Below are 282,509 nucleotides of genomic sequence, written 5' to 3'. Positions count from 1 at the left end.
TAATTTTTTAACATACTTTGGTTGCAAAAATATGTTATTTTCCTCAGAAGTGTTTTCTGTCATGGCACAAAAAGACTTTGTTGCAGAATTGGGTTACAATGTTCAGGGATTTTTCTGAGTTTCTGGCCGTGAAAAATCAGATTACTAGTAATTTTCCGTGATTTTCTGGTGTAGTCGGGGGCGAAGTAAGCCTGCAGATAATTATTTTCACTCTATTAACCTGTTGATTATTTTCTGGATTAATGGATTAGTTATTTGGTCTATAAAGTGTCAGTTTGTTTGCCAAAGTCCAAGATGATAAATGTCTTGTTTTGTCCACAGCGCACAGATGGTCATTTTGCAGTCATAGAGAAGGAAAGAAAACAGAAAATAATCACATTTAAGAAGCTGCAATCAGAGGATTTGGATGTTGTTTTTTTTTCAAAATGACACCTTTAAAACATCACATTTAGTTCAAGTTTAAGTTAAAATCCCCAAAATATTCAGGTTACTATCACAAAAGGCTACGAAAACTGGAAAATATTTGCATTGAAGCAGTTACAAGATCAAAACAGTTGACGATTAACTTAATAGCTGACAACGAATCGATTAACATTGTAGCTTTAACGCTGCTGCTGAAGGAAACCAGAGGAATTTGCCTGAGTTCATTAGGATTCATCCTTGTACTAAAAATCTACCTGAAAGTTGTTGACACAGTAAAGAAAAGGACTGAATCTCCACCACAATAGACAGTCCGTGGCATTAAAGACATTTGTTTGAGACACAAACCAGTGGTGGCTTAGCAACTGTCACCAGGCAACTTATTCCTGCCTCGGCTGAGCTTTGTCAGTATAAGAGGCTGTTTGTTGTTTCAGAGCAATCACATTTTGTGTTGCCGCTCTCTGGTACTGTTATTGGACACGTGCCCGACCTGCGAGTGTCACCCGTTGGAGTGGGATATTGATCCAGATCACGTCTCTAACGGTCTCGGAGGCCATGTGCTGCTGGCTGCATGAGGTGGAATTAGTTTGTCTGTAAAAAGCTCTCTGCTGGATGTGCCGCCAATCCGTCTGTTAAGCCGAGTTCCAGCTCGACAGCTTTAAAGAGCTGCTGTTTGGATTGAATGAACGACTGTCCACTGCTGGAGGGGGAGTCAGAGACAGAGTTGTTTTGATGGAAGTTTACTCTCCGTGATCCCAGGATCTTGTCTGAAAGATCTAAATCTATTGCAAAGGCTGGATGGCCTCGGGTATTAGCCCTCACCGAGGTCACGATTATCTTATTTTATTCTAGCGATGTCCCAATAAAGCGGTTTTGCCCTCGATCTAATCCGAGTCGTTTAATTTTTAGTGTCTGATGATTTGATCTCATACCATTTTCCTTGATAATACACACTTTAGGTACTGTAGATTAGCTTTAGCACCTGGTTTCACTACCAGCTGGAGACTATTGCTATTAAACACTACTGCAACTTCAAGAGGCGGTCACTGGGAATATGGCAGCAGAGAGCACTGTGGTGGTTTGGCTAGCAATGAGCACCATGACAAAGACTTCTGTGACACCTAATAACCTCCGACCAGCGCTTGAGTGTTTGAAACAAGTTGGGATATGTGTTCAATTTGTGATAATCATTTATTACTTTAGAATGCTGCACTAAAACGAAACAAAACGAGTTAGTTTTCAACGCTAGTGTCCAGCCACAAATTGTACTTTTCTTTTATGACGTTGTGTGACAGCAGATGCAAACAAACAATCATGCCTCACCTGGTATCACCACCAGGTGGAGCCTCTTACTGTTGAATACTGTTGCAACTGGAAAAAGCAGTTACCCGAACGACCAGCATTTCCATTATGGCAAGTCGAGAGCATTGTGGAGGTTTAGCTCGCAATAGGGCATCGTGACAAAGACTTCTGTGACACCTAATAGCCTCTGACCAGCGCTCGTGTTTGACACAAGTTGGAATCTGTTGTTCAGTTTGTAATATCAAGAAATCAATGATTACTTGAGAATGCTGTCCTTATTAAGAAAATGAGTTAAAGTTAGCAATGCTAATGTCCTGCCATAAATTGTGCTGTTCTTTTACGACATTGTGTAACAGCGAACGCAAACAAACAATCGTGCCTCATCTGGTAGCAGCATCAGCAGGAATCTTACTGTTCAATACTGTTGTAACTGGAAAAGGCAGTTTCCATTATGGCAAGCGGAGAGCATTGTGGAGGTTTAGCTAACAATGGGCACCATGACAAACATTTCTGTGACCTTTAAAAACGGCAATATAAGCACAGGAAAAGCGTCAATTGTGCTCAGTTTAATCGGAAAATTTGTGAAAATCTGCATTCCTATTGTCCTGCCATGAAAAATTAGGTTCATGTTGATACCGATCACTTAAGAAATGCTTTGATCGGCCAAAACCCAAGTCTTTGAGATTTGATCGGGACTTTTGTATTTCATTAATTTTTCACCTGAGAATCATTGAGATTTGAGCTGAAAGTAGTTCTAGTACCGGCAGTAGGTGCAGTCAATACTTCGTGCTGTGCTTTAGGGTTCCGTCATACCAGTTTCTTCTGGTTATCCGATCGCAATCGCAGCAAGATAAGCAGGTCAACCAGACATTGCTGTACCCCAGCAATATTTTCCTGTTCTGCCTGGAGGATCTTGAGATGTTCCTGGGCCACATGAGATACGGAATCTCTCCAGATTGATCAAAAACCTCCAAAGGAAGTCGTTCAGGAGGAAAACCCTCAGCTTCCTTCAACGCACTAGAGCAGCAACTCTTCTCCAAGCTCCTTGCCCTATCTGTATTGTGGAACTCATTTTGGCCGCCTTTATCCACAACCTGATTCTTTCTGAGTCTCCGAGTTGGAGGTGAGCTGTTTCCTCAAGTGAAGGATTAAAGAATCTCTAGATCTGGTGCACAAATGATGAGAAACTGGAGATGGACAGAATTGGGGCAACATCAACAGTAATGTAGGCGTCATATGTGAACGTGGTTCGATTTACCTTATTTTCGCAAAATACCGACTGGTAAATCGAGCCACGTTCACGTTTGATGTACCACATTACTGTTGATGTTGCCCCAGTTCTGTTCATTTTCCCATCACTTGTGCACCAGATCCAGAGATTCTTGAACTCCTTCACTTGAGGAAGCAACTCACCTCCAACTCAGAGGGAGCAGTCTACCAGTTTCTGGACGTTTTTAAATCTCATCCTCGTTTTAAATCTCGTCGTTTTGAATTGAAGAGAGCCACATCATCTGCAAAGATCAAAGACGTGACGTTGAGCTTCCCAAACCGGACGTCCTCCTGTTCGTGTATGAACAAGATCGGAGACAAGAGGCAGCCTTGGTGGAGTCCAACACCCACTGAAAGCGTGTCTGACTTTGGATAGATAATTAAAACACCGCTGTCACTTCAAGCAAAATATAAAATGAAAAATTATTGACACCAGACTGGATACACATCTAGCTCTTAATTATTGATGCATACCTCGGATACTCTCAGTAGTGGAGTCGAATAACGGTTTAAAAAAAAAATCGTTAAAAGCAGGCGGTCCTTTGTTTAATGGAATCTCATGGACAGTGATATTGATTGCCCTACTTTATGCGTTTTTATACTCTGTGATGCTGTTTTAATAGAGTTTGCGGTTTAAAACACACAGAAAAACTTCCCTTAAAGCCTCCAATAACAAGTCCTTATGCCAAAAAAGGCATTTTAACTTGGGTTGAACTTTATGTGATAAAGTTATGAGTTCATGTGGACCAAGACAACAATTAGGACTTTCTCTCCTTCAACTTGTTTTGGTTTATCTCACTTTTGAACTGCTTAGATACACATTTGATGATTGCATTTTCTGAAATGTGAGGATTTGATGTTTTTTCTTGTGAATATCTTTGTTGTTGTTTTTTTTTTTTTTTTTACTGCTGATTGGCCGAAAAAGCTGCAAATTGAAGATGCCACCTTTGGCATTTTTTTAAAAATTATTTTAAAATAAATAATGAAGAAAACAATCATATAAATTGCTTCCAAATAGGTAATGAAAGTATTCATTAGTTAAGGGCAGTGTGAATGAAGTAAAAATGATGTCAACCAAGGACACATTTAGATCCTCAAGAAGAAACACTTTTACTGCAGTACAAATTGTCCAAAATTGAATCTATACTGTGCTGAACATGACAGCCACAGGGGTTATGGATGGAAGTCTTTCTATATATTTTCTGTACAGTTGATTAATGTGCTTTTTTTAATCTCACCCTGGGTAGCTAAAGTAAATTATATCCTTTCTAAATGTAATTACAATATTTTACTTTATGATCAAAACAGCTTGTCAACGATTAGGAATTATGTTAAATTTACAGTTTTACAAATGTACAATCTGCAGTTAATGTCTTCTCTGTAATTTTGACACTTTACAAAGTCGTCCCATGGGCCAGATTGGATCCGCTGGGGGGCCGCTTTTGGCCCGCAGACTGCATGTTTGACACCCCTGATCTAGAACATGGTAGAAGCTACCATATAGAAGGTGCATTTTCTCAAAAATTTGACAACTCCAACTGTTACAAATATATTTCGAGATGATATTTTTGGTAAAAATGTCAAAACAAGCCACAGAAATTGTTAAAATTAATCTTTAGCCTCTCTTACACAGTGTCTTATTGAGTTTTGTCACTTGTTTGCGTCATTTTAAGCCAGAAAAAAAATCTGTTGGTGGCATAAAAAAATCACTAAATCAAAATATGTCATGGGGTATGAATAATTTAGTTTGTCAGGAGTCAGAAATTATTTAGCTGTTTTAGTTTAAGTCTTCTGATCTTATTCATGTTAATATTATTAGTATAAGTTGTGCTTTTCTTACGATGACAGAAGATCATCCTCCTGCGTTATACATGTGCAGTGAATTGAAGTTTGTGTTTTTTTTTCAGTCATTTGTGTTGGAAACATAAGATTTTGACCATTTTAGGAATTAATGTTCTTTATTTAAAAGAAAATATTACACAGAATGTTGTTAAGCTGCTTTAAACAGATCATTACTATTCTGATATTTAAGTTTTATTAGTTGCATTTCAGGCTGTCTTAAGTTGTTTTCAGTTTCTTCTGGTGTCTCTGTGTGAATGGAGCCTTTATGGAACACAGTTTTACATTAAGATAGAAAAATGAAGAGGTCATTTCTCACTCAACTGCCATCCGTCCGTCCATCCGTCCATCCATCCATCCATCCATCCATCCAGACCTTGGTCCTGATCCAGCACTTAACAAGGATTTAGTGTCGCCCCGTCATCTGCCAGCAGATCAGATCAGAGCTGTAATACACAGCAGCAGGTCCCGCAGATGAGTCCTGAAAAACAACAGCATAATCCCACAATTACTGTAATAACCCTCGGCTGCTTGTTCTCTCACAAACTGCAATTTAAATCGGATGTGTGCCGAGTTCAGTGAGCACTTTGATGTGGTGCAAAGTGTGTGTTTCTTCAAGGATCATTCACAAAACACCGACTGGTGGTTTCCAGTCCGCTAATAGTTTACTGGCACAAGATGTCACGCTGAGGTTTTAATTCAGCTTTTTCCTGTCTGGAAGCCATGCCAAGATGCTCTGTGACCCTGAAAAGACACCGCAATACAACAGTAGCAGCAGTATTTCGCCTCTGCAGAGAAGTAAAAGCACACTATAAAACAAATATATTAAAAAAACAACAGAAAATCTGCAGCAACATTTAAACTGTCAAAAGTAGAAAATATCAGCAAAAAAATCTGTAAACTAGTGATATTTATGGTCATTATGCACATATTTAATACTTTGTAGATATTATCTTAAACTGAAAAACAGGGATTATCTGGAATAAATTAAAATTATTTAATATACTTGATTTTCCTGTTCACAGTTTTGTTGTGGAATTTTATTGTCAAGCTTTTTATTTGCAAAAATACAGATTTTTGCAGTAGAGGTTGCTACAATATTGGCCTGTTTTAAAATTTTAAATCAGCAGCTATGGCATCAAAAAAAATAAATTGTTAAAAACCGATGGAATCCTGCAACATTCAAAAACTAAAAACGTGAAAATACCAGCAAAAATCTGTAAAATAATGACATTACAAATTGCTGTTTGTGAAAATACAGATTTCTGACATGGATGCACATATTTATTTATTTATTTATTTATTATTATCATTTATTATCTTTAACTCAAAAAACATCGATAATCTGTAATAACTTTTAATTAATTAATATACATGATTTTCCTGTTAATTGCTTAATTGTGCAATTTTATCGTTAAGCTTTTTATTTGTAAAAATGCTGATCTTTTTAAAGTACAGGTTGCTACAATTTTGGCCTTTTTAAAAAAAGAATTTATGTATTTTATTAAAAAAAATAAAATCTGGCTGCTATTGTGTCAGAAAAAATATATTAAAAAATGATGGCATGCCACAGCATGCAAAAATTGCAATGAACTTGAATTTACTGGCAAAAATCTGTAAAATAATTACATTTTTAGTGGCTTCAAATATAGTAAAAATGTTTAATTTTAGTCACACAGGAACAAATACAGATATTTGATGTGGATATTATGCACATTTTTGGCCCTTTGTTTGCAGTCAGCATTTAAATGAATGCATTTTAGATTTTATTTGTAACAAAACAGGGAATATCTGTGAAATAACAGTTAAATTAGTTATTTAATGTACTCAACCTTTCTGCTAAATAACAGTAAATATTGTAAAAATAATGAATAAATATTTTTGCAGATTTAAATACAATTTAAAAATGTATTTTACAGTAGAATTTTGTTGAAGAACAAAATGCCCTTTGTTAAATGCAAACTTTAAGTAATTTAAAAAAGTATCAGCAAAAATCCGTAAAATAATGACATTTTTCGTGGATTTAAAAGCAGTAAAATAGTACAGTTTAGTCATACATTGTAAAATAGAAGACATTTTTTGGTTTTGGCCTTCTTTAAATGATCATTTTGTTTTTACTATCAATATGTAAGTTAATACTTTCCAGATATTAAAACTCACCAAAACAACAGTAAAATAAATTATTGAATATGCAGATTTTCCTGTCAAATAATGACGAGTATTGTTTGCTGTATTTTATGTATTTTAAATGGTGTAGACACGATTTACATTGAACATGTAAATAATACATTTAGATATTATCTGTACTTAAAACAGGCAAAATTAGTCAAATAACAGTTAATATTTATTATACATGATATTACTGTCAAATAAAGGCAAAAATCTGACTTAAATGCAGTAAAATATTTTAAGCTTATTTAAATAAGTTAAAAAATAGTTTGATTTTACAATCAAATGTCTTTTTTTAAAGTTGATATGTGCAGCTTTGACCTTTTATTAATAATTTTGTTAATTATAAATTGCATTAGTAATAAATTAATACTTTTTCCCCTGTGACTTTATTATCTGTAATTTAACAAAACTTGGAAAATCTGCAAAAATAACAGTTAAACAAATTATTTACCATTATTCAGTCTTCAATTTGCATAATTTTTCTTTCAAATAACAGCATTTCTGTAAAATAAATCATTTTTTTTGTTGATTTAAATACAATAATTTTTCGATTTTTAAAAGTTTGAATTACAACATCAAATATCTTTATAATAATTAGGCGAATAAAAATATAATTTAAAAAAAATACTGATTCTTCTGGAGGTTATTCCACTTTTGACCTGGTTTTTTTTGGGTTTTTTTTTTTTACTTGACCTGTAACACATTCTATGTGAACATGAGTCAGTAGAGATATGATTGTCTGCAGAATTACACCCAATAAATCTGCTAGATAACATTTGCAGGGCAGGTTGATCCTTTGATATAAAAGTTGGTTATCAGTTTCGAGCCACACCTCGTCTAGTTTTTCACTCTGTGGCTCTGACCTTGCTTCTTTCACTTCACAGAAACATGATTGCTTTACTTTTGGATGTATTTCTGGAAGTTGTGGCTTGGATTTTTTTTTAAAGAAATCCTTGTATTTGGTTAAGAATTCTGAAAGTGTCAAAATGATATAATTTAGAGTTTAAATAACCTTTTTACCATTTATTGCATGATTTTTATCAACTTTATGTCAAGGTAGAGTTCCACATTGATGAAAGAAACTACAGCTAAGATGTAATTTATGTTTTTTGACACAAGTTGTAATGTGGAGTTTCTGTTAATCATCTGCCAGGTTGGACAGAGAGCAGCCAGCAGATATCTTCTGTTTCAGTATGTTATGGAAGAAAGTGAAGCACGAGAAGGTATTTTCCACAAATGACGATGAAGTTAAGCCCAAATTTATTCTTCCTCATGCCAAAATTAGATTTAAAGTGACTTTTTATTTGCCTAGTCACTTTATTTAATCCAACCTGTGTCTCTGACGCAGTCCTGTTTATGAGTCAACCTCCGAACAAGCTGAGCTACCTGGCAACTTCTTTTTTTAACTTTTTGGATGACAAACTAAACCAAGGCTTTTTTTCCCCACATTTTGGATGACGTTTTTGTCACATTTTGGCGACATACTAAACCATGACGTTTTTTTTTCCACATTTTGGACAATATACTAAAGTATGACATTTTTCCCCACATTTTGGATGACATACTAAACCATGACGTTTTTTCCACATTTTGGACGATATACTAAAGTATGACATTTTTCCCCACATTTTGGACTACATACTAAACTTTGACATTTTTGTCACATTTTGGACGACATACTAAACTATGACGTTTTTGTCACATTTTGGACGACATACTAAACTATGACGTTTTTGGTCATATTTTGGACGACATACTAAAAAATGACGTTTTTGTCACATTTTGGACGACATACTAAAAAATGACGTTTTTGTCACATTTTGGACGACATACTAAAAAATGACGTTTTTGTCACATTTTGGACGACATGCTAAACTATGACGTTCTTGGTCATATTTTGGACGACATACTAAACTTTGACGTTTTTGTCATATTTTGGACGACATACTAAACGATGACGTTTTTGGTCATATTTTGGACGAAATACTAAACTTTGACGTTTTTGGTCATATTTTGGACGACATACTAAACTATGACGTTTTTGGTCATATTTTGGATGAAATACTAAACTTTGACGTTTTTGGTCATATTTTGGACGACATACTAAACTTTGACGTTTTTGGTCATATTTTGGACGACATACTAAACTTTGACGTTCTTGGTCATATTTTGGATGACATACTAAACTTTGACGTTTTTGTCATATTTTGGACGACATACTAAACCATGACGTTTTTTCCACATTTTGGACGACATGCTAAACTTTGACGTTTTTGGTCATATTTTGGAGGACATACTAAACTATGATGTTTATGGTCATATTTTGGACGACATACTAAACTGATGTTTTTGTCACATTTTGGACGACATACTAAACTACGACGTTTTTGGTCATATTTTGGACGACATACTAAACTATGACGTTTTTGGTCATATTTTGGACGACATACTAAACTATGACGTTTTTGGTCATATTTTGGACGACATACTAAACTATGACGTTTATGGTCACATTTTGGACTCCTTACTAAACTATGACGCTTTTGTCACATTTTGGACGACATACTAAAAAATGACGTTTTTGTCACATTTTGGACGACATACTAAACTTTGACGTTTTTGTCACATTTTGGACGACATACTAAACTTTGACGTTTTTGTCATATTTTGGACGACATACTAAACTTTGACGTTTTTGTCACATTTTGGATGGCATACTAAAAAATGACGTTCTTGGTCATATTTTGGACGACATACTAAACTTTGATGTTTTTGTCATATTTTGGACGACATACTAAACTTTGACGTTTTTGGTCATATTTTGGACGACATACTAAACTATGACGTTTTTGGTCATATTTTGGACGACATACTAAACTATGACGTTTATGGTCACATTTTGGACGACATACTAAAAAATGACGTTTTTGTCACATTTTGGACGACATACTAAACTTTGACGTTTTTGTCACATTTTGGACGACATACTAAAAAATGACGTTCTTGGTCATATTTTGGACGACATACTAAACTTTGATGTTTTTGTCATATTTTGGACGACATACTAAACTATGACGTTTTTGGTCATATTTTGGACGACATACTAAACTATGACGCTTTTGTCACATTTTGGACGACATACTAAAAAATGACGTTTTTGTCACATTTTGGACGACATACTAAACTTTGACGTTTTTGTCATATTTTGGACGACATACTAAACTTTGACGTTTTTGGTCATATTTTGGACGACATACTAAACTTTGACGTTTTTGGTCATATTTTGGACGACATACTAAACTTTGACGTTTTTGTCACATTTTGGACGACATACTAAAAAATGACGTTCTTGGTCATATTTTGGACGACATACTAAACTTTGATGTTTTTGTCATATTTTGGACGACATACTAAACTTTGACGTTTTTGTCATATTTTGGACGACATACTAAACTATGACGTTTTTGGTCATATTTTGGACGACATACTAAACTGACGTTTTTGGTCATATTTTGGACGACATACTAAACTATGACGCTTTTGTCACATTTTGGACGACATACTAAAAAATGACGTTTTTGTCACATTTTGGACGACATACTAAACTTTGACGTTTTTGTCATATTTTGGACGACATACTAAACTTTGACGTTTTTGGTCATATTTTGGACGACATACTAAACTTTGACGTTTTTGTCACATTTTGGACGACATACTAAACTATGACGTTTTTGGTCATATTTTGGACGACATACTAAACTATGACGTTTTTGGTCATATTTTGGACGACATACTAAACTATGACGTTTTTGGTCATATTTTGGACGACATACTAAACTTTGATGTTTTTGTCATATTTTGGACGACATACTAAAAAAATGATGTTTTTGTTACATTTTGGACGACATACTAAACTATGACGTTGTTGGTCATATTTTGGACGACATGCTAAACTATGACGTTCTTGGTCATATTTTGGACGACATTCTAAACTATGACGTTCTTGGTCATATTTTGGACGACATGCTAAACTATGACATTTTTCCCCACATTTTGGACGACATACTAAACTATGACGTTTTTGGTCATATTTTGGACGACATACTAAACTATGACGTTTTTGGTCATATTTTGGACGACATACTAAACTATGACGTTTTTGGTCATATTTTGGACGACATACTAAACTTTGATGTTTTTGTCATATTTTGGACGACATACTAAAAAAATGATGTTTTTGTTACATTTTGGACGACATGCTAAACTATGACGTTCTTGGTCATATTTTGGACGACATGCTAAACTATGACGTTCTTGGTCATATTTTGGACGACATGCTAAACTATGACGTTCTTGGTCATATTTTGGATGACATACTAAACTTTGACGTTTTTGGTCATATTTTGGACGACATACTAAACTATGACGTTCTTGGTCACATTTTGGACGACATACTAAACTTTGACGTTTTTGTCATATTTTGGACGACATACTAAACTTTGACGTTTTTGGTCATATTTTGGACGACATACTAAACTTTGACGTTTTTGTCACATTTTGGACGACATACTAAACTATGACGTTTTTGGTCATATTTTGGACGACATACTAAACTATGACGTTTTTGGTCATATTTTGGACGACATACTAAACTATGACGTTTTTGGTCATATTTTGGACGACATACTAAACTTTGATGTTTTTGTCATATTTTGGACGACATACTAAAAAAATGATGTTTTTGTTACATTTTGGACGACATACTAAACTATGACGTTCTTGGTCATATTTTGGACGACATGCTAAACTATGACGTTCTTGGTCATATTTTGGACGACATTCTAAACTATGACGTTCTTGGTCATATTTTGGACGACATGCTAAACTATGACATTTTTCCCCACATTTTGGACGACATACTAAACTATGACGTTTTTGGTCATATTTTGGACGACATACTAAACTATGACGTTTTTGGTCATATTTTGGACGACATACTAAACTATGACGTTTTTGGTCATATTTTGGACGACATACTAAACTTTGATGTTTTTGTCATATTTTGGACGACATACTAAAAAAATGATGTTTTTGGTCACATTTTGGACGACATACTAAAAAATGACGTTTTTGTCACATTTTGGACGACATACTAAACTTTGACGTTTTTGTCACATTTTGGACGACATACTAAAAATGACGTTCTTGGTCATATTTTGGACGACATACTAAACTTTGATGTTTTTGTCATATTTTGGACGACATACTAAACTATGACGTTTTTGGTCATATTTTGGACGACATACTAAACTATGACGCTTTTGTCACATTTTGGACGACATACTAAAAAATGACGTTTTTGTCACATTTTGGACGACATACTAAACTTTGACGTTTTTGTCATATTTTGGACGACATACTAAACTTTGACGTTTTTGGTCATATTTTGGACGACATACTAAACTTTGACGTTTTTGGTCATATTTTGGACGACATACTAAACTTTGACGTTTTTGTCACATTTTGGACGACATACTAAAAAATGACGTTCTTGGTCATATTTTGGACGACATACTAAACTTTGATGTTTTTGTCATATTTTGGACGAAATACTAAACTTTGACGTTTTTGGTCATATTTTGGACGACATACTAAACTATGACGTTTTTGGTCATATTTTGGATGAAATACTAAACTTTGACGTTTTTGGTCATATTTTGGACGACATACTAAACTTTGATGTTTTGGTCATATTTTGGACGAAATACTAAACTTTGACGTTTTTGGTCATATTTTGGACGACATACTAAACTATGACGTTTTTGGTCATATTTTGGATGAAATACTAAACTTTGACGTTTTTGGTCATATTTTGGACGACATACTAAACTTTGACGTTTTTGGTCATATTTTGGACGACATACTAAACTTTGACGTTCTTGGTCATATTTTGGACGACATACTAAACTTTGACGTTTTTGTCATATTTTGGACGACATACTAAACCATGACGTTTTTTCCACATTTTGGACGACATGCTAAACTTTGACGTTTTTGGTCATATTTTGGAGGACATACTAAACTATGATGTTTATGGTCATATTTTGGACGACATACTAAACTGATGTTTTTGTCACATTTTGGACGACATACTAAACTACGACGTTTTTGGTCATATTTTGGACGACATACTAAACTATGACGTTTTTGGTCATATTTTGGACGACATACTAAACTATGACGTTTTTGGTCATATTTTGGACGACATACTAAACTATGACGTTTATGGTCACATTTTGGACTCCTTACTAAACTATGACGCTTTTGTCACATTTTGGACGACATACTAAAAAATGACGTTTTTGTCACATTTTGGACGACATACTAAACTTTGACGTTTTTGTCACATTTTGGACGACATACTAAACTTTGACGTTTTTGTCATATTTTGGACGACATACTAAACTTTGACGTTTTTGTCACATTTTGGATGGCATACTAAAAAATGACGTTCTTGGTCATATTTTGGACGACATACTAAACTTTGATGTTTTTGTCATATTTTGGACGACATACTAAACTTTGACGTTTTTGGTCATATTTTGGACGACATACTAAACTATGACGTTTTTGGTCATATTTTGGACGACATACTAAACTATGACGTTTATGGTCACATTTTGGACGACATACTAAAAAATGACGTTTTTGTCACATTTTGGACGACATACTAAACTTTGACGTTTTTGTCACATTTTGGACGACATACTAAAAAATGACGTTCTTGGTCATATTTTGGACGACATACTAAACTTTGATGTTTTTGTCATATTTTGGACGACATACTAAACTATGACGTTTTTGGTCATATTTTGGACGACATACTAAACTATGACGCTTTTGTCACATTTTGGACGACATACTAAAAAATGACGTTTTTGTCACATTTTGGACGACATACTAAACTTTGACGTTTTTGTCATATTTTGGACGACATACTAAACTTTGACGTTTTTGGTCATATTTTGGACGACATACTAAACTTTGACGTTTTTGGTCATATTTTGGACGACATACTAAACTTTGACGTTTTTGTCACATTTTGGACGACATACTAAAAAATGACGTTCTTGGTCATATTTTGGACGACATACTAAACTTTGATGTTTTTGTCATATTTTGGACGACATACTAAACTTTGACGTTTTTGTCATATTTTGGACGACATACTAAACTATGACGTTTTTGGTCATATTTTGGACGACATACTAAACTGACGTTTTTGGTCATATTTTGGACGACATACTAAACTATGACGCTTTTGTCACATTTTGGACGACATACTAAAAAATGACGTTTTTGTCACATTTTGGACGACATACTAAACTTTGACGTTTTTGTCATATTTTGGACGACATACTAAACTTTGACGTTTTTGGTCATATTTTGGACGACATACTAAACTTTGACGTTTTTGTCACATTTTGGACGACATACTAAACTATGACGTTTTTGGTCATATTTTGGACGACATACTAAACTATGACGTTTTTGGTCATATTTTGGACGACATACTAAACTATGACGTTTTTGGTCATATTTTGGACGACATACTAAACTTTGATGTTTTTGTCATATTTTGGACGACATACTAAAAAAATGATGTTTTTGTTACATTTTGGACGACATACTAAACTATGACGTTCTTGGTCATATTTTGGACGACATGCTAAACTATGACGTTCTTGGTCATATTTTGGACGACATTCTAAACTATGACGTTCTTGGTCATATTTTGGACGACATGCTAAACTATGACATTTTTCCCCACATTTTGGACGACATACTAAACTATGACGTTTTTGGTCATATTTTGGACGACATACTAAACTATGACGTTTTTGGTCATATTTTGGACGACATACTAAACTATGACGTTTTTGGTCATATTTTGGACGACATACTAAACTTTGATGTTTTTGTCATATTTTGGACGACATACTAAAAAATGATGTTTTTGTTACATTTTGGACGACATGCTAAACTATGACGTTCTTGGTCATATTTTGGACGACATGCTAAACTATGACGTTCTTGGTCATATTTTGGACGACATGCTAAACTATGACGTTCTTGGTCATATTTTGGATGACATACTAAACTTTGACGTTTTTGGTCATATTTTGGACGACATACTAAACTATGACGTTCTTGGTCACATTTTGGACGACATACTAAACTTTGACGTTTTTGTCATATTTTGGACGACATACTAAACTTTGACGTTTTTGGTCATATTTTGGACGACATACTAAACTTTGACGTTTTTGTCACATTTTGGACGACATACTAAACTATGACGTTTTTGGTCATATTTTGGACGACATACTAAACTATGACGTTTTTGGTCATATTTTGGACGACATACTAAACTATGACGTTTTTGGTCATATTTTGGACGACATACTAAACTTTGATGTTTTTGTCATATTTTGGACGACATACTAAAAAAATGATGTTTTTGTTACATTTTGGACGACATACTAAACTATGACGTTCTTGGTCATATTTTGGACGACATTCTAAACTATGACGTTCTTGGTCATATTTTGGACGACATGCTAAACTATGACATTTTTCCCCACATTTTGGACGACATACTAAACTATGACGTTTTTGGTCATATTTTGGACGACATACTAAACTATGACGTTTTTGGTCATATTTTGGACGACATACTAAACTATGACGTTTTTGGTCATATTTTGGACGACATACTAAACTTTGATGTTTTTGTCATATTTTGGACGACATACTAAAAAAATGATGTTTTTGTTACATTTTGGACGACATGCTAAACTATGACGTTCTTGGTCATATTTTGGACGACATGCTAAACTATGACGTTCTTGGTCATATTTTGGACGACATGCTAAACTATGACGTTCTTGGTCATATTTTGGATGACATACTAAACTTTGACGTTTTTGGTCATATTTTGGACGACATACTAAACTATGACGTTCTTGGTCATATTTTGGACGACATACTAAACTTTGACGTTTTTGGTCATATTTTGGACGACATACTAAACCATGACGTTTTTGTCATAGTTTGGACGACATACTAAACTATGACGTTCTTGGTCATATTTTGGACGACATACTAAACTTTGACGTTTTTGGTCATATTTTGGACGACATACTAAACTAAGACGTTTTTGTCATACTTTGGACGACATACTAAAAAATGATGTTTTTGTCACATTTTGGACAACATACTAAAATATGACATTTTAGTGACATTTTGGACAACATTGACCTCAGGGTAGCTGGTCAGGATGGGTCAGACATACAGTTCAAAATCAAAAGGCACACTCCGTTCAGCAATCTAATGAAGGCGTGCTGCAAAAGTTAGAGTTTGTCAATTCATCAGATAAGGTTTAGGTTTAATGGACAGCCAAATAAAGAAACGGACACCTGCACAGCTGGAGATGGAGGATGAGGACGCTATTGATGTATTTCAACAACAGACATGAGGAGTCCATTCTTAGTGGAATGTGAAGTCTTGGAAGAACATCAACACCATTTCTTTCTTATGTTGTATTTGTTTATTTCTGTCGCTCCTCTTCTTCTTCCACTGTGCTTGACTAAATGTTGTGATGATTTACAGCAAAACAAAATATGACGTTTTTTGTCATATTTTGAACGACATATTAAATTCTGACATTTTTTCCACATTTGACATGTTTACGACATGTTAAACTATGACGTTTTTTATAACTTATTTTTTGGGCTCTTTTGTTGCTTTTATTCAATAGGTAACCAGAGAGCAAGACAGGAAAGCAGGGAAAAACCTGCAGTAAAGGGCCATGAGCTGGAATCAAACCTGTGTCTCTGACACAGTCCTGCTTCTGAGTCACCCTCTCGACCAGTTGAACTACCTGTGCACCTTTTCTTCACATATTGTTTTTTTTTTTTTTTTTACCACATTTTGGATATGTGGGATTTCTATAATATTTTTAAATGGAGTTTTTATACTAACTGTTTTTATACTAATTGCTTTCTTTTATAGAATTATATTTCAAATTTTTTACACCGTTTATGATGATGTTTTACACTGTCTATGATGATGTTTTACACTGTCTATGATGATGTTTTACACTGTCAATGATGATGGAAAAATACTGGATGAAGGAGGTATGCAGGAGAGGAAGCGTACTCTCTGACAGGTTATGATGGGGACTCTGTTTGAAGGTTATCCTGGAGACTCTGTTCCACAGATAAGAACAACTGCTGAGGTTTCATTCTCCCTTTCAAAGAGGAACCATCTTCATGGCTGTGAGGCCGGGAACACAGCATCCAGATCAGGAGCAGGACAACAAGATGGCTGCTCATATGCAAATGAGGGAGTCAGATGAGCAGAAGAAAAAGACACCCTGAATGCTTATGCACCTGTGAAACTAGATATAAGGCTGGGTCAGGGGAAGAACAGCGAGTCAGGCTTCATGACCTGACAAGAATCCTGTTGTTGTCAGTAATAGACGTTTGGACCCAGAGCTCTGTATGCTATATTCAATCTACTGTTAAATAAACATGTTTAATGAGACCAAAATACCTTTTTCTGTCACTTTATTCAACGAACACGCAGGAGCTACTGTATCTCACACATACTCTGTTTTCCTGGTAGATTGAGATCGTGCTCCAAAAGACAACATAGTAAACTATGATTTTTGTTTTTTAGACGACCAACTAAACTGTGACGTTTTATCCACATTTAAGACAATGCAACTTGTTGACAGGAAAGCAGGGAAGACCTAAAGTAAAGGGCCATGAGCTGGACTTGAATCTGCATCTCTGAAACAGTCCTGTTTAAGAGTCGCCCGCTCAACCAGTTGAACAACCTGTGCACCTATTTTCCACTTCGATGGCATACTAAACGATGATTATTTCCCCCCACATTTTAAATGACATACTAAACTATGATTTTTTTCACCCACATTTTGGACGACATACGAAAGTATGACATTTTAGTGACATTTTCGGAGATATACTAAACTATGACGTTTTTGATCATTATTTGGACGACATACTAAACAATGAGATTTTTGTCATATTTTAGACGACATACTAAACTGTGACGTTTTTGACGACATACTAAACTATGACTTTCTTTCCACGTTTTGGATGATATAAGCTATGCCATTTTTGTCACATTTTGGACGACATACTAGGACGTATTTTTCACATTTCAGACGGCATGCTAAAAAATGACGTTTTAGTGACATTTTCGAAGACATACTAAACTATGATTTTTCAGTGACATTTTGGTCCCCATACCAAACTATGACATTCATTACATATTTTGGATGAGATACTATACTATGACATTTTTGATCGTTATTTGGACGACATAATAAACTATGAGGTTTTTGTCACATTTTGGACGACATAATAAACAATGATATTTTTAACATATTTTGGACAAGATACGAGAGTATGACATTTTTGATCATTATTTGGACGACATACTAAACCATAACGTTTTTGTCACTTTGTGGACGACATACTAAACTGTTACGTTTTTGTCATATTTTGGACGGCATACTATACTATGACGTTTTTGTCATATTTTGGACGACATACTAAAGTATGACGTTTTTGTCATATTTTGGACGACATAATAAACTATGATATTTTTAACATATTTTGGACAAGATACAAGTCTATGACATTTTTGATCATTATTTGGATGACATACTAAACTATGATGTTTTTGTCATGTTTTGGACGACATACTAAAGTATGATGTTTTTGGTCACATTTTGGACGACACACTAAACTAGAAAAGCACTCAGAGAGCACAGACCTCCGCCAAGGATACTGACATTTCCATGGAATATTGTATTCACATACATTTATGTACGATTTAGAACATTTTGGATGACATACTAAACTATGACGTTTTTCTCACATTTTGGACGACATGCTAAACTATGACATTTTTGTCACATTTTGGACGACATACTAAACTATGACGTTTTTGTCATTTTTTGGACGACATACTAAACTATGACGTTTTTTCTCTCATTTTGGACAACATACTAAACTATGACGTTTCAGTTACATTTGGGACAACATACCAAACTATGACTCAGAGAGCGCAGACCTCCGCCATGGAACATTGTATTCACATACATTTATGTACAATTTAGAAATTGAAGTATTGTATTGTATTTTCATGGAAACATAAGACATATATTTTCATGAACAATTTTATTCCATTCTTAATTAATCAACAGGGAAAGAGGAAAACAGGAAACCCATGCAGTAAAGGATCAGGAGCTAGAATTGAACCTGCATCTCTGACACAGTTCTGTTTATAAATTGCCTTCTTAACCAGTTGAGCTATCTGGACACTTTGTTCCAATTTGTTGGACGACATACTAACCTATGATGTTTTTGTCATATTTTGGACCACATACGAAACCACATACTAAAAAATTCAAAGTGATCCAAAATCCAGGATCCTTTCCGGATTGCCACCAAAACTAAATCAGCTCTTCCTCTTACCATATTCTACATCCCCTGAAAATTTCATCTGAATCTGCCCAGGTGTTTTTGAGTTATCTTGCTAACAGACAGACAGACAGATGGACAGACAGACAAAGGCCAGGTGTCACATAACCTCCTTGGCGGAGGTAATAAACTATGACGTTTTTGTCACATTTTGGATGACATACTAAACTATGACGTTTTTGTCATATTTTGGACGCCATACTATACTATGATGTTTTTGCCATATTTTTGACGACATACTAAACTAAGACATTTTTGTCATATTTTGGACAACATACTATACTATGACATTTTGTCATATTTTGGACGACATACTAAACTATGATGTTTTTGGTCACATTTTGGACGACATACAAGACGAAGATAATTTTTTCCACATTTTGGACGCCATACTAAACTATTATGATTTTTTTCCACATTTTGGACGACATACACTATGACATTTTTGTCACATTTTGGATGACATATTATGACTTTATTTTCACATTTCGGACGGCATACTAAAAAATGACGTTTTAGTGACATTTTCGAAGACATACTTAGCTATGATTTTTGAGTGACATTTTGGTCCCCATACCAAACTATGACGTTCTTGTCATATTTTGGACGACATACTAAACTATGACGTTTTTGTCACATTTTGGAGGACATACTAAACTATGACGTTTTTTTGTCATATTTTGGACGACATGCTAAACTGTGTCGTTTTTGTCATATTTTGGACGACATACTAGACTATGATGTTTTAGTCACATTTTAGACGACATACTAAACTATGATGTTTTTGTCACATTTTGGACGACATATTAAACTAGCACGTTTTTGTCACATTTTGAACGACATACTAAACTATGATGTTTTTGTCACATTTTGGACGACATACTAAAAAATGACATTTTTGGTCATATTTTGGACGACATACTAAAAAAATTACTTTTTTGTTACATTTTGGACGACATACCAAACTATGACGTTTTTGTCACATTTTGGACGACATACTAAAAATGACGTTTTTGTTACATTTTGGACGACATACTAAACTTTGACGTTTTTGGTCATATTTTGGACGATATACTAAACTATGACGTTTTTGGTCACATTTTGGACGCCATGCTAAACTATGAAGTTTTTGCTACATTTTGGACGACATACTAAACTTTGACGTTTTTGGTCATATTTTGGACGATATACTAAACTATGATGTTTTTGTTACATTTTGGACGACATACTAAACTTTGACGTTTTTGGTCATATTTTGGACGACATACTAAACTATGACGTTTTTGGTCACATTTTGGACGACATACTAAACTATGACGTTTTTGGTCACATTTTGGACGACATACTAAACTATGACGTTTTTGGTCACATTTTGGACGACATACTAAACTATGACGTTTTTGGTCATATTTTGGACGGCATACTAAACTATGACATTTTTATCACATTTTGGACGACATACTAAACAATGACGTTTTTGGTCATATTTTGGACGGCATACTAAACTATGACATTTTTATCACATTTTGGACGACATACTAAACAATGACGTTTTTGGTCATATTTTGGACGACATACTAAACTATGATGTTTTTGTTACATTTTGGACGACATACTAAACTATGATGTTTTTGGTCATATTTTGGACGACATACTAAACTATGACGTTTTTGGTCACATTTTGGACGACATACTAAACTATGACGTCTTTGGTCACATTTTGGACAACATACTAAACTATGACATTTTTATCATATTTTGGACGACATACTCAACAATGACGTTTTTGTCACATTTTGAATGATATCCTAAACTATGACGTTTTTGTCACATTTTGGACGACATACTAAACTATGATGTTTTTGTCACATTTTGGACGACATACTAAACTATAACATTTTTGTCACATTTTGGACGACATACTAAACTATGACGTTTTTGTCACATTTTGGACGACATACTAAAAAATGACGTTTTTGTCACATTTTGGACGACATACTAAAAAATGACATTTTTGGTCACATTTTGGACTCCTTACTAAATAGTCACGTTTTTGTCACATGTTGGATGACATGTGGGGCTGGTAGTTGAATGGAAACAATGTGTGAGGAGGAATGGATGAGAAAAAGGAAGCTTTTTGTTTCAGGTTCGGTTTTATTCTGTGTTCTCTGTTCGAGTCATTTTGCAAACACGAAACCAAAATCTCCCCGTCGCTCTTCTACACTATTAATTTGTGATATTTTGTAAAGTACAGCATCTTGATCTTGCTCTGGTAGGCGTTGAGCAGCTCTAACTCCTGCTGCAGCTGCATCCTCAGAACCTGACATTTCCCCTCCTGAGCCTCATCTAACTGCAGAGCCTGTGTGAAGAGCATTTCATTGATAGAGTGGTCATAGTTTAGTGATGAAATAATGTAAAGTAGGCTGTAAAAAACACTATAGAGCAGTTTTCTTTGGGAAAAAAAACCTCATGAATTTTGTCCAAAAAAACGCCATAGTATAGTATGTGGAAAAAAATGCCATTTTTTCAACATGTCGTAAAAACATTCTAAACTATGACGTTTTTGGTCACATTTTGGACGACATACTAAAAAATTACGTTTTTGTCACATTTTGGACGACATACTAAACTATGAGGTATTTGGTCACATTTTGGACGCTCCATATGCCCCCTTTTAACTTTGAGCACCTGCCCCTCCAAGGGGCTCTGCACTGCCCTGTTTACAATAATGGTTCTACTATGGAACCAGTTTGACATGTTCAGGTGTTCTTTGTGTGAAAACTCAGATTTCAGGTATCAGAAGGTGGTTTTCAACTTTCTTTGTTAACTTTCTGCTTCAACTTTAAACTAAATTTACTTCACTAAGCAAGTCCTCTGGACTTCCAGTAAGCTGTGTTCCTATTGGCTGTCCAGGTGGCTGCTTGGTGTTATCAGGAACACCTGAGCAGCTCAGTGTCTTCCTGCTTTATGTCTGCAGTCAAACATTTCCTCTGCTTCTCTTCACTGAACTGGGTTCGGCTCTGTTGCTTTAGTTTGTTTTTTAGGTGTTGGCTTGCAGCTTCCAGCAGTAAAATCATCTTTAATGTGTTTCTTGGTGTGTTTTAGGGCTTTGTACTGTATGGTTGTCTTGGCAAATGTGGTTCTTTAGCCACAGTTAACACATGGTGCTAATGTGTGCAGTGATTAGTGGATTTGGTGCAGCTGAGTTGTGTCTTTATCTTGGCTGTAGTGAGTCTTTAGAGGTTTTTGGTCAGACACATTCTGTATTCTTGTTTGTGAACCAACATTGGTTGTCCAGAAGGTAAGAGTTCCTGTCCTGATTCTCTGTTTAAAGAGGTTCTCTGGTAGGCTGCAGGAGACTTCAGCGTTTGGGTTGTGCTAGTTTGGTTTTTGTACGGTTTCATTTGGACGACTATCTTGAGGCCCCTACATGTGGCTTAGTGAGGTTTTCTGTAACAGTTCTACAATGCAACCTGCAGCAGAAGAGACTGAGTTTTTAGGAACTTCTGGAGACCAGACTTTAGAGCAGCAGAAATATTTGTCAGCAGTTTGAGCAGGAGAAGGTGAGCTTCAGAGCAGAAATGATGAGGAAACCTTCTTGACCCATGTGGTGAGGTGTCTTTGCTTGTTTAGTTTTGTTATCTGTGTGAAAGGTGCTAAACAAATAAAGTTGAATTGATAAACTGAATAACTGACTAACTCATGATTGTAACACAAGTATTTTTGTTGTGATTTAAGGGTTTGTTTCATTTTTAAGGTTGGGGTTAAAATTTTGACAGAAAAAAAGATTAAACAAATAATCTACATTAATAAAGCAATTAAATCAAAGGAAAACATTGAATACAATAAAACTTTTAAAAAGAAAATTAAACATTAAATACAATAAATTATATTAAACAGACAAAATATTTAATTAGATAATTAAACAGAAAAACAAAACATGGAATTATGAAATTAAACATTTTTAAACAAAAATATTAAAGATGAAATATTTTAGATAAACATTAACAAAATACAATTAAACAAGAAGAATATTAAGTTAATGTGTAATTAGAAAATTAAATTTTAAAGACAATAAAACTTAAATTAGGAATTAAACAGAAAATACAATGAAGCATTTAAAAAGAAAATTAAACATTAAAAGTTGGTAAAACATTTAAAAAGAAAAACCTTAAAGATTTCATTTAATAATTAAACAGTGGGAAAGAAGGATTTTTTTCAAACAAGTTGAAAAAACATTTGAAAAAACAATTAAACATTAAAAAGACAAAACATTTCAAAATCAGACATTAGAAAATAAAAGGTGAGAAAAGAGCAAAACTAAACATTTAAGAAGAATCAAACTAAAGTCAAAACATTTGAAAAGACACTAGTTAGACTTTAGAAGATCAAATTAAACAGAAGAGACAACTAGACGAGCCCTCTCCTGGCGAAAACCCTGTCCTCCCTATACAAATGATGCAATATGTATCAATTTTGATCATCGTACGTATCTCCCTTCCTACTTGATCTGCTGACTTGTAACTCCACAACTGAGCAGGGGACCTTAGACTGATCTTCAGTGCCAAGTTTGATTATCCTGACTTCAGCACTTGCAGAGATATTGGAACGGACATAGCCACATACATACATACTTACCCAGCCAGATACCGCACCGAATGCAGTAACCCTGCTGACGTTCGTCAGGCGTGGTTAATAAAATGATCAAAAAGAGCAAAAACAGACAAAGGTCTTAAAGCGTTTTGTTGTCTGAAATGAAAACATCAAGTTATTTCTTCAAACATTTGCTCTTTCTATGTTCTTGGTTTGATCGTGGACAGATTTACGAAGAGCTCATTTCAGAAAACTGCTTTCCAGATAAAGTCTACTAGTAGTTGAAGGCATCGATCAAACTAATCTTACCTTCTGATCTCCACAGACTTTACTGTTCAGTGAAGAGAATCAAAGTTTGTTCAGGATTTCTAAAGAACCCACAGGTGAAGGTCTGAGAAGAACTCAGATGGATGGTCTAAATGTGAAATCAAGACTCATGGTCACAAGTTTTAAGGCTTCTGTTAACCAGAAAGTTCAAACTAACAGAGGAGTACTGAGAAACTTTTAGAACTTCAGTCCTCAGACTGTCTAAAGGTTCAAACAAACAGAGTAGTACTCAAGAACTTTTAGGTTTTCAGTACTTGGACTATCTGAAAGTTAAATCTAAGAGATCTACTGTGGGACTTAGAAAATTTCAGCGCTCCGACTGTGTGAAAGCTCAGGTCCTAAGGACTCGGGAGGTCTGGGGGCTTTGGAAAGTCTTGGAACTGAGGGTTCAACCCTCCGGCACAAAGTCCAACCTCCTGAGAAAAACGGTCAAGTCGAGACTCGAGTTAAAAAAAACCTCAAACGACAAAAAATCGATGATAAATGCACACAAAAAAAGAAGCATTAGTATCTGAGTGAGTAGCTCAGGGGGTAAGAAGAGAGCCTACCAAGTGGAAGGTAGTAGGCTCAATTCCCACCACTGGCATTTCTCTTTCTTTGTTTTTGTCTAAGTTTTTCCAAAAATTTAAGAAGGGTCTGGTCTTGAACCAGCAACCTGCAGCTCCATAGGCAAACCCTTAACTCACTGAGCTACAGATCACATAAAAGAATATGAACTCGTCATCCCTTTGACATTGTAGTTTCCGTTCCTAATAAAGTGACCACATGGATGGAGCCAAGGCAGAGTCTGGGTGGAGTCAGGGCAGAGAGTAGGCGGGGAGGTGGGTGGTGCCCCCTTCACCGCCCGCCTCTACTCCCCCACCGCCCCCCTCTACTCCCCCACCTCCCACCACACCTTCCCCCGCCTGACGAGTTTCTTGAGTTTCTACGAGTTCTTCGAGTCTCGACGGGTTTTCCCGAGTTTCTGAAGTTTCTACCAAGTCGGAGGCAGAACAAGTTGTCATGAAGAGGTTTTGAAGGTGAGGATAGAGTAACTTCTAACAGTGACTAGAAGGAAGACGACTAGAAGAGCAGGTCTTTAACCAGCATCCCTAAAATCCATGGAGCCGCTCCAGAGAAATGAAGGAAGGTCAACTTTTATCAGCCTCCATCCAGATGTTCAACTTGATATCTTAACTTTGAGATTTTTAGCACCACAAACCTTTAGTATCACACTTTATTATCATTTATTAGGACTTTAATGGAATCCACCAGCATATTTAGTTTTTGAGAAACTTTATTCTTGTCATCACGGGACTGCAGGATTTAAAACTATTTGACCTCATGTTTATTAGTTTTAGTAGAGAAAGTTATTTTAATTGTCCATTATTGACATATAAGAATGTCTCATCTGTAATTTGATGCCTTTTGGAGACTTTTCCATCTTTCTTTGGCTTCTTTATGCACATTAATTCAAATTTTTACCTGGGGATTCCAAACTTTTGATCCCCACTGTATATCTGGCAATGGGTAATCCTTAACAAAGCCGTGGATCCAGACTATAAGCCGCATCACTGTGAAAATTTAATGAGGTGATCCTTGTGTCATTTCTAACTTCACCTGAAAATTCATCCAAATCCGTTTGCCGTTTTTGAGTAATGTTGCACATGGACGGACAGACAGACAGACAGACAGACAGACAGACAGACAGACAGACAGATGCAGCTGATCGTCACATAACTAAAATGTCTGCTGTTAGCAGGGATGGCTGGTATAAATGGGCTAACAGGGCTAAGCCCTCCCAGGCCAACACAAAAAAGATGAGAAAATTATTTTTTAAATAACTTACAAAAGATTGTTTTAAGTTTAGGTGAAAACAAAGGTAGCAACAGCACCAATCAGTCAAAAGAAAAACATAGAATATCTCTAAATGGGCAGCAGATACAGTCCGCTTTCATTCATTTCATTCTTGTAAGTGATTGGCAGGTGTCATGTCCCGCCTCCATGATTTACTGATCATTTGGGCTAACTTCAGGTAGCCCACAGGCCGCTGACTTTTGACCAATAGCAGCAAGTTAACACAGCGGTGCTGCTATTTGTGCCAGAGTTGGGAAGGAGGGAGAAAAGGTTAAGCTATGGCAGGCGTTAGCATGAACGAGGTGGATTATTTGCTTTCATGTCCATTTTCCTCAATGTCTTTGGAGGAAAAGCTGGAAGTTAAGAGACTGAGATCACATCGGCCGTCGATGTGAGCTTCTTTTCAAATAAGGTAGGCCCATGTTGACCTGTTAAAGGACTGTGACACCTGGTTTTTGCTGAGGTCATCTGTTGTACTGAAGGGGTGTTTTGCACTACATGTCGCCAAACAGCTGTAATAAGACAGTTGCAGCAGGCTATCTGTGGGCAGTCGTTGCAGTTGGAACACGTTTTGTAGTGGTGTGTGTGTGTGTGTGAGTGAGAGAGTGAGATTGATGTAACTGTGTGTATCATAGGTGATGCTGCTTTTGCAGCTGTGTTAACCATTTAATCGGTATTATGCATTTGTTAGCCCACCCAACAAGTTTCACCAGCAGCCACCACTGGCTGTTAGAATGATCAAATGTATACAAATGTACATCCACAAATTCAACTGCATCATAAACAACCAGTATGTTCCATTAATATGTAAATTAAAGTGTTTTTTCTGAGTAATTTGGAGCAGAAAAATTAGATTGTGAAAGTTGTATGAATCCTATTTTATGTTTCTTTTATAAAATCTCTTTTAGGTAGATTTAAGAGTTTGAATGTGGTGGTTTGAACAATAGAAGCTCATCCAGCTTCATCAACAGAGCTGCTGTGGTCTGACTGAGATAAACACGACGGTCCTTGAGATCTGCTGAGAGGAAAATGTAAATTTCTGTTGGAGACATTATTTTACTTCATTTCCCTGCTGATGAAACATCAACACGTTTCAGATTCATTCCTTCCCTGCAGGCAGCACTAACGGACTGATTCAACAGCTTCAAATGTCACTGGGTTTTTCCTCAACATTCGTGCTGCAGCGTTCGTCAGAAAGCGGAAAATCTTCCTCATTGTTCTTTCCACCTACACGTCTCACAGCCGTTGAGAGGAATCCTGAGAGCAGGGAATCACTAATCTGAGGTAAAGTGGACGCACTCAGGGCGTTAAAAGCTTTCTGAGGAGGAGTATCCATTAAATATTTTCATCTACAGCTGCAGCTGCTGGAGGATTCATCACAAATCACACAACAGTATAACAACTGTTTTCACAATCAGTTGATTTGTAAATCAAAACATGTCAAACGTTCCCTCATTTCAGCCTCATAACTGTGAAAATTAGCTTCTTTTCTTTGTCTAACGTGATTGTAAACAGAATATTGTCATATGTAGTTCAGCTTTGATGTCATTCGCTTAGTTTTTTCCTAAAAAATTGTATAAAATCATATGTTTAACTGTGTAAATACAGAAATTAAAATTTATTTCTTGTGCATTTAAATAACATTGACCTCAAAAATTTAATTAAGACATGCAAATTAAATAAATACTACTCTGCCATTAAATCATTTCACATTTCTGCAGCACAGATTGATGATTCTGAATGATTTATCACCATGGTTTCATTGTTGCAGAAGCTATTTTGAACATTTAGGTCGTTAATATTTTACTATGGATCATAATATACAAAGTAGCTACAAGTATCTGTAACTTAACAGGGAAACAAGGAAAATCTGTAATATAACACTAACATAAATTATTTAGTTTACTTATTTTTTCTCCTATGTTATGGCTAATATTTGCAAAATAAGATATTTTTTGCTGATTTATATACAGTATAAAACTAATTTTACAGTCAAACTTTGTAAAAGGCGAAAATATTATTTGTAAAAATACTGTAGCAGATTTTTGTAAATTTAGATTTTTTTCTGTGATTTTACTCGCTTATATGCATTATTAAAAGTGCACGTTAAAATAACTGTAAATTATTTAAAAATGCAGTTAAAGCTGTTTAAAAACACTTATTTACAGTGTAAGGCTGCGCTACTTCTAAATTATACTCAGATCCAGAGGACAGCTTTTCCTGCACAGTGCAGATTATTTATGGCATAAAGGGACAAACAGCACATATTTAAGATAAGACAAAATCAGATAAGCCTTCTTTAATCCCACGGTGGAGACATTTGCATTGATCCAGCAGCAAAGATGATGCAAACATTTAAGAAATATAGCACAACATAACCAAAATAAACCAAGATAAACATGAGTTCAAATTATAAAGTCTCCCTCTGCGTTGTATTTTGAATACTGCAGCAAATCTACTGTCAGACATCGTTTAAAAATGATGTACAGCAGCTTTATGTTCTCTTCTGAGCTGTCTGTGATTCTGGCTCGTTGCACAATCCTCCCAGCTGTAAACACTTTCCGAGCAGTTGCTCATTGCCGGGCCATGTGCGCATGAATCAAAACAGTAAATACGCAGCTCAACGTCCCCTGCTCCACTTGTGCGACCTCCCCCCCCCCTCCGCGCACACCCACCCACCCGTCTGCCCTCTATATAAACTGCAGGGAAACCCTATCAGAGCATTAGAGACGCTCAGCTGGAGATTAGTGAGGCAGCAGACACACCAAGATAACACCAGCTCCGGATTTACCGAACAAATATCTCTCTGCAGCGCAAGACTTCTTGTCAATGCGATCTGAACGCGTAGAAACAGTTTGATCTGTTTTTTATCAGCCTAGTTGAGATTGTGCTGACTTGCTGCAGAGTTGTAGCTGCGGCAGAAATGTAGAGGGAGAAGTCCTGCTCACTTTACTGTCCTTTTTGTGGTTTTAGGACACATTCACGCATCTTTTACGCACTTTTTACGCACATTAAAAGCGACTTTTTAGAAGACAGATTCGGCTTTATTTTGGGTGTTTTCCTAAAAGAGGTTCAAGCGCCTCTTCAAAACAAACCCACCTCGGTGTTTAGCGCAGCTCGTCCTCATTTTGGCACCATGCTGTCCACTGTGCGCCGCCACAGCCTCCGCCTGCAGACCGAGCTCCACCGCTGGAGCATCTGCGACCCGGGCAGTCACCTGCTCCCGGACAGCTTCCTGGCGCGCGTCCCCGCCTGCATCTCCCGCTCCAAATCCTGCACCAGCTCCGCCGGGGAGTCGGAGGGAAGCCGCGGCAGCTGGTCGTCCTCGGACTCGGTCATCTCCACTGACTCCTCCGGGGAGGCTTCGGAGCCCGGGGGCCCGTACCGGGTGGTGCTGCTGGGGGCCAATGGGGTCGGTAAGACGGCCTTCGCCAGCATCTTTGCCGGAGCTGCGGACAGTATGGACAGCGACGACTGTGAGCTGTGTGGAGGTGAGAGCTTAAGCCACTGTTCTGTCTTTATTTTGTAATAAATTTAAAATGAAAAAAAAAAAAAAATCCAAATCCAAAAAAAATAAAAAATAAAAATAAAAAATTATATATATATATATATATATATATATATATATATATATATATATATATTTACAGTGTGGTATTTGTTTAAAGTCTGATGTTTCATTGCCATTTGTGCAGTTGATGTGTGTTAGACTAACAGCAGAAATATATTTGCTTGCTTTATGAAGCTATTGATGTTTATTGAATCTGCTCTACAGGAAATGTGAGAAAATAATCCAAAACTCAACTAACTGATTAATCGGTGCACCTCCATCGACTATAAAAGTCCACAAAAGCAAAAAATAAACTATTAAACTTGTTAATTTCCTATAATAATATCATAATACAGCAGTTATTCCAACAATCGGCTGCACTTGATGTGATGTTGAACCCTCCACGGCTGTAAATCTGTTGTTTTACTGATTGAAAACTGTTTAATTTCAGATGAAGTGTGTGAAAAAGAGATTGAAGTGGACGGAGAGTCGGCCACCATAACGCTGCTCGACACATGGGATTCAGAGGTGAGATGAAGCATGAATCAGACTGTACACACTGTACTCTGCATGCTTGATCTAACCGTGTTTGTGCTCTGCAGCCGGATAATGACTGGTCCCAGGAGCACTACATGCAGACAGGTGACGCCTACCTGCTGCTCTACTCCATAACCGACCGGACCTCCTTCCTTCGAGCCTCGGAGCTCCGGATAACGCTGCGACGCTTCCGCCCTGCGCAGAACACTCCCATCATCCTGGTGGGCAACAAGTGTGACCTGGTGCGACGCAGAGAGGTGTCAGTTAGCGGTAAGGACAGACATTCCAGGATGGGATGCTTTATTCCTACACCAGAATCAAAAATTGTACAGTGATGTCAAAGATGAACCATTTTTAGCTCCACAAAGCAAGAAAAATGTCACAAGTGATCGTTGTCACTGCTGGCTTCTGCTTCGTGTCCAAAACACAGCATGCAGGCAGGGGTTTTGGTCAAAAAACAGCAAACACAGGGTGAGAAATCCAAAAACAGTCGGAAAAATACCTCTGAGTGGGATAAAAATGTCTGTTTAAAGAGTCCAATGTCGTGGCTTTCGACTACAGTGCCTGTGCAGACGAGTGTTATAAGAAAAAGATTAAATATTTTCTGGGGAGTATTTCTGCTTACTGTTTCCAGAGCTGAAATCTTCCTCCTGGCTTCCGTCTTTAACAAACTAAACAAAAAGTCTCAGCATATTCTCTGTCTACCAAATAAATCCAATAAAAATGGAGAACGTGTACAACTTTAAGTATATAAAGAACCATTTTTAGTTCCACAAAGAACCTTTTAGTAGGAGAACTGTCACAGCTGTAGGTGTGAAGATGAAGATTTGATGGTTTCTTCCAATAAAAATGAAGAACCTTCTATGACTTCAAGTACATATAGAACCATTGTTAGTTCCACAAAGAACCTTTTAGCAAGAAAACTGTCATAGATGTAGGTGTGAAGATGAAGATTTGATGGTTTCTTCCAATAAAAATGAAGAACCTTCTATGACTTCAAGTACATATAGAACCATTGTTAGTTCCACAAAGAACCTTTTAGCAAGAAAACTGTCATAGATGTAGGTGTGAAGATGAAGATTTGATGTTTTCTACTCAGTTTTGCTGACTCAAAGCAGGGAGACAAGGATGTCTGCTCAAAAATGTCAATCAGTCATTTAATATTTTGGGTTCTGTACTGTTGGTCACATTTTTTTGTGCTATTTTCTGCTACTAAACCAAATAACTCCAATAAAAATGAAGAACATTTAATAGTTTAACCACATAACGAGCCATTTATTTGGTAGTGGTGCTTTGAAGAACCATTTAAGACCTGTAGTTTTTCTGATCAGATGATCATTTCTGACTCTTTGTTCTTTCTGTTTCAGAGGGTCGTGCTTGTGCCGCCGTGTTTGACTGCAAGTTCATCGAGACGTCGGCCGCCATGCAGCACAACGTCTGGGAGGCTTTCCACGGCATCGTACGACAGCTGCGACTTCGCCGAGACTCCAAGGAAGCCAACAAACGCCGAAGACACACAAACACTCGTAACGCTCGGCGCGAAAGCATCCCAGTGAAGGCCAAGCGCTTCCTGGACAAGATCGTAGCAAAGAACAATCCCAGTGTGGCGTTCTGGCTGAAATCTAAGTCCTGCCATGATCTCTCTGTGCTGTAGGAGGCTGGTAGACGATCAGAAATCTGAAATTATTCATTGGAGAGCAGAATCTGTGCACAGGGCTGGAGGGAAGTCTGTTTCTGAAGGGCTGAAGATGGATGGAGCTCACATCCAACCTACACAAAGCTAGGAAGACGCGTATGAGAAGTGTTTCTGCACAGCCTGATTGGACTTGGATCAGCATGTCAGCCTGTTTTAAGGATCGGACAATCAGCTAATGCAGTGAAAAAGGACACATTTGAGAAGTTAGAGATCAGCTGATGGAAACGGAGAAAAGTTACGAACAAAGACTTTGATATTTTTCTCTCCTTTCTCTTCTTTCCTCATCAGTTTGCTCCAATTCTTGCCAAATTCATGGACTGTTGACCCCTAAGTGCTCAAATGACCAGTCGTAAGCTACTGATTATTGCGTGTGAGTCATGTCTTTGGGTATTCGTATGAGAATCTCTGAGTATTTACCTTATTTATAATGTGTTTATGTATTTTGCACTTACTGTAAATAAATACCAGATTGATAATGTTGCTGTATTTTGGTACTTTGAAGTAGTTTGAGTATTTGCTTGATGAAATAAAGTGACATCAGCTTATTTGGAAGAAAATATAGTTGTCTGTTTTGTCTGAATCTTAGTTTGACTTTGACTTTGGGTACAAATCTGTCATTTTTGCCGGGCATTCCAAGCAGATTTTTCACCTGTCTTCCACTATCTGCATGTTAGCATCCTCAAAATTCACTTCACATGGGGAAACAACAATCTCCTTGCCTAAAAGTTCATGTTTTTCTTAGAATTTCAATCCTGGAATAAGGCAGTCTCATTTTTTTTCTGATGAATTAGCCATGGAGGCAATTCCCACTGAAACTACAATATTTTGAGGGGCACCATCACTGCATCCCGGGCTAAGCTCTGAGCAAGATGAGTGTAAGTGGTGTAAAGAAACACAAACACATCAGAGTTTCTCCCTCTTACAGCAGAATAATAACGAGGTGCAGTCAGACCATTCTCCAGTGCGGACACAGTGCTGTGGAGAATGAGCTGACTCTCTTAGACTACTTTAACCTTTCTAATTAGGAATTACCATTGGTACTAAACATTTTCCACTTGTTCAAAATGACTTGGTTAATTGGAGGCTAGTAGAAATTTAAATATGCATCTGTTTGCACTCTAAAAGTATTTGAAGGTATGTATAACAATTGAAATAAATGCCCGGTTGCAAGACAAAAAAATCCAATTAATTAATTTATGTAAACTTCTTAAGCTGTTAAAGACTATTACGATAAGTTGTCTCAACAAATATAGATCATTTCATCAATTTAAACCCAAATTTCCACAATAATCATTTAAAAACTAAATTCAAGTTGTACTAATTAATTGAAATTTGACTTGAAAACTTAATTTTTCTTCACAATTAGTTCAGGATTTTAAGCCTCCTCAATCCCATTTGAGATTTAACCAGTTAAACGACCTGTAGGTTTAACAACTACTATACAAAACACATTTCAAAGTGACATTTCCCAAAGAAAACATGACCTGAGTTTGTATACAAAACTTAGCTTCGAAACAATTTAATTATTGAATTAATTTCTTGCATCCACTACATGAACAAATACATAAAAAAGCCAAACTCATTGAGGCAACTTAATTTATTGCAAAGTTGTCAACCTAAAAACTTGTTTGTAGCTTGACAATAAATTACAAAATACAAAAAATGATTTTTAATAATTCGTCAAAACTTGCTGAAACAGCTTAATTTTTTTAGGAGCAATCAGCTTAATAACTTGGATTTAGTAAGTAAATGATTGTAAAGACAATAAGAATGAAACCGCTAACTTGGTGGAATTTGTTGATTGAACATAATTTCATCAGAAGCCGTTATAACTCAAAAAATTTCATCCAGACTGTTGTGTTAATTTTTTGTCGTTGATACCAAACATCTGTTTTTACAGTCATACCTGTAGAAAAAGGGTTCTGCAAAAAATGTTCTGCCAGATAAATAGTACTTCCTGGATATTACTCCAGTTTTGTAGCACTGACAGGCTTCACTACTGGTTGTGTTGGGGTGGCCAGACTTTTTTTGGGGCCGGTGCCACCCCAGATTGCCCCTTAGCTCCGCCCCTGCATGACTCAGCTTAGAGACAAAAGAGGCACACTTAGGAAAATTAGGCTAATAGCGACACAAATCAGCTGATAAAAGATGAGTCAGATGATGACATTAAAGCTGAACTTTGAGAAGCAAATTTAGTCCGTTTTGTGTTTGTGTGTTTCATCTGATAGGGCAGCGATTTGAGTGCTCAGAGACTGATCAGAGATCTGGGTCAGAGTGTGACACCGAACATCAAGCTCTGTCAGCTCACGTCCTAAACTCAATTTGCTCGCAAAAGTGGTACAAAAAATAAAAAAAACAACAACGGGGAAATGTGTTGCCAAGGTAACACTCAGAGGAGCCCATGAACTGTGTGAGTGTTTTGTGTGTTTGGTCTAGGCAGGTGGTCTTTTTGCATACTGGCCACAATGTCCATATATGTAAACAAAGGCAGAACATGACCACGTATGAACACATGTTTTACGTAACTTCCATCTGAATTCAAAGCTTCATCTGCTGAACCGTCAGCGCCACAGTCACAGGTTCTGGTTAAACAGCGAGTCTCTGGAACAGTGACTCAGCAGCAGCCTGTTTTTCTACAGTTGCAGATTCACACAATTCTCTGCTCTGTTTCCAAGCAGCTTTTGAGAGCTTGTTAAGCTCGAGATGGCAGCATGTGAATGAGGATGTATGGTAGATAATCCCAGATATAGGGTTAAGCCCATTCACATCCATGTCAGATTTGGATTTGTACTGAGTTTTTATTTGAGCAGCAGTTTTTTTTCTGGCTGAAAATAACAGAAACAAGCGACAAAAACCAGCTGGAGATTGTGTTAGAGACGTTAATGATGTATTTAAAAACATTTTTATCAGAAATGCTGTGTCCAAAAATATTTATACCCTTGTAATTTCTGACTAATTTTGAAAAAATGCAGCTTCTGTCTTGTTATAAGTTCTACCACTACCATGTTCTACAGCGTTCTAATGCAGTACAAACCAGTCAGTCAAGTCATGGCTAAAACCAAAGAACTCAATGAGAACCTCCAGTTTCTTATGGTTGCTGCTCACAAGATATTTAAAGACAACAAAAGTCATATCCAAGTGTTTTCAGTGTCCACAATTTGAAGCCTGATGAAAAAGTCCAAGGAGTTCCACACCAAAAACACTAAAAATACGTGGTCAAAATGATTTATACTCCTTGAAACTGTTTCAGATTTATGACAAAAGGCAGCTTCTGTCATTTCAAATGTTCAAGAGCTGTGCAGTGGAGACTTTTATGCTGGAAAAATGTATAAATTCTGCAAATATCTCCAAAATATGTTGAAAACTAGAGAGCAAAGGAAAAAATTTTATCAGTGTATAGAAATGTGTCATCAGCGTACATAGAAACTATGGCGTGCCAGTGAGAGAAATGTCTACAAATAGTTATACTCATCGCAATTGTTGCCAGTCTTTGGAAAAATGGAACTTTCATCTCATTCTAAATGTTCCTGGTAATTCCTACCATGTTCTAGACCGTTCTAATCCTCTATAAACTTCCACAGTCAGGTCCAATTCATGACTATTAAATCAAAGAGCTCAGTGAGGACCTCCAGTTCCACATTTTTGCTGCTCACAAGACATTTAAAGTCTATAAAGTCAGATCAGAGTGTTTTCAAGGTCCAGTGTCCACAGTTTGAAGCTTGATGAAAAAATCCAAGGAGTTCCACACTGAAACATGTCAAAGGGCTGCTAGGAAGACAGACGTGAGCCCTGCACTGGAAGAATGGTAGAGGACAAGAAGAATCCAAGGATCAGCACCAAGAGCATCCTGATGAATGTGAGCACTTCTGGTAGCAACATGTCCATCAGACACTCCAGCAGACCAACAACAAGGCTGGTCTCCATGGATCAGACCAAGGAGGACTCCACTTCTCCAAGACAGACACACTAAAGCTCAGCTGGACCTGCAGCACTTCTCTACTCACTTACTGCTCAATTAAAAGTCATGTCTGAAGGAAACGGCATCATGAGAAAAGAGGAAACATGGAGATTGTGGAGGAGAACATCAGGCAGTCTGCAGAAAAACTGCTCCTTGGGCAGCATTGGAGCTTCCAACAAGACAATGATGTGAAACATGGAGAAATTCTGGACAAAACGGCACAAAAATATTTCAAATTCATCCTTAACGTCATTAACACAATGCCTTCCTGTCCTTTGTCTCTCGTTTATGCCATTTTCAGCCAGAAGAAAGGCCAGATGAGTAAGTAGAGGCGTACATCTTCTCTCAATGACATTTTAGTTTTTCCTTCTAAAAGGCGAGAAAAGTTTAACAGGAAACCGGGTCATGAGCTGGAATCAAACCTGCCATTTAACACTTTTCATACAAGCGATGACCCTCTGAATCCCCCGAATGACCTCTGGGCTTCGCATTCTTATGAGGCAATGGATCGTCAGTGCAATCTGTGAGTCCTGTTGTCCACACACTCAGCTCCTTATCAGGCGCTGCTACTACTGGAAAATGTGACAGGAACAGAAACAGTGCCGAGGAGCAGAGGTCAAAGTCTGGCAAGAAATTAGAAACTTTAACGCTGAGCAGCACATTTCTAGAGAATTTTCACAAGTTATTAGAGCACATTTTGTTCTATTTGTGTCTCCTTTTGTCCACAACTTGTCTAGAAATGACAGATTTTTTTTGCTCTTTTGAGTTTGTTTGTTTTCATAAAACACTAAAATCTGTAAGAATTGGAGGATTTACATGAAATTAGCGACTATTATTGAGTAATAATGGGTTTGTCAGTGGTAGTACAGTATGTATCACTGTTCTGTTCTTTGTCTCTTTTGTCAGCTGCTTCCTCATTGGCCAGAGCGACATGAGGGTTGGGTGATTAGACAATGATTAGATCCAATAAAACATAGCTGGTTAGCACCTGGTTAACGTTTGACTAGACAGGATGAAGCCGTTTCTGATCACTGTGAAGTCTGAGTCAGTCGAGCTCTCCAGTTCAGGTAAGACGTCTCGCTCTCCTGTCTCCCGGGTTTTAAGGGTTGGTGAGAGTTCAGAGAATATTTCTGGGGGTGTGATAAGAAACAAACAAGACTGCTCGTGTTGGTTTTCGCAGATAGTGTGATAGCAGAAGGTTTAAGATTCATGCAGGAGTGCTGTGATCTTGATTTGACTTTGGCAGGGCCTCGGTTTGAGGCGTATCTGAACACTAATGTCCTCTTCCTTTTCCTGGCCTCCTGGATTATTCTAAACATCTGGAAACGTGAGGAAATATGTGTTGAGTTTGTATGACAGTTGCTGAGATTTAGAGGTCATCCAGTGTTTGTGCTAAAAGTATAAAGAAAAAAGTTTGCAGCTGTGATTTTACTCCACTTTAATGCCACGCTACTAAATAATTTCCTGAGTGAGTTAAATCCCTGTAGGTGGACGTCTAGAAACAGGAAGTCCAAGTGTAGAACTCGTTAGCTGACTGTACGCTAAATCAGCAGACAGATCTTACTACGAGGTCGCAGAAATAGTGATTAAGTGCAGAAAAATGAGGAGTGTCCGTCGATGGCGGCGGCATTAAAAGCAAGACGTGCTGCAAAAAGGTCATCAGCCACGACTCAATGTCACCTTCACTCAGCCAGCTGACTTCACCCTCGACTTTCAGCTGATCTTTGACAGAAACACGCCGATTTATCGAGGCATTCCTGATCAGTCGCAGAATAGATGCTGCTTTTGTTGACACTTCTTCATTTTACACCAGGAATCAATTTAATCTCAAGGAGCTGAGCTTCTTCACTCAGGCCGAAAGAACAGTTAAATCCGTCTATAGTAACAAACTGTAATACTAAACAACCACTGCAGCTCCAAATCCAACTCGAAATAAGGTGTCTATAACTCTGTATTTACTGCTAATGACTGTATCTATTCCTGTAATCTGAATCTAGAGTCGTGCATAGTAGATAAACACTCATTTTCCTGTCTTTAACCTGTTGCTCTTGTGTAATTAAGTGCCTTTTAGGGAGAAGAAACAGAGTCAAAATCCTCATATGTGCACAGATAGAAGGCAGATAAATCTGATTCTGTTATCTTGTTTGATTCGTGCTCGAGAATTAATCAAAGAAGAGACATTATTATAATTTCCTCTATAGTTAGTCGCCTCTGCAGACAAAAGCAGCCGAATATCTGAATGTGCATATACATTATCCGCAATTAGAATCCTCCATTTATGGTTATTGATGGCTTTGACTGTCCAGTAGATGATAAATTATCTTATACTGCTGTTTTATGGACCTAAAGATGCGGTTTTAAAGCAGTACTGACACGTCTGAGACATCAGTTGATTATTTAATTCATCAAAAGGTGCAGTAAATCCTTCTTTTAAAGCCCAAAACCGACAGATTTTTCCACAATCATGCCCTTCATGTTATTCCCGACTTTCATGCTGCCATAAAATCATCTGGGTTACACTCTTTGACCCGCCTCAGTGCGATCGGAGTTGCGGAAGCAGAAAAACTTGGCTCGGCTTTCAGTTTCTCCTGTGCACTCAGGTGTGCCGCTCACCTGGCTGTGAAGGTGGAGCCGCACACACAAAGCACTCCAAGTTCACCAGAGATACCGCACAAGTGTGGATTCAAGGACACTTTTTGTCTTTTGTGAATCAGTAACGCGTCGTGCTCGAGAGGCCTGCTGGGTTTAAACGTTTCCTACGCGGTGGTAATGGATGACTGCATCAGCTCAGCAGAAGTGGATGTTATAGTATGAGATTTAAATGTGTAAAATCCTCCTCTTCCTCCCTCGCAGACTGTGATCATGACACACATGATGCATCTGCTGTTGCTGCCGATCCTGCTCGGCATTGTGAGTACACAGCTGCCGTCCGTCCATACATATTCATGAAAATAATAAACATTCAAATGCATGAACCTGTTAAATAAATCTGTGAAATGCTTAGATTTGTTCTCATGCAGTTTCTGGAGCAGGTTTTGTGCTGGTAACTGTTAAAAGAATTATGTGCAAGGAAAAAAAAAAAACCTTTGGTAACTTATTTAAAAATGAGGTTTCGAAAGTTTGTCTGCGGACTTTGCTCTCCAGTGAATGTAAGAATCTTCCTCCTTTGTCGTGTAATTTTGGGTCAATAAATAACCTGAGCGTGGGAGGTTTAACTTCACCTCGCAGTCCTACTGTACTGTGACCCCTGACCTCTCTTCCTGCGCTCTGATAGGCTACAGGGACGGCTTTGGAGGACAAGAAGGGCCCGTTTGAGAACACAGTGCTGGAGGTTCTGGAGGGAACGCCGGTGCCATTCGCTATATATCAGGTACAAAACACACACGGTGGAGGTGGAAACCTTCATTACAGTATCATATAGAGGCATTTCCACTTATTGTTGGGATTATTTACACCCAAAAAGTAACAAATTACACATTAATTGTTGTTTTTTTTTAAATGTAATGCATTATTTTGTCTTTTTTTAATCCTTGTAAAGCATAATTCATTACATTCCTCTTGTATTACTGAGTGACATCGCCTGAGATCCAATATGAGAACAATCTGACATTAAAACTTACACACATTATAAATAAACCACACAAAAAAATTGTGAAAATCTGACAGCAAAGGTGTCAGAAAACTGTAAATAAAATTGTGTAATTTTGTGTTCACTTACTGAAAAAAACAAAGTAATAATACATTAATATATAAGTGGACATTAATTGTTTACAATTTTGAGCTGTTTTTTTTAGAGCAAATATGTTAATATATACCATCTTTCCTGTAATTTCCCACCAATATTCATAGTAATTTAACAAAAGGGAAAATCTGTAAAAATACTGACCATATTTCAATTCATAGTTTACATAATTTTACCTTCAAATAACAGGAAATGTCTATAAAATATTTTTTTTGCTGATTTGAATAGAGTAAAATTGTAGATTTGTTTGTAAAATTATTATTTTTTGGCTTGTTTTTTATAGTCAAGATATAGAATTTATCTGGTGTTTTACTAAATATTGTCTGTATATTTTAAAAGCATTTTAAAATCCTTAATTTACAGTTTTTTTTCTTTTCAGCTGGGACATATTTGTAAATACAGGCTTATTAAAATACGAAATAGTACAATTTTACAGTGAAATGGTGAAAAAGAATGAATAAGTATTTGTAAAAATACATATTTTCGATGTAGACATTGTTTAATTATTTACAATTTGAGTTGTTTTTATTTTATTTACAGTGAACATGTAAATAAATACAATTTTTCCTGTAATTTTCCCAGATTTTAATGGCAACTTAACAAAAGGGAACATCTGTAAAGTAATAGTTTATTTATATTATATTTAGCATTTTTAAATGGATTATTTAAATAAATTACCTTCAAATAACAGCAAATGCTTGTAATAGAACTACAAAAAAACATTATATTTGAATTTTTTTTACCCATGTCTTTCACTCAACAGTTCCAGGTGGACAATCCAGAGGTCGACGGCTTCCACCTGAGCGGTGAAGGTAAAGACGACGTTCGCATGTCAAAGGACGGTTGGCTTTACCTGGAGCACCCTCTGGACTGGTCTCGAGAAAATAACTACATTATCAAGGTAAAACAACCTCTGTTAGCATAGAAGCTTCAGTAGAAATCAGCTGGACTTCTCTTGGAGATTCTTGACGGACCTCTCTTGGAGGTTCCTCTAAGAGAAGCCCTTCAAGCACCTACAAGAGAAATCATTCAAGAAACTACAATAGAAGTCCTCAAAGAACTTACAAGAGAAGTCCTTCTAGAACCAACAACAGAAGTCCCTGAAGTACTTACGAGAGAAGTCCTTCAAGAACCTACAAGAGAAGTCCTTCAAGAACCAACAAGAAAAGTTCTTCAAGTACCCCCAAGAGAAGTCCAGTTGGTTTCTACTGAAGCTCCTACGATTACCATGACCTAGATGACTGAGAATCCACACAGACATAACTTCTTTGTCATCACAAAGACATAAAACTGTACAAATATTCAAGTTTTTTTTCTGTTCTGTATGATTTAACTCCAGGTGGAACCATTGGTGGAGGGTGAGATAGTCGATGGCCCAATTTACGTGACGATAAACGTGCTGGACGTCAACAACAACGCTCCATTGTTCAACCAGAGCAGCTACGCAGCGATGGTCCGGGAGAATAGTCCAGCAGGTGTGTGTTTTATAACCACTTAAATAAGAGGAAGGCAAACAAAAGATTGAAAAGAAGCCGTAGACAAAAAGCGTGTAGGAAATAACGACACTGAAATGGTGTTAGTTTGCATGTTTTAGCTGCAGTGACTTTTCAAAGCAAACAAAAGATTCTTAGATGAATTTCTTCCCTTAAAGGCTGCAGTTGGCTGAGATGCAGCCAGTAATTTAACACATTTAGTCATTGTGTTTTGTCGGTTATTGTTGTGTACTCATTCACTTTGGTTCAGTTTGATTTAAATTGCACCGATTCACTGCTGACATTTGACACACTAACCTTGAAATATTGTGTTATAGAGAGAAACCCAACAAACCCAAATCATTCCCTTTGAGCAACTCAAAGGGAAAAAAATGATTATGTAAAATAAGTGAGGTCAAAAGCTCATCACTGAGTGACCTTCCATGCTCTCTGTGTAATATCCTGATTATAAATGTTGATTGAGACAGAAAACTGATTTATTTTTTACTGTACTAATAGTAGGAAAACAATGACTGTCTTGAATTTATTTTTTTAAAAAAAACCTGAACTAACACTGGTGTACTTTGGTGTGTTTGGTGGTAAATTAACCAATTAAGTGAGACCAAAGTGGAACACATGTACGTAAAGCAGTATTTCTACACTGTAAAATTCAGACCCAATATTTGCTGTTTCTATCCCTCTGAACCTCAAAACCGGTGGGTTTATGAGTTATGTTATTACTATAAAATCCGCAAAAATTACAGCATTTATCGGAGTCGAAAACTGGAAAAACTGGAAAAATCACCAGACTTTCGGCTTTCTGACGGTTCTTAAATGTATCATTTGTGACGTACAGTTCAATCAGTAAAATTAACCAAATCTGAGCTTAAAATTTCTATTTAAATCAAAAGCACTTCATTATCCACATCTTATTTAAAAATGCTTGCCAAATGTAAACAGTTTGCAAAAAAACAAAACATTTTGTGCTCATCATCAAGACTGTTTCAACTTTGATCAACAGTTGTGATAAAAATTAAGTGAATATTCGGCTGAACAACCAAATTGTACTGGTTGTTCAGTAAGTAGAAAAATATTTATAATATTTGGAGTCACTACGTTTTCTCCCAGGATTAGTAACACTTGTAGACACAGGGACAAATGTTGAACATGTTGATTCCACTTTTTTTTTTTCAAATTTTCATAAAATATATAATTAAACTGGGCCAAAATGTAACTTTTATTTCTTTTCTTTTTGCTGATATATATACACCACTGAAAGGAAAAATATGTAAATTACAGATAATATCAAATAGAATCACAGATAAAAAGGTATTAACAAAAATCTGCAATGTTGACTCTAAAACCAAAAACAGGCAAAAACTGTAAATAATGTCTACATAAAAAACATCTGTATTTTCATAAATGGTAATCTGGTCTTTTCAAGTGTCTGACCATAAAATTACAAAGTTTTTACTGTGTTTAAATCAGCCAAAAATAATGTTATTATCCAAATATTTGCCATTATATTATTTTTCTACAATTTTTAACCATTAAATTTACTTTTAAGGTATTTAAATCAGCAAAAAGTTGATTTGTGTTACAGGCATTGGATGTTATTTGAAAGAAAAATTATGTATATTGAGGCTTTTTTTTGTTTTGTTAAATCACAAATATCTAGTAAAAAAAAAATGAAAAAAATATTGATCTACATGTTGACAAATATATTACGCTATTTTTACTGTATTTAAATAAGCAAAAATCTATTATTTTACATTAGCTGTTATTTGAAAGAAAAAATTTGTATATTGAGGCTCGAAAAAGAATAAATATTCGTAGCAGTTAATAGTTTTCACAGATTTAGTTTTGTTATATTACAGATAACTAGTATAAAAAACTGAAAAAAAACTTTAATTTACATGTTGACCAATAAATTACACTATTTTTACTGTATTTAAATCCAAAAAAATATTTATTTTACAGAAATTAGCTGTTATTTGAAAGAAAAAGATGTATTTTGAAGCTTGAAAAAGAATAAATATTATAACACTTAACAGTTTTTACAGATTTTTCCAGTTTTGTCAAATTACAGATAATATCTAGTAAAAAAAAAAAGAAAAAAAACATTTAATTTACAGGTTGACCATTAACTTTACTGTATTTAAATCAGCAAAAATGTATTTTTTTCAGACGTTAGCTGTTATTTGAAAAAAAAAAAAATTATTCATGCTATACTTAAACTGAGTCCAAATTCTACTTTTTAATTTTTTTTTTATTTTTTATTTATAGCATTCTAACTTTTTTCTAAGTGGTTGTTCTGTTTCCATAGAGGAGCAGGACTTTATAACGAAGTGAAAAATGTATTAAAATGCAGCAGGAGCAAAGAAAAAACACCCAGAAATTGAAGCTCGTGGTTCAGACTGTTGACACCAGTTTGTGCTTCCAGGTGTCCCGTTCACCAGAGTGTTTGCTTCGGATCGGGACGACCCGTCGACTCCCAACGCTGACCTGAGATACAGTCTGGTCAGCCAGATCCCAAGCAGGAACCACGTCCCCCTGTTCCAGATCGACCCCATCACCGGAGAGATCTCCACCACCGAAGAAGGTGAACACGAAGCCAGGCAGAGTCCTGGGAAAGTCTCTAATCTGTGGCTGTAATCCGGCAGTATAGCGCCACTGTAAATCCAGATTACACAGCTCATCTTGTGCGCTCAAGATTAACGCTGATTGGAGGCAGATTGCCTAAATGTGCCGTGTGATGCCCATCGGTCGGAGCATGTGAACGAGTCCCATGTCTGCAATGAGAGGCAGCGTGATTAACGGTGTCTGATGTGTGTTTGTTTACAGGGCAGCAGATGCTGAAGGCCAGAGAGGGAATCCTGTACAGCCGAGGAGAACACCAGAGCGCCGACGTTCTCAAGACGAAGTTTAGCGAGTTCTGTCCAGATTCCAGAGTCCCCTATGAGGACAACCCCTTCTACACCTGCATGGAGAGGGCAGGTGTGTTCCTGTTAAGATTCACAATACACTGTAAAAAAGAAAACTTTAACTAAATTTTTTTGTACATTTTGCTGTTATTTTATTTACAGATTTTGCCCAGTTTGGTGACATCACAGATAACCACAAATCACAAAAAATATTAATTTTACCGAACCAGTTAACCATTAAAAAAAACACAGGCCAAAACTCTATTTTTATAAATGGGAATTATTTATTATTTTATTTTATTATAAAATGTTATTATTATTATGGTAATAATTCTTTCTTATACAACATTTGACCATACAATTACCCATATTTATTTACCCATTTTTTAATATTTAAATCAGCAAAATTATAGTTATTTTACTTTTTAAAAAATGGTAAATAATAGTTTTTTCAAGTATTCATTTAGATTAAAGCTGTACATAAAATAAACATCAAAAATCTTTTTTTCTTTATATATATATATATATATATATATATATATTATTTATTTATTCTAAATGGTAGATTGTTTTGATTTGTTTTTGTTGTATTTTTTGCAACTTTTGACCATCAAATTTAATCATTTTTACTGTATTTAAGTTACATTTTTTTTCAGCAAATATAGTTATTTTACTTATTTAAAAAATGTAAATAATAGTTTGTTTAAAATATTCATTTAAATATTATATATAGATAATATCTCTGTAATTAAAATTTAATAAGTGAGATTTTGATGTAGAAAAACAAAAGACTGCCATATTGTAAATAATGTCCACATCTCTCTCTCTCTATATATATTTTTTAAAACTAACGCTCATGAATGAAATCAAGTCAGTTTGTTGTCTTTCAGTCACAGTGTCGGAGCTGCAGTTGTTTTTTGGTAGAAAGTAGAAATCTGGATTATATGAGTCAAACTGGTCTTTTAAAGCTACTTCATCCATTTAAAAGACCTGGACTGATTATAAAACCAGAGCACAGAGCCCCAGAGACAAAAGGATAATTGTAAAGGAGGTGATTTCTTTATGACTATTCTTTATGACTCAAATAAAATCAGCTGCAGACGGATATAAACTTTTAACAATGAATCTCTTTCTGGAAACCGATTATGGGAAAGAATAACGAAACCTGGGTAATCTGAATTTGAGTTTTTGTCATCAATAAACTGTAGCTTCAAGGTGGAAAAGCTAAACTATGGCTCTTATTTTGCTAATGATGCACATAAAAACACCATTTGGGCAAGTCAACAAGGTAAAAAAAAAAAGAAATTTCCCTAAAACACAGACCGTAATAAAGACACCAGAGGTTTGACTTATTGGGTGTTGAGCTGATGAGTTCCCAGCTTTTCAAAATAAGAGCCCTGCTGAAGTGTTTCCCTACCCTTGTGTTTCCAGAACTGAGGAGGCAGAACATAAACCCCCTGGAGGACCCCGACTACACCCTGATCGTACGAGTTCAGGACCTGGCTGGAGCTTCGGAGACGGCGCTGACCGGAAACACCAGAGTTCACATCGTGGTGCAGGAGAACTTCTGGGTCAGCCCCGGACCGATCCATGTGGTGGAGAACTGGAGGACGACGTATCCACAGGTCATCACAAAGGTGAGCTGAGATCCAGTCGAACTAACCTCATAACGTCCACTCACACCGAGTAAAGTCAGGTCTTTGTTGTTTACATGAAGCGCAATTTAAAATGACAGAGAAATAAGACTAGCATTATAAATTTACCTAAAAATTTGAAATGTTATAATCAGGAAACTACAATATTATATACAATTCTGATTTACCTGATTTAAACCACAATATTATATGAAATATATCAATCTAACACCCTAAAATAACATAAAAATCAATTACCTGATTAAATTAACATAATTTCTGCAGATTTATCTGACTAATTTAAATATTTAGGTTGAAACTGTACAGTATTATTTATTACAAATATGAATTTAACTAAATTAAATACATGATTTAGACCATACAGTATTATAAATAATAAAAATTAGCCTGTGTGACTTAAATGTTAAGGATAACAACCAACATTTATCTATATTGTAACAAATTACCCGACTGAATTATTTATTAACATTATTTTTACTGAATTTAAATCAGCAAAAACAGAATTATTTCACTAATATTTGTCCTTATTTACAATTTTTTCAGAAAAAATATGTATATTAAGGATTATAAAATTGTAATTAAAAATAAAATAAAATAAATATTGTATTACAGATGTATTTAAATCATCAAAAATGTCTATTTTAGTAAAAAATAATTCAATATATTAAGGAATAAAAAAACGGTATATATCTTTTTTACCTGTTATTTTAAAAATATTCCCTGTTTTATTAAATTACAGATAACTAGTAAAAAAATCACAGAAAAAAATCTGAATTTACATGTTGACCGTGAAGAAAAGCAGACCTAAACTGTAAATAATGTATTTTTTTCAATTTTTTTTCAAAAAATGTTAATTTGTTCTTTTATAATGTTTGCCAGTAAAATCACACTATTTAAAAATTTTTTAACATTATTTTTCCCTAATTCCGTTAAATTACATATAAATAGTAAAACCACGCAAAAAATATTAATTTACATGTTTACTGTATAAGAAATAAGGAAGAAATAAAGGAAATAATGTCAACATCAAGTCATTTTTTAAACAAATAATAATGAATTATTTTACAATATATTATTGCAAAATTATACGTTTTGTCTTATTTAATACAGCAAAAATATTATTTTTCAGGTAACTGATGTTATTTGAAAGAAAAATTATACATATTTAAATATAAAAAAATAAAAATAATAATAAATTAAAAAAACATGCCAAAATTGTAAATTGCCACTAAAAAAATATCCCTTTCTTCTTTTAAAGGGGCCACTTAAAATTACATTGTTTTGCTATATTTAAATCAGCTGAAATATAATAATTTAATAGATGTTTATCTGTTTCTACAGTTTTTGAACATGACAGTATTACAGTTTTTTTCCACATATTTTTCTAGGACCCTTGCAGCCAGATTTTCTGTTTTTGTTTTTGTTTTTTTTACAGAAGTAACTCTGGTCTTTTCCCTTCTCTCTCTGCTTCCAGGTCCAGTCTAACGAACCCAACGCCGTCTACTCGTTAGTGCAGAAAGAGCGAGAGCTGAAATTCCCCTTCAAGATCACAGAAAATGGAGAAATCCTGCTGGAGGAGCCGCTGGACAGAGAAGAAAAGGAGACGGTGGATGAAACATTACCATAAATCTGCTCTAACTCATGGAGGTCCTGATTATTACTGTTGTTGTTGAACTTGTGCTGGTTGTGTTTTCAGTACATCCTGGTGGTGTTTGCTAAAGACAACCACGACAAAGAGGTGGATCCGCCCATGGAGATTGTCGTCGTGGTGGACGACGAGAACGACAACGAACCAGAGTGTGCGGAGGAACAGAGTGTGTTTGAGGTGCAGGAGGACGAGCCTTCAGGTAAGAAACCACCTGCTGGACACGTTATAAATGCAACAGTTATTGACCCGCCACTATTCACCATCTCAGCTTCTTTTCTTTGCTTTCATTTTTAATCAAACTTACAACATTCAGACTGTGATAAGTTCTTTTACCAACGTGGAAAAGACACGTTTATTATGTAACTGACGCCAACATCCAGCGACTTCTAGCACAAACTCCATAACAAAGAATTTGAAACTTTCCAAAATGACCCAAAATTTGTCCAAAGCTATTAAAAGCTGTCAAAAGTACATTAGAAAACAGTCTGTAATGAGTTGAAACTTTCCAAAATGACTCAAAGTGTACAAAAAGCACTAAAATTTGCCCACGACAAAAAAAAATTGTCCAAAAGCAGTCAAACTTGTCTAAAATATGAGCACAAAATTGATTCAAATGCACTTAACGTTGTTCAAAATGTATTAAAAACTGTCCGCAGTGCCTCAGAAAGTGTTCAAGATGACTCAAAAATCATCTAAAATGACATTTTTCCAAAAGCACTTAAAATAAGTTAAATAACAATTATTTAATACATATCATTTTTGTCAAATAATTGTAAATACCTGTAAAATAATTTTTTCTGATTTTAATACAGTAAAAAAAATGTAAAATTTCATGGTCAAAGTCTGCAAAAACTTTTTTTTTTTTTTTTTAAATGCAGATTTTTGATGTGGTCCTGATTTAGTTTTGACCTCTTTTCTTATGGTTCACATTAAGGAATTTATTATCTGTAATTTAACAAAACAGTAAAAATTTGTCAGATAAAATTAAGAAAAAATAGTTAATATACAGAAATTTTCTGTCAAATAATGCTGCTAAAAAAATCTGCTAAAGTAACGTTTTGCTGATTTTAATACAGCAAAAAATCTGCAATTTTATGGCCAAACTTTGTGAAAGAACCAATTACTATTTATAAAAATGCAAATTTTTGGAAGTTATTTAGAGTTTTGGTCACTTTTATGTTGCTCACATGTAATTTCACAAAACAAGGGAAAATCTGTAAATTAACATTAAATTATTCAAAAAATATATAGTTTAAAAGAGAAATTAATAGTGGAGGATTTATTTAGACATTAACTGCAAAATAGAAACATTAATGACAGCTTTATTCTTGACATCTGCACCTCTCATGACAGAATAAAAAAAGGTTAGACCTTCTTCTATAATAAATAAACTCTGATGCAAATAATCACATACAAATATCCTGTTCTGGATTTATAAATATTATTATTCATGTTGAAGTTGTACATAAATTAGATAAATGCTGATCATTTTCTCTGGTTCTTGTTGTTGCAGGCTCCCTGGTTGGACAGCTGGAGGTCCATGACAACGACAAAGAAGGAACTCTGAACTCTCAGCTGAGCTACGAGATTGTGTCCCAGGTTCCAGCCGTCGAGAACACTTTTGTCATTGACAACACCGACGGAAAGATCAAGGCGCTGCGATCCCTGCGACGAAAAGAGGAGTCCATCTTCAACCTCGACGTCAGAGTCTCTGACCCAGGTAATATACAGTCTGTTTGGGGAAAAAAAAAATATATATATATACAGTCTGTTTGAAAACACACCTGTCGTCATGGTGGAGCCAAGAGGGGACCCACGAGGGGACCCACATTACCAACAGAGAAGCCTGTTAGAGAGCTACACCCACAAAACTGGAGTTACATCCAATAAATGCTATTTTGTTGGCAGAACTTTTCTGCAGGGGCTGCACAGTGGAGTAGTGGTTAGCACTTTTGCCTTGCAGCAAGAAGATCCCCGGTTCAAATCCCGGCCTGGGATCTTTCTGCATGGAGTTTGCATGTTCTCCCTGTGCATGCGTGGGTTTTCTCCGGGCACTCCGGCTTCCTCCCACAGTCCAAAAATATGCTGAGGTTAATTGGTTACGCTAAATTGTCCGTAGGTGTGAATGTGAGTGTGATTGTTTGTCTGTATATGTAGCCCTGTGACAGACTGGTGACCTGTCCAGGGTGTCCCCTGCCTTCGCCCGAGTCAGCTGGGATAGACTCCAGCACCCCCCGCGACCCTAGTGAGGATAAAGCGATGTATAGAGAATGGATGGATGGAACTTTTCTGCAGAACCATTTCTCCACAGCTGTTGTTTCCATACACAATTTAAGAATCTGTTCCTTTTTTCTTACTTAACGTGAGTTTGATTTAAGTTCAGCTGTGGATTTAGTTGAAACGTTGGCACAGATTCCTAAAGACTGCAGGGAGAAAACCTATTTGAAGAATTCTGGAAACAAGTGCAACAAACTGCTCACAAGTGACTCAACAAAATTGTCCAAAATGTCTTAAAACCTGTCCAGAACACATTCAAAGACTGCTGGAAATGACCTGAAACTTTCCAAAATGGCTTTGAGTCCAAAGAGACACAAAATTTGTCCAAAGTACATTATAAACTGTCACCAGTGATCAAAAAAGTGTTCAAAATGCCTGAAAAAGTGTCCAAAATGACAAAAATAATCACCCATAGGCACTCACACTTGTCCAAAATACACTAAAAACTGTTGGCAGTGACTTGAAAGTTTCCAAAATGATCCCAAAAGTGTCCAAAGTTACACTGGCTGATAAGGAAGCTAATGAAGCCTGGTGGTCCCTATAAAAACTGTTTGGGTCCTCACTGCCTGCAAGTAGAGTTTAGATTATTTTCCCTCCTGGATGAAACACTCATGCTTTTCTTCTCACAGAATTCAGCACAGTCTGTAAGGTCGTCATCAAGGTCATTGACGTGAACAACGAGATGCCCCTGTTTGAGAAGACTGATGTGAGTATCTGAACCTCTGGTCTCATTGTTTCTCGGGCTGTTTTTACGATGTTTTCACTGTATTTTTTTTTGTTTGGATGTGCAGTATGACAGCGAAACTCTGCCCGAGAACACTGATGTAGGTCACACTGTATTGACCATCAAGGCAACGGATGCCGATGATCCAGACAGCGGCAGCTCCAGCATTGAGTTCCACATCTCCGCTGGCGATGACGATGGAGTGTTCGCTGTGGAAACTGACGGCAAAGGCGTTGGCTACGTGGTCATAGCTAAGGTGCAGCAGCTGACACATTTGATTTCAATGATTTTGTTCTTTAGGTTTGCCTGCTCTGACATTTGAGGTCAATGAATGAACTTATACTGGAATTTCCTTTTAAACTACTGGTACCTCTTCTATTATCATACAGTATTCACACCCTTAGACGTTTCCTGTGTTTGTTTGTTTTTTTAAATGTGTCATGGTCGATGTCATTTACCTTTTTTGGCAAAAATGTACACATTATCAAGAATTAACATTATAAACACAGCATCCACACAGTGAAGCATGGTGGCGGCAGCATCATGATATGAAGCATGGTGGTGGCATCATCATGATATGAAGCATGGTGGTGGCATCATCATGATGTGAAGCACGGTGGTGGCATCATGATGTGAAGCACGGTGGTGGCAGCATCATGATGTGAAGCATGGTGGTGGCAGCATCATGATGTGAAGCATGGTGGTGGCAGCATCATGCTATGAAGCATGGTGGTGGCATCATCATGATGTGAAGCACGGTGGTGGCAGCATCATGCTATGAAGCATGGTGGTGGCATCATCATGATATGAAGCACGGTGGTGGCATCATCATGATGTGAAGCACGGTGGTGGCAGCATCATGCTATGAAGCATGGTGGTGGCATCATCATGATATGAAGCATGGTGGTGGCATCATCATGATGTGAAGCACGGTGGTGGCATCATGATGTGAAGCATGGTGGTGGCATCATCATGATGTGAAGCACGGTGGTGGCAGCATCATGATGTGAAGCACGGTGGTGGCAGCATCATGATGTGAAGCATGGTGGTGGCATCATCATGATGTGAAGCACGGTGGTGGCATCATCATGATATGAAGCATGGTGGTGGCAGCATCATGATGTGAAGCACGGTGGCGGCATCATCATGATGTGAAGCACGGTGGTGGCAGCATCATGCTATGAAGCATGGTGGTGGCATCATCATGATATGAAGCATGGTGGTGGCATCATCATGATGTGAAGCACGGTGGTGGCAGCATCATGATGTGAAGCACGGTGGTGGCAGCATCATAATGTGAAGCATGGTGGTGGCATCATCATGATATGAAGCATGGTGGTGGCAGCATCATGATGTGAAGCATGGTGGTGGCATCATCATGATGTGAAGCACGGTGGTGGCAGCATCATGATATGAAGCATGGTGGTGGCATCATCATGATATGAAGCATGGTGGTGGCAGCATCATGATGTGAAGCACGGTGGCGGCATCATCATGATGTGAAGCACGGTGGTGGCAGCATCATGCTATGAAGCATGGTGGTGGCATCATCATGATATGAAGCATGGTGGTGGCAGCATCATGATGTGAAGCACGGTGGAGGCAGCATCATGATGTGAAGCACGGTGGAGGCAGCATCATGATGTGAAGCACGGTGGAGGCAGCATCATGATATGAAGCATGGTGGTGGCATCATCATGATGTGAAGCACGGTGGTGGCAGCATCATGATGTGAAGCACGGTGGAGGCAGCATCATGATGTGAAGCACGGTGGAGGCAGCATCATGATGTGAAGCATGGTGGTGGCAGCATCATGATGTGAAGCATGGTGGTGGCATCACCATGATGTGAAGCACGGTGGTGGCAGCATCATGCTATGAAGCATAGTGGTGGCATCATCATGATATGAAGCATGGTGGTGGCATCATCATGATGTGAAGCACGGTGGTGGCAGCATCATGCTATGAAGCATGGTGGTGGCATCATCATGATATGAAGCATGGTGGTGGCATCATCATGATGTGAAGCTCGGTGGTGGCAGCATCATGCTATGAAGCATGGTGGTGGCATCATCATGATATGAAGCATGGTGGTGGCAGCATCATGCTATGAAGCATGGTGGTGGCATCATCATGATATGAAGCATGGTGGTGGCAGCATCATGATGTGAAGCACGGTGGAGGCAGCATCATGATATGAAGGACGGTGGTGGCAGCATCATGATGTGAATTAGCTAATGGTGTTGAAAGGCTAACTGATGAATAGAAAACCCTTGTGCAGTTATGTTAGCACACGAATAAAAGTGTGAGTTTTCATGGAAAACATGAAATTGTCCAAGTGACCCCAAACTTTTGAACGATAGTGCATTCTCAGTCCACGTCCTCTAACCGGCTCATCTCTGTCTCAAACAGCCTCTGGACTTCGAGTCTTCTACGATCTACAACCTAAAGATTGATGCTCGTAACCCGGAGCCCCTGATGAAAGGTCTGGAGTACGGCAGTGAATCCACCGCCTACGTCTCCATTTCCATCACCGATGTCGACGAGGTTCCAGAGTTCAGCCTGGACGTCCTCGATGTGACGGTACCCGAGAACACCACCAAGGGATCAGTGCTGCTCAAAGTGGAAGCAAAGGATCCAGAGGGCAAAGAGATCGGGTAAGAACACTCCTCAAGAACAAACAGCTGCCTTAAAATGACAATCCTCTTTATTTAGAGTTCCTTACATAATGCAAGTTACAAAGACGCAGCAAAAAACCCCAAAACAAAACAGACAAGTCACAATGATCAGGCAAAAACACATTTTGGTGGTGAACAACCAAAACAGTGTTGGAAGTAGTAAACACACAAATAAAAGCTCCTTCAAAGCACAAAATAAGCAACTATAATCGGCTGAAATTACATGTTAAAATATGTGTAATTAACCTTTAGGAATCTGGTGGCCAATTTGACTGTTTTGACCAAGTCTGATTTTATCTCTATATTCCACCTTAAACATCATTTTTACATTTATTTTATTTGACTGCTCTGCCTCGTCTCCATATGTCTTGCTTGTTTGCTTTATTATTATTCCTGTATTGTGCTTTTATATAAAAAGAAAACACCTTGTTATTTGTGTTGAATTACTGCCTAAATTTCAGAGTGATCTACTAAACCCTGAGCACACAGCTCTGACATTTTTGGAGTTGTTCCATTCGATCGGCGCTGGCTGCTGGTTTTGGATCTATGCTGTTTTTGAGTTTTATCTGTTGGGATCGTCACGTGTACATGACTGATTGATTTGCTTTGACTAGTATTGTGTCCTCTGGCCACCAGTTCATCACTTGCTGTGTCATGCGTTGGTTTTTAATATCTTCTGACTAAGTGTGCCGTGGCTTTGATGACTGATGATCGCACGGTTTTGTTTTTGCGCAGTTTTAAGTTGGAAGGTGACGCTAGAGACTGGCTGGAGATCAATGCTGAGACAGGAGAAATAAAGACCAAACAGACGCTGGACAGAGAGATTCTGGAGAGCTTTGAAGTCACCGTCACTGCCTTTGAGAAAGGTGAGGCCAGGCATAAGCACAGCTTTTTAATTATTATACACAACAGGAAAGAGCACACTCACGTGCAGATTCCGTAATTTAAATCATTAAAATCTATCACTGTTTTATTTCACAGTTGAACAGTAGAATATTTCCTCTCATGGACAATCGAAAACAAGTACTTTAGAAAGACTATATTTACAATTCAGGCGCCAAAGTAGAAAGTCAACGCAACCAAAGTGAATCCAGCTGTGATCACTAAAACTAAACAGTCATTTCTAATCAGCGTAACTGCAGAACATTCCCAGTTTTGCACCTATGAGCTATGTCTATGTCTGCATCATGGCTCCATGTGGAAAAGAATTGCCAGAGAGACTGAAAAATATGACTGTCAAAGATGGAAAAGGGTTCCAGGAAGATCAACTAAAAATCAGCGGTAATACATCTGCAGCAGTAATCAGGAGGTTTAGAAGGAGCCATAGCACCACTAATCATGGCTGCAGTGGTCGTCCTCCTAAAATGACTCCACAGACAGCAAATTACTTTCACAATCCAGCTGTGAAAACAGACGGCAGCTGGTTCAGATTTGACACAGGAGTTTTTGTAAGAGCTCAAGATGGTATGACAGTTAAGTCTCATAACTTCGATGAGCGATGTCCCAGAATAGAAACCTTGATTGATCCTCAGCATAAAACTACATAACTACAACATAAAACTCTGCTAAAGAACACAAAAAGAAGCCTGATAAATGTTGGGAGAACATTCTTTGGTCAGATGAAGATACTCTTGTTGGGCTCAGATGGAGTCCAACATGTTTGATGTGAACCTGACCAGGACTACCACAGTGAATGCATCGTCCTGACAGTGAAGCTCGGAGAGTGTCATGATATGAGGCTGCATGAGAGCAGAAGGTGTTGGGGAGATTACATTTATAGATGAATGTGTGAGGATAAACCAAAATACTGTCTGACAAGAAGCTGAAAAAAGAGGCATATCCAACTGGAGAACCATCAAAGAACTAAATTACACAAGAGTTTCTAAAGAACAACAAAGTGAGCATCACAACCTGGACAAGTATGCGGCCAGACTTGAATTCAATAGAACATCTTTGGGTTTTTTTTTAAGGAGAAAGGTAGAGCAACACAATCCGTACAGCAAAGAACAGCTGAAAAAAAAATAGTCTGAACAGTGACAAAACATCACTGCAGAAATGTAATATCCTCCATGCTGAGGAGGACTGAATAGGAAGTGTTGAAAAAATGAGTATAGACATCTCAGTAATAAAAGATGTACAGACCTTTGTTGCATTGAGTTCCTTCTCTGGGGCTTGTATTCTAATATAAATCTAAACCTTTAGTTTTTTAATTTTACAAAAAAGCAAATACCTGCTGTTCTATTCTGAAGAAATGCAGTTATTTAGAGGCAATGCAACTTAGAATCCTTTGACTGTTAAGAGATTTTACACATCATGCAGATCGAATCACTGCTGTTGTGGTTTTCACAAAACTCTGCAGTGACCTTCAGCATAATCTCTGCCTCTCTCATCCCTGCTGCCTTTTATTAACTTTCTGTTACTGTTGGAAACACAAGTGGCTGAAAGTAATTTCTGCATTTCAAAAAAATAAAGAATAAAAATGTGAACTTGTTGATTCCAGGCTTTGTAATAGCACAAAAGGAGATAATAGCTATGTTCTCATGTGTTCGAGGCCTTTGACTATGGGAATGTGGCAGTTTCTCACCTCTATACAACAAGCAAGCCTCGAGTCAGACCAACTTTTTTAATGTTTTTGCTCTGAAGAGAAGCCGGACATGTCTGCCGAGCGTGTCATGCACGTGAGGCTGCTGGATGTGAACGACAACTCCCCCAAACTGGTGGAGACTCAGGGCTTCATCTGCATCGGGAAATCCAAATCTGTCGTTATCAAGGCCGTGGACCCAGACAGCGACCCCTACTCCCAACCGTTCACCTTCGAGTTTGCCAAAAGCAAGAAATCACCCAACTGGAAGCTGAACAAGATCGACGGTACGCTAACACTTTAAGAAATGTCATCAAAGTGACACACAAGATGATGCAAAATTTCTACATTCATTTATTGGTGTCTTTGTTTCCCATCGTGCAGAAACAACGGCTGAACTGACCCTGACTAAACCGCCGACTGAAGAGAAAAACATCACGCTTCAACTTAACATTAAAGACAACGGCGGTATGGGAATCAACCAAGCGTTTCACAGTAAGTAAACTGGTTAAGTTGGGCTTATTATTCTACATTGTCCAAAATGCCAACAAAACCAACAACTGACGTATCTGTGCAACCAAAGCCTGATGTAGCTGACTCATCTGTCCAATAAAACCTCCAGTCCCTGACTCCAGCAATCTGGCTAAAGAGCAGGTACTAACTTTAGGAGCTGGTGGAAACCAAAATCAAAGCTAAAAGCAAGAGATGTTGGATCACACAACTCCAAATCAATAATTGTATTTAAATATCAACATAAAAGGTGATGATATGTTAGTTTTCTGTTCACAATTTGCTTCATTTACTGCCAAACTAGTCAAACAAGCAATTTGAGTATTTTTTTAAAGAAAAAAAAAGGGTCTGAATTCTGTGGTTTTAGTTTGTTAAAATGCGAGTATTATCTTGTGTCTTTCCTCCTCTGTGAGAGTAAACCGAACATCCTGACATCCCCTTTGGTTTCAGGAAATACTGATTGACATTTTCCCACCATTTTATAGACCAAAAAAAAACAAATCAATTAATCAGCAGTGAAAAGTATCATTAGTTTCAGCCTATTAGTGTTACTGTTGGTAAACCTTTTTTTAAAAATAATAAAAAAAAAACTTTTCTAGTCAGCTTCAGCTCTGGCAACGTCTGACAGGTCTACACAACAAAGTCGCAAAAACACCAGCATGACCACGACTGACAGTTGTTTTTTAATTAGCTGTGAATCTGTTGGTCTTTAAAAAAAAATAGTTTGATTTTAGCTTCTTAAACATAAATATTTTCTGGTTTCTTTCCTCCTCTGTGAGAATAAACTGAATATCTTTTACATCTCCTTTGGCTATGAGAAACATTTTTCACCATTTTCTGACATTTTATGGACCAAACAACTAAAAGAGTCTGAATTTTGTGATTTTCGCTTCTCATATGTGAATATTATCTTGAGTTTTTCCTTTCTCTGTGGGAGTAAACTGAACATCCTGACATCTCCTTTACACACGTGGACAAAATTGTTGGTACCCCTCAGTTAAAGAAGGAAAAACCCACAATTCTCACTGAAATCACTTGAAACTCACAAAAGTAACAATAAATAAAAATTTATTGAAAATTAAATAATCAAAATCAGCCATCACTTTGAATTGTTGATTAACATAATTATTTAAAAAACAAACTAATGAAATAGGGCTGGACAATAATGATGGTACCCATAACTTAACATTTTGTTGCACAACCTTTTGAGGCAATCACTGCAATTAAACGATTTCTGTATTTGTCAATGAGCGTTCTGCAGCTGTCAACAGGTATTTTGGCCCACTCCTCATGAGCAAACAGCTCCAGTTGTCTCAGGTTTGATGGGTGTCTTCTCCAAATGGCATGTTTCAGCTCCTTCCACATATGTTCAATGGGATTCAGATCTGGGCTCATAGAAGGCCACTTTAGAATAGTCCAACGCTTTTCTCTCAGCCATTCTTGGGTGTTTTTGGCTGTGTGTTTTGGATCGTTGTCCTGTTGGAAGACCCATGACCTGCGACTGAGACCAAGCTTTCTGACACTAGGCAGCACATTTCTCTCCAGAATGCCTTGATAATCTTCAGATTTCATCGTACCTTGCACACTTTCAAGACACCCTGTGCCAGATGCAGCAAAGCAGCCCCAAAACATTACTGAGCCTCCTCCATGTTTCACCGTAGGGACAGTGTTCTTTTCTTCGTATGCTTGCTTTTTGAGTCTATGAACATAGAGTTGATGTGCCTTACCAAAAAGCTCCAGTTTGGTCTCATCTGTCCAAAGGACATTCTCCCAGAAGCTTTGTGGCTTGTCAACATGCATTTTTGCAAATTCCAGTCTGGCTTTTTTATGAGTTTTTTTCAGCAGTGGTGTCCTCCTTGGTCGTCTCCCATGAAGTCCACTTTGGCTCAAACAACGACGAATGGTGCGATCTGACACTGATGTACCTTGGCCTTGGAGTTCACCTTTAATTTCTTTGGAGGTTGCTCTGGGCTCTTTGGATACAATTCCAACGATCCGTCTCTTCAATTTGTCATCAATTTTCCTCTTGCGGCCACGTCCAGGGAGGTTGGCTACTGTCCCGTGGGTCTTGAACTTCTGAATAATATGAGCCACTGTTGTCACAGGAACTTCAAGCTGTTTAGAGATGGTCTTATAGCCTTTACCTTTAAGATGTTTGTCTATAATTTTTTTTCGGATGTCCTGGGACAATTCTCTCCTTCGCTTTCTGTTGTCCATGTTCAGTGTGGTACACACCTTTTCACCAAACAGCAGGGTGACTACTTGTCTCCCTTTAAATAGGCAGACTGACTGATTATGAGTTTGGAAACACCTGTGATGTCAATTAAATGACACACCTGAGTTAATCATGTCACTCTGGTCAAATAGTTTTCAATCTTTTATAGAGGTACCATCATTTTTGTCCAGGCCTGTTTTATTAGTTTGTTTTTTAAAATAATTATGTTAATCAACAATTCAAAAGTAATGGCTGTTTTTGATTATTTAATTTTCAATAAATTTTTATTTATTGTTACTTTTGTGAGTTTCAAGTGATTTCAGTGAGAATTGTGGGTTTTTCCTTCTTTAACTGAGGGGTACCAACAATTTTGTCCACGTGTGTAGTTTCAAGTAATACTAATCGCCTTTTTTCACCATTTTCTGACAAATAACAAATGATTAATTAAAAAAGTATTAATCGGCAGTGAAATGTTGCCTGCTGTCTCTGATGCACGTCTCTTTTTCCACATGCCAGTGAGAGTATGTAATTGCACAAACCTGGGCTACTGCTACATGCAGCCAGGTGTGCATGGATCCAAATATGGAGTGGGAGCCACTATCGGGATCCTGTTGGGCGTTATGGGCTTCTGCGGTGAGTCTTAAATCTACTATTTCCCATTAAACTGCGTCTCTGAGCAGGTTTGTGCTGCTGACTGCCGCGTTCTGGCTTCTGCTGCGGCTGACGTCTGTTTTCTGTTTCAGTCATCGTCTTCATCGTGGTGATCAAACGCACAAATCGAGAACGCAAGAAGAAAGCAGCAGAGGAGGAGACGATGATGCATTAGAGACATGCACGCCGCTTTTATTTATATACCCCGATGTCATCAATCACGAATATGTCGACAGCACGTGCAGCACAAAAACACCGTCCGTCCTCAGACACGATGCAGACGAGGAGAAGCCCGACTGTAACGTTAACCCTAATACCCACTGGTTTTATGGTGCAACGTCTAAGCAGAGACCACGGGCAAAATTAGACTCCACAGCCACCTCAGGGTTATTTACTGTCTTCTTTTCTGCCAAAAACATATAGAAAATTACATAAACAGACATAATAAACCCCCAAAATCCCTTGTAGGAAATGAGGACTTAACCCTAAAAGCAAATATTAATTATTTTTACAGTGCCTTTTCAATGTCTGACCAAAACCTATGGATGCAAATTGGACTTTAAAGCCAAATCAGGTTTATTTACACTCTGTGTCTGTTGTCGAGTAAACCCATAAAATTATCTAAAAATGTGAACAAAACCACAATAATTCCCTTGTAAACCCCCATCTTAAGCATTTCTAAGTTGCCTTTTCGATGTCTGACCAGAGACTATGAAGGCAAATTTAACTTTACTAGTAACTCGGGTTTATTCAGTCTTCTTTCTGCCAAATAAACCTGTAAAATTACATAAATATGTGAATAAACTGTACTCATTTACTCGTAAAACCCCATTTTAAGTTGCTTTTTCAATGTCTAAGAATGAACTACGGACACAAATTTGACTTTATATCGAACTTAGGTTTATTTACAGTCTATTTTTGTCAAACAAACCTGGAAAATTACATTAAAAAATGAACAAAGCCCCAAAAATTACCCTTGTAAACTGCGTCTTAAGCATTTTTAAATTGCCTTTTCAAAGTCAGGCCACAGATTACAGATGTAAATTAGACTTTCTAGCTAACTTAGGCTTATTTACAGCCTATTTTCTGTCAAAGAAAACTTTCAAATGTCATAAATAAGTGAAAAAATCCTCAAAATGCCTTTTAAGATAACTGTGCTCATGAGACTTAACCGTAACTGTAACGTTAACTCTATGGATACAAATGAGACCTTGTAGAAAACTCAATGTTATTCACCCTTTTTTCTATCAAATAAAACTATAAAATTACATAACTGATTAAATAAACCTTCAAAAGGTTTATTTGCAGTCTATTTTATGCCAAGTAATCCTGTAAAATTACATAAATATGTGAATAAACCCTTAAAATCCCTTGTAAGGAGCGAGAATTTCACTCATTCTCACTCATTCTAACCCCAAAACCACCTCGTAAATGTTATGTTGTTTTTTCAATGTCTGAAGAGGGACTATGGATGCAAATTCAACATTTTTTTGCTAAATAAATCAACAAAATGACATAATTAGGTGAAGAAACCCTCTTGAACCTCTTGTTAGAAGCAAGAAACTGCAATTATTTTGCATAAAAACCTTCACTCTCTAAGGTTAAAACTCAAATTTCCTCATCAATCCAGCCACACACATTGACTCTGGCTGATTTTGTTGTATTTACAAGATGATTATTAGGTGCTGTGCATGCTTAATTAAACTGGTAGGTGGTTCTTAATGCTGACAGCTGCTAATCATGCATTTATGCAACTTGTTGACTTAATGTATTCAAAATTCGCTCCCAGACTCTGGTGGTTTCATGAGCAGCTTCTCCCATGATTCAATTAGTTTTTTCCTTCCTTTCTTTGTTGTTGTTGTGTTGTGTTATTCCCAAATGTACCGGCCAACTGTTGATTCTTGTGCAACAGTTGGAAGCGTCTTGTGATGCCAAAGCAAAGCGCCTGTTTCATGAGTTGTTCTGTTAAAGGGCCGATCACGGCTCCGTTTCCCAATAAACAAAGAAACTTGGGAGCACTTTGAAAGCGCGTGTGTCGTCTGTGCATCCTGGAGGACGCGTGGAGGCTGCAGGTGACATAAGCGTCGACACTCACCGCTATCGCCGTCGTCGGGTGGCCTCGATTCCTCGCTGACATTTCCTTCTGCTGGTGTTTCTTCAGAGCAGCCGAGGCCGCGACGCTCTGAGTCATCTCCCTGACGGTGGGAGACAGGCGGCAGATTGTTAGCGGCGCTGAAAGGAGGATGGCATAACTGTGATTGCCTTTATTTTCTTTCTTTTTTTTTTTTTTACGTGGCACAAAGAAGCCTCGACACACATGTGAGAGATGAATGTGGACGCCACATGTGCCGCGATGAACATGCATGCTTTTCCAGTCCGTGTGTCACGTTTGTAGGACTTCTTCTCTGTGTGTTTGAAGGGAAAAAGGAGGTAAATCAGAGAGCTACGGCTGTAATGATGAACTCAACGCTGCTGTGTTTACATCTGCTCTGTCTCTTCAACTGTAACCCGGCAACACGTTCCACAACAACACATACAGAGTCCTGCAGAAGGGTTTGGAGGGTTTGAAAGGTTGAGGGACGCCGGGGAAGAGGTGGATGAAAGACAGGGAGAGTAAACTCAGTGATGGATGGTCCTCTTTGGATATCAACCCTCAGCATCGGACTCACGCGACCGTTTTCGTTTAGACCGTTTAGTCACAGCCACACGAGATAAAGCTCGCATCCTAATATAGAGATACTACATCAACGTTGCTACATCAGTGTTGGCTGATTTCACAGGAGCTTACATCGCCCGAGGTAAACACCGAGTGTTATGATCCCAGCCTGCTTTCAAATTTTGATTTGCGCTCAAGTTTTTAATCGACCAGTAGGTTTCTTCTGTTTGGAAATGACATAAACAAGAGACAAAAGACAGTAATACGCTGTGTTACAGATATTAATGATGAATTTTAACATTTTGTTGCTACTTAATTAATATGTTTACTAAGAATACCAGGTGCAGAATCCTTTCTATGCCTTAAATTGTATGAGAACTGCTGCTTTTATGGCATTTCACGTGTTCCCGGTAATTCCTAACATGGCGTACAGCGTTCTAATACACTATAAACAGCTGCTGCAGTAGTTCTCTAGTCAGTTACTAGTCATGGCTAATAGACTAGATCATTTATAGTCAGCCAATAGGTTTCTTCTGGCTGGAAATGTCATAAACAAGAAAAAACTACAGTAAGATGCTTTGATATTAACTGTTTCTATGCTGTTTTTTTTCACATTTTTACTAAAAATACCAGGTCCAGAATCATTCCGACTGTTTAAAATTATAGCGAATGTATGAGATAATGCAGCTTCTATAGCATTACACATGGTCTACATGTTCTAATACACTACAAACAGTTGCTGCAGTAGTTCTCTAGCCAGTTACTAGTCGTGGCTAATAGGCCAGTTAATTTTTAGTTGAGCAAAAGGTTTCTTCTGGCTGGAAATGACATAAACAAGAGACAAAACATGGTAAGACATTGTGCTAGAGATGTTAAACATTAATTTTATGTGCCAATTTTTACTAAAAAGACCATGTCCGGAATCATTTCTTCTCATTGAAATTAAAGCAAATTTTTGAGAAACTACAGCTTCTACAACATTTCACATGGCCCTGGTCATTTCTACCGTGTTCTAGACCGTTCTAATGCACTATAAACTGAGAACAGCTGATGCAGTTCTCTAGTTACTCACTAGTTGGTTGCAAGTCAAGCGTGACTACCTCCAGTTGCACACTGTTGCTGCTCACAAGATGTATAAAGGAAATAAAGTCATATCAGAGTGTTTTCAAGGTCCAGTGACCAAGTTCTACACTGTGAAACATGTCAAAGGGCTGCTAGGAAGACAGACGTGAGCCCTGCACTGGAAGAATGGTAGAGGACAAGAAGAATCCAAGGATCAGCACCAGGAGCATCCTGATGAATGTGAGCACTTCTGGTAGCAACATGTCCATCAGACACTCCAGCAGACCAACAACAAGGCTGGTCTCCATGGATCAGACCAAGGAGGACTCCACTTCTCCAAGACAGACACACTAAAGCTCAGCTGGACCTGCAGCACTTCTCTACTCACTTACTGCTCAATTACAAGTCATGTCTGAAGGAAACGGCATCATGAGAAAAGAGGAAACATGGAGATTGTGGAGGAGAACATCAGGCAGTCTGCAGGAAAACTGCTCCTTGGGCAGCATTGGAGCTTCCAACAAGATAATGATGTGAAAGATGGAGATAATATGGCGAAGAAATGAAGAGAAAAGAATGAGAAGATGTTGGAGCGGCCCAGCCAGAGTCCAGACCTGAATCCATCCAGAATGTGTGGAGGAAGTGAAGAGCAGAGTGATGGAAAGGAAGCCTTAAGAGAGGTGGAGATGACACACTAAATCCCAGTGGAGACATGAAGAAACACTGTTAGACACTAGAACTATTGAGACTTTGCCATTGATTCATGGAAAAAAACCCGGCATAAATATAGTTTAAATTCCTCACTACCATCTCTAACACAATGTCTTACTGTCTTTTGTTTATGTCATTCCCAACCAGAAGAAACTGGCATGTGGATGAATGAATTTCTGACTTAATTGTACGTTGACGTTTAGAGTGACTCCTGTTTTGTCACAGAGAGAAGCAGGTTCTACTTTACACCTATTATTTAGATCACCATTAACACACTGACACACTGTATGTGTGTGTTTAGTTGATGCCCATTCTATTTACTGGAAATAAAAAACAAGCTCTGCATCATTTTTAGGTCAGCCACATTCCATAACTGTACCGCTGTTATTTCTGGACGAGCTTGTAAAAGCACAGTGACGTTTTCTTATGAAATATATTTACACGCTTGTACTTTTGTGTTTGGTTTAAAACGCAGGATGTGTAATTAAAAACCCACGTAATCAAACTGACTCACCACACAGACGAGTTCAGTTAAATAATATATTCAGCATAAAAGGCAGTCAAACATATTATTTTATGCATTTGTGGTCGTAGTTGGTTTGGTTTAGAAGTTAAACACATTTAAAATTGACACTTTTGATTGCACAGAGAGTGTCTCCTTGTATTTTTGGAAATGTGAAATCTACAAAAATCTACAAAATGTTGAAGAAAACACTAAAATCAAGCAGGTGCATCATTATCAAAGGAATATCTAACATAAAGCTAAACTTTTTTTAAGATTTGGACATTCTTTTAACAGCAACAGATTGCAGAAATGCTAAGTGCAAACCATTATTCATGCATAATAACGTGAGATATTTATTGCTGTTACTCTTTCAAAGCTATTTTTTTCAAGGTATTTTGCTTTCTTATTTTTATCATAAGATATTTACATCAATTTCTGTCTCAAGTCGACTACAGAAGTGGAGCTTCCTTCTTTGTCCAGGTGAGCTTTTGTATGTTTGTTTAGAGGAAACAGTTTAAAGAAGGATGAATAGTTTAGGATGTATATAGAAATAGTTAAAAATCATAATTAATATTCGAAACACAGTGTCTTTTGTCACTTGTTTGTCATTTCCAGCCAGAAGACACGTATAAATGGCATAAAAATTTACTATTTTATCAACAGTTTTCCATGAAGGACACTGTCAGGCTTCAGAAACACATTAGAATATTCTGATCACACTTACAGAAAAGCTGCGATGTCGTTCTGTCTGACAGAATGACTCAACGTTTCATTCATGCCAGCGGTGATCAACATGCGACTCGAGGGCCAAGACGGTGTGCCAGCTGGTCCGCTGACTGTTCACTAAAATGCAATGAAAGTAAACAGATATACATTATTTTTCTGCCCCTTTTCAAAGTCTGACCAGGAACTATGGATGCAAATCTGACTTTCTAGGCAACTCAGGTTTTTTTACAGTCGATTTTCTGTCAAATAAAGCAGGGAAAATTACATAAATAATGCAAATAAAAATGAGGGAGACCTGTACTTATTCTCTTCTAATTGCAAAATTAACCCTAAAACCACCTCTTAAATATTTCATGGGGCTCTTTCAATGTCCAAAGAGAGACTACTCATGTAAATTTAAGTTTTTTGCTGAATAAATCTATAAAATTAGATAATCAGGCGAATAAATCTTTTTTAACCCCTTGTAAGAAGTTAAAACTGTAATCGTTTTGCATAAAATCCTTTAATCTTTAAGGTCTAATACTATTTTTTTTATCACTTTGTTTGTTTATATAGTAAAAATAATTATAAAGAAACAAGTTTGAGCCTTTTTATGCTCACTAATTTTATCTAATACATTTTTTCCAACTAGCCTACTTTTATTTTGAAAAACCAAGCTGAACATACCAGATTTAAACAGGCTTTCTGTGGTCCTAAAACTCAAAAACCTTTCCAGAATGCTGCATCTGATGTATAGTAGTGAGGCTTTTCGGGGCTTTAGGCTTCTATAATAACTTAAAAGTCCATTTAAAGGCAGTGGTGACTTGATTTTGAATCATTTAAATCTTGCAGATTGTTTAAAGTTTGCATTATCAGGAGATGCCATTGAATTTATAACCACCAACAAGTACACAAAGGTTTAAATGTTCTAAAAATAACATATAGAATGCTTATATTTAATAGATTTAGACTATAATACCAAACATATACAACCCTGGCAGGTATATTTATGTAAAATTGATGCTTAAATGTTTGTTTTGACATGTTTAGCAGAGAAATGAAAAAGGTGAAACTCTAAATTAGCTACAGAGGGATCAATACAAGTCAAACAAAACCTGATTTCATTTGTTTTTAATCGAGTAATTGGTGATAGTAAGAAAAAAGCTAAAGCATGCTATAATATACATGTCTTTTATGCTGTAATTTTGCATCTAGATTGACATTTTTTCAAATATTTATATAATTACTGCAACAAAATTTCCATTTTAAGACAGTATTTTGGTAGAAGTGTGTTGCTTTCTGGTTTAAACGCTGGTGCCGCAGCATCATCTAGTGGTGGTGAACTGTCACAACAACATCTCATTAAAACAACTAAATAGAGCGAACAAGTAATATTTAACTCACCAGTGAAGGACGACTGCAGAAATGTCTGGTGGAGCTGCTGCGGCGTTGAACTTGCAACCTGAAACACACTCATCCCCCACTAACCATCATGCTGCATTCAGGGCCGCCTCTATCAACCAAAACACAGAAAACGGCAACAAGAGCTGAATATTCTGCATTTTATTAAACCATTCCATGTACAAAACTTAACCCACATAAGTTACAATTTATACACATGACAGCAAAGACGTGTAACGTACTGCTAAAGCTGAATAAATAAGATTTAATATTCAAACAGCTTCTCTCAAATGTACATTCTGCTCATTCCTAAATACACTTAAACATCCACCACCCTGTGATTCATGAGTAACCGGAGAGAATCACGAGTCGCTTTCAAGCTCAGTGTTGTGAATAAAAATCTCCCAAACTGTAGGAAATGATTAATTACACCGCTAATGACCTGTCAGAAAGGAAAAAGAATAAAAAAAACATGTATCTTAGCCTTACGATATTTGGCAAAGAAGCTGTGATATAATTCAGACGCTGACCTTCACAAGTAGTGGTACATTATATATGGAAAACGGAGAATAATTCACTTCATTAGTATGTTTTAAAGTGAAGAAGTTGCACAGTAACTAAGTGATGATGTCACAGAAATGCCAGGTGAGTCGGTTTACCTGTAGTGGTGTTTGCCCGGTGCTACAGAACACTGGATTTGAGAAGAAAACAATCACTATCTCAGCGTTTCTGAACATTTATGGCTTTTAAAATGAATAACAGTCTGATTACGGTGTGCTGTTAGTTAAATAAATTCCCTGTAACAGAATTACGTCTCCCGACTCCTTATATTCCACTTGTGACCCCTCAGATTTATCTTCCAGATGCTAAAATGCAACCTTGTCCGCTACAATTTAGTATACTTGCTCCCACATCCTACGCCATTCACTCAATACGGACGCAAACACCTTAAATCTGATTGTTTCAATTCACTCTGGTGAGCTGCAGCAGAGCCAAAGTAAAAACATCCAGACAGTACTGTAAATGTAGAATGAAGTATTGACTATATGTCTGGACGGTACTAAGAGTATCATACAGTGACATGCAGAAAAAAAACAAAAAAATAGATGCAACAGGCCTCCTTGTAACAACAAAGGTAATCTAGAAAGGGAACAAAATCCTCATGAATGCAAATGAGTAGAGCCCAACCGACCTTTCGATGTGAAAACTTTCTTTTACAGAGCATAATCCTTGGTGGCAATTTAGAAACGGAGTTGTTAAAAGCTTGCCTATCTGCAGCGCATGTAGCAGAGTAGGAATCCCACGATACGGAGTTAAGCAGAGTCTCGGTGGCAGTTTTTGAATTACATTGCCAGTAAATAAATAAACAATGACCCCATTATTTTGGCTGCATAGATGGGACCAATGTTTACAGAAACAGTCCCCTAATCAGTCCTTTCAGCAACTTCTCCCCTCCCCCCCCAATTGACAATTTTACTGATTGTTAAGCTTAAAAGAAAAAGACTGCTACCGGATGAGGCCAATCAGGTTCGATGTCCGCAGAACCGCTAAGAAGTACCAACCACAGAGCTGCTTTTGTCTACCTGAAACTGGCCCTGAAGAGGTTCTACATGGGTTCTTTGGTCGCAACGAGCACAAAGTCTCTGGAGAACTCAGCCAATTTGTGTTGGTTTTTTTTTTAACCTTCCAAAACTCCAGTATCGGTCGGGCTCTCCAAGTAACACAACCAGACAGTACAGAAAGAGAGGGTGCTGCTATAATGGGACAACCCAGCTAAAGTCCATAAGGTGGAGTCAGTGCTGTCAAAGGCCTCTTTACTCGTTCACCCTCTTTGGAATTTCAACAATTTAAACCCTGCTGAGGCTGAGGAGGTTGAAAGTTTTGGCACTGAAGTCAGTTTGTAACAGCGTCAGAGAGATTGGTGTATGAAAACATCTGCCAGATGACAGCGGCAGCATAAATAACGAGCTGTAAAAGAGATCCAGCTTTAAACTCGATAGGAAACCAGACTACCTGTAGCACTGCATACAAACATAGAAACTCTTAAACATATAGTGTTAAAACACTGAGCTCCCCCTGCTGGACAGATGTGGCGGTAACCTGTTTGTCCACAGAGTGTGCTTAGACCTGTAGAAGTGTGTGTGCTGCTGAGTGAACGGCTTCAATCAGGACTGTCCTTCCTGCCTCTGTGCTCCGATCACGTGGGGGTTGAACTGAGTGATGATGATGGTGATGTCGTCGCGGTACATGCGGGCCAGCTCCTCGGGCAGCGACAGCATCTTGGAAAGCCTCTCGTGGTCCACGGTGCCGAACTCGTTGTTTCCCACCGCGTGGCGCATCAGGTGGGTGGCCGAGTTGTGGTCCTCGAAGGCCGAAGACACCCGAGCTTTCCTCTCCTGCAGCAGCCCCTGCATCTGTCCCAAGGTGACCCTGTAGCCCCCGACCGTGAGCGGCTGACGCTGGTGCACCCCCGTTAAATACTCGCCGACGATGCGGACCACCTCCTGCCGGTGGAGGGTCTCCCAGAGGCCGTCGGAGCCGATCACCTACCGACAGAAGAAAGTCCTGTCAGCGCGAGGCTCCAACTCTGAGCGAACTCATCACTCAACATTCATTTGGAAGATTACCGCCACTGGAAATTGATTACGAAACTCTTTCTTCACAAGTAAAAGCTTTGTTTGGAAAGGTCACAGAGATCCAATTTGAAGCCAACCATGGAAATAAAAAGTCCAGCTGTAAAACATGTAATCATGTGCTTAGAAGTTGCGTCATCTTTTAAAGACGAGGTTTTCTTTTTTACTTTAGAAAAAGGCCACTCTTTCTTTCTGAACACAAAGGAGACGCAAAAAGGTGCATCTGGAGGCTGGAAAGCCGCCTTCGTGGAGCGTAATGGCACAAACATCAGGATGAAGAGCACACTTGTTGATTTCTAAGAATTAATTAGCTGTGACTCATAAAATCTGCAGGCGGTGGTGGTCATTAGCCGGTGCATTAACATTTTCCATGTAAAAGTGACACATCAGATCCTTAATGCATCTTACTTTCATTTTGGTATTCTGTATAGGGCATTAATGTGCTGGTTTCAGACCTTTGAATCAGTGCCCACATGTCTGATTTATTCGGCAGAGTAGGAGTCACAAGGAGCTTCACAGACAAACGAACAAACAAATGCTCTTTAGCTCTTAAAATAAATTTAGTTAAAATTATACTGTATAAAATGCATGTTATGCTTTATTCACCCTTAATAAATGCTTGTTAATGTATATGCTGGTCAATTTAACGTTGCTTAAGAGTGAATGTTGCCAAATTCTACAATTCAGAATTTTTTAAAAATCCTTTAATCTAGCTTTATATATTTAATTATTAACCCAAATTGATAGCTGGGTCATTCCGTATGAAATCAACCAATTTCAAGAAAACTTCCCACCTGACCCTCTCAGATTTTGCTAAGTTTTTACACACATTTACTACATTATATATGATGGGAAAATCCAAAATTTGAATGCTTTATTGTCATTAGTTTCAAAGTTATGGCCATTTGAAGTAGGTAGTGGGTACCTTATTATTGCAGCCAAAATTAAGACTTGAAATTTTTGACCATTTTCAGACTTCTATAACTTCTGAACAACAAAAGATAAAGATCTGAAATTTTCAGAATCATTTCACAGTGACCTATAGTCCTCAGAAATGTGAAAATATTTGCTTTATATTTATAACTGCATGTTACAGAGAATGACAAAGTTGCGATTTTATACATCACGAACTTCTAAACTGCTACATTTGGCCTCCCATTACACAAAAAGCAATCATCATATCCATTAGAGATTTTATGTGGTATAACTTGGCTATGTAAGGATTGGATCTGTATAAAATGAAAGTGCTATGGGATGTAATGCATGAAATATGAACAGCTAAAAATCAAAAATATCTGTCCAACCTTCGGATTCAAAGGTCATCAGCACGTGGGATAGGTGGTATCAAAAAATAAAAGACATCATGTGAAATTACAGGAATATCCTAAATTTTGACACCAAGCACAACTTGATTCTATAAACCCTTCTATGTTTAATGTTGAGAAAATGGCTGGAAAAATGAGGTCAAACTGGGATGTTTATTCTTCATCGAAGATTAGAGCTGTTAGCTGTATTATCTGTAGGTAATTCAGGGCTAGATTTTCCATTTCTTTGGGCAAAAAAGTGACAGTTCTATCAACAATTTAACTTGTGAATATTCTCTGATTACTGGGGAAAGTCAAATGACTGATAATACAGAAAATACAACTTTAAAGCAGCATGTTGTGGGGATAGTTGTGAAAACACTGAAACTGAACTGCATTTTAGTCTGTATCTATTTGACTATCAGAATAAGAATAAAGATCACCAGCATTATGTGTCGCTGTAAAAAAACAAAAACAAACAGAATTGTGTTGCTGCTTGTTCTCTCACCAGGAATCGATCCTGCGGCCTCAGCTTGTGGTACGTGATCTCCGGCTCTGCGGTCAGGTAGGGCGGCGTGTGGTAGTTGGGGGGGATAAACCTGGTGTGTTCGTTTTCGTTGAGCTGATCAGGTCCAGACTCCAACACTCTCTTCTGCAGCTCAATGCTCCACTTGAACTTCACGTCACCGAACGCCCTGAACGGCATGAGGAGGCCGAGGAGCCGGTCCTAAAAAAAAGACAGAAAGAGTTTTACATACATGGTAAAAACAACCGCAGTGAGCGAATGAGGAGCTGCAGTACCTGACGAATAACCGTCTTCCTCTCCGATGGAGGATGTTCGCCTCGTATCCGAGCGACCTCCTCATCGTTCTGGGCGTTGTGGTCGTTAGAGAGAGTGTGAGCGCTGAACGAACCGTCCTCCTCCTGCACCCCCAGCACCGCCCGAGCATCTCCTGCATTGGCTATGAAGCTTCAGGAACACAGAGGAAGAAATTCTACATTTGGAGAAGAACCATTTTGGATCGGTTTTGCTAAAGTGCACACATTTATTCCACGTACAGGTCTGGTCCGTCGATGTGAGCCACGCAGGCCGTCGCTCCAGAAAAGGCCACTCTCAGAACCCAGTAGTGCAGAAAGGCATTCGGATCTCCAACCTGCAGAGCAAAACGACACAGTCATCCTCAAGAAAGAAGATAGTGCACAGAAGTTTATGTAAGATGGAGACACAGTGACACCGGAGCTCCTCTTTGAGTCATAAAGGTTTAAATTTGGATGCTCCCATTTCTTTTGCAAGACTGCTCTGCTCTGATTAATGATGACATTTAATACGTCTCTTAACGTGTGAAACTCAAGTCTGGAACTTGGAAGATAGTTATTAATGACTTGCAGCTTCACTTGACAGAGGCTGTAAGAGTATTTCTTAAATTTCTGCCTGCACATTTAGTTTTTAAGAATATCCGTTTACAATACGGCTGTGATCCAGGATATGAAAATGTATCTTATGCAGCATTTTATTTATTGCAGTCACACATCCGACTGATTTTCCATCTCAGTAAGGAGGCTACTGTGTCTGAACATGGAATAAAATATGACATTCATTTCCATTAGGCACGGAAAACACAAAATCTAACTCATACAGTATCCCACCAGCATTGTTATTTATTGATATTTCCAGATTCCAAACAATCTTCCTTAAAGAAATTTAAAAAAAGACATCTCACTTTACGGTGAGATATATGCAAAAACATAACAATATCATGATAGAAAAGATGCGTTTCGTTGAGATGAAGGCTAATTGTTTAAAAAGGAAGCATTATCACATTAAATGATAGAAGATCTGGACAGCAGAGACTGTTCTGAAGATCATACAGTATATTGCGCGCATTGCTGTACCTTATAATGACCAAGATAAGAGCTTAAAAGAAAAGGCAGTGAAATTACCCTGAAAATACTACTGAAAGTTTCAAATTAACAAACAGATAGATCAACAAGTCGATCAAAATATCCAGCAGGTAAATAAAAAAAAGAGAAAAAACATATCACAGTTCTATAGAGCAAATTGAATCAAAGATGTTTAGAATTAGTCGTCAAGTTTGTTAGAATTTCACAGCACAAATTTGCATTGTAAAACCCTGAAACCTGGTTTTCAGAAGAAACATCTGTACTCTTAACTACACTGTATGTCAATGCAATAAAAATTATTAAAAAAGAGATTCTTTAGGTGAAACGCTGCTCTTCCTGTGACACAAGTTGCTCTACAGTCTCTTTATTACAAAAGAATAGAACAAAAGTTTCCCATACTCCCCCTGCCAAAAGTTTTAGGACAGGTTCTAATTTATTTGAATGAGAAAGTGTCCTAAAACTTTTGACAGAGTGGTGTACATTTGTATATTATGGCAGTCTGGACTTTCCAATGGATAATGTTTAACTTTCTATGCTGGAATTATTGAACCACGTGTTTTTGTTGCAAAGAAAAAATGATGCATTTTGGTTGTTTGGCAGACTTATTATAGGTCTTCTGGAAATATGAGAAAACCTTCTGGGTCAAAAATACACATTCAGCAACTTCGATTATCTGTTTTTCTGATGTAGAAAGTTGCGCTAATCAAATTGTCTCGGTGGCACGGCTTCTTAGCTTCTAGTGATTACAGTTGACTACAGCTGGTGACTCCTGGTATCAAATGGGCCCTATATAAACAAGGCAATTGTTATTATACCCGCAGGGCAATTTGTCCTACAGGCTGCAGTACAACACAGTGGCACGCAATATAGACAAAAAAACTGACAATAAAAATACATCGGCTCAGAGAGGTCATCAGCTGTAGTCAATCGTAATCACTTACAGCGTTCTATGTTAACAAAACTGACAATTCAGGTTTATTTATGTATAGTTTTGACTCAGTATATTGTAATTTTTCCAGAAGATCTATAACAAATCTACAAAAAATGTAATTTTTCTTAAATGACAAATATGTTTCAGTGACTCTATAATAGCAACTTTAGAGATATAGGAGTCATTGGAAAACCGAAACTGACATACACATAGTCTTAACAAGTGCATGTAAACTTTTCCTTGTGATTGTACTCGATTCAGACGTCAGAAAAATGTTCTTTATCACACAGATGCAGCAGACGGCTCTCACCTGAGCCTCCAGAGAAATGTCGTTGTCCAGCCTCTTGAAGGCGTTCAGCAAAGCCTCGCGAGTCTCTGGAACCTCGCCTGGACTGGAAACGGAAAGAACAACATGTGTGAAGCAGATCGAGAGGAAGCTCTGAGGTCGAGCAGAGAGACCAACAACAGCACTATTGTCAAAACAACAGACGGGACTGTGCTGGTGAGGACAGAGCAAAAAAACCAGGATGTCCGGTTTGAAATGTTCGAGACCAGAGAGAATATACATACTCCACTGAGTCTCGGTATGTTTGACGTAAAAGGTGACATCTATAAACAACATATACACCAGAAATACGTTCAGCTGAGACCCAGTCAGATATAGACTTTCTTTGTGTTAGCTGGTTCGATAAAAACAAAAAATAAGATTAAACCCCAATCAGAGACAATATGTATCGTGCTTATCAACTTTTTTGTCAACAAGGTTTTCTTCATCAGATTCTGAGCATGTTTGCATAAATTCTGACTTTTCTTCTGCACAGATCGGACCAATTGTGTGTTTCCTACTTCAGGCAAAAAGAAAAAGATGCTGTAATGAAGCACAATGAAGAATATATAATAAGATGAATCATGCTAGAAAAAGATGCTGGTAGAAAATAGTCAATCGAGTCAGTTAATACGTTTATTATACCACCCAGTGCTCTCTTCATGCAGCTGCTTATTTTTCACATGACAGTAGCACATTAGAGCTCTAAAACTTTACGGTAAAAGCGTGTATAAGGAGAAGATGAAGGAATATAATGGTCTCCTTTCTGCTGCGTTTTCTTTGACTACTTTCCTGTAATGACAGTGGAGTCTTGTGGCATGTTTTGAAAAAAATTGAGGAGTTTGTTACAGAAGAGTCGCACTGTTTGTGTGTACCGCGAGCAGCGGAGCTTCTACAGCTGATCGCTGCTGCTTGGGACACACGTCTCAATTCTGATCACAGATGTATTAAAAATGACTCCCGAGACACACACGTTTTGCACACACTGTTGCTCAGTGAAATCTGGCTGGTACAACCGTGTCCGACCAGTAGCGCAAACGCGGAAATGCCCGGCAGCGGCTGACCACGCGAGTTTCGTCTAGAGTCTGTCTAAGAGCCTTTATTTGCAGCTGCGTCTCCTCTGCTCACCTGGTCAGATCGATCAGCTCCTGCCAGTACGTTCTGAGGCTGTTGAAGTAGAGCGTCTGAGCCTCCCTGCTGAAGTAGTCGTTGGGGTGTTTGTGCCACTGCAGGATGGGACTGAGGGCTCTGCCGGCCTCCACCGCTGCCTCCAGCTCACACAGAGTGTCGTGGGGCAGCAGGGACACAGCGATGTAGTAAAACAACCTCTCACTGAGCGCCTAAAGAGAACAGGAGAGAACTGTGTCACTGCAACAACACAGACACAACACAACCATACAGAATCCCATACACCATGCTGAAAGTTGTGCATGCTACCAACTGTTTACACACTGTCATATTTAGGTCAAAAATTACAACAAATAATATCCTGTTACCACACTAACTGAGGTCAGCAAACCTAATCTGCCCTACAAAGACAAATAATAATCTGTTTGCTCTTAACTGCAAATATGACGTTACATGTTCAACCCTCTAAACTCCGAGCATTTTCTTTTTTTGTTCCAGTCATTGTGGGCTCATATTACTGCAATATAAAGTCCTGAACCTCTATGGAAACAGCAAGCAAGCAGAGTTTATTTATATAGCACTTTTCACAGAAAGGAAATTCACAAAGTGCTTCACAATAAAATCAGGAAGGAAAAATGAACAACAGCACAACCATGAAGAGGGAGAGAGACCTTTGAAATATTTTCTGTTGACAAAAAAAATAAAAAAACAAGTTAAATCTCTTTAATTACTTACTTAATAAAAATTTAAAACACCAGGAAACAACAAAACAACATTTTGTGTGCCAACGTGTGTTACCAACCTTGGAAGAAAAAAGTCATGGCTGTAGATATGATAAAAATTCCACTACTTACATTTTTACAACCTCTACAAACTGCATGTTTTTCACTCTACTCTGCACATCAACTCTAGAGTCTTTCACCGTGCTGAATGAATCTTTCTAATAACTTGTCTGTTTACTGTTTTTGAGCCATGCTGCATTTGTTTTATTGATCAAGTATGTTGTATTTTGCTCTCAGTCTCTCTTGCCGTCTTCTTTCTGGTTTGTGAAAACACTGCCTGCAGTTCAGATGAAATTTCTTAAAATTTTCATCACATTATTGTTGGTTGTAGCTGAGTCAGTCGTGGCTTCTCAGTTACGGCAAGAAACTGAAAATTTTTGTATTTTGGCAGATTATTCATATGAGGCATGTAAAATAAAGTAAATTTGATGAAATACCATGATTTTCAGGAACATATTTGGTTAATTTTCCGCATGTGAAAGCTGAACATCTGACAATTCTTTCTGCTTCTACGGTCTCTTGCTGATAAATGATGTAGTTTCCTTGATTTTTTTTAAAAGAGAATGCGCCTTTCAAACAAGCTGACAGATTATGGGATTTAGAAGGTGAATGCCTTAAGGATGACTGACAAAAGATATCCATAAATAATCTGTCAGTGAATGGATTTCAAATTAAAGGATGCTGAATCAAATTATGAACTTCCGATCAAATTTGAGAAGTTTTATGAAATATTAGAGTTGTTGGAAAAAATAATAATCTCAGTGATTCAAGGTCTTCTATTGTTGAAAACGCTCTGTCTGGAGATTAATTCAAGTTTCTCAACACAACAAAAGCATCACTTGACTAAGGTGAGAAAATAATTTGACTCTTTGGACAGTGACACCTCGAGTGAGGAGACTTACTTGCTTTCAAACAGTGCCTCTAAAGAAAAGCAGAACAAACAGCAGATTAAAGCCACAGGCAGCAGAGAGCAGCTCTACCTGTGCGCAGGCGCAGCCGGCGTGGCCATCGAACACGCCCAGCAGCATCCCTCTGGTCTGCAGGCATGTTGCTGCACTGCGGCGATCTTCTATGGGAGCGTTTGCTGGCAGCTGATTGCTTTCAAACCCCATCACTGAAGACACATTTTTACCATCAAACTCTGGCACCTGGAACCCCAGCACAAAAACGGTGAGATGAAATGCACAGACGGACAGAATACTTTTCCGTAGATGAACCCACAAACCTTGAAGCTGTACTCGTTGGCTTTGAGGATGGAGTTGACCTGCGGCGGTGTGAGGATGTAGCTGTGGAGCGCTGAGGTTTTCCCGTAGCTTCTCGACGGCTGGTGTCTCTGCCACGCGTGGGACGGGTGTCGCGTGGCGGGTCGGTGAGCGGCGGGTCCGAACTGGGACTGGTGTTGTTGGCATGGTAACAGACTGGAGGCTAAGACCTTGGCACGGGGCAAACCCCTGAGCAGCTGGGATGTGACGGGCATGGCCGGCGGTGCTCTGCAGGCGCACACAAACACTGCGAACACACACACACCTGTGGAGGGAAACGCACTGAGAGGTCAGAGGAGTGACAGCTGGAGGTGCTTCTGAAAAGATGCATTTATGGAACAGCGTGTTCCCTCTATGCACCATTAAGCAAACCACATGCAAACACACTGAGAGCCTGTGATGTGGTTTTAAAGTGGACACAGAGCAAATAAAACGCTGGCAAAGCTTGCAACCAAGTAACCTAAATACCACCAAAAAGGCCAGTAAATGTTTATCTGCTGACAGAGTTTTGCTGTTTTTCTCTGCTGCAACTGTCTACATATTTTGCTTCTGGGTGATTCAGATGAAATCAGTTTGAACAGGTTGTTGATTAACTGCAGAAAAACAAACTTCTGCAAACTTCCATCACATTTTTTGTGCTCTTTATGTCATTCCAGTGTGACAAATATCACAGACTAAGTGGAAAGAAGACAAGGGCAAGAGCACGATAAAAAAAGATGCCAATATATATATAAATAGGGCTGCACAATGTATCATTTAAGCATCAACGCGACAATGTGAGTAACGTTGGAGGCTGTGCAGTAAAGTAAATTAACTAGAACACATCATGCTGGACACAAAGCTGCTCTCATTTCCATGTGTAATCTACAAGAGAAGTCTGTCTGATAGAATGTTATTTTCAAGACAATTTTTTTGACACACAGGCTCCACATTATGACAGAAAATCAGTGAGAAACATTTAAAGGGAAGATCTGGTGGCAAAAAATTAAGTTGCATGGCATTATTTCAGCTACAGAAAGGATGATGACGATCAAGAACCGATAATGCAATGTCTGCAATTATTACATCATGAGGCAACATGAGTAATTTGTTTGAACACTTAAATCAGCTGCACAAAGGTCTGCATGACAAGTGCAAATCCGAATGTCATCCAAAGTACACAACTATTTCCGATGCCTTTGTCAGCATTACATCGTCCAAAAAGAAAGAAATGAGAAAACCATGCCTATAACTGGAAAAATACCGAATATCAAATGCTGCAAGTTACCAGTTTTCTTTTAACCACAACAAAGATAAGAGTGTGCTCACAAAAGAAAACTAAATGCCTCGGTAAATTCCTCTGATGCTGCATGCATATTTTACACACAGCAACAACAGCTGCCTTTGGTTGTTAAAACTTCAAGACGGTTCACTTTTTCTGTCCTAAAAGCTTAAGAAAATTTGAGACAGCAGAACCGGATCCGGCCCGTAGCACGAGTTGCAGCTCGTCTCCAACGATAGGTCAGCAGTGCATGTTAAAAATAGCTTTGGCAGTAATTTAGCCCTGACATTTAGATCTTGAGAAATGTTCTGACAGGCCGTGACCAACTGAACTACATTCTGACTGCATGTCCTCATGTAATCTCTCCTCATTGCATAATTCAAGCATGCAGCCCCTCAAAATATGATGGAACAAGAAGCAGCAGCACAGTCGCTCAGTGTCCTACAGCGAGAGTGACGGCGTCCTACACACTGACCCCGCTGTGTTGGAAAAAGCTATGCAGCCAAAAAATCCTCCCAGACTGTGCATGAATCACACAGAACACAGAGGCTTGTCCCAGACCGGAGCTCTGCAAGAAGAGTTGCCATGTTTATTGACATCACAAGCCTCTCCCAGGCGACGCTGAAGTTAGCTTCTGGTTGGAAAGTTAGCTAATGGAAAGTTAAGGGAAACTTCATTTGTAATGCTGAGGGACCTGATTCCAATTTTGTCCCCAAATTTTTTAGTGACTTAAAACCATGCTCAGGATGTTAGATTACCGTTTAATGGTGCTTGGAACCCCTTTAGAATTTGTGAAACTTTTACTTTACTGTACAAAAAAGACAGACTTCACCGTTTTTGCAGGTTCATCACAATAGACCAAGTCCTGAACAAAAGCAACTCTACTTAGATGGGTCAAATCAGGACTAGACAATCCTACAGAGTATAAAGAGTCTTTGAAACTCAGTCTCTAATTTGTGCTACCTTTACACTATTGAAGAAATGTCCAAAAAGGGAGATTTCCCTGCATTCCCCCCCTCATGTAGACCCGAATAGACCAGTTCCAGATCAAGAAACACTAAATATAGATTAGTCAAATCTGGACTCGATTGTCCTACAGACCTGGACAGCTTTTAAGACACAGTTTCTGACTTGTGACAGCTTTATTATATTTGATAAAACACAAAATGGCATGTACAACAGATGACACCACATCCATATAAAAATTACTACCTCTGGACTGGTCAGTTTTGGACTAGACTGCCTTACAGAGGCTAAAGAGTCTTTAAAACACAGTTTCTGACTCATGAAAGCTTCATTTTACTCGATAAAATGCAAGAAAAACACAGAGATTTTACTGTTTTTTTCTAGCATTTACAACAGATTGCACCATGCTAAGATCAAAATGTGGACTGCATTGTTTTGAAGTTATTTTCTTGTTTTTTTGTTTTTGTTTTTTTACTGTGAAGCACTTTGGTCACCCTTTGGGCTGTTGTAAAGGGCTATACAAATAAACTTTGACTGACTGATTGCTCAGTTCTATATTGCCTCACAGAGATTAAAGAGTTTTTAAAATACTGATTCTGATTAATGAATTATTTATTCTAATGGTAAAATGCAAAATTTGATTTATTTTTTTGGCATGTAAACCAAAACAAATATCTAAATCCACTCTACTTAGACAGGTCACATCTGGACTAGACTATCCTATAGAAGCTGAAGACTATTTAAAACAAAATTTATGTCTTGTGAAATGTATATTCAACTTGAGAATGTGCAAGGAGGGGAGAATTTGCTGATCCTTCTAACATACAGACCACATTAGACAACATCTGGATCTAAAACCAGGATATACAGGATATACAGTAAACCTCACATCTGGACTAGACCGTCTTTCACAAATCTAACATTATTTCGCCTCTGTAGGAAAATGTCTTACGGTTTTAACCAAACTACTGGCAATAAAGTCTGATTTGAACCTGATCTAATGTCATCTATAGGCAAAAAAGAGCTATGAAACCTCTCCTTTGTACCATTTTTACAAATGGAATACACTTTTTCACCAATCAGAAACTGGGTTAAAAGACTGTAGGAAAATCTGGTCCAAATTTGACACTTAAGTGGTGTGTTTTTGACTCTAAACCTAGTCTGATATTGTCTACATTTGCTTTTCCTCTTCAGAACTGTTGAACAATTCATAAACTGGATTTTGAAGGCTTTAGCATTTGCATGTCAGTTTAGTCCAGAGTTGACTAGTCTATATGTAGTGAATTCAGATCTGCACATTACAGTAAAATCTCACTTTCTTTATTCTAACAAGTGCAATACACGTTTCATCAATTTAAAGCTGGGTTTTAAAGACTCTTCAGACGCTGTAGAACCATCTAGTCCAGATCTGACCATGTAGTTCTATTCTAACATGGTCTACATACAAAAAAAGCAGCAAAATCTCCATTTTTACACTTTCACAAATAGAATAAAGGTTTCCGCAAAGTTGAAAGTGGGTTAAAATAGCATAAAAAGTTTACCCAAAATATCTAACATGGGTTTGCATCACTAACTTTATCTTGCTACAAATAACTAGCCTCTCAGTAAGATTCCCTGAACTTTCCCTTTAACTTACGAATCAGAAGCTAACTTCACAGTCCTCTCTCTCATAGCTAGATCCAAAGCAGCCCCAAATATTTAGCTTCAGGGCAGTTAGCTGGAGTCGCAGGACAGAAAATCAGTCTCGGAACTGAATCGGGCTGACAAACAGGGCTTCCAACATGGCATAGCCGGACAAACTCTCAGCCGGAGTCCGCCAAAAAGAGGCAGAGAAACCAAATTCATGCTAACGGTAGCTAGTAGCGTCCCGGTTACACCCACCAAATACCGTCAAAACTGTGCGCTTACATAACACACGGCGACCGCAGCAGGTGAAAACAGTCAGCTGCGGACTCACCTGGTGATAAAGGTGAGTGTGAAGTAGAGGAACAAGTGTGGACGTGGAGAGAAACCCGGACTCACCTCAGCCCGTGGAAGTGCAGCCGTTATTTAAGTTCATGGTTGAGCTGCGAGTGCGACTCTCCTCTCCGTATCGTTCTGGAGCGCCGCACCGCAAAGACAGCGCTGATTGGCTGAGCCCGGACCCACGTGATGCCACGCCAAGCCCGTACGTGTGCAGCGTGCGCAGCGGTGCTTCTGAAATTAGAGGTTCCATCCATCCATCCTCACTAGGGTCGCGGTGGGTCCTGGAGCCTATCTCAGCTGACTCGGGCGAAGGCAGAGGACACCCTGATCAGGTCGCCAGTCTGTTGCAGGGCTACATATACAGACAAACAATCACACTCACATTCACACCTTTGGACAATTTAGAGTAATCAATTAACCTCAGCGTATTTGGGAGGAAGCCGGAGTGCCCGGAGAAAACCCACGCATGCACAGGGAGAACATACAGAAAGACCATGCAGAAAGTTCCCGGCCGGGATTTGAACCGGGGATCTTCTTGCTGCAAGGCGAAAGTTAGCCGCTACGTCACTGTGCAGCCCTGAAATCAGAGGTTTAATCTTTAAATGCAAGTTTCCGAGGAGAGAGGCTGATAGCATTCACTGATATAGTGACACTGCTCTCTGTAATCCGTAATTTTGGCAAATCAATTAAACATAAAAAATTTGCAAAATTCTTATAAAAATGAATCCTACTCTTTGTCAGCAAAGTCCATATTAGCATAATATATCAAGAGCGTTAAAGCTGCTATGGTCTACATAAAAATAAGCACTATGAATGTTATCATATGAATTTGATGATTAGCATATGTCAAAATAAAATACAAAGCAAGATTTTGTTTGTATCAAAAGATTTTAATCAATAAAAACATCAAAAATCTGTCCAAAAATTGTGGTATTTACATCATAAAACAGCAGCAAAAACACTGTAAAGATACAAAAAAAGAAGCAGAAGCTGTGAACAGTAAACATTCTTTTGAGAAATGCCACTAAACAACACAATGGAACACTAAGCAGAGAAGTTATATCAGAAATCTCTTGTCCACCAGAGTCTTGTATGCGAGGTTCCTCCTTCCAAGAGCGTTACGGATGAAGGAAAATATCTGTAATCGACGAGATGGTTTTTAATATATTTGTACAGTGAATGCAACATACTTTACACAAAAATACTGACCATCTGCTGTAGGTATGTAAGAACAGCTGCAAGAACGAAGCTCTGAGACCCGAGGTCAACGACACAGAAGAACAGGGTGTCAAAGATCAGCAGCGTGGCCTCGTTTCCGTAAAACAGCACATTACTGAAGGAGTGGGCCTCATCTGCAGCGAGAAACGCAAACACACATCATATGGGCACACGGACGAGCACAAACAGACCGAAGAGTGCAGCCATCTGGGCCGAGAGGAGGTCGATACCGTTGTAAAAGATGCTCTTCTCGCTGGGTTCAAGGAACTCCATCCCTATGACCCGCTCAAACATCAGCTTGTCCTTCACTATGTAGTCCATGTCAGGGTGGGCCTGAAGTAAAGAACACAACACGGGAGAGTAAGCAAACTCATATCTAGCAAATCTACCAGGCCAGAAACACGAAGCAGGATTTGGGTTTAGCAGGGTAACTTTAGGTTAAACTCTGAGTTTTGAGGTCTTTTCTGCCAATAATGTCCTTTTGACTGCAATAACAGAATTGTGGGTGCAGTAACCTCCATGTCATACCTGTATGCATATGAATTCATCATGTCGTACACTACTATTCAAAAGTGTGGGATCACCCAGGCAATTTCATGTTTTCCATGAAAACTAACACTTCTATTCATGTGCTAACAACTGCACAAGGGTTTTCTAATCATCAGTGAGCCTTTCAACACCATTAGCTAACACAATGTAGCATTAGAACACAGGAGTGATGGTTGCTGGAAATGTTCCTCTGTAACCCTGTGGAGATATTAATAATTATAACAATAATACATTTTAATTAAAGGTGGCTTTCAAAACACCCAAGGACACCTTACAAAGTAAACAAAGTGAAAACACATTCACATTAACAATTTTAAAACTTAAAGATGTAAAAAGTTTAAAAGAAGGAAATTTAACAATTGTAAAAACAGAAGAAAAATTTGCAGAGGAATGAAAGTCAAAGTGAGTACCGAGCGGCTGCAATGTGAATTTCCCTGGTGATGGATCAATGAAGTTCTATCTTTTCGTATCTTGTCTGCCTTTTTTGTTATTATATGTTGTATGTAAGCTGCTGAACACTGAAATATCCCTCGGGATTAATAAAGTATCTATCTATCTATCTATCTATCTGATATTTTGACCCTCACTAATAAAGGCTGAAGACAAATCTCAATCCATTCTTTTATATGCATTTGTGTAGAGATATAATTCTAAGACAGTCGAATAAAATCAAAGAAATTATGAATTATGGCATTTTAACTGTCTCGTACTGCAAAGAAGACATTTCAGAGTTCTCTTTACTTCTAGCCATAGTTGTGCTGTTTCCATAGAGGAACAGGATTTTATAGTGCAGTGAAAAATGAGCCCACAGTGAAGAAAAAATGTAACAGGAGTAAAGAAACGCCTCAAACTTAACTCAAAATTCTCACAGCTTTCCCTTGTGCTTTGGCTGCAACAGGATTAGGTAGTTTGATCTGTTTGTAAGGCTTCAGTTTCCTTGAGTGTGCTTTTTGTGTGTGTAGCTGTACTAACATGGTCGATAACAGATGCCAGGAAGTGGTTCATGGTGTGGTACGCTTTGCACTGCGGCTCGCTGAAGTGACCCATGGTCGTGTCTGTCAGCCGTGATGGCCTGTTTCTCTGCAGCACAGGGGATAAAATCAACCATTTAAACAGCAGAATAATGAAGCTTTTGTTCGCAGAGGTGCAAACATGACAGAGTAAACACAAACCCTGCTGATTGAGTCCTGTATCCGGTCGTACTGCGTCCGAAGGAGGTTGGAAAGAGCAACCTGAAACGTCTGGATGTCAGTGTTGGGAAGTAAACCTCTCTGACCACACAGCGACTCCTTACAAAAGGAAGGAGAGAGAATAAGAAATCAGTAATACTACGAATAGCATACTAGCTAGTAGCAAATTAAAAAAGGCTGCCGCTGTACGCACCTGTTCTCTCCTCAGATTGTTGTTCATTTCCTCCATGTTTGTGTCTGCGTGTCCGTGCACCGAGCGACCGTGGATGTAGTAACCGAAACAGCGATGGGACAAGAGCAGCACGGAAATCTGCACGGGAAAAAAAATTAAAAACACACTTATGGGAAACATTACGGACAGAAAAACTGTCGAATGCAACGTGTGTGTGGCTACTTACATTACTGATGGAGCAGAGATCTACAAACTGACGGATTTTATCCTCCACAAAGTGCTCATAAAACACTGTGAAGAAAATCACCTGTAGGGACGAAAGCATATTATGAGCCTGTAGACTGATTTCAGGCTAACTTCACTTGCTTCACTTTTAAACTCTTATCTTGGTTACTATAAGGGCTACCAACACATATGTAGGATCCACTACCCATCAACAGCAGCTAAACAGGACAAGATCTTGGTCTTTACAGCTTCACAAACACAGGTTGGAGACGGGGCTCCCTGTGATCAGTGGGGCAGAGACACCGAATGCAAGACACCTTTCAGATCTGGCACGAGGGCACAAAGTATCAAATCAGCACGAGAGCAGATTTTCAAGGATTCCCCCAAAACAGACCTCCAGAGAAATAAAACAATGTGTATTGGGACCTACAAGGGATCAAATGGCTCCTAATACACACATTCTGACCAACCGCTGACTCTGCAGGATGCGGGGGTCAAAAATCTTGATAAGAACTTCAAAGACATTCCACTGACACTGCTACAAACTCAGAACTCACATCACCACAGAGAACAAGCATTTATCCACAACCCTGGATTTAATCAGTCTTTATATTTACTTATTTAACGGAACCATTGAACACTGACTTCAAAACCTCATCATGGTTATATCCTGCCTTTTCTTTAGTCTTCTACTGTATTTGTTTTGGTACAAACATTATAATTTTAACATGTCTGCCATTCACATGTGGTCAGATTTTTATAGATTTTAGCTCCCTAAATTGGATACATAACCTATCAAATAAAAAAAAAGTCTCATACTGTGAAATTGTTGTGTTTTCACCAAAAAAATAGAGATATCTTTATATAATTGCATAGCAGAGATATCAGAGCCATGATGTGGGATGCTGAGTGACTTAAAAATAGTGCCTTACCTAAGAAAACGTCATGGTTTAAATCACTGAAGTGTTCATACACAGTGTGAATGTTTGGTCACCAAAGCCATCATTGTAGTGAAAAGAAATCCAATGTTTTGTGTTTATTTTTCATATAAAAATGGGATGTAATTTGGCTCACAGAGAAACAACTCCATTCGACTGAAAGTAAAAGTAAAGTTCTGCTGTTTATTCTGATAGGTGGTATGGTATGAAATTTTGTGACTTGTTCAGCTGAAAGGCCGGAGTGTGAAAATGGAGGAGGAAGTTAGTAAGTTTGGTCTGTCTTTGTAACAATATTACTTCAAATATGTAACAAGAATAAAGAAAAACTGGATAGAAATATCAACGCTATGCAATGATGAGTTGATAAGTTATTCAAACAAGAGTAGTAATTGTGGAGATGCACACATAGCTGTATGCAGGTTGTAACTATGATCATGTCTAATGTGAATTCATATTTTTTCCTTCCTCAGCGACACTTTAATTTGATACGTGCTACACATCACGGCAACAAATACTTCTAGAACAACTGAACTAAGAAGAAAGGACGTACATTTGGATGCAAAAGCGCCTCTGCTGGGCTCTAAGGGTAAAGAGAAAGAGGGATATGAGAGGTGTAACTCCTCATTTTGTTGCACAGCTGTATACTATAAAGGCTTATATTACCGTCCACAAAAACTCCAATGTTTCAAAAAAATCGAAGAATCAAGGAAAAGCTCGGAGCTGGTGTGCTGCTGCTCCAGAACAACGCGCCTGTCTGCACAACAAAGGAGGCAGAAGCAGCCAAACGTGGCCCAAAATAGGAGTTACGCCTCAAGAAAAAGAAGAAACTGTTTACCTGCAGAAGTCCAATGCAGAGCCAGAGTGTTGCTGCCAAACCGTAGCGCAGCGTCAGGCTGTATGAAGGCGTGTAGGCCTCTGAGGGGCGCTGTAACGTTGTCCAGGGATCTCTCAGGGCCAGACTGGAGAAACCAAGCACCTTAACAATGAAGAGTAACAGTCCGCAATGAGGGAAAAGGACATGACAACAGCTGATCAAAGAACAGAGAGTTGCTATGAGACGTACTTCCAGGAAGAAGAGCACAGCCATGATCTGAAAAGTCGGGCTGATCTTGCGGATGGTCTGGATCTCGTTCCACTCGTTGGCCACAAAGTAGGTCCTCCAAATGCTGACTGGAGAGGGCTCACGCTTCATTTCACCAGCAGCTGAAACACCAGTAAATACGGTGAGTGGAATAAAAGAGCTGGATAGTTACCTCTGAGGAACATAAGCTCAGGTGAAGCATGTCTGTACCTTGCACAGTTCTGCTAGTTTTACTTCGTGGCCTCTCCCAGTCGATGAGAAACACATCGACCGACACCTGAATGAACAGTTTGTGGAGAAACTGGACAGCCTGGTGAAAAATACACAAAGTAAAGCATTTTAGAGACATATCCTCCAGCTTTCACGAACCATCCTGCTCATTGTCTCATCTGTTTTGCACAACTGCACTACTGCACTGTTGAACTGCCAGATGTTTAGATGTTTATATTTTTATTATAGTCTTATTTGTAACTTGCATGCTCTCATGTTCTCTGCCTTTCATGCTGCTGGAACTGTGAATTTCTCTTTGGAGATTAATAAAGTATCTATCTATCTATCTATGTATCCATCTGTTTAGAAGGCGTCCGACCTTAAGAGCGAAGGCACAACCGATGTACGTCACCAGCTTCTCCTCCTGAGGCGGCAGCGGCAGCAGCACCGACACAAACTGTTGGGCCTGAACAGACGAATACACAAATAAATCCAAGTGTGCAGCCAATAATAATTACATCTACATCTATTAAAAGTTGGCCAGGAGTGGTAAAGGAAGGAAGAAATTTACCTTTAATGTCTTAACAGGGCAGAGAAGAAAAGAAAAAGAGTTTAAAGTTCATGCAAAGGCAAAGGAAACATTCTTAGTGTGGAAAAAGCAAAAAAGGCTTCAGAAAGGAGACAAAGGTACAAGAACTGAAGATCCCATATGCATTAAAGTCTTGTCAAAGAAAGGCCTAAGGTGTAAGGGACATACCTTGTAAAAGATGAGCCAATACAGTCCAGTTCCTACAGTGACGACGAAGAAAACGTTGGCCAGATCACCGGCATAAAAGAACAGAAACTTCACCAACGTCTGAGGGAGAAGGAGGAACAAACTGACATTAGTTCTGAGCTGTAATCCCACAACTGACTGAGATGATAACGTGCAGAAGAAACAGTACCACGCCATCAACGTCTGTAGACGAAATCCTCCTCTTCCAGCTGACCGTCTTCAGCAGAGAGTAAAGCACAGCGACTCCACCCATCACACCTAAAGCAGTCTGAGCACACAGATCCTGGATCAGCCAAAGCAAGAAGCCCACCTCAAACTTTTACCAACATTTGATTCATGTTTCTACTCACATCTGTCTTCATGCGAGCGTCACTCTGATCCATCTCATACTCCACAGCAAAGGATGTCTGGAAAAAAGTAAATGAGCTCAACGATAAACCAAACAAAAGCTTGTTGTTCTGATAAATAAAGCTAATAATTTCTATTTCTAATATAAAGCTTAGTGAAGCTCCTTTCAGACGTTCCCATTGTTATGACATGACAAAAACAGAAACTTTAGTTCTATAGGAACTTTCAAAAGTGGAGGTCCTTTTCAAAGCAATTAAAAATACACAAACATCAGATAGAACACTCATAGAAGACAAAAACATTAGTAAAGAATGCAACCCTGAAAAAAAACAAGATACTATTCTGGACATTTCTGTGCCACTTTCGACACGGCACAAATCTGAACTGTTTCAAGATTTGAGATCTAACATTTGAAGACTTTTTCCCACATTTCAGCACCAATATTGATCCAAAAGCATGAATGAGAAAGACACAGTTTGAACGTCTTCCTCATTAACTTTGTTCTACAAATTCACTTTTATTAAAAACTGAAATATGATCCATAAAAAATGAACTTGCTGATATGAAGACAGAGTCTGTATCAGGTCAGATTCATGAGACTCACAGATAATGTAATCTCGGTTTTGACAATATGTAAACAGGTTTGTTGTTTGTAGTTTTCCCCACTGAGTTTATTAAATATCTGCAGCATCAGCAGCAGCAGGATCCATATGAGCATCACTGAAGAGAGAACAGTAACCTCATTAATTTCTTCTAAATATAAATTATCTCCGACATGGAGACAGCATGGATCAGGATCTAACAAGAGGTCCCGCTGTGAACTTTTCATCAGCTCACAGCTGCCACACAGAGTCACAGTTATCAGCTGCAGGTAAATCATTTTCAGGTTGACTCCTCAGCTTTCTAGATATTTTTGTTTTACTGTTTGTAAAGTAGCAGTTAGGCGATCATGACACATGGACAGAGTTTTCACCATTTAGGAAATCATAAATAAATTAGGCTGTTAGTCATTACCTTAGTCACCTTTTTAAACTGGCTTTTACATAATGCTTTTATTTTATCTTAATGCCTTGATTTATACTGTTTATTCCCTGGTTCTGCTTTTATTTATATATTTATTTTATTATTTTGTATACTATATTATTATTTCACTATTTTAGTATTTATTTTACTATCTATTTTATCATTCATTTACTATTTTACTATTCTTTATCTTTTAGTAGCTATTTTATTCTTCAATTTTTAGTTTTACCTGTTATTTTCAACACGTCTCTTTTTGATTCCAGTGTTTCCTCAGTGGGGAGCCGTCTGCATCTGGGGCTCTGGCAGGGCCTAGGCCTAATGGTCCTGGAGCTAGCTGGCCTGTTGGGCCTGACGGGCCCTGCTGCTGCCCCGGGTACGGGTGGCTCTCATTGATGGTGTTTCCTCTTTCTGTGTGTGTGTGTGTGTGTGTGTGTGTGTGTGTGTGTGTGTGTGTGTGTGTGTGTGAGTGGCTGTGTGACTGTCTGTGTGTGTATGTCTGTGTGTTCATAGGAAGTATGATGTGGGGCAGGATTTGGGAGGGATGCGGGGCATTGTCTTTTTATTGTTTTTGATTGTTTGTTTTTAACTTGTTAAGCACTTTGTGTTACTTTTTGTATGAAAAGTGCTATAGAAATAAACTTTGATTGATTGATTGATTGATTGATTAAATGTAAAAACTCGTTTAGATTTAGTCTATTCTATCACCGCATTTTTATGTATATAAAATGTTCTGTTCAATCGATTTCTGAATAAAGCTGTGGGAAACATCAATATAAAAGAGATCAAAGTTTGAATGACAGACTGATGAAACAGCTACGACAAACATCCCACGTCTCAAAAGGGCTTCATCATTATTCCAGTGAAGAGTTCCACAACTATGGAAAGACAAACGCGTGTGATCGACTCACAGATACAGTTTGTGTATTTATATCCATGATAGGAACGTCTCTGTAGGTCACAACCATCAGAGGAGGAAACACTTGTCCTTCCTGAGTTCGTGGAACCAACTGGAACCTAAAAAAACACACAGAATTGATTAACAGCAGCATCACCACTTCACAAAAGAAGATTTCTCTTTTTTTTTTTTGTTTATCATGGCGGTGCGCGGGTTACAAGTTTACCTTATTTTAATGCTGCTCGCTACACGGATGACTTTCGGCAAGGAACTTAAGCTCTTCTCTCTTCCACTCAGCATGTCGATGAGAAACATCCGCCGAGACAAGTACCAGTTTCTCATGTTCTCTGTAGGGAAACAAAAGCTGTCAAAGCAATGACAGCACACACTCAAACATTCACTGTCCAGAATTAAAATTACAGATATGCATAATATCATTTGTCAAGTAAGATGCAGATGTTGAGGTCTCAGAGAGGACTCAGGCTCATTATGGCCCTAAGGTAACAAAGGTTTTGAAGCAGACAAATAAAGATCTTAAGAAGAAACATTATAAGTTAACCATATGATTATGTTTGCTGAAATAATATATACATTTTTGAAGTGTTGATTTGATTAAAGTAATGATTCAGATGATTTATTATGTTCAGATTGAGAAGAATGATTTAAGAAGTGATTCTGTGTGAAGTAATCCTTGTTTAGGCTTGTCAAGGCCTTAAGAAAGCAGAAGTGCAGTAAACAACAGTCACCATGACTCGGCAGCCACAATGACATTGCAGCCTCCTCGGAAAAAAGGGAAGTTTGGGAAAAACCCAAGAGGGCTGGCTGAAATGTGTGTGTGTTAAACAGAATGTGGGCACCGTGTATTTGCTGTAACAACATGACTTCTGTATTACTGCTGTATGTGATGACAACTCGATTGCATAAGTTAGACGGTGTCAGAGGGCGTACCTAGCCAGTTTTGTGTGTCAGGAGAGAGTATAAGAATGGGAGCGCAGAGACATTATACGGGAGATGTTCTCCGGAGCTGCCAGAAGAGCTGCAAAGGGAACTTGGCCGGAGTTCTGAAGAATCTTCACCTTCCTCTATTGCCCTAGAGACGGGAGGACTACGCGGGACTTAGGCTCCAGAGATCGCTGAGGACATCGTTGGAAGCAAAGTCTTTTTCTGACTTTGTTCAACAAGCGAAGACCACACTCTGCCAAACGGAGAGTCCTAAGAGGTTCTGCAGTTATCCAGAAGAAACCAATAGAGGGGAGAACCGACTACACCCGAAGAGGCAAAGGAGGCAACAGCACTGGGCTGTTCCCCTCCCCGGGGCTGGGAGACCCAGTGACCCACTACAGCCTGAGCAGACGAGGGTTTTCCATCACCACCATACCACAGAGAAGACAGCTGGGGCGTAAGCACTAACGTTCCAGCCAATTCCAGAGATAACTGCCAGACCACGATTGGCTTACAGGATTCCTCCGCTCCCCCCTGCCGAGGGATAAGATCCTTTTGTCCACAAAGAAGACATCGTAACGAGTCCTCTGGACAACTGAGGACTTCTCCCAGACGCAAGTCAAGACCGAGTGATACGGTAGTGGCCACGCTGTTCGCTCTCTCTCCTAAATTTAATAATTAGAGAAGATTGTTAGGTACGCTCAATTTAGTTACTTTAGTATCATTTTTAATCAGAAATAATTAATTGTTTTAATCATGAATTGATGCTGTGCCCTTGCTAAACTTGCTTAAATAAAACGCTTTATTGCATTTAAAGAGAAGCCTAATGAAACTATTATAAACCACTAAAAATCTGCATAGTGGTAAAAAGTTAAGTTGATTGTGTGCATTCAATCCAATGGTTCTTAAAGGTTACTTAGTCCAAAGTTAGAGTGTTTAAACATTACCCCTGAGGTTAGTTCTTTCCAAACCTCTAAAACGAACCCAGGAATAGCACCAAGTGCATGCAAGTCCTTAGAGAGAAGCTGACCGATAACGAATGTGAATGATAGATCAATTCTACTACTTAGAAAGGCTGTTTGGTGGGATAGCATTTATCAGATAAGAGGGGAGAGACATTTGGAAGCAAGGCAGTCAGAACCTGGGCGAGTGTCTCTCGATTCCAGCTTAATTTATTCTGCTGAAACCTGTTAGGTGGAATACTAATAGGCAGATAGAATCTAACCCTTTAAACGGAGAGCTGGACCAAATTTAACCTGAGGGAAGGGTTAAAAAAGGCTAGACTGGCGAACACATTCTGACCACTCAAAACCACATCTCTGTAATTCAATTTATTATTAACATTACTATTACAGTCTTCACTGTTGCTGCTCATGTGAGGCTTCCTATTGGCTGTTGGTCCAGCAAAGCATTTGAAACGACGTAAAAACGGCTGCTGTGGTGGACAAGATCACCCAAAAAAAATGTGAAATGGAAAGAGCTCATCAGCGAGGAGTTTTTGGAGAATTAGAGCTTTACTCAATAGAGATTTGGCATTAGGCTCCACTGACATGGTGGTAAATCAGCTTGTATAATGCAGTTACGGTTTTAGCACCATAGTATGTTTGAAAAACAAACTGCCTCCACTTTGACATCGCTCCAGATATCTGCATTGTCATTTCACAGCCTGAAAACTCTAATTAAACATGCATGTAATTACATTTTGACAAGAGAGAGTCACAATTTAAAATCTGTATAACATAATTTTGACAAGTTCAAGCTACAGTTAAGGATCTCAAAGAAAGAACAATGTTGGTATAAAAAGATTCATAACTTGTCGTAATTCAGCTGCAGATACATGTAGCTAAACTAGATATTTTTAACAAGAAACTCTGTGTGCACGAATAAAAGAAGTCATTTGTCCAATGAAAAACGGGATAATTGATATCTGTGATGCATTTCCAGTCTAGTTATTAATATAAACCTGCTTGCCACATACACATAAACTCTAGAGAATAAAATCCCACCTTGGTTGATGAATCTTCCGCTGTATTGCTGGTTCAGGACTAATGTTGGCAGAGGAAGCAGCTTTGTGTTTTCTCCTCCGCCGCCGAGGTCCATGAACACATCATAGAACAGCGGTTCAGGATGGGAACCGAGCAGCTCTGCTACCGAAAGATCGCACTGCGAAAACAAACACAAGCAGTTTATACCACAACTGGGTATTCAAAGAGAGCTTGTACGCCTTCTCTGTGCTAAACGAAGTAGAAAGACACTCACACTTTCTTGATAAGCGGTTCCAAAGCTGAAGGCTGCTGCCTGCTTGGTGGCTGGTTGAGGACAAAGCTGAAAGAGAAGGAGGTGATGTAGGGAGTTCAGCAGCTGTCTGAATTATACATTTTGTGAAAAATCATGTTGAAAAGTGTTATTTAACCAGGCTGACAGACTGCAAAACAGGAACAACTGATGCATTTGTGCTGAAAAGGGGGCAACAGTTAGTCTAGCCGCACTAGACCCATGCTCTGAAGATGCAAGGGTCTAGGAACTCTCGACAGGGAGGGAGGCGGGCTAAAAGGTTGCCTATCAAATCACTCTGCAGCAATTGGGTAGGTATACAACCAATCAGTGGAACGAATAGGCTCCTAGAGCGCCGGAAATCAGAGGATGTGGTAGTTCGGTGAAGCCTTATTTATACAGTCAATGGGTGAAGCTCAAGTATATTACAGACATGTTAACAGAAAGATTATTCAGAGTCGGTGCTAATGGAGCTCAATGACTGTTGTTGTTTTTGTTGTCGACCCTGGCAGAGAATTAAATTCGTTGCCGTGGGTTGTCTAGCGCGGCTAGGCTAGTTGTTTCCGGTTGTTTCTGTCAGAATCGTTGCGCCTCTGTCGTCACTTAGTTACGCCCGCCTTCTGACTCTACACTTCATGGTGATTCGTCGGCCAGTTTTAGGAGAATCCAACCTCGAGCCTTATGGAGGGTAACTAGACCCACCCTGACAGAGAATTAAATTCGTTGCTGTGGGTTGTCTAGCGCGGCTAGGCTAGGCAACAGTGACTGGGATTAAACTCTATCACCAACTTATTAAGGTAAAGCAAGCATTTCTGTAGACATCTTGCATGTGTCAATACTCTTACCTACTCAGAAAAAAAAACTCCATTTAGGACTTCATGTGATTCAGAAAATGACCACTTTTGTGCAGCACATTTGCATGGAGTAAGTAAAATCTGTGTTTTACTTGATTTACTGACATTTTCTGTGGATATTATATGATTATGCTGCAACATAAAGGTGTTGACAGAGATAAAAACGTTCATTTCTGCATGCTGCATGTCATCCATGCATTCATCTTTTGAGTTTTTTCCTGTGATGGATTTGAGTTTTCTGTAAATGGTTCTCTGTGCGGGCTGCTCAGTGACGTAGTGGTTAGCACTTTCGCCTTGCAGCAAGAAGATCCCTGGTTCGAATCCCAGGGGTGGGCCTGGGATCTTTCTGCATGGAGCTTGCATGTTCTCCCTGTGCATGCGTGGGTTTTCTCCGGGCACTCCGGCTTCCTCCCACAGTCCAAAAATATGCTGAAGTTAATTGAGTACTCTAAATTGCCCGTAGGTGTGAATGCGAGTGTGATTGTTCGTCTGTGTATGCAGCCCTGTGACAGACTGGTGACCTGTCCAGGGTATCCCCTGCCTTCACCCGAGTCAGCTGGGATAGACTCCAGCACCCCCTGCGACCCTAGTGAGGATAAAGCGGTGTATAGAGGATGGATGGTTCTCTGTGCTGTGTAGCAACACAAACCTCCTGATTTTGCACCCAAAATGCTACTTTATAATTGCCTGTGCTTAGAAATTCTTAGCAGGAAGGAGGCAGAAGAAAGGTGCAGAGAAAACAATACATATTTAAGAAAGATTTGCTAATTTTGTCCTTTTGTTTTGCTTTTTTTCTTTTTACAAATGACAGATTTGCATAGACATCCTCTGCAATTCTTACTAATGGCTCGAGGGGATTAAGTTCTGTTATTCCCATGTAAATATAATTTGATCATATCATTTCACATCTTACCTGCAGATTCTTTCCTCCCACTGGTTCCCACCTGAGAAACTCTCCTCTGACATTATAGACAGCAGCAAGCAGCCTGATGTCTGTGTTCTGATTCAAAAACAAACAATAATCGTCGATTAAAAGAACACTGACATGTGAGTTATCGTGAAATAAAAAGGAAACTGTTTATGTAGTGATTCTATTTTGGATTTAGGTTCTTTTTTCTCAAAGTGGACATGATTAAAGTTGATAATTTACCTTTTTTGTTCCTCTGAAACTGAAGCCAGTGGGAACGGGATCGGTCTGAAGCACTCGGCTGGCCAGTCCTGGTTCATCCCCGTAGTAAAGCCACGGCAGATTAGCTCTCCTGGAAATAGAATCGTCAAAATTATTAGTCGAATTAAATTACAGGAAATTGGATTGAACTACACAAAGAAAACACAGGGATTACCAGTAAGAAATGTCCTGAGTGGAGCTCAAAGAGGCCTTCGATCTGAAGATGGTGTTAAACAGACCGCAGGCGTCGGTGGAAACGCCGCTGAACGAGTGCATGTTCATCACACACATGTTCCCTAGAGCCTGACACGCCGTCAGATTGGAGAACACCTGAAAGAACATCACACAGGGCAATTATTTAGACAGAAAAAGTCCTAACACCTTCCTAACAGCACCGTGGTAGTCATTATCTGCTTCAGTTACACCGCTTAGCACATCATACTTCTTGTCTCTGTAAAAGGATTTGGCACTTTTCAACACTTTGTCACATGTATTTCTCCTTCAAAGCTGTTTGCCATTAACTGGTGTTAAAATTTCTGTGGTTATGTTTAATTCTCTGAACTCCACACAGCCTTTGTACATTTGTTTCGCTCCTGTCACATTTTTACCGGCTTCACCACGTTGAATGTATCTTCCAACAGCTGGATCATCTGTACACCGCCATGCTTCATTTATTTTATGTTATTTATCTCCTCTCTGCTCTGTTTAAGCACTGCCCGCACTTCAGGCAAATATTCAATGATTTTTAAAATGAGACATGGCAAAAATTATATTAATAAAACATCCAAATTTCAAGCTTACATTTGGTTAATTTTCCCAACAAAACCACACGTCATACATGATTAGTTCAAAGATGGAATATCTGATGATTTTTTTTTTACAGTTCTTCCAGTTTCTGCCTCGGATGAATGATGTAATTTTGGCCGTTTTTTTGAAAGAAAACACATCTTACCAACTTGTTTTTGGGTTCAGAGGGTGATTACATTCATGTTTTTGTCACAAATACCAACATAAAATCCTAAATGTTCTCCAGTGTCAGCATTTACGGCAGTGCGTGGCTGCAACCAGAGCTGCAATTTGCATCCTATGATGTTAAAGAGGGAACTATTTTTGAAAAAAATCAGGTATTGGAGTTACAAGGCAGGCTGCTGAAGAGGAGTAGAGGTTTTCCTGGAACCAGGCTGACAGGATACTGAACTTCTGCAATGGGAACAGAACAGAAAATGTAAACCAGAAAAGAGAAGAACGAGCATAAATGTACTCAGAAGCGAGAGAGAAGGAGACCCACCAGCTGAGCATAGTTGACGCTGGGGTTCATGTTAGTGGAGAGGCCGCCTGGACGGAAACATAATCCTCCTGCCTGGATGATCAAAAATAAATCACTGATGAGATGCGATGTGTTAGTTAACAGTGTGATGATTAAAAAAGGATGTGAGGGTAGAGAGACGTCTGAACTCACCAGGATATTAGGAGAGTTACACTCACAGGAGGTGTCAATGAAGGAAGCCTGACATCTCTCACACCTGAAACATATATTTTAAGAGTTAATGTTTCTATTCACACTCTGACAGCCTTATATCAGTGGTGACAGAGAAACAAAGAGCAAGCAGGAGTGAGGCATTTGTCAGAGTAAATGAAATGTGCACAATATGTCAAGGACGGAATAAAATCTGTCCTTGCAGCAGAAGAAGAGAACAACATAACAATTTGTTCTTCAGGTCTCATATTATCTCAACAACTTTTGCCCTTTAGTAAGAATGTTTCAGTGGATTTTGTAGTTAACTTCCTTGTTAACCCTCTAAACTCAAAGCAGTTTCTGGGTATTTTGTGCTCCTGTGCTATTTTTTCCTTGCAATATAAAATCCTGCATCTCTATAGAAACAAAGCAGCCATGGCTATACAGCTATTATGCTATAAATCATAAAAAGGGAAAAACAGTTGAATTTCTGATTGTTTATTACAAAATAATTGAAAATATCCAGGACCAACATGTCAAACATTTTTCCAAGTGCCTACACATGTGACAAATACTGGAAAATACTATAAATATTTCACTGTTTACATTCTGATTTTGTTTCCTAATGTTTGTCATGTGACTGAGTCAGTCTTAGTTGCATCAATTGGCACAGATTTTTTTTTGCTTTTTATAAAACATGATGTAATTTTTTATTTTTGGTGAATTTTTTAAAGAGACGTAGAATACAGTGATTTTTTCAAGCTTTGATTTGCTTAATTATCTCAACTGGACAACTAATTAAACATGATACATTCAAAGACCATTGGAAAGTTAAAAATGTGACAGTTTTTTCTGTTTTTCCAGTTTCTGGCTCTGATATTTGGTGTAATTTGGCAATATTTTTAAAGACAACATGTCTCTCAAACCTGCTGATAACATGCACATCTTGACATGGATTAGTAACACCCCAAATGGGAATATTTAGTCTGTTTTTAAGAGTAATTAGAGAGGCACGTGTTCGCATTTTATTTTATTTTAAAATAAACAAAACTGCCTTCATATATCTGATCTGATGCGTACCTGTCTCCACTGCTGCTTGGTACAGTCGAAGCAGGGCTGTCTCCGTTGCATGTTTCACACTTGGCCTCATCCAGAAGGTTTCCGTTGATATCTCTTTCCACTGGGGGAAAAACAGGCCACACTCATGTTTTTACATAAAATACACAAGCATCCACGCTATTGCTTCACTTTGCTATATTTGAAGCAAGCCCATTCACCATCAGAATTGTTTTTTTTTTGCACTTCTGTTTTCACAGACTCACCCAGGAAGCTGTCAGGTGGACACTTGCATTTCCCATCATCACTGAGAGCGCCTGGACAGCGAATACACCCAAACCCATCTTTAGTTACCGCCTGTAGATAAAGAAATATCAACAAAACACGACTGTGAACACTGCATAGAGGTTTTAAGATACAACTTCTACTCTGTAATGTGAATTTAAACCCAGACATTGAAGGGAAACTGCACGTACAGGCTTGTTGATGGGACACTGCTGACAGGTTATGGACGCTTTATCAGTGGTGAGAGTTTGGTAACCAGTTTGGCAAACACAGCTCAGTCCTGAAAAAGGAAGAAAACCAGTTTAGTGTCAGTGGAAACTATGGAAATGTTGCACAACCTTGAGTTCAGTGTTTTCTTTCTGGGTAGCAACAAAAAGGAACGAGAAAATAGCACAGAGGATGAAAAGCAACCTCTGCATTAGGGCTGAAAAAATTAATCTGTGTCAAATCAAAATCCCAACTTAAAACAATACAAATAGCAAATTACTGAGGTTGTTACTCCTGGGATCAACAAAGGTCACTAAACCAGACTGGGCAGGAAATCCGCTGAACTTCCTCCATGCCTGCAGAAAACTGCAACTTCTCCTTTTTTTGTTCCACTGAGTTTTTCTTTAGTGTTTGTACAAAAAACAGTCTGTCAGTATAAACTGCAGGTTGATTCTACTGGATGACAGAGGAGAAGAAAAAATACAGACTTCATTCTGGATTCTGATCTGAACCTGATTTCAAACATCAGAGGTCAGTTTGTTAAAGTAAGTCGATCAGGAAGTTTAGCTTTATAATGTACATTTAACTTCATGATTAGTAATTATGCGCACGCTTGGAAAAGAAAAACGGTTCTGTACCTTCTGATTGCTCAAAGCTGTTCGTTTTTCTTTTAGAAGTTTAACACATATAGACTCTCAGTGTAGCCTAACCAATCTGATTAACTAAATAACTCTTTATTTTAGTGAAATGGAAACCAATACATGTATTTTTCTTCTGTTATAAGTTACTATCATCTGACATAATCAGAATTGGGGACGCTTTGCTTTTCTCTGCTGCTGACCTTTGGTTTCACTTCCTCTGAGCCATTTCAAAATATTGCAATTTCCAAACTTCCATCCGTCCACTCTCTAATACACCACTTTATCCTCACTAGGGTCGCGGGGGTGAGTTCCAAATTTTATTGTTTAAATTAGTCCAGTAAATTTGTAAATTAAATAATATTCTAGGGATTTAACCACAATATTTAATTAGTTCATGTAAATGTGTATAGTCAATAACCTTGTATAGGCTTAATTTTTATATTTATTTAAATTACTTACATTTTAAATTTACATAAGTAATAATTTTGTAGGTTCCTAATGTTGATATTTAATATAGTTAAGTAAATTTGTCTGATACATACAACTGAAGGGTGTCAATTAATGAAGCACATTTGTATAATGAATTAACTTGTAAATTCCTAACATTAATATTTAATCTAGTCAGGTAAATAGATGAAATATTGCAGATTGATATCTAAATAAAACAGATATTTGCATAAGTAATAATATTGTACGTTCTTATCAGTATTATTTAGTTAGTTGGGTTGGTTTGTATCATATAAACAATTTTACATTGTCTGAATCTAATATTTCAATGACTCAGGTAAATTTGAATAATAAATAATAATGTAATTTCCTAACTCTAATATGACATTTAGTCAGGTAAATTACGTAATATATAATATTGTGGTTTTCTAACATATATTTAAATTAGTCATGCAAAATTAGCACAATTAAATCCATTTGTAGGTTCCTGATGCTGATATTTAATTTAGCTAGACTGATTTATGTAGTACAAAATACTGGGGTATTAACCTTAATGTTTTAATTAGTCAAATAAATTTGGATAAATAATAATCTTGTTTGTTCTTACCCTTCACATTCACGTTAGTCAGGATAATTTATGTTATACATAAAACACTGTAGGGGTGGAATGTTAATAATTACATAATAAATAACATTGTGCTGTCTTATTCTTAATATTTCAACACGTTTATTAAATTCCAATCTATGTTTTTTGTGTCATAATAATAACAGTGACTTTTCTAAGCTAACTGCTACTTAGCTCCTTGTGACTTCTTTTTGTCGTTGTTTGCAGACCAGTTCCCAGTTAAAGTGTATTTGTTTTACACTGAGACACTTTTTGTAAGCATAGCAGTATTTAAAATCAGTGCTATGTTGTGTTACGTTACGTTGTGTGGTGTTGTGGCGGTAACCGACCTGTTGTGCTCCGTCTCTGGTTCGGACCGCAGCTCACACACGACAAACTGGATATATCGAAGAACTGTTCCGCTCTGCAGTCAGAAGGAGCCTTAAAGGGAATAATGAACTGTTGGCAGTGAAGCAGGCCCACGTAGATAAAAAGATATAACGTTAAAGGCACTTTATGTCTGCTAAAGACGATCGGTAGCGTCCCCGTCGCCATGGTAAACAACCGTCTTCCTCATTACCCACAATCCTTCAGGCGACGTGATGACGTACCTAACTTCTGTGAGAGACGCAAAAGAAAAAAAATACAAATAAAACCAAAAACGTTCAATCCTCCGTTAATATAGACTTTAAAAAATCTTTTCTAGTGTAATTTTATTTTACATACAACTAAGCCCAAAATAGTTCATACACATGCTAAGTTTTGATTTATAGGCAAATTGTATTTGTCCAAATGATTATTTTTTTCTGACTGGATAAACAAGTGATTAAAACAGTATAAATGCTGTGTTAGAAATTCTAATTCAGATTTTTATTATTTCATTTTTTTTTTTTACAAAAACTATATGTCCAAAATTATTCATATGCCTCAAAACTGTCACGTTTCCCGAAAATTTACCTACTGTACCATTTCAAGTGGGAATTTTAATTTCTACTATGCTCTAGAGCATTCTAATACATTGAAAAATTGATAACAGCTGAAGCAGTAGCTTTCTAGTCAGTTACTAGTTGATGGAAAGAGCTCAGTGGGCTGCCAACAGTCAAACATGTTTGTAGGAATGTGCTACTTTGAGTGTTTTTCAGCCGATGGACCAGGCAGCCTGGTCAAAGTACATGGGATCATGGCAGCTGTGAGTCTTATTACCAGATATGATTCCATCTCGATTTGCAATTAACAGTCAGGGCACTGGAACAAGCAAGACATCTGAGAACTTCACTACAGCAGGACGGGAATATAAATGAATAGTGTCAGAGTGTTTGTGTGAAAGCTGAAAGTCTGCACTTAGGAAACAGATGAAACCACAGATTATGTTGCTCTGGGTTAACTTCAGATTTATCAGTCGTTTTCTACATGCTTGATGAGTCAAAGGGGACTTTTGGCAGGAAATGCTACCTACGCAACAACTCTGCAGATGCATTTTATTCACTCCAACTTCCTTCCCCACGGTACAATATGTTTTTGTAGTCTGCAAGGGAGGACAAATTACGCAATTTAATCATCCAAGTAAGTAAGATTTTAAAATGTAAAGTTTTAAGGAAACGAAATTGAGCTAAAAAGATTATTAAGTGTATTAGAAACTTCATATTCTGATAGACTTTCACATGTTTAGATCTTTAACTGAAAGGAAAGAAACTGTGAGAAAAGCAGAGTAAAGCCCAGCTCCTTACACAAGAGTGTTGTGATCGCTAAAATGATTTAAGTTCAGTCATTTTCATGCTTAAGACTGTGATCAAGTTTTGGCTCATCTTGCTTCAGTTAGTAAAGGCTTAGACTGTGATGGTAAAGGAGTTTTCCTGCTGTTTTTGTTGTTGCTGTTTATGACGTTTTTTGATAGAAGACCCAACAGCTGATTACCAACCAGCTAATACACATCATTCTATTAAAAAACAAATAGTAGCAGAAAATTATGTAAATTATTAAAGTTAAGCGCTAAATTATTAACTCCAATGTTTAGATTTCTAGAGATTAACATGTCAAAAGATATCATCTTTATCATCAATGATGAATTTTAACAATTTCTCTAGGTTTTTTTCTATAGGTTAGAAAATATTCATGCCCTTCCTCAGTATTAGTGTCAAGCTTTTTTCTGCCAACACATCAATTAAACAATTCTTATAACTGCTGAAAATCTTTTTAATTGTCTTTTCTAATGTTTTATGGTCTTTAAGCTCTCTTTAAAATATTTTATGGTGTTTAAGCTTTATTATCTTCTCTAATGTGTCATTGTCTTATAATGTTTTAAAGATTTAAAAAATGGTCTAATCCACTTTAAACCAAACCTTTATTTGTGATGCTGTACTGTGTTGCAGTTCATACTCCGGGCCAGCAGGTGGCGGTAAAACATCTGGTCCACACGTCAGACTCACTCAACATAAAAGGAGGGAAACCAGCACAGAGTGGACTAGAGCGCAGAGGGAGGAGACGGAGGAGGATCAAACCTGAAGATATGAAGTTGAAACGACACTAAGTGCGCTTTAAAACCCTCCTGTTCACCAGCAACTTCTCCAACCAGCTGTGGTGAGTATTTCTCTGCTTTTTACTGAGGAACAAAACTAGTTTTTCCACATTTCCTGCCTGTTTCACGTCCCCTCTGTTCTCTCTGTCTGCATGACGCACGTGGTATTTTTTTTCTTCCTGATTGCAGCTGTTTTCCCCTTTTTTTTCCTCACCTAAATTTTCTTAATTTTTCAGACCTGATATGAGAAAATGTATATAATCCTGCGACTCCAAGGACTGGATGTGAAGGCGGGAGTTGAAGATATTCGAGCTTTCTTCCACCCACTCCACATACCTGACGGTGGAGTTGTCATAGTGGGAGGAAGTCTCAGGGAGGCTTTTATTGCCTTCATCTCGGAGAGACACGCTCAGCTCGCCATGAGACGCACCGGAAACCTCCTGAAAGGCTCCGAAGTGACGATGCACATCAGCAGCATGGTTGAGCTGGAGCACAAGTTGGAGCTGTTGTTGAATAAGAAGAAGAAAGAGGAAAGCTCCCAGCTCACCGTGCAGAGACCTGCTGCCAGACCCACGTCCTCGAATGTTGTTGTGGACCTCACCGCAGAGCCTACATCTTCTCCTGCGTGGCCAACAGATCCAGACACTGCAAATCTGCCTCTTTTAAACACACCGCAGCAACAGCAGCAGCAAGCCGGTCAGACTCTGGACTCTGGCACTGCTTTTCTTCTTGGGATCTGCACCGTCCTTCAAGGTTTGCAGTCGTCCCAACAAGTAGAAACCATTAAGGCAGCTGAGTCTCCTAAAGTTGCAGTGTCACCTAAAGCTGTTGCGTCCGATGGTTCGATAACACCAGAGCAAACTGCAAACTCAAAGCCAGGCTACGTCAGGCTCTTCGGCCTGCCCCCCTCGACTACCAAAGAGGACATTTGCCGCTTTTTCTCGGGGCTAACGGTGCAGGAAGCCATAGTTAACGTCCAGTTGGGTCTTAATCATGGCTGTCTGGTGAAGTTCGCAAACATGCAGGACGCACGCGACGCTCTTTGTTTCAATCAGCAGCTTCTGGGCCAAATCTGCGTCGAGGTTCGTGGAGGGACCGAGAAGATGTGGAACAGTGCCCTGCAGGAATGTGAAACCGCTTCGAAGGTTCAGGAGAGACCGAAACTGGAGCAAAACCCTCTGAGGGAAAACCACAAGCAAAAATCTCTACTCGAGATCAATAAGCGATCCGTCAGCCCTCTTCCATCTACACCAGCGAAAAAACCCAAAATCGTCACCGCCTACACGCCTCCACCTGCGAGGCACATCGTCATGGTCAACAACCTGCCCAAAGAGATAAACAAGACTGAAATAAAAGAGCTCTTCGGATGTCCTAACGTCTCACACAAAAACGTTCTCCATCTGCTAGACAAATTCGGCAGAAAAACTGACACAGCCTTTCTTATTTTTGACCAAATTGAGGATTATGAATATGCACTGAATCTGTCGGGCTGCCACGTGGGCACCAGCGCCATCCAGGTCTCGGCAATCACCGAGCAGATGATGAGGGAGAAGATGTCCAAAGCTCGATCTCTGAAGACTCATCTGAAGATGGGCAAGAATCCAAAATGGAAACCAGAGGAGAATGTCGACCGGACAGGTCTGACCTGCCTGTTTGTGAGAAACCTTCCTGCACACGTGCAGAAAGGTCATGTAGGACGGCTTTTCTACAGATTCAGACTCACTCAGGACAGCATCGTTGTGCTGCACGACAGCAAGGGAAACGGTCTTGGTGAAGTTCTGGTTCAGTTTGACTCGGAGAAGACCGCGTCGTTCGCTTACAAGATGAACGGGAAGAAGTACCTGGGAGCTAAACTGCTTTTTACCCGCATAAGTGAGAAACAGATGGATGACATTTTGAATAAACGAGTTTGAAGAGCACAAACAAACCTAAGACTGATATGGAGATCTTTATTTTCAAATCAAGGTTGCTTCTCAACTCATGAATTCTATGTTTGTTAAACAATAACCACTGGCCATGCCTCCGCTTAATCTTCGTGTACATTCCATACAGACCAAAATAAAGATTGTCTAAACACGTTTTTGGTGCATTTATTAATGAAAAGTCACACTTATTTGCCTGTGTATATCTATGGAGCGGCCAGAAGAGCGAGGGAAGGTGTGGTGTTTGTTCCTGCTGCAGTAGAAGGGCGTGTCGTCTCTGCTTGGAATCAGATGAACTCACTAGGAGCAACTCGGAGGCACATTTACATATTATGACCGACACGTTGGACCTGCTGTGTCATTCCCACTGACTTGTCTCCTAGTTCTGTGATTTTATGACGCTATGGGACACTCCTTGTTTAATCCATTTTACCTCTGCAAGCTGCTACATGTCTCGGCCTGGACGTTGCTGTGAAAGGTCTCATTCAGTCTATTTCCTGGTTAAATAATAACCTCAGTCCAACAAGATACACTTTGAAACTCTGACATCGCTGAAACTTGAGAAGAGGAATCTGTCTCTGCTACAGAACCAGGAGGACAAGTTTTGAAGCTGGAATTCATTCAAGTTGTTTCTTTAAACTTGCTCTACATGGAGGCCAGACAGCATCTCAAACAGTCTAGTGTGGAACACAAAACCTGATGGACAGGTTTTTAAAAGGAAATACCCGCATGAATGCATTTCACAGTACAACACATCGGTATTCCCCATGGCCTTTATTGAATTTGGGAAATGTAACAACAGCCATACACTAAAATCATCAGTTTAAGTTGTTGAAAACATGCATTTTGTGTAAAACTTTCCAGGTTAGAAACATCCCCATCTTCTAAAGAAATGTGTAAAGAAACAAAACACAAAACTACCTGGTGGTGACAGGAGAAGTAACACAGGTGCATAAAAATATCACAAAACCTAAATTTTCTAACTGCTGGACAGTCATGACTGATGGAAAGAAAGAGGGGAGAAGATCGAGGTGTCACCATTTCGTCATTTGTAATATCTGGATGGACCATCGGAGTATTTGGATGGACCTGGATAAACACAGAATGATGAAAGCATTAAACAGAGTACAAACGAATAACTCGCTCGCATGTTGACGTCTGTGCCTCAGGAATTCCTTTGGTGTCCTTCGGTTAAACATGAGGCACATTTAAGATATGGGAACCTAAGAGAAGACTAGACGTTCATTTTATGTCTATACTTTGAGCTTGTCTCCTTTGTCCTTCCAGTTTTGACCTGGAAATGAACATCATCTTGAAAGGCCCTAAAAGTGCATCTCAGGAAGCATTTTGACTTAAAGAAGCAAAATACTGAAATATATAAACCATGGAGGAGGGGCTTTGCATATAATAATAATAAACTTCATTTTTATAGCAAAGCCCGAAACATTAAAAAGAGCAACAACATGGCATTAAAGAAGGAATTCATCTGAATTTTCATTCTACCTGCCCTTGTATCAAGGCTCTTTTACACTTTACTGCATGTGCGTTTGTGAAAAAGGGGCTGCAAATAATTATTTTCATTGACATCATCTATTGATTCCTTTCTCAGTTAACTGATTAGTTGTTTGACGTATAAAATGTCAGAAAATTATGACAAAATCTCCTGTTTTGTCCACAATTCAGATATAGTTTACTGTCACAGAGGAGAAAAGAAACCAGAAAATATTTACATGTAGTGAACTGAAATCAGAGAATTTAGACTTTTATTACCTGAAAAATTGATTAAATTATCAGAATAGTTGGTAGTAATTGTCATTTTAGTAGTTGAGAACCAGTCAAATAATCATTGCAGCTCTAGTGGTACATTTTTAAAAAAAAAAGGCATTCTTTTCCATCTTTCATAATTGAATTAAAAATGGACTTATACTGTAAGTTGTCATGACCAGCGCTGTACTCATCTGACAGATCAAAACGATGGACACACGATGCAGATGCGCCACTTGCTATTTAATTGACTTCCTTCGACTCCTCTGTTCATGTCCCTGGTGAGAGAGACTAAAACGTGAGGAAACGAATCAAGGAACTGAGAAATGAGAGGAGAAGCTGGCCATTACATACCTGAGAGACTGCCTAAATATCGGTCGTTACTGGTGGACAATCTGGAGGGCGTGGAGGAGAAACTTGTGGAGCTCATTGACATGCTGTTCAGACTTGAACCCTGAGGAGGAAACAAAAAGGGGGAAAAAAAACACCACAAAATACACATTTAAATTGATTTACCAACGGGAAAATCTTCACAAATGTGATCTTACTGGTACTGCTATCAAACCATCAAAAACTACATAGCTGTAAAACGTTGGACTTTGAACAACTGATAGTATGCTAAGGTCACTGATACAATTTAATGGTAAAGAAGTTAATTAGGTTACAACATCACTAAAGTTTCGTAGGCGAGATAAGGTTGAACTCCCTGACCTACAGAAGTCACATGCAGATTTAAAGGCTCTTAATCTTTTTGTAAAAATGTCAAAATGACCCCGTTCAGTCGAGAGAGAGAGAGAGAGAAGGAGGAGGCAGAAACTCAGATGACTGCCAGTAATGTTTACTGATATCAGGAGAAGTGACACCGACAGAGCAGCAGTGCATGTAAGCATCAGTTCTGAGGATTCTCTGATCTTTGGGTAAATATTGTAGCTGGGAGAAGGTCAGATTTAGATTACAGACCACTAAGCAGACAACTAGTAGGCTTGGTCACGTCAGAATAGACAATATCTAATCCTGACCAGAGCAGAGTGTTCCGGCATGTCTTCCTCCTACAGCGTCTGCCCGTCTACGACATTAGAAAGGGAAAAGAGAAAGGAATTGCTGGATTTGTAACTTTAGGGTCAGGTGGTTTTGTCAGGAAGAAGCAGCAAAATTAGGCTTAAAATTGTCAGACTGCATCAAGATCACTTTATTCTACAGGTCTCTTATGAAAAAACAAATAGTTTACACTGAGTTGCAGTCATGGTATTCCTTGTGGGCACTTGGAAAATTGTTGCACCTGATTCTAAGTTTTTACACTTTGGTAAAAAAAATGTTGAATAAATCCAACTTATTTGTTTTCCTTTTAGTGTGCTTTATGGCATTATAGCTTTGTCATATTACAGGAAAGGGGAGTTCCTTCTACTTCTAGTCATGTTGTTCTGTTTCCGTAGAGGCTCAGGACTTTATACTGCACCGAAAATTGAACCCTCAGTGAGCAAAAGTGTGACAATAGAAGAAAAATGTTGAGCTTCAGAGGGTTAAGGATCGACTATAACTTAAACGATTAAATTAAAAACAAGATTATTTGTCAGAGAATCATGTCAAAAGCAGCTTCTTACCGTGGACACGCTCCTCAGTCTGTAGTCCATCAGCACATCTGTTAGTTTCTGGGTCACTTTCAGGACCAGCTGTGCATCGCTCTCGTTTTCTATCCGGAAAGAATCCTAAAAACACATTTTTATGAAGTTACTGTATGTCTCAATGTAAAAAATGAGCAATTTAAAAACTAAAATAAATGTTAACACGTAACCTACCAGGTATGTGAGCAGAGTATTAGGAAGGGTGCTGGATTCCGGAGCTGTTCCCATTAATCCCGGCCTGGTCACTGGTTTGTCCATCGGTCTGTCCAGTAAACCTCCCCGCATCTGGTTGCCCCGGAAAGGTTCAGGATACATTTTGCTTGGGCTCTCATCCATCAGTCCACTCCTTCCAAACCCGTCTCTGCCGTCACCTGGGCCAAAACCATTCCCGCCTCCCATTGGCCGGCGGCCCATACTGTCTGAGAAAGGCCTCGCTTCCCTACTGGAGTCAGGGAACTCTTGTCTGTTGGAGTAGCCTCCGAAGCCGGGTTCTCCGTATTCACCTGCCGAGTAGTCAGGAGGAGGACCACGGTGAGGAGGAAACTCACCTGAAAACCTCGAGTTGGGGAACCTGGGACCTGTGGGAAAAGTGTTGGTTGCTTTACAGACTGTAGTTCAACATAAGAAGAGCAAACACTGACGCTTTGATAGAGTGCATTTTAAACACAGACTCACCAAAGGGTGGTCCCATTGGTCCCACCCCTGGAGCTGGTGGGGGCGCAACTTTAGGAACAGCAGAACCTGTGAGAGAACAAGACGACATGGTCATCAATACCCCCCGCCACATGCGATGTCTATGAGTCTATATCCAAAATAGTGATAAAGGGCCATAACTCTGTTAAATATTATCGCACAGGTCTCATTTTCGAACTTGATCAAGGTGTCCATGGTGTGAAGCTACACACTAAATTTCGTAATCCTAGCTGTAATAGTTTCCGAGAAAAGCTGTCCCCTTCATCTCGGACGGCCGGACAGACGGAGGCCAAACCTATATCCCCCTTTCCACTTCGTGGTGGCGGGGGATAATAAAGATACGGATGACTCAGAAAAACCCTATCATCAAAAGTTAATGCATTATTTTTTTTACGCCAAGAGCTCAAAAAAATAAAAGAAACAATGGCTGTAGTTGTCAGGCAAGTACAGCTGGGTAACTTACGGAATCCTTTAAAAGCAGGTACTTCAAAAGGCTCCTTCAGGATCACCTAAAGGCCACAAAAGAAACAGAAAAGCATGTAAACATATTCTAGTCAAAATACAATTCTGAACCTGTAAATGACTATATTATGAGCTGCTTAAGGGCGCATAAGTCTTTGAACCCCAAAACCGGCAGATGACTTTCAAAGGAATTGCTAGTTACTCGACTTAAGGGAGCAAAGAATTATGCAAAAAACAACAACAACAATTTGACGGTCTGTAAAAGTATCAAGTCTGACGGAAGGTTTCTTGAAGAAAAATAATCTTAAAATTGTGATATTTAATCAAAGTGACTATATTCTACACATCTCACAATTTAGCAAAAAACAAAAAAAACTGCACAAGATTCTGAAAAAAAAAAGAAAAATTCGATGCTCCTAGTTTGTAGATGGTTTAAAAATATATACATTTAGTAAAACATATACACTATGTGGAGCACTATTCCCCCACCCAATACTTTTTTTTTTGTAATTTCTGAGTTCTCCTTGCTTCTAGTCATGATTGTGCTGTTTCCATTGAGATGCAGGACTTTATATTGCAGTGAAAAGTGAGCCCACAGTGAGTATAAATGTGACAGAAATAAATAAAAAAACACCCAGAAACTGCCTCCGAGTGTTTTATCTTTTTTCCAAGTATTTAGTAGCAAAACATTCCAGCAAAGACGACTCCTCAACAGACCAACGTTTCTAAAGATCTTTACAAGCAAGTAGATCTAGTCAATATCCCAATCTTTTTTGACTAGAAACACAAAATCTTAATCCTATTCTCATTCTATAAGTAGTGTTTTTGTTACATATTTCATGTCAGCTTAGTGTACGTTTGTGTTGGTTGTGATTTGTTATTTGCTGCTACAACACGTTTCTTGTAATCCATCTACGAAATGAAGACTTTTGTATCACTGGTGTGATGATAAAGGTCAAATCACCTTAATTTGTCCCCTCCCCTCTGTGTTCTGCACTTCAAGAGCAGCTTCCTTAACCGCCTTTCTGATAGCGGGGTCTTTGACTGCTTCGTCCTCCTCACAGGTCACTTTGTCAGGGTGAGCCTTTTTCTGCAAAATCAGTGTAAAACGGTTACAATAAATCTGCGTCGCCACGCTTTTGAGGCAGACGATCAAAGCGACGACACTCACCATGTATCTGAAGCCGTGTTTCCAGCCTTTCACGTGGTCGAGCATGTCGTGCTGCAGGCGTGACATGGAGCAGAGTTTGCACTGGTAGTGCGGCGGGACGGATTTACTGGGGCTGCGGTACTCCCACACATACTGGAGGCCTGCAGACACATCATGATCACTGGTTATTTATTGCATTTTTGTATGAAAAAGAGAAATGTATGAGGGGGAAACAGCACCTCTGCTTACCAATGACGCACTCTGTGATCCCCTTCAACTGTTTGCTGAGAGACGGTAAGGTGTAGATAGAAGTCCCCTTTGTGTATACTGCAGAAATACAACAGCGGTCAACATCTCATAAAAGCTTAAAAATTGTCCAAGAAATAAAGTTTACGTCTACCAAACTATACTGAACAAAAATATAAAGGCAGCATGTAAAAGTTTAGCAACTTCTATTTGTTCTTTTTTACCGTAAGGGAGTAAGTGTTTGTTTTTCCGACACATGGCAACTCTGCAACATCATGAAACAATCAAGCATATTGGAAATTATAATGTGCAGAAGAAACCCAGAAATCACAAGTCAGTAGGAGAGTTAATGAGGCTGTCAATGCTGCTTGTAGATTATTATCCAACTTTTTCTGGAAGGGCTCGGTGAAGTTGACCGACATTTTGGGGGACCTAATCGCCTTGATGGACGAGCAGATCATCCCACAGATGTTCAACAGGTTTGGAGATTCTGCGGGTTGTGGTAGGAGTGGAACATTTTCAGCAGCTATAGAAGGACAGTGCAGACTCTGCAGACACGAGGCAGCATGCTGAAACGTCAAGTGATGGTAGCGAATGAGCAACATAACCATGGATGTAAGGATTTCATCTCGATATTGTTAGTGATTGAAATTGCGACTGTCTGTAGCATGTCCTTGCTCATATTGCTACAACTGCACCTCCATGGGCCACAACATTTGTGATCTTCACAGTGCAGCTGAAAACAAGATTCATCCATGAAAAGGATCGTCCACAAACTTGTTAGTCTCCAAAAGATGTCAGTAGTTGCCCACCGGAGACGATTCTGATGCCGTTCTGCTGTTAGATAAACGCCTTGGGGAGAAGATGGCAAACCAGCGTCTCTTAGAAGATTCCTCAGTTTGAGCCAATATTCTCTGGTTATCCACATCAGCAGCTTCATCAGCGTTTCTGCAGCCGACTGCAGACAATTTCATAAATGAATGAGCTGAATGTGATGATCCTGGGCTTGGTTGGTGACGTGGCAGACTGAAAATGATTTCCTCAGATGACAAATGGTTGAGTTGTTGACATTTAAGTGCCTGGCTGCTGCCATAACTGACAAGCCAGCATATCTTGTCACCTTTTTCTTGTCATCTGTTGCATTATGTCAGTTAAATAAAGCTGCATCTTAAGGTGGATTTCTACAATCCCTGGTCAAAACAGTGTCTGTATACTAGTCAGCATCTGATCATTCTCTGTTAAAGCCACACCTGACCAGAGAGTGATTTAACTCAAAGGTTGACAATTTGTCACCGGTTAAACGGCTCAAAAAAATTTTTTGTGCACAAAGACTAAAATAAAAATTTTCCATGAAGCCTGAGAAGAAGTCCATTTGCATGCTGCCTTTATATTTTTGCTCTGCTGCAAATTTCTTGGAAGAAACCATCAACCTTCATACTCCCACTAAAGAAGAAAATGAAGTTAGGAAAGTGTTTGATGTTCTTACTCTACCTGCAGCCTCTCAGGGTCAAGAGATTTAATCTGTCTGTACTATTTGAACAACCATTAGACACCCAAACTCCTCATGTGTGCTTTTGATGTCTGAGACAACAACAGGGGCAGCAGTTATCAGCTAACCCCCGTTTAGACCCAAACTGGGCTGCAGGACACCACATCCCATGATGCACTGCTTCTCACCGCGCTCAGACACAGAAAGTCACTTCTGTGCTGCACTAATGAAGCAGCCCTCCTGCAAATGCACCATAAAACTCCTGCAATGATTAAAAATACTCTCATAAACAGGTGAGTTTGCACTGATGTAACACAGGCAAATATTTGCAAAAGCTGGACTGCATTTAAATATCACAGAATATAATGTGCGTTAAAACTTAATAAGCAACCACTGCAGATGCATGGCTGTACTACTGTGTCCTAAGATTATGTTTAGTGTCGCTTGGGACTAATGGAGCTTATGGCGCAGGCCTTCAGTGAAGCAACATTTTAGGAGAGTGGGTTGAGGTGTTCAGAAAATGCGATTACACCACAACAGCCCCCCAAGTCATTGAGGGTGAGAGTCTAACAGAGCAGTGAACAAGCCACCACCCATGACGTGAAGCAGAGAAGACTCAGACTTCAACTCTCAGCGCTGGAAGTGGCGCAGTGTGTAAAAATACTTACCTATATCGGCAGAATTCTGCGGCAGCTTTCTCTGTCATCAAAGGGAATAAACCCACGAGAAGGAGAGAGACACACACACGAATTAGTGAGAGGATGACACTTTGCAGAGGACTGAATACTTGGTTCACGTCCGCCACATCTTTTATGCCAAAGAGCCACAGTTTCCTCATTCTTTATGAGCCCTGCATCAAGCAGCAGCAGTCACAGAAATGTGCAAACACAGTCTCAAACATGGAGTCTGAATTCTCATCAAATGAGAATGTAAAACATCAGCATTTTGACAGGGAAAAAACAGAGTTCAATTTGGAAACTTGCTGCTCTACAGGGGCCACATTAAAGTATGGTGAGGTCAAGACCTCAGGAATTTTCCCAAGAGAACAAAAGTGGGTGTGTGGGAGCTCTGAATGTGCTTGTTTCATAAGCCGTATAAAGCATGGAGGTCATTCCTGTTACACTTTGAAGCCTGGAGGAACAAGAATGGGTGCTGAAGTAAATGTTTCCGAACATAATTTTTGTAATAGGACATGAGACAGTCGACAGAAACAAGCAGATAGTCACAACAAAAATCAAAAATGCTGCCTGCATCTCATAACAGTAAAACATCTGGATAAAAATTAACCGTGATGGTCCGATTTACGTGTTATGCAAGTAAGAGCTTGCAAAACAAACATTTTAGGATGTGTAGTACAGTCCTACCTTTCAGACATAATAGACTGCAGAGTCATCAACCTTATGCGCAGTGCTTGTATAACTAATTCTCTAATAAAACTGAACATAACAGTTGTGTTTATCAGCAGACTGAAGAGAAGGCAGTCTGAACGTCATGGCACATAAAAGGGTGATGTGTTCACTCAGTGCTTTATGCACTGAAGTGCTTTTTTGAGAAGTGATGCAAACCACAAGCTTAGGTCATTAAATCGTCAATGACTATAACAGGACAAAGTGTTACGAATCAGCAAAATGATCCGTAAACACTTTGAACTAAAAATGAGTGGCCTGCCACTTGAAAATGGTTGAGATAACCAAGTTTTGCTCAAGAAACAAACTTTAAAACATTAACAACATCAAAAAAATTTGGGCATAGTGAAGTCAATCAACTGGACTTTGCAAATCTGACACTGAAAAATTCCAGTAATGACAGACCTCATATGTGAAGCCCAACCACTGAATGACATCTTTATCAACCAGAGTGCAAAAAAGCAGGCCTGAATACTCAGAGGCAGCTACTGAGTCCACCAGAGACTCCTGCCTTCTGGGTCTCCATCAGGCATCAAAAAGGCAGGTCAACAAAATGCCTATTAAGAAAATATATCAGGAGAAAATCATGTTTCCTTTTTGAGCAACAAGCAGCAATTGTGAAGCTGATTCTGAAGCTTATAGTGCTGCTTTGGTTGCATGTAGTGTTGAAGAGCAGCCACACAGAGATACTTACCTTTAGGTTTCTCTTTTGAAATGGTGGCCCACTTTTTGGCGGAGGCTGGTTCACTGAAGCCTGACCCTCCATTTCCTCAGTTTCTCTAGCATGAAACAAAGAAGCAGACCGTATCAAAAAGTATTCACGCACCAACTGATCTCCTTTAATGATACACACACCCTAATTAGTGGCTATTGAGTGATGATCTATGTGGATTAACAGCTACTGTGTTGCTTCTTGTCTTCTCAGGACCAGGCTAGCCCCAATTTGTCTCTGTTTAAACCAAGTCAGACCAGTAAAACAACAGCAATATGTAGTGACAACGGACAATTCATCAATAGCAACGAGAAAATAGCTTCACACGATGTTTGATAGTTTCACTTAAAATGCATCAGATGTAAACCAACACAAACACACATAACAAAAATGTAAAGCCCACTCAGTTGACTGAACAAACTCTACATGTGTTGGCTCATAAACAGCCCATCATACCCCTCAATAATAGACTTCTTTCCTCATGGACACATATATTGATGGCTGCAGTCATCCATGGATGTGTAGTTGTTGCTTGTTATATTACTTTTCCAGTTCATGGGGGTCCACTTTAAGGACTTCTTGCATACTTACAGTCGATCCGCACATGCTCATTACTAACAACCATATGCAAGGTTCTCTTTGTAATGTAGTCGACCCACATTTTAAGTATAGGGGTTCTTTCAGACTTGGGGAGATGATATAATTTACATAATGCAGACTCTTGCAGAAAGTAAAACACCACATTATTTCTAAATTACACTCATGAAGGTCCACAAGATTTCATCAAGTGACTGCATGCAATAAAATAATTGCGACCGTGCAGGCTGTACACACATCAACTGTGCATGTACCAGGAAAACAAAATTTTTTTAAAAACAAATGCTTGCTATGAGGAGAGACTGTGCGTAAGAAGATATTTTTGTTATCCACATCTTTATTTATCATAAACAAAGCTGGAATTGCAGTACTTGCTGCCAGAATTGGTTAAATAATGAACAGATTACTCAACAGTGAAAAAAATGTTAGTTACAGCCCCATCTGTATGTTTTCATTGCAGTGCAAACATTAAAACTATTACTGCGGCACGCTGGTAAAGAGGCGGCTCACGGAGCTAATGTGAAAGTAAGGCGATTAAATTCTACATTGTGAAACACTGTGTGTGTGTTTTACTTTAAAATGATCATTTAAAAGATCAATAACTATCGATATCGGCTGGAATTAAACATTTTACGGTGATAAATTGTCGAGTTTTACCGCCAAGCCTTTGTATACAGTCGGAGCTAATTGTGAGTAAACAATGCCACATGTTAAATATCCATATTGTTTGTCAAACAACGTGCTTCTGAATGCATTTCTAGACTCCGTATAACCTCTTTGAACCATCTGGATGAAAATTCATGATAAAGAAACGGTTTTAACATATCGGATGTTGGTTGGAACTTCTCTCCATGTAGCCAGGTGGACTACGGATGTAGAAGCGGTAAATGGGATTTTATCGCTTTTATTTAATGTAGGACACTCTTCAAGTATTGAGGAAACGCCCAAAACCGAAACATTTCAAACTAACTTGCAGTATTTATTAGACGAAATAATAGTTAGCTCTGTATATGTCAGGGCTAAAAAGCCAGTGAGGCCCTGGCAAGTAAGGCTTCACTTTATCAGTTTTTCCACAATACTACGTTAATTTTGATAAATAACTAAGCAGGTTAAAATGCTGCCTACAAAAGGGAATTCCACGAATAAAACAGTGAGATAATAAAACGAAACTTACCCGGTATATTCAAGCGTAAACTGCGAGTTTCCCAAAGTACACAGTCGCGAGAGTGAACTAGCTTGCAACCGAAAGTAGCTTCATGGAGCGGATAGTAGTATAACGATTTCGCCTGTTTAAAAAAAAAAGACATATTTTAACGCTGTTTTATCCCCTCACCTTATAAAATACACAAAATAGATAATATTAGTATAACGAAATTACAATTACCTAAATTGAATCGGACGTCTGTACAATTCAGAAAAGAAGTAAGCTAATATTTAAAAGCCAACTATGCGGACAACTATAAATTGCGTTTATTTTATACACCAGAGTTTACCGGCACACACCTAAGAGTACGGTATTGAAATTTTCTTGGTCACTTGACCTTGTATTTTTTTGTTATTTTCTTCATATTTATTTCAAATTAGAGAATAAACGCTTAAAAAAGGGAAATTGTGCTGTAATCATACATTTGTTCATTTAAACCCCGCATACGATCAGCTCCCTGTTCACCTAACAAGCGGGCTTTGTGAACTGCACACACAGTGAAAGGACCCAACGCATCAACACGAGATGGAATAAAGATGGTTTTTCTTTTTATATGTATAAATAGTCGTTAGCAGGTTGGATATTCCATTTGAAGTGTGAATGTTTGATGCTGTGTGACCCTCTGACGGTAGAAGTCTATTTACTGTGGTGAGTAAAATAAACAGCTGTCATGCTTGGTGCTGCAGCAGGGATGAGTTAGCTTCAGGCTAGCCTAGTTAGCTGCCGTTAATGTAGCTCCGTTGTAGTTCTTTTCAGTGTAACCGGATCAAATTTGAGCAATTTGTGCAGTTTTGCAAAAAATGCGTGTCACAGTTTAAACGTATGCATTGGTCCGCAGTGTTACGTTTTCATTAAAATCAGTGCACACGTTCATTTCCGTTAACCTCATGTCTGGTAACAGACAGCAGTCCAGCCCTGGAAAACCTAAATATACAGGATTTTTTTTCTTTTTTCTTTTAAATGTTTTAAGAATATCTATAATATGAGTATGTTATTAATATATTACTGCAATTATAATTATTGATTAGAATTATATACGTGTGTGTGTGTGTGTGTACACACACACACATACATACATACATACATAAGAAAAAAGAAACACTTGCATAAATATTTAAATACCAAATTTAGTCAGACATCACAAGATTAATACAAGTTACCTTTGGCCTCTACAAAAGGTAAGAGGTGCTCAAAGTGGCTTCCACACATTTATGTTATTTATGTTGTAGACGTCACTTGTTGATGCTACATTCATGAGGTTAATGCCATCTGTTGGGAAAACATCGTACAGCAGTACACTGTGTTATCGTAATATGATCAGACTTCAAAAGCAGTATCTATATGTATAGAAAAACGAGTACTTATACAAATTAGATATTTATGCAAGTTTTTCCTTTTCCTGATGTGTGTATACATCATTTTGGCTGACTGTGTGTGTGTGTGTGTGTGTGTAAGCATGTATATTTTTATAGCACTTCAACAGGCAAATGCAAGAAAAGTTGTAAAGAAAATGCTAAATACAGGGTGTGCAGAATTATTAGGCAAGTTGTATTTTTGAGGATTAATTTTATTATTGAACAACTATGTTCTCAATGAACACAAAAGACTCATAAATATCAAAGCTGAATATTTTTGGAAGTTGGAGTGGGGCTTTTTTAGTTTCAGTATCTTAGGAGGATATCTGTGTGTGCAGGTGACTATTACTGTGCATAATTATTAGGCAACTTAACAAAAAAAACAAATATATACCCATTTCACTTATTCATTTTCACCAGGGAAACCAATATAACAACTCAAAATTTACAAATATACATTTCTGGCATTCAAAAACAAATCAGTGACCAATATAGCCCCCTTTCTTTGCGAGGACACTCAAAAGCCTGCCATCCATAGATTCTGTCAGTGTCTTGATCTGTTCACAATCAACATTGTGCGCAGCAGCAACCACAGCCTCCCAGACACTGTTCAGAGAGGTGTACTGTTTTCCCTCCCTGTAGATCTCACATTTGATGCGGAACCACAGGTTCTCTATGGGGTTCAGATCAGGTGAGCCAGGAGGCCATGTCATTATTTTTTCACCTTTTAGACCTTTTCTGGTCACCTACACAGTGGAGTACTTGGATGCATGTGATGGAGCATTGTCCTGCATGAAAATCATGTTTTTCTTGAACAATGCTGACTTCTTCCTGTACCACTGCTTGAAGAAGGTGTCTTCCAGAAACTGGCAGTAGGACTGGGAGTTGATCTTGACTCCATACTCAACCCGAAAAGGTTCCACAAGCTCATCTTTGATGATACCAGCCCATACCAGTACCCCACCTCCACCTTGCTGGCGTCTGAGTGGAGCTCTCTGCCCTTTACTGATCCAGCCACGGGCCCCTCCATCTGGCCCATCAAGACTCACTCTCATTTCATCAGTCCATAAAACCTTAGAAAAATCAGTCTTATGATATTTCTTGGCCCAGTCTTGACGTTTTATCTTGTGTGTCTTGTTCAGTGGTGGTTGTTTTTCAGCCTTCCTTACCTTGGCCGTGTCCCTGAGTATTGCACACCTTGTGCTTTTTGACACTCCAGTGATGTTGCAGCTCTGAAATATGGCAAAACTGGTGGCAAATGGCATCTTGGCAGTTTCACGCTTGATTTTCCTCAGTTCATGGGCAGTTATTTTGCACCTTGTTTTTTCAACACGCTTCTTGTGACCCTGTTGATTATTTTGAATGAAACGCTTGATTGTTCGATGATCACGCCTCAAAAGGTTGGCAATTTTAAGAGTGCTGCGTCCCTCTGCAAGACATCTCACTATTTTTGACTTTTTGGAGTCTGTCAAATCTCTGTTCTGACCCATTTTGCCAAAGGAAAGGCAGTTGCCTAATAATTATGCACATCTGATATAGGATGTTGATGTCATTAGACCACACCCCTTCTCATTACAGAGATGCACGTCACCTGATATGCTTAATTAGTAGTAGGCTTTCAAGCCTATACCGCTTGGAGTAGGACAACATGCATAAAGAGGATGATGTGGTCAAAATACTCATTTGCCTAATAATTCTGCACACCCTGTACTTTAGCTTGCACTGTTTTTGATTTATTTTATTGCATAAATTTATTCCAGATAAGTTTAAGAAAGTGCACACACACACTCACGCATATATGTATGTGTGTAAGTTGGTATATGTATGCATGTGTGTGTGTGAGTGTAAAGTTTTTGCATGTCTCTTTAATTAAAAGCTGATTTTTGCTACATCTGTACCATACAAGCAGATTGTCTGGAGACTAGGATTTTTGGGAACGGTCATCTTACAACGCTTCATTGATTTAGCTTGTGCTCTTTGGAAAGTGATCACATATTTCACCTGAATCTTGACATATTCAGAGGAGTTAAACAAGGAGATGAGCTTGAAGCCAAATTTCAAGGTCATGTCAGTACATGGTCCTGTGACCGGACAGGTCTATTAAATAATACCACTGTGAGGCTAAACAGTAGAACCCTTGATTATTTAAATGTAGCCTCTTCAAGAAGATAAAAGCATTTACAGATTTTGTTTTTAGGATTGCTACAAGCTATCTTTGTAATTTTGCAGCTGTAGACCTTGCGGGGCCAGACTGCAGCGATGAAGGCCAAGAAGAAGAAGAGACAGGATGACTTTCAGAAGGTCAAGCTAAAAGTGGGAAAGAAGAAGCCCAGAGCTGACAACGCCACCAACACTAACTTCCGCACAAAGGGAATCCATCTGCCTGAACAACTGAAGAGAGACACCAGTGGCCCCACAACACACAGGCAGCTAGGAATCAATGTAAGTTTTTATGTTTACTCAGAAACATGGTGCAAATTAGAACTGAAAATGTTTAGTGTAATTGCATTTGTGCTATACTTTTTTGTGTTGGGCTTCATTTCGGCATTCACTGTGTAATGCATTTAAAACACTACCACTTGATTTACTATCCAAAGCAGGCCTGTCACACAAGGAGGGTGGCACAAATTTATAAAAACACATACAAAAGTATAAATTCTGGGTCAAACTCACTAAAAAAATGTGCAAGGGGTGGCTAATAAAAAGTGAGACTGGCCCTCTGTCAGTGCATGCCTCAACCACATAGTGTACGCTGATTAATGGGCATCAGTGACACCTGAAAGTTCCGATTTGCTTAGATTAAATCAAACTGAATTAGAACACGAGTCTCATTCTGTATTTGCCACACCTTGTGTATCCTTAACTGCAACCTTTGCTTGGGCTTGACTACAAATGTATTTATTTGGTACCACATTTTGTCCTCATCCTCCGTATTCCACCTTCCTCCTCTAGGAGCTCCTGTCTCAGCTGCACCACTACAATGCCAACGTGAAGCACAGTGCCTTGTTGGGTTTGAAAGAGTTGCTGTCCATCAATCCCTCTTTGTTAGAGCAGCATCTGTCCCGCCTGCTCTCTGAAGTTGCAGCCGTTTTCACTGACAAGGATGGCAACGTTCGCGTGGCAGCTACACGAGTGCTCAGGTTAGAGACGCAACAGCGATGTCAAACTGTAGCACTATATGATCAGCACGTGGCTTTTGTTTCTGTGTCGGTTAACTCAGCGTCTAAATCTGCTTTCAGGTTCATTGCGCAGTCTGTACCTGCAGAACGAGTGGCTCCGTTTTTCCCGCTCCTCAGCGCTCACTTGTCTTGTGCCATGACCCACATCGAGGCGGGAATCCAGGAGGACGCCATGACCGTCCTGGACGTCTTCCTGGAGCACTACCCGGCTCTGCTGGCCGCTCGGCCTGCGGTGCTGCTCACCAACTTCCTGGAGTTGATCTCCCACCGACAGAACAGCGGAGCGGCCAAAAAGGCTCAGGACGCCAAAAGCCGGACGTGGACGCTGTCGGTGAACCCTGACAGAGCTGTGAGCAGCCAGCAGTGGAGGCTTTCTGTGCTCCTCAGGTATGGAGACCACATGCATGCAGAATCTGAAAAGTCATACAATAAATCTGGATCCCGACCATGCCGTTTGCTTTTGTTGTGTTTCAGGCTCGGGCGGTTTCTGCAGGCGGTAGTTGAAGAAAGACCAATGGGGGAAAGTGACATGTCTGTCCCCTCTGAGCGGCTGTTTGGTTCCAGTGGAGAGGGCCGGATTGCAACTCTGTATCTCAACTGGGAAGAGCTCATCTACAGCAAAGTCGGGGTTCGGGTGTACGAACATTCTGGCGCCAAACCGACTCCTCACTCCACCTTTAAACTCAGGTATGATACACAGAGTTAAGTAACCAAGAGAGACTTTATTTGAACACACAACTTACAGAACATAAGAAGTGTACAGTATCACTAAAATGTAAAATGATTATTCGAGGTTGAATAGTAGGTATTTGCTCTAATATGAAATGAAAAAGGTCAAATTCAGATTTGATGAACTAAAAATACAGGGCCCACTGTAGGAGTATCTCATTACTGAGATTCGGATCTTTCATTATTTTTCAATATTTCACATGTGCTCCTTTTGTTTTGAATGTAAAACTCAATCTTCCGTTGCATGGAGGATACAGAGTTCTGTCAGTCTTCAAAGACTGTTTTTTGTCATTGCTCTTCACTGGAGTGGTTGTCTTACTCCACCTTTTGGTTTAAAATACCCCAGTGGTGTTCTGTAAATCTATAATGTCACCTCCTTTCTCCGTGCTTCGCTGTCAGGACGATGCATTCACTGCGTTAGTCGTGGTCAGATTCATGTTAACATGCTGGACTCCATCTGAGCCCAACAATTTTTTCTTTATCTCTCTTTTTTTGTCTTTTTTCTTTATCTTTTCATGTAAATTAGTGAAATTTCATCTTGCAGTTTTACAAAGAACAAGCAAGTTTTGTTGTTGTTTTTAGAGTTTTTGTGGTGGCCTCCGTCCATAAAGGTCGATGTTCTGAACAATTCTTTAAACAGTATGAGCTGTCACCAAAACTAAATCTACCAAATGTGAAGCAGCTTCCCTTTTTTTCACGGTTAGATTTGAAAGTAGTTCACTGTCTATGGAGTAATATTTGGAGGACAACTACTGCAGCCATGATTAGTGGTACTGTGGCTCCCTCTGTGCTCCTGATTACTGCTACAACTGTTTCCACAGATTTTTATTGTTGCTTAGAGAGCTTCCTGGATAATTTTCCATCTTTGTAAGTCAGATTTTTCAGTTCTTTTCCATGGAGCCATGATGTATACCTGCAGATGGGCACAGCTCATGATCATTGTTTCATTTAAATTTAAGCACATAACATAATATTTACCAATTTTTTCTATTCCTGAGTAGACCTGAGGTGGACCCAGGAGCTGCAGTAACTGAAGGTCTGGACTCAGCTGAGACAGTCCAGAGCTTTGCAGCGACTCTTGTTCCTCTGCTGCTGGAAGTTTGGGTGGAGGCCAGCACCGCTCACTGCCCCTCGAATAGCACAGAAGGAGCTCACCTGCTCAGTCCAGACGCCATGTCAGTGATGTTCCAGGTCCTGACTATTCTGCAGCTGCTGAGGAAACTGGCACCACAGCAGGAACACCAGGACGCGCTGGTGAGACGAGACGTGCACAAGCATCACCCTGTGTGTTTGTTGTTTAAGGAAAAGGACTGATAAGAATGACAGACCGTGTTGTCTTTGTTTAGGATGCGTGGTTCCGTAAAGAATACCTGGGAGATTTTAAGCAACACTTCATGAAAAACTTTCCTTACGGTACCTTGGACACACCCAAACCTAAAAAGAAAGCTGATCTCAAAAGGTAAGGAATACCAGTGTGTGCATAATATTCAAACTCTCTTCTTTTTTTCTTGACTTTGATAAAGCTATTTGTATAAATCAACATCATTTGGCTAGAGGTGCCCAGTGGAATTTCTGACTTTATGAATTTAGGACCCGTTTTTTTCAAGTGTGTCCTTGATTTCTTTGCATCCATCCCATGTTTGCATCATTCTGCTTTAAGTAATGTATGTAAACAGTGTTTTAAGAAAATATCTCTAATCTGAAAGTCATCGTTTAATTTACAAAAATGAAACAGTTAAGACCAAAATTATTGCTTCTCATGCCAGCTTTTGATTTGTGATACATTTTGATTTGACCAATACGTTTCTTTTGACTCAAATGAAATAAACAAGTGCCAAAGATCAATAAAACGTGGTCAGTTTCTGTTATACATTTTAATAAGAATACCATGTCCAGGGGCTCTACAGTGGAGTAGTGGTTAGCACTTTCGCCTTGATCCTGGGATCTTTCTGCATGGAGTTTGCATGTTCTCCCTGTGCATGCGTGGGTTTTCTCCGGGTACTCCGGCTTCCTCCCACAGTCCAAAAATATGCTGAGGTTAACTGATTATTCTAAATTGCCCGTGAGTGTGATTGTCTGTATATGGAACCCGTACGACAGACTGGCGACCTGTCCAGGGTGTCCCCAGCCTTCGCCCGAGTCAGCTGGGATAGACTCCAGCACCCCCCATGGCCCTAGTGTGGATAAAGCGGTGTATAGAGGATGGATGGATGGATGGATAGATAGATACCATGTCCAAAATTATTGTTCATGTCATTTCTAGCTAGAAGAAAGCTATGGAAGCACACTGAAGTGGAGTAGTGAACAAAACACTAGTACAGTTTCGGGGTTTTTTTTGTTTTTTTTTGCAACAAGCAGAAATGTGGGTTTTACACTTCAAACTGTATGAGAAACATTAATCTGTTGAACTACTTCTTTTTTTCTTACTATGAACATTTTTAATGAACCATAAGCAGTTTCTTCACGACTGCCGGTAATCTAAATGTTTGTTTATGGCCGCTAAAGACAAAAAAATAGTGGCATGAAAAATGTTATCTAGGCCCCAGCGAGATTTGAACTCGCGACCCCTGGTTTACAAGACCAGTGCTCTAACCACTGAGCTATAGGGCCTTGGATATATTAATATTTGTTATCTAGCCATAATAAACAAGAAACTCAAACAGGTCTGGGTGTGGAGCTGCAGGTGACTGGTTACAGGTGTGTCTCAGGCTTTGTTATGCTGCTGTTTGAATTCAGGAACTGTTTCCAGTCGGGAGAATCCTACTGGTTGAATAAAAACTCACTGTACATTAAACTTTGGCACTGATGTGAGTAACTTTAGGCTGAATATACCTCCTGTATGTGAAATCTAACCTCTTGCCGACTTTGTGCAGGAGTAAACCGCCTGCAGCCGTTCTCGGTCTGACTGTGGAGCCTCTGGCCCTGAACATCACCCTCTGCCAGGTGATGGTGTCCCTCAGCCAGAAGCAGAGTCAGGGCCGAGAGTCGGACGGAGACTGGGTGACGCCGCTGAGGACGTTTGTCCGAGACACTCTGGGCAACACGGTGAAGCTGAGCTACAGGCAGCTGCACATGCTGCTGGGAACCGTGTGGAAGATGGTGCTCACACAGAGGAGCAGAAGTAAGGATGATTTGGATGAACACGCCCACAAACTCAACAGATTTTACTGTTTGAGTTAGTTCCTTATATGTTGCTGGAATGGATGTTTAATATGCGTTTGTGTGTTTGCAGCGGTGACAGAGGACCTGTTGGCAGCGGTTTATATCTACTACAAGCAGAGGAACCTGTCCCTACAAACACGATCTCTGCTGCTGTCTTTCTACAGCAAACTCTACCAGCAGGAGCAAGGACACACACATATAGCCAGGTAACCTCCTGTAGGATCTTTTAACCAAACATGTACAGTTTTTGCATGGTGTTACCAAACCACAGCAAAGGCCCCATGTTGTAGTGTAGCTGTTTGGAATCTTTAAAGATATATTTTTAAAAAAAAACAACTAATTTGTAAAGGAGAACTTCATTTTCTTGCACAATAACGTGCTAGTCTTGCACAGGCAGCCTTTTTTCAACTTTAAAAAGTGTAAAGCACAGATGAGTGAGTGAGTTTAGGGACTGATCTGGTCATCTAGTGACCCAGATAGCAAACTATGGGTGAATCAATGTTGAATCTATGTTGAGACCTAACATCGAAATTATACAGAAAGCGCAAGGTTGATAAAATGTTGAGTCAACGTTTGCTTACATAGATTACATCTTTGCAAACATAGATTCAACATTAATTAAACATTGACCTGTCAAACATTTTAATTAAACCAAAATACAATGTAGATTCAATGGCATCTTTTAAACACAAACTTCAATGTTGACAAAATGTTGTTGAATCAACGTTGATCCAACCATCAGTCTTCAACCGTAACTACAATTCAACCTTCTTAACCCCAATTCAACATTGATTTAACATCTTTTGCTATCTGGGTAAAGTGTGATTTATGGTTGAAAAGCAAACGTCGACTCAACATTTTATCAACCTTGCGCTTTCTGTGTAATTTCGACGTTAGGTCTCAACATAGATTCAACATTGATTCACCCATAGTTTGCTATCTGGGGAAGCACAGGAAGGGTTTTTAATTCTCGAATTTCATGTAGTCCACATTAAAAGATGTCTCAGTATAGATGTTTCATCCAGGACTGTGTCAGATCACACAGACTAAAGGTTGACTAATCAGAATTACAATTACAGATATCAACAGTCATTGTGACTTCTCAGAATGTTTATTCCTATTATCTGTACAATCATTCTGATCAGTCAAATCCACGGTCAGAGTTCTCCGTAATTATTGGACCAGTCTGAATAACGGCTGCAGATATCTCAGACATTCTCAAGCTAGTCTGAATTGTTGTGTGTGGTGCTGCTTGTGTAAGGCTTCCCGCTGGATGTCAGTCCAGCAAAGCATTCAAACAGCGTTCGCAGAAGCAACAGCTGTGGTGGATTCACTGTCAGAAAACACAGCGAAATGGAAAGAGCTCATCAACGAGGACTTTGTGGAGAACAAGAGCTTCGTTCTTCAGAAGCCTGCGGTTGAAATGTACTAGAACTTTGGCCTGAGGCTTCAGGACATGGTGGTGATACGCCCGTCATATGGAGTTTGGAAAGCAAACCGCCTCTGACTTCCTGTAGCTTCTGACATGACTGAAGATACCATAACTTCATTTCACAGAGTTTAAACTCTACATCAAGATATCTGTAATTATATTATGACGGGTCATCTAATCCTGGTTTCTACAAATCTACAAAGTCATGGAGTTCAAACTGAATATGGGATCTAAAACGGGCAGTTTACACCCCCTGTCAAAAGTTTTAGGACACTGTCTCATTCAAATAAAGTAGAACCTGTCCTACACCTTTTGACAGGGGGTGTATTTCATCATATGGATGTGATCAGGGCAGGACTCTGGTCATACATGTAAAGTTTCAGGCAGATTGGAGCATGTTCAGGGCATTTACACAGCATTGGAAATTTCATGGCGAAGGATCAAAATTCCAGAGGCCGCCACGGACACGCCCTTTGACTTTGGAAAAAGATTTTAATAACTTTGGATCATTAAGGCCTCCTGTATGTACTGGCCGAATTTGAGGTGAATTGGAGTTTCCCCCTAGGAGGAGTTCGCTCTAGAAAAAAATGAAAAATGGGCAAAATCTGATATTCAACGCAAAATAGCTCACTTCCTGTTGGGTTTGGAATGTGGCTGTCACTGACTTTTGTTCAGCCTGATGTGCTGCATATGTGTACCAAATTTGGTAGATACACCCCCTGTCAAAAGTTGTAGGACAGGTTCTACTTTATTTGAATGAGAAAGTGTCCTAAAACCTTTGACAGGGGGTGTAGATCTGCCGAGGAATTGAAGATATCTGGAGCCAAAATTAGAATGAGTCATAATTAAAATTGTAAATGTCTAAAAGTTGAATAAATAAAAGTCAGATATTAACAGTATGAATTGTAGATTTCGGTAATGAGATGTGGATATAGGAAGAATTAAATTATGGACTTTTCAGCTATTTAATGTCAAAATGGACGATAATAAAGGAATCCGTTGCGTCCTGATGATCACAGTTTGTATTTAGACTATTTTCACAGTTGTGTCATATCACTGTGTTCATGTTTTTGTACCGTCCTCCGTCTCTCTCTGAAGGAGTAAGGTGCTGTGTCGATGGCTGGCATCTCTTCCTCTGCAGTTGTCCCAGCTGGGCCACCGTAACCCGGCGCTGTCCGCTCAGCTCATCAGCTCCATCCAGGCTGCTGCCGCTCGAGGCAACAAAGACCTCCTCAGCAGTCTGCAGACGCACGCCTGCAAGCTCTACGGTGAGTTTATTACATTAGTTGTGAGTTCTTTTGCTCAGACATAAGGTGAAGAGATGGATGTTAATTACCTTCCTTGACAGTTTCGGTGAAAGCTCTTGCCTTCATCAGATAAAGCTGAAGACACAGCGATTGTAGAATGTGCACAAAAATGTCTATTTTCGTGATATTACATGCTGTTGGTAGTATCAGAGGTGATGCCAGACTCTCTGTCACAACCACACTGGGAAGAGTCATTGTGACTGACTCTCAAAAGTAAAAGAAAAAATGCTATTGCCCTGATTTGTGAATCTTTCCGAGTACATCACCCTCTAGCCATACCCCTTTAAAGACCAATTTGTGGTTTCTGCATCCCCCTGCGTGGAATAAAGCAGATTTTGTAAGCAGCTGTAGTCTCACTACGATATGTACCATCAAATTGTCTGTTATACTGACCACAAAAACAGACCCTCCTTCATTTGCTTTCCTCGCACTCGTGCAGTGAGTGTGTCTGTAGTGTGGACATCTGTAGATGGGTTTATACTTATGTAGATGAAGAAATTTATGTTGTGTTTACTCTCGCAGACATTGGTTTGACACAATAACCTGCCAGCTGTTCTCCAGAGTTGGAAATCCAATAAAAGTGTAGCAGCAAGTGTTCTGCTCTGTGATTCAAGACCGTTCCTCCCTCAGATTTTAGGACACAAAGAGCGGGAGCTCCGTCTAGGAGGCAGTACAACTCCATGTTTCCCATTTAAGGAGAAGAAGTCGGTGTTCTGATAGAAACCGATGTAGAGCCAGCAGCTGGTGAAACTGCTGCTTCTGGCTGTAACTAAAAGAAAACTCCAAGGAACATGGAACAGGTTATTGAAAAGCACAAGCCAGGAGATGGACTCAGTAAAAGTTTAAAGTCACTGAATATCTCCTGAAAGACGGTTCCATCTATCATTAAGAAACAGAAGGAATGTAAGTAAGTCTGCATAGAGCAGGTTGTCCTTTAATACGGATTGAGGCCACCAAGACACCTAAGATTCCTGCTTCTGTGTTTCAGAATGTAGTGCAGAAATAATTAAATATATATCCTGCCTCAGATTATGGAGCTTTCTGTTCTTGGGACATGCACAGAGAGCTAGAGCTCTGTTTAGATGTTGGCTAATGAAATAAATGCATTTATTTATGTGAGGAGTAAACAGTTAAATAGAACACAGAATGCAGCAGCAGTGATCAAAGCGGAAAAATGTGGAGTTTTATAAACCACAGCCATGTGTGTCCACTAGGAGGCAGTATAACTTCACCTTTCCCATCGCAGACAACTTTTGAACACTGAACTGTAACTATGGGTGGAGAGCGCTGGAAGCCTGTCTGTGTGCAGCGCTCTGAGGATGGTCAGATACCGGGGCTGGTGTGAGACACCGGAGGCCAGCAGAGGAGGGGGTGCTCTGATAGAAACCGCCGCAGAGCCAGCAATTCACCATCACAAGACTCCTTTTGTCTCAGGGCTTCTGACATCAGCATGTGCGTCAGAGATGGACAGAACACCACGCACACAGACACATTATCTGAGCCCTCACTGTAGTAGTTATGGCTTTCTGTTAGTCTTTTTTCTGCTGCTCCGGATATAGTCTGGTTTTCCGAGTATCGTCTTAATTTTCTCCACAGAGCTCCCTGTAATATACCTGGAGGGCCCAGCGCGCCGCTGCCTCGATGTGTGACTTGTGGGTCTGTGTTTGTGTGCTCCACAGATCCACAGGAAGGAGTTGTGGTGTTGTTACCAGCAGAGTCCCAGCAGCGAATGGTGCAGCTGCTCTACTTCCTGCCTAAGATGTCGCAGCCGCTCCTGGCCAATCTGAGCTGCTGCTGCACCGCCGGGCGAATCTCTGCCGGCCTGGCCGCCTCTCTGATTCGTATCGTACACCTTAGGTGAGCTTCAAAACCCCCCCAGACCTGTGGAAAGCACATGAACTCACTTTATTCATGTGTGTGTAACAGATACAGTTATTTAGGGAAGATATGTTTGACCAGATGGGCACCTACAGTTAAACTATTTAAGTATTAACCTCCAAAATCTTTCAAAAAAAATTGCCAAAAATCACAAAATTCCTCAAAGTGACGAACTGTAAAAACCAAAAAAATCACCAGATTTTCACCTTCTGGACAGTGTATGAACTTTTCATGAGTGACTTGCAGTTGGCTGGAAAATAAACTAAATTTGATGTTAAAATCATAATATTTCATCAAAGTCACTTTATTATCCCCCGCCTCCACGAAGTGGAAAAGGGGGATATAGGTTTGGCCTCCGTCTGTGCTTCCGTCCGACATGAAGGGGACAGCTTTTCTCGGAAGCTATTACAGCTAGGATTACAAAATTTAGTGTGTAGCTTCACACCATGGACACCTTGATCAAGTTCGAAAATGAGACCTGTGTGATAATATTTTACAGAGTTATGGCCCTTGATCACTATTTTGGATATAGACTCATAGACATCACATGTGGCAGGGGATATTGATGACCATGTCTTCTTGTTCTATGTGTTTTTTTTTTATTTCCCTAAAAACACCAAACAGTTGCACTGAATGGATTCTGCAAAACGCAAAAGAAATTCTACACTCTTTAGCGTAAACGAGAGGCAGCGATTGACTTAAATGCGACAAAAACACTGACACTTTTCAGCTGAACTGCAGGCAGTGTTTCTACAGAGCAGGGAAGGAGACAAGGGTGGAAACTAAACAGAGGCTAGGATGAAAATAAAACATGCATAAGCAATAAAATAAATGGGACTTGGTTCGAAAAGTTGTCAGCAAGTTGATGGAGGACACATTCAGCCAATGAAGCATCTTTGTAAAGTTGATGTACGGAGTTGTGTGAGAAACGCAAAGTTTTTAGAGGTATAAATGTAAATGATAAAATGTGTGTCGTGTGTAGAGCAACTATTATTTTCCCAGTGTTTGTGGGAACTTATAAAACTGTTGTAGAAACCGAATCCAAGTTTTTCAGTTTTTGTAGAATTAATAAGTACATAAATTCAACTTTAATTTTTATTTAACTTGGTTTATGGTGTTGCAGCTCTGTTAAACTGCACAAACTACATCTTGGAGTTCTCTCTCCTTGTAGCCGTGGTTGTCCTGTTTCCATAGAGGTGCAGGACTTTATAATGCAGTGAAAAATGAGCCCACAGTGAGAAAAAATGTTACAAGAAGCAAAAAATAAACTCCCAGAAACTACTTGGGAGTGTGGAGGGTTAAAACACTCCCGCTGAGCCCCATCAGATGGCAGTGTTGTGCTTTCACAGAGGAATCTCAGACACGTTATCTGATTTCTGTTGATGGGTGCTGATGTGAGTGAGAGTATATTTGATATTCAGCCTACTGATGACAATAAAAGCAGGTTTTCTTTCTTTTTTGTGCCGTTACTCATCCCCAGCTTACCTTTTACTTGGGATAGCGTGTGCACACCGGCGTTTGCTTGTGTGTCTGACCTTTTTCTTGTCAGTGGGGCAGCGTCGGACAAATTTTAAGCGCGGGGAGTTCATGTGGGATGGGATGTGTGTGCAATGCTCGCGATACAAAGAGCTCTTTGGGAGGCTGGAATGCAGCATCGTCACGGAGTATCGGGGAGGCTGTCTGCATTTGTCCCCTCTCGGGCTTCACAAAACACAATTATTCACACACATTTCCTACAGATCTGTCCTCCCCTCGGGACCAGGAAGAGTTTTTCATAACCGTCTTCCCTATTCTTCGCAGTATAACTCTTACAAAACGCATCATGAGTTACACATAAGAGATGCCATCGAGGAATAAATTAGATGGGAAATGTTATCTGGAGTTTAACCCCCTGGACCTGGGTGATTTTTGTTCCTTTTAAATTTTTCTTCACTGTTGGCTCATTTTTCACTGCGTCTCTATGGAAACAAGAAGAATAAGGAGAAAACTCATGTTTTGTGTGCAGCTCGACACAGTTAGAATGCCGTATATCATTAAAAAAAAGTTGAGTTGCTTTATTTATTTATTTTACAGAAATCGAAAAACAAACGAGCACACTTTTATTTTTAACACTGCAAAAAAATATGTTGTCTTTACATGCTGTAGATATTTTACCAGTTGCGTTTAAAAAAAAAAAAAAAATCGACAGACCTGTTTTCCTCAATAAATCCCGAAAAATCTAGTTTGTAGCTCTAATTTGCTTCCACTTTGCTTGTCCCCGCTGTGTGAAGTTCTTGAACCATAGGCGTTCAACAACTTCACAAAAAGTTCCTGAATTTTTGTCTTGTGACTGTTAGATGCAGGGAAGTCGATCATCGCTTCTCAGTTGCAGCAAGGATTTCAGAATTTTTTGTTTTTTACTGAATCGGTTGAGTCCACATAGATTATTTTTGGGCTTTTTTTTTAGAATAAATGTTGACATTTTAAACTTTTTCTTCAAGATGGAAAAAAATCCAATTCCACTGATTACAGCTTTTCGAATGTAAATATCTTCTGTTTTCTTTCCCGTTTTATGACCGTAAACTAAATATGTTTGAATTGTGGGCAAAAAAGAGATTTGTCATTTTCAGTGATGGACATTTCTTTACCAGATTATCGAACAACATCGATTAATCGAGAAAATACCTGTGATGCAGTTCTAGTGATGTCATTTTTGGGGGTTTGCAACAAACAAAAGTGCATTTTACCCCTTAAAGTCTGTGACAATCGTATAAAACCTCTTACGTTCCTCCCCCTGTGAGCATCATGTATCAGCATCAGTGAGGACATACTTCACTGAAGTTTCCTAGTAATGTGGGTGTTTAGTTTGGAGCATTATAAATAAAAAAATTAATGTAAAAACATTATCTAGGCCCCAGTGAGATTTGAACTCACGACCCCTGGTTTACAAGACCAGTGCTCTAACCACTGAGCTATAGGGCCTTAGATATGGTAATTCTTGTTGGATTATTATTATAAAGACAACTGTACATGAACAGGTATGAGTGGAGTGTGACTCGATCAACCAGTTGCAGGTGTGTCTCAGGCTTTGTTCTGCAGCACAAGAAATGCCACATGTGACAACATCATCGTCATCTGGGAAATGAGAAAAGGCTATTCAATATTTACAAAACAATAAGGTTAAGTCCTAAGTCTTCTTCTTACTCTGGTAAATGTTGTAATTTTGAAGACAACATAGCTTTAAACCCCCCCCCATCCCTATGCAATGAGTCCTAGCTAAATTCCCTCCATCTAGCGCTTACACTTTTTATTCTTCTTATGTGTTCATTTTAACCTGCTGCCATTTTTACAATGACTACTGTCCATGTCCATCATGTACAGGACTTTCTTTATCCTTCAACCTGCTGCTATTTTAGACATCCACTACATCATTGTAGTTGTCATTGTTTTTATTTATCTGAATGATTTTTTATTTTTTAGTGATTGCACTGGTGAGGAATGCTTTTTCATTGCAGTATGCATCCACACACTTAGGAAAAGGACATCAGAGGAATCTTGAACGTTTGCTGGTTTTCCAGGTCGTCTCTGAGCGGCTGGACGGTCGGCAGCCAGGAGGCGGCTCTGCAGGACGTCGACTACATCAGCTTCTTGTTCTCCAGCCTCATCGGCTTCTCGTCCGAACACCTCGACTCGCTGCAGGAGGACGACGGCACCCTGCCTCCGTCGCCTCTGTCGCCTCTCAGCCTCTACCCCACACCGCTGGAGCAGTTCACCCACCACTGGGACGTCGTCGAGGTGCGTTCACTTCACACACGAGTTCAGCGTCAACTTGCAGGTGAAGGATTGTTTTGAAAAGTGTTGATATTCTGGACACAGCTGTGGTCTTTCAGTCCCCCCCTGGACTCTCTCTGTCTCTCATATAGAGCTCAGAGGGTGGAAGCTTTATCGTGGCACTCCGACTGAGAGGGGAACCTTTATCGCGTTGCGCAGGTTGGAGATGCGTGGTTATCGGGCATAGTGGATATGCACAAATGCTAATGAGAGCTCATGGCATGATGGGAGAGTGACATTTCTGAGCAGAAATTACCGTTAACGCAACTATGCCCTGGGGCAAGTGTGTGTGAGCAAGTGGGGGGCTTATAATCACTAATTCAGCTCCTCAATTAAGGCCTCAGATCCTGCCTCTCTCATCTCCCTGTCTGAGTCAATCACAGGCGAGTGGCGCGAAGGAGGAGGGAGGTGGTGGCGAGCTGGGGGGGGGCGGCATTAAGGGACGGACCGTGTCAGCTCTGGTTGGACTAATGAGACGGGATTGTTTTTAATGACGGGGAGAATGCCAACAGGTGCACCGTTCAGACACACACTGGCCTCGCCACGCACACACCTCAATTTGATAAAAGCTAATGAGAAATTTGATTTGGATTTCAAGTTAATGAGGGAAAGTGGAGCCTTATTTTTCACTTTTAAAAAAGTTCTTGTGGCGTGGCGGCTTTTCACGCCTCAAACCAAACTTGTCTGAGTTTTTTTGCACGTTTAGACGCCGTTTACCGACTATTCCGTTTGTCGAATCGGAGGCTTCCCATGATCCAGACATGAGCTGCCACAATTAATCGATTAGTTGTCAACTAATAAATGAAGCGCCAACTATTCTGATTATCGATGAATCGGTTTGATTATTTCTGTTTTGTTTCTGAAGACAAAATTCTGTGATTGCAGCTACATGAATATGAATAATTTCTGGTTTCTGTCCTCTATGACAGTGATCTGAGTCATGCACCACATTTTATCTTTTATAGTCCAAAAAAAATAAAAAAAATCAAGAAAATAGTTAATCAGGAAAATAACAGGGAAATCAATAGACAACTACAGAGCCTAATCTAGCACTTTCAGATGGCTTGTTTTGTCCAACTAACAGCCAGAACTTATACAATATAAATAAACAGAAAATATTACGTTTAAGAAATGGAAAACATTTGATTTTCCCCCTTTTTGCTCTCAAAAATGACTTAAATGACCAATTAAGCATTGAAATAGTCACAAAGTATAAATGATTAACTGATGGATCCACTAATTTCTTTTTGCTTGACTTTACATTAGGTCATTTTTTGTTCTTGTACTGACTGGATGAATTACAGAAAATAGAATTCATGCATAGAAAAGATAAGTGATGTAAAACACTATAAATTTATACTAGAGGTGCAACGATTAAACAATTAAGTGCGTTGTCAACTATTAAATACAAATTTTTAAAGCGAAAACCTCCAAATTCTGACTGCAGCTTCTTTAATGTGAATATTTTCATTTTTTTCCACCTCTGACATTAAACTATCTTTACGTCTTTAGACATTTGTCTGATCAACGTTTGTTTGCTTTTTTATTGACCAAACAATCAATTAACCAAAAAAAAGGTTGACATATTCATCGACTATGAAAATAATCGTTTTTGTGCCTTGATCAGCTGCATTCTTTATTTTGTGGTAAACAAATATACATTTTACATCTAAAACTCTGAGAAACATTAAAGCTGCTTAGCTTTCTGTCTGCAAGCATCAGCTATTGACCAAAACGACCTCCCTGAGGATTCTCGGTCACCTGAGTGTTTATTTGTGACCACTCAGAATTTAAAAATCAACATACCGTAAAAATGTTATCTAGGCCCCAGTGAGGTTTGAACTCACGACCCCTGGTTTACAAGACCAGTGCTCTAACCACTGAGCTATAGGGCCTTAGATGCAAGATAAATATTTCTTTACCCAAATAAAGACGACACACCTGAGCAGGTGTGGGCGTGGAGCATATTTCAGGTGTGTCTCTGGCTTTGTTGTGCAGCACTGGAAGGTTGAAGTCAAACTCTTCAAATGTGACGTCTTTGGCTTTTTTTCCCACCACTTTCGGACTTTTCACAGACCAAACAAATGATAGATTAATCGATAAACTACTCAAAATTGAAAATAATCGACAGCCGCAGCCCTGATTTGTAGAAATACATTGTTTTTGTTGTATAACTGTGCGTGCTAAATGCAGGTTAAAACTGTTTTGAGAAAGACATTTCCCCTTTATTTCCTTTTTAATTGTTTAGTCTGACCATCTTGGCATTAAATTTCCGTTTATCTCCTTTTATTACTGGACATTACCTACAGTCAGGTCCATAAATATTTGGACGTTGACACAATTTTCAGCATTTCACGCTCTGTCCACCACCACAGTGGATCTGAAATGAAACAGTCAAAATGTGTTTTAAGTGCAGACTTTTAGCTGCTCAGGATCCAAAGCATACCACCTCTTCAGTGAAGCATGGCGGTGGAAGTATCATGGTGACCTCTTCAGTGAAGCATGGTGGTGGAAATGTCATGGCCATTTTATTAGTGAAGCATTGTGGTGGTAGTATCATGGCCATTTTATTAGTGAAGCATGGTGGTGGTAGTATCATGGCCATTTTATTAGTGAAGCATGGTGGTGGTAGTATCATGGACACCTCTTCAGTGAAGCATGGCGGTGGTAGTGTCATGGCCATTTTATTAGTGAAGCATGGTGGTGGTAGTATCATGGCCATTTTATTAGTGAAGCATGGTGGTGGTAGTATCATGGCCATTTAATTAGTAAAGCATGGTGGTGGTAGTATCATGGATACCTCTTCAGTGAAGCATGGTGGTAGTATCATGGCCATTTTATTAGCGAAGCATGGCGGTGGTAGTATCATGGCCATTTAATTAGTAAAGCATGGTGGTGGTAGTATCATGGATACCTCTTCAGTGAAGCATGGTGGTAGTATCATGGCCATTTCATTAGCGAAGCACGGCGGTGGTAGTATCATGGCCATTACATTAGTGAAGCATGGTGGTGGTAGCATCATGGCCATTTAATTAGTGAAGCATGGTGGTGGTAGTATCATGGCCATTAGTAAAGCATGGTGGTGGTAGTATCATGGCCACCTCTTCAGTGAAGCATGGTAGTGGTAGTATCATGGCCATTTTATTCGTAAAGCATTGTGGTGGTAGTATCATGGCCATTTAATTAGCGAAGCATGGTGGTGGTGGTATCATGGTCATTTAATTAGTGAAGCATGGTGGTGGTAGTATCATGGCCACCTCTTCAGTGAAGCATGGTGGTGGTAGTATCATGGCCATTTAATTAGTGAAGCATGGTGGTGGTGGTGGTATCATGTCCACCTCTTCAGTGAAGCATGGTGGTGGTAGTATTATGGCCATTTAATTAGTGAAGCATGGTGGTGGTGGTGGTATCATGTCCACCTCTTCAGTGAAGCATGGTGGTGGTAGTATTATGGCCTTTTCATCAATGAAGCATGGTGGTGGTAGTATCATGGCCATTTCATCAGTGAAGCATGGTGGTGGAAGTATGATGGCCACCTCAAATGCTTTAGGAAATGGGAGCAGCAGTGCTGGTTGAAATATTTTTTACTGCAGGAATTATTCAAATTAATCCATATGCTACCAATTTGGCTGTCCACCGTAGCTTTTCTGTGAATTTTTAATTTATATTTTTTTAGAGACATGCGTCAGAGTTCCGCAAAAAAAAAAAATCTGAGCAGAAAGCCTTTTATTAAAGCAACTGAAAGCCTGAAGCACCAGTTTTGGAAACATTGTGGTTGCTTAGATAAAATTATGTCACGCTTTCTTTGGAAGCAGCGGGTCGGTTAAGATGTTTCATTGATATGGATTTTTTGGATATTTTTGATTCCTAGGAAGTGTGCCACTGCCTGGAAATGCTGGGCTCCAAGTCACAGTGCTTTGACATCGTACAGAACGGCATCTGCAAATACCTGGTAAGAGTATTTTTCCACCATAGTCGTTTTCATGCTTATTTCTGTGCACACAGTGACACGTTATTGATAGAGTTCATGTGATGTGTGTGTGATATGTGTGTCTCAGACCAAGCTGGGGGTGGTTCCTGACAGCATGGCGGCCGGACTGCTGAGGGCCGTGTCCAGATTACTGGATCTGTCCGTCCTGCCGATAGAGCCGGTGCTGCGGTTCTTGTCTCAGTGCTGCCTCAGTCTGCTGGCGATGCTGGTCACCCTGCAGCAGGCGGCACCCGCTGAAACCAACCACAAAAGGTGTGCTTGGAATCATTACCGCCTTTTACTGATCTGTGTTTGGAAATGATGATACCTTTTAAACCTACTGTTGGGTTGTGGGGTGAAGACAGTTAATAGTAGCAGTTCCTGTCAGCTGATGAATGTTTTTAGCAGCTGCTTTTAAAACACTCCTGTTGTCTCGTTTGCAGGGAGGCGATCTGGGGCGCCTGCATCACGGCTCTGAGCAGCGTTCCTCGCCTGCTCCGGATGGTTCTGCAGCTGCTGCGTGTCAGCGATCTGAACGAGGAGGAGCTTCCGCAGCTCGGACAGATTCTCTCAATGCTGCTGCAGCACACGCCGCTACACAACCAGCTGCTGGCCAACACCGCCCTGCTGCAGGAGATCATACAGCACCTCACGGTAAACACACACTTCAATGGTCCCATATGGTTCCCCTTCTGGAGCAAGTTATAGAAAGACTTTACATTTTCAGTTCAGAATACAGCAAAGATGGTTTATTTCACTGTGACTGTGGTTTTAGTTCTGTTCTAAATGGACTGTTTGTAGCTTTAAATGCAGTTGAGATGCTGCTGACCACGCCCCCTTCAGGAAGAAGACTCTGTGGTTGTAGTTTGTCTGCGCAGAACTTTCTTCTAACTTTCTCTCTGAGTGATCATTTTACATGGAAACATCGCAGAATTAGCTGCGTGTAAAAAGTGAATAAAATTCTTACTGCGCTGTAAAGCTGAGAGACAACCCAGTTGAGAGGTGTCTGGAGTAATTGTGGAATTACTGTTTTCATATTTTCATTGGTTTTATTTCACACCTCCAGGATTTTAAAGACAAAAAAAAAGGATTTTCACCATATGTGAACCTCTAAAGCAGCTCAAGAAAGTAAACAGTCACTGTTTTCCATTTTTACAGCTTCTGGATCCTCAGTTTCTAAGTATAAACAAGATAAAATCTATTTATAAACTGGATAAAAATTCTTACTCGAATGAGGAATGGCAGAAGTAAACGTCTTCATGGTTTTACATCTTTTGTTTAACACCTGTAGGTTTTTAGGGCACATTCAGCAGAATAAAAAGGGATTTTGACCATATAAGACCTTTTAAAGATGCACGTTGTGCATGTGCATCACTTGGTTACACTCTGTATTTGTGTTTTTCAGAGATATTCCCGCGGTGCGACCAGGGAGCAGTGGCTCACCGACCTGCTCTACTGTTACAGCGTCACCGTCGCTCACGGCTCCTCGGCTCACCGTGGAAATCTGGGCCTCCGAGACATGTACTAACACAACAACCCCCGGTGTGTTCTCAAACTCAACACAGAGATCAATGGTGACGAAACTTAGCGGAAAAACACACAGCGGGCCACTTTTCTTTTCTTTTTTTTTTAAATATTGTGAGCCACAATTTCTTGTTTTGTGTCTGTTAAACTGCTTCATTCTTTGGTGATTATTCTCTTTGCATAAATGCAGGGCTTTCTTGGACACCTGTGACTTTGGATTTTTTTTTAAAAAAACTAAAATGGGGAAAAAAACTGAATAAAGGCAAAATAAAATGAAGTTTCTGTCTGTTTTTATTTTATTCATTTATATATATGGCAAGAAACACTAATTTATATTCATAAAAATACACAATAAGAGTTGTTATTCTGCAATAAAGTGAAGAAAAACAACAGCAATATTCCAGAAATGCATGTTTCTTAGAAGGCCAGAGTCCTGTGGAGATCATTTTTTCGATTATTCGTTCCATTGTTTGGTCCATAAAATGTCAAAAATTTCTTAAAGCATAAAGTGACAAATGTCTTGTTTTGTCCACAACCCAAATATATTTAGTTTACCGTCATAGAGGAGGGAAGAACTGCTTCGTTCTTAGCCTGGCTAATGTTCTCTTTTCTCTTCATTGTTACTGCTTTCTTGGGTAACTAATGACTTTAGATTCTTTTTTTAAATAGACTAAAATAGGGATAAAGTAGAGTTAAAAACAAAAAAAGGAGAGCTTATTTTGTTTCAGTTTTTATTTAGTTCTTGTTTGACAAAGCAAGAAAAAATGAGGTAAATATTCATCAAATTAAACAATGAGGGTTATTTTTGTGCAAAAAAAAATGTGTAGAAAAAAACAGCATCGTTCAGAAATGCATGTTTCTTAACCCTTAAAGAACAAACTGGTGTGTCAGTCATGTTTTCGATTATTCGTTTCATTATTTGGTCGATAAATGTCACATATTGGTGCTAAAAAGTTGGTGTTTCCCAAAGCACAAATTGATAAATGTCTTGTTTTGTCCACAAACCAAATATCTTCAGTAAGAGGATGAAAGAACTGCTTCATTCTAGGTGAAAAAGCAGAATAAAAACAGAACAAAGTGCAGTTTCTTTTGTTTCAGTTTTATTTTATTCTTTTATTACATAAAGCGAGAAACACTGAGGTACATTATTACACAATACGGGTTATTTCTGTGTAAAAAAAAAAAAAAGTGTAGAAAATCAACAGCATAGTCCAGAAATGCATGTTTCTCTCGGGAGTGAAAGCACTTAAAGACCAAACTGGTGTGTAGCGCGTGGTGTGTGTTTCAGTGTGTCGGCAGCAGCTGCAGGTGGGCTATCTGTATGACCGGCTGTTGATAGACCGCCTCATTCTCCACAACGGGAGGAAAGGTTATCTCAGTGTGTGTGCGAGAGCGGCGTACAGCGAGGGCGACCCAGTGTGTATGTGTTCCTTCCACAATGGATGAAAGGTTATCTTTTACACACACCGTTTCTGTAGACTTAACCCCACCCTGTGAGGTCACGGCTCTGATGTCACGCCGGCTTAATTTTAGAAATCTCGGCGCGTCGGGCCGAACAATGCGTGGAGTAATTCTATGGAGCCGAGAGCTGCCGGCCAGCTGAGAAAACATCAAAAGGTGTGTGTGGGTCGGTGTGTGTCTTCAGTGCTTTCCGCGGCCTCTCGTCCCCTGTCCGGCGCTCTGAGGCCTCAGGTGGTAGGAGAACTGCTTGGCTTGACTCACGGCGTCCGTCAGGTGCACGCAGTCGATGCCGCTCACTGGGAAACCAATAAGAGCAGGAAGTTTAGAGGCTTTCTCTGAATGCATGGAATCCATCTCTGAGCGATGGAATCACCAGTCTTGGAGGACGTTCATTCAGCTGTTTAATTTTGCAGAAAAAAAAAGCAGATCACAGAAATGCCACAAAAATAAAACCATTTAAAATGGCAACTTTCTGGCTTTAACCCCCCTGTTGTCCTCATTTACAGGCAAACAAAAACTTTTGTTCCCTCATCTGAAAAAAATCCAAAAATTCAGCAAAAGAAATCCTCCAAATTTATAAAAAGTTTCCAAAATCTTCAGGAAGAAAATTCCAAAAATTCCTTAAGTTTCCCTTAAAAGTTTCATTTTAAAAATCCCCAAATTTGGCAATAAATAAAAATTTAAAAAATAATAATTTTACTATTTTGAAAAAATTTTTTATAATAATCTTCCCAAAAAATCTGAAAAAATATCTGAAGTGATTCCATATGAGTAAAACTTCTATTTTCTTAAAGAACATTCGAAAAAAAAACCCTAAAACAACCAAAATCAGCGAATGTCACAGGATTTTGGTTGATCACTGCGGACTTATTGGGACTTTTGATTAAATCGTGCCGGTGTTTGAGTCCCATCAATTCCCGAAAAAAGAATCTTAACATTTTTTTCCCACCAAAAAATTTTCAAAAATTTCCCAAAAATGTTGAAAACACTGAAAATATTTAATCCCATTTCCTTTAGGCGCTTTCTTACAGTTCAGTCACAGATGTTGACTCCAGTTTCTGCCCATTTGTTCATTTTTTTTGCTGCATTTTCGGTTTTCAAGACACATTGCTTGAAGTTTTCTGTCTTGACGCTTTGATGTCTTCCTTGGTCTACCACTATGCTCGCCTTTTATAACCTTCCTGTGTTTGTACTCGGTCCAGATTTTAAACAGCTGACTGAACAACCAACATCTTTTGCGACACTCCGTGATGATTTACCTTCTTTAAGAAGTTTGATAATCCTCTTTGTTTCAACTGACATCTCTGGTGTTGGAGCCGTGATTCATGTCAATCCACTCGGTGCAGCAGCTCTCCAAGGCGAGAGACTCCTTAACTGCAGACTAATGCAGGTATTGGTTTTGGAAATGGAAATTTACAGGGTGATTCCATAATTATTCCCCTTATTGACGGCCACCATTTTTTTCTTGATTTCTTTTAGTGTTTCTTAAAGCCGGAAAGTTGCCACTTTAAATGACTTTAGTTCTGTGGCATGACTGATCTGCTTTTTTCTACAAAATGAAACCAGTGAATGAACGTCCTCTCAGACCGGTGATGCCATCGTTTTTGCCAGACGTTGTAGAAATGCTTCTGTGAATGTGCATCCACTCACGCTGGCTCTGGGTGCGCAGAGGTAAATCCAGCAGCAGCTGAGACTGAGAACCTCGGAGTGAACGTCCACGTCTGGACACGGAGTTACCTGAAGGACAAAACATCTGCATGACATCTTCAATTATTGCATAATCTGAACCGTATCCGCCTGGTGCTGCACAACAAAGCCCAGAGACACACCTGAAATATGTTCCACAGCCACACCTGCTCAGGTGTGTTGTCTGTATTCTTATGATCACATTTTTTTAGATGCATTCAAGGCTCCATAGCTCAGTGGTTAGAGCACTGGTCTTGTAAACCAGGGGTCGTGAGTTCAAACCTCACTGGAGCCTAAATAATGTTTTTAAATTAGAATTTTTACCCTAAAGGATCACAAATTAACATCCACATAATTAAGAAGCTTGAATAAACTCACTGATGCTCAAACATGGAAGAAGAAGCAGCTTTAATAAGGTTTCTGACATACTTTAAAGTGTAAAATGTGTTTTTGTTTGCCAAAAACAAAAGAATGAGGCTGTTCGAGTCACAACAGCTCCAGCTAATGTTTATTTGTTACATTAGTTGCAGTTGTTTGATTTCTAAAATAACAGAAAACGGTGAAAATGGTGTTTTCTAAGGCACAAAACAACAAATGTCTCGTTTTGTCCACAACCCAAAGATATTCAGTCTCTGTTATAGAGGACGAAAGAAACCAGATTTCACATAAGGTATGTGTTATTGTTTGCCAAAAAATAAAAGAATGAAGCCATTCATTGGCTTCAATCAAGTCATTAGAGCAGTGGTGGTGCAAATGTTAAGTTCTGGATGATTGCTCTAAAGGTCAGAGGTTCAAACCCCTGAGTTGTCAGGTCCTACAGAAAGGCCCTTCCTGCTCCATGGGGACCACACCACAGCCTGATATGTGAAAAACTGAATTTCAGATTAGTAAAGGTAGGGGGAAGAAAGAGGATTCTAGCAATGATTACTTTCATCTTCAATCATATTTTTGGATTAGTTTGGTTTATAAAATGTCAGAAGAAGATGACAATGGTCAAAGATATTCTGCTTACTGTCAGAGGAGGAAAGAAAGCAGATTTTACATAGTTTGACAAGTAAAATGGATTTTGGTTTGTCAAAAAACAAAAGAATGAAGCAGATAAAGTCAAAAGCTACAACTAACGATTCTTTTCATTTTTTCAATCATTCAATTAGTTGTTTGGTCTCTAAAATGTCTGAAAATGGTCCAAGAGGAAGAAAGAAACCCGATTTCACATTATTTAAGGACTAAAATGCATTTTGGCTTGTCAACAAAAACAAAACAACAACCAACGATTATTTAAATGTTTTCAACTACAAGAGTCATTTTGTAGGGGAGTGTATCTGCATTGACAGTAGAAGAGAGCTTAAAATACGCTGAAAAAAAAACCAACAGACTGGAACCATCCTCATGTGGTTTAACACTGGAAAAGAATCCAAAATATGTTTTTTGCTTTAAATGGCATTCAGATCTGGCTTTACTGAGTGTTGGGGTCGTACCAATGGTGCATCTTTTTTCAACTACATTAATTTACTTGTTTCTAGCTCGTTTTTCTGTGCACAAGTGGAGCCTGGATGACAAGTCTAAAAACTCTAAAATCTGAGTCAACTATGTTTCATCAGTCAGACTTTTCTTGTGGATTCGTCATAGAAAATGGACCATTCTGAGTCAAGAAGATCATTTTCATGAACTAAATATCCAACATTGATACTTCAAGGTGAGTTTTTTGGAACATGATCACTTTTTAGAATAAAATTTGCAGAAAATAATTCTTTGCCAGGTGCAGTTTTGTCGTCAGGGATGCAAATCTAAATTTCTCTCTTCTGCTAGCCTACACCTGAGAAATGGTTCATAATAATTAAGCGACCCGGTGTGTCAAACGTGCGTCCACGTCTTGGAAAACAGCGGCAGGGAGAAAGTGAGAAAACGGGCCTCATGCGTGTGCGAGGCGGTTTGTGTGTTCAGCAGATAGCTCCACGCAGTCGTCTGACATTCCCCCTGACAGCTCTGAACTTTTCACGGTGCCACGACTGTCAGACCGAGAGGAGGGGAGGCCGGGGGGAGGCGAGGTGAGGCCGGGGAGGGGAGGCTGGGCTGGACCGACCGGAGGAGCCACGTGTGCTCGTGTGTTTTGGCGCCGCCGCCTTCCTGCCCGTCGTCCCGTCATCACCTGCTGATGTGCTGTGAAGGTCAGAACTGTCTGCGGGCCGAAACCGCACGATCCAGTCAGAACATCGGGCTGATACCGTCCTGCTATGTGGACCCAAGCAGACGTTTTACACCAGTTCCTGTCACTTAGGCTGATTTCCAGCTTCTTTTAACCCTCGTGTTGTAATGCGGGTCAAACTGACCCATTTTAAAGTTTGAAAATGCCAGAAAAAAAAAATTTCACAGCGAAACTTCTGATGTCCACATTTTCGACATTTTTGGGAAATCTTTAGTGGTAAAAAAAGGAATGTTAAAAATGTTTAAGAACATTCAAATTGTGAATGTTCTTAAAGAAAATATTAGAAGTTTTGCTGATATATATGGAATCCCTTTAGATATTTTTAGGATTTTTTTTGGAAGATTTTTACTCATTTTTTGAAAATATTGACCGGAATTTTCTTGCCAAAATCTGGGGGATTTAAAATTTAAAAGAAACTTAAGGAACTATTGGAATTTTCTTCCTGAAGGTTTTACAAATTTTCAGAAATTTGGGGAATTTTTTGACTGAATGTTTTGATTTTTTCAGACAAGGAACCAATATTTTTTGGTGCCCATAAATGAAGACAACAGGAGGGTTAATGACACAAAATCTGTGTTTACAGCCTTCAGTTAACTCTGATCCCTAAAACCTGCCTGTGAGTTAAAAAGAACTTGTCTTCCAGACTTTATTTTTTGGGCGTCTGTCTCAGATATTTATTGAATATACAGTGTGTCCCCATGTCTGGACCAGCCCGATCTCACGGGGATTCGTGAAACTGTCACGTAAGTTTTCGTTTCGGTTTCGTGCGCACCAACACGATTTCGTCATGTTTTTCGTGCCGCTCACCACGAAATGCGCACCAATGTATTTTAAACGGCGGACTTTTCGTGCCACTCAGAACGTATTTCAAAAGAATGTGTATATTATAATTTTAATGTAAAACCGTGGCGAATCCAACGCTATATTTTGCATGACATCGTCCCTAAACATAACCCTAACCATAACCTAACCATAAGCCGGTGGTACACTTACCAATTTGCATAGAAATTTCAAGAATGTCCGGCGGCCGGCGGCCGCAAACGCGATCACACAAGCAGTATACGCCGATGGACAGCTTAGATCGTCATGAATCCGCCGGTATAAACCACTTTCAGATGTGATTACCACAGCGAAAAACATTTCGTGGTGAGCGGCACGAAAAACATGACGAAATCGTGTTGGTGCGCACGAAACCGAAACTAAAACTTACGTGACAGTTTCACGAATCCCCGTGAGACCGGGTTGTCTGGACACATAGGAAGTCTCATTAACTATGCTTTTTGCCTTCTGGTACTTCTCAGTGGACGTGAAGGATTCAAAAATAAATCACTTCTGTTGTCATCATGAGAGAAATTAGAGGTAAATACAGAATCCGTTGTGTGTAACGGACCATTAGCATGTTTATTTCTGCTGTAAAGTTGGACATTTTAACAGACAGGTTTCAGCCTCAGAAGTGTCTACTTGTCTTTTTGAGGTTGGCCGACTTTGCAATCACCAGTGACAACTTTTGGATGGAAACGTGTCCAGAACTTTATCTCTAACAGAGTCTGACATGTTGCACTAGTTTGCAGATGTACTGGAGTGTTGTAAACCCAAACTTTGAAGCCACGATGCTCCATTGGATGCCTCTGACTTGGGTGGTTTAAAATGCCAACTACAAGCTGCAGAGTCCCTGATTGGAGTCTGGCCAGAACCCTTTATTGCACATTATCGTCAAACCTTCTCATCTCTCTACTGTCACAATAAAAATCCCCTCAAAAAGCAATTCACTGCTGGATTACCAACAGGTGGGAGTGAGCTCAGGCAGACTCACGGGTCACAGCTCGCATGTATTCAGCATTTCAACCACTAGAAACATTAATACCCAATGTTAGGAAATTGAAAAGTCATTATTTCAACAGTGTGCCATCACCCTGATTGATTCAATATTACATTAGTGCAACAATTAACTGCAGCATTGCTCTTAAAAGCTGTTCAGTCTGAAATAGCTGCTCAGAACTGAGGCACTTCTCATGTCGTTGCCATGACACCGGGTACTTTTAAAGTGCAGAGCAGTTTTACAGGACTGAAGGAGATGAAAAATCTGAACACGTTTTTGAAAGACAATGACAGAAACAGCATCAGAATATGGTCTTTGGGGAGGCTGGTTTGTGTGTCTTTACATGTGATTGGTTTGGCTCTTTAGACGTTCCTGTCATTGGGTGTAAGTTTTGCTTTAATTGCTGTTACGTTTCACCCCCCTTCTTTTATCAGACAAACTAAATGAGCCAAGATTGTTAACAGGTGAAACTAACAAAAACTGCACAAACAAACAGAATACAGGGTTCTGTGATCTAAAAGACGATAGTGTGGTTGAATACCACTGTCCTCCTCTAAATTTACCAAGGTGGTAGACCAAAAAAAAACTAAAGCCCCTTAAATGAAAAACATTCCCCAAAACAAAAGAAAGGAAGTGTTGGGTTCTGCGCACTGAGACGACACAAAGACAATTAGGTTTCCAGAAGAAAGCCGACCGATGGAGTCAAACCTTCCAGGTCACCTACCCCCAACCATCTGAGCAGTTGGGAGATCCCTCCTTATATCACCTCCCAGCTGATCGGCAACAGCACACAGCCGAGCTCAATCTCACAGGTGCAGCAGATTGATCTGATAGACCGGCTGTGAACTTTCCAAGTCCATAACGTTGCATTTATGTTGTGCTTTTCTATTATCATGTATACACCAATCAGCCATAACATTTCGGAATGTCGTGTAAGTCACCTTAGTGCTGATAATACAGCTTTGAACGATCCAGATCTGGACTCTACAGACCTCTGAGGTTTCAAGTACCAATATATTCATGGCAGATTCTTAAAATCCTGGAAGTTACAAAGTGAAACCTCCATGGATCGAGGGATTTGGAGGCCGAGCGAACACCTTGAACTCTTGGTCACGTTCCTCAAAGCATTTCTCAACAGCACTGGCAGCATTCAAATAAGTCTTAAGACTAGAAAATATGTCTTAACACTATAAAATACATCTTATCACTATGAAATACGTCAACACTAGAAAATACACTGCCTGTCCCAAAAAAAAATAAAAAATCCCCACTTGGATTTAACTAAGCAAACAGGTAAGAGCCTCCCATTGGATAATTACTGGAGTGATGAATACGTTTCAGCTGCAACAATATATTTAAGCCTAGCTGATGCAGTGAACAGCTTCTCATTTCTTAAACAACCATGTCAGAAGATGGAAAGGATGTTGATCTGTTTCAGAAGGGTCAAATTATCGGCCTGCATCAAGCAAAGAAAACAACTAAGGAGATTTCTGAAAGAACTAAAATCAGGTTAAGAACCATCCAAGGCATTGTTAAAACCTGAAGGATAGTGGTGAACTATCATCTTTGAGGAACAAATGTGGTCAGAACAAACTCTTAGATGACTGTAGGAAATCAACAGTAGAACTCACAGCTATGTTTAATAGTAAAGTTGGAGCATTTCCAATGCAAAGGGAACTCAAAGGATTGGGACTAAACAGCTGTAGCTCTAAGAAAACCACTGATCAGAGAGGCTAATCATATAAAAAAGGCTTCATTTTGCTAGGAAGCATCAACATTGGACTCTGGAGCAATGGAAGAAGGTCATGTGGTCTGATGAGTCCAGATTTACTCTGTTCCAAAGTGATGGGGGCATCAGGGTAAGAAGAGAGGGAGATGAAGTGATGAACTCATCATGGCTAGTGTCTACCAGCCTGTGGGGGTTAGAGTTATGATCTGGGGTTGGTCAGGTTCAGCAACGTTATGTTCCCAAAGAATGAGGTCAGCTGATACCTGAAGATACTGAATGACCAGGTCTTTACATCAGTGGAGTTTTTCTTCCCTGATGGCATGGACGTGTTCCAAGATGACGATGCCAGGATTCATTGGGTTCACATTGTGAATGAGTGGATCAGGGAGCATGAGATGTCATTTTCACACATGGATTGTCCTCCACAGAGTCCAGACCTCAGCCCAACTGAGAATCTTTGGGATGTTCTGGAGAAGACTTTGCGCAGCGATCCGACTCTCCCATCAACAATACATGATCTTGGTAGAAAATTAATGCAACTCTGGACAGAAATAAACACCGTGACATTACAGAAGCTTATCGAAACAATGCCACGGCTAATTTGTTGTTCTCAGAGCTAAAAGCGATCTGAGGAAATATTAGAATGTGCAACTTTTTTTTTGGGATGGGCAGTTTATGTCTTAATACTATTAAATATGTCCTATCACTACTAGAAAATACATCTGAACACAGTATGAAATACGTCTTAACCACAGAAAATACGTCTTAACACTATGAAATACATGGTAACATTAGAAAATACGTCTTAACAATATGAAAGATGTCTTAACACTAAAAAACATGTCTTAACACTAGAAAATATGTTTTAACACTACAAAATACATCTTAAAATGATAAAATACACCTTAACACCATAACATTCGTCTTAACACAATAAAATATGTCTGTAAAATACATCTTAAGCATAATAAAACACATCTTAACACTATTAAATACATCCTAACGCTAGAAAATATATCTTAACACAAGAAAACAGCTGTCAGATATCTGTGGAAAAGCCACCAACCCTCCTTTTCCTCTCTCATTTAACCATCATCCTCCTGTTACACAATGTACGATGGTCCATACTGGTTGCTTGGTGACCATCGGCTGGACACTAGCTTTCATGGCGCATTGTGGGATACTTTGGGTGACTATACAGGGTGCAACAGTTTTAGTTTAACGTTCAGACAGCACTACAAAATCCTGAACTAACAGCCAGGGAGTCAGCAAATCACAGATACAGGCAGGAGACCAACTTTATAAGGCTTTAAAAAGCAGCAGTAGTTTGTAGGCGAATGTATCAATAAAAAGCCCACAAAACAAAACAGGAAAACGCAGATTATCTCACCATAGATGCTCTGCAGAACCGAGCTTTTACTCGCTGCAGGTTTGGCAGGTTGAGCTCTGACTTCCGCCTTCTTCCTGTTCTGGGCGTAGCTCGAATCGCTCGACTCCACCTCAACGCAGGGCTTCACTTCTCTCCGTCTGCGTGCACGAAACCTGCAGACACACATCCATCCATACGCACGCTTTTTCAATAAAAAAACCTCTCAGACAGCGTTCAAAGGTCTCAAAGCTGGCAAGTCCTCACACTAATGCTCACTAAGCGTAAAGTAAGTAAACAGTTTATTCAAGGCAGTTAATAGGCAGCATATTCGTGGTATAATTGTAGAGCTGAGCAGAAGCAGAGGGCCTCCTGCAGCGGACTGGCAGCCGCTAAGAGAAACTCAGTGGAGAGAAAAGCAACGAGAAGCTGCTGGTAGCGATTAGACGGCCCGGCTGAACTTTTAGCCTCTTGTTAAACTAGTATGAAAGTTCTAGATTATAGGTTTTGCTGTCCCCTGCCTCCTCGTCTCACCCCTCTCCCACGCTTTCCCCCCCCCACCATCGCAGTGTTGATGGCATCCAGACCGAGGACGGGGGTGTTGCAGGGGAGATGGTCGGCATGTATGCGGGCACATGTGGGCGCCACATGGCACCGAAAATCTCCCACCAGCCACAAAGGCTTCGGCTCTCTCCGGGTTCAAACGAGAAGTCGACTCACCTTCTCCAGGCTCGCTGGATGATGCGTGCAGCCTCGGTCCTCCTCCTGCGCTGCTCTTTGTCGTGTTCCCGGTGTGTGCGTGACGATGCAGGTGTGGTGGTCTTTCTCAGAGGGGACGAACCGCTTCTTAATGAGGCAGCGTGAGTTTGATCTTTGGGCCTCTCTGAAGTCTGCTCCTTGTGGTTTCGGCGTTTTTGCGGAGAGGTGTGGGCAGTCTTTTTCACGGGGATGCTTTCTCTGGCGCTGGATTCAGTTTCAGAGGAGATAAAAGTGGAAGGAGTGTTTGAGGAAGGTCGGTCCTTGGCTTTGGAGGTGGACGCAGGTTTGATGCCGGGCGTCTGTCTGCAGCTGGAAGGAGACAGAAGTTCCTTCAGCCTCGTGGTCTGGAGAGAACCAGGCGCTGGATTTGAAGTTTCAGGAGCTTCGTGTGCTTCTGCTGTTTTATTTCTTCGGGAGGATCTGCTCCTGTGGGCTGGTGGGGCAGAATTAAAGCTCTGTTTAACGTTTCAGTTATTAGACAGAAAAATGTATCACATCTCATGCAAAATGTTGAAATATTGTATCATCTAGTTCATGTTAGTAAAGATAAATAAGATTTATGTTAATCTCGTGAACCTCAAAACAAACTGACAGATTTTAAAGCTCTGTTATCTTTTTATAAAATGTCCAAACTGCACATTTTATCAGAGCCAGAATCTAGAAACAAAACAACCAAATCTAAGCTTACAATCACAGCAAGTCATAAAAAGACTTTATTTTACATCTTATTTAAAAATTTGCAAAAAATAAAGCATTTGCAGTAACCAGATTCTGGAAAAAACTAAAAATTTTGTGGTCCTCGATACAAACGTGAAGCCATTAGTGACTCAGCTGCAGCCAACGGTCACATGAGAAAAATTTGAGAAATTTTTCGTGTGAACTGCAGGCTGTGTTTACACAACGCTAACAGAAGAGACCTTGTTTTCGCTTGGAAAAAATGTGTAAATGTTGATTTTAGTTTTATTCAATTTTTTTGCAAAATGAATAATCAGAGAAATTAAACATTCACTTTGTCTTTGATTAACTGTACTCTAGCTGTATCATAGTTACGAGCCCACAGTAGGTAAAAACACCCACAAACTACTTGGAGTTCCCGTAAACCTGTCATCATTCACACAGAACTCTAAACATTTCTGTACCTTTGTGTCTCTCCTCTTTGCTCTTGGTGCCTTCAGCTTTGGACGTCTTCTTCGTCTCCACCAGTGAATCATTCATGGTTAAGTCCTCCATGATGTTCACTAAGCTGAGCTTCTCCTGCTCCGATCTCGCCTGAGAAACTTTTCGTTTCTCTGCAGCAGCCGCCACCGAAACCTGCTGCACAGCTTCCCTCCTGCGCTGCTCTTCTTCCCGCTTCCTAAACACAAAGAAAATTTAGATTTTGTGTGAAAAATTCAGTAAATTAAACAAATTTAAGGAATCCAAATATGTTGTCACACAGGAATATTATGGTTAATGCACATCGTGAGACATTTACTCATAATCTTTCATATTTAAAATTCTAGTTTTGTGTTTACTTTAAATATTAATGAGAATATTGTATTTTCATGTATTCTGACCGAACAATTCAAGCATCAAATGTACTTACTGAAGAAAATTAACCATTTCTCAAATGCAAAGTTGCATTTCTGGATCAGTTTTTCAGTGAAGAAGCAATTCATGTTTAATAGATTTGGTTCCAGGTTGGGTTTATATAAAGAGAACACAGTGGTGGATTCTTTAAATGTCCAATACAGCAATATAAAAATACTTTATTACAAGTCAAAGTTTTGCACAGAGAAAAAAATCCTACTGAAGTAGAAGAACACAGCAGTAAATCTATATTAAATATTGCAGTAAAAGTCCTAATGTAGACCCATTGATATATTGTTATATGACAGAATTAGAGTATTAATAGTGAATCATCAGTGTGTCAGCAGCATTTTACTGTTGTGGCTGCTGCAGGTGGAGCTAATTTCAAATACTTTATATCCAGTTTTACATCCAGCAACAGCAAATAAATCTGATTAATGGGAGAGAAAAGAAGAAAAATCTGCTTTCTGTTTATCTCTGGTCTTTGATTTTTACTGAGACATTAGATCACTGGAATAGTTACTGAAATGAAAAATCTGTATTTTGTGAAACCATTAACAACTCATAAACATCCAAAACATAAGGCCGAATACACACTGCTTTTCATAAGAAGCTAAAAAGGCTGGAAAACAATGACTTCATCTGTATTTTCCCTGTTAGATCATCCATTGTTTACGAGATCTACATCTTAAAAAGTTGTCAGATAAAGGCAGAAAGTTCAATATTTGCCTCTGAAATATGGTGAAATGGAAGAAGAAAATGGCACAGAACTGAAAACACTCAAGTAAAATACCTCAAAATTTTACCCAAGTGCAGCTCTGGTGTGAATACATTCATTTACCTGCCGCCACTGAGAAAACAAACTGATAAAAAGGAAATATGTGGTGGAATATTTCGCCTACTTTGTAAGAAAAACATCACAAACACGAGGAAACTTGAAGCCAATGTGCCCTCTTAGAACAAATTTACCTGTCAGGAGCTTGAATGAGACAATAAAGGTGCGACTGGTGAGCAAATGACAAAAGGAGAAGAAGCCCGAAGAGAAAGACAGGAGGAAGACGTATGTGTTTGCTGCAGTGACACAAAAAAAGACGGATACGGAGAGAGTTCGTATGCAGCTCAGAAAAGCAGGACAGAGACCGATAATGAAGACAGAAGCAAGATGTAAAAGCTACTGTGTGACAAACAGTCTCTTATAATTAAAAAAAGAGGAGCAGTGGTGCTTTTTAAAACCTGTTAACCACAAAACCTGCCGCCGGGTTTGAGAATCATGTCATTTTTTTTTTTTGTAAGAAATCAACAACATTACACAATTTATCAAGAATAAACTGTAAATACAGAAAGAATGATTGGATTTCCAACAAATCCGAGGTCGAAGTCATGATATTTAATTAAAATTACTTTATTCTACATGTCTCAAATTTAAAAAATCCCCCAAAATAAAGCATTTTCTGTAAAGAGATTCTGTAAAAAAAGAAAAATTCTGTGCTCTGTGTTGCACTTGTAAAGCCATTGGTGGTTCAGGTGATACCAACAGTCATTTGACAAAAACTCAGAGTTTTTGGTTGAATTGCAGGTAATGTTTATACAGAGCAAATAGGAGTCAAATATAGAATGAAGTTTTAAAATGTAAGTAGTTCACAATCTAAAGTATGTATAGTCACTAGAAAATAAAACATAATTGCTCAACAAAATAAATACAGCATGGCTCAAAAATGGCATTCAGAGGAGCAAAGTTGTTAGAAGATGCATTCAGCTTGGTGAAACATCTTCTACCTTACATGTAGTTTGCACTACAAGAGTTGTCTTTTAATTCCATTGTGACAATATACAATATATATGACAATAAAAAGCATTATATTTTTTTAAAGCTATTTTATTATTCTTTTTTTCCTTGTTCCTGAAACTAAATTCCTTGTATGTTGTGTGGCCATTAAAGCTGATTCTGATTCTAACATCTAACTTTACCTCCACCTTGAGAGCTTAAAACTCAGATTTTAAGGGTACGATATTGTTTGTGTGTGCTCCTCTCTCACTTGGCTGCATCCTTGCGTAGCTGCTCGTGTCTCATCAGGAGCTGCTTCCTCTCCCTGAAGGCCTTCCGGACAGTGTATCCCTTGTAGATGGCCTGGATGGAGGCGGCGGCGATGTCCTGGATGGCGGCGATGGACAGGGCGCCGTGTTCCAGCATGAACTGAGTCACCTCGCTGTGGCCGCCCAGCAGAGCGTAGTCCAGAGGGGTGTACCTGGACGGCAAAACTCTATCATCTCACCTGCTTACGAATGTTTAAAATCGAGTCTTCTCTCCATCCTCACCTCTCCTCGGTGTGCTCCATCTGGTTGGGGAAGGTGTTGTAGCCCAGCAGCAGCTTCACAGCGTCCAGGTAGCCGTTGTTACACGACCAGTGGAGAGCAGTGCGTCCCTGAGCACGAATAAAGACAGATTCAGTCAGATAACATGGAAAGAGGTGTAAAACTGCATGCAGGCCAATACAGACTCTAACCTCCTTGTCCTGTATGTTTGGATCAGCGTTGTTCTCCATCAGAACGGCCATGCAGGTGATGTAGCCGCCGTAAGCTGCACACTGCAGAGGAGTCCGACCGGCCTGATCCTGTCAGAAATATGCAGAAATATGGACAAAAAACAGAAGCTCAGTCCTGATTTTACACTTAATTATCTCAAAAATTATTTAATTTATAGTGCATTTGTATCTGACCAATAGTTTCCCTCTGGATGGAAATGACAGAAACATGAGCGGTTATAGATTTTCTTTGTTTTTATTTACATTCATTTCCAGTATGTTATTTGTATTTAAGGAGAGAAGTCTTCTGCAGTTTCTGTACACGTTGTATATTGAAAATAAACACTGATTCTGAATGCTTTAGAGCATGGCAGAAAATTACAAAGTTCATTTGGAATGAGACAAAAACTGCATTTTCTCTCAAATTTACGATAGTTTCAGTGGGTATGAATGATTTTGGACATGATATTTTTACCTAAAAATTAAAGAAATGCATAGAAATAGTTAAAATTCATCAATAACATTTAAAACACAGTGTTTTACAGTTGTTTTTGCTTGTTTATGTTGTTTTCCAGCCACAAAAAACTCTTTGCCAAACAAAAATCCAATGTAAATTTAAATTTGGGATATTTGTGAGCTATTTAGAGCTTAATTATACAGTGTTGCATGAAAAATCTGAGATTTTAGGATGAATGCAGGTGAAAAACAAGCAAACAGAAGCGGTTTTGATGAACAAGAAGTCACTTCTCCCCTGAAAATGACTGTGACACTGCTGCAGAATCATATTAGCTCAGGCTAAATTTTACTTTTTAGGAAGAACTGTGTAAGAACGTGAAGCTTTGAAGAGCAGTGATGATAAAAACCAAGATCTAAGGTGCTCCTTCAGTGTGCTGCTGCTGTGTAGTTTGTGTACCTGCACATTAGGACTGATGCCGTTCTCCATCAGTATCTGGCAGACTTCAGCATTTCCTCCCAGAGCTGCCCAGTGCAGAGCAGTGTGACCATCAACGTCTACCAGGTCCACACGAGCAGAACCTTTATTCATTTTAACACACAAGACAAAACAATACTGAAAAAGGCCAAAAAAATAATAGAATATTTTTACAACCAGTCTAAAATCTGAGACTCTGCCACTGACTCTCTGAACCACAAGCAGTTTCTAGTATGTGTTTTTTTGCTCCAGTCACATTTTTAGCTCAATGTAGACTTGTTTTTCTCTGCTGTATTAAGTCCTGCACCTCTGTGGAAACAGAAAAACAGCCGGTAGAAGGAGAGAGAACTTCGAAATCCTCTTCATGCAGTAAAACACAATTATAATGCCATAAATCAAAAATTTTAAAATTAAAAAAACTTTTTGACAGACTGAATTTCCCTTCGGGGATGAATAAAGTGATTCCAATTCTGATTTTTTTTTTTTTTTTTTTTACAGAATCAGGTTGGTGCAAGTGGTTTATTTTTGTTTTTGAGATTTTACCACTTTTTACATTTTCATTTAGTTTTTCCTATTTGTCTCTGCTCTGTTGTGTGAACACTGCCTGCAGTTCAGCTGAAAGGTCCCTGAATTTTTTGCCATGTGACTGTTGGCTCCAGCCGACTGACTAATAGCTTCATGGTTATCCTAAGAAGTGCAGAATTATTTGTTTTTAAATAATTGTGTTTTGAGTAAACGGTCTATTTTTGGCGAATTTTTAATGAGACATGTAGAATAGAGATTTTGATGGCGAATATAAGCTAATTGTGGGGATATTTACTGACAGAATGATGCATTATACAATATATGTTCACAAACCATCTTGATTACGTTTGGATTTCCTGAATAGATGGAACATCACAAATGAGAAGTTCAAGGACCGTCGGAAAACTGAAAATCTGACAATTCTCTGCATTTTTACAATTTGTAGCTCTGATAAATGGTGTAATTTTGGTGATTATATTTAAAGCTATCCAGTTTTGTGGTTCAGAACATTAACCTGCTCGAACACAGTGTAATAAATAATAATGCCCACCTTTGATGAGCGTGAGGATGACGTCTCTGTATCCCATCTCGCAGGCTCGAAACAGCGGAGTGTGCTTCATCACATCCAGAGAGTCGACCATCGCTCCTTTTTCCAGCAGCAGCTTCACGGTGCTCACATGACCTGACAGGGAGGCCGCATGGAGCGCTGGTTTAAAACACACACACACACACACACACACACACACACACACACACACACACACACACACACACACACACACACACACACACACACACACACACACACACACACACACACACACACCAGATGATAATGCGAGGTCCTGAATCTAAGTGGACAATAAACACCCTGAGGACAACCTCTCCTCCCTCGCCTGCATCCCCCTCCGCTGCATCTGGGCCGTGTCTAAGTCCTGGTCAGCGGAGGGTTAAACAGACAGTGAAATTTAATGAGGAGCAGCGCACTTAATCCTCCTCTTACACCCCCTCATCTCACTCCAGTCCCCAGACAGCACAGGGGCTGGAGTCAAGTGCATTGGAAGTGATGTGGCCACCAGTCACTTCCACTGCCCTTCACACCGTCTCATTAGCATGACTCAACCGAGGCGTGTTATCCATGCATAAACGATGAGGCGGGTGGGGGCCATCGCCATGGAGATTACACGTCCGAGCAGCCCCAGGGGGGTCGGAGTGTGGCGAGGAAGTCATGTGTGTCTGCATGCGCGCGCTGGGGTCGACAAGCTCCCGCTAATTCTGCTGACAGTATCACTTCCTGCTCGGGGGAATCCCTCGTGACATCATCAGCAACCCAAAACAAGCAGCCAATCAGGCTCCAGAGAGGATGAAGGTGTTTGTGTACAGTGTGTTGCCACGCCCGGAAGGTTCACAGAGCAGGGAAGGTGGAGTTTTTCTCACCGGTGCCGCCGTACTTGTCAGCCATGTTGATGTCGATGTGCGGCGTCAGCGTCAACATGGTGCGGATGACGTCATCGCTGCCCTTCCCGGCGGCCCACATGAAGGCGGTTCTTCCCTCCAGGTCGGGTTCGTCTTTCACCGACGGGTGGGACAGAAACACACCGACTGTCTCCTTCACAAACAAACAAATATGAGCGTTTTGAATTTCACTGGTTAAGGCATTTAGCCAAACAGTTTCTGGAAGTTTTTTATTTCCTCTTGTCACATTTTTTCGTCACTGTAGGTTTTATTTTTCTCTGCAATATAAAGTCCTGCACCTCTATAGAAACAGAACAACCACAACTAGAAGTAGAGAAAACTCTAAAATCACCTCTGTGCAAAATGACACAGTTGTAATGCCATAAAGCACAAAAAAGAAAAAAACTAAAGTTGAATTTCTTAAACTAGAATCAACATAGACAACATTTTTTTCAAGGGGCCTATAGCTATTAGCAATACTCAGAAAATATGGTGGTTCTACATACAATACATACTTAATTACCCATACTAGAAAAAAACTCTACATATTATAGATGTTTTCCTCCTTGCGTTTTTATTTCTTTCTACACTCGTCTTCTATTAGCTCTGTGTAAACACTGCCTGCAGTTCAGCCGAAAAATTTCCCATAATTTTTGTCATGTGAGTGTTGCTTGCAGTTGAGTCACTCATGACTTCACAGATTCACTCGGAATAGTAGAATTTTTTGTTTTTCACAGAACCTGGTTAATGCAAATGGTTTATTTTAGGCGATTTTTTTAAATGTAGGACGAAGGGATTTTCTTTATGTCCTGATGCAACCTTATGTTAGCAAATGAGTCACAACATTTGTCCAGGTGACCACAGGTGTTACCATTAATGGAAAACATACAGGCTCCACTTGCTATATATATTTAACTGTTTACATTTTTACAACTTCTGCAAATTCAGTGTTTTTCCCACTACTCTGCACATCAGCTCTACAAGATGTTTCACCATGCTGAATTCCAACAACTTGCTCTTCTGTTTGCAGTTTTTTTTAACCATGCTGCATTTACTTTAATGAAAAATGATCTTTCATTTTCCTCCCAATCTCTCTTGTTAGGTCCTGTCTGCTCTGTGGAAACACTGCCTGCATTTCAACCTAAAAGTCCCTAAATTTTTGGTATTTGACCACTAGTTGCTGTGTAGTCAGTCATGGCCTCTCAGTTGCGCTGAGGAGCACATCATTTTTTTTTCTTTTTACAGCATATGGTGCAAATGTTTGACAATTTCTCAAATTAGGCATATGGAATAATGTGATTTTGAAGACATATCATGTTTTTAGGCTCACATTTTCCAGATGGAATGCATCTGATTAGTACAAGGACAACATTTTTACTCTGCCAAGGAACGGCGGAGTTATGTGACAATTGTTATATGTTTGTTTATTTGTCTGTCTCTCAGTCTGTCTGTGTGCAACATTACTCAAAAACAAACGGATTTGAATGAAATTTTCAGGGAAGGTCAGAAATGACACAAGGACCAAGTGATTCAATTTTGGCAGTGATGTGGCTTATAGTCTGGATGCACAGATTTGTTAAAGATTTCTGTATCATTGTGAGACAGGTGCAAGGCGTCACTGTAACCATGACAACAAGTGAACACTACATCAGCTGCCTGCTGACGATCACATGACTGATGCTACTACAAATCCACCGCTGTAGACTTATCGGAACTTATCAATTGGAAATGATACAAGCAATAATTGATTGTACCCCTATGGAGATGTTCCATTGAAAATCAGCCATTTACATCTAGAATAGTCATTTAGCACATTATCAATGTCTAGACTGGATTTATCATTCATTTAATGTTATCTTCATTGAAAAAAAAATGCTTTACTTTCAAAAACAAAGACATTTCTAAGTACATTTCCAATTTTCCACAAACTAGAATCTGACCTTCTTTCTGGACATTTTAAGATGCTGAGGATGCCGCACACTAAACAATCAAATAATCTGTTAAAAGGCTACTGAACATACAGGATGAAAGATTTATTTTTGGATTAAAGCATCCTCACGCTGACACATCAGATGCTGATACTGAATGTTTATGCGACTCACAGCATTGTTGCTCTGAGCTCCGTAGTGCAGAGGCGTGGCTCCCTGGCTGTCGGAGGGAATAGTGCCTGATGTGTTCCTCTCCAGCAGCAGGTGGACGATTTTGGCGTGGCCTGAAAAACACGTGTTTGCTTTAGGAGGACGTAAAGTGCGACGGATGATGACAAGGATGCGAGGAAACGCCCAAACGTACAAAAGCATCTTGCAGTTCGTCAGTTTACTTTAAAAACTGTTAACAGAACAGCAGAAAAAAACTCCACTTTAAGTCAACATGACTCAGCTGTTTACACAGTTACTGAACAGCTTGTTTGCCTTTGTGGGGTTTAAGAAGTTAACATGTGTACAGCTGTAGTGGTGGAGCTGCAATTAACAGTTAATGTCATTGTTAAATAATCTCTCTGTTATTTTGTCAGTTAGTCAGTTAGTTGTTTGGTCTATAAAATGTCAGAAAATGGTGAAAAATGTCAATTCACAACCCAAAGATGCTGAGTGTAGTGTCATAGAGGAGGAAAGAAACCAGAAAATATTCACATTTCACAGCAGAATTTAGATTGTTTTCCATTTAAAATTACTCAAACTGATTAATCGAGCATCAAAACAGTTGATGACTAATTTAACAGCTGATAAGAAAATGAATAATTGTTGCATCTCCGAGTTTCTGACTGCTGAGACATTTTAGTGATGAAACAATAAAAATAATGAAAAAAAACAACCAACAAATGAATCGTTACTGAAAATAATAGCTAATTGTTGCCCTAAAGAGGGACAAAACTATACATTTAATGATAGTTTTCCTTAAATTCATGCTAAAAGATTATTATTTCCTGAATTCGTTAATGAGTTGTTTAGTTAGTTGTCTTTAAAATGCCAGAAACGATGGTGAAAAATGTCTTAGTGTTTTCTAAAGCCAAACATAACAAATGTCTTGTCTCTGTTCAAAATCCAAAGATATTCAGAAACCAGAAAATATTTGCTTGTAAGAAGATGCAATCAGAGAATTTTTACGTTTTTCTTCAAAAGAAATTACTCTGCGATTATTTTAAAAGTTACAAATTAATTGATTAATCACTGCAGCTCTACCGTTCAGTGGTTTGTCACACTTTTGAACAAAGAAAGTTAAAAAGTACATAAGTTAAATAATTTTTATGAAGGAAGCAAGGCCCATATTATCTAAAAAAACAACAATCCTCAACAGGTTCTGGACCAAATAAATAAACAAGCAGAACAAGCAGGATTCTTACTTCAGTGTACTGGGCAACATTTCAGTCGCTGCTACAAATCAATTTTTTCAGTAAAAATTAAAATCTTGGTATGAAAATTGATAAAAAAAACAAACTCCAACACTGGAATCTTTAACTTTTTTTGAATCTATGTTGTCAAAACTGGTTTGGATTTAAGCTAATAGTTGATGGTTTGTTGATAAACGGCTCTACTTGCAGGTGGCGCCAGTGGCAAAGTCGGAGTGTTTCTCGATGGATCACATTTTCGCAGCTCATCTGTTGTTGTTGAGATATTTTAGTCTGGATCAAAGCTGTGGAAAGACAGGCGGACAAACACAGCCAGCCCCCGAGTTATGCTGCCAGCGTGGACAAAAATAAATCCTAATCTTGTGAGTAAGGACTTTTCCATTTCTGGCTTTGATTCAGCTAAGCAGCCTAATAAGATCTAATGAGAACTTAGTTTGTAGGGAAAGAGATGTCATTTCCACGGCGGTTAAAAGGATTCGCTCACCCAGCAGAGCGGCCCAGTGCAGCGGCGTCCTGAACAGGTTGTCGTACGCCGTCACGTTACAGCCCTCGTACGACGTCAGCACCTCCACCACCGCTTCGTTGCCATCGGCGACGGCGAAGTGCAGCGGCGTCCGACCCTCATAGTCCTGCCAGTTCAACAGGGACTCAGTGGGAGCTGCTTCCTTTAAATACAAAGATGTGCAGGTTTATATTACATGAGAACCAATCAGTGTTTCCTACCTGACCACCTCAGAATCAGTTCATCTACAATAACTTTAGTATATTTAATAAAAACATGCACAATTTTACCCTCATACTATGAATATTTTCAGAGTTAGAGGCCCTTGAGGTACACAGTGGTGGGATGAAATTCGTGCACTTTTTTCTGCATTTTTGAGTCTCAAAACTTCATGAATAAAGTAGGGATGAAAAACATTGTTAAAAATTGCAACCAAATCATTTCTACTCATCCACTCCAGGTATCCAACACTTGTCTTTTTTACTAGACAGGACAGTGATGCTGTCCACAATGTCAAATTTTACATTTTGCGAGTGTTAAAACAATCCTTTATTAGAAAGTAGTTCTGCCACAGAAGTAATCGTGTCTAGAAGTTGTCAAAATGTAGATAAAAATGACACCTTTCTTTTGCAATAACTTGTTCTGAACAACCAATTATCACAGATGCTGATATGAACTTTGAAAGTTAACGCAACATGCACCTTTTTTAATGTTTTCTCTGGTGAATTTTCAGAAAACAGAAAACACATCAAGGCTACCAATCATTGTTTCCATTAGTCCACATAAGGGGTGGGCAATTAATTTTCCTATGAGGCCACATGAGAAACTTTGCCAGTTGTTAAGGGCGTGACCAACATACTAAAATCTCTGCTCACTATCTATAAAAACAGTAAATGAAGCAATACAATGACAACTATTTAATGGATATTCACTAAAACATTTTTGCGCAAATGTGCAAAACCGGCACCACGTGAACTTTGCATGAAAAAGCAGTAAATGCATCCAGCTTTGTTTGTTTGAATTATCTGTTCTTTTTTTTTGGTTGGTGTTCAGTGATAGAGATCAAAGTGCACTGAAGTCAGGTTGGATATCTGTGGTGGATATGAGATGATAAATATTTGTACTGACCTTTGACTTGCCAATGACCCTATGCAGGCCAGTCAGGATCAGCCATCGGGCCGGATGTGGCCCTCGGACCGAACAATGCCCAAGTCTGGTCTACATCATAGACATTAAACCGGTGCAGTTTTGTTGTTGGAACTATGATACATCCCATAATACTGATGCTCAAAGTTGGTAACAGATAAATTCATGCAATTAGATTGTGGCTTTAGTGTGTGACACTTGAAGCGGATGTAAACATGACTTGGGTTGCAGGTTTTAACAGAATTTAAATGCATTTTTCAGCACAAGTGTCTATCTGCTGTACTGATGAAGTTACGAGGCTCAAAAGTTAATGCAAAATTTCAACCCCTACTCTGTACTTCAAGGGCAGTAACTCTGAAAACATTCACAGTATGAAGGTAAAATATCACATCTTCATTAAATGCATTAACGTTATCATACATAAGAAAAAAATATCTGCTTCTGAGGGGTTCAGGTGGGAACTCGCTGTATATTTGATGATGTAACTTCGTCCTGAGCAGGTGAGTTGGGATGTACCAGGATGCAGCGAACAGTCTGGGTGGCGCTGGGCTCCTGACTGTGAGCCGCCCAGTGCAGCGGGATCTTTCCCTCGCTGTCTGGGATGCCGATGTTGGAATCGTGCTTGATCAGAAGGCGTACGTGCTCCGGTCGGTTATAAAACGCAGACCAGTGGAGAGCAGTTTGCTGCGAACGGAAAACAGCAGCGAGGGAAAGATGAAAGGAGGGGAAACACAAAGATGAATGAATGGGCTTATAAAGAGATGTTGTAACAGCAGGTCTGAGGTTTCCACTTGCGTTCAAAAATTACTCCACTATGACACGGCCAGGAAATATGAGGCAACGTGCTGCACAAAGCTCATATTGAAGATCCGGCGGCGGGGCTGAGATTCTAACCCAGATACTGCCTCCATGACGGCCACTGAGCTATTCTGAGATTCGCTGAAACCACTGTCATCTGACGCGATGATGCATATTGGATTATTACAAAACTAACCACTGATGTCGGACACACATCAGCTGCAGCAGACAGAGGAGGCTGTGTGTTTGTGGTCTTATCAGCAGAACACAGGACAAAGCTGCAGATTGTAAAATCATGGTGCGAGTGCTTGTCTATCTATTTGTGTGTGTGTGTGTGTGTGACCTAAAATTCTGACCTGAGTCAGTCATTTATCCGTTTACAGGTTATTGGAGTGACGGTGTGATAGGAAACGCAGCTGGATGTTTGTTTTCTTTGTGGGGGCTTTTTGGCCTCCTTGTTGTGGAGGACACCAAATTCTACAGAGAATTTCCATCATTCTTCAGAGAAACATTTTATTCAACTGCTCCCTGTTGGAGGGGTTGGTCTGCTCTTTCTATTTCCCAAATGTGTTGCGTTAGATTCAAATCAGGTAACACGCTTGCCCAAGATAGGGACTTTGTGTTTTGGATGGTTCTCATGCCAGAGTTTTTATCTTGTCAGCCAGTATTTTGGTTTATCCACACACATTCATCTATAAATGTCATCTCACTAACACCTTTTCCTCTCATGCAGCCTCATATCATCACACTTCCACCTCCGTGCTTCACTGTCAGGACTATACATTCACTGTGGTAGTCCTGGTCAGGTTCACTCCAAACATGCTGGACTCCACCTGACCAGGATTTTAGGTCTTTATTGCAGAGACAGTAAAAGAGGGAGACAGTATATGTGAAGAGAAGAGGTCCATGGCGTTGTAATACAAGTTGTGAAGTCTTTTTCTACCCCTGTACCTTGTTCTTGTCTTGCGTGTCGACCTCCCCGGGCCCGATGTGTTTGAGCAGCAGGGCGAGGGCTTTCGGAGAAGGGTGTCGGGTGGCCAGGTGGAGCGGAGTCATCTCCTCCAAATCTTTCTGCAGCCAGTTGGCTCGTCTGGACAGCAGCAGCTTCAGGAAACGAACATTCCCCTGCAACAAAAAAGGCTCAGAAATCACCAATTCTCCTCAACATTAGTCATGAACCGGCAGCGATCACACACACATACGCTCCCCAGGCAGCGTCTGGTTCAATCCGCAGGTCATCCATCTTCCTCCTGCCTCACCGCTCAGCGCGTGTGATGAGCTGTTAAACAGTAAACAGCGGCCTGTCATCCCCTCCACATCATCATCATCGTCGCCCCGCTCCTCGGTTTGGGCCTCCCAACCGCCGGGTGATGCATTGCCGCAACACGACGGCGGTGTGTGTGCAGGCGTGACCGCGTACATGTGCGAGTGTGTTTTGTATATTTGCCATGCCGCGACCACAAAGCCACAGTCTGACAGATCTATCTTGTGTGTGAGCATGCATCCAGACTGTGAGAGTGTGTGTGTCCTCTCTATTCTCAGTCCAATTAGATCAGTAATCCCTGGCCTCTCTCGCTGTCTCAGCCACTTATTGATCAGATGTCAAAGAGACAGGGCTTCCCATCACCGCATAGCATCCCCCGACACACACACACGCATACACACACACACACACACACACACGCGCGAATACACACTCACTCGCGCACACACACCTATCTATGAGACGGATCCCAATAACCCATTACCGCCCCTCTTTCTTCAGTGATATGATCATCCTGCATCAGTAAACTCCCACAAAAGAAGAAGACACCAATAAATAACTGAGATGTGAAACGATATCATTAGTTCACATCCCTCTGGAGGTGTTCTCCTTTATGCTGATTGTCCCTAAGTGTTGGACTGACGATCGGTTTCATTGTGAAACTCCATGCAGGTTATTTCTTTTGTGTGTAAAAAGTGTGAATATGCGTGTGTTTAAAGACCATAAATCAGTTGATATTGATTCCATGAGCCTTACAGCCACTAGGGGGCACTGGCTTCCCACTGAAGTTAGTAGTCTGTCAAAATTCCTCCTGCTTCATATTCAGTCCACCTCTATAAATCTGTGACTGTGAATTCATTTTGTCAACTTCATGACATACAGTGTAAAATAGAAGTGAGTGCACCCCTGTGTAATATAACCTGAATGTCAGATGATTCCAAATTGTATCACCTCTCAATAATTGCATTACTTCTAAGTTGAACACTAGGATATTTGCTCTCATGTAAAATTAAAAACTAATCGTTTTGATTTTCTGTATTAAAAGGAGGAGGCTCCACTGCAGGAACTTAATGCAACAAAAGTCATTACTGAGATTCTAATCTTTTATTTTCGGTGACAGACTAAATCCTTCTTAGCATGGAGGATGTGGTGTTTTGTCATTCTTCAGACTATTTTTTTTCAGCTGCTCTGTACTGAAAGAAGTTGTGTTGCTCTGCTTTTGTCTTTAAAATCCCCAAAATGTGTTTTTTTGTTTTGCTTTTTTTGTATTCAGGTCAGAGTTTTCGGTCTATTCTTCTGGAGAAACTCTTGATTTTGTTCTTTGGATGGTTCTCCTGCTGGAATATTCCTTTTCTTCAAGTATCTGCAGACTGGGAGTCATCTTGTCGGCCAGTATTCAGACATTCATCTATAAATATCCTCTCTCCTACACCTTTTGCAGTCATACAGCCTCATATCATCATACTCCCCCCTCCGTGCTTCACTGTCAGGACCATGCATCCACTGTGGTAGTCCTGGTCAGGTTCACACCAAACATGCTGGACTCAAATTTATCTTCATCTGATCAAAGAATGCGCTTCAACATTCGTTTTTTTTTCTTCCAATTTTCTACTTGCAATTTTGTGCCAAAGAGCTCTCTCCAGATGTTTTTATTAACTGTTCTTCACTGTCTGAGCTTTACAGAAACTCTGATTTACATTGCTAACCCCTGAGCCAAGTCTGAAGCAGCTCCCGTCTGATTTTTCACAGCTAGGTTGTGAAAGTAGTTCACTGTCTGTGGAGTCATTTTAGGAGGACGACCACTGTAGCCATGATTGGTGGTACTAGGACTCCTTCTAAACCTTCTGATTACTGTTGCAGATGTGTTTCTACTAAGTTGTAGTTGATCTTCCTACATCCTTTTCCATCTACATGACATCTCACAATCAGAATTTCTCAGTTCTTCTGGCAGTTCTGTTCCACGTGGAGCCATGATGAAGACAGACACAGTCCTTAGGTCCAAAACTGAGAAAGTTCTGCTGTTCACAGCTCATTTTAGAACCACATTCATGCTGTTAGACTGACTGAAAATGACAGGTGGACTCAGTTTAGTTTGAGGTTTATTCACTTTTAAATTAAATTGCTACTTTGGGGTCTGGATTTTAAATATAGTCTTTGTAGGGTATTTGTTGTTGAATGTTCATAAGTGGAAATATTCTACTGTTCAGTTTAGAAGTAATGCAGTTCTTGAGCTGTTTTTAATCAACTGATAATGTTTTCATTAGACAGGAAGGTAGGGAGAAGCGTGGGGGAAGGACCTGCAGCAAATGGTGATGGGATGCATTTGAAATTATGGTCGCTGTGTCGGGGCCGATAGTCCCTGCTCATGGGTCGCCTGCTCAACCAGTTGAGTCCCCAGAGCGCCCTAATCAGTTCATATTGAAGTGATTTTGCACAGGTGTGTACTCACTTCTGTTGTGCACCATAAAAAGGGCTGACAGCATCTGTGTGTGCTCCAGTGTTTGTACATTTGTGGATGTCCTTACTTTCTGTGCAGCGAGATGCAGAGCAGTCCGCTGGCTGTGGTCCGTCTTGTTGACCGAAGCTCCGGCCTTCAGCAGGATCTCTGCACAGTCCAGGCGGTCAGCCAGCACACAGTACATCAAAGGGGTCCGGCCAAACTGGTCCTCACGGTCCCTCAGCGAGGGCTCTGCTGCACAAACACACAAACAAGACACAGACGAAGGTTTAAGTGTTAATAGAAACCAAGATTTGGGTCAATATGTGCTGGATTTTCAGTTCTACGAAAAGCAGCAGCAGACTTTGCAAGTATGTGGCTTCCAGCGGAAGATGTTATAAACTGGTTTAAAAAGGCAGCAGTCTTTTACTAGTTCAGTTTAATAGGAATTCCGCTTCCACTTTTCGACATAAATTAGTTTATTTGAAGCAACTGGGAGTCATAAAGAAAAACTGCTACACTGATGAGCTGGAGGATTGTGTTGCCTGATGTACTAAGACCATTTGTCACTCCACATACATATTATTTGATCATGTATGCCTGAGTACAACCACACTGTACTGCATGTAAACTATCAAATATAAACATGGCTAAAGGTCTGCACTTTGGCAGAAGGATGATTGACTTTGTTCTGTGCAAAGCAAAAGACCAGCTGCTGCAGTTTGACCACAGATGAAGAAACTGCATTGAAATTTTGTTCTAAAAAACCCATAAAGTTACACGTTACTGCGCATTAAGGCGAACCGTGATGTGAGACCTACCTGTGATGAGTTTGAGGAGAGCGCTTCGGTCTCCGTTGACGGCTGCTGCGTGGACCTGAGAGCCTGGAGAGACGGGACCAGAACCAGAAGCAGAAGCAGAACCAGGACCAGGACCAGACGTCGCTGAGGCCTGCAACACAAACACACAGAAGGTTACCACTCAACCTGCAGCAACATACACTCAGCTCATTTATCAAGTGTTTAATACGACGCCATTAAGCCGAGTCTAGACAGTTTCCTTTCATCTGACTCTAAGCCCCACAACAGGGCTCAGTAACAATTAAAGGTACGCCATAATAAACACTTAACCCTCTGAACTCCAAGCAGTTTCTGGATGTTTTTTTTTCCTCTTGGCACATTTGGGCTCATTTTGATTGCAATATAAAGTCCTGAAGCTCTATGGAAACAGCACAACCAAGACTAAAGAGAGAGAAATCTAAAATGTCTTCAGTCAGGATGGCAAAAATCCCCCACAGAAAAGAAAAAAGTTGCTCTTCTTTGATTATTTATTTTAGACAAATGGAAGAAATCTAAAATCAACATATCCAACATTTTTCCAAGTGTCCACAGGTGTTACCAGCACTTTTCTACATGACAAAAATATTTAACAATTTACGTTTTTACAGCCTCTTAAAGCTCTCCAAAGATATTTCACCATGCTGGATGCATCTTCCATCAACTTGCTCCTCCGTATCCCATTTTTGAGCCATGCTGCATTGATCATATGGATGAAATGTGTTTCACTTTGTTCTCAATCCCTTTTATTTGTTTTAACGCCTGTGACCGAGTTGCTCTAGGTATACACTGCCTGTAGTTCAGTCGAAAACTTTATGGATTTTGTCATGCAAACGTCGATCACAGGATTGCAGAATTTTTATTTTTATGTTTAAAGAATCAGGTTCAAACTGTTGCAAACTGCGAGACATGTAGAATAAAGTCATTTTAATGAAATATCATCGGTAAGTGGTTCAAAGACAGTCGGAAAAATGAAAATGACAGTTTCTGGTTCTGATAACTGTGATGTTTTAAAAGACAACAGATGGTGCTCAGAAGGTTAAAAGGTTATTTGAAAATGAACTGGAAAGAATTTCGACATCGGTGAAGACATGTTACTTAACTGCAACTTCCACAATCTACTCGTCCATATTTGCAGCTCAAGCTCAAGCGGTTTTCACACTTTTTCGGCGACCTGAGTTCACAGATATGAGACGCAGAGGCGCATTAAATCATTCATTTCAAACACGAATCCTATTTCAGGCCGATAATAAACACCTGAAGCTCCGTCAGCAGTCAATCACTCAATAAAACACATACTTTCCGATAACATAATAAGGGGGCTAATGTAGGCTGACAGTGGGGAGTGTGTGTGTGCACGCTTGCATGAGTGTGTGTGTGTGTGTGTGTGCTCCTGCTGAGGGGGTTAAATCTCTTCCTGGCCCCACTTAACCAGAGCCCAGTGAAAGCTGGGTAATCTGCAGACAGGAAGCAGCTGGGGAGGGGGAGACCCTGTGTGAGCGTGTAAGAGGGGGGTCTCTCTTCATGTCTTATTCATGTCTCATTAATACTGCAGCATGCCTTGCTGTGTTTGTGTTTGTGTTTGTGTGTGTGTGTGCATGTGTGTGTTGGGTTTGGAGATGTGGGACAAGCCCTGCGGGGCACAACACAGAAATCAATTATTGCCCCTAAACACATAAACGCTGGAGGCACAAACTCAGCCACAATCAGAGATCTCTCCCAGATATTTTCATCAGCGGACGCGCCAGCAGATCAAATTTTTCGCATCAAACTAGCTGACGGTAATTATCGATAAAGCGCAGGCAGGTTGATTAGTTCATGCACAGTCTGGAAAACTTCTAAACTCCAGGAGGGAGCAGGAGGGAATATTTCGGTGTCCTCTCATCCTCCTCTCCCTCCCCCTGGTCACCTCATAAACAGTGCTCCTGTAGATACTGCGTGCAGCATAGCAATTACCCATGATGCTCGCTGCTTTCTCACGCTCTGCCAAGCAGCGGCAGAGACTTTAGTTGCTACGTTTACTGCAGAGTAAGTGTGTGTGAAGGCGGGACGGTAGGTGCGGCACCTTAAAGGTGTGCGTGAGTGCGTCGGTGTGTGTGTTCGGCACATGTGCCACGTCATGGGAAGTGATTTTCCGTGAGAGAGAGTTTTTACGGGGGCTTTACCAAAATCAGCCACAAACTTCTCTAAACATCTCTAATTTACAGAGATTACTCAGTCAGTAATGCACAGAGAAATGCACATACACACACGCAGGCTGCAAATTCTGATATTTAACCCTCTGAAGCCCAGGAAGGTTCGCTGGGGTTTGTTGCTTCTGTCATATTTTTCTCTGCAGTATAAAGTCCTGCACCTCTATGGAAACAGCACAAATAGGGCAAAATGAGAGACTTTGGGCTTCAAATTAACAGCTTCTGCTAATAGTGTTTTCCACTCTATTCTGCACATCAGCTCTAGAAAGATGCTTCACCATGCTGAATGTGTCTTCCAACAACTTGCTCCTCTGTTTACTGTTTTTGAGCCATGCTGCATGAATGTTATTGTAACATGTAATATTTTATCAGTGTGTCTAATGATTTCCCATACTCGCCTCCTCTCTGCTTTGTGCGAACACTGCCCGCAGTTCAGACAAAAACTTGCAGAATGTTTTGTACATGACTGTTGGTTGCACCTGAATCTCTAATGACTTAATGGTTCCACAAGGAGCCCAGGTTATTTTATTTTTGACAGAATCTGTTGAGTGAAAATGATTTATTTTTGATGATTTAAAGAATGAAATATTCATCATTTGATTGTTAGTCACAGCTGAGTTGCAGTTGTGCCACAAAGCACAGTTTTTTTTCTCATTGTTTTCAGGATCTATTCAATGCAAAATGCTATATTTATGTCAAATTTGTACGTGACACCTGTAGAAGAATGTGATGTTGGTGAAAAAAATCCAGATTTTGAGCTTAGATTTGGTGGATTCTTCAAACAGAATGTCACAAAAGTGTTACTTCACCGAGAATATTTATAGCAATGCTTCAAATCTCAGAAAATGTCACTAAAAACCACCACTTTTTACCTTTTTTTAACGCCGATACTGGCTACTAGTAACTCAATGAGACTGATAATCAAGTTACATAAAATGAGTCTTTCTGCTTTCACAGTTTTTGGCTCTGATAAATTATGTATTTTGGGCGATTTTTTTTTAAGGTAGCATGCCTGATTTTAGCCGAAAAGGTTCAGAATTTTTATTTTGTGACTGTAGGTCGCAGCTGAGGCAGTTATGATTCCTCAGTTGGGCCCAGCAGTGCATCATTTCTGTTTTGACTAGATCTTGGTTATTTAGGGTGATATTTCAAATGAGACACGTAGAATAAAGTGATTTTAATGATTAGATTTTGCTAATTTTCCAGATGGAACCACATGTCACTCATTATTAGTTTGAAGACTGTCTGAAAGATCAAAGTCTGATGATTGTTTCTGTTTTTACACTTTCTGGCTTTGATAAATTGTGCCATTCTTGTGATAACAAACATATGCAGAAATGCCCTCAGGAAGAGTAACATCATGTTCTTGACTTCACAGAAAAGTGAGACAATCTGACATTCACCGCGGCTCCCTTTAATCACAAACTCATTCCAAACTTTTACTTTTGTTGACTTATTGTGATCCTTTTCTACATTTCAAGTCCATCTGAAAGCCTCCAGCTGCTGCAATAAAAATATGAATTGATTTATGAATAATCTTAGATACAGGTGGGGGAAAAAAAAAGTTGTAATTTGGCAAAACACTGACACGAGGGACACGAGTCGATATCCGAATCTATGCGAGGGACATTCATATCGCTGAGAGCGTGCAATTAGAGTTTCATGAGGACCTGAGTGTTTTGGAAACACCCACAGTGCATCCAAATTTGTGCTAAAAAGGCTTTTGCGATGCCAGTGTCTGAAGTCAAACAAAGGAGGGTGTAAAAACAACACAAGGTCCTGTTGAGAGGTTTGGAGTGGTCTCATTTAGCCATTCATACGCCTTCCTCAGGGAGCACTCCGCTTGTTAATATGAAGACAATAACTCAGAGTAAAGCATTGATCACGGGCTGAGGTCCAGACCAAGTGATTGTGCATCTGTATTAGTATTGATTCATGCTGATGCTGACATTATTTAGTCTTTATTCATATTCGGCCTCATATAACCGCGGCGGGTCCAACAAAGACTCTAGACACTCCCACGGAACCTTTGAGCGACACTACGGGAGAGCTGCACACAGACACACACTCTGCAACCGCCACTTCAATAGACGCTATTGAGGCAAACAGGCAAAGAAAAACCAGGGAGTCGGACTCTGAGTGTGTGTTTGTGGCTCTCTGGATGTCTGTCACTGTGAAGGTGTCTGCTTTTCATAGAGGCGCTAGCTGGGGCATGCTGGGTAAGCAATGGGGAACAGAGCCTGTGGCCTTTATTTCCATTCTAAACAAGCGCGCACACACCAACTTTTTATATAAATTCCTTCTTTCTTTTTTTTTTTTTACAGTTTCTGCACTTATAGCGGAGTGTTTCTCGGCGATTACAGGTGCCTGAGCCACCTCCACGTCCCTCTGTGAGTGTATCAGATAGAGGCTGCAGGGACCAGTCCCTGGGTTTTGACTGACAGGTAAAGAGTTAGGAGGAAGGATAATATCAGACCTAAGGGAAGCCCAATCTGTAAAGCCCTATTTCTAGGGGGGGCTTCCTGGTTCCCCAAGGACCAATGAGCTGGCTCCCTCAGCTGGGGGCCGAGCCCTGGGGCACAGCGGGGCCAATCAGCGGGAGGCGAGAAGGCTGAGTGACACACAGATCTGCTAATTTACATCATTACCGCAATGCATCCTGACAAATGAGCCCCCAGGGTGAGAGCCAATCACTTGGGAGAGTAATGCAATTAGGCGGGACCACAGCTGTCAATCTGGCAGCCACAGGGGTCAGGTAGCGACGCCGGTGGCTAAAACTGTCCTGCCTGCCGCCCGTCGTTCACACACATCACCTAAACATGAACATGAGGAAGCGGCGCAGATTAGCCGAGCAGATATCAAGTGTAGGACGAGTGACTGCAGAGACACTTCAGAGTCCTGAGGGTGGAGGTGAAGGTGTGCACTGTTAAAAAAAAGAAAAATCTGAAAATATATGACAAAAATTTGGCAGCAAAGGTGCCAGAAAAAAAACCCTGTAACAAAACGGTGGAATACTAGTGGAATAAAGTGTAAAAATGGGGAAAATAACAGCAATTATCAGATTTGTGCAGTGAAATGCTGTAATTTTACAGCTACAGGTTGTAAAAATACTATTTAATATTTGTAAAAAATTATAGATTTAAGATGGAGTTACATTTTTGCCTGTTTGTTTTGGTTTGGCAGTCATCACGTAAATTAAGAGTTTTTTCTGTATTTTGCTGATTTAAATAAAGCAAGATGTTGTGTAATTTTGTGGTACAAGAACAAATTGCTATTTATAAAGATACAGGTATTTGACGTGGACAATATTTACAGTTTCGGCCTTTGTTTTGTAAAGTCAAGATGTAAATTAATACCTTTATTTCTGTTACTTTAGTAGTTACTATCTGGAATAGAACAAAACTGGAAAAAGCTGTGAAATAAGAGTAAATTTGTCAGAATAATAAAGTTAAAACCTGTTTAAAAAAGCTTTTTACAGTGTGTGGCTGCTCGGGGGGATGCAGAGATTGGCTCGTTTCCTCTCAGGACTTACACCTGAGCGACGTTGCGTGTTCGTATCTGCATGCATGTGGGTGTGTGTTCGTGTGTGTTTGTGTGTCTTCATTACATCCACCTGTGTGCTTGTCGCCCACCGGGGCTCAGCGCTGTGATGCTCTGAGCCTCACAACAAACAGAAAAGGGGGGAAAGAAGGAGGACCGGTGGGGGAGCGAAACTGGTCTGACTGGTAATGAGGCTTATCTCGGTCTCATTAGGTGTTGTGATTTCACACTGGAGCACTCCAGCAGTCGATGGGGTTCAGAACAGCATGTGTGGGATGATCAATGCTGCAGTGAGTGGCAGCCTGGGGACGCTTCCCCACTGTAACGCTCAAAAACTGCTAAAAAAAACAAACAAATAAAAACAAAAAAACCCTCCAAATATCTGGAAAATAAAAGAATTTAGCGATTTTTAGCAGATTTAAGTGCAGCCTAACTGTATAATTTTACAGTCACACACTAAAATACAATGTTCGGTTTTGGATTTTGTTTTTTTTACTAGCCATTTGCAATTTACCAACACTGAATGTCTGTAAAAATATCAATAAATTTATCGATAAAAGCTAAAAAAAAAAAAAAAGTTTAAAAAATGCATTCACTTTGTTACAATCCATATTATATGTAATTTTTTTTCAAATAACAGCACATATCTGGAAAATAATGATATTTTGAGCAGATTTAAATGCAGTCTAATTTTACAGTCACATACTAAAAATACACAGTTTGGATGTGGATGTTATTTACAGTTTTAAGCTGTTTGATGAATTTTTTGGTCATTTTACTAAACATCATCTGTAACTTACCAAAATGGAATATCTGTAAAATATTAATAAATTAATCAATAAAAGTTTAAAAAGATTTTTAAAATGCATTAACTTAGTTTCAGCCCATAATATACATACTTTTTCTTTTAAATGACAGCAAATATTTGTAAAATAAGGATATTTGTAATGTTAACATTATTTGCAATTTCAGCCTTTTTAAAAAACTTTTTAATTTATTTTTTTCAATGGTCAATATATGAAAACATTTAAAAAAAATTACTAGGTAATACCTATAATTCAACAAAACAGGGAAAATATGTGAAATAATAATTTACCATAGACTTTTCAATTGTAAAAACATATAAATGTGCAAAATAATTTTATTTTTGCTTACTTAAACACAACAAAATGTGTAATTTTATGGTCAGACATTATAAATAAACAAATTAATATTTGTAAAACCATACATTTTTGATGTGGATGTAAATTTTTATAGTTGTTTTTTTAAAAACATGTAAATTATTTTTTGTTTCTTTTGTTTCTTTTTGTTTTTTTCTGATTTTACTAAAAAAATATGTAAAACAACAGTTAAAACTTGTACTCTTCAATCCTTAAACTACATGTTTTTCTTTCATTTAATGGCAAATATCTGTAAAATTATTCTGGATTTGATGATTTACATACAGCAAAAAAAAAATCCATCAATATAATAACAATATTTTGGCGGTTTTAAGTGCAGTAATCATTGTAATTTTACAGCCAAACATTGTTACTACTTGTTAAAAAAATGAAGATTTTTGATGTGGACATTAATTGCAATTTCTGCCTTTTTTTTTTTTTACTTTTTACAGTTAATATGTTAATTATATATTTTTCTATTATTTTATCAGTTATTACCTTTTCATATTTAGAATATAAGTACATATTTATGTATAAAAATGCAGATATCTGCTACAGAAGCAGTCACCTCAGTTCAGCCACCAGTCTGACAGTCAGTGGAGCTGTGCGTTTTGTGTCATCCCATTATATCACTAATGAGCCGCCCTCAGGAGGGTGAGGACGGGGGAGACGGGGGAGAAAAAGACTGAGGAGAGGGGAGACAGAGCACCGAGGGAAAGGGAGACAGAGACACCAGCTCGGGGGACTTTTTCTCTCCCCCTCTCCATCCCCTCGTTTCCCCACACCTCAGAGTCTAATTGGACTAAAACTGTGATCTAATTAAATGTCCAATTAAAGTGCAGAGAGCAATGTGCCCACCGGCGAATCAGAGTACAGGGACATAATCAGCTGGAAAAACAAACAAAAAAATCAATGCCAAATGGAAAAAGATGGGAGAAGACGGAAAGAAGGGGAGGAGAGGGCAGAGAGGGAGAGGACGGACACATGAAGTGCTGCAGTACCATGTAGCACAACAGATGTATACAGCATCTGGACTGCAGGTAAAAATACTGCAGATTTCACTGTATCTAAATCTGTTCAAACTGCACTTCGGCTTTCACTTTTTTCACTTCTATGTGGCCAGAAATGTCAGATACAACAGTTCTACAGCACCTGATTTAGCATTTTTTTATCATTAATCCTAAGTAATAACCAGGATATGATCTGCTGTGTGTCTTTCAGCACCAAAGAGGTTCAAGTTTCTTCTTCTACATCAAGAAAGTTTGTTTTTCTCCTGGTATTTGGCTTAAAATGGGTGAAGTTCACGATTTCACGCTGTCATGTTGGAAAGTGACGTTTCTGCAGCACCTGATTTAGCTTTCATTTATGATTATTCCTAAGAAATAATAAAAAAAATATTTATAAGCAAACCTCTCCTGTTTACCTTTCACCACCACAGATATTTATATTTCTTCTTCTGCATCAAGAAAGTTAGTTTTTTTCTGGACATTTGACTGATATTTCACTTGCTGACATGATTGTGTAAAGTTCAAGATATTACACCGTTTCAATGGTAACATGTCTGCTCCTGATTTATTCATCATTATTCCTAAAAAAATAATACAAATAACAATAAACAAGCATTCACTGTGTGTCTTTTAGCATCACAGACGTTTAAGTTTCTTTTTCTGCATCAACAGTTTGTTTTTCTCCTGATATTAAAGTGAGTTCATGATTTTGCACCGCCGCGTTTCAATGGTAACAGCATGTCTGCAGCTCCTGATTTAGCTTTGTGTGTCTTTTAGCACCACAGACATTTAAGCTTCTTCTTCTGCATCAAGAAAGTTTGTTTGTTTCCTGATATTTGACATAAAGTGAGTGAAGTTCATGATTTCACGTTGTGACGTTCAATGGTGGTATTTCTACAGGACCTGATTTAGGCTTTATTTATCATTGTTCCTAATAAATAATAGAAATACGACAGCACCTTATTTGGCGTTTATTCATCATTACTTGTAATAAATAACAAAAATATGACCTGGTGTGAGTCATTCAGCACCACAGAGGTCTAAGTTTCTTCTTCTGCATCAACAAAGCTTGTTTTTCTCCTGATATTTGACAGAAAGTAGGTGAAGTTCATGATATTGCACCACCATGTTTCAATGGTAACATGTCTGCAGCACCTGATTTAGCTTTGATTTATCGTTACTCCTAACAAATAACAAAAATCTAAATTAACAAACACCTTCTGTGTGTCTTGACACATCACAGAGGTTTAAGATTCTTCTTCTGCATCACGAAAGTTTCTTTTTTTCCCAATACTGACTTCAAGTCAGTGAATTTTAAGTTCATGCAGGCTGATGTTTTTCCTGAATTAGTGATAAATTCGATGAATCTGCTGTACCAGACATTATGCAAAGCGGTGTCCAGGCTGAGAACATTACTCACTTTGGAGTGGCAGCATATCTTTTGAAATTTTACTCACTGCTGCAAACCAAACGGTCTTTTTTTTTGTGGTCACTCACTCTTGCCATTTGCTTATGCATTTAAAACCGCAGATTTGAAGTTCATGAGGACTCTTATTCAACATGATAAGCCTCTTCATGTAACTTGAGTTGATTTAAAACAGTTGGAACAGATAAAGTCATGTTTTTGAAATTGGTGATAAAGCTCAAAAGACAGTTAACATTTAAATTGCACAAGATAAAAATACACAAATGTCAAAAGTGTCCTTGTTTTGTCATTATGGCTGCAGATTCTGGTTCAGCATTTCACTGTTCAGCAGTTGGTTTCCGGATTTTTGCAAAGTCAATTTCACCCCTGCTGTCTTTAAAAGTGTCTAAAAGAGCGTTAAGTAAACCCACAACTACACCCACACTACCGTTCAAAAGTTTCAACTTAATGCTTAAAGTATCAACAAGAGGTGATGCAGAGCACAAACGTGGAGGGACGAAGAGCATCAACAGCGGGGGGGAAAAATGTATGTTGACTCTCTTCTATTGCTGTTCTGTGTAATATTCTTCTTTTTCAACTATAAAAATGCTCAAAATGTGTTATAAAGACAGACAAACATACAGCAACTCCATCATTCCTTGTTGGAGTAACAATTACCAGACAAACTGGAAAATCTGATTATGAGACTTGAAAAAGATAGAGAAGGATGCTGGAAGATCAAAAAAAAATCGGTGAAGTACAGTGTCAGCAGTAATCAGGAGGTCATAGTAGCACTAATCATGGCTGCAGTGGTCCTCCTCCTAAAATGACTCCACAGACAGTGAACTACTTTCACAATCCAGCTGTGAAAAACAGACAGCAGCTGCTTCAGACTTAGTACAGGAGTTATCAATGGAAATCAGAGTTTACATGAAGCTCAAAGAGCGAGAAAGACAGTCAGGAGTCCAAGAAAAAAGCCCTTGCCTGCTCCTTTGCAATAACTGCAAGATAAAATTTTGCTCACAAAAAAAAAACACAAAAAGAAGCCTGATGGATGTTGGAGAGAATTCTTTAGTCAGATGAACATCAGTGAGTTGGGATCAGATGAAGTCCAGCATGTTTGGTGTGAACCTGACTAGGACTACCACAGTGGATGCATGGTCCTGACAGTGAAGCATGGAGGTGGGAGTGTGATGATATGAGGCTGCATGAGAGCAAAAGGTGTTGGGAGATGACATTTATAGATGAATGTCTGCAGATAAACCAAAATACTGGCTGAAAAGACGACTCCGAGTCTGCAAAAGCTGGAAGAAGATGAATATTCCAGCATGAGAACCATCTGAAGAACTAAATCACATAAGAGTTTCTGGAGAAAAACAAAGTGAAAACTACGACCTGGACAAGTATGCGACCTGATTTGAATGTAATAGAACATCTTTAAAAGAGCGGAAAGAGCAGCTGAAACAAAATCTCTGAAAAATGACAAAACATCTCTTCAGAAATTTGACACTGAGTTTGTCCTCAAAAATAAAAGATTTGAATCTCAGTCATGAAAAGTTGGCCTGATTTTTGTTGCACTGAGTTCCTGCTGTGGGCCTGTATGTCTAAAATAGCAAATCTAAGCTGCTAGCTTTTAATTTTACATGCTAATAAATACTGCATTGTTCCATTTAGAAGTACTTTTAAACTGTATTTGCCATTATCTGTTCTTTAGTTTGTTAAATTAAAAATAAAGGAATTTCACCAAAAAAATGTGCTTCCATTTGATTCCTCATTAATACACACACTAATGGAATAAACCCAACATTGAGGAATTTTCATATTTCTTATCGATATACATCCATACCTGTCCTGATGACTGAAAGAGGACTTCTGCTGCTCTGATATTCAGACAGAGAGAAATCTTCCTGACTCCATCTGTGAGTTGCTCACACACTGTGAACCCCCTATGGACAGCTTTAGCCCATAAAATATTAATGCTGGGATTCAATTCAACATTCCACCTTAATCTCCTTAACAATTAGGTTGTTGCAGCACACACAATTAGCTTCATTACACACCGTCTCAACGGTCCTGGCTCCTGAGAGAGAATTACAAACCGTGGGGCTCGGGGTGGAGACTCTAACAGACACACCTAATAACTACAGAAAATCTGGGACTTAAACATCAAATCAAACCTGAGCAGCTGCTCTCTGTGCATTACTGGATTCTTACCATATCTGCGTTGAGGGGGGACACTTCAGCAGATGTTTCCCAGTTCAGTGCATCGTCAGTGGGGGCGACTGCACGTCCAGGTCCCCTACCTGCCCTGATCCCGGCTCCTGCCAGGGCAGAGAAAGAGGCTCACTCACACACTGAGACCTGCCCACCTGTTCACACAAATAACTGCCAGCATAACACAGCTACTGTACGGACAGAGGGAGGACGTCTACGGGTTGTTTTATTTCTTTAATTCAACGCTTCTCAAGAGGTGCAAAGATCTTGTTGTTAAAGTTTGGAGTAGCTGCTTGAATAACCAATAATCAAACACAAACATTTAACTGTGGGTTTATGAGAATATCCGCAGAGATTCTGGGGAATTTTGCACCAGATTACCTGAACGTTTTACTTAACAAATTTCCCTCTGAGGCTGAAGCCCTGAATATTTTATGAGCAGCCCTGGTTCTAAATTAGTTTTGTTTGTTTGTTTTACAAAAGCTCCTGAAAATAGTTAATAAGATACAGTTCATCCTGGACTATTTTCACAATCGGAAACCCAAATTACTCATAAATAAAATGCATGAAAACAAGAATTACCAGAGCACGTGTTTACATATAACTCTAGCTGTAATCATCCTGAATTAAACTAATTCCAAAGCACACAGTTTGGACTCACTGTGATATTAATGTGACCTTAACACAGTAAAAACAGTAGGAAACCTTGTGATCACATTTTATATGCATTTTACTTCATTCTAATAAAATAGCATGACATAACACACGTGTGTTTATGCAGTAAACTTGCAATGATTTTATCGAATTGTGCATCAAATCATCTAAAGTCAAATTTAAAATGATCTAAGTTATTATTTTTTTAATTTGTTTCACAAAAGCAAATCATCCTGATCATGTGTTATGAACGTGCTTCTATAATATAGTCGATCCTAGAACATTGAAAGTGTCTGTCACCGATATTACTATTGAATAAAATCTATGAGTTTACATATGATTCTAGCAGTAAATCATATAAATAGGACTAATTCCAAAACACACAGTTTGATGTAACTGCCTGCCACTCATTGTGATGTTACTCTGGACCAAACACAAAAAAAGAGCACAGTGTTTCCCATTCCAGTTTACTCTGTAATATCATGGAAATGGTGCAGTAAAGAAGGCAAAATTGAAACAATTTGGTCCTTTATTTGGGGTACCTGCAGAGATTTTGCCGAGTTATACATCAGAGGGTCTTACTTTACAAATTTCATGCAACAGCCCAGTGGTATTGTTGGACTGAGGTTGTAAAAAAAAATATTACAAATAAGTTGCTCTAGATCTTTTCAATTCTGTGTTAAAGTCTTGAAAATACGATGATATAGCTGATGTAAAACATTATTGTGCATATGGATGCTTGTTATAACTACATACATATATCACAGTACCTTTCAAATCCCAAAGTATAACAACAGTTATCCGAATAACAACGAAAATACAATTTGTTGTTTTACTATAAGTTGCTGTAGTTAGATGAATTATGACCAGGCTGAACATAGAGAGAATTTTCTGTGTTTATGGTCACAAAAAGGCAGCAGATTTGATTATTATTTACTGTGTTATGGAGCTTTATCAGGTGAAGCTTTCCCTTTTCCTGTGATTAGGGCTGAATGCTTCAGGGAAAATATCTAAAGGAGATAAAGGAGCTGTTTGGATAATAAACACACTTTTTTTTGGTTTTAGTGAGAATATTTGCAGATTTTTGCAGAGCTGTGCATCAGACTAGCTAAATGTTTTACTTAGGGATGATGTTTATGCAAAAATGTATAGACAGTGTGAACATTTTCTCAGATATTGTTACATGAATGCCGATTTTAGTGGTCATTTTTGCATTTTGCATCCACTGACAGACATATAAAAATGATTGTGACTTTTTCCTGCAGTCTGGACCAAACAAGCATGTTTTCTTATATGTGGAGAAAAAGATTTATAGCATCCCTGTAGCACCACAAAGCTCCATTTGAACTGTTTGTTGTCACATATTTGATTACTGCAATTTCGATTACATTTCCATTAACTGTTCCACTCTAGTTGTACTCAACAGCTTTTACGCAGCGAAGTCTGTTTTTGTTCAGTAACACTAAATACACAGCTGGATGTTCAAAAAAACCCAGGTCGATTACAGAAACTGAACAAAAATGATGCAACTCCGCCGTTTTCAGAGAAATCACTTGTTCATAATAATACAGAGCAAATGTGTAACACTGGATCTGCTGAGTAAAACGTTAATGTAACTGCAGTTTGATAAAACTCTCTCTCCGTTCCGTCATATTTACCGTTTCTTCTCCTCTCAGATGAAAATCTTTGGAAACTTTTCTTCCCAGGCGTCCCGTTGAACGTCTGGGTCACAAAACACTACAACTCCCATAACTGCTGGTAAGCGACGACCGCCATGTTTGAAGTTCTGCGCGGAGTTGAAGACAACCGCTTCACTGTGCCGAAAACTACAATACCATTAAGCCACGCGAATATCAGGAAGTGTCGCTCTGGTTTCCGTGGTCACCGTGAGATCGGTTCGCCGTCGGTTTCCTGCTGCAGTGAGAAGAAGCGGCGGCGTCGAGACAGACTGAAGACTGAGCAGCACCTCCTCCAATAACTACACCGTACAATGAAACTGTTAGCGGCACCTCCGTCTCTCGACACCTACTTTGTGACGGTTATTCTGCTGGTAAGATCCTGCGTCTCAGTCGCTAACCGCTAGCTGCTTTTAGCCATCAGTGCAGGCTAATGTTAGCTTAAGTAACTGCCGCTGGTTAGTTAGCAGCTAGCTAACCTCTGCTGCCCTGAGACGTGGCTTTAAAAACGGCCAAAGAGAGCCGGCTGACCGTTTTCTGATGCCGCAGACACTCGCCAGGTTCATTCAAGAGGCCTTTCCACTGTGCTTCACTTCCAGAAACTCCCAGAACTAATCAAATTATCCAGCTGCTGTGCAGCCGGTAGTGTTGTTAGCTGTGCTGCTAACCATAATCCATCTTATATAAAAGATAAGTTTCTCACGTAACACTCAGAGTATGTCAGATTTGAAAAAAAATTATCTGGAGTTACTTATACCTTTAGTTTGAGGAGGGTTAAAGCATCCATGCTAGCATCAGGAGCTAACACATACTGACAGCTGTGGGTTAAATGCTAACTGCGAACACTGCTAGTAAAAGTTAATCAATTGGTGTGACCTACGGTGTTATTTCTGCCTTATATTCGTTGTTGTGTTATTGTACAAAGTTTATAGTTGCACTCTTCGTGTGTCTGTGTGTGTCTTTGAGTGATGCTCGCCGGTTGGTAAATTCCTCTGTTGTGGCTCATTCTCATTGGCTGACAACCCGGAACTAGATAGATTGTCATCTTGTCCGAGAATGAAAACTTAAAACTAGTGTGTGAACAGGAGAGCAGAGTTTATTCAGGTCTGTAACCACAGCAGGTGTGGTTTTTCATATCTTTGTGCAGCTGTGTCATTTTGTGTGATACAAGAGTGTGGTTACTGTGTTTTGTCTTCAATGTTGAGACGGGTGAACTTTCAAGGAGAGCGAGAAAATGTAATAATAACTAACTGACTTGTCAGCTATTAAATAATTTAATTACTAAATATTTTGCTTATCGGTCGTTAAATTTAAGACTGTTTGGTGGAAAAACATGAAAATTCTGTGACTGTAGCTTCTTAAATGTGAATATTTTTGGGTTTCTTTCCTCCATGACAGTACACTGAATATCTTCGAGTTATAAACAAAACAACACATTTGACATCTTGGGTGTTGAGAAATGCTGATTTTTGTAGACCACACAACTTCTCTTCTAATTGAGTAAATAATCAACTGATTAATTAACCATTGTATGAACTTTCAACAGCAATATAATATTCTTATTTTGAAGGTAAAAGAAGGGATAGATGTTGTCTTGGTGCATCTGTGGCATTATTGTGATATTATATGGGATTTAACTAGTAAATATGCAGTACCAAAACTAATTTAGATCTAATGTAAGACCATCTGACCAAATGTTATCCACAGCCCTCTCTGCTTTTGCATTATTTTTAATTTTAGCCCTATCACTACAGGTTATTTTGCAGTTCAAAAACACATGTTTATTATATGTGCCAAACAAAGGTAAAAACAGTTTGATTCTGGTTGCTTCAATGTGAGTCATTTTTCTAGTTTCTTTTGAGAATATTTTTGGGCTGCAGAGAAAACAAGATATATATCGGGCTGCACAAAATATATCACAATAAAATTTTAATTTCAGTTGGTATTGTTAGTTCATTTTGATGACCTAATTTCGAAATGGTTAATTAGAATTTAACCAGCTTAACTACTTGAGACTGTTTCTCAAGGTACAAAGGTAGTAAGAACCAAGTGCAACCACTGGTCCCTTGTTGGTCACAGCCTCCACCGGAGGAGGCCTGTGGGTGTGAATGGAGGTGACAAGAGGCCCAATAGGGGCTTCATTATCAAGGGATTTGATAGACTGTATAAGCCAGCGAGGGAGCACGCTTTGTTCATGCAACTGAGCTGTTCATTCAGCGATTTCATGGTGGTTTGCATTTGATGGAAACTGTCGAACATTCTGTCCAACTATATATTCTAATTGCTGTTTAAATGTCTATTGCTGATTCATGTCCTTACTGTCTTATCGCCCAGGCCTGTATTTGCCATGCTGGGCTTTGGGAAGCGCTGATTATCACTATTTTCTTACTTTTTAAAGACTGAACAGCTCATCACTTAATCAAGGAAATACTCTGCAATAAAAAATAACCAACAGTTGCAGTTTTGCGACATCACTTGCGATTAGTTAGGAGACAAAAAATAGTGCTGACTTTTTTCATTAGCAAGTTAAACATTAAAGCAACTTTTCAGAGAGACACACTAAACCTGAACAGCAATCTTCTCAAATTAGTTTCTTTCTTTGTCATCAAACTTTGCAAATTTAATATGTTTGGATTTTAGTTCAAACCATAGACTGTATATAAAGATGGACGTAGCATCTGGCTCCAAAATTGAAGCCCACCCGGAAGTGTCAAAAACTTGCAATATCACACCATCCGCTAGGGTTGTCTCCAAAAAGCTTTTGCTCCATAGACCCCAATTCATCACCGGAAAAAATAAAATTTGATAGACTGATTTTCTACAGCTCAGGATTTTTTTCCCGTTAGTTTTCATGGTCAAAATGAGAGATCAAGTGGCCGATCTTAAAATAAATCAATACTGAATTTTAAATAAATCGTTAAAGTTGGCAGAGCCAGGGGGCGTGGCTATACTTGATAGACAGCAACAGAAGCCTCTGCGGTAAAATGTGGGCGGGATAAGAGAGTCTTCAGCTCTCAGTCTGGCCCGCCCATAGACTGGTCCTGCCCCTAGTTGCTCTCCGGTCCAGCCTGTTTGTTTTACGTCACTGGCTCCAAAAAATCCAAAATGGCGACCAGGAAGTAGCAAAATCCGGGCTTCATTTTCTTGGCATTGAAACCAACGGGTGACGTCATGGTTAGTTCACACCTGGTTCAAACCAAAGCAATTAGATTTTGTCACCCTGGATGTTTTTTGACTACAGTATTAATTGTTTAATCAAGACATTGTCAAGATTTGCATTATTAACAGAAAGAATAGGTAGCTGCAGCCAAAATTTACACTAAAATAAAGGATGGCGACAGACAAAAACCATTGGATTGTGTGAGAGCAGAAGTTCATCCAACTCTGACTGTCTAACTTAAAAAATGTGCAGTCTTCTTCAGAACTCTATTGATCTGCAGCTGTCGCAGCCTCAAGGAGGATGACCGCCATATATCCTGTTTGAAGAGGAACTCAAGTCAGCACAGATCACAGCAGATAAATGAGTGTTGCAGGCAATATTTTTAAAGCTTTGCAATGTTCTAAAAGGGTGGACTCCAGCAGCTGTGGCAGTAGATGCAGAAAAATATAGCCTTGATTGAATATGCTTCATAATAGAGTCCTATTTGTTAAAAATATCCTCTTTTCATAAGCGTTGTTCAGGATTCAATAGCTTTTTTTTATTTTTGTGCTTTTGGTTTGTAGTCCTCTCCAACACTGGTGTTCCCTCTCACATTTCACTCTCCAGCGAATGTCATTTTAGCCCTTAAATTTTCTCCATACCAACCTCTTTCATACAGGATTCTTTTATGCAGCGTCGCATTCAAAGCTGAGATTCAGAAAACCCCAGTTTGTACATCATAATTACAGCCACATACTTGTTTCAGCGGTCTACAGCAAGGAAGGTGCAGCAGAGAAAAATGGATGTCTGAAACATTTTATTTTCCTCGCTCGCACCAAATAAAGTTCCCCAGGCAACAACTAATGTTATGTCAGTGATATTTAATGATGAGGAGAAGCTGTAATGTGCTTTTTCACGATATACTTTTTAATGTTGTGACATTTACCGCAAAATGATGGCAGATTTACAGTCATGCAGTGTGTAAAATCAAACGTCAGTGATGTGATGTTAGATAATTATATTTCAGGAAAGTCTTAGGTGCCCTGCCGAAGGTGTGAATTCCACCGAAATGCAGTTATCTTTGGTCTGAAGCGTTAGACATCTTGTAGCTCCAGCGCACAGATGAGATGTTTGACAAAAAGAGGATGTTTGTAAAAAATTGTGCAGCGTCATTGTGGTAAACGGCCACATTATTTAAACAACCAATAATGCATTTATGCACTAAAACACAGCAAAATGAAGCCTAAGGGAGGCCCAGTCTCTGAGTTGGTTAGGAAGTGGAAGTCATAATTATCAAAGCTGATTTATTCACAAATGGCAGGTTATGTATTTTGGAGATTTGTGGCTTCAACACACCAGAGGAAATGGATGTTGAAGCGCTCCTCTGTGGCGCTGAAACTAATGATTGTTTCCGTTATTGATGAATCTGTTGGTTATATTCTTAATTAGTCATTTAGTTGTTTGTTTTATAAAATGTCAGAAAATGTTGATCAGTGTTTCCCAAAGCCCGAGATGACAAATGCTTTGTTTTGTTTTCAACCCAGGGACATTCAGTTTACTGTCAAAACGGAGGAAGGAACCCAGAAAATGTTCACATTTAGGAAGCTGCAATCGGAAGCTTTTGACTTTATTTTCTTTTTAAAAAATTACTTGATTGTCAGTATTAATAGTTGGCAATTAAATTATTAGTTAGCAACTAATAAATTAGTCATTGCAGCTCCACAGTTTAATGTTTTTTTCACATCTTTTGTTGCTGCTTTTATTCAGGAAGGGAGGTGCATTTAGTCTAAAGACATTTTCAACAGGTTCTAAATAAAATCGAACTGAATTAAGGTAAATAAATAAATAAAAGTCGCTGAATACTGGATCTGATAAAGCCAATAATCAGTTCATACCTAGTTGCTACCATAGATCTTTTTTTAATTTTGGCAAATATTTCTTGGAAATCTAAACTATTGCAGTAAATATTTGTTGGTGGTTTATTAATATAACATTTGCTAATTGAACAATGCATTGAGACAGCTCCCGGATAAATATTCAATCCAATATTCAGCATTTGTTAGATTTTTTTAACCAATTCCTGATTAAGTAAATTATTTTGAAGATGCACCACATTGGTTCTGACACAGTCGCCTCTATCTGTCCAGACTGAACGATAAATGTTGCAAGTACTAAACAAAGGAATTTGAACTAAGTTTTGTTTTGGGGTTTGTGTTACTGAATTTTCACAGCGGGATTTCTCTCCACATATCTCTTATCACGTCCTTGATTACTAATGCACGGCATTGGCCCTGAAAAACTTATCTCTTGGCCCTAATTATGTCAATGTGAACATCAAACTGTGTACAGCTCTTGTCCACATTTGCATACGCACACATGCAAAAAAAAAAAAAAAACTTGTTCCTGGAAACCACCAGGTTACACAGAGAGCGCCACTCTGCGGGAAAGGACAAGCCAGAGGTGACATTGTTTACGGTATATTTAGCGCAGTACCAGGAACAGCGGGAGAAGAGCTGAACCAGGAAGCAGTGGAGAGACTAAACCTCTCAGCTGTCCTGGGACTCCCTCTGGGAATTGGAGAAAAGGTGTTGGTTAAATGAGCATCTTAGTCGCTCAGCTGCTCTCTAGAGAAACAAATTAACCTGTTGGCTTTCATTCTGCAATAAAGCAACGCCTTTGTGTGATCCTAAGGCATGAGTTATGTTTATGGTAGGGCTGGACCCGAATATTCGTTCGCTATGGCACTATCCGGATATTAATTTTGGTATCCGAATATTCGCACCCCCCCACCCCCCACCCCCCACCCCACCCCGGCCGTCGGACATCACCGGGCGGAAAGAATATGCAGCGTTACTGTCTTCCCTCCGCCTTCGGCCCACATCGGCTCGTCTCGTCCTGTGATCACATAAACATATACACATGTCTATAACATATACATATATGTCAATGTGATCACCCCCTCCTCCCCCCAGACGAAAATATTCAGAGCTCGTCCTTCCCTGCGCCTTCGGCCCATTTTGGCTCATCCCGCCGTGTTCTTCGGCTCATTTCGGCTCCTCCATTCGTGTTTGTAAACACCACCCGAATGGCCGAGTGGCTGCCGACTCTGAAGCCATGCTTCACTTCGTTGCATAAACACAAGACAAGATGCTGAAGACCGGTGTTTGGGAATTCTTCAGTTTAACTAAAGACTAAACGAGGGCAAAATGTAGACCCGGGAGACCAGACGAACGGATCCGACTATTCGGGCCGTCTCCGCCACGGCGGCCCCCCCCCCCGTTACGGCGAAACGAATATCCGGATATTCGTCTTTAATAGGGCCCGAATATTCGGAGGCTAGAAACCACTATTCGGGCCATCCCTAGTTTATGGTATATTTTAGTCTACAGTACACTGTCAAGCATTTTTGCACACACACATTGCTGTTTTAATCAGTTCATGCATGTTTTAATTGCTGCTGTGTGTCTGCAGGTGATGGGCCTCTCTACTCCTGGACAAGCAGAAATCACCAGTCTGGACACAAACAACATTGATGACGTCCTAAGTAAGGCACCAAACTTGATTCAAGTTAGAGGAAATCTGTGCCCACTGTTCTGTTTATAAGTATAAAATTTAGAAAGTACCAGATGGTTAGCTTGGCTGTCTCTGCTCCTGTCACATTTTTACTCGCTGTGGACTCATTTTTCACTGCAATGTAAAGTCCTGCACCTCTATGGAAACCAGAGAGAGCTGTGCAATTTAACAAAGTTCTAATGCCATAAATCAGAAAAAAGGCAAGGTGGAAATTCAGTTTCTAGAAGTTCAACATGTACAACATTATCCCAAGTACCGCCAAGTGTTCACAATACTGATAGAAATGTTAGCTCTACATGCTATGGATATTTACTACTGACATTTTTCATTTGGCTCCATAGTAGCCTCCTATCTGCTCTGTGTAAACACAGCCTGCAGTTCAGCCAAATAGTCCCCGAGTGAGTGTTGTTTGCAGCTGAGTCACTCCTAGATTCTCAGTTGTGCCAAGAAACGCAGAAGTTTTAGTTTTTTTTTTTGTTTTTTTCTTTTACAGAATCTGACTAGCGCAGATAATTTATTTCTGGCAAATGTTTCAGTTGAGACATGTAGAACTGCACGTCACATGCTGATTAGTTCAAGGATCTTTGGAGAGCTGAAAATCAAATGTTTTTTAAAACGATAACGGCATTTTAAGCCCAGATTCGGCGAGTTAAAACTGTCATTTGGAAGCGCAAAGTTCTATTTTGTCTGGATTTCCTCCAAACAAAACGTCCTGTCCACGCCCATCACTGCCAGCACATCTGTTCCACGTCACTGAACAGGTGTGTCGGGTTCAAGGACCACCAGACGGTCCTTGAACCTTGGTTAAACTTGTCATTTAATAAACCTGTACACTGCAAATACTGCTGCTACAACGCTCTCTAATGGCCTTTCTTGTTTTGTCTTCTTTAGTGACAGAAAACTGAAGGGTTTATGTATAATCAGCGTACTTAATTAATTTCACCAGCTAAACGTACTTTCATTAGTACATTATGTAACGTATAGAGGCTTATATTTATGCCCTGTTTGTGTGTGTGCTTCCTTGCAGATAATGCTGGGGTGGCATTAGTGAATTTTTACGCAGACTGGTAAGTGTGTTGCTTCTCTCTCACAGTCTGTGTGTTATGTCAGCGATGTTAAATTGAGTTTTCTCCATAATGCAGAGCTTCCCTGCACATTTTAGTGCCAAAAATATAATTGGATTCCAGTTTATTCATTTATTTTTGAGGGGTTTTTATGTAACGATATAATCTCACTGACTTCTACGTGCTTGCTAGTAATGAATTGAACATGGATCTGTTGTAGGCCAAAACGACTTCACAGAACAATCAAATACTGCAAAATTTAGTCCTCTGAGGTTATTTCACTGCTTTCCTACAGGTGTAGATTCAGTCAGATGCTCCATCCGATTTTTGAGGAGGCATCTAACATAGTGAGGGAGGAGTTTCCTGACACCAAGCAGGTGGTGTTCGCTCGCGTCGACTGCGACCAGCATTGTAAGTATCACTGATTTACCACCAGAATTTAGCTTTCTTATTGACATGAACAAGAAAATGCCCCAAAAATCGACACATATTCTACATATGCAAGTAATAATTGTACTTAAAACATTTTTTATATTTACTTTTGTATTTGTAGAGTGTATCAAAGACAAGTAAGCTACTCATTTTGAAGCTGAAACTGAAAAATGAAACTGAAACGATTAATTTATCACCTGAATTATTGTTACCACTGTTAGAGCTGGTGTAGGCGGCGATCTAATGCCCTAAACTGCAAACACCTTCACTCTACATATAGGAAGCGCTCATCTGCTGCTACTATATTTGATGCACATACGTACACATAGATGCCCGGCACACCAAAGCACAGACACATAAACCGCCGCCTCAGCCTTTTGAGATAAAGCAAATTAAAGAGAATTATTGATGACCTGCGAACTGTTTGAAGACTAATGACAAAACTGCTGCTTCCTGTGAAGACTGCAGGCTTAGAGACGCCCCGCGGGGAGATTGACACCTGCCACACATGCACACACACCCCCATTCAGTGTGTGCACAGAGAATATTTACTCTTGGCGGGGGGGCTGCTTTCATGTGGGAGATCAGAGCTCGGAGCTGACTGAAGGCAGTGTTTTCAGACCGAGGTTTAACCGCCGTCTCCGTCGCCCCTCATCCACCCATCCCCATGTGTTTTTACTCCACCTCCTGCTCTTCATCAATTGATTCGTCTTTCTTTACTTAACTTCTTCTCTGCCTCTCCTCCCCCTCCCTCTGTGCAGCGGACATAGCACAGCGCTACCGCATCACCAAGTACCCGACGCTGAAGTTGTTCCGCAACGGCATGATGATGAAGAGGGAGTACAGGGGTCAGAGGTCGGTGGTGGCCATCGCTGACTTCATCCGCCAGCAGAAGGTCGACCCAGTAAAAGAATTGCACTCAATGGAGGAGGTTAATGCTGTGGATGTAAGTGGTACAAAAACACTTAGAGGATTAACATCCAAATTTCCACATTTTAACATAAGACGGTGACACATTTTTTACTTTCTTACCCAACAGAGGAGCAAGAGGAACATCATAGGCTACTTTGAAAAAAAGGACTCCGATAACTACCACACGTATGAAAAAGTCGCCAACATCCTTCGAGATGACTGCACGTTCTTGGCTGCCTTTGGGTGAGACAGAAGAGCATCTTTAGATCCACATAGAGTTAATTATTACTCGATATTTTAGCGTCATTCTTCATCTTTCTACATTCATATTCTTGACCTGTACTCCTGCAGCGCTGTATCCGAGTCTGAGCGCTTCAGCGGAGACAACGTGATCTACAAACCTCTGGGCGAGAACGTTCCCGACATGGTCTACCTCGGATCCCTCACCAACTTTGACCTGACGTACGCTTGGGCCCAGGACAAGTGTGTGCCTCTGGTCAGGGAGATCACCTTTGAAAACGGAGAGGTTTGTTACCTGCTTTCTCATAATAATATTCTATTTCTTTGAGTGTTTTTTTGGCTGTATTGGTCTAATATTAGACGTCTAAATATGCATGTGTGGATGTACATATTTACACTGAGGAACAGCCCAGAGGGTAGTCATGGAGTCTGTGGGTAGTCCATCTGCTGAGCCTCAAAAAGGCCCTGACTCCATCTGTCTCGTACGCTTTGTGTGTTCTCCAGGAGCTGACTGAAGAAGGAATCCCTTTCCTCATTTTGTTCCACATTAAAGAAGACACAGACAGCTTAGAGAAGTTCCAACAGGAAGTAGCTCGCCAGCTCATCAGCGAGAAAGGTTTGTGACGTTGAGTGTGAATTTTGATCACTCCTGCGTGTACAGAGGCGGTGTTCCTGATGTTGGTGTTTCCTCCTCAGGGTCTATAAACTTCCTCCATGCAGACTGCGATAAGTTCCGCCATCCTCTCCTCCACATCCAGAAAACTCCAGCTGACTGTCCCGTCATTGCCATAGACTCATTCAGACACATGTATGTCTTTCCTGACTTCAAAGACCTCGAGTAAGTAGCAACTTTGTTTCTCTAGAACCAAGTTTTTGCATGCATCCAGGCAGTTTCTGGGTGTTTCATGTGCCCCTGTCATTTTTTTTTTAAAACCCACTGTGCTCTCATTTTTAACCACAAAGACCTGCACCTCTATGAAAAGAACACAACCAAAGCTATAAGGAGAGAGAACTCAGAAATGTGTTCTGTTGCACTATAATACCAGTATAATGCCATATATCATAAAAATGTTGATTTTCATTGTTTTAAAAATAGAAAGAAATGTCATTTCCTCACAACATTCTTTTAAGTTTCCACAAATGTTACCAACACCGGAAAAAATATGGTTCTACAGACTATTATTATTCCACTATTTACAGTTTTTACACTGGTCTGCACATCAGCTCTATAAACGATATTGCAGAAAACATGAACATATCTTCCAGTGGCATGCGCCTCCATGTAGCTTTTTTGAGCCAAACTGCATGTATTTTATTGATCATATATGTTTTATTTTCTCTCTTGGTTGATTGAATCATTCCTCCTGTCAGCTCTACATAAACATCCTGCACATCATGTTTTTTTGTCTAAAAACTTTTTTGGTAATGTTTAGAAGATGCAGACGTTGTGGTATGGTAAAATGGCAATATTTGACGAAAATAATTTTATCCTTTGTGCTTCAGTGGATTTTTTTTTTTGTAAACAAAAGCCATTTCCTCAAAACAGATTGTGTATAAAGCTAAAAATTTCATGAATCCGTGAGTGACTCAGGAACACATAACGGTCACGTGATGAAAATTTTGGGATTTTCGGCTGTTAGAGTTGGTGTAGGTCCCAGAATTTTCATCACGTGACTGTTATTGGTTCCTAAGTCACTCGTGGATTCATGGAATTTTTTGGTTTTTTTTTACACAATCTGTTCAAAAGAAATGACTTATTTTTGCGAACATTTTCATTGATACACAAAGGATGCAATTATTTTGATCAAATATCACAATTTTATCGCACTACAGTGTCTGCATCTTCATCTAAACATTACCAAAAAGTTTTTAGGGATAAAAAAGACCCGTAATTGTTTTCATCCAAATGTAAATGAATCCCGTCCACAACTGCTCTCATAATTTACAGATGAATCATTCCTGTGTCCACTTTGATATCTTCAACATTCTTTCGGATATTTTTTGAGGAATTATTGCCTGGCACTGATGAGCTAAATGATAGATCATTCACCTGCATGTGTAATTGCCCGTAATGAGATCTGCTCTTCACCAAATTAAGTCAATTTTGTTGCACAGAACGCGCACGCTAATCCACGGCGCACTCAGCACCGGAGAAATGTCACACCTCCTAAAATCCGTCCTTTATGAATGGGCCAGGACACTGGAGCTAATGTGACATGATTTGGCACGTGCAATAAGTGCTAAACTAATCCAGTCTAATCTAATTTAATCTTATTTATTCTGCCCCCCACCACTCGGCCTCCCCTCCCCGTCCCCCAATCAGAGTCTGATCAGATAGAAAGCAGCCCCGAGGACTGACTGGCCCTCCACAGCCTAATTACATCACATCACCAGCGCATGTGGCACACAGCTTGTAATTACATTAGCACAGTGTATCTTATATATACATATGTGTGTGTGTGTGTGTGTGTGTGTGTGTGTGTGTTGTTGTGAGCGGGGACCAGCGCCGCCCGCCTGTGTGCTACGACAACAGCTCATGACCTGTCGGTAATAAGAACACTTCATAGGACGGTGCTGCTATGGATTAATGCCGCCTGATGACATGTCCGCGGGGACCAGCGTCCTCTGCTGCTGCTGCTGCTGCCACGAGATGTTTTGTCTCATATCGCCGCTTAATTCCGACCTGCTCTGTAGTTTGAGCAGCTCTGCTGTCGGACTTCGTGTGCAGGAATGCGTCCGAATGAGTGAAGTTCCGCCGTGTAAAATGTCTTAGTAACATTTTTGAAAGATGAGCTGGAACCAGCAGTCTGGGGGGCAATTGATAATAATAATAGTAAAATTTATTCATTGGCGCCTTGTTAAACATCGGGTGTAATGAAACAAGAATTATTTAATCTTGAGAGTGGATATTACATAAACAGATGAGTTAGATTAGGCCCTCTTTTGTAAACAAACGTGTTATGAGTTGTGATTTTGAACTTGGTTTGAACCGCTAATAGATGTGTAGCTGAAGTCTCTGGCAACCGTGATGTTTATTCTAAGAGCTGAAACGCATTGCAGAGCAGCAGAGGAAGATGTTACAGTACAGGATGAGTCGGTGGATTTGGTGCAGGTGTTGAACGATTTGGAGACTTTTTTTTTTTTTTTTTTTTGGGGGGGGGGGGGGAGTTTGAATAAGCGCTTTAGTGCTGCATTGAGAAAGAAAAGTGTGGTAATATATATGAAAACAGGCAGTACATGAGATGTTTACTCTTGTGGGGGCTAAAGAAAATTAACTATCCAGAATGACACCAAGTATTTTGATTTAGGGCAAATACGGACCAGATATTCAACAAAGAATATCTTTATATTCAGAGCTTGCAATGATAATGAAGACTTTCTGGTTCTAAGTGAATCCTTTAATTCTGTGTGACTATACACCCTCTGTCAAAAGTTTTGAGACGGGTTCTAATTTATTTGAATGAGAAAGTGTCTCAAAACCTTTGACAGGGGGTGTAAATTCTAGGGCTGCCCCGAATAGGGGTTTCTGGCCTCCGAATATTTGGGCCCTATTAAAGACGAATATCCGAATGTTTGTTCCGTCTCGTAACATTTTAAATTTTGCCTTCATTTTGTCTTCAGTTAAACTGAAGAATTCCCAAACAGTGGAGGTCTTCAGCATCTTGTCTTGTGTTTATGCAACGAAGTGAAGCGTGACGTCAGAGTCGGCGGGGGGGGCGGGGGTGAATATTCGGATACCAAAATTAATATCCGGATACCGCCGTAGTGAACGAATATTCGGGTCCAGCCCCAGTAAATTCTATAACACCCCTAGAACTAAAAAGCCTTTTGGAGGTGAAACGTCTTCAAGAACCTCCAGTTGATTTCCACTCAAGCTCCTACGATGACCATGACCTGGATGACCGAGAATCTACAGACATTTTTTCTCTGTTGTGTTTAAGACAGTTGTTGATGGTTGAAGACAGCTGCTGAGTGGGGAAAGGAGTGGTTTATTATCAGAATAATAGTCTCATGAACATGCACCCACTTCTAAACAAGTGGCATTCGTTTTATGTTATGTTTTACTTGAGGACATGGTGTGATTTAGAAGTTGCCCCCCTCAAAATCTGTGCTTCGGTTTCACACAGGATAAGCAAAGGCTGTGTTCTACTTAACTTTACCTCCATTTGACATTACTTTTGTTTTTACAGTACCCCCGGCAAACTGAGGCAGTTTGTTTTGGACCTTCACTCCGGTAAGCTTCACCGAGAGTTCCACCACGGCCCCGACCCCACGGACAGCACGCCTGGACAGGTGAGTCAGGAAGCACCATGGAGCCACGTCTCGTTTCCACACAGCTTAGCTTTATATCTGTAGAATATACGAATTGTGCTCCTCAGTGTTTGATGCAAGATGTTTCATTACAGATGAAAACTTCACCGCAGCCTCAAGAGGCTAATCAGAGGCTAGCAGTTTTTACCAGAGTTTCATGGAATATGTGCGTAGAGCATTACTACCACTGAAAAGTTCTCAGCCTCACCAGAAAACATTACTTTTCAAAATACTCTTGAACTGAAATACACTTCAAGCCACTCACTAGCTCTTCACAGTATTTATTTTTTTAATTTATTCTTTATTTTACCAGGTAAGATCAGTTGAGAACAATTTCTCATTTACAGTGATGACCTGACAAGAGGCCCCAGCAGGAAGAAGGATAAGAAATAAACAATACATACACAAAAAAAGGACACACAACTGTTTAAACACCCTAAGTGAATGCCAGCTATTCAATAAAAACAGTCAGCATGTGCAGTGGTCAGCTAGGGTCTGCTGCAGCTTCTGCTTAAAGATCTAAGGTGATGGAAGCGATGACAGTTTCAGAGATTTCTGGAGAGAATTTCAATCGATTGCTGCAGCAAAGGGAAAGGAAGGCCAAAGACAGTGCGAACCTCAGTAGGACGTCACATCTTGAGCATCCAGGTTCTCCTACACAGCATGCATGACTTAAGTATCAATACACCAGTGATAGAAGGCTGTACAGTACCACAATTATGCCCCAAAATAGGAGTTTCCAGGTGAGGCTGGCAATTTTTTAGCAGTACTCCAGTATGGCAAGAAATAAGGGAGGAGCTGCCACACTTGGAACCAGTTTGGTGAAATATTTTGTTTTCTGTATGTTACACAGCCGGCAGGTGGTAAATTAGCTAAACCAGTTTCTTTACATGATGGACAGTCAACGCAGTAACAACTTAAAAGCCTGTTAGCTCCTTTATTTTCCAAATTTCCTGATACACACCGTCTGATGTAGCCACAGTCTGCTGCAAAAGTAGAAAAATTTCAATGTACTCGAGGAAAATTCATGAACAAATGGCGTTGTGGAAACAAGGTGTCACTGAAAACCGTTGAAATTCGAGCGTTTGTTTTGCGTTTCGCCCTCAGGAGGAGACGGGCGGAGAGGTGGCCAGCAGTCCCCCGGAGAGCTCGTTCAAAAAGCTCGGGCCCAGCGAGACCCGCTACACCATCCTCACCCGGGACCGCGACGAGCTGTGACCTTAACGGCCTTCCAGTGATCCTGTGACTCAATGCCACGCCCCCGGGGTCAGGGAGGGGGTTAGGGTTGGGACAGGCCGGCGGGACAGAACAGCAAAACACCCAACACCCTTACTGAAGAACGAGACGAAGCGCAAGAAAGGGGAAAACGAAGAGGAGCGAAGACGAACAGGAGGAGGAGCGCGGTCCATGACACACCATGTTGGAATAACCTATATTTTCATAACTCTTTCACGTACAATTTTTATTTTGAATTAAAAAAGGAAGGGGGATAAAGAAGAAAAAAAAAAGTGTGTGGGCAGAGGGTCAGGGGCATTAGGACATGAAGAGTTTTTACTTTTGTTTTCCGGAGGTTGTAAATATGTTTGTGCTGCGTTGGAGTCTCAATGTCGGTCTAAATTAAATGCAGAGTTTTCTTTATTTTATTCCTTTTCTTTTTCCATCACCCTGCTATTTTGTAGAAAGAGGAAAAAAAAAATCAACAGTTCCCTCACTCCGGTTGTACGGTTCTTATCTGTGGGTAGTTGAGCCTGTCTGATAGGAGACGCTCGTTTAGTCTCACTGACCTCATGGCTGCATCTCAATACGACCAACTCTAGTTTAATTCAGTTTGTATAGCACAAGTTCTATCGGTATGCCTGTTTTGAAGTAGCTTTATCTCCATATCTTCTCCGCACACACAGAAGGAACTGAGAAAAATACTCTAATTTCAAATAAGACAAGATAAAGAGACTGAGCTACTCCAGCCCGTTGAGATGCGTCCCTTCTCTCCCTGGTACGGTCGGTACCACGGTTATAGATTAACATGTCTTACAGTGCTTAGAAAAAAATGTTCCTGGGATCTTTTCATGTTTTACTTTTTTCACAATATTGTGCCACAGTGGATGCAATGAAATTTTTGTCACCAGTCAACAGAAAGTAATCAAAATGAAGTTGCTTTATGGCTTTTGTACTGCATTAATACCCCCCAAAAAATCCCCACTTTTGATGAAGCCTGGTGGTGGCAGCAGCATCATGCCATGTGGAGGCTTCTCTGCAGAGGCACCGGGCGTCTAGTGACAATATGAGAGTGACAAATACATGCAGCAAATCAAACAGAGTCAGATGAAAGGAGGAAAGGCATGAAATCATGAAAAAATACTAGAATTTGCTTGGGATTGTGCTTTCCAAAACTGACAAACCTGTTCATTTAAGCTTAAAGCTGAACTTGGGGGCAGAAAAGTGTATTTAACCCTCTTGTTTTCCTCATTTACAGGCAGCAAAAAATATTGTTTCCTGTTCTGAAAAAAAATCCCAAAAATTCAGCAAAAAAATTCCCCAAATTTCTGAAAATTCCAATAATTCCTGAAGTTTTATTTTTAAAAAATCTTACAAATTTGGCAAGAAAAGTTTTGTAAATATTTTTTACGAATGAGTAAAAATTTTCCAAAAAAAATCCTGAAATTATATAAAGTTTTTACATATATATCAGTAAAATTTCTGTTTTCTTTAAGAACATTCACAAAAAAAAAAAACTAAATCCAGTGAATTTTGCTGGATTTTGGTAGATTTTTTTTGTGAATGTTCTTAAACACTTAACATTCCTTTTTTTTTCCACCCCATCAAAAAATGTTCAAAGTTTTCCCAAAAATGTGGACATTAGAAATGTCACTGTGAAAATTATTTTTTTTCCCACATTCTCAAACTTTTAAACAGGTCAATTTGGTCCCACAGGACGACACGAGGGTTAAGCACATGAATTCTGCATTTGATCCTTATGTCAGTTGTAGCCCCTCTTGAGCCTATAAACAATAAGTGGATATAGCTCATGGATGCAATCAGGAATCTTCTACATTTTCTACCCAAATCAATCCAAACAATTTGACTCCTATTCTGTTGATAAGTGTCTAAAAAGTCTGATTAAATCCACCATATGTAATATGGTAAAATAAACAGAGGGGCTGGGTACTTTAATGGGCGCTGTATTTGCCCGTAACAACCCCCGAGTTGTGCTCCTGGGAATCAAAAAAAAAAAAAGGTGTATTTTACCACGAATTTCTGAAATGGCTGTTGTTTTTGCTGTTACCTGTTGTTAAATGTGTCATCACGCTGGGGGAAGAAGAAAAGACGGACTGTCCCCGTGTTTTACAAAAGGCCGAGAGACGAGAGAGGGGGAAAACCCAAGCGGCGAACGGCGGAAATTTAGTCTGCCACTTTATACGAGTCCTTGTCTCCTTTATATGTCTTCAAGGTTTTGGTACAAGTCTAGATCCCTGAGAACCCTACAAGTGGACTACGAGTTTGGGGACCCATCTCTAAGTTTGTACTGTGCGTCCTGCCCTTCCATAGAGGCCAACAGATACCTGCATAGTGACATATCAGCCCACATACAGAGCTCCGGGAGGGGTGGGGGGGAGTGATGCCATTTCTAAATCAGTCATCTCAGAGGGGGAGAAGAGTTGGAACAAGTAAATTAAAAACCATTTTACAGGATGTCGTTGTGCCGTCTGATGCTTTCTGTGTCGGTTTCTCTAAACGTCTTTGCTGCAGTTTGTGGTTTCGTCAATCCAATGAATAATAACAAAACTGCCGAAAAGAGACACTTTATTTGGCAACAGCGGTGTAATAATCAACACACGGCAGGTTTCTATTCTCCAGTCCCTGAAGTGATCTGGACAGTGGCACTTGGGCTCTTTTTTGTGCAATTTTGCTGCATTAATACAGAACATAATTTACAGTATACAAGAGACACAAGTACACTTCTGCGCAGTATCACCTAAATGTCAAATGATTCAAAACTGTATCAGCTCTCGGTAATTATAGTATTTGAACTGAACAGTAGAAAGTTTCCCCTTATGAAAGATTAAAAAAAAAAAAAACTATGGTGAAAATTCAAGCCCTAAAACTGAAAGCACCTGTGGTCACTGAAATCGAGCCCAACTGCATGAACGAGGTGATAAAATGAGCCGTAAAGGGCAGAACTTTCCCAGTTTTTTGACCTATAGATGTGTCTATCGGCATGTCTGCATCTTTGATCCACATGAATAGAACTACCAAAACAGCTAAAAAAATTAAAAGATGGGAGGATGGATGCAAGAAGAGCAAGTAAAAACCAGTGGAGACACAGTGTTGGCAGTAATCAGGAGGTATAGGAGGAGTCATAGTACCACTAATCATGGCTTGTTCTGCTAAAACAACTCCACAGACAGTGAACTACTCTCAGTCTAGCTGTGAAAAGCAAACGGCAGCTGCTTTAGACTTGGTAAAAGGTGTTATAAGTGGAAATGTGTGAAGCTCAGAACATCAACCTCTGTGGTTGGTATCCACAAAACTGCAAGATGAAACTTGGCTAAAAGAGCATAAAAACAAGCCTCATGAATGTTAAGCACACATTCTTTGGTCAGATGAAGATAAAGTTGTTGAGGTCAGATGGAGTCCAGCATGTTTGGTGAATGCATAGTCCTGACAGTGAAGCATGGAGGTGGAAGTGTGATGATATGGAGCTACATGAGTGCAAAAGGTGCTGAGGAGACGACATTTAGAGATGAATGTCGGTGAATAAACCAAAAACTGGCTGAAAAGAAGCTGGAATAAGAGGGCTATTACAGCACGACTATGTTCCGACTGTGCGGCTTGTGTTTTTACTCGAGTAAATCTAAATTTTTCTTTTCAATTTTATATAAGAACAACTAACTTACTGTCCAACTTGGTAGTAATCAGTTGCTGTCAGGCGATCTAGTTTTCAATCATTTGACAATGAAGTGATACTGCACCATTGTAACTGTACAACGTACTTCACATAAATATAGCAACACTTTTTCACATCAGGCTGCTCCAGCTGCTCACATCATTTTCTGCATAAAGGAACATGGAGGCGTGACCGCTGGTAAACCTGAATTGTAGAGAAGAAGTTAGCTTAAGGAACACAGCTCAAGTGTACTCTTGTAGCTGGGTCTGTTTGGTTGATTTATTTGGTACCAAACATCATTTGTCTTCAGTAAAGAGTTGTGCTCATGGCCGACCACACACTAAAAGCTGTAGTGTAAATAGCTGTTATGCTGAATAAAAAAAACAAAAAACTTGTGTGTAGAAAAATTAGATTTACGTCCCCACAGAAACACCACTCGAACGTCAGCGTATCTGACTCTAAAGTAAGGCTGTTATTACATGCTTGTTGGACACAGTGCTCGGTAACAGCAGTGCTTAGCGACGTCTGAGTCCGTCGGTTGCTTTCAGGAGCCTCAGTGATTAACCAGCAGCTGGACTGAACCGGGCCTAACGGGTCATTTGTCTTTGCTTGGCTCTGGTTCGTCCGGTGGCGGCGGCGCTGTCAGCTGCTTCATCTGCAGATCCAACAGTCCTCGGCGGTGCTTTTGGACCAAGTTACCACCAGCGAACCCCAGGGCGCCCCCTCCCAGAGCGGCCGCCACCCCTGCAGCTTTGAACCCAGCCAGCAGGCCGAGCGGGCCTCCCAATACGCCGCCCAGCAACGCCCCGGCAACCGGCAACACTGCCAACTTGTAGCCCACCGCCTAGAGAGACAGCGAGAAGAGATATGTGGTGGTTTAATTTAACACACACACACCTTTGGAGGCTTTAGCACTTTGTGGCTTCAAGACAGTCTCCGATAGAGTTGGGGACGCGTCTATCCTTTCATGATCACACATCAGCACCACAGAAGGAGGAAGGAAGAGAAATAAAAAGACACAAACAAGCCTGCATGTGTAAATGTGAGGCGACGCCGCAGCGGCTGCATCAAAGCGTTTTCATTATCTTCATTTAGGAGGAATCAGAGAGATGTGGCCTGTGTGTTATTACAGCTGTTATCATCAGAGTGGAAGGTGCTATTTGCTGATGGCAATTAATGACTGATTCTCTGACCACACACACACACACACACACACACACACACACACACTTGATTAACACTTCACCATTAAATTAATGCAGTTCAAAAGCTAGCATTGCTCGTCCCCACCCCTGTGGCAGTTGAGGGAAATTTTAATTTCATCTGAGCCGAGTTAAAAGGACTCAGGTTGTGGAGGATGGAGGAAATGTGGGTGTTGTGCGACCACATCCGTGTGTCTGTGTGTGGGTGTGTGTATGCGTGTGTAATGCTGTTTGACCTGATGACAGATTACAAGCTTTCAGACACGCTAAAACATCTGACATCCTTCTCATCTGCTTTATCTCTGTGCAGCCCCTCATCTAATGTGCAGCCCACTACATCTGGCTGCATCCTCACAGGGAGGTCAGCCTGGGTTTGGTTTTACAATTTGAAATTTGTTAAACATGAAATGTAATAAACAATAGGGCTGAAGTTCAAAAAAGTATTTTCTGACACTCACTGGACTGGAATCTTGCCCAACAGGTAGTTTTGGTTTCATCTGATTTTTTAGTCTGCTGTTCCGTCTCAAGACAACGGTCCAAAACGTAAGTTTTAACAGCAATACATCAGTCAAAATAGCTGATAGTAAATGGCATTCATTTGGAAATCCCATGCACACAAATTTGTAAATCTGGGTTTCAGGACTCTGATGTGGGACACGTGCACAGAAAAAAAAAAAAAACAGATCAAACCCCTTAAATATTCTTTACCTGCTCAAACTTTTTTAGAAATGAAATAAAAATATTTTTGTAAAGCACTGTTTAGTAGTTTTTGCAGCTTCTTATATGTGACTAAATGGTGTTTTTTTAATAGGGCTACAACGATAAATCAATTATGTCAACTATTACATTGATTACTGAGAAAAACAAGGTACAAGGTAAAATTTTACGTGGAACTATAAAAGACTAATTGGTAAAACCTCTCTAACACACCGTCTTACTGTTTTTTTTGTCTTTTGTTTGTCAGTTCCAGCCAGAAGAAACATTTCAAGTCAAATAAAAATTCACTCTTTTCCTGTTCTTTCTGAAAACCTTAACATTGTCTTAACTTCTTGTATGAATGCTTCTTCTTTCTTTCATCCAACAAAAACCATTTCCATTAAATTTGGAACAACTCAAACGTAAAAATGTGCAGCCGTAGTTCGAATTCATCATGAACATCTTGTTTATGTCATTTCCAGCCTGAAGAAACCTAAAAATTCACTATAAAAATCTAAATTTGGCATAGATCATTTTAAATCCAGTCATATTTAACAACATTTACTTGCACTGTTGCGTGTTACTGGTGATTTATTTTGGGTATTACTGACAAAAAGTCCAACATTTCCAGCGTGTAACCGTCTCCTGACTTACACAGCGGCGTCGGTGCTGCAGTGAATCGCCAACGCTGCTCCTGGAAAACTATTAAGCCGTCATTTAAAGCTCTCCTGGATGCTGCACACAGAAGCCTCTCTATCACTCCTCCTCCTCCAGCCCTCTCCTCTCCTCTCTCTCCATTTCCTTAATTGCAGCTTTCCTCCGTATTCGAACGGATCAATAGGGACAAACGCTGTGGAATGGCTGGGAGGCAAAGTGCCATCGATCTCCCCATCTCCCAAACACACACACACACATATATATATATATTTATATATCTATCTGCACACACCTTCCCCAGGCTCTTGGTCCCCTCCTCCACGTTGGCAGCGGCTGTGTTGACGTTGTCCTCTATGCTGTCAATCTTCTCCTGCTGGGACTGAAACATGGGGGTAAAACACACATTAACACACACTCGTATTCAGGAAGCACACATGTGAAAGAGTGACCACCTGTTGCGTACAAAGTTGTTGTATTTATATATAAATTTATTTTTTAAATCAGGGAGGAGGTGTGTGTGTGGAGGCTATAGGCAGATTTCAGTTGGGGTGGGGTCATAGGATTGTGTGTATTTGTGTGTGTCTGTGTGTGCATTGTGTAGATCTCATGAAATATTCAGAGTGGCAGCTGTCTCTCTCCATGTGAGGCTTGGATGGACACAGTGACCAAACAACAACCGGAGCATTTTTACTCCTTCCACCTCAAAACCTCGACGCCGCCCTCCAGATTCAAATCTTACATCCAAGTGAACCTTCTCCTGTTGTTTTACGATGATTTCAGTCATTTCAAACAAGAGTTGTGATCAGTTATCAAATAGGTGTCATCTATTTAATTATCCACCTGCTATTTTGTAGTTGAAAGAGAAAAAAAAAAAATCACTGAGTCCAGCACTTCAAAGAGGAATATTTTCACGTTTCTTTCCTCCTATTTGACAGTAAACTGAACATCTTTGGTTTGTGGATGAAATAAGACATAAGACAAGATAAAAAAAAAACAAAACAAGACAAACATTTGACATTGCTGGGGATTAGTTTTTTATCAACTGACTGCTCAACTAGTTATTTTTGCTCAACTTTTTACTGTGTTTTATATTCATCACAGTATAAATAAACCTATACCACTTGTGTTTAACATTAGAGCTGCAATGATTAGATGCTTAATTGATTAGTTTTTGATTGTTAAATTAAACACCAACTACTTTAAGTTTTAGCATTCTTTTAAGAGAATAAAGTCCAAATTCATTGATTCCAGCTTCTTAAATGTGAATATTTTCAGGTTTCTTTCCTTCTCTATGACGAAAAAAGTGAATATTTTTGTGTTATGGACAAAACATTTGTAATTTTTCCGCTTTGGGAAACACTGATCAACATTTTTCCCCATTTTCTGACGCTTTATAGCTCAAACCACCAATTGAACAATACGACAGTAACAATAATCGTCAGCTTCGAGCCTAATAAATCCGCAACAGATAGATAGATCAACATATTCAGATAACTCCTACATCCCAAAAGTAGTCAGTTCAGTATAAAAAATTTAAAATATTAACATTTAATAATTAGAAACTTTTTATTTTTTCCCCGTTTTGTGTTAAAAAATAACTTAAATTTAGTTTTAACCTCTGAACTGGATACATTTTCTATAAACGAATTAATCACGTAGTGGTCTTTGCTCAATTTTATATTATTATTTTTGCATACAAGATAAAATGAGGAAAGAAACTTCATTTATTGGATGTCTGGCAGCAAGAACAAAAGCATAGCATAAAAAAGTAACTTTAAAAATGAGTGTTTCAAACTAGAGTTGCAATGATTAATTGATTAGTCAGTTCATTGATCAGTTCTCAACTATTCAGTTAATTGTCAGCTCTTTTGACTATTAAATGCTAATTAGCAATTCTGTAGAAAGGAAAGGAAAGTCTATGATTTCACTTTCTTAAATGTGAATATTTTCTGGTCTCTTGTAAAAAAAAACAACAACAAGATATGCGTCATCTTTGACTTTGGGAAACACTGATCAATCACTATTTTCTGATATTTTATAGATCAAAAAAACTAAAATTAATTAAAAATGATCAACATATTAATCAATAATTAAAATAATCAATAGTTGTAGCCTTCTATCTAAAAAAGCCATAAAACACAGATATAATAATAATGCTTAGACACAATAATAATGAAACCAATTCAAAATGATTTGATATTGTCAGAGTAAGTCCTGATATTTTGTCTTTTATTTTGAAACAATCCAATCATTATTGCACCTCTGACTGATATTTTCCTACAGTGTTCATATGTTCTGATCGTGTTTATGAATTTCGCTCAAAATGCAGAAACACTTTCAGTAAAAGTAAAAAAACCTCTTAACCTTGAAAACACATCAATCAGTAGCTGCTGCTTTATAAAACTCTACACCTTTGACTCCCTGCCGACCGGCTCCATCAGCAGCTACGGCGTGAAATTTCCCCAACTGTTACACTTGTTGAGATTAAGAGATAACACATAATACTGCCTGTCAGTTAAAACCTCAGTAAAAAAAAAAAGCCCAAGAAGACACACAAAGAAAAAAAAGACCTTAGAGATAAGCACAAACATCGGAACAGCCTCTAACATGACGCATGTAGAGAGCCAGACAAAGACACGACCACACACTCACTCAGTGTTTCCACTGTGGCTCAGCTCTGGAATATTACTCCCCTAACGGCGTCTCCCACCCCTGAGACGCCACAACATGTCTATGCTCTTTCTGCCGCCGCCCTCCCCTCCCCTCCCTCCATCCCTCGGCCTGTTTTTTTTCACCCTCGCTACAACTTCACCGCCTCCCTGTTAATCTCTCGCTGCTCCTCTGCCTCCATCCCTGAGGAGAAGACTGATAATCTGAGCCGTCTGTTCTCCACCTGCTCAGTCATCTCCCTCATTTCCCTTCTCTCCACCTAAAGTCCTCCCCTCTCTCCTCTCTCCCCCCTGGCCTCGGTGGAGGGCCTCTGGGGCCCCGTCGCTTCTCCTGAGCCTCCTCACCAGGCAACACGGTGGTCAAATACACACCACTTCCTGGAAACGCTATAGGCGAGCAGCACCCGGCGCATTGTTTTCGAGCTGTGCACACATGAGCAGAAGAAATGCACTGAAATGTGACTGCGGCAATCAATGCTTTAAACACGGCCATGAAGTCTGTAAATTCTCAGCCACCCTCAACGTGCAAATACAGCAGCACTATCAGGGATTGTGCAACATCTGTTGAATGTAGATCTCTGGTTGAGTGAGTCTGTAATGTGCATTTTCTTTATTTTTTGCAATATTTACTACTTTTTAATTTTTTTGCACTAAATTTCATTGCAATAAAGACATCGAACTGAATTGCACTGAATGTGTTCGATACTCACATGGACAAGCAGCGAGAACTCCGTCACCAAACCACTCAGCTCCTTCAGATCCTGAGAGGGAGAAATATTTCCTTCATTGTGCTGCTTATCGCACGAATCTGCAGCTACAAAGCAGCTACAGTGTCTGTGTCTGGGATTCACAATCACATTAACTAACAAGAGTGGATGTTAACGCATCACAAGACAGCAGAGAGAAAAAATGCATCTGTAAGAACAGATAAGAGCCAGCTTGATGATCTGCAACCATAGCAATGTTTAGAGCTTTAGTCTTCCTTTTATACAAATAACATTAGATATGTCATAACGGGGGATTCAGTGTTTTTTGTTTTAGATGCATCTCTCTATCAAAATACTTAGAAGATGCTTTGGTTCCCTCTTAGGCAACAAAAAGTCACCTTTCTTAGAAAACATTACGTTCACAGCAGAAACTTTTGATTAAGAAAAAAAAAAAAAAAAATCACTTGTGCATCACCTGAACCCCAAAGTGCCACGTTATGCTTATTAAAAAAAAAGCACCAAAATTACAGAATTTATCATACCCAGGAACTGCAAAAACAGAATTTTTTGGGGGGGATTTTTACCTTTTTGGCAATCCATAACGTAATCATGTGTGACATGTGGTTCAGTCATGAAAATTAACCAACTGAAAGCTCAAAAATTTCGATATTTCTTAAAAATCACTTTATACTACGTCTCGATTTAAACAAGTCTCCAGAAATGAACTGTTTGCACCAGATCCTCTAGAAAAAAAAAATTTAAAAAATGCTCTGTGTTAGCATCTGTACTTGACAAAACCAAGAAGCTATGACTGAATCAGGTATAGATTAAAAAAATTCAGTGACCACTCGGCTGAACTGTAGGCTGTGTATTGACAAAGTATATTGAAAACAACAAGAGAGACTGAGAGAAAAATAAAATTATTGTTTAAAAAAAGCAGCATGGCTCAGTGTTTGTGTACGCTTGTTCACTGATGTTCCTAGTCAGCATATTTGAGGCAATAATTCATTATTTAATGTGGCTGAAGCAGGTATAAAGATGCTGAAGTGTGAGGCTAAAACAATATTTCTACTTCTTTAGGAAGAACTGAGGAGAGGCTAAAGAATCTAAATCCATTTTTGATTATATAATGTAAAAAAAAAAAAAAAAGCATTTTAAGGTTTGGTATTACTAAAACTATCTGTAAACAGTAGGCAGCTTTCCACTGCAGGAATGTTTCAGCGCCTTAATCAGCCTTTTTAGTCTTTGTGTTGTCATTACGATGCAAATCCAGCGGCTTCGACCATGACATGAACTCTGAGTGAGTCAAAACGGTACAAATAGTAGTTACTGGACATATCTGCAGCTCCACGATCATTCAGAAAATAGAACGATGGAGGTTTGTTATGTTAGATTATGTGGTGAATGTTATACCAAAGACAAAAGCAGACTTGAGGACAATGAGAGGGCAGAAAAATGCTGCTTGTTGCACCAATCAGCTTTGTCTTGTCTGAGTTTAACCAGTCGGCATGTAGCCCTGCACATGCTCAGAAATACCCACACCGGAGTTTTTTATGGCCTAAAAACAGCCCCGAAAAAGCTTCTACAGGGGCGGTTCTCGTGGTCGGTACAAGCCTAAATGCTAACGAAAGTTCCTGTGGTGGAAAACAGCCTACTGTCATGTATGTGAGGAATGTACTGCACACCTTTATATGCATGCTCTCGTGTCTATACAACAATAAAAAAGCAATACAGCGAGGCTACACGTCGGGGTATATTCAGAAATGTTTCACCCAGCCGTGCATACCTCCTCCAGGTTATCCCAGGACTCAGCTGCACTCTGTTCAGCAGGGATCTCTGGGAGGTGGAGCTGAATTTGCCTGCCAGACGCCGGCTCCTCGTCCACTTCGTCATCGGCGTGGCGTCCACCGGATCCACAGCTGGACGTCTGAGCGGCAGGTGGTGGTGCAGCGACGGGGTTAGAGTGCAGAAGCAGGAAGTCTTGTGCGGCGGCTGACGCTCTGTCTCTGACCGGCCTGACGAGGGCTTCCAGAGCGGCGGCGTCTTCGGCACGAACCCGACTGCACAGCTTCTCCATCTCCTTGATGTTTGCTCTCAGCTGCTGCAGAGACACAAAGACGAGCAGTGTAAACAGCCGACATGTCCGAAGGGTTTTGGAGCGAACACAGAAACAAAGAATGAAATATTTGAAACATATTGGGACAACTAATCCTCTGGAGCTTGAAAGAGTTTCTGGGCATTTCTTGCTCCTATCAAAGTTTCAGTCACTGTGGGTTCATTTTTCTCTGCATCATGAAGTCCTGCACCTCTATGGAAACAATACAACCATGACCAGAAGGAGAGAGAACTCAGAAAGGTCATGTGTGCAGGATGACAGTTAAAATGTCGCAAATCATTAAAAAAAAAAAAAAAAAAAAAGACTACATACTAAAGATATTTGACTACTTGCATTTTTACAAGCTTTACAAACTCTTCTCTCTCTACTCTGCAAAGATATTTCCCCAAGCTGAATGTATCTTCCAAAAAATTTGCTTCTCTGTACACCACTTTTGAGTCACGCTTCATTTATTTTTAATACTCAGTCATGTTTTATTTCGATCTTAATCTCGCTAGTTCGGTTCCATGAGCGTCTTCTGTCTGCTCTATGGAAGCACAGGCTGCAGTTCAGTTGAAAACAGTTGAGTTAGTTGCACCAAGGGGAGCAGAGTTTTAGTTTTGCAACATAACCTGGTGCAATCACACTGATTTTTATGAATAATAAATGATGGTTTGTTGATGCCCTACTATCTGATTGGTTATGCATCATGAGGGACAGCCAATCAATACTGAAGAATAAATAAATGTTGGAAAGTTCTCTCTTAATTGAACATATGTGAAACATAAGTAAACAAAGGTACAGTCATGCACAAATGTTTATATATATCATGGCAGTCCTGAGTTTCCAGTGACTCCTATAACTCTTAATATTCTATGATGGAATCATTGAAATGTATGAATCTTTGTCACAAAAATTAAAAAAAAAAAAAATTAATCCTGCATTTTGGTTCTTTCACAGATTTACTGTAGGTCTTCTTGAAATATGATCAAATCTACTGAGTCAAAAATATACATACAGCAACTTGAATGATCAGTTTTGGTGATGTAGAAATGCCTCTTAACTTCTCATGAGTGATTACAAATAACTACAGCTGCTGACTCCTCTGGGCCAATTAATTGGGTTAATTAGAGCACATTTTAGGGATTTCTTCAGAGAAAACTATGAGTTACTGTATGGGAGTCAGAAACTCAAGACTGCCATGATATACACAAATGTTCTGAAGTTTGGGGTCATGTTGTCCATGAAAACTCACACTTTTATTCATGTGCAAACATAATTGTAAAAGGGTTTTCATATTCGAACCATATTCGTTCGCTACTAATTTGGTATCCGAATACCCCCCCCCCCCATCGGACGTTAGCGGGCGGAAAGAATATGCTGCATTACTGTCTTTCCTCCGCCTTCAGCCCACATCGGCTCATCTCCTCGTGTGATCACATAAACATATACACATATGTCTATGTTATCGCCCCCTCCTCCCCCCAGACGAAAAAATTCGGAGCTCGTCTCTTCCCTGCGCCTTTGGCCCATTTCGGCTCATCCCGCCGTGTTCTTCGGCTCATTTCGGCTCCTCCGTTCCCGTTTGTAAACACCAGCCGAATGGCCGGGTGGCTGCCGACTCTGACGTGACGCTTCACTTCGTTGCATAAACCACCGCTGCGCCGCGCCGCACCAACCCAACCCCAACCCCCGTCAATTTTGACACCATTATTTTTATTTTTACTGCAAATATTCAAATATCACTTATCAGTCTGCTTAATTTCTAATAAATGATATCAGACTTCTAATTTAACTAACTTATGAAGTAGGAAACGAAACCAAAGTGATTCCTAACTATGAATCTAATTAACTTCCATCTCTCAAATTTAGGTAAAAATATTCGTTTTTGTTCATTTAGCCAGTTGCCCCGGTTGGAAACGAAACGTTCATTCATTCTTAATCAAGTCATGTGAACTGTGTGCATGTGCGTGTGTTGGTGGGAGCTTAATAAGGTTCAGGTATGAGTCGGGGGAACACGAGCTTTGCCCTGAGGGGGACAGGAGGATTACATCCCAGCCATCAGCCCTCCAGGCCGCAGCACGACCCGGGCTCAGGGGGTCAACGCGCTGCCGATAACACATCCTGCTAATTACACATGAATAAACATACGTCCACGTGCATAGCGCCGAAAAACACACTGATTAACATGGAGACAGTCAGGTCAGGCACCTGTCAGCCTGCAAATTAGGCGTGATCGTGCGTAGCACACACATACACAGCACCAGAACACATTCTCGATAGCAGATATTCATGATAAAATAGTATCGACAGCGTTACTCTAGCTGGGAAAGCACTGAGTCTGCATGACTTTCTCTTGGGAGTTAGCCTGGTGCTAAGCTAGCGGGAGGGGATGTCAATCATACTGTAGAGGGGAGACGCTCCAGGCTGAATTTCTGGAAGGAGGGACAAAGAATAGATGGATAAACAGCTAAATGCTTCCAGAATAAAAGCAGAGAAACTTTACTTAATCTGGAAAAAATGAAGTCCAATGTGCTAATTATCTAATACAGATAGGGTGCAGATGACATCACAACCTTAACCCTCGTGTCATCCTGTCAACTGACCCCTTTTAAAGTTTAAAAATGTGGAAAAATATACATATATATATATTTTCACAGTGAAATTTCTTATATCCACATTTTCAACATTTTTAGGAAATCTTTGAACATTTTTTGGTGGAAAAAATGTTAAAAATGTTTAAGAACATTCACAAAAAAAAAAAAAAATTAACCAAAATCCTGAGAATTTTGCTGGACTTTGATTTTTTTTGTGAATGTTCTTAAAGAAAATATTAAAAGTTTTGCTGATATACATGTAATCACTTTAGATATTTTTAGGATTTTTTTTGGAAGTTTTTTACTCATTTTTTGAAAATATTTACAAGAATTTTCTTGCCAAATTTGGGGGTTTTTTAAAAAAAATAAAACTTCTAAGGGAAACTTTAAAGGAATTATTGGAATTTTCTTCATGAAGGTTTTGCAAATTTTCAGAAGTTTGGGAAATTGTTTGGCTGAGTTTTTGAAATTTTTTTTTCCAGACAAGGAAACAATATTTTTTGGTGCCCGTGAATGAAGACAACAGGAGGGTTAAAAAGGTTTTGCAAAAAGGGGTTTCAGGGGTTCCTGCAGGTATTTCTATCATTACTTACATCAGAACATGCAACAAAATTAATTCCAATTTGTACAATGGATTTTCTACAATCGAAACAAGACAACACAGAATACATAAAAAGATATGCATTGAAAGTTGGGAGAAAATATGCCCAAAGTGCAACGTATTTGATATAAATAGGAATATCAATGACAGTAAATGACAAAAAAACCATCACAAGACAAAAGCTAAAGTAGAACCATCCACCTCTGAGGACTACATTATGGAAAAACGATTATTTTCACTAAGAGTGCAAAAAGATAAGTCTGCATCAGCTGTTCTGATGCTATAACAAAAGAATGGTTTCAAAAATTAAAATTTTGAAAATAAATAGTAAGGACATTTTTTTTTAATGTTGTAATGAACATTAAATGGGCTTGAATACAGTATTGGGTCAAAATTTGAGATTGTTCTAAAACATGTATTAAACTCTGAGTTCTACCTCAAAGCACTGTCAACACACTGGAATACATTTATTTTGGCATGTCTGCAGGAAGTCTTTGTCTTGGAAGTGGACAAAAAAAAAAATCTGTCTGTCAAATAAGTCACATGTTTCAGCTTCTAAAATTGACAGAGCCTGATATTTCGAAGGAACCATCTCACATTTTTGACCTGAGGAAGCAGAGACCCTTCAGAACTGTGCAAACGATGTAGATAACTTCTGTTATATTTGTGGTGAGCTAACGTTTGCAGCACAAATGTGCTGCGGCAAAAAAAAAAAGCGGCAGACTGAGTTTATTTTTGGATGCAAAATAGGGGATCAGGACCAGAGTTGGGCCCCATGTTATCGGCGTGACACAGGTGCAACGACTCTTCATCAGTGGTTCAACAAGTAAAGAAACGCTGGAATGAGATGATCCTGCAGGCCACAAAGCACCACATAGATACCGAATAAAGACTTTGTTGTTTAAAGTGATGCTCTAGTCGTATTCTGTTATAATGTTTAATCAATCACCATGATTGATAAAACATTTCTTGTTTAATTCTTGACAGGTAAGGACCTAGAAATGAACACTAAGCATTCTTCTAAATTTAAGATTTATTATATAAATAAACAAGAACCTATGTATATTTGTGAAGAAACTTTAATATTAAATATCCTGAAAACATTCATTTTCCAATTTGTCTTATCAAAGCATGTAAGATTTTGCACATTTAAGTAGATAATTAAAAAAAATAAATGTAAACCAGTGTTATAAAGAGGCAGATTTAACAGTTAAGCATGTACTATGCTGTATAAAAGTACAATTCTACACACCACATTCATACGTAAATTCAACCTGCCACATCTGCACATATGAAAGGTAGTCATTATATTTTTAGCCTTACTGTACTTGTCCTGCTTCCTCCATCCCTCATTTGTATTTAGCTACTGTATCATGTAAATTACCCAAATGAGGGATCAATAAACTTTATGGAATCATACCTTATGTGTACAGAAGGACAGAAAAAGTCCACCTACTATCTGTGCATCCGCCTGCCTATCTATCTATGAACACATCTACAGCAGGGCAGACAAACCCTGACTCTGGATTAACGCTGTGAGGACACGGGAAAGCACTCTGCGGCCGCCCCTGGGGTTTGTAGGGTAATGGTGAGAGGATAGGTGTGTGCCTGTTTGGAGTTATTTCACCTTCAGAGACACGGTGACTTCCAGGCAACAACATCCCTCGAGGCATTTCACACTCACCATGTGAAAAAGCACGCAAGTACTTACAAACACACAAGAGATGCTCAGTTTGAGGTTTGCCAGCAGCTCTTTTCCTGCCCTGATTTTTTTTATATTGGAAGAGATAGTTCCTATCCAAAACACTAATTTCACTGTTTACAATTGATCCATAGCCATTCCAGCGACAGAATTATAATCAATTTTAATTTGACTAACAGGCTGAAAATGACTTAAACAGGTGACAAAAGACAGCAAGATAGTGGTAAAGATGTTAATGATACATTTCAACTATTTCTATGATTTTCTTCCATTTTTGTGAAAACGCAAGTTTAAAACTATTCAAAACCCTTTGAAATTTTGACATTTTTTGGAGAAAATGCAGCTTCTATACCATTCCAAACAAAATTGGCAATTTCTACCATGTTCTAGAGTGTTCTAATACACTATAAACTAAGGAAAGTTGATGCAGTAGTTCTCTAGTCAGTTGGTTGTCATGGATATAACCAATAGACCTCAGTGAGGACCTTCAGTTCCACATTGTTGGTGTTAACAGGTAGTTTAAAGGTTAAAAAGTCATATCCAAGTGTTTAAGATCCAGTGTCCACAGTTTGAAGCTTGATGAAAAAGTCCAAGGAGTTCCACATTGAAACATGTCAAAGGAAGACAGACGTGAGCCCTGCACTGGAAGAATGGTAGAGGACAAGAAGAATCCAAGGATCAGCACCAAGAGCATCCTGATGAATGTGAGCACTTCTGGTAGCAACATGTCCATCAGACACTCCAGCAGACCGACAACAAGGCTGGTCTCCATGGATCAGACCAAGGAGGACTCCACTTCTCCAAGACAGACACACTAAAGCTCAGCTGGACCTGCAGCACTTCTCTACTAACTGACTGCTCAATTACAAGTCATGTCTGAAGGAAACGGCATCATGAGAGAAGAGGAAACATGGAGATTGTGGAGGAGAACATCAGGCAGTCTGCAGAAAAACTGCTCCTTGGACAGTATTGGAGCTTCCAACAAAGCAACATGGAGCCCACGAGGTGAAGAGAAAAGAATGAGAAGATGTTGGAGCGGCCCAGCCAGAGTCCAGACCTGAATCCATCCAGAATCTGTGGAGGAACTGAAAAGCAGATTGATGGAGAGGAAGCCTTCAAAGAGCTGGAGATGGACACTTGGAGGAACTAAATCCCAGTGGAGACATCTCCGATACAAAGACTTAACATCTTTTGTCTCGTTTATGTCATTTCCAGCCAGAAGAAAACTATATCTCAAATAAATATTTACTAAAAATCAAAATTTGGCATTTATTCTAAATTATTAGACTGGTGAGGTTTAGTATACTGTTTTCAGAAACTTATTGTTTTCCTCAACAGATGGAGCTGCTCCATTGCTGATGGAGATTATTTTAGTTGCCATCACATGAGGTAGTTATGTAATCACATCCAGTCATATAAGGAAGAAGATTCTGGTCACAGGAATGGACACATAACATCAACTAAAGCATCTCCTTAACATCTGAGCAACTATTTGCTGAGGGAAGCCACCAGGTGTGGCTCAAAGCTTATGAAACACTAAGTAGTTGAACCTTTTAAAGCTGTTGTTTTTGTCTATTGATCAGTGAGCGTTGTTCAGATACAAGATCATTCAGTTTGCTTATTGTTGTCAGGCATGAGTCAACGGGCATTTGACTGAGTCACATCTTCAACAGTCAGAAACCACAAACGCACAAAGCAGACGCCGCTCTGTTTTTGTTCATTACATCTGATTTTCAAGCACAATCGGCACAAACCAGGAAATGTCAAGCTGCCAAGTCCAGATTTAGGAGGTCATGAGGTCCTGGCAATGTGAGACAAAAAATACTCTATGCAGTTGCAGAGTCACGCATGTTCAGGAATTTCAAGAGGCAGTGAGTCACGTCATCCTCCGAACAATCCTCACATTCACCAAAAACACACACCTCTGCTTTTAGTTTGTACCTGGACAGTCCTGCTGGCGTTGATGTGTTCATGGTGGAGGCGCTCCCATTGCTGGCTGTGTTGGTACTGTGAGCGAGAAAGAGAACGTTATTCATCTGCGGACCGGAGGGAAGAGTTTGGAGGGCGCACTCCTGTGTGCAGCCAGATTTCAGTCGTCACCTTCAGTATGTTGCTGTGGTGTTTCTGCAGCCGCTCCAGGTCCGTGGGCAGGGCCACTTTAATGAACTTGTGGATCGGAGCCTCCAGGCGCCTCAGTGTCAGCTTGTTGGCTTCCTCTGCCATGTGTCCTGCTGACCGAGCACCTCTGTGGAAGTTAGTAGCCGCACCTGCTCAGCTTCACCTCACTGTAAAGACCAGCAGAGCACGATTTTAATAAATCAAATTATTAATTTAAAAAAAAACTAAAACGGTGACACATGCGAGTCTGCCTACACGTCTAAAACTGGCACCTCGATTAAATTACCGTATATTTTTTTTCTTGGCGACATCCCTTTAGTGAAATGAATAACAGAAGTTGCATGATATGATTATAATGGCAGAAAATGAATCATTAATTTAAAAAAAAAAAATCTGTTGGACAGCTCATCTCTGTTTTATATCATTTGAATACATCACTTTGTAATGTGGGCATCTTTCACTATTTCCTGAGGTATTCTAGAATAACAATTAATCAGTTAATTGATAAATGTTTTACAGATTTGTCAGTAAGAGAGAGATTTGAGGTGGGATGAAGAAGATACGTCCCTTTCTATATGAAGAACATGTGCATTTGTCCCCCACAATTAAACAAGAAAAAGTTTTTTTAATGCTATAATTTTCCTAATAGATGCACCGGATCTTGTTTCTCTTTTAAATTTGAATTTGAATTATGAGCTCACACAACCACTAAATCTATTGTGAAAAAATAATCAGATCCATATATTTTGAGTTACCTCTGTATACATGAAACAAAGACATTTCAACCATAAATTGATGCATGAAAGGCATAAACAGTGAATTTAAAAAAAAAAAAACAGAAAGAAGGAAATGAAGTGTGTACGCCCACAACAGTGCCTAATGATACATCTACTGACAGTGAAGGTTATTTTTATGGTTAATAGAAGCCAACAGCACAAAGACAAGGCAAATATTTAGCTTTTCGGGTTTTAGGAAACAGAAACAGGGCTGGTCTCAGCCGTATAAATCACACTCGAGTATTGTAACCAGCAGCCAAAGAAAGGGTAAAGTTTCAGCTCTAAAGGAATATGTTGAAATAAAATCCTACGATTAAATTCATTCTGTGCTCTTGCGTCAACCAGTCCCAGACATAATTCATTTGCACAATATTAAAACATGTCTTTGAAGTTGTATTTTTTTCTAAAACACAAAGATCCCATTTACAAAGATTTTAAATTTAAAAACATTTTAGTAATGAAAATTTGATAAAAATCACAGGTTAGCTTACAAATGATTGCAAAGTTACACACTTTCTTTGTTTTGTGCACGTTTAATTACATGAATACATATGGGACAAGGATATACACTAATAACGCTATTAAAAGGTAGCAGGTGATCAAATCACGTAGCAAAAACGAAATTTGACTTGCCTTTATTTCATTTCCATATTTATTTGGACTGGACAGTGCATATTAACAAACAAATAATCTCCTGAAGTTTACACAAGGTTGCCATACATAAGCCGGATTTAGCACAAGGCTAATTTCCATCCCTTGTCTTAAACATAGAAGAAAAGCATACAGAGTTACCTAAAATTATAAAATATTGACTAAACGATATCATAAAGCAAGAACAAGTGCAACAAATTAATTCCAGCTGGGTTAAACATACCTAAAGTGCTATTATTTTAGTATTATTGACAAATACACTTTAAGACTACGCAATGTGGCTAGGCATCGATTGAATTTTTGCCTAACTGGGTTGGAATGTTGAGGAAATCTCAGCACATAATGAAAGGTGTACTGGTGTGATGATCAGGGAGTAGGCAAAAAATTAAATTCATAAAGGGCAGTGACGAGAATATTTGTTACAGGGACTTACAAACACTAGGGTAGCAACTAATAGCTGATGAATTAATTATTGTGTACTATTATTTTCTTGATTAACTGATTGGTTATTTGGTCTATTAAACATCAGAAAATGTTCAAAAAAGTCAAGTGGTGTTTGACAACCCTTTTTTTTTTTTTCTCTCTCCAGTTTACCGTCATAGAAGAGGAAAGTAACCAGAAAATATTCATGTTTAAGAAGCTACAGTCAGACTTTTTCTTCTTAAAATATATTTCAAACTACCTAACTAATTACTACAATAGCTGTTGCATAATTTAGGAGAAACACGGACATACTGTATAATATATTTAGTACATATGCCTAAAAAAACTTTAATTTTGACCAAATTATTTGGTGAAATTATGCTTTCCGGCTACTATTAGTCATCACAAACTCTGAAATCCTACATAAAAACGAAGCAGATTTCTGTGTTGATGTACAGGAAGTAAACATTACCAATATCTCTTTCCAACACAGATTTATAATAACTTTTGATACTAAAATGTTGTGACTTTCAAATATTAGAACATCCTGGATGAGTTGAGGAGTAGAAACCAAACTTTTCAAGTGTTACTTTTGGTTTCTGTGACCTTCATGTGACCAGAAAGTGGCTGTTTAACCAACCCGGTTTCCTCTAAACGTGTTGTTCTGTGTTTTAAATGCCACAATTAAGAAACGGGAGCAACGTATCGATGGAAACTAAAATCTTGACATTACCTTTTATTATTTGTTTGAGTGTAAATCTGGAGTAGAAGTCAGGCCACGTCTCATGAACAGAAAGTGAAATTGCTGACACACTTTCAGTTTGCTGATAAATGAGCGGACTGCAGTGATTTTAGCATTTAGCTACGGCAGCTAGCAGCTTTGTGAGGCCGTTATTAGAAGGAAACTTGAGCCAAGATACTTCAGATACTGAAACAGCTGCTAAACACAAAAAAGCAAACCTGAAGGATAAAAGCGACACTTACCAGGAGAACACACATCAATAACGTAACCTAAAGCCGCTACAGGCAGTTGTTGGCCTCCGTGCTGTTGAATAGAACACCATTTATCTACACTGGGTACTTTGTAAACAACGTTTTCCTTCTTGTTTCGGACAGTAAACTGTTTGTAAACAACTCTTCCTAGTGCGTCTGCGATTAGGTTCCGACGTCAAGCAGCAGCCGCAGCGCATTCCGTTCCCCTCTCAGCGTGTCCCGTGATTGCTCTGAAATAATACCACAACTGTTTGTTCCTGACATTCATCATATTTTATTAAAGATAAATAATGTTTATGAAACAGTTTGCATAAGCAGTTTACGTTTATACTCTAAATTTGCCACCAGTTTCTGTTTTCATGGCCGTCGGTGAGGCAATAAATGAATCAGTCAGACTTTATTTGTGTAGCAGAAGTTAAAAATGTTTAACAAAAACAAAAAGAAGCAACACTGCCAACCGCATCATGGATATTATTCTGAGAATGAAGGTCTCAATAAGAAAATAATAAACAGTGACAAAAAAATGAAGTGAAAACGCAGAATAAATAAATAAATACAATTCAGAATTGTATAGCATTACTTCTAATAGGGAGAGCAATTTTTTTTAATAAGAATTAAATTCTATTCCATTTTTAAAAATCTGTGGGGTGGGATTGTTTAGTACTTCAACAACAACAATAGGTCTAATAATAAGATTATTATTTTTTGCTACTTCTATTCCACTCGCAAGTCTGTCAATACAATTTGAATTTAATTGATAAAAATAATAATGGCGATAACAGTAATAACAGCGCTAATAACATTATTTTTTTTAAAAATCATTCTTTTCAAAAGGGTGGTTGGGAACAATAACAAAAAAACAGAAGTGAAATTATAATAGACAAATAAAATAGAACTTTATACTACCAATACTACTTTATTAAAAATAATAGTTGTAGCAATTTTTAAAAATATAAATGCATTCTCACAAAAGTCTGTCAGGCAGGGTCACTGAGGACACTGATCCCACAGAGTCATTATGACAAAATTCTACTGTATAAAACTATACTATTGTGTAATACAGAGTAGTATATATCTATGCTATACATACTGTTTAAACTATAAACATGTTACACATGCTGGGTTTACTAATGAACACAACTAAGGGGTTTTATTGCTCTCTGTAACATTTAGACTATAACTAATGCTGCAGAAAATCTGATTGATCACTTCAATGAATGAGTGATGCTTTGATGCGTCTCAAGTGGGCGACGTTTTGTTGTTGGACTTCACAACCTCAAAATTTCCAAACTGTTGACCACATTCCTACGGTGCAGTCATATGTTTTGGTTCTTTTTTCCACCTCTTCTGTATGACGTGATCCATTATGTGTGACCTTTAAAAGTGTTTCACAACTGCAACGATTCAAGTTTATCAGCAGCTATTTTGATAACTGAATAAATTGGAGTACATTTTTTGAAATAGTCTAAATTCTTTGATTGCAGCTTCTTAAATACCAATATTTTCTGATTCTTTGCTCTTGTGTGACAGCAAACTGATTTTCTTTGGGTTGTGAACAAAAATCATCCGAGGACAGCATCTTGGGTTGTTATTGACATTTTCATTACATTAACATTTTATAGACCAAATAACCAATCACATAAGAATTAAGAATCAATTAAAAAAATAGAGCCACAATTCTTTGATTGCAGCTTCCTAAAGGTGAATATTTTCTGATTTCTTGGCTCTTCTGTGACATTAGCTGAATTTCTGAGAGGCCATGGACAAAAGAAGTCATTTGAGGACAGCATCTTGAGCTGTGATTGCTATTTATAGCATTTTTACAGACCAATCAATTAACATGTGAATATTTTTTGGATTCTTTGCTCTTGTTTGACAGTAAACTAAATATTTTTGGTTTGTGGATTAAACTAGTCATCTGAGGACAGCATCTTGGCTGTTATTGACTTTTGTCATTGCATTGTGACATTTTATAGACCAAACAATCAATCAATCAAGAAAGAATTTAGATTTAATTTTTAAGAAATACAGTAAACGTTTTGATTGCACCTTCTTAAGTGGGATTTTTTTGTATTTTGGACCATTTTCTGACTTTTAATAGAGAAAATAACTAATCAAGCAGACTTTATTTTTAAGAAATGGAGTCTAAACTCAATGATTGCGGACAAATTCAATCATTTAATTATTTGTCTATTTATATAATCTAGCATTCACTTTTAATTCATTTTCAGATTATAGCTTCTTAAAGATAAATATTTCTGGTTTCTTTGTTAATTTATGACAGGAAACTGAATTCCTTTGGGTTGTGGACAAGAGGTCATTTGAGGACAGCGTGCCGGGCTATAATTGACATTTTCACCATATTTTAGCAGTTTATGAGTCAAATAAGTAATATAAAAATAATCAACAAATGCAACAAATTAATCAAAATCCAACAATTCCTAATTAAAGTTCGAAAATCACTTCAAATAATAAGTAAAAGCTACAGCAAAGAGATGAGAGGGCTCATGAAATTAGTCAGATTGTGTGTTTATGTTTTTGTAATTTCCATACATCTTGTTACAGTTGACGGCATGAATCCTGTGGAAAGAAACATTAAGTGCGATATTTTTATCTGTGTTGTGTTTGGAAGAAGAAGAAAAAAAGGGCAGACAGAGCCGGGGTTCCCCCTCCTCTCTGCTGAGATCAGCCGCTGTGAGTGGGTCTATTGCATGTTTCCACTTGTGTTGCTGCAGCACCTTTTACCTTTGACATTTAGGCCAACCCCCCACACACTCTTCCCCCAGCGGATGCTCCATGCGAGGGGCCGCAGCAGCGCACGGTCCGCGGGATTTCCCCCGGTGCTGTACGCATGTCGTGGATGTGTGTGCGCGCCTGTGTTTCTGCGTGTGTGTCCACTTTCAGGGGACTCCCAGAGTTGCAGACTGAGGGGGAGGAACAAAGCTCACAGCCAGAGTCTAAACAGCAAATCAGAAACGCTCGGCTTCCTCTTTCTGCCTGTGTTTGTGTCGAGGAGTCAACGTGGAGCTCTAATAATGTAAATAACTGAGCTGAAGGTGAAGACTTGGTGTAAGGTTGGAGAAGCTCTTCAGTGTTTGAATACACACTACGGTTCAAAGGTTTGGGGTCACCCAGGCAGTTTTACGTTTTCCATGAAAACTCACACTTTTATTCATGTGCTAGCATAACTGCACAATGGTTTTCTAATCATCAATTAAACTTTCAACAGCATTAGCTAACACAATGTAGCATTAGAACACAGGAGTGATGCTTGCTGGAAATGTTCCTCTGTACCCCTATGGAGATATTCCATTAAAAATCAGCCGTTTCCAGCTAGAATAGTCATTTACCACATTAACAATGTTTAGATTGGATTTTTAATTCATTTAATGTACCTGCTTTTCTTTCAAAAATAAGAACATTTCCAAGTGACCCCAAACATTTGAACGGTAGTGTACATGAGTTAAAGCCGCTCTATACGAGTGAAAATTGCTCTGTTTTAGCTGAAGTTGTTCTATATTAAGTTGCTCAAAAATGAGGTAAAGTTGCTCCATACTAGTTAAGGTTGCTGTAAAATTAGTTAAAGTTGCTCTATATTGTTGGACGTTGCTCAAAAATGAGGAAAAGGAGCGCTATGTTAGTTAAAGTTGCTCTAAATTAGTTAAGGTTGCTGTAAAATGAGTTAAAGTTGCTTCATATTAGTTAAAGTTGCTATGAGTGGACGTTGCTTTATATTTATTAAAGTTGCTCTATATTAGTCAAAGTTGCTCAATATTAGTTAAGGTTGCTGTAAAATGAGTTGAAGTTGCTCTAAATTCGCTAAAGTCGCTTCATATTAGTCAAAGTTGCTCTAAATTAGTTAAAGTCGACCTACACTACCATTCGGACGTTTGGGGTCACCCAGGCAATTTCATGTTTTCCATGAGAATTCACTTCTGCTAACATAACTGCACAAGGGTTTTCTAATCTTCAATGAGCCTTTCAACAGCATTAGCTAACACAATGTAGCATTAGAACACAGGAGTGATGGTTGCTGGAAATGTTCCTCTGTACCCCTATGGAGATATTCCATTAAAAATCAGACATTTCCAGCTAGAATAGTCATTTACCACATTAACAATGTCTAGACTGGATTTCTGATTATTGAAATGTTCTAAAGTGTTATCTTCATTGAAAAAAAATGCTTTTCTTTGAAAATAAGGACATTTCTAAGTGATCTCAAACTCTTTAACGGTAGTGTAAGTCAATGTGTGAGTGTCCAGGCTGGGTCTATTACTCACATTTGGGTGGCACAATGTCTTAATTATTGTTTTTTTTAAGCAAATCTCTGCAGGTTATTTTTGGTTACTCTCTTTTATCGTTTATTTACAACATGTAGAGACACATGACAACTCATATATGGTATAATAAGCTTTTTTGCTTATATTTTCTGTTGCTTTTTAAGGATTTGTCAGTCTATAAAAGTCTAGACACCTGAATAAAAATAAGACAAGGTTAGTACAATTATTAAACAGAGCATTTAAGTTTTAAAACAAAAATCAATTTAAACAAGAACAGCTGTGAGCAAAATATAAAATTAAAAACAAGTCAAGCTTTCCATTGTTCTGCAGGTTATTCCAGGTTGCAGGTGTTAAACTACATCTTTCAAGCTCATTGAAAACAGTTTAATGATTTAAGTGTCTGTTGTAAGAGGCCGCATTAAATAACAGTAGTGAGGTAATATAAGGGGGTAAGACTTTAATAAAAGTCGTATAAATAAATGAAAGCCAGTGTCTATCACACCTGACAGAGGCAGAACGAGCAGCCTCAGCATGCAGCTCACAGTGATGAGTGTTATTAGCATCACCTGTGATTAATCTACATAACAAATGACAGACTTGCAGCTGCACATGTCACCAGCACTGATAGAAACGTTTTCCTACAACGCATGACGACACACGATTTATTCCTATTAAAGAAACCATTACTTCATTCTGGCATAGTCACCAGGATGGACACAAAATGTTTAAAAATCAGCTTCTCATTAATTAAAATTCTCAGATATTATATTATTTGTTGATGAAGCTCATAACATAATTCCAATTTAAACTACTTACATCCAAAGTGTTGCTGTTCTGCTGAGGACACCCACTTAGTTAAGACGTGACGACGTGCCCATCCAGACTTTATATGCAGTCTATGGTTAAACCCAGGAGGACTCAGGTGCCATTTGTTTCAGTCTAATCCGGGAAGTTTGTCAGCAGGAGAGGAAGCCAGTAGGGAGCTCCGTTCATGTCTTACCTCCTGAATCTTCCTGTTTATTTACATCCTGAAGCCTCTTTCTCAGCAGACACCAGTGACACGTCAGAGCCGGAGCTGCTCAGGTGCTGCTAATAACGCTAACGAAGGCTCTGTGCTGTGCAGGTGACAGTGAGCCAACATGCACCAAAGCAGGGCCTGTATCAGCCGTTTAAGGATCTACATCTTCTGCAGGAATCCCAACCTCGTGTTTGTAAGTGTTAATGTATTCCCCATCATTGAATAAATATGATTTTTAAGTGTATATTTCTACTCATTTTACAATTCCGATCAGATTAAACCCAGTTTTAAACCCACAGCTACAAAAAAAACCAACAACCATACCTGCTTTGAATGTGTGTGTGCAAAAGTATTGGTTGTGTTTGTATGTTCTAATGGGACCTCTAATTAAGACAGTGGGTATCTGCAATCTGTCAGCGCTGATCGATCGGCTGCCGGATTGGCAGCTCACTGTGTGTGTGTGCGTGTGTGCCTGTGTCTGTGGGTTAATTTATGTGCACATGCAGCTAAAAGCTATAATGTTTGTCAAATTTCTGCTTTTGTAATCTGGGGTTGCAGATTTTGTGTTGCATTGCAGGTTTGTTGCTCAATCTGAACTCTGCTGTACATAAATTAGGCAAAAATAATATATTTTTTTGCAGATATTTGCTGTTATTGTCACAGTTTTTACAGTTTTTGAATGTTATAATGTATTTTTCTTGCCATTCCAGCTGCCAGATATTCTATTTATGTGCAATTTGTCTTTTCAGTGCAACCATATGCACCTTGGTAACCCACCTGCTTCTGACCAGGTTGATTTACTTGTAGTTTGCACGTTATCACAAAAAGAGGATTAACACGTGCACATGCAGCTAAAAGTCACAATCTTTTGTCAAATTTCTGCTGTTTTAAACTGGGATAGAAGATTTGGCACTGCATTACAGGTTTGTTGCACTCTTTCCTGCTTAATCTGAACTTTCCTGTATGCAAATCATCTAAAAACACTATTTATTGCAGATATTTGCTGTTATTTTCACAGTTTTTGAATTTTATAATGTATTTCTCTTGGCATCCTTGTTGCCAGATTTTCTTTTCAGTGCAATCATGCACACCTTGGTAACACCACCTGCTTCACATCAGGTGGTTTTACTCGCAGATCGCACATTTTATTGTCATAAAAGTAGAATTGGCACATGTGCACGTGCAGCCAAAAGTTAGAATGTTTGTAAAATTTCTGCTTATTGAAACTAATGAAACTACGAGCACAAGATTTAGCGTTGCATTGCAGGTTTTACACCTACAGTGTGTTGCACTCCACACTGCTCACTCTAACTTTACTATATGTAATTCAGCTAAAACATATGTTTTACAGATATTTACTGTAATTTTCACAGTTTTTACCGTTTTGTGCAATCATGCACACCTTGGTAACCTATGCAGTGAACAAGAAGCTTCAAATGTGCTGGTAGAGGGTTGCATTTTAACCCAAACTTATGTTTTCCAAGTAGTTTTGCAGCCATTGAAAACCAAACCTCAGTCTCTCGGGTCTAAAGTTCTATTAATTTCAGGCTTTTGCTTCATGTTAGGATGGTTTATGAGATGTTATTGCCATAAAAGGAGGATTATCGCATGTGCACATGCAGCTACAAGACATAATGTTGATAAAGTTTCTGCTTTTTTTTAAACGGGGATTGAAAATTTCGTGTTGTGTTGCAGGTTTGGTGGGTTAATCTGAACTTTACTGTATGTATGAGCCCTTGCTGCCAGATTTTCAGTGTTTATTTACATGTTGCAAATGGGTTGAATTCTCACCCAGTCTGGGCTTTTTCCCCGCAAAACTCAACCAAGCAGCAGGTGAAAACCAAACCTCAGTCTCCTGGGTGAAAATCTTGGTGCTGATTTCAAGCTTCAGGTTGTTTGACTTGCAGTTTGCACGTTATTGTTGTAAAAGGAGTATTTATTTATGCACAAATGCAGCTAAAAGTCACAGTTTCTCTTGTGCTAAACTGTGATTTGGTGTTGCATTGCAGGTTTCATACGTACACCATCGTGCTCTCCACTCTTGTGAGCTCACTTTGAACTTTCCTCTTCTTTCGTTTGCGCAGCCGGAGCCGCTCACAATTTCACCAGCACAGTTACTATCGTGTGTGTGTGTGTGTGTGTGTGTGTGTGTGTGTGTGTGTGTGTGTGTGTGTGTGTGTGTGTGTGTGTGTGTGTGTGTGTGTGTGTGTGTGTGTGTGTGTGTGTGTGTGTGTGTGTGTGTGTGTGTTGGAGTGAGTGATGGCAGTGACAGTATAGACGGCATGTGCTGCGAAATGTCACCGCGGCGATCGATGGTGTTTAACGAGGCTGGAGGCTGATCTGGACCTCATGCTAACATGAAGCTCTCCTCCCCCCTCACCCTCCTAATCCCACCTCCACTCGGTATGAGAGCCCGAGGGAGAGACGAGGCCTTTTACCTGTCAAGAGGCTTTTGTGTCTGACAAGACACACGTATTCTGTGTAAACTTAGCTCAAATTTGACCTCAGTTTTCCTTTTTAAAAGCCTCGCAATGCTATAATTGGCATGGAAACACTGTATTTTACTGCTGACACCTGGTATTTTGCATATTTCAGACCTCACCAGCAAAAAGGTTGCTTCTGATTCAGTCTGGTTTATCCATGAGTGTGACCTTCTATCATCAGTTCTTGCATCTTTAGGCTCTACTGCAGTAAATACCTCTCAATGCTTTGCTGAATTTCCACAACAGCAATGTAAACACAAGACACTGAGGCTCAGAATAACCAGACCCACACAGATACATGTATTCTGTGTAAACGTAGCTCCAATTTGACCTCATTTGTCCTTTTAAAAAGCCTTAAAACACTATAGTTGTGATGGAAATGTTAGATATTACAGGTTTAGCATTGTTCACTGCTGAACTGTGAGGGTTTGTCTCATCTCGTCTGGTTTTTAGCTTGACTGTGACTTTCTATCTCCATCCCTTGTCTTTAAAAGGAATTCTTGTGCTAAATTTAGTGCAATTAAAACCTTTGAATTGACTTCTGTTTGCAGAAATTCCACAACAACAATGTGCATTTCAAAGAAAACACAGAACACTGTGACTCAAAATAATCAAACCCACACAGGCGCACGTATTCTGAGTAAACTTAGCTCAAATTTGACCTCAGTTTTCCTTTCAAAAAGCCTTCAAACACTGTAATTGTAATGGAAATGTTGTATTTTACTGCTGACATTCAGTATGGTTCAGAAGATCTGTTTCTCCTCTACTCTCTATTTTTTTTTTTTAGCTTGACCGTGAGTGTGACATTCTACCTTTGGCTATTGTCTTTAAAAGGCATATGTATCATTTACTTTTTGCAGAATTTTCACAACAACATGCATTTTGAAGAAAACACAGAACATAATGGCTTAGAATAATCAGACATGCACAGACACATGCATTCTGTGTAAATGTAACTCAAATTTGACTTTTGTTTTACTTTTTTAGTGCCTTAAAATGTTACAATTGTGATGGAAATTTTAGATTTTACTGCTGACACTTGGTATGTTGCATAATTTGTTCATTAACTGAAGGTTTGTCTCTAATCCACTCATATTTAAAACTTAACCGTAAATGTGAGTTTTTGTCTTCAATAGTCAAATAAAACCTCTGAATTTACCCAACAACAACAACGACGTTCATTTTAAAGAAAACACAGGACACTGTGGCTCAGAATAATCAGAACTAGTTTATGATTTCAAAGTGCTGAACAGAAAAAAAAAATCCAGTGAACCAAAGAGAAAGAAAAACAAAACAAAATTGAACAGGAAACTCTAACCAAAAAAGAGGGACATTGAAAAAACAGCAACTTTTTTTTTTTCCTTTTTTGTTTCTCTTTTTCCAAAAAAAAAAACAAAAACAAAAAAAAAACAATGCACAACTCGTACCACAATATTTGAAAAAGCTAAAAACACTTCAAAATATTAGTTTTGTATATATATATTTATATATATATTTATATTTATATCTATAGAATTTGTCATTTCGAAAACCGGCTGCCGTGAGTGTGTGAGTGGGTTGGTGGGAGATTCCCCACAGAGCTGCAGTCTGAGACACAAACATGGGTCGAGCTGTTTTTCTTCTTGACGAGCGTATGGCCGCTCCGACAGCGTACAAACACACCATGCATATGATCCGGGCTTCTCTAAGCAGCAGAAAAGACCGGTGTGTCCTTCACACTCTCACGCAGCGTCCACGACAGAAATGAAAAAAAAAAGAAGAGCATGAATGTGGAATGTTTCACTCCCTGGACGTACAGCTATCATCGAGCACCCTCCGACTCCCCGCCGTCTGTCCGTCCGTCTTTCAGGCAGGTAGGGTGTGTGTCTGTGCTTCTAGCCCTTTCTCAGGGTGTAAGTGCTTCAAAAAAGCCAATTCCCGCCCCAGTGCTCGCTCCTCCGTCCTCCTCACTCGACCTACGATTTTCAAAAACGAGTTAATATGAAAAAAAAAAGAAGAAGCGACAGAGCAGTTCAAGTCTGGGCGACTCAGTCATCGAACGTTAGTGCGCAGCTTCACATCTGCCTCCTGAAGCCAGATGGAGTCTCTCTTTCTTTTTGAGCTACTGACAGTACAGTACGAGTCTTTGTATTAAAATAATTTAGAGTTTGAAATTAGACCTCCTCCTCCTTGTCCTCTTCCTCCTCCTCTTCCTTTGTGTGGCGAGATAGCACTTAAGAAATTGCACTTGTAATTAAGAGCCCACCTCAGCAGCCACTTCCACGTGTTTATGAAATATCTGATGTTTCTGCGCTGTCTGACCTCTGACATTTTCAAAACTTCCTTCTGCAGCAGGAGGCGGCATCACCGGCTCTGCAGAACGTTCTCACACTTCATCGCACAGATCAGATCAGCAGTACTCATAAACCTTTCCGTCTTTGCTTTCTCTTTGTTTTTGCAGAATGAGCTGCCACCCGGACAGAGAGGTCACTTTTTTCTGTTCCGTCTCATCATCCTCCCCAGGAAAACAGGAGGATCAAATAAAAAGTGGTAAAGCGTTTGTTTTTTTTTTTTTTTTATGTTTGTCAAAGAGTCTCTTTTTTTTTAATACAGGTGAAAAGCATTTGTCCGTTGGAGTGAAAAGGCGCTCTTGTTTTGGTTCGTCCCGTCGAGTGAAAAAGCATCTGATCGGCTCAGTCGGAGGCAGGCGAGTCTCTCTTTCTGGGTGAGTGTGCACATGCTCCATAGGGGGGAAATAAAAAGGCCTGAACGGGATGCGATCAGTACGGCAGAGTGTCCAGAAACCGGTCGATGAGCGGCGGCGGCGGCACCAGGTCCTCCAGCTTTAGGTAGAAGATCCGCTGAAGGCCCTGGGTCCTCTGGGAACGCAGCTCGGCCCGTAGACCCAGAATACGGCTCAGGGGAGGCGCCGCTTTGGACGTGGAGGACGACGGGCCGCAGCCCAGGTGGTCTCTGAGGCAACAAATGACTTTATTCTGCAGCTCCTCCACTCGCTTCGAGTCCTTCAGACCTGGGACTTGCTCTGTGGAGAGACGAGAAGGCAGACGTTAGAATTATTCATGGAGTCCATTGAAAAATCAATCACTTTCTTCCACTTGACCTTCTCAGAGTCAGCTGATTCTTTACATGCAATAGGGTTCAGATATGTAGTGAAGTCATGCAAAATCTCACCCTCATGCTATGGATATTTTCAGGCCTTTAAAGTACATAGGAGTGGGTTAAAACTGTTCCCATCATTTCTGAACCTCATCACTTCATCAGTACAACACACTGACACATGAATTTTTCAGAGCTTAAAAACAGATTTATGCTCTGTTAAAATCAGCTTTACAGCCACTCCAGGTGGCACAGTCTGAAGGCTAAATCTCATTTTTGTGCAGTTTAACTTTTTGCCTTTTAGCATCAATATTATTGGATGAATCATAACTTGAATAGCAAAACTGCACCAGTTACCAGTCAGTGATGCCGATTAGTAGAAACAAGCATTGGTAGCCTGGATATGCCTTCTGTTTTCTGATAATTCCGCAAAGAAAAGGGTTTGCCGGACAAGATATAGCAAATGAAAAGTCTAATTTTACCTACATTTGGTACTAGCACCATCTTAAAGCCATGTTTCTTTCTGTGCCAAACTAATTTTCTAATATTTTGACACTTGCAAAATGTAAAATTTGAGGTTCTGTTTACTGAAGAGATTAAAACTACGATACTGCTAAATGAGTGAGGACTACACATGTATACAAGAGGCTCAAAGGTGTGGTTTTCAAGTTAAACTTCCACCTTAAGCTCTGCAACAAGACTAACTGGTGCCATGAAGTCATTGTGGGAGGACAATCTGTCAACAGTCGACACCCAAGAAGCATCATGACAAATTATATGTTAATATATGAAAAAATATCACTACAGACTCTGAAGCAGACCTACAATTCTAGAAAAAAAATCGTGCAAAAATGAGATTCTGCCTTTAGATTGACACCTGGAGTGGACGCACAACTGTTGGGTTGTAGTTTTAAAAGAACTTAAATGTGTTTTTCTGTTATACTGATAAAGCTATGAGGCTTAGAAAGGATATAAAACAATGAAAGAGTGCCCCAACTATGCACCTTAAAGGTCTGTAACTCAAAAAATATTCACAGAATGAAGTTAAAATTTTGCATGTTTTCATTAAACACACTCAAGTTATTGAATTAAACAAAATAAATACAAAAAAGGGAGGAAATGTATTTAGATTTGTGTGATTTTACGTGGAACGACCTCAGAGCTCATCCAGCTGAAGCAGCATTAGCTACATCTTCTTTTATATTGAATTCCACCTCATTAGCCTGTATGGCTCATGTTCTTAACAGGCCTTAACCTGCCTCATTCACTGCAGATCAATACTCAGTCTAACCTAATAAGCCCCCTGCACACTGTGTACAAACACACACACACAAATGTATATCTCTATATATACACATGAGAATATATATGTACATATTTTGAAACCTCTGCAGACACACACGGCTGCAATTTCAAATGCTGACAGGAAAAAAGTGCTCAACAATTAGCTGATTATTTTGGCCCCGTGAGCCGCCAAATGAAATTAGGAAGAGACGCACACATATGCACACACACACACAGACACACACACACAGAGACTGCTGCTGCCCATAGCAACTCCAGTGGCACTCGTAGCGGCTTAATGTGACACTAACTCATTCTGCAGAGAACAGCGTGTCCAGAGCCGCACACACACTCATATATTTATATATCTATACACAAGTCTGTGCTGCAGGGAGGCTGCCACTAAGACCAGTCTCACTTTGAGGTATCCATTATCTGGAGCTTATTTATTGTTTGTTTATGTGACTCCTTTGTTTGCTGATGCACAGTCACTCCAGCCCTCCTTTCACGGCGGCTTTTCAGACTCACACACTCTTCCCCCCCTCTACCCCCGGTCTTTCTTCCCCCGCTCTCTCCCCTTCTTTCTCTGTTTGCTCCCCGGGCAGAGATCGATGGCTGCCTTTTCTGTTTGGGCCACTCCGAGGCGGTCGATGGCCCGGCGGCTCTCGGCGGCTCCGGGACCGCCGCTATGCGCCTGTGTACTTCGCCGAGGTGACGGAGCGCCGCTGAGAGCGCCACGGACGCCATTCCAGAGCCGCAATTCCACGGCTGGTTCTGGTCGATCAGGCACAGAGTTAAGTGCTCCCCCAGAGAGCAAGGACAGGGTCGGAGGGCTCGGGCAGAAAAAAAAAAAGAGCTGGAGGATGCGATTGTGGAGTAGGGGAGGCAGGGTAAAACCAGGAGGATTTTTACCACATTAACGTACAGATTCTGAGGCCCTAATTGCAGGATATCCTCTGTCACCTCTGGGTTTCTAATGCGCAGCTAAACACGTGTGTTTGCGGGGAAAAGCTGCCACTCTCCTCGGCGCTGATTAGAGCGGCAGGTGTGCGGCAGGTGCAGCAGGTGCTTCTGGGTATCGGGTTCTTGTTTTGAGCGGAGATGGGCGAGAACAACGCGTGCACATGTGCGCGTCTCTGAGCGCATGTGTGACGTTAGTGGAAGTGTCCACCTGATCGCTGTCACATTGAATCACCCACAGGGGAAGCTGTGGGGAAAAAGGAAAGAAGAGAGGGAGGGAGGGAGGTGTGTGCATGTTTGGATCTGCAACTGAATGAGCCCCAAATCCTGATAGGAAGGCAGGTTACCTTTTAAAATATGACAAACTTCTATACACCTGGAATTAGATTTGAACTTTGATGTCATTTACTGAGGACATTTGCCTTCTTTATTGATAGAACTTGATAGATATTTACTATAAATATGACTAACAAGGGGTGAAAAAGGAAAAACAAAAAAAATATGAGTGAAGATATGCCAAAAGTCACTGAATGGATGGAAATAATGCAGAAAATACACATTTCGGAACAATACTACCCAAAAATGTGAAAGGTATTGGCAAAAATGGAAATGTTATTTGAATATCAGGTGATCACAGCTGTTAACGTCGTTAAGCTGGGTTAGAGCTACACTGTAAAAAAAACAAGAAAAAAGTTGTTTTTGTGGTAAACACAAAAGTACATCAGTTTGACCAGTAACAAACTGCATTTTTTTTATATGTAATAAATACAGAAATTGCAGTATTTGTTACAAATATTGCAGCATGTTTCCATTATCAGCCCAACAACATGCACATTTAGCTGGGAAAAATGGTGTTCTTTTCGAGAATTAAACGCAAAAAAAACAGTATTGTTATTCATATTACGGCATTCTTCCATTAAAATCTGTGCAGGAGTAGGGAAATGTAGTTTTCAAGATAATTTTTTTTTTCATAGCCACACTCCCAGGCGGTTTGTACGTACAAGCAGCTTGTATGACTGAAGGCGTTTGTGTGCAGCAGTGACTGGAAGACGTGGTTGTTTCTGTTTACAGATTACATTTTGTTTTCCCCATGCTGGTAGTTTTGAAATCTGCCGTTACCTGTGAGAAGCACGAGGGCGGCCAGGCAGGCGAAGGCGGAGGCATCCAGGTTTAGGCTCTGGAGGTGGGTGGAAAAGTCCCGGATGGAGTCGAGCCACTCCCCGAACCCACGAAGGCACTGGAACCTGTGCAGCACCAAACCGTTACAGAAGACGAGTTTATCCTCCGACAGCATCGACCTGAGAAAACAGTAAGACAAAAAAAAAAAAAAAGAGGAGATCTCCAATGAAACGTTGCATTTTTTCCTCATGTATTGTAAATATAGCTTGAGATAGCGGTGCAAGGAAACAATTACAATAAAAAACAATGAGAAATCCTGGCAGCGCGCACATCAAACGCTGGCATGCAGCTGATTAAGGTTGTGTTTTCCAAATTATAGGATTTTAAAACATTCCTGCGTTTCCTTGCGGTTTGGCGGGGTGAAGGGTTAGGGCAGAGGGCTGTGTGCAGGCGCAGATAGGTAATGGCTTTAATGTGCCCGGGCTGTGGTGTGCAGTGGAAACACGAAGCTTTAATGAGGAAATGAAAAGGCCTCTCAGATGTATTTAACCATCACTTACTCACGACACACAACGTCAAGCGGAGATGGAGCTAGCTGGTCTTTATTAGAGGCTAAAGGAGGAGAGTTTGTGCAGCGTTTTGCTCAGAAAAAGTTTCAACTAAGAAAGATGGATGATGCAGGAAAGAAAAGGGGAAAAGAAGGGGGTGGAAGCCTCAAATTACACCCTGCACAAACATTGGCTTAGCAGTTACGGGGATAAGATGCAATGCCATTTGTGTCTAATTATCCTTAGTAGAGTTTAAAGGAGGCGCTCCACCCACTCTCAGCCCAACACATGCACAAAGATGCTTGCACACAATCAAACACACATTAAAAACATCTTTTCTCTTTTATGCACACAAGTGAAAACGATTAACACGAAGCTAACAGGACCAGAATGTACCAACGCAAGAGCAGAGGGCAGACAGTAAACAGAAGTGATGCACAGAACAGGAAGTACATCATCGGCTGCTACTGAGGAAAAACTGAGCGTTTGTTTTCTAATCGGGAATCTTTAACAACAATCCTGCTTTAATGACTTCTTGTGACGCATCTTTAATACAACATTTCCCACTATTGATTAAAGCTGTACGAACCCAGACTAAGACAGAGCCACAACAACAAAATTATCTGCCAACTATTTTAATATTTAAGTCATTTTTCACTTTTTTTAAAAGATGACAAATGCCTAAATTCTCTGATTCACGCCTCCTTAATGTCAATATTTTCAAGTTTCTTTCCTCCTCCATGACAGTAAACTGATCATCTTTGAGTTGTGGATGAAAAAAATGATACATTTTCACCATTTTCCATCATTTTATGGCCCAAACGACTAAAGGCGAAAACAATCGACAATGAAAATAATTCTTAGTTGCAGCCCTGTTTGACAGAATCATGCTTTATTATTTTGAATGTAAAGCAGTAGCTGTGCTTAACAGAATTGTGCCATTAATTCCTATTAAATTTAGCACAGGTAGAGTGTATTTTGGGATTTTTGAGTGTGAAGAATCCTTGATGCGTTACTGATGGACAGACAGGTCGATGCTGCAAATATGAAGAGATTAAACCTGCTAGAAACAAATGAGAGGAAACGTGTGTAAAAAGTAAAAATTACAAGCTACAACACCACAAATGCCTCATTATTTCCACAGGATTGCAATAATAAGTGAATATGCCTTTACTGCACGGAAAAAAGAAAGAACGAACTATTTTTATTATTATTACATAGTGTTATTTCACAATACTATCTGACCTGCGGCTGATAGTAGCACATGAGCAAAACTGCACAGACGGGTGCAGCCATGCAGACACACACATTTATTTGTTTTACAACTTCCATCAAATCCACCATGAACAAGAATGGATTTCTGGGTTTTCTAAAAAGTTTTGTTTGTGTGTAAAGCATCCTTGTGAATCCACATATCATTGCAATATGGCCGAGTATAACATACAAATCGCAGAGTCTTTTTGGACAAAACATGTCACAACATGCCATTTTAAACTAGAACAGCACTCAGAGAGTGCAGACCTCCGCCAAGGATAGAGAGGAAAACAGGAAACCCATGCAGTAAAGGATCATGAGCTGGAATCAAACCTGCGTCTCTGACACAGTTCTGTTTACGAATCACCTTCTTAACCAGTTGAGCTATCAGGACACCTTGCTCCAATTTGTTGGACGACATACTAACCTATGATTTTTTTGTCATATTTTGGACCACATAATAAAACATACTAAAAAATTCAAAGTGATCCAGAATCCAGGATCCTTTCCAGATTGCCACCAAAATTAAATCAGCTCTTCCTCTTACCATAGTCTCCATCCCCTCAAAATTTCATGTGAATCTGCCCAGGCGTTTTTGAGTTATCTTGCTGACAGACAGACAGACAGACGCCGGGTGTCACGAAGCATGAAGATATTCCAGCTGAGAAATCTTATTTTCCAGATGCAAGGGAACGTACTTGTCGGGTGCAGGGTTGTTTCAGTGGAAAAGAAATGCAAAAATTTGCACTACAATTTGACTTTTATGACAATATCTGTTAAAATATTGTCAAAATATGGCGTTTTATTCCTGCATATCTATCATTCTTGATGGAACTGACGCATTCCATTGATTGACTTGCATGCAAATGCTACAAAGTCAAAGTAGAAACTAAACTCTGGCATAAAAAACATGAAGCTAAAACACCACAAGCATTGTCATGATTGAAAAAAAAAAGTCAATTTGTCTCTCTGATACACTGAGCTCAGAGCTGCACCATTCATCGCTTCAGCATTGACACCGCGTGGAAAACTAACTCAAACACTTCACACTACAACTCTTTTGCTGTTTTGTATAAATTCCCACTTTCCATGACTAATCTACAAGACAAGTTTGTCTGATAGAACATCATTTACTGCCATTAAAGGCTTTCCAGATTACGTTTAAAGTTTGTCCACAAAACACAGAGTTTGTTGACATGCAGGCTCCACATGTGCACAGCAAAAAGAGAGAAAAGGAACTAAAATAAATCAGCGCATGTAAATATTTCAGCTTAGGAAATTAAAACAGCCCCTCTATTATCTTGCAGTACGGCAACAATTTGTTCTAGCATTTAAATCAGCAGCACCAAACCCTCTACAGATAGATCTGAAAGTGAAAAACACTATTTTACCACATGAGAACAGCTTTCTGCAGCTTTTTAAAAATCTTTTCTATATTTGCTGCAGATGCACTCCCCTACAAAACCATTAATCACTGCAGAATGATTAATTATTTCCAAAAGCAAACACTAATGAAAATTCCTGCATTTTCTCCACACATATTGCAGAAAAACTGCACATGCAACGCCAGTGGTTCCACCTTCCTGCAGCCCTGACTGACCTGCTTTGAAACCTCATTACTATTATTATTACATAACAATATTTGCAAATACTGTTTGACCCATGTGTGATAGTAGCACATGAGCGAAACTGCACACAGATACACACACAGCTGGATGTCTGCCACACATTCCTCTCACCCCTGACGACACTGTCACCACGGCAATCAACCAATAACCACAGAAACTGTTTGGTAACGGGGAGCTCGCAGCAATGCCGGCCCGGGAGAGCGGTGGAGCAAATTTACTCTGCCGAGTGCTCACAAGCACGCAGATGTGCGTTTGGAGGGGGGGGGATTGTGAGGCTTTTAGGTTCAGGACGGGGTCAACGCAAGGTCGCGTGGACCGCTCCATCCGGCGTTCTCATGAGGAGATAAAACAGTACTTGTGTGCGTTTTCCTCTCTGTGCCGTGGGAAGACGAGCAGCGAGTCCACCCTTTGCAGAGCAGCGTGAGTCAGAGCCTGATCCCCAACCTCCTGCTGGGCCTGTGATGCCACCACCCAGAATCTACCCACCCTGCACCTGGAGCCAGGAGGAGGACCGAGCCGGGACTCTGCATCATCACTGTGTGTGAGTAAGCGACTGTGTTGGTCTTCTGCCCTGGACGACAAGCGCAGACAAAAGGATGAGCTCGTAGCCCTCCCCCATAAATTTAACCAGCCGCATGCCTCACAGGGGCAGACCAGTAACCAGGGGTAATAGTGAGAGCGGAGCCGGGCTGGGGCAGCCACAACGGCACCACGGGTACCCACGTGCTCACACGCAGACACGCAACACTGGAAGCAAATGAAGGCAATTTCTCTCTTTTTATTCCAGTCAGCTGAACTGAATATGCATCTGCTTCCATAACGGGGCCTTTTCAGCTCCTCAGCTGACCGGCCCCTTTAGATGGAATCGATCCCGTCGATTCACAATGTTAGCACAGTTTCAGAGCACACTGAGCTTTCTGTGCGTCAGATATCAGTTCGAGCCGAGCGGAACTCTGTGGGCGTAGCTGCTGTCATAGCTACAGACTCCATTCATGATTTGGTTCATATGGCGATTACTCAGCTCCACTCCTCCCACTCTGGAGATACACCAACACAGCAGCAGCGCAGCTCTGCCAGCACACTTACAGCACACTGCGTCTAACGGTAAAAGGATACTTCAAGGCCTGTTGTTCTTAACACGACGTCCGATGCCAAAACAGAGTTGCGAACAAAGTCGTGGGTGTGTGCCGAGAATCAAAACATTTCAGAGGTGGAGGAAAGTTAAATTAAAAGTGTTAAAAGTTCTCAGCGGGCTCTGACTTCTAACCTACGAGCTGGTGTGACTCACTGGCTGCAGATTGGAGCTGTAAGCAGACATTTGCTTTGAAAATCCACCAGCCTCCTAAAAGCAAGATCTGCAGAAGGCTTGCATTGTGCAGGGCAGCAGTTCTGCTAGTTTGCATGCAAAATAAGCCACTGTTTTTCTGCAGGGGCACCGTTGCTGCATCCTTCACGTAGCTCCACCCATCATGACTGCATTTCTTTGAACCAATCACGAACAAACCAGAGTGCAAATGTACCTGTGAGCCAGTCGCAGGACAAACAGCTCCAAAAAGGCCGAGTCTATGAGCAGGTTCTGGTCGTCCCGCTGCAGTTCGGAGAAGCCGGGCAGCCGGTCGGCCCAGCACCTCGTGGTCTCCATGGAGATGGTGAGCAGCCGGTAGAAGAGCTGGATGTGCTCTGCGTCTGAGGAGGAGGACGGAGGGTCGGCGGCGCTGAACTGTGGGGCGCAGAGAGAGCAGAGAGGTCACCGGAAGAGCTCCTGAACTGGTCACATCTGTAAACATGAGTGAGCGTTTAACCGCACCTGGCTGTAGTCGAGGTCTCGGGGTGTGCAGTGGGAATAAGCCCTGAGCAGAGCAGACAGCAGGCTGAGCGGCGGGGACGGAGGAGACGCCTCCGTCTGCAGGGGGCTCTTTGGTTTGGAGGGCAGACGACCTCGACGCCCCTTCAGACTGTCAGTACGAACAACTGTGGAGCAGAATGGAGAAGAGGATTGATGCACAGCTTTTCCCAAATTAAAGCGGCTGCAGCCAGCAGATGGCAGTGGAGCTGTTCTGGAGGCTGCAGATGTGTGTGCAGCACTGAAATATGTGTGTGTGAGAAGCAAGTGATAAACCTCAGAGAAAGGAGGGCAGCTGATTGTACACATCAGCAAAAACATCTCTGCGGTGCAGAAGAAAGTGATGACACAAAAGCTTTGGCAGGTCAACTTTAAAATAAACCAGGATGTAGGAGTTTAAACAGGTTGATTTGGTGATTCTTTGTGAGTGATGCTGCACATTTTGAGCACCAAACGCTTAATTTCCTGCATTTGCCTAACTTTTAGGCACCAATTTGCGCCCATCTTGTTGCATCTGTGACAGCAGGGACACGTGATGCTGAACCCTGAGTAAAAGTTGTGTCCATAAAGTGGGGGTTGTGTGACCATTGTGATGTTTCCTACCTTCCTTGACCATCCCGACGCTCAGACACTTCTGAAAGCGGCAGTACTGGCAGCGGTTGCGTCTCCGTTTATCCACAGGACAGTTCTTACTGGCCAGACACACGTACTTGGCGTTTTTCTGCACTGTGCGCTGCGGAGACAAGAAACACACACATTCCCACAATCAGCCTCCAAACACAATCAACACCTAATATTTGATTTGTTTAATTCAATTTCTGTGTTTCCCCCCCCCCTCTCTCTCTTTTCCTTTCCCCATCGAAGAATGAAAGCAGAAGCTCGCAGGTCAGATTTTAATTATGCGCTGAAAGGCGGCGGTGACATCAGTATAATTAGATAAAATTAATTTTCCAACAAGCCTCGCCTGCAGGAGGGACAATTTTATTAGCGCCGGAGCTGACAATGGGGGGGATCGAGCGTGCCGAGGCGGGTCCCGAGAGACGGGGAGGTGGGGGGTGGGTGAGGACGGAGGGGAGGGAGGGACAGTGGCGGCCGCGAGAGCTGCGTGATCAGATTGTTTGTGAAGCTCGCGGGTCAGCTCTTGGCACCTCGGGGGCCCCTCGCGCATCGATGGGCCCCGCGGGACCTGTTTTCTCCTCGGCTGATTCGCGCGATTATTACTGACCTTATTAAAACGAAATCAGAAACGGGCCACGTGGGGCCGCGGCCGCCTCACCGCGTGGAGGAAGAACAATAATAACTGAGACGGTAGTAAATGACGGTCCTGGATGGAGCTGTGCGCAAAAAGTCACAATGAGGTGGAATAAGCGGTGATTCCACGGGTTTATTCATATATTTACAGCGCACAGACTAATATTATCACTTCCTGTGCTTTTCTTTTTTGTGCAAGAGTAGGTTTTATGTGCACATTTGGGGGCCTGTGCGCCCCTCGGGACATTTTGGGCCTCAAACGCTTAATTTCCTGCACTCTGGTTAACTTTTACGCACCAATTTGCCTCCATATTGTTGCTTCAACGAGTAGCTGTTTTCCAAAATAAAAGCCCTCTGCTTCTTTCATGTTTTTAATTGGTGGGAGATCAACAGTTCTGCTTTTACTCCAGTACATTTCAGCTTTATACGCTATTACCTTTTTGTGTTTTACTCCACTACATTCCAGCTTTTTATTCCATTACATTTTAGTCTTTTACTCAATTACATTTCAGTAGTTACTCCACCACATTTTAGTGTCACTTCATTACTTTTCTTGGTTTTAGTCCACTACATTTCAGTGTTGTACTCTATTATATTTCAGTATTCTACTCCATTACTTCTCAGTGCTTTACTCTATTACATATCAGCTTTATACTCGACTACTTTTCATTGTTTTACTCCAATACATGGATCTGGCTGCTGCAAACTGAGATTTTATGCACAAAGCATGATTACCACCGATTTGTGTCTCCTTTTGCTTCATTTTATAGTGAAACGTCCCGATTCATGTGTATGAAAACACCTAATAATGGCAAACTAAATTAACTTTACAGTGTTCTTTCGCTTCTTTCATGTTTTTGCTCTAAACATTGAGGCGAAAATCTGCATGTGTGGGCATGACAGCAGTGCACAGATGCAACAAAAGGCCCCAGACGGATCATATTTTGGGTGTGTTTTGTAGGAAGTGACTGATTATGAAACTAGTTGATTACTGGATTCACTACTCAGCATCTTCCAAATAATTGGTGTTGTCATTTTTGCAATAGAATGAAGATTTATTGAATTTTTTTCATTAAGTCTGTTAATAAATTGGTAAATCAAATTAAAAAATGCACTACTTTCGCTTTTAAGAAGGTGCTTCTTTCTTTCTGTTGTCTCTCGAGCAAAGTCCCGCCCACAACCCCGTCTGATTAGTTACACATCAAAAGTAACAGCCAATCAGCAGTGACAGATAAATACTGAAAATTTCTCTAGACAAATGAGAAACAAACAAAAACATTTCAACAAAGTTTTGTGTTGCAGTTTGTGCTATTCTAAATTTTGACTCCGTAAATGTATATTGGCTCGAAATATCCGTTTAGCTGACAGCTAATCATCACCATCAGCCCTGTACAAAACCACATCAGTTGAGCTTTGGTGTTTTGTCCACATGTGACTTGTGGTAACAGAGCATCAGACACTTAAATTTCTGCATTCTGCTTAATTTTACCCACCAATTTGTTCCATTTTTGCACAAGTTTAAGGTGTTCATATAAAGTTTGGATTGACGCTTGCAAGACTGGATTTGAGGCCTCCGTGCTGTCAATCTTTCCAGACACAAGGATTTAATTTCTCAGGCCAAGCCTCTGCCTGAGGTGCACAACTCACAAAGAAAAATACATCTACATTATAATTGCTGTCATTTGCAAAACTGTCAAGCCTGTAGTCCAGCCAGAGCCAACTGTAAATTACCCAAATGGACCACACGGAAAGTGACTTCCCCCCTCTTTTCTTTTTTTTTATTTCTTTAACATCTCTAAAACACATCAAAACAAATAAATCCAATTAGCAACCCCTCGCGCCACACATGCCCGTGCCCCCGGGAGACCAATAACACACCAATTATTCCATATGCTGCGGCGCGAGCGGCGGAACTGACGCGTAATGGGCGCCAGTGCCGGATGAGAGTGGTTGCCATGGACACGGCGGATGGCTGCAAACGTCTCTCATCCCCCCCTTCAGTGGCCGGTGACCCGAGAGAGCGAGGGAAGTTAGTTGCGGTCATTAATGTGGTTTCAGCAGGAGGCCGGACGAGGGAAGCTGCAGACGTTTAGTCACACCTTCACAAGTTTGGAGATGTTTACACGAGTTTCATTGTAGAAGGTGTGAGGAAAACAGCAAAATTAAATGGAAGTCCTGGTCTGGTTTTGTACTGTTTGAGGTTGTTGTTGAAGGAGAAGGAGGAAGACCTCAGTGACCTTTCACTTTAATATGAGAATGCTGGTTCCAAGGAAAGTTAGAGTTTGCAATGATCAGTTAAGATTTTGATAAATTGTCTTGACTGTCTCCTGCTGTCGTGTGTGTGTGTGTGTGTGTGTGTGTGTGTGTGTGTGTGTGTGTGTGTGTGTGTGTGTGTGTGTGTGTGTGTGTGTGTGTGTGTGTGTGTGTGTGTGTGTGTGTGTGTGTGTGTGTGTGTGTGTGTGTGTGTGTGTGTGTGTGTGTGTGTGTGTTGCTGCTCTCGTGACTCTGCTTTCTAATAAGCAGCGTGGAGCTTGACTGGCATCTAAGCAGCAGAGACACTAAGAGCTTCTATTGTGCGTCTAACTAGCCTCTGACATCAGAGTCGTGCAGGTGAATGCACACAAAAATACACACAAATCGAATCATCTCAGCACAATTATAAAACCTGAGGATCCTTATTGTTGCTGCCTCATTATTCAGAGCAGCCTGTAAGTATGTGATTTTAAATTGTGCTCATTTTTGTGCTAAATATCTGAAAAAATTCTAACTTTTGCATGTGGATACAGTAACTTCATTCAGCAGATGCACACCAACAGACGTTGTCATGCTGTGGGTGCAGTGGCGGCTGGATGGAGGCATGCAGAGGCAGATTCTTGACATGTAACATGTGCTAATAGCCTCGGCTTAAATTAAAAGCCTTTAGGGACTTTGCCCCCCTTCTCCTTCCTCTGCCTCTCCTCACCCGAAATCCCATCCCGCCTCCTGCTTCAGACCTCAGTGTCGCTACAAAAAAAAATGTGTAGGCATTTCTGGTTTTCTTCACAACTCTGATTCATTCAAAGCGCTGAGGCGAACACACACCCAGGTGCATGCATGTTTTTGGGTGTATATATGATCAACTTACACGCCTCTAATGTGCATTTAAGTGATTCAGACATGTGTAAGTTACCATTCAGCTTGTTTTTCAACACCAGACTGACACCTCCCAGCCTTCCCATGACTAACATGTTGCTGTGGAGGCAGTGGAAATGAAAACGGAGCCGATTCTGCTTGCTGAAAGCACAACTAAACTAGCTGACCGGCTTTTGTGCATAAAAACAGGTGACTTTAATGTTCTTTTTTTGTTTTCTAACATAATGTATTATACTAACAGCTGAGAGAGTTTTTCATTTTAAAAATTCACCAGCAAATTAATGGAAAGCGGTGAATGGAAAGCACTATTCAGCCAAAAAATAACAAAGGCAGGATTTAGTTTAAGAGCTAAAATTAATTCACTGCGAAAATGTGCTTCAAATTGCACTAATGAAATAACAATAATTTACAGCAAGGCCCCTAGTAGGGTTTAATGTGTAATGAGTATTCACGGATAATTAAATATAATCAGGAAAATATTTTTAGGGGGACAATAAAACCATCAGGATAATGGAAGGTGCCGTGCGTGAGAATATGTGAGAAAGTGCAGGTTTTCGAGCTTCTGCTGCATCCTGGACTGAACGAGCTGTACATTTTGTATGTTTTTCTACATGTGTGCGGTTGTGTGCGTGCACGCCCGGCTGCATCTGCACGTGTGCGTGGAGGAAACATAGCGAGGTCTGACAGGCTTTGTGGCTGCCGAGCGCTGCAGCGAGCAGACAGCCTGCAGCCTGCTGCCACCAGACGCTGCTCTCATTAATTACTAAATAAAAACAAATTGTGAAACTAATTGAAAAGAAGGATAATTCATTTCCATCTACCAGAGGCATTATTCAATTAGCTCTGTGTTTGCACCCTCCTCCTTGCTGTCTCTTAATTTCGCCTCACGCGGCCAATAGAATGCTTAACAAGCGTGCCGGAAAATGGTACAATTTTAAAAAATCTGTGGGGAGAAATGACTCGATTGTCACCCAGTTGTGAGCTTAGCGTCATTTAAGTTGAGGCACCGATTATATAATATCACGCACGTGTCAAAGGTTTGCTACGAGGCCTGTTGCAATTTATGACTTGCATAAGGAAAATGAAAAACCAGTCTGACTAAAAACTGGCTGTTGAAGCCGCACGTGAGATCAAGTGTTAGATGGAAGCATTAGACGGGCCAAATTTCAAAGTGACTCATAGCGGCCCCGGTGTCTTGTCGGTGAATTGTGGTCAATTTCGTGGCCACTGATTCACAACAAGCGCTCTGAGAGGAAACTTTGATTCTGAGGAGGATTCCTTCTCCGCTGCTCTCAGAGAGAATACGAGTGTGTTTTTCTTTTTTTCTCATCCTGCCTTTCTCACGCAACTCAAGCAGCCACGCTGAAGCCTCACATACGCACACTTTGCCCACTTGGTTGCCTGGAGAGACGACCCCTGTGGGTGTGTTGTGCTTTCGCAATGACTCTAAAAGATGATTTAGAGAACAGCGGAGAGACGGGTGTAGAGTGGGAGCGAGGCAAGAAAAACGGCTTCGAAATGAAATACGTCAGTCAGTTTTGCAGCCAGTTCGCAGATACAGGGTTGGTATTTTAAGGTGCAATGTGAGTTATGAATGTGTGAGGTCAAAAACTTTAAGAAGAAGTGTCTGAAAATCCTCTCAGCTGAGAGATGCACGAACCAGAAAGACTCAAAAAGCATCTTTGTTGGGTTTTTACCTTGAAGAAGCCCTTGCAGCCCTCACAGGTGCGAACGCCATAGTGCTGGCAGGCGGCGTTGTCTCCGCACACGGCGCAGGTTCCTTCTCCTTGGGGGCCACGTGGCGGCGGCGAGGGCAGGCTGTCTGCTAGTAGAGGGCCGCAGGGGCCCAGGGCCAGGGATCGGAAGGCGAGGCTGCTGCCCGCGGCCCCGCGGTGCAGCTGGTACATGGGCTGCTCCAGGGGTGGGCCGTGAGGGTGGGACACCGACGACGAGGAGGACGAGCTGGAGGAAGAGGTGCGGACCAGACCGCTTCCCAGACTCTCGTAGCCGCCGACGCTGCCTCCACTGTGGGGCGGCGAATGCTGGTAGAAGTGCGGAAAACGGGGGGACTTGAGGGGCCCCGTCTCCAGGCTGGAGCCCAGGGAGTGAGGGTGCGACGGAGGGGCCAGCGAGTGCTCCTCCCACAGGAAGGAGGTGCCGGGCTGGGGCGGCAGGGATGGGGTGGTGGGGGTGGAGGGGGGCGACTGCTTAAAGTACATGGTGGAGGAGGACATGGTCTCCAGCGGCGGGGCGGTCGGGTAGCTCTCCTCCTCCTTCTTGATGATGGACCGGTGCGTGGGCATCTGGTAGAGGCAGGACGACTTGGGCTCGTAGCTGCCCTCCACGAACACGTTGAAGCTGGGCAGGGAGGTGGTCGCGGCGGCGGCGGAGATCTCGCCCCCGCCCAGGTCCAGCTTGGTGTAGTCGGGGGTCATGAGGTCGGAGCTGTAGCTGTCACCCTGGTAGCTGAAGGACTGGCCGGAGTAGGCTGAGCCGGGAGGGGCGGGCCCGTACTGAGCCTGCACACAGGGCATGTCTGCCGGGAAACACAGCACACACAGCGAGGTTAGAGCAGCAGGACACATTCACACAGAAGCTTCTCACTTACAGAGCATCTTACAGGCAGTCAGTCCATCAAAAAAAAAGTCAAGCAAATGTGGAATAAAGTTCCTACTTGATGCCCTCAGAAGCAGCTGAATTTCTACACACAACAGCACAAGAAAGAAAAACTTCACCTTAACATAAGATGCACCTATTTTATGATGTTATTTTGACACAGAAGAAATCATGTCAAGAAAACGATCCTGGTGTCAAATGTGGGTAAAAATGAAACTTTTCACTTGCTATAACCGACTTCCTATCACACATCCTGATATGAGTCTCGAAAGTTTACCCAAAATGCAAACTTTTTAAGCTTTTCTCTGGTGAATTATCAGAAAACAGAAACGCATCCAGGCTACCAGTGCTTGTTTCTGCTGTTCATGCTGTGATATATGTCACAATACCGATGCTCAAAGTTGGTTACAGAAAAACCACACTGCACAAAAATGACATTTTAGCTCTACATTGTGACACCTGGAGTGGAGGTAAAATTGATTTTGCTGCAGTTTTGAAACTCCCGTGTCTGTCTGCTGTACTGATGAAGTTATGAGGCCCAGAAGCGCTTGAAAAAGAGCGAAATTTCAACCCACTTCTATGTACTTTAAAGGCCGGATAATATTCATCGTATAAAGGTAAAATTTTGCATGTCTTCAAAAGAAATCAGCTGATTCTGAGGGGGTCAGGTGATTGACTTTGATGGAGTGACTGTGTGTGTGTGTTAGTAGCAACAACCATTAGTCAGAGAAGAAAATGTGATGACATATTAGTAAATTAAACAGAGAAGCAGGACTTGGAGGAGGAGGTTGCAAACAGAAGCACTGTGAAGGAAAGTCCCTCCGGTATAAAGAGGCTCATGCACACAAAGGCTTTAAACAGCTCCAACGATTAAACATTAAAAACGTCTGCACAGCTCTATTGGAACAGGCAATTTTTTCAGCTCTGGAGGTGTCGGGGATTGCACAATATTATAAAAATGCACCTTATTTTTTTTTAGTGAACAAATCTTTCCATGTGCACTCAATTTCCTGCACTGGATTTTTAGAATTATTTGCACATACACACACAACCTCACACACTTGCTGAACATCCCACAGTTAGTTGAGAAGCTGCAGAAGCAAGATCCAAAGTTTTTCTGTGTGTGTGTGTGTGCCTGTAGGTGGGTGTTTGCTCTGGTTAGTCAGATGGCAAAGCAGATGAGATAACATTAAATAATAATGGAACCCCATGGTGGTGCTGGATGCTGCACGACGCGCACAAAACGCACGGACACTCCGCTCTAAAGTGCGGCAGATTTGCGTTGATTCAGCAACAGGTCTTCATCACCATATGTTCTTATCACAGCTCTTACGTAATCCACAACACCTGCATGCATGCGTGCGTATGTGTAGCGAGTGTGTGCGCAGTCAGAGTATTTTTTTTCTCTCCCTCTCTTTTTTTTGCAGTGTTTGCTCGGGAACTGTCAACACCGCGCTACTCCCATTGACGCCCAGCATGCGCGTAATCGCCTCCGTCTCTTTTGCGCGTCATGTTTGCGGAGCCAAATACGGGACAAGTCGGTGCTGCCGCTGCTGTCAGAGGACTCACACATGCCCCTAGTTTGTCCTACTTTGCGTTCATGTATCAATAACACTCCCGCAACAGCGTGCAAAATCCCTCTTATTAATGCAAAAACAGCCCGGAACTTGCAGTTTGCGCTCATTTGCGCGTAATAATAATAAACTGCACCAAAAATCAGTCGGAGTGGAAGCAGGCAGAGTGACACATTTATCAAGCCGCTCTGAAACACAATTAATTTATACCTGAGGGGCAGAATGCGTTTTTGGCTGCGAGGGGAGCTGAGAAAAGAAAAAGAAAAACAAGAGGGTGACTCAAAGCCTTAATTATGTAAAAGAAAAAAATAAATCATGTACAATACATAAGGGTATTTTTTCTATTCATTCATTTATTTCTGGAGGCGTCTGGTCTTTTCTTAGAAGTCAAAAGGTCAATTTGCAAGATGGGAAATATCTACTTTAGGGATTTAAACACTTTATTTTGCTGATGGGTTGGTTTGACATAATTGTGTTGCATCAACTTCATATTTTAAGTAATTTTAACTTAAATCTCTACATTAAGTTGATTTAAAGCTAAATTCGAGTTGATGTGACTTAGAAAAATTCACTTTTTTCCCCACCTTGACTTCAGGATTTTAACATGCCCGGACAATTCCACATGATTTGATGTGATAATGTTGCATCAACTTATTATTTTGTGTAATTTTAACTCAAATTCCTGCATTGGGTTGATTTAAAGCTACATTAACACTGATGTAACTTCACAAAAATCTGCTTTAATAACTTTGTTTTTGCACTTTGAGTTCAGGATTTCAACACATCTGGACAATTTCACACATTCTGACATAATTGTGTTGCATGATTCTAATATTATGCATAACTTAAACTCAAATTTCTCAGTTCAAAGCTAAATTCAAGTTGCTATGAATTAGTGACATTCGGTTGATGACTTTTTTGTCCACTTTGAGTTCAGGATTTCAACACATCTGGACAATTTCACACATTGTGACATAACCGTGATGCATGAATTCAATATTATGGTTAATCTGAATTCATATTTCTGTGTTAAGGTGATTTCAAGCTAAATTCAAGTTGCTGTGAATTTGATAGATGACTTTTCTTCACCTTCAGTTCAGGATTTCCACTATTTCTCAGGTAATGTAAGAGGAAAAGCTAATTTCTTTAACTCACTGTTGCTTGTTGGTTTAACACAATTTCATTAGAAGTAACACAAAAATATTGATTTAAACTGTTATTTTCTGTTGCCGTTGAGCCCACACATTATTGTTTTAGAGGGTGATCTCTCAAGAAATAAAAAAAGCTCCAGAATAAATTTAAAAACCACAATTTTCTAGCTGTAAAAATATTTCTCTCCATTATTCACCAATAACTATGTCAGCCACGTCTCACGGGGAATATTAAGTTGCAAGTTTCTTTTTTTTTTTTTCAGATTGAGGATATGACTCAAGCTGCAGGCCTACGTGTGCTTTGCGTCATCGCCTTGTTTTTTTTTCTCCTTCATGTTCTTCTTCTGCAAGTGACCAGCTCTTCAACCCACGTGGAAAAACACACACATATGGGCGTCATGGGGCCTTTTCTGGGCTCGAGACTTTCTCAACTGATCAGGCATCAGAGGAGGAAGAGGGCGAGATACGACTGCGAGGAGAGGAGAGTAGACTGGTGAACTTTATCTGTGGCTCTGTCTGTTGTGTCAGTAGGTCAAGCCACATGTCGTGAGTGTGTCTGAGTGCGCACGTGTGTTCAGGTTGCTGCGTTTTCACCAATATTTTATAAGAATTCGAGCCGAGAGGAGACAAAAGAAGCTGCTTTTCATGCACACACTCTCACATAATCGCCACTAGTGTTGTACAAGATGTCAACATGGACCTGTATGTGCTCCTTGTGCTAATAACATACACCCTCATCCTAAAGAGAACCTGTAAAACCGCTCTGCAAACCCTGCTTTGGTGCATTCGGTACCGAGCCTCTCACACACACACACACACACACACTCACGTAGGCTTGCATCCTCTCTCTTTAAAATGCACCACCAACACACAGATCTTTTATTTTTCAAGCCACCAGAAACAAAAAAAACCCTCTCTCCTCTCCAACACCACCATCAGATTTGCCTTTGTTACACTCACATGCAAGCAGGTGTGTGTTTTTACGTGTGTGTGTGTGTGTGTGTGTGTGTGTGTGTGTGTGTGTGTGTGTGTGTGTGTGTGTGTGTGTGTGTGTGTGTGTGTGTGTGTGTGTGTGTGTGTGTGTGTGTGGGTGTGTGGGTGCAAGCAAGAGGACAGACAACCCAAGCAGAGTCAGACACAGGTGGTGCAGCGTAAAAGTGAGGCGAAAAGGGGGGGAAGACAGTCTCTAACCTCGAGGTGTGCATTTCAACTGGACAAACTGCAGCTGTTCCAATAACTGAGTGCGCTTGTTCATTGTCAGAATGCCATAGATCTAACAAATGAAGACATGAAGGTGCAGACATGAATACATAAAAAAAGAACACATTTTCTTTCTCTTTCTTTTTTGCATCTTTTTTTTTTCCTTTTGGTGAAACAGATTGTCTGATATCTGTGGCCTATCACACATTTTGCACACACAGAAACACAAAAGCACAGAGACACAATTACGCCACCAGTGGGATATTATCTATTTTTAAGTCTGAGTGGTCTCTCCTCTCTTTAATTTAGCCAAAAAAACAGAGATAACAAAGTGGAGATTGGGCGGATGCACAATCAAGTGGCACACATATTTAATCAGGGAAATATACTTTTAAAATACAAACATATATTTATAGCTGTAATTTGCGATTTGAGTCACTACTGAAGACCTCAAGTGAGTCATTGATTAGACCTCAGCTTCTCTCATCTTAAAGACTCAAATGTCAACTCTTGCAAGCCGCAACACCAACACACACACACTGACACACACATACGAGAGCTGATGAGATGCAACGCACAAAAAAAAAAAAAAACAGATCACCAGCATGTTCATAAAACATATTCCTGAACTTGAGCAGACAGAAGAAATAAATTAAAATGCTCCCTATAAGTTAAAATTCGGATTTAACACCAAAATGGACTTTTTACGCATTTTTCCACGTCACTAAAAAAACTCGCCACATAAAAAACAGAGAGAGCTGTCACAAGTCTGCACGAGAAAGAAAGAAAGAAAGAAAGAAAGAAAGAGAAAGTGGTCGGAGAGGTGTCTGTACCTGGTGAAAGAGCTTCGCGCTGAATGGTGCTGGGTGTCCGGGTTTTAGGGGTGGCGTGGCTGCGGCCGGAACAGGGCTCCTGGAGCGGGGAGGACTCGGCGGGCGTCGCTGAGGGAGTGTCCGATCGCCGGGGCTCCGAGCTCGGCTGGGCGCGCTCTTCCGAACCTGTGCCTGGTGTGTAGAGAAGCCAGGGTTAAAGCCACGGAGGAGGCTGGACAGAAAAATACCATCAGGAGTCACAGTAAAGTAAGCGCCTTTTTCTGTATTTTTTTTTCACGTTTTTCCACCGATTGTCTAAACTTCACTTTGAGAATTTTAACTCAGGTTTGGCAGCATTCTTAACATTCCCCCAAAAAATGTGGTTTTAGGAAATTATTGCGCAATTTAAACCAAATACGCAACCAGATCATTCCAGCTCTAAAATAGATTATTATTCGAAAAATCTAGAAATACACAAACTCGGTAAATCAGATGAAAAGAAGCAGAGAGGTGCGTAAAAGCGAGTTAAATCACCAGAATGGCACAAATTAAATTAAATCACACCCACAAGAAGCAAACTAAGCCAAAGATGCACACATTTACATCAACACAGACCGATTTCTGGCGTTAAATGTGTCACTGAGTCCATGCTACAAAGAGAATATTAACAACCACAACTGAGGACTTTTGGCTCATTTCACAACTTACACTTACGTGGGCGACAGGTTTCATTCTAACACTAAGCCCCGTTATTATTATTATTATTATTAGTGTTTAAATTATGCGCTGCAAAATTCTAATTTAACCAGTTTTGGATTTTTTTTTTCCAAATAGTGCACACGTTCTATAAATACAGACCTACAAAAGTGACAACTTTTATGAAAGCTGCCTCCAGCCCATCCCTTCTCCTGCCTCTGATCAGCAGCGTGTTCGCCCGCTCAGGGTTCATCCAGAGGGAGACGAGAATCGAGGAAGATTTTTGGAGACCTGAAACCTAAACCAGCCGGGCTCCTGCGCGCCTCCAACTCCCTCTGACTGCAGCAGGGCGGAGGGATTTCAAGGCCCAGAGCGCCCCCTTTCTGTCGCGCACTCCCTTATATACATGCGCTCCCTCTCTCTCTCTCTCTCATTCTCTTTCTTCGCCAGAGGCGCACACAGACCCTCAGATGATACGGTCCAGCTAAGAGACCACTCAGGCTCTCGGTGCGCGTCTCGGTGCAGCCTGTCGACGAGCCGCAGCCCTCATAACCGCCTCTCGGGGCTGAAGGCACCTGCAGCCCGTCCAGTGCCTTCACCTCCGTGTCAACACAGCAGACTCCTCCTCTGCAACAACCAAACTTTAAGGCCAAATATCTGAGGGGAAATAGTGCGCTCCTTTGATGGCTTTTCATACAAATGTGTCGCCTCCAAATAGCGCAGAAATAAAGTTAGGAAAGACAAACCAGAGTAAACAAACAAGTCAAGCCGTGGAACATTGATTTGATTAGGGTTGATTTGGAACAGTTGAGCCATTCTTCAGTGCTGTGAGGAGCTCAGAAGGAAAAAAAACTTAAAAAGAATGAGCTGGTTACAGTAACAGCCGACATTCTTTGAGGAGCCAAAATAAGCCTAAATTCTTCCGAGCATAACTGTGCGTAAATTACGCACTCAGATAAGAAACTTTGTGGTGGCTAAAAAGTGGGAAAAGAAAAGAAGCTGTTTTTTTTTTCACGCCAACCGGGTTCCCTCCTCTCACTTTCTTCCTCCGGCCGGTGGGGCTCTGGCCCTGCGCGCACCGGTAACCAAGAGAACGACATAAGAGCTGCAAAGCACGCGCCCCGGAGCGCCGGTAGCCCCCGGTAGCCCCCCCTTTAGCACCAATAACCCCGGACAGCGCGAGGCTTCCAGCAAACAGAGACAGAAAAGAGCGGACATAAAGGAGGGAGTGGAGAAATATGTGAGTACAGTAAATCAGCCCCGAGAGGGAGGCTGTCAGAGGAGCCTGCGTGCGTAAAAGTGAATGTGAGGTTTACAAAAAAGAGGTAAAACCAGCAAGTTGGGAAAGTTAGCTCTGCTTAGTGAGCTTCTTATCACACACTGGGATCACTTTAGTGTAGATTTCAGTGTGTTGTCATGAGGAAATGCTGGAGAAATCTCATTTATGGGTGCTTTGAATGGTAACAGAGGCCATGTGCTCAGAGTTAATATGTGAATTAAGACTCCTGGAGAAAAAAGGGGCCTGTTTTGGTGGAGCAGTGACACTAAAACGCACATCATGCTCTTGTGGGGAGCTTTAATTCATCTTTAAGTGAGCTGGTGCTCAGTGGCACGGCTTATGAACACAAACACACCCACCATGACACAAACACACCGCTTTTAAATCACACTTTATGGCCATAACATCTACAAAAAATCCTACTTGAGGTCTCCAAAAAAAATAATACAAAACAGTGAGGAAAAAATGGGATGGAATCAAAGAGCACTAACTCTCCTCTCCAGCTCCTGCCTGAATGTAGGTTAGACTATTCTCCACTCACACCATTTGTGCGTCTGACTCCACTATTCATTGTGTGACTGAGAGGCATCTCATTTCCATGACAACCGCAAAGGATATGATACCTTCCCGGCGCAAATTAAATTCAGCTTCGTTTGGAGACACACACAGAGAGAAAGAGACAGACAGGGAGACGGACAATATGGGCAGCTTCATGCGCATACTGGAGACATATCAACAGGTTAGATGTACAAAGTTGGACAGAACGCACACAGAAGAGCGAAAAAGAGCGGAAATCAGCTCCACGTGTGATTAAAAGCGTGAACACGTACAGCTGAGAGTTCGTGCGTTTTGGCTCAGACACCCCGGGATTCATTCATTCACATTTTACTTACCGGTTTGCTGTAGCGGTTCCGTCTTTACATGTGGTAATAACCTTGCTTGAAGTATCCTATTTCCATCCAGAATAATCACCAAGAGTCGAAGTGAAGACAAGAAAAATGGATTTTCTTTTTCTCTAAACAAAAAACAAAAATACAAAAATACAAAAAACACTCTTCTGGAGATGCGCGCTAAAAAGTTTCTTCCTCTTACTTTTTTGTTCAAAGAGAGAAAAAGAAAACGGAATAATTAAAAAAGAAACTCTAGCTCCACAGTGTGAGGAGTGCGTCCGTCCCGGTGCGCTCTCTGTCACTGGGTGCTTTGCAAAGTGTGGGGCCGTAACGCGGGTTTGTTTATGTGCGTCCGTCTGAGAGGAGAAAGTCAAATAGTGCATTTATGTGGGCTCTGCCTCCACATAGGGCGGCTGGTATGCGCTACGTCAATGTGACGCCATGGGAGAGGTGACGTCACTCCGAGCAGACACACGCTCTCTCTCCGTACAGTTACAGCGCGCTAAAGCGGTGCGCGCCGTGCCAGAGAGCGGCGGTGGAGAGAGGACGAGGCAGAGCGGGAGAGAGAGCCGGTTGGTCCGATGGTTGCAGGGCAGGACGCGAAGGGGGACCCGGCAGGAGGGCGGGCACTTGTGGGGCTGGAACTGGCTCCAGGGAGAAGCTAAAACACTGCAGCAGCTGTTCTAGTCGGTTGTTCTCATCAAGTGGGGTCTAAAATAGACAAAAAGTACCGGAATTAGTCTGTGGATATCAGATAATTAGTCATTTTTACTGTAAAGTACAAAACTGGAGCAACTTAGTTTTTTTAAACTCTTAAGTATGTCATGGCTACCAGTCTAATCTATTAAAAATCCAATTTCACAGAAAACATCTTGGTTGCAGATGTTGTCTTACTATGTTTACTGAAAGCAGAGTTGTTTTTCTTCCTTTTTAACAGAAACTATACTCTGGACTACAGCAGCATAATAAAAGTCCCTGAAATTCAGTTTTGACTTTTTGTGGCCACCTCTGTAAAAGAAAAATCTTGTTTAGAATCCAAATTAGATTTTTTTTTGTCATGTAAAGTCTCAATTATTTATTTTGTTAAAAGTGCAATTCTACAAATAGTGCGTGTCCTGTTGCAATTGGGGGACATTTATCCATTACGTTACATTATACCTACATCTGAAAGTTGCACGGTCTTTATTATATCTATATTTTTGTCTTTATTTTAGTTTTTGTACTTTGTGTTTTCTTACTCAGTCTTACGCTTCAAATTATCTCATCTATAGAGCACATTTCCCAGCAAATATCCCACCAAAGCGGCTTTACAATCAAAAAGTCATTCTAACTCATGTCACAAATGAACCTAATAGGCCAGTTATTAGGGTTAAAACCCAGTAGTGTTATTTATGGTGTGATTCTACCTGAGTATTGTACATTTAAAGGAATAAAAGCATGACAAAATGATATAAAATGCTACTTTACCTGACTACGATACATATTGAAGCTGAGCTCTTACAGCATTATGGAGATTAATGTGGCGAATTTAGAGCTGAATTTTGATCCTACAAAAATATACGTGAAACCCGACAAATCCAAGGATTACCTGGATTCCAAGCAAGCTTTGTTTTATTTATATTACACTGATTTTTATGTTTTGCATTTTTTAGTTCAGATTTATAGTGATGTATGTCATTCCCAGAAAAAATATGTTTTTACCATTATGACTAATAGTAAATATAGAACTTTGAAGGAAAAAGGAACAAAATCTCAGCTCATCCTGTAACAAAAGGAGAATAAAATCAGCTTCACTTCCAGGAAACACCTCCCAAAGAAATAAAGGCAGGCCTCTGCTGCCAAATAAAATGAATCATCTTTAATACATGGGCAGGGCCGGAGCCAAAAGGTGGTCGGGGTGGCCACCATCGAATAAAGTCTGGCCACCTGAACCAGCCTGCTGAGGCTGGTTCATGTCTGAGAGGATATGTGGGACTAATATTTTATCATCCGCCCAAAATGTGGCTCCATGCAGACTGTCCAGTAGCTGCTATTTTCCAGACAGAATTTTATTTTAACATTTCTCATCTGTTTTCTGCTCCTTACCCAGGGTCAGGTCGTGGTTGTAGCAGGTTATAAAGACATCCGTTCACCAGCAATGCTTTCCAGCTTCTCCTGAGGTGTTCCTAGGCCAGATGAGATACATAATCCCTCCAGAGAGCCCTGCATTTACCCCAAAGGAAGGCACTCATGAAGCATGCTGTTAAGACTTTAGCTGGTTCCTTCAAGTGTGAAGGAGCAGCGACTCTACTCGCAGCTTCTCACATTCGCTCTAAGGTGAAACTAATTTTATCTATTTGTATCTGTGACCTCATTCTTTCAGTAACCATCCAGAGCTTGTGACTACAGGTGAAGGTTGAATCAAGAGCTCCACCATTGTACAATCTGATACGACACCTGACGATGCACCAATCCGTCTGTCCATTTCCATTTTCCCGTCACTCAAGAACAACATCCAGAGATGCTTGAACTCCTTCCACTGGGGGCAGCAACTCATCCCAAACCCGGAGGGAACAATCCACCAGTTTCTGACCTCTGACGTGGAGGTGCTGACTCTTATTCCGGCTACAAGCGCGCCGAAAATCACTGCATGTTGACACAAACAGAACACCATCATCTGCAAAAAGAAGAGTTAGCAAACTGAGCATCCTACTCACAATATTCACATAAAAAAAGCATTTCAACAGCACAATTAGCTGCTGTTCAGCCACATACAAGAAAGTAGTTCTGATCAAGCGGAAAAGTGTGGAGACAGTCTAAAAATTCATCTGTTTTTCTAGTGTTTGTACACGTTTTTATCCATTAAAGTGTGTATAACTTCTGTTCTACATATTAAAGGGCATTCATCTTCCCTGAAATCGACATTTTTGTTTATTCCTCACACTTATAAAAAACAAACCAGCCACTTTTTGAGCAGGTTGCAGTGACCCCAGACTGAACCAAGTGAACTTTCTTTATGCTAGACATAATATAGTAGCACAGTATTTTCTATAAAGACAATTAAATACGTTTAAATTACAAAAACGCAAATTTCCAAAAGTCTGTTAGTTTCATAGTCACCTTTCAACATCTTAACCTGCACGTGTTGCCTTTTTCCTCATCGGTCTTATTGCATGGCATCCTGGTAAACAATTCTTGAAGATACCCTCATCCCTGAAAAAATACGTCATGATTTCGGTTTTCCATTTTCCTGTGATTCATCCTGATGTTTAGAATTGTTCATCATCCTCTTTCCTTTGGATTATAACTGGGAGTAGGACCAGAGCATCCACTAGAGGTGACTGCAGCTCAGAGAGAGACAGCTTCTGGTCTGTTTGCTTTCCCTGTTAAAGCAGCAGTGAACATTAGAGACTTTCCACTGTTATATACTGCGTTGTTTTATCTACAAACCGTAGCTCGGTGGGTGTTTTTTGTTGCTCTTTGTTCTGCAGTTGCATTTAATTCTGTGCTGCCTCTGCAAAACTAAACAACAAAAACAACTTCTTGCATTTAAAAAATGTACAAACGTGATGAGATAATCCTATTTGCTCGCCTTGTCTCAGGAATTTTACTTCAAATATGTGCCAGTGCCTTTTGGCAGAAGAAATCCGGACCCTGTGAATCTGATTGTGGGAGATTAGCCTCTTTAAATAAGTTGATTTGTACTGTGGAAAAAAGGGGTGCGATTATTTCAGTTTGTAAAAATAACACTTAGGGAGCTAAAAATAGACTATGTTGACATTTAGTGGTGGATTTTTATTGGCTTGGGTTATACAGATGTCACAAAATTAGCCAAATAGAAGCAGATTTACATCGACAGAGCAGCTCAGTGCCATGACGAGCGAACGTGCCTGATTTATTATGGCCTAAAGGTATTGCAAAAGCCTGCAATAAAGAGCTTCATGTGCAAGTTCATGTCTCGCAGTCGGTTTTAGACATTTCGCAGGAAATTGATAGCAATATTACTGTAATTTCTTTACAATCATTCTGAAAACGAGCAGAAAAATTCCAATAAAAGCTGTGAATTTGAAATTTTTCGTAAGTAAAAGACTTCACTTTGAAAAAAGTAACATTCTAACGAGTAAGTAGTTGAGCTGACTACTTTTGGGGAGTTTGTTTTAGCAATTTATTCATGTTTTGCGTGCAAAATCGAACTTTCAAAGTAACTTTAAAACACTGGAACGCAGCAGAGCAAAGCCACACATTTAGATGTCAATACTCACTAATGCAGAAAAGGCACAATTGGTGCACACAAATCCCCCAGAATGCAGCACATTAACAGTTTAATGTTACAAATGTTCTTGAGGACAACCCACAAAGCCCTACCACAAATGTCCTCATTAAAGCAAAAACTACATTCACAGAACACACAGACCGTATGCAAAGAGGCCTAACATTAAGGAAAAGGTCAATTATTACATCTCATCTAGACTGTAGATGCTCTTTTCATAACTGTGAGAAAACACAAGTGTAGATTAATGGGAGGAACATGTCCATTTGCATCAAATCAAAGATATTCAGTGACAATGACTCACTGTCAGTGTCATGTTTACTCATTTTTGACACTAATATCAGCATTTAAGCAGCTTTAATGCTTTGCTCTGTGATTCATTCAATGTTTGGCCTGTAGTTTAAGGTTCAACAGGAAGAAATTGGTCCTTAAAAATTCACTAGCGCACAAAAAATTAAGTGTTTGATGTTCAAAGGTATCTATGCCAGTGCGGTCTAACAAACTGACTGTGTATGAAGGACGTTGAACGTTTTCAGAGAGTTCAGTTGACTCAGTCAGGGAGGGGGGGGCACTGCAACTTGCTCCAGTTGTGGTGGCTCCTAACATGAAAAAAGTGCACAAATTCTTCAAATTATGCTTTTCTTATTATAACTTTAAATGTGGTCACGAGTGAGGAAATACTACAGTCAGAAGCGTGGATTTCAGGGCGGAAGTAAGGGATATGTAACGCAATAAAATAGTTTAATGCTCTAAATTAGTCACTTAACATGAAGCCTGCTTGCCAAGTTAACTTAATTCTAACTAATTAACTGAACTGCTCCTCTTTTCCATAAAAACACACTAAACCATTTAGTCATTGTGCCTGAATTCCTTTACCATAACACAGAAGTGACACAGAAAAGGAAGACATTGGTACATAAAAATACAACAGAAATCAGAAAAGGCAGTGTTTGACACTCAAAATCTCTCATTTAATCTCTCTTTCCTCAATAATTAAACAAAAACAAAGTGTGCCAAGTTAACTTGACTCTATTAGGAGATCATCAAGTTGTTTTAATGGTGTTTGCTTCTATTTTTAATGAAAATAATGCTACAGCGTGTAGTCATTGTGCCTGACTTTTGTGTTTCTCTTCATCTAAATACAGATATTTCCATCTTAAGTAAAAATGAGTGGAAAAGGCAGAAGCTGGTGCAGAAAAAAAATCACCAGAATGCAGACGGTAAAGTGTTTGAGGCCCTAAATTTCTCAGTTCATGCGTTTCTCTTCATTATTTAAACCAAGACAAGAAAAGTGTGTCCAGTAATTAGACTCAGCCAGGGGATCATTGCAGTGGCGGTTGCTCTTTTACGTAACTTTTACGTAAAAATAATACAGGGAAGGCACACATTGACTCATTTAAATTAACCAGAGAGCAGAAAATGAAATGTTTGGTGCTTAAACTCGCTTCCTTCTACATCTAAACCAAAACAAAGCGTGCCAGGTTAACTCGACTCGGTGAGGGGATCAATGCAGCTTCTTTAAATGGTGGTCGTTCTTTTTATAACATCAGATAAATGTGGTCACGAGTGAGGAAACACTACACACAGAAGTGTGGATTTCCGGGGGGAAGCGGGCAGAAATGCTGCAGAAAAAAAGCACAAATTGGCGCGTTAAGGTTCGCCAAAATGCAGGAAAGGGAGTGTTTGGCGCCCCAAACATCTCAGCTCTGGCGCCTCTCGTCGTTATTCAAACAAACGGTACGTGTGCAAAGATAATTCCACTCACTCATGACACTATTGCTGCTTTTCACGTCTGTGAGGAGACACTGCAAGCAGCCAGGTAAGAGCACAACTTTGAGCGTCTCCAGAACACCACTCATCCGGGCGTCGTGCGCAACAAACTGAAAATTAAAAAGCTTCTCCGGAGTCGCCGAGAACAATAATTCACACTCTCCAATCACACGGCGCGTATTCTGCAGTCAGCGTCCTAATTCCGACCAATGACGAGCCCCGGGGGGCGGGGAAAGCCTTGACGCACTGAGGCTCGTGATTGACGCAAGCCTTGTTTCTAATTTTAGCTTGCTGGCGGACGGAGGCAGAGTGAGATAGCAGAGAACCCATTCATTCTGCCGGGGCGGGCCCGGCTATTTTAACGTCGCGATTGTGATCCAGCCAAGCCAAATATAGTCGTAGACAGGTATTTTTAGCCGGTAAGCGTGTCCCCGTTTTCATTCTCAAAGGGCGACCTGTGCGATGGATACAGGAGCCGGTTTGAAGTGAAAATCGGCGCAATCAGTGTTAACCTGCCAGGATAGTTTTACAGTCAGCTGATTGCAATGATACCTAGATAGAGAGGGGAGCTTGTCGAGAGTAAATCAAACCACCACAGGCTCATTCTCTCTCACACGCTCTCCCGTGGTTGGAAAGGTCGGAAAACACCGTAGAACCGAAGATAAAGTAGCCGTCAGGTCGCCAAACAGACGCGCAACAGGTTTGTGGATGTGATGGTTTGCAGCTTCGCACGGCACCGCCACTTATTTTTTTTCCTTTTCCCCCCTCAAAGCTCAGAATGCACCGCTGACACCACAGAAAGGAAGGTTGTAGTAGTCAGGAGATGTGAGCTTTAAGATATTTGATTTTGAAAAAACAGCCGCGCACTTTTACGCACGTATGGAGACTCCTGTGCGTCCTGGGAAACCTCCTGTTCGGTGTTCCACCTGGAAGTAGATGAGATAAGACACTGAAACACGTGCTGAAAACAATGTGTGCTCATAGGGAAGGGAAAGTTTGACCACTTTTCTTTTAATATATTCATAGAACGCTTTCAAAAAATGAAAGTGCTGCAATGATTAATGGAATGTAAACAACTTTTAATAAGTAACAATTTGATTGTTTTCCAAAGAAAAGCCAAATTTCTGGTTTCTTTCCTCCTCTGTGGCAGGAACCTGAACATCTTTGGACAAAACAGGACATTTGTCATACTGAGATTGGGAAACTGATTAACAATTTTTTCACCATTTTCTGACCATTTATTGACCAAACAACTAATCAAGAAAGTAGTTGTGAGTGGAAAATAGCTGCCCCAGTGTGAACTGCAGTACATCTAACATTACTTTCATTTTCTCTCACCTTAAATCTTTTATTTTCTTTCTAGAGCTGCAGTTATTAATCAACTAGTTGTCAGCTAATCAATTAACTTTTTAATGATCGATTTGTGTAAGTTTACAAGATAAAGTGTCTCATTGCAACTCTTCAAATGTGAATATTTTGTTGTTTCTTTCCTCCTCTGTGGCAGGAAACGGAATATCTTTGGGTTGTGGACAAAACAAGACATTTGTCATGTTGAGATTGAGAAACACTGATCAACATTTTTCCTATTTTCTGACAGTTTATTGACCAAATAAGAAATCAATTGATTAAGAAAAGATCTCACAATGGAAATAAACTACATAAGCTAAACTATAGTAAGTCTAATAGAACATACATAATCTCTCACCTTAATTATTTTATATTCCCCCATAAGAGCTGCAGCGATTAACTGATTAATCAACTATTTATTCAACTGTTTTGATGATCAATTAGTCATTTTGAGTCATTTTTTAGGATTAAAAAGTAGAAATTGTCTAAATGCAGTTTCCTAAATGTGAATATTTCCTTGTTTATTTCCTCTTTAACAGGAAACTGAACATCCCCTTTGGTTTTGGGCAACACTGATCCATATTTTCTGACATTTTATCAACCAAACAATTAACTGATTAGTGAAGAAAATAAGAGACAATGTCACTGGTGGCAGCCCTACAGTTAATTTAACATAACTTTCATAATCTCTCACCTTTCATCTTTAATTCCTCACCACTAGAGCAGCAATAATTAACCCACTGATGGATTATTCATCTATCTGGACGATCAGTTAATTGATTTGAGTATTTTTTAAAGATTAAACAAGTCTAAATTCTCTGATTTTGGATAAATGTGAGCATTATCTGGTTTCTTTCCTCCTTAGGAAACACTGATTCACATTTTTTCACCCTTTTCTGACATTTTATCAACTAAACAATTAATCAAGAAACTACCTGACGATGGAAATGCAGTAATTGATTGCAGCCCTGATGTAAACTACAGTGAATCTAACCTGGTGTTCATAATCTCATCTCTACTTCAACTGCAGCTTTTATACCATTTATTGCTTGTATTTATTGTAACTTTTAAAAATAATAACAGTCTAAATTCTCTGATTACACATGGGCACTTTACACCATTTTCTAATTTTTAAACAACTCCTAGATTAATCAAGAAAACTAATCATCGGTGAAAACAAACATTAGTTGCATCTCAATTAAAAAATATACAGTTTACTGTCATTCAGTATGTAAGAAACCAGAAAATATTCAGATTTAAGAAGCTGCAATAAAAGATTTTAGACTTTTTTTTGTCAGATTATCAAAGTAGTTAATGGTTCATTTAATGGTTGACCATTAGTTGATTAATCGATTAGTTGTTTGGCCAAAAAAAATGTCTGAACATGGTGAAAAATGTTGATTAAAGCCTAAATGACCTCTTCAACCCAAAGGTAATCACTTTATTGTCACAGAAGTGGAAAGAAAACCAAAAGTATTCACATTTTTGAAGCTGCAATCACAGAGTTTAGAGGTTTTTGGTCAGATTATCAGTTGTCAGAGTATCAAGCTATAATAGTTTGACAGTTACAGTTAAATGAGTTGTTTGGTTGATGAAATGCTGAAAAATGTTGATAAAATTCTAACATCATGATGTCTTCAATCCCAAAGATATTCAGTTTAGCGACATAAAAGTGGGAAAAAAAGTCTAAACTCTATGATTTCAGATGGGCCTTTCAACCAACTCATCAAGAATATGAATAATTGTTAAAAAATGATTAAAATAAAACAGACAAGCCATTAAAACCATCAGATAAAACACGAACTAGTGAATGGAAACGAGCAGTGCTTCTCAAAAGAGCTTAAATCCCGTGACCGGAATCCTGCAGTGCTGCCTGTTTGCAGTGAAATGTGCAGCTGCTCGCTGTGTGTGTTTGCTCAAAGTGTGACTTCTGATTAATTCTCTGAAACTGGTCAGTTCTTCTGTGCCACGACTCGCTGCAGGGCCAGCAGATCACATGCCACCAGGCCTCAGACATGCAGAGGCTTGTCAAGTTCTAATTTATTTTTAAAAACTTCCCCTTTTCACTCTCGACTGCACTCCTCTGCTACTTCAGTCTCCAATGGTTTGTGCCGTTTGTCGTTTCTTTCATGCTTCTTGATGCCGGTCGCTAGTCGGTCTCAAACTCACCGTTATCTCCATTGTTCATTATTTTCTTGACTAATTCAGCAGCTGTTTGGTTGATCAAAGAGTGAGTGTAAGTGTTGACTAACAGCCAAGTTTTTAACCCAAAGATGTTCAGTTTACTGCCCAGAAATACTCAATTTTTCTATCATAAAGGGTGAAAGAAATCAAAAAATATTCTTTTTTTTTGTCAGATTATCAAAATAGTTGAGGATTCATTCAATAGCTGACAACTGATAGATTAATTGCTCAGTTGAATGGTTGACAAAAATGATGAAAAATGTTGACTAGAGCCCAAGAGGATGTGTGTTAAACCCAAAGATATTCAGTTTACGTCAACAGTTAAGTGAAGAAACCAGAAATGATTCATATTTAAAGCCAAAGAATTTCACTTTTTTTTTGTCTTAAAAAGTTGCTCAACCAGGGGACAATTCATTTAGTCGTTAAATATTAATTGATTAGTTGTTTGGTCACTAAAATGATGAAAAATGTTTATCAAACCCTAAGGTGACATCTTCAACCCAAAGATACTCAGTTTACTGTCATAAAGGAGGAAAATAACAGAAAATATTCATGTTTAAGAAGACTTTATTTTTGTCAGATTATCAAACTATTGAATGATTCATTCAATAGCTGACAATTACTTGATTAATTGTTTAGTTGTTTGGTCAATAAATGTCAGAAAATGGTGAAAAATATTGATTAAAGCTCAAAAGGACGCGTGTTAAACCCGAATATATTCAGTTTACAGCCACGGAGGCTGTAAAAGAGGCTGCAACCAAAGAATTTCAGTGTTTGTCATCTTAAAAATGATTGAAGCAGTTGAATCTAAGTTTAATCGCTAACAACTAACTGATTAATCGATTAGTTGTTTGGTCAATAAAATGGTGACAAAAGTCTATGAAACCCTAAGGTGATATCTTCAATCCAAAGATATTCAGTTCACTGTCATAAAGGATGAAGGAAATAATATAAATAATTCATTTAATAATTGACAGCTGATTTATTTATCGGTTAATCAATTGGTTGATAAAATGTCAGAAATGTCTGAAAAATGTTGATTAAAGCCCAAGATGACATGTTTAACCCAAAGATATTCAGTTTAGTGCCGCAGAGGAACCAAGAAACCAGAAAATGTTCATGTTTAAGAGACTGTAACCAAAGAATTCCACACTTTTTCCATTTTAAAAAGTTACTGCAACCGATTAATTGGTTTTCAAAGTAGAGAGCAATTCACTTAGTAGTTAAACATTCATCAATTAGTTGTTTGGTCATTAAAATGGTGTAAAAAGTTCATCAGACCCTAAGATGACATCTTCAAGCCAAAAGTATTCAGTTTGCTTTCATAGAAGGAGAAAGAAACCAGGAAAAATTCACATTTAAGAAGCTGGAATCATGGAATTTGGACTTTTTGTCCTATTATAAAAGTAGCTGATGATTCATACAGCTGATCAATTATTTTGTTGCTTGTCTGGTCAACGAAATGTCAGAAAATGGTGACAAATGTGGATCGAAGTCCAAGAGGATGTCTTTAACCCAAAAATACTCTGTTTACTGTCGCAGAGGGAGAAAGAAATCAGAAAATAGTCACTCTTAAGAAGCCGGAACTAGAAAATTTAGACTTTTTTGCCCTATTATCAAAGTAGTTGATGATTCATACAGCTGCTCAATTATTTTATTACTTGTCTGGTCAATGAAATGTCAGAAAATGGTGACAAATGTAGATTGAAGTCAAAGATGACGTCTTCAACCCAAAGATTTTCAGTTTACTGTCGTAGAGGAGGAAAGAAACCAGAAAATACTCAGATTTAGGAAGCTGCAATCGCAGAATTTAGACTTTATTTTCATCACATTGTCAAAGTCGTTGATGACTCAGAGCTAGTTAATTAGTTATTTGCTCTAAAAAATGTCCGAAATAAAAAAAGACCAAACTCTTCCAGTCTTACAAATGATCTTACACCCAAATTTATTCAGTTTACTGTCATAGAAGGAGGAGGAAACAAGACAATATTCACATTTAAGAAGCTGGAACCAGAAAATTTTGACTTTTTTTGTTCTATTATCAAAGTAGCTGATGATTCATACAGTTGATCAATTGTTTTGTTGCTTGTCTGGTCAATGAAATGTCAGAAAATGGTGACAAATGTAAATCGAAGTCCAAGATGACGTCTTCAACTTCCAAGTTTTTTAGTTTACTGTCGCAGAGGAGGAAAGAAATCCGAAACAAATTCACATTTATAAAGCTGCCATCACAGATTTTAGGGTTAGGGATAAGTTGTTTTTTTTTTTTTTTTTTTTGATGAATTGATGATTATTTATGACTTGACAGCCAATCGATTAGTGGTTTCGACAGAGGGACTACCGCACTTGTCATCAGTTTTACCGCTTTATCTTTGCAGCTCTGTGCTGTGTCTGCTCTGTTTCTCATGTGCCACCTTATTGAGATAATTCTTAAGTAAACTGACCTAATTTAGTGCCCATGTGGTTTGTTGAGCCAGACATATCCTATAGGCACAGATCACAGGCTGCTCTGCACATCGTGTACTGTTCTCTGCTTTGTCAGAAATCTAAAGCGGTATCTGGGTGGTGCAGGGTCAGCTCACATAAACGGATCATTTAGTACATAAACGAGGCTTTTATTGTTAATAAAACCACTGTGATTTATGACCATTTTGACGTGTTGTGCTTGTTTTGCTGAGCATAAACACGGTTATTGCTCATGTTCTCTCATATTTATCCATCAGCATGTTTTGATTATGCTGGATACGCTTTTGTGAATGGATTTTTTAAATTTTCTAGACGGCTTTTTGACTTTATATTTTGTGTCTCTTGTGTTTTCCACCGGCCTTCGCCCTCCTCTCGGCTCGTCGGCTGCCTCGGCTGTGACCTCACGGCGGTGACGTGTAATCCAGATTAACCTGCTCTCTTATTCCGCCAGACATGGAGGCGATTAGAGATTATGACCGTGTCCTTTTAATAGAATTGGCCGTGCGGGTAATCAACTGCTTCCACCAGTGTCGCGTGACAGGTGACTCACACAAACACACAAACAGCTGCTTATTTTGTCTTTTTAGGAGGACGTTGCACTGTTTTTGGATGAATTCTCTGAAGACCGTAAACCATGACTGATAATCCTGAGCTTAACAAAATCCAAGTCCTAAACCTAAAATGGAATGATTCACAGCTTTTGCAGCTTTTAATTCCCAAATTAGCCCCTTAATGTGAGTGATGTGACCAGAAGTGAACTCAGATCTGTATGCCAAAAATGGGCAGTATGAAAGTTAATGGAAAAAGCACGAACAAAATGTTCTTTAATCAACTTTAAAAACAGCTACATCTTTAAAAATCTGTGTTTTCTTGGAATCTCCCCATCTTTATGTGCTCATTGGTGCTTTATGTTGTGGTTAGACTGGAATTAGAAAGCCCTAATTTGATCCTGTGCTGTGGTTAAAAGCAGGTTTAGGCAGGAAAAAGGGTGTACTGCTGTTAACAGGTTGTTTTCCACCATTGTGTGTGTTCTGATGGTGAAAACTGCCCAAGTAGAACCTTTTTCAGCACCTATTCTGGGGTAGAAATGTCTAAATTCTCAGAAAACTACTGTGCGAGTCTCTACACTGATTGGTTAAAGTGGGACATGACACCAAACACTGTTTTCATGCTTTTTCAATGTCCTCATCCAGTAGAAGTCCTCTGCTTGTTAGTGCACTCAGAGCTAAAGTTGCGGTTGAAGCTGTTGGATCCTGCAGTACAGCGCAAGTAGAAAGGAAACCTCATGTTCCTGCAGTAAAATGCTGCCAAATTTGAAGATTTCACAAGTTAAAAATTGCACATTTTACATGATTTCATTCTCTGTGCCCTCTATCGGCATCTTTGCACTCAATCACTACCACTTTTAGAATATTCTACTACCAAGTAAAACAGCAACAATTGATATTCGCTGAAGAGGAGGTCAATGCCATCTTCCCTCTGAAATCTCCTTGACAATAGTCTTGCGTTTTAATTTTTGCAAGCTGAAGGTAATTCAAACTGAAGTGAGTTTTTTTTTTTTTTTTTTTTTTTCCAGACAGCAATAACATTTTGAATGAGAGAGTGAACAAAATTGTGGCGTCCCTATTTTCTGCCGGGGAAATTGGGTTTTACAAATCAGATCATTTCTTTTTATTCGTTTTGCGCTTTGCAAAACTAATTGTGCAGCAATAAATTACTGGACTGACAGGTTGAGTGTCTGCCGCCTCGATAGAGAGACATCCAGCTTCGGCAGACTTGTCATGTGATTAAAAGCAGAAATAGTTTTGAGTAAAAACAGCTACCGATGTGCCTCCTGTTGCAGTAGTTGTTGTTGCTCTTCCATTATATGTCAGCATAGTCTCTTTTAACTGCAGCTCATTTATTCCACTGATGTTCAAGCTTCACTCTTTCTTTGTGGATGAAGGGCACAACTTAACCCTTACAGTGCCATGTTTCTGGAGAAGTACATATACTAAAATCTCCTAATCCATAAAAATATCGATCAAGTCTTGCGAGGTCGCATTGTCGTAGACATTCGCCATAATGAATTTCGGCCGGTACGTGGCCCCGATAAGAGCTTTGTAATTGCGGCTTCGTTATAACGGCTCATACGGCTTTATCATTTGAAATAAGCAAATTTGGGGCCAATGTTTATATCGACTTTAACATACGGGTGTGTGCGTATTTTATGTTAATTAGCAATCATAAACAAGTCACATGTATTGAGCCGAGAATGTTCGGTTTCGGCTGTGTGTACGAATAAGCTAGCCTAGCTGCGCTAGACCCAGGTCTGAAGACGCAAGGGTCTAGGAACTCTCGACAGGGAGGGACAAATGGGAGGGAAAGGTTGTCTTTCAAATCACTCTGCAGCAATTGGGTAGGTATACAACCAATCAGCACAACGAATAGGCTGACGTAGTTCCTAGAGCGCCGGAAATCAGAGGATGCGGGAGTTCGGTGAAGCCTTACTTATCTTTCTTATCCTTTGTTTATCTTTCAAGTTGAATTTTAGCTTCAAATCCTTAAGGGCTGTGGCCAAAGCCGAGTCGAAAGATAACGGTTTATTGTGCGCAGCCATCTTCTTGTCTATCCTTGTTTCTATGGTTGTTTCCGGTTGTTTCTGTCAGAATCGTCGCGCCTCTGTCGTCACTTAGTTACGCCCGCCTTCTGACTCTACACTTCATGGTGATTCGTCCGGCCAGTTTTAGGAGCATCCAACCTCGAGGCTTACCGAGGGTAACTAGACCCACCCTGGCAGAGAATTAAATTCGTTGCCATGGGTTGTGTAGCGCGGCTAGGCTACGAATAAGCGTGAACCGAGTATACTCGGTCCCGGCTTTTTAAGGGTTAAGAGTTCAGATTCTCCTCAACAATGTGCATGACCTCATCATCAGAATGAAAATGGCGACCACTCAAGTAGGATTTCAGGGGGATTTAGTGTCACAGGAGACAGATTGATCTTGCATTATTTTTCAACATAGTGTCCTCACTTTGTCCACTGATGGTCAAGCTTCACTAAACCTTCGCGGAAGGTCACATCTTGAGCCTACTGGTTCTTATCAACAGCATGCATAACCTTATCATCACTCTGGAAATGGCTGACACCCAAGTAGGATTTCACGTCACAGAAGAAAGAACGTTCTTGGACTTTTCTTCCAACATAGGTTCCTTTAACTTCCATGCATTTGTTCCACTGACGTTCAAGCTTTGCTATCACTTTCACAGAAGAAGGTCACATCTTGGGCCTCCAGATTCTTCTCAACAACATACATGACCGCATCATCAATCTGATAATGGTGATCACTCAAGTCGGATTTCAGTGGGATTTGGCATCGCAGAAGAAAGACTGTTGTATTATTTTTCAACATAGGATCCATACTTGGTCCACTGATGGTCAGACTTTACTAACCCTTCATGGAAGGTCTCCAGATTCTGCTCAACATCATGCATGACCTCATCATCCTCGGAAGATATCGTCCACCCAAGTAGGATTTCAGTGGGACTTCACGTCACAGAAGAAAGATTGATCTTGGAATTTTTTTTAAACATAGCTTTAACTTCAATGAACTTGATCCACTGACGTTCCAGCTTTGCTATCCCTTTCACAGAAGAAGGTCACATCTTGAGCCTCCAGATTCTCCGTAACAGCATGCATGACTTCATCATCAATCTGTCAGTGGCGACTACCCAAGTAGGATTTCAGTCGGATTTGCCAGGTCGAGTAAGTAAGGTGAATCGGGCAACAGTTCAAAGCCACATTTAGCAGATTCTGCCACCTGTGCTGTGTGGACGGGCCCAAAGCTTTCCTCTCCTTTTCTTTTGATTGCATCTTTCAATTGTCATAATTCAGGTAATAGTAGTTCCCAGTAATGGTGTGACCCTTTTTGCAAGAAGTGAATGTGAGCGACTGATCACTGCTCCAAAACGTACAAGTCAAGATTCAAGAGATTTATTGTCATATGCACAGAATACAAGACTCGATAAAATTCTTACTTTGCTTATCCTACTTAACCAAATTTACACAAGACACAAGAAAAACTACTGCAATTTAAATATGTAAGTATGCCTAAACTGACAATGGCAGTGGTTGTAAAGTGAACTGTGTAGTATGGCAGTCTTCACCTTGCTGACACAATGCCTTTTGCTTGAACTTTATAGGAGCTGGAGAACCGATGTGTTTCCGTTGTTAGTTGTAGTTCAGGTTCAAAGTGGTGAATCCATATTTCATCCTAGGTCATGAATCTCGTGAGTCAGCCCAAAAATAAGTCAAAAGGATGCTCAAATCTTCCCTTCTCTTCAACTTCTGATCTGTTGTCAACAAGATAAACATCTTGAACTGAGTCAAAACTGATGGTTTCTGCTGTGTTTTGGAGACATTTATCATTCTTGACCATGCGGTGAACGGCTTCCACTTGATCGTCCATGGTTGCTGATTCTGGGCATCCTGACCATGAGTCATGTTTCGCTTGAAATCAGCAGCCCACTTCTTTACAGTAGAATGCCAAGGGACGTCCCCGCCGATTGGGTTGACTGTCTTCATGGGTTTATTTGGGGCTCATTTCCCTTTTATGCAGATATTTGATCTCAACTCTTATTTCTCTTTCTCTCTATTACTTGGAGATTCACCTACTGATTTTGGGGGATGGTTTAGGCTCTGGATTCAAACTCCAGTGCCACCAAACTGCCGTTGTTGGGCCCTTAAGCCTGCTCTCCGACCCCAACTGGGATATGCAAAAAGAGAAACAGTTCTGTGATGTATTTCTGACAAGTAAAGGCTTCATTATTTTTCTTTCACAGAGCGTCACCAGAAAAGAAATAACAACAAACATTTGACTTTTTGCAGAAAGCGAAATAAGGCTCTATAGTTTAGTTATGCCTCAAAATGTGAGTTCTGTCCCTTGTTTCCTAGCAAGTTAGAGAACTCTTTAAAACACCCTCGTAGCATCTTTAGATCTCCAGCACTGAGAGGCTGGTTGGACATACTGCACCAAGAGACACTGAACTGTGTCTTATCACAAAGCAGAAGTAAAAAGTGATTGTGTCACTTTGAATGAGCTCTCTATGTCTGTGGCCGAGGCACCGGCACTCAGCGCTCTGGTGACACTGGAGAAAGAGGAAAGAGAGAAACAGTGGAAGGCTTTTATCTCCGTGTCACCAAATCTGCTGCAACTGTACGTCAGAGTGCAAGTGAGGACGGGAGGGGGTGAGACTACGGGGGAGAGGATTGCTGGCGCAATGGCAGAGCGGCTCAATGGCGGCTTTCTTCCCTTTCTGTGGGGACGCACACACTAGGGGATTCCCCTCAGGAGAACCCAAGTAACACAAGCCATCACTGCCTTATCACACCAGTGACCAAAGACAGGAGAGAGGAGTGTAGAGGAGTGTTTCCACGAACCCCCGACACAGGAGGTGGACTTTATCGCACTAAAGGATTCCAGGGTGGCAGAGTGAACACAAAACAGCTCCGTGTTTGTGTAGCTTAGGCCCCAATTATTCGTGCTAAATTTAGAATTACAGTGAATTTTTATCAGACCAATAAGTTGTTTTGGCTGGAAATGGCACAAATTAAATACTGTAGGACATCATGTTAGTGACGTTAATCATGTTTTGAAATACCCAAATTATAAATCTAATCAGTAATAAATGAAAAAGATTTTATTTTCCTCCACATCGGTCCACCAGTCGTTCTCGTGTCTGCAGGTCTCCACTGGGATTTAGTTCCTCCAAGTGTCCATCTCCACCTCTTTGAAGGCTTCCTCTCCGTCACTCTGCTCTTCACTTCCTCCACACATTCTGGATGGATTCAGGTCTGGACTCTGGCTGGGCCGCTCCAACATCTTCTCATTGTTTTCTCTTCACCATTTCTTCATGTTGGCTCCATGTTTTACATCAGTGGCTTGTTGGAAGCTCCAATGCTGCCCAAGGAGCAGTTTTCCTGCAGACTGCCTGATGTTCTCCTCCACAATCTCAATGTTTCCTCTTTTCCCATGATGCCGTTTCCTTCAGACATGACTTGTAATTGAGCAGTAAGTGACTAGAGAAGTGCTGCAGGTCCAGCTGAGCTTTAGTGTGTCTGTCTTGGAGAAGTGGAGTCCTCTTTGGTCTGATCCATGGAGACCAGCCTTGTTGTTGGTCTGCTGGAGTGTCTGATGGACATGTTGCTACCAGAAGTGCTCACATTCATCAGGATGCTCTTGGTGCTGATCCTTGGATTCTTCTTGTCCTCTACCATTCTTCCAGTGCAGGGCTCACGTCTGTCTTCCTAGCAGCCCTTTGAAATGTTTCACAGTGTGAAGCTCCTTGGACTTTTCATCATGCTTCAAACTGTGGACACTGGACCTTGAAAACACTTGGATGACTTTACAAACATCTTGTGAGCAGCAACAATGTGCAACATGAGATTGTTAATAGGCTCTTTTGTTGTAGCCATGACCTGTAATTTACTAGAAACTGACTAGAACACTACTGCATCAGGTGTTCTCACTTTTTAGTGTATTAGAACACTGTAGAACATTGCACAAATTGCCACTTGTGATGGTATGAAAGGTGCTTTTTTCATGTAAAGCTGCAACAATTTCAAGGGGTATGCATGATTTTGGACATGACATTTTTAGTAAAAACAAAAAAACAGTTTAAAATGCATCATTAGTGTTTCTAACACAATGTCTTACTGTGGTTTGTCACTCGTTTGTGTAAATTCCTGCCAGAAGAAACCAATCTGTTCGATAAAAATTCACTATAAATCAAATTTGGCATGAGTATAAACTTGATGTGAATGTATCTATGCATATGTTCTGTTTCTGCTGCTTTCACAAAACCTGCACCTGCATCAATGTAAGCAGGTTTAGGCTGGATGTGTGCAAAGTCTCCACTTCAGCTCGTGCATTTTTGCTGTCAAGTGCACATCATGTTTTGAATATGTGTAGCATCGGGTTCTGATGGAGTCGGAGGCTTGCTCTGACAGCGGCGGGATGCCAAAGGGTGCAGGGTCCTTATGTGTTGTGACCATATACAGTCTGTGGGCGTGACTGGATCCTCTCCTTACATCAGAGCAGAAATCCGTCCCGAAGCACTTCTCTTTAAGCACCGTCTGAAAGGAACCATACGTGCATTCAGCCTCGCTATCATTCACACGTACACACAGTCGCGAGAAGCAGGTGTGTGTCAGGCAGGACTCAGCATGCTGCCAACACATCACAGACTTCTATCTCAAACTTTCTTAAGTGGCCAATTATTTTTGCTGATGCTGCCCCCAGTCTCCTACATTTGGCCTTGAGCTGCACATACAGAGAAGTGATCTGATTTAAATTGATTTATAATTTTCTTAAGGACTCCCTCAGGTGAAAATCAAGCTTGCTTTTTTTTTTTCTTTAAATTTTTTACCTTGTTAGCATCTCCGTGTGATGCTTTCTTATATGCTAGAAAACACGTCACGGAATGCATGTTCGCCTTGAAGCTGCATGATGACAGTCTCAGAGACACGGATTCAGACTTTTAGGCTTTCATATGTATTAAACGGCTGAACTGAAGTTGCAAAGTGGAGCTTTCTCAGAGTAGTTTTACAGCGTTTGTGCAGAGTCGTATGGTGACGTACGTGCTGAAGAGGCAACAGACTTGATAGAAGCCCACATTTTAAAGGAAGCAACAGTGCAGTTACATCTGAGCCATTTTAGGGCAGGAGGAAAACCTCTAAATATGTAACTCTGATGCACAGAAATGACTTTTTCACGGCTAAATCAATAATCAACAAAGAACTTCAACTGGATTATCATTGGCTGAGTTGCCATTGTGCAGCGTAGGTAGTTTTACAGTGTTTGAGCAAAGTTGTCGGTGAGCCGGTGTGCTGGATGGACGGGGGCTCCTACTTAAAGAATCAAAGCTGTATAGTTCCATTTAAACCATAAGCCGCCCATGAAAGCCATGTTTTATTTAAATAATCACACCATTTATCCACTATTAACTGTAAAAGCTGAAAGAGTTGTTGGGTTTTCTGCTGTCAGACGTTTGTTTAACGTGTTGTGTGCATTTTTAGCCTTAAATCTAAGCTTAGAATGATTTTATTAGACACATTAATTCGAAAAGTTAATCAAAAACAGACTGTTTGCCTCCTCAGTGCAAACCATGATTCACTCAGCTCCAAACAATGGCCATGCAATCAACTAAATAAATGCGTCATGGCTTAGAAACCGCAAACAGAGTGGCAAATTGTTGGATGATATATTCAGCACGGTGAAACATCTTTTCAGAGCTGATGTGCAGAGTAATGTGAAAAATGTAAACAGTAAAATACCTACAGTATGCTTGTTTCTTTTCTTTTTTTTAAAACCAGTCCTGGTTACACCTGTGGACGCTTGGAAAAATGCCGTACACGTTGATTCCAGTTTCCGGTTTTTATGATTTATGCCTTCATAAGAGTGTCATAATTCACATCAGATATTTATATGCCCTCTCACCTTCTAGTCATGGCTGTGCTGTTTCCATAGAGGTACAGGACTTTATATTGCAGTGAAAAATGAGCTCACGGTGAGCCAAAAACGTGACAACCAGACAAAAAAAAAAACACCCAGAAACTACTCAGAGTTCACAGAGTTCACGCAGGAAGGGATTGTGTTACTGGCAAACCTTCTTCTAAATGTGTAATTTTAAAGAAAAGACAGGGAGTGTTAAGCCTTTGTTTAGAGGTGGAATATAAAATGTGTCTTATGTTATGTCTTATGTTTCAATTGCTCATCAGTGAAACAGGCTCGACTCCTTTATAATAACTATTATTGTGACTATTCAAAGTTTGTCTACACCCTCTAAGCCGATAGTCGCGGTGGATTTCTCCATTATTATCCAATCTGCAGCTATGTGTTGGTGCATACCAGGTGTCGGTGACGGAAGACAGACAGCCAGTCAGCGTTCCCATGTTTAATGCAACAGCGGCAGATCAATAATTAAAGCAAAATTTGTTTTATAGGGTGTGTACTGTTGATGGACAGACTTATCATTTCTGCCAGTCACTTTCCAGAACCTGTTTGATCTGTTTCACGACAAGGATTCCGTGCAACGAAGGCACAGATGTTGCGCAACTCGAGCATCAGTGTCGTACGAAGGATGTTTGTTCACATCCTGGTTTTACTGACAGAGCAGATCTACTGAAGAGATCTTTGTCAGTGACCGAAAGTTCCCCTCCACTCATTGTTTTTGACTCAGATGTTTGACCTTCTCTGTGCAGAATGATGCGTGTGGGCAATTTGAGCCGAGGTCGTCTGCCGAAGGGGGGAAGTTTCACCTTAAATCACCTTACGCTGGAGTTCAAAATACATTTGGACAGATTGTGTGGCATTGCGACTAATTTTGAAGCTGTTTTTGTTCAGCAGGAAACTAAACACGCGTGATGTAAAGAAGCCTCCATTTCACATCCACACGCAGAGGCTTTATTCCACCTCAACTCAGCAAAGTTGTAGAAAAATTTCTGCTTAAAGGCATTATGGAGGATGTTTTTTTTGTGTTTAATTTGTCTGATTCACATAAAATGAATATACTGACCTTTAGTGGACTTGTATGTATGGTTTCTAAAAAAATAGAAAATTAAAGAAAATAACTGTGGACATGGCAGGACCTGAAAAACATCAGCCAATCAATGCGCTCGGACCGAGGCGTTTGGTTTGCTCCCTTTCCTGTCAATCAAAAATCTTCCGGCTCAGGCCTAGTTACGTAGATTACGTACGCCTTGGACTTACGTGTTTTGTGTATGTGTTGCTTTGGTATAGCTTCGTAGTTAGCTGGCGACTTGTTTTGCTCATCTTTTTTTACATAATGGCAGATAAAGATCCAGGGGGACCCAGCCGTAAAAGACAACTTCACGAGTGCTACGGAAGTTTCTGGAGGGGGGCGTTTCTTCGTAAATGTTAAGAGGAGGGAGGTTAGAGGGAGGTGAGGGAGAGGTTGTATGTGGGCATGCGCATGCTACGTTCAAAGTCGTAGGAAATTAAATCTCCTCTAATGCCTTTAACCTTCTCAGATGTACCTGAAATTTTTGTGGCATAAAATATGATGGCTTCTTAATATATTTGTGAAATTTCAGCTTAATATGTAAAATATTTTCCAAGATAACATTTCTTGGAAAAGTCGACCCCACGTTTACTCGTGCATTTAAATTTGAGGCAATTTAGCAAAAACAACTTTATTTTTTCATTCTTGTGTGCAACTGATGTTAAAAAGTCTTCCATGTTTTTTTGTAATATTGTGACATGCAGCTACAAACAGTTCAGAAAATATCACTAGTTGACTAATTATTTTGTTAATGTGTGCAAAAAGCCGTGACTTTATATGACGGCTTCCCCTTTTTCTACATATTTTAACTCATTCGTAGTCGAGAGATTATTTTAAGCTACTTGTCCAAAATTGCAGACTCAGAATCGATGACACAGTGAGACAAAACAGTGAAAATTTCAGGCATTTATCTTCAATAGTTCCTGAGATCCTGTCGTTCAAAGGGCCTCAGCTTTGAAGAAACCTGCTAAAAGTGGGTCAACATGCAATTTAAATAAAAAATAAACAAACAGGAAAGTACTTGATATATCAGACCAACATTTTTTTATAAATACACAAGGTAACTGAGCTATTGTGGAGATAAAAAGCACATAAAGGTACAAAGAGGGCTCTTTAATTTATCTTAACCTTTTCGGGCACTATCGTGGGCGGTGATTCAACGTTCAACTGAAACCACACTAGCAGGTGCCAGACTTTCAAGCCTCATCTGTATTTCTGTTTGATTGTTGTTTTTATGAATATTTCTGTACCCTATAATCTGCATCATATATCCGAAATGTGTAACCTAAGCATACGATCACACTAATACACACGTGGACAAAATTGTTGGTACCCCTCAGTTAAAGAAGGAAAAACCCACAATTCTCACTGAAATCACTTGAAACTCACAAAAGTAACAATAAATAAAAATTTATTGAAAATTAAATAATCAAAATCAGCCATCACTTTTGAATTGTTGATTAACATAATTATTTAAAAAAACAAACTAATGAAATAGGGCTGGACAAAAATGATGGTACCCATAACTTAATATTTTGTTGCACAACCTTTTGAGGCAATCACTGCAATTAAACGATTTCTGTATTTGTCAATGAGCGTTCTGCAGCTGTCAACAGGTATTTTGGCCCACTCCTCATGAGCAAACAGCTCCAGTTGTCTCAGGTTTGATGGGTGTCTTCTCCAAATGGCATGTTTCAGCTCCTTCCACATATGTTCAATGGGATTCAGATCTGGGCTCATAGAAGGCCACTTTAGAATAGTCCAACGCTTTTCTCTCAGCCATTCTTGGGTGTTTTTGGCTGTGTGTTTTGGATCGTTGTCCTGTTGGAAGACCCATGACCTGCGACTGAGACCAAGCTTTCTGACACTAGGCAGCACATTTCTCTCAAGAATGCCTTGATAGTCTTCAGATTTCATCGTACCTTGCACACTTTCAAGACACCCTGTGCCAGATGCAGCAAAGCAGCCCCAAAACATTACTGAGCCTCCTCCATGTTTCACCGTAGGGACAGTGTTCTTTTCTTCGTATGCTTGGTTTTTGAGTCTATGAACATAGAGTTGATGTGCCTTACCAAAAAGCTCCAGTTTGGTCTCATCTGTCCAAAGGACATTCTCCCAGAAGCTTTGTGGCTTGTCAACATGCATTTTTGCAAATTCCAGTCCCGCTTTTTTATGACTTTTTTTCAGCAGTGGTGTCCTCCTTGGTCGTCTCCCATGAAGTCCACTTTGGCTCAAACAACGATGAATGGTGCGATCTGACACTGATGTACCTTGGCCTTGGAGTTCACCTTTAATTTCTTTGGAGGTTGCTCTGGGCTCTTTGGATACAATTCCAACGATCCGTCTCTTCAATTTGTCATCAATTTTCCTCTTGCGGCCACGTCCAGGGAGGTTGGCTACTGTCCCGTGGGTCTTGAACTTCTGAATAATATGAGCCACTGTTGTCACAGGAACTTCAAGCTGTTTAGAGATGGTCTTATAGCCTTTACCTTTAAGATGTTTGTCTATCATTTTTTTTCGGATGTCCTGGGACAATTCTCTCCTTCGCTTTCTGTTGTCCATGTTCAGTGTGGTACACACCTTTTCACCAAACAGCAGGGTGACTACTTGTCTCCCTTTAAATAGGCAGACTGACTGATTATGAGTTTGGAAACACCTGTGATGTCAATTAAATGACACACCTGAGTTAATCATGTCACTCTGGTCAAATAGTTTTCAATCTTTTATAGAGGTACCATCATTTTTGTCCAGGCCTGTTTCATTAGTTTGTTTTTTTAAATAATTATGTTAATCAACAATTCGAAAGTAATGGCTGTTTTTGATTATTTAATTTTCAATAAATTTTTATTTATTGTTACTTTTGTGAGTTTCAAGTGATTTCAGTGAGAATTGTGGGTTTTTCCTTCTTTAACTGAGGGGTACCAACAATTTTGTCCACGTGTGTATTCTCTTATTTCCATTTACGAGTGAAAATGTAACGTGGTTATATTCTGCTTATCGGGATTCTGTGATACAATGTCATGAGAAATTTTTTTTTAATGTTCTTCTAGAATTATTATTTGATAACTTAATAGTCAATTATTGTGATTCTTGCCCAACACACAAATGTAAATAAGCAATCAGTGATTGCATGGAATTTTAGAAGTCTTTTAAAAAAATTTCTCTTACATACACCAAACTTTCCAGTTTAATTCCCGTCTATGTTTTGAAGTGTTTAATTGGAGGTTTGTTCATATGTTATTCACAGTCTGACTCATAGAACATTGCACTGATAAAATCAAGGACTAAAATGGAATTTATCTTGATCACTTTTAACAGTGTTTTTTGAGTCATGGAGTGATAAAAAGAACACCTCCTACGTAAACTTTTTTTTTTACCTCATCAAAAAGAAACAAGGATTTTGAACCTGACACGACCAAATAGTTAAATTTAAGTTCAGGAAATGTATGCAAATTTGTGAATTTTTATGACGCAATACCCCATTTGCATATTTATGCATTAAATTTGACAGCAAGTGTAATACAAAATGTTATTTTATTAAATAAAGTAATGTGCTGGGGAGATGTAATTTCGATATTCAGCTCTTAAAACCCTTTAAGCGCATTTTAAATTATTCATGTGTGACATCCACTTTTGTGAAATCTCGCTCAAAATGGTAGATATTTAAAAAGCAAACAATCACACATTTTATGTCACCTTTTTAATAATTAATGCATGAAAGGGTCAATATATACACACGTGGACAAAATTGTTGGTACCCCTCAGTTAAAGAAGGAAAAACCCACAATTCTCACTGAAATCACTTGAAACTCACAAAAGTAACAATAAATAAAAATTTATTGAAAATTAAATAATCAAAAACAGCCATTACTTTCGAATTGTTGATTAACATAATTATTTAAAAAAACAAACTAATGAAACAGGCCTGGACAAAAATGATGGTACCTCTATAAAAGATTGAAAACTATTTGACCAGAGTGACATGATTAACTCAGGTGTGTCATTTAATTGACATCACAGGTGTTTCCAAACTCATAATCAGTCAGTCTGCCTATTTAAAGGGAGACAAGTAGTCACCCTGCTGTTTGGTGAAAAGGTGTGTACCACACTGAACATGGACAACAGAAAGCGAAGGAGAGAATTGTCCCAGGACATCCGAAAAAAAATTATAGAGAAACATCTTAAAGGTAAAGGCTATAAGACCATCTCTAAACAGCTTGAAGTTCCTGTGACAACAGTGGCTCATATTATTCAGAAGTTCAAGACCCACGGGACAGTAGCCAACCTCCCTGGACGTGGCCGCAAGAGGAAAATTGATGACAAATTGTAGAGACGGATCGTTCGAATTGTATCCAAAGAGCCCAGAGCAACCTCCAAAGAAATTAAAGGTGAACTCCAAGGCCAAGGTACATCAGTGTCAGATCGCACCATTCGTCATCGTTTGAGCCAAAGTGGACTTCATGGGAGACGACCAAGGAGGACACCACTGCTGAAAAAAACTCATAAAAAGCGAGACTGGAATTTGCAAAAATGCATGTTGACAAGCCACAAAGCTTCTGGGAGAATGTCCTTTGGACAGATAAGACCAAACTGGAGCTTTTTGGTAAGGCATATCAACTCTATGTTCATAGACTCAAAAACCAAGCATACGAAGAAAAGAACACTGTCCCTCCGGTGAAACATGGAGGAGGCTCAGTAATGTTTTGGGGCTGCTTTGCTGCATCTGGCACAGGGTGTCTTGAAAGTGTGCAAGGTACGATGAAATCTGAAGACTATCAAGGCATTCTTGAGAGAAATGTGCTGCCTAGTGTCAGAAAGCTTGGTCTCAGTCGCAGGTCATGGGTCTTCCAACAGGACAACGATCCAAAACACACAGCCAAAAACACCCAAGAATGGCTGAGAGAAAAGCGTTGGACTATTCTAAAGTGGCCTTCTATGAGCCCAGATCTGAATCCCATTGAACATATGTGGAAGGAGCTGAAACATGCCATTTGGAGAAGACACCCATCAAACCTGAGACAACTGGAGCTGTTTGCTCATGAGGAGTGGGCCAAAATACCTGTTGAGAGCTGGAGAACGCTCATTGACAAATACAGAAATCGTTTAATTGCAGTGATTGCCTCAAAAGGTTGTGCAACAAAATATTAAGTTATGGGTACCATCATTTTTGTCCAGCCCTATTTCATTAGTTTGTTTTTTTAAATAATTATGTTAATCAACAATTCAAAAGTGATGGCTGATTTTGATTATTTAATTTTCAATAAATTTTTATTTATTGTTACTTTTGTGAGTTTCAAGTGATTTCAGTGAGAATTGTGGGTTTTTCCTTCTTTAACTGAGGGGTACCAACAATTTTGTCCACGTGTGTATCTGCAGACCCAGCTGTGTTTTCTTTGATTTTAATCTCAATTTTATTTTCCAGATTGCCGAAAAAGTACAAAAAAAAACCACACACGAAAAACCAAACCCCCGAAGACACTGAACTCAGTGGAAAAGTTCACGTTAAGCAATCTCGGTATTGAGCAACTGGAATGAGACGAAACCGTCTGGAGCACTTTGCCTCGCAGTTATTCGAAGTTTCAGCTTCTTGCTTCCAAATTCTTTCAATAATGATTCTGTGTCTTTAATCTGTTCAAAAAACATCCTGTCGATCGATATGCGAACACCTGCCCGTCTGAAGCCGGACGTGACGGGTCGTGTAAGGTTACTGGAAGCGACGAATCGCACCGCCGCTGCTCCTATTAAGTTTACAACTTAACTACCAGTGGCGAATTTAAGTGTGTGGGGGTGTAATTTGTGAGATTTGTGTGTGGAAATATGTGAACAGTGGGCGTATGAGTCACCTCGGTGTAGGCAGTTGTTTAAAGGCCATTTTCTAGGAGATGTCAGAAACAGGAACATGAATTGGTAAATATGTGTGTGTGTTGTCATCGGCAGGATTCCCCCTCTCAGAGTGTGTAGATCATGAAATCAGATAAACACAAAAGCAGAATCCCCGAGACGCAGAGCAGCGGGCGATATTTGCAGGATGTTTGAATGTGAGGTTGACATAAAACAAGCTGCCGGTGACCTGGAATCAGACGGTGAGTGTTATTTTGAACCTTTTTGAGTTTGATCTGCATGACAAAGTGTGTATTCCTGCATGGATAAATGTGTTTTGTGTGAGACACAGTTGCCCTTTCGTCATTCACACCTGGGCCTGTGCCGATCAGAGGCTCTTGTGATCTGGCTGGATGCCCTGCACACCTCCATTAATTTCATTCCTCTCCCACATCCCCAGCCCAGGTATCTGCTCGGCAGCTTGTAATTGCAGCTCAGCCCTGGCTTCATATAAAGGAGTGATGACATTTTGCTAGCTGACTCAGTGCCTTTGTCGCCCTTCAGATATTCAACACTTGAGCAGAATGTGTGCCTGCGTGTGTGTATTGTGTGATTTTTTTGGGGGGTTTTAAATGCGTTTGACGCTTCGCTGTGGCTCAGAGTCATGTCATTCTGGGTCAACACACACACGCACACACACACACTGACCACATGGGCACGTACACGGGCAAAACACACACATATACACACACGCACGCAACAGAGATAAACAAGTGGTTGCATTGCTGCATGAGTCACAGCCGTGGGCAGAGGTGGAAAGTTTCCTTGTTTGGGCTATTCCCCCCTGCTGACACTTTCGATACTTTCATGAAGTATCTGATATATCTCGAGTCGTAGCGGACGAAGGATTTAACTCACACCCGCAGAGTTCAAATATCCCGAAGCTGCTTCTTTTTCTGTTTGTTCTCCGACACAAACGCACATAAAAGCAGAAGGATACTGTTTAAAAGGTGAATAGTGGCACTGCTGCTGCCACTGCTTACAGTAATATTCTTGTTCTCATGGTACAGATCATGTCTTGTAAAGAAATCGGCTGTTTGGCCTCCTGTAAAGAAGCACAAACTGACAACTTCACAGAACACGTGTTTGCTGCTTTCGAACTACCTTTTAATTTGTTTTTAAAATCCCTACACATGCAGTAGTTCATATTTGTCATGTATGCTCTTGGGCTGTACAGTGCTGTGGTGGTTAGCACTGTCGTCCTGCAGCTAGAAGATCCCCGGTTCGTGTCCCAACCTTCCCGGAATCTTTCTGCATGGAGTTTGCATGTTCTTCCTGTGCATGTGTGGGGTTTCTCTGGGTAGTCCTGTTTCTTCCACAGTCCAAAAACATGCTCCGGTTAATTCATGACTCTAAATTGTCCATAAGTGTGATTGTTTGTCTCTGTATTTAGCCCTGCGATAGACCGGCAACCTGTCCAGGGTGTCCCCTGCCTTCACCCTCAGTCAGCAGGGACAGACTCCAGCCCCTCTAATGAGGATTATTATTGTCTGCACAAACACACATTTTGGGCTGCATGTTGACGTGTGGAATTACTGAGATGATGTTTAGGTCACACAAACCCTTGCATATATCCAGATATTTAAGTATAATACCTGTGTTGTTCCACTTTTCTAGTCTGATAAAATAGAATCCCTCATGGAGGTTCCATATGTGTCTGTTATTTTGTTTATGCGTTACTTCTTAGCAAGTTTGGGTCTTTGAAACCTCTTCCTGTCAGAGTTTCCTCAGTTTCTGAGTGAAGAAAACTTTACTCACTGACACCTTGACTTTCTTCGCAGTTTCTCTGTAGGAAAGACCTACATTTTGAAGTGTTATGGTGTTATGATGGTCTGTCTCTCTTCTATTGTTAATTGCATTTTCTTCGCCATCTTTGTAGCAACACACTACTTTCTGCAGTACAATGCTGTTTAAATAATGCTCTGGGGGATTTGCTGCCACGGTGTGTTCCAACATTACTGTTTATGCAGACAGACGGGGTTGGAAGTAATCAAGAAAAGTTGGGAGACCTGTAGGATTTGGTAGCATCAACTGTCAGGGCTTGATCAACCTCCATTGCTGCAGAACAGCTTTAAGTTGTTAACCCACTTCTTGATCCCTTAAAAAGACCTGGTAAAATCTTGGTGGAGTTCCATGCATGTCTGTGTATTCTGTTTATGCCCTATACTTCTCAGCATGTGCGCTATTTTCCCTATAGCTAGGTGAATGTTGGACAGTACATGGATGTATACTCAGACTCTCCAAGATGCTAAAATTTACATCAAGTGCTTCCTCGTGTACTCTGAAAGTTTTATACTCTCTTACGGATGCACATGTGGACCCAATTCACAACATGTCAACTCATTGCACCTTACATATTTTAAATTTTATTTATAAATAGATTTTATATACACAGTACAAAAAATGCAGAGAAACATTATATCCAAAAATTGAGATTGCAAGAATATTATATGGAGTCCATGTGGACTTTAGCAAACTTGTTGAGATGATGAAATTTATGTCAGGTGGACCCTCGAGTACTCAGAGAGTCTAACACCGACCCTGTGCTCATTTCATAGTCCATGGAATTCCTCTTGGATAACTCAGTTACATCTCTAAGCAGTTGGTCATACCTACATATTCCATACATGCACACTGCAGCCCGTATAGCACAGTTTTTTCCTTTGTTTTCAAAATATTGGGCTGCTCATAAACACCGGCAGAGAGTCTCACAAACTCTCAGACAAAATGACGGGCCTTTATCTGCTTTTCTAGTTCGATGGAAGCCTCTGTTCATGCACCGTATCTATTAGTACGTATTCCACAGTTGCACACACTGCAACACATGCAAACTATTGCCTTTGTAGCGACAAAAATCTGGGGCTGCAAACAGACACCGACAGATGTGCAGGGATGATAAAATTTAGGCCAGCAAAGCATGGGCCTGAGAACGTCTTCCGACCACAGATTTGCCCGTTGCACCTCTTTCAGAGCTGCACCCACACCGCTGTTGTTACTTCTAAGCACTGAGAAAATACTAGAGCAGGTCTTGATGCATGTTGATTCAACTCAGCGAGCACAGCGACAACAAACACCATTTTTTCTGTCCCCTCGATGCCATCAGCAACGTAGTACTCACCACAGGGGCTAACAAACAGATTTATTTGTCTGTGTCTTGTGTATTCATAGGACCGGAGTTCTGTCCAGTAAGTAATACTTGTTTTTAGTTTTACAGAGGCTATTAAATGTCCGTTTCTGCATTCGTTCATGTCACCTCGACTTCCTGCAGTGGGAAGCGCTCTGTTGTTTCCTGCAGGTTTCGTGTTGTTCTGTCATAGATCTTTGTCACGGCAGACATTTTGGCTTGTCATAGCAGGAACGGCAGCACTGTAGTTACTAATAACATCGATGATTAGTCACGATTACTGTATTATATTTACATGAGTCATGAGCCCGGTAAGTCGTGGCAGTGACCCGCACACTGAGGCAGCCACAGGGAATGCAGCCGTCATTTATTATATGCTCATGTAGTTGTTTTTATTTTACATCTTAAAAACATTTTTTAAATGTTAAAACTGGTACAAGACGCTAAAGTAACATTTCTGTGTACTCAGTCATCATGAAGGATCATTTAATACTGATATAGGCACAAAGACTACTGCTGAAAATGTGTTACTGTACATAAACTGTACAGTTTCTACTCGGTGCTGTGATCAGAGTAGAAACAATTATTTGATTAATCGATTGGAAGAAAAGTAATTGATTAAATATTATATCGGTAATTTTCAAGAAAATGCCATTTTTTGTTAATATTTTTGCTGGTTCCATCTCCTTATATCAGGATTTTCTTAAGTTACATGATGTAAAATAATATTTGGTTCTGGTTTGTCAGATTTAAATAAGAACCATCACTCTGGGAAGTTTGTAGTTTAATTGATGGAATGATCAGCTGAAAAAAATAGCATCTGATTTCAGAAACGCACACAATAATGACTGCAGCTGTATTTCAGAAACTACAACTTTGACTAATTTCCTTGAGGAAACCGAAAGAGAAACGCTGGTTGCAGCTGCTCTGCTTCAGTTTAGCTGCTCAGAATGTGGTTGATTTGGCTCCTCTGGGTTTTACAGTGTAAAACGTGGTGATGTGAGCGGGGCATTTCTGACCAAAAAAACAACAAGCAAACAAAGAACTGAACTCATCTGACAAAAGAAAGGTCACAAACATCTTGCATGTGTTCTACCACGCTTATGTAAATGACAAAATTGTATTTTTGTGTGTTGTATCAGCACAGAGATGCTGTTGCCTCTTTAAAGTCTTGCAGGTCTTTGACTTTGCATTTCAAGTGTTTGACTTTGGTGGTTGTTTGCATTTCCAGTATCGGGTGAAAAAGACATTTTGTAATTGAACTAGACATCCAGCGGCCGAGCTTCCTTTCGCTCTCCTCCTCACAGCGCATGAATGAAATGCTCGCATGGCTGTGGGGAGCGTCTATTGTTAATGAGACATAATAAGTTTATGGTCTTTAACCATCAGGTATGTGCAACTCGGCTTAGAGAACAGGAACAACAAATGTCGACTTTTGGGGAGGAACATGCCTCATCATGTCTTCGCCTGTGGCTGATCACACACGTGTGAATTCATACGAAAATGCCTGCTTGTACATGCAATATCAAAGTTTATCTTTTTTTTTTTTTACAAGCGTGCTCATTAAGTGTTGCTTATTTGTCAAAATTCCATCACCTTTGATATTTTGCACGGTGTGGGTGGATGTGATTAGCAGATTTTTTCGATGTGCTGTCACAGTTTTACCGTTGGACTTGTAAGCCTTTTTTTTTTAAAAAAGAAAAAGCTCAAGGAGAGACGGCCTAGAAAACCGACCCGTGCAGATGAACTGGATTTTATAGCTGGTAACTGCAATTAAGTCAACAAATTTTAAGCTTCATTGTTACTTTTAATCTTTTTTAAAATCTTCAGGGAG

At 39.8% G+C, this 282,509-nt stretch overlaps 11 protein-coding genes and 4 non-coding genes across 23 annotated transcripts; 6 read left to right on the top strand and 9 right to left on the bottom strand.

The window, feature by feature from the left end:
- The first annotated feature begins 29,059 nt into the window (after positions 1–29,059).
- gem (GTP binding protein overexpressed in skeletal muscle) lies at positions 29,060–32,676 on the top strand. The gene is made up of 4 exons (XM_051957287.1): positions 29,060–29,827; positions 30,338–30,414; positions 30,489–30,693; positions 31,791–32,676. The coding sequence occupies exons 1-4, from the start codon at positions 29,473–29,475 to the stop codon at positions 32,075–32,077; spliced, it is 924 nt and encodes a 307-aa protein (XP_051813247.1). The 5' UTR covers positions 29,060–29,472; the 3' UTR covers positions 32,078–32,676.
- Positions 32,677–38,933: 6,257 nt separating this feature from the next.
- Positions 38,934–61,171, top strand: cdh17 (cadherin 17, LI cadherin (liver-intestine)). Its single transcript, XM_051957350.1, has 18 exons — positions 38,934–38,987; positions 39,352–39,447; positions 40,583–40,720; positions 41,159–41,294; positions 43,735–43,893; positions 44,136–44,288; positions 45,647–45,852; positions 47,345–47,476; positions 47,567–47,717; positions 49,032–49,238; positions 50,425–50,501; positions 50,587–50,775; positions 52,931–53,175; positions 53,932–54,062; positions 55,840–56,064; positions 56,162–56,272; positions 59,019–59,135; positions 59,246–61,171. The coding sequence occupies exons 1-18, from the start codon at positions 38,940–38,942 to the stop codon at positions 59,326–59,328; spliced, it is 2,604 nt and encodes an 867-aa protein (XP_051813310.1). The 5' UTR covers positions 38,934–38,939; the 3' UTR covers positions 59,329–61,171.
- A 5,166-nt stretch (positions 61,172–66,337) lies between these two features.
- Positions 66,338–80,823, bottom strand: pdp1 (pyruvate dehydrogenase phosphatase catalytic subunit 1). 2 transcript variants are annotated; one of them, XM_051957080.1, is made up of 9 exons: positions 80,707–80,823; positions 76,421–76,722; positions 76,176–76,343; positions 74,414–74,625; positions 73,271–73,352; positions 71,187–71,281; positions 70,929–71,097; positions 70,636–70,854; positions 66,338–68,736 (listed from the first exon to the last, which is right to left on the bottom strand). In XM_051957080.1, exons 2-9 carry the CDS (start codon positions 76,670–76,672, stop codon positions 68,356–68,358), a joined length of 1,578 nt encoding a protein of 525 aa, XP_051813040.1. In that variant the 5' UTR covers positions 76,673–76,722; positions 80,707–80,823; the 3' UTR covers positions 66,338–68,355. The 2 variants fall into 2 exon arrangements, with proteins under 2 accessions (XP_051813040.1, XP_051813041.1); XM_051957081.1 differs by having other exon boundaries at positions 80,642–80,766.
- A 695-nt stretch (positions 80,824–81,518) lies between these two features.
- tmem67 (transmembrane protein 67) lies at positions 81,519–99,807 on the bottom strand. Its single transcript, XM_051957400.1, has 28 exons — positions 99,558–99,807; positions 97,500–97,588; positions 97,290–97,380; positions 97,048–97,147; positions 95,971–96,034; positions 95,800–95,871; positions 95,649–95,711; positions 94,687–94,841; positions 94,494–94,602; positions 94,257–94,343; positions 92,475–92,540; positions 92,222–92,378; positions 89,500–89,620; positions 89,287–89,392; positions 87,358–87,414; positions 87,177–87,275; positions 86,990–87,088; positions 86,612–86,698; positions 86,233–86,332; positions 86,005–86,144; positions 85,777–85,917; positions 84,005–84,085; positions 83,800–83,916; positions 83,589–83,705; positions 83,389–83,496; positions 82,098–82,200; positions 81,859–82,001; positions 81,519–81,787 (listed from the first exon to the last, which is right to left on the bottom strand). The coding sequence occupies exons 1-28, from the start codon at positions 99,760–99,762 to the stop codon at positions 81,707–81,709; spliced, it is 2,958 nt and encodes a 985-aa protein (XP_051813360.1). The 5' UTR covers positions 99,763–99,807; the 3' UTR covers positions 81,519–81,706.
- rbm12ba (RNA binding motif protein 12Ba) lies at positions 97,919–103,798 on the top strand. 3 transcript variants are annotated; one of them, XM_051957402.1, is made up of 3 exons: positions 97,919–98,046; positions 101,577–101,784; positions 101,959–103,798. In XM_051957402.1, exon 3 carries the CDS (start codon positions 101,974–101,976, stop codon positions 103,633–103,635), a length of 1,662 nt encoding a protein of 553 aa, XP_051813362.1. In that variant the 5' UTR covers positions 97,919–98,046; positions 101,577–101,784; positions 101,959–101,973; the 3' UTR covers positions 103,636–103,798. The 3 variants fall into 3 exon arrangements, with proteins under 3 accessions (XP_051813362.1, XP_022048692.2, XP_051813363.1); XM_022193000.2 differs by having other exon boundaries at positions 97,929–98,060; XM_051957403.1 differs by lacking the exon at positions 97,919–98,046 and adding an exon at positions 100,669–100,770.
- A 601-nt stretch (positions 103,799–104,399) lies between these two features.
- Positions 104,400–115,071, bottom strand: si:ch211-197h24.6 (uncharacterized). Of its 2 annotated transcripts, XM_022193001.2 has the most exons (12): positions 114,960–115,071; positions 113,171–113,255; positions 111,739–111,769; positions 109,585–109,662; positions 109,357–109,496; positions 109,150–109,275; positions 108,187–108,232; positions 107,706–107,771; positions 107,205–107,608; positions 107,010–107,114; positions 105,763–105,862; positions 104,400–104,733 (listed from the first exon to the last, which is right to left on the bottom strand). In XM_022193001.2, the coding sequence occupies exons 2-12, from the start codon at positions 113,240–113,242 to the stop codon at positions 104,690–104,692; spliced, it is 1,212 nt and encodes a 403-aa protein (XP_022048693.1). In that variant the 5' UTR covers positions 113,243–113,255; positions 114,960–115,071; the 3' UTR covers positions 104,400–104,689. The 2 variants fall into 2 exon arrangements, with proteins under 2 accessions (XP_022048693.1, XP_051813364.1); XM_051957404.1 differs by lacking the exon at positions 111,739–111,769 and having other exon boundaries at positions 114,960–115,028.
- Positions 115,072–115,460: 389 nt separating this feature from the next.
- tex10 (testis expressed 10) lies at positions 115,461–137,612 on the top strand. Its single transcript, XM_022192998.2, has 16 exons — positions 115,461–115,637; positions 118,574–118,786; positions 119,297–119,484; positions 119,584–119,910; positions 119,998–120,210; positions 121,254–121,506; positions 121,599–121,711; positions 123,126–123,373; positions 123,485–123,620; positions 125,945–126,114; positions 127,833–128,010; positions 131,589–131,805; positions 135,713–135,793; positions 135,900–136,084; positions 136,255–136,465; positions 137,217–137,612. Exons 2-16 carry the CDS (start codon positions 118,604–118,606, stop codon positions 137,337–137,339), a joined length of 2,826 nt encoding a protein of 941 aa, XP_022048690.1. The 5' UTR covers positions 115,461–115,637; positions 118,574–118,603; the 3' UTR covers positions 137,340–137,612.
- Positions 122,790–122,862, bottom strand: trnat-ugu (transfer RNA threonine (anticodon UGU)). Its single transcript has one exon. It is a non-coding gene; the product is annotated as a tRNA-Thr (tRNA).
- trnat-ugu (transfer RNA threonine (anticodon UGU)) lies at positions 130,920–130,992 on the bottom strand. Its single transcript has one exon. It is a non-coding gene; the product is annotated as a tRNA-Thr (tRNA).
- On the bottom strand, positions 133,664–133,736 carry trnat-ugu (transfer RNA threonine (anticodon UGU)). The gene has a single exon. It is a non-coding gene; the product is annotated as a tRNA-Thr (tRNA).
- Positions 137,613–138,418: 806 nt separating the features above from the next.
- Positions 138,419–179,659, bottom strand: invs (inversin). 2 transcript variants are annotated; one of them, XM_022192997.2, is made up of 19 exons: positions 179,523–179,659; positions 177,211–177,317; positions 165,678–165,807; positions 164,945–165,111; positions 162,107–162,280; positions 160,874–161,041; positions 159,194–159,374; positions 157,466–157,575; positions 155,346–155,517; positions 154,459–154,614; positions 153,366–153,487; positions 152,435–152,542; positions 152,247–152,353; positions 151,967–152,176; positions 149,501–149,715; positions 148,323–148,794; positions 147,627–147,778; positions 140,447–140,533; positions 138,419–139,092 (listed from the first exon to the last, which is right to left on the bottom strand). In XM_022192997.2, the coding sequence occupies exons 2-19, from the start codon at positions 177,211–177,213 to the stop codon at positions 138,977–138,979; spliced, it is 2,850 nt and encodes a 949-aa protein (XP_022048689.2). In that variant the 5' UTR covers positions 177,214–177,317; positions 179,523–179,659; the 3' UTR covers positions 138,419–138,976. The 2 variants fall into 2 exon arrangements, with proteins under 2 accessions (XP_022048689.2, XP_051813361.1); XM_051957401.1 differs by having other exon boundaries at positions 164,945–165,108.
- trnat-ugu (transfer RNA threonine (anticodon UGU)) lies at positions 140,705–140,777 on the top strand. The gene has a single exon. It is a non-coding gene; the product is annotated as a tRNA-Thr (tRNA).
- Positions 179,660–179,741: 82 nt separating the features above from the next.
- Positions 179,742–196,901, top strand: erp44 (endoplasmic reticulum protein 44). The gene is made up of 11 exons (XM_022192996.2): positions 179,742–179,914; positions 186,151–186,223; positions 187,280–187,319; positions 187,612–187,727; positions 188,510–188,694; positions 188,788–188,903; positions 189,012–189,186; positions 189,405–189,516; positions 189,597–189,738; positions 193,091–193,193; positions 194,319–196,901. Exons 1-11 carry the CDS (start codon positions 179,855–179,857, stop codon positions 194,427–194,429), a joined length of 1,233 nt encoding a protein of 410 aa, XP_022048688.1. The 5' UTR covers positions 179,742–179,854; the 3' UTR covers positions 194,430–196,901.
- A 94-nt stretch (positions 196,902–196,995) lies between these two features.
- Positions 196,996–216,327, bottom strand: stx17 (syntaxin 17). Of its 2 annotated transcripts, none has more exons than XM_051957405.1 (7): positions 215,975–216,327; positions 213,123–213,307; positions 212,964–213,029; positions 205,814–206,125; positions 204,031–204,081; positions 200,944–201,030; positions 196,996–198,940 (listed from the first exon to the last, which is right to left on the bottom strand). In XM_051957405.1, exons 2-7 carry the CDS (start codon positions 213,243–213,245, stop codon positions 198,692–198,694), a joined length of 888 nt encoding a protein of 295 aa, XP_051813365.1. In that variant the 5' UTR covers positions 213,246–213,307; positions 215,975–216,327; the 3' UTR covers positions 196,996–198,691. The 2 variants fall into 2 exon arrangements, with proteins under 2 accessions (XP_051813365.1, XP_022048687.1); XM_022192995.2 differs by having other exon boundaries at positions 205,814–206,128; positions 215,975–216,316.
- A 9,974-nt stretch (positions 216,328–226,301) lies between these two features.
- On the bottom strand, positions 226,302–250,496 carry nr4a3 (nuclear receptor subfamily 4, group A, member 3). 3 transcript variants are annotated; one of them, XM_051957116.1, is made up of 9 exons: positions 250,101–250,496; positions 247,254–247,424; positions 246,412–246,493; positions 241,577–242,415; positions 236,100–236,229; positions 235,461–235,624; positions 235,174–235,373; positions 230,224–230,402; positions 226,302–226,786 (listed from the first exon to the last, which is right to left on the bottom strand). In XM_051957116.1, exons 3-9 carry the CDS (start codon positions 246,473–246,475, stop codon positions 226,524–226,526), a joined length of 1,839 nt encoding a protein of 612 aa, XP_051813076.1. In that variant the 5' UTR covers positions 246,476–246,493; positions 247,254–247,424; positions 250,101–250,496; the 3' UTR covers positions 226,302–226,523. The 3 variants fall into 3 exon arrangements, with proteins under 3 accessions (XP_051813076.1, XP_022048685.2, XP_022048683.2); XM_022192993.2 differs by lacking the exon at positions 246,412–246,493 and having other exon boundaries at positions 250,101–250,322; XM_022192991.2 differs by lacking the exons at positions 246,412–246,493; positions 250,101–250,496 and adding an exon at positions 248,091–248,286.
- Positions 250,497–282,509: the final 32,013 nt, after the last annotated feature.

Source organism: Acanthochromis polyacanthus, chromosome 12 (assembly GCF_021347895.1).
Source record: "Acanthochromis polyacanthus isolate Apoly-LR-REF ecotype Palm Island chromosome 12, KAUST_Apoly_ChrSc, whole genome shotgun sequence".
Classification (NCBI taxonomy): Eukaryota; Metazoa; Chordata; class Actinopteri; family Pomacentridae; genus Acanthochromis; species Acanthochromis polyacanthus.
The sequence above is the reverse complement of the archived record's forward strand: the minus strand, read 5'-3'. Positions and strand labels throughout refer to the sequence as shown.

Coding starts and splice junctions, on each gene's coding strand:
- gem (XM_051957287.1), top strand. CDS start 29,473: ATGCTGTCCACTGTGCGCCGCCACAGCCTCCGCCTGCAGACCGAGCTC. Junction 29,828..30,337: donor CGACTGTGAGCTGTGTGGAG/GTGAGAGCTTAA, acceptor GTTTAATTTCAG/ATGAAGTGTGTGAAAAAGAG. Junction 30,415..30,488: donor TCGACACATGGGATTCAGAG/GTGAGATGAAGC, acceptor TGTGCTCTGCAG/CCGGATAATGACTGGTCCCA.
- cdh17 (XM_051957350.1), top strand. CDS start 38,940: ATGACACACATGATGCATCTGCTGTTGCTGCCGATCCTGCTCGGCATT. Junction 45,853..47,344: donor ATCCACAGGTCATCACAAAG/GTGAGCTGAGAT, acceptor CTCTGCTTCCAG/GTCCAGTCTAACGAACCCAA. Junction 47,477..47,566: donor ACAGAGAAGAAAAGGAGACG/GTGGATGAAACA, acceptor TTGTGTTTTCAG/TACATCCTGGTGGTGTTTGC.
- pdp1 (XM_051957080.1), bottom strand. CDS start 76,672: ATGCCCGTCACATCCCAGCTGCTCAGGGGTTTGCCCCGTGCCAAGGTC. Junction 73,353..74,413: donor GAGCTGATCGATCTGACCAG/GTGAGCAGAGGA, acceptor TTCCGTTTCCAG/TCCAGGCGAGGTTCCAGAGA. Junction 68,737..70,635: donor GGCCGCAGGATCGATTCCTG/GTGAGAGAACAA, acceptor TTCTGTCGGTAG/GTGATCGGCTCCGACGGCCT.
- tmem67 (XM_051957400.1), bottom strand. CDS start 99,762: ATGGCGACGGGGACGCTACCGATCGTCTTTAGCAGACATAAAGTGCCT. Junction 97,148..97,289: donor TCCACCTGACAGCTTCCTGG/GTGAGTCTGTGA, acceptor TTTTTCCCCCAG/TGGAAAGAGATATCAACGGA. Junction 87,089..87,176: donor CTACAGACGTTGATGGCGTG/GTACTGTTTCTT, acceptor CTTCTCCCTCAG/ACGTTGGTGAAGTTTCTGTT.
- rbm12ba (XM_051957402.1), top strand. CDS start 101,974: ATGTATATAATCCTGCGACTCCAAGGACTGGATGTGAAGGCGGGAGTT.
- si:ch211-197h24.6 (XM_022193001.2), bottom strand. CDS start 113,242: ATGGAGGGTCAGGCTTCAGTGAACCAGCCTCCGCCAAAAAGTGGGCCA. Junction 109,663..111,738: donor GCAGAATTCTGCCGATATAG/GTAAGTATTTTT, acceptor GTATTTCTGCAG/TATACACAAAGGGGACTTCT. Junction 105,863..107,009: donor GACTGAGGAGCGTGTCCACG/GTAAGAAGCTGC, acceptor TTTCCTCCTCAG/GGTTCAAGTCTGAACAGCAT.
- tex10 (XM_022192998.2), top strand. CDS start 118,604: ATGAAGGCCAAGAAGAAGAAGAGACAGGATGACTTTCAGAAGGTCAAG. Junction 118,787..119,296: donor ACAGGCAGCTAGGAATCAAT/GTAAGTTTTTAT, acceptor TTCCTCCTCTAG/GAGCTCCTGTCTCAGCTGCA. Junction 123,374..123,484: donor GCTCACACAGAGGAGCAGAA/GTAAGGATGATT, acceptor GTGTGTTTGCAG/CGGTGACAGAGGACCTGTTG.
- invs (XM_022192997.2), bottom strand. Junction 155,518..157,465: donor GAGCTCAGAGCAACAATGCT/GTGAGTCGCATA, acceptor TTGTTTGTGAAG/GAGACAGTCGGTGTGTTTCT. Junction 139,093..140,446: donor TCTGCGCACCCAGAGCCAGC/GTGAGTGGATGC, acceptor TTGGTTTCCCAG/TGAGCGGCATCGACTGCGTG.
- erp44 (XM_022192996.2), top strand. CDS start 179,855: ATGAAACTGTTAGCGGCACCTCCGTCTCTCGACACCTACTTTGTGACG. Junction 187,728..188,509: donor CGTCGACTGCGACCAGCATT/GTAAGTATCACT, acceptor CCCTCTGTGCAG/CGGACATAGCACAGCGCTAC. Junction 188,904..189,011: donor ACGTTCTTGGCTGCCTTTGG/GTGAGACAGAAG, acceptor GTACTCCTGCAG/CGCTGTATCCGAGTCTGAGC.
- stx17 (XM_022192995.2), bottom strand. CDS start 213,245: ATGGCAGAGGAAGCCAACAAGCTGACACTGAGGCGCCTGGAGGCTCCG. Junction 213,030..213,122: donor ACCACAGCAACATACTGAAG/GTGACGACTGAA, acceptor TCTCGCTCACAG/TACCAACACAGCCAGCAATG. Junction 206,129..212,963: donor ACGCCAGCAGGACTGTCCAG/GTACAAACTAAA, acceptor GTGTCTCTGCAG/CAGCTGAGAGCAAACATCAA.
- nr4a3 (XM_022192991.2), bottom strand. CDS start 248,181: ATGAACCCTGAGCGGGCGAACACGCTGCTGATCAGAGGCAGGAGAAGG. Junction 236,230..241,576: donor GCTGCAAGGGCTTCTTCAAG/GTAAAAACCCAA, acceptor TTGTCTCCGCAG/CGCACAGTGCAGAAAAACGC. Junction 226,787..230,223: donor CGCCCTCGTGCTTCTCACAG/GTAACGGCAGAT, acceptor GTCTCTCCACAG/AGCAAGTCCCAGGTCTGAAG.